Genomic DNA, 288,358 nt, shown 5'->3' with positions numbered 1-288,358 from the left:
AGATGTCATCGATGAATACAATCACAAACAGGTCTAGGAAGGGCCTTAACACATTGTTCATTAAATCCATAAATACTGTCGGTGCATTAGTTAGGCCAAATGACATTACCCGGAACTCAAAATGGCCATACCTTGTTCTGAAGGCTGTCTTAGGGATATCTTTCTTCCTAACTCTGACCTGATGATACCCGGATCTCAAATCTATCTTTGAAAACCATTTGGCACCTTGCAACTGATCAAATAAGTCATCAATCCTCGGTAGAGGATATTTGTTCTTAATCGTCACCTTATTCAATTGCTGATAGTCAATGCACATTCTCAAGGAGCCATCTTTCTTTCGGACAAACAATACGGGTGCTCCACACGGGGATGAACTAGGCATGATAAAGCCTTTCTCAAGCAAGTATTTCAATTGCTCCTTCAACTCTTTCAATTCTGCGGGTTCCATTCTACTAGGAGGAATGGATATAGGCTTAGTGGCTGGAAACACATCAACAGAAAAATCAATCTCCCGCTCAGGAGGAAGGCCTGGAAGGTCTTCCGAGAACACATCCGAAAATTCATTTATCACGGGAACTGACTGAAGAGTTGGCGATTCAGCTTTTACATCTTGAACCCGAACTAGATGATAGATACATCCTTTCGTGATCATTTTCCTTGCCTTTAGATAGGAAATAAACCTACCTCTTGGTGACGCAGTATTCCCATTCCATTCTAAAACTGGTTCTCCCGGAAATTGGAAACGAACCACTTTCATTCTACAATCGACATTGGCATAGCAAGAAGCAAACCAATCCATGCCCATAATAACATCGAAGAGTACCATCTTTAGCTCATGCAAGTCAATCATGGTACGACGATCACAAATCATAATTACACAATTTCTATACACTCGGCTAGCTATTACCGATTCACCAACGGATGTGGACACCTCAAAAGGTTTGATTGACTTCGGTTTGACTCTAAACCGATCCGCAACATACGGAGTAACATATGACAAAGTGGAGCCTGGATCAATCAAAGCATATACATCATGAGAGAATACCAATAATATACCTATGACCACGTCAGGAGAAGACTCAAGATCTTGGCGTCCAGCCAAAGCGTAAACACGGTGCGGAAGACCGCTAGAACTGGGAACTCTCCCTCTGCCTCTACCATGGCCGACTGGCGCATGTGAACCTAGCCCCATAGGGCATACAGATGTTGTATATCCAGCTACCGACCCTGAAGGTTGGGTCCTACCTCTACCATGAACTGAGGGGCAATCACGCATAATATGGCCTGGTTGACCACATGAATAACAAACATCCGAACCCGATTGGCATGGACCCGAATGTAACTTCCCACACTGGGAACATCGTGGCACGTGTGATCTCGCCTGAACCGAATCACCTCTGAACTAAGATCCCGAAAGGCTCTGACTTGGCTCGGAATGAGTGGATCTATCAAATCTCTGGCCTGAAAACCATGGAGGAGTACTGGTGTCACGACCCAGCCCCGTGGGCCGCGACTGGCACCCTACCTGGGTGCCTAGACCGAATCACCCATTAATTATAAGGTCCAAACGTATTTCTGAATTTTACGAGATCATATCAAATGCAATTTATATCAAAATATGTCTTAAGCGGTCGCACAAATCAAATACAAACTGAGCGGCGGAATAGACATCGCCGGTCAAAAGTACAAACATAAGCATAAGGGCCATTTGGGGCCATCATAACAAGCAGGCCGCTTTAAGACCAGAAAACGAAATCAACCAACATATACAGGACCCTCACCCCACATATATGACTACAGGCCTCTACGAATTCAAAACAAAGACATATGGCGAGACAGGGCCCCGCCGTACCCAAATAGTCAAATATACCGAATATATACAAAGCAAAAAGAGTCTGTACCAAAAGTGGACTCCGGATCAAATAGGAGTACTCCGGAATAGCAAGAAGTGAAGCCTACTGCGGAGGATCACCGATATCTGCACCTGCGGGCATAAAACGCAGCCCCCGAAGAGAGGGGGTCAGTACGAAATATGTACTGAGTATGTAAAGCACGGAGTACAGAAATATGGATCAAAACCGAAAGCAAATCAAATGTCAAAGTGGAGTACAATTGGGTATGTCAAAATCTGTAGCGAAATCATATACGTATACATAATGCAATTGAAATCATGCAAACGCTTAGGAACGTGGTCGCCACTCCGACGCTGGCGCCACACACAGCATAACACCAGAAGGTTTCAAATCTCCGTACATCCCCGAACACAAACATAATCATAGGTGAGCGTATCGCATCACGAGCCATATCACAGCATAACTCCAAACGGAACCCGGCCCTATGGCGAAGCCTCGGGAACCGTAACACAGCATACGGCCGAATTATCATAAGGCGCACGAATCAAAACCGGCCCGGGAACCAGTGAACGAAGTCATAATAAGGCACGAGCGGAGTCGTGAGCAAACAAATGCAAATCATACTTCAAAATAGTCTTTCAAAGCAGAGTAATCCCATAAGTCATTTCATAATACAAAATAGTCGAATACTTAGTCGATATAAGGTTTCATTTCACAAAACATTTCCAAATAGTACGTATAGCTCAAAACGTAACTTAGCGTATCATAATATTCAAAATACATCTCATAGGAGGGAGTTTCAAAATCGAAAGTATCGTATCCAACTTTATTCACAAAGATAGCCCAATAAGACAAATAGGGCGTTTCAGGGTAGCGGGCCCACCTCGAGTCAAAGTGAGGTGGCGAACTTATCTTTACGAACATTTATATGCCAAAGGTCATACATGGTCGTTTCTAGGTTACCCGACCACATTTCGATAGGTTTCAAACGAGTGGTGGCATTCTAGCCGAAATAGAGCCCTTAGGCTTCAATCGAATTGAATGAATAGTAACTTTTCTGTGGATCGGGTTTCGAGGAGCAGAAATGCTCCGGAAGTTCTCATATTCGTCTAACACACTAAGATATGCCAAATGAAGGAGTGGGAAGCTTTACATACCTTACAGACGTCGTATGCTCTCCCAAAAGTCAAGTCCCGTTCCGTCTGAAATCTGCAAATGGTCAAAGTTACCAATTGAGATTCTTAGGCCTAAAAATGCCTTTAACATCATTTTTGCCTACCGAAATTTCGGCAGCATTTCCCCTATAAATCTAACATCCCCGAGGCTTAGCTCGGCTCAAAATACATCAACCACAACAGCCCACACATCAACAAACAACACAAGCCACAATCAAACCATTCTAGCTTCAAAGTTCTACTTTATTACCTAAGTTGGCAACTTTCATTCAAACTTTCAAAACTCCAATTCTACATCTACATAATTGTATTCATTTCCGCATTCAAACTTATACAATCACATCCTAACTACAATCCAAGCCATACACGAAATTGCCCCAAAATCCATTACTTTCCATAATTCTTCAAAACATCGAAAATTCACGACGAACATTCTAACTCGCGTCGTTTCATTCCGAATTCATTAACATCATTAGAAATTCATATTTAAAGTCTTTAGCACTCTAAATATACAATGATATACATAATGATACCGAAGGTATACGCTTTCCAATAATATCCGAAATCATTTTCCAACGCCAATTTAATTCATCAATCAATCATTTACGACGTAAGGGTCACAACAATGCATTATACCAACTTAAACAAGATCAATTCACATCATTTTTTCCTCCCTATGGCTCACGGCCAATACACACTATACACACACACCCACGGCTTTCTATTTACATCCAAGTTACGGGATTCTCGTCTAGTCTCAATCCTTAACATATTCACATCAATTCTATAACATTAAAGGGGCAAAATTCTTACCTTTTCTTTGAAAACCCGACTTGTCGTAAACGTCGTTCTTGCGCCAAACTAATTATACCCCGTTGAAGAGGGCCTTGAGTACTTCACAAATATGCAAAAATTAGGATTTTTGGATCAACAATAGAACTTCGGAATTTTCTTTCTCCTTTTTCCCTAGCTACGGCCGAAAGCCCTTTCTTGTTGGTGTTCTTGATTTTGTTCTAGTTTTCTTGATAATTCTTAAGTATATCACATATATATCCATTTAGGGGTCATGTGCATAGCACATGACCCTTTAAAAGTGGGCTTGGGCCACTTGCTATGGCCGGCCCCCTTCAATTGTTGGGCTTCATTTGAGTTATAATTTCTTTGGACCAATTCTTGAAAAGTCCCGTTTTGTAATTCCCGAAACTAATTTCCGAAATCCCAAATTTATCCTCGGCCTTCCCCGAGGTCTTGACATTAATGATTCCATAACCAACATAGTAACATTTACTAAAATCAAATTATGTCCTTCTAACACCCAAGTCGTAATTATTTCTCGATTTCCAATTATACGAAAACACGGGACATAACAACTGGTCATAGAATAGACTGAATGCCTAGAAAACTGCTGCCTGTGCCCGCCTCTAAACTCACTCATCGGACCCGAAGGTCTAGCCCTCTTGCCATGTCCCCTATCATGCTCGCGTTCACTTCTTTGCTGTTGCAGACTTTCTTCTAAGATTTGAGCATGAGCCTTAATGCGTGCAATGTCCATATTGTCCTGAAGGGACGCAGTCAAGAACCTGTCCATCAAATGTGGCCCTAGGCCCTTCATAAATCGGTGCACTCGGTCACCCATATCCGCTACCATGGCTGAAGCATACCTAGCCAAAGAATTGAAGCAGAGACTATACTCTAAAGCACTCATGCTACCTTGCCTTAAATTCAAGAACTTATTGGCTCTAGCTCGCCGAACTTCCGGAGGCATATAGTGTCGGAGGAAAGCATCAACAAACTCTTGCCATACCGTGGAAGCTCTTCTGGGAACACATCCGGATATTCGTTTATCACGGGAATTGACTGAAGAGTTGGCGATTCAGCTTCTAGATCTTGAACCTGAACTAGATGATATATACATCCTTTCGTGATCGTTTTCCTTGCCTTGAGATAGGAAATAAACCTACCTCTTGGTGACGCAGTATTCCCTTTCCATTCTAAAACTGGTTCTCCCAGAAATTGAAAACGAACCACTTTCATTCTACAATCGACATTGGCATAGCAAGAAGCCAACCAATCCATGCATATAATAAGATCGAAGTCTACCATCTTTAGCTCATGCAAGTCAATCATGGTACGACGATCACAAATCATAATTACACAATTTCTATAAACTCGGCTAGCTATTACCGATTCACCAGCGGGTGTGGACACCTCAAAAGGTTTGATCGACTCCGGTTTGACTCTAAACCAATCCGTAACATACGGAGTAACATATGACATCTCTCCTACGTCCCCATGAAACCTTAGTTACTAAACCTTAATTTAGCTATGGCCACCTTGGCCGCTGGCCAGCCGTTACTGGCGGCTGGTCAGCCTCCACCAACAACCAACATTATACACTACCCACCCCTCACTCACCCGCAATCCCATGATATTCATCCAACTCTCGCGTCCACTTCTTCTTCTCCAAACTATGCTCAAACACTCGTGCATGGAACAATTCCCACGTCCAATGCCCACTGTGATCCCATACCAATGAAGGAGGTAACATATGTTGATGGCATCCCTGTTGTGAATTGGACAACTGCTGAAGTATCTAGAATGGAGCAGATTGAAAACCTACAACATGCCATTGTTGGTAAGTTTTCTTATGGATGGTCGGAGTTGCAAGAATTAATAACTATTATCCCTCAACAGTGTGGTGTGAAAGGAAAGTGTGATATTGGTCTCTTGAGAGATAGACACTTATTGATAAGATGTTCTCTAATGGAGGATTTCATTAATATGTCCTTGAAGGGTGCCTTTTGGTTGAAATCTAAGGATGGTTTTACGTATCAAATGAGGCCACTAATTTATGATTCTACCTTTAAGTTTGAGGAAGAAACGTCAATAGCCATGGCTTGATTCATGTTTCCAAATCTGCTTCCCACGTATTTTGTCAAAGAATCTTTGTTTACTTTGGCATCCGCAGTTGGGAAACCCTTAGTATTGGACATGGCCACCATAAACAAAACTAGGCCTAACTGCGCAAGGGTTAAGGTTCAAGTAGATTTGCTATCTGATCTTCCTAAGTTTGTTCTGATGGAAATTGAAGATGACAAGACTAAGGAGATTAGGGTGGAAAAGGTAAGAATAAAATATGATCATTTACCAAAGTATGGCACATAATGCATGTTGCAAGGTCATGCAAATGAGGACTGTCGTGTATTGCATCCTGAACTGGTGGCAGACATAAACGAGGATGCAAAGAAAGAGGAGAAGGAGCATGAGAAGGGGGATGTATCAAACATGGCTACAACATCTACAATAGGAAGAAGAAGAAGAAGAAGAAGAAGAAGAAGAAGAAGAAGAAGAAGAAGAAGAAGAAGAAGAAGAAGAAGAAAGCAGTGATGGAGATATCCTGTCTAAACATATGTGCCTAAAGTTCTATCAAGTGGGAAGGTTGTTACTTATCCTGGAATCAATGACAAAGGAAAAAACAAAACTAAGATTCCTGATGAGGCTGGGAACAAGAGTGTTCTTGCCCCTGAAAGAGCAGTTTCTACATATAATAATTTTGATGTGTTAGAAAAAATCATAGAAGGAGAAGTCAATAACAGTGTAAAGGATCAGGGAGCAGATGACAAGGTCAAGGAGGTAGAAAAGGTCAATGATAGAGAAGATACCATAAAAAATACAGAAAGGAAAATGGATTCAAATGGTGAACAAGCAGGGCAAACAACAAAAGATGTGTATGAAAGTGTGGGAGAGATGGTTGATGAGGGTGTCATTGCTGTTGAGGAAGATGATCCTAACAAGAATTTAGAAGACAGAAGTGCAAGTGTGGGGTACATTATTGATGAAGGTGTCATTGCTGTTGAGGAAAATGATCCTGACAACAATTTAGAGGACATACGTGCAAGTGTGGGAAAAATGATTGATGAGGGTGTCATTGCTGTTGAAGAAAATGATCCTGGAAAAAAGTTAGAGGACAGAGGTGCAAGGTATCAGGATCTTAGGATACAAAATGCATGTGAAATTACATGCCATTCTAAGCATGGACATGCCTCAGGATTTATCATGGAACAGACATCACAAATTCTCCATTATAGCTTTAATGGAGCCTTTTCAACACTTTAGGCATATTTAGGGATTTAGAAGGAGATTAGGTATTAGATATGCTCATTACAACTGCAATGGTAAAATATGGTTATTTGTAAATGATAATGTGGATGTGGAGATCCTGCAGGACCTAGAACAACAGATTACTATAAAGTTGCTTTTCCAAGATTGGAATAAGTCACTTATGGTAACTATGGTCTATGCAAAGTGTGATCATCTGGAAAGAATCAGTTTATGGGATAGTCTGTATAGTTTGGCTGATCAAATGGAATTGCCTTGGTTGGTAGGGGGTGATTTTAATGTCATTATGAATGAAGATGAGAAGATTGGTGGTTTACCTGTATCTCCAGATGAATATGGGGATTTTGCATTTTGTATTAATTCATGTGAGCTGTTTGATATAAATTATAAGGGGAGTCTATTTACTTGGTGGAATGGGAGGGTAGGTAGTGACTATATTTTCAAGAGATTGGATAGGATAATTGCAAACTCTAAATTACAAGATTGGTTTGCACATATGGAGGTGCAACATTTATCTAGAACTGGCTCATACCATGCCCTTTTACTACTTACTTGTGGTGAATCTTCACAGCACATAAGGAAGCCTTTCAGATTTCTAAAATTCTGGATAGAACATGAATCTTTTTTAGAGGTGGTTAATCAGGCATGGATCACATATTTTAAAGGGGATGATTTTATCAGATTTAAGCTGAAATTGAAGAATGTGAAATCTGCTTTATCTGCTTGGAGTAAGGAAACTTTCAGTGATATTTTCAAGCAACTGGAAGTAAGGGAAGAGGTGGTGAGGATTAAAGAACAATGTTTTGAAGAGGATCCTACTCCAATGAACAGGATGGTGCTACAGCAAGCACAAAGAGCATTGAAAAAATATGTTCATTATGAGGAAGAATTTTGGAGACAAAAGTCACATATGACTAGTTTTACTGAGGGAGACAGGAATACAAGGTACTTTCGTAGTATTGTGAATGGTAGGAGAAAGAGATTGCAGATCAAAAGAATTCAGAATCAGCAAGGAGTATGGATAGAAGGGGAGTCACTTTTGGCAGAAAAAGCTTATAGATTTTACCAACAACAGTTCTCTCAAGAGGTTGATCATTAGACTTTGAATTGCTACAACATGTTCCTAGTATGGTGGATCAGGATACTAACAATCAGCTGGTAAGCATGCCAACTTTAGAGGAGGTAAAGAAGGTTGTATTTGAATTATCTGCAGATAGTGCTGGTGGTCCAGATGGTATGATTGGAATATTTTATCAGGTGTGTTGGGACATTGTTAGTGCTGATGTATACAATCTTGTGAAAGCCTTTTTTGATGGCCAAACTCTTCCAAAGTCAGTCACACATACCAACGTGGTACTTTTACCAAAGACGAATAACATTGAGACCTTTGCTGATATGAGACCAATCAGTCTCAGCAACTTCATCAACAAGGTTATTTCTAGAGTGGTTCAGGATAAACTGGAAGGCATTCTACCTTCTCTGATATCTCCCAACCAGTCTGGATTTGTTAAGGGCAGATGGATCATTGAAAATGTCCTTCTAACTCAAGAAGTTGTGAATGACATTAGACTTGACATGGCTAAAACATATGATAGAGTATCATGGAGTTACTTGATCAGAGTTTTAAGGAAGATGAGATTTGCATAAATTTTCATACATATGGTTTGGAGCCTGATAGCAAATAATTGGTATTCCATACTCCCTAATGGTCAAGCTTATGGTTTCTTTCATTCCACCAGGGGTGTAAAACAAGGAGATCCACTCTCTCCTGCTTTGTTCATCTTATCTGTTGAAGTTTTATCTAGAGCATTGAATTCTTTATTTGAGAATAATGAGTTTAGAAGTTATGGAATGCCCAAATGGAGTGCAAATCTGAATCATCTGGTATATGCAGATGACACAATAATTTTTTCATCTGCTGATGCTAGATCTTTGGAGCTAATTATGGAGGTATTACATGCATATGAGGAGGTATCAGACGAACTTATAAATAAAGGCAAGAGCTCATTCTATGTATACAGTAAGGTGTCTAATGTGCTGATACAATAGGTGAAGAATATTACTGGTTTTAAAAGAGGCACTTTTCCTTTTACATATTTTGGTTATCCTGTCACACATTCAAGGAAGAGGAAGGCTCATTACAATGATCTGATCAATAAAGTCAAGAATAGGCTGCAGACTTGGAAAGGAAGATTGCTATCATTTGGAGGAAAAGTTGTTCTGATCAATAATGTACTAATGAGTATGCTAATACATTTGTTGTCAACCATCAAACCTCCAAACTGTGATATCAATGATATGCACAAAATCTTCTCAAGATTCTTTTGGAATAACAGTGAGGATGGCAGAAGAAAACACTGGTCATCATGGCTAAATTTGTGTAAGCCAAAAGAGGAAGGAGGAGTAGGCTTTAGATCTTTGTTTGATGTATCTAAAGCCTTATGTGCAAAACATTGGTGGAAATTCAGGACAACAAATACTCTATGGGCAAACTACATATGGATCAAATATTGCAAAAGGCACAGTCCTCAGACTGTGCAGTGGAAGGGAGGTTCTCAAGTATGGAAGGCTATGATAGAGGCTAGAGATAATATAGAGAAAGAAATATGGTGGGAACCAAGGAGTGGAACTGCAAATGTATGGTTTGACAACTGGACAAAGCTAGGGGCTCTATATCACATCATTCCAGATGATTTTGTGATAGATGAGAGTGTTCAAGATGTAAAAGAACTTATGTTGCAGGATGGTTGGAATATAGGAAGATTGCAGCAGTTATTCCCTATGGATATTGTGGATCATATATTAGAAGAATTGCACTTTCATGAACCAAAAGAAGAGTGGGATAGTCCAAGATGGATGATGACAGCATCAGGAAAATTTACTGTATGCACTGCATGGGAATTACTGAGGAGCAAAGCAGTCAAGTCAGATATCTTTAAGAACATGTAGACATCAGGGGTACCTTTTAAGATATCTTTCTTTTTCTGGAGGTTATGGAAGTACAAAATACCAGTTGGAGAGGTAGTAAGAAGGATTGGGGTAGATACTGAGGCAACATGTTACTGCTGTGATCATAGGCAATATGAAACTATGGATCATTTGTTTGTTACAGGAAATGTTGCTACAAAACTGTGGACTTATGTTAAAACTGTTGTTGGCATCATAACACAGTTTCAACAAGTCAGGCAGATTCTTCAAGTCTGGTGGAATGCAGATTGCCCCTCAAAGTTCAGAACCATCTTTAAAGCTATTCCAATGGTCACTATGTGGCAGATATGGAAGTGGAGGAATACAGTCCTACATGGAGGGAGGATGTCCATCAACAAAGTGATTTATGAGATAAACATGATCATATATCAAATGTGTAGAATGAGGTTTCTAGGGCAGAACAACTTACCAAGATGCATACCTCAAATTCTACAAGTCTTTGAAGCATACAGGCCAAGAATTGTAAGCAAGATAGTGAAATGGGATTTTCCTATGCCAGGATGGTATAAATGTAATTCTGATAGAGCTTCTAGGGGAAATCCTGGACCAAGCTCTGTGGCCTTTTGTATTAGAAATGCAGTGGGTGATTTCCAGTATGCAGTAGTAAGAAGGATATCAGATGGTTCAAATTTGATAGCAGAAGCAAGGGCATTACATAAGGGTCTTAAGTACTGTGTTACACACAGTCAATTGCCAGTGGTGATGGAAACAGACTCAATGACTATGAAGATGATCTTAACTGGTCAGTGGGAGACTCCATGGAGTATATCAATGATCATAAATGATATTTCAAAGTTGAGGAGGGATAAGGAAGTGAGGGTGGAGAATGTTCTGAGAGAAGGAAATGGCCTGGCTGATTTTTTAACTAACTATGCTTTTGATTTTGTAGGTGATCATCATTTTCATAGTTTTACTTAACTTCCTATGAAAGCAAGTAAAATTCTAAATACATAAAAGTCACATATACCATACATGAGGATCAGGACAGCTAAGGACCATCATATCCCTGGAGATTAATAGCAAGCTAGAGAGCAGTAGCAGCAACAAGGTTGCATCTCAACATGCCATGAATAGCACATGGACCTGTATGAAACTATCTTTGGTAGGGGTACAAGAGTGGTATTAGCTTGAAGCTCATTCTCTTGTAAGACTTCTAAAGATTGGTTCATTCAGGAAACTAGAGACAATGGCAAACAAAGGTCAACATCAAGGCAAGGAGATAACAGCTACATCTGAAGGAACATGGAGGAATTCTACTCCATCCTGGAAGCCTGAATATGTATTCATTTTGACTTTGAACCATAGCACCTGGTGAGAGCTTGTAGGTGTTTGAGATGGTATCAAGGCAAGGCAGAGGATCTGCAGTAGATTAGCTTCCATACAGTCTTTGGATGTAGTTTACATTTCAGTCCTTTTTTCCTTTTTCTAGGATTGTTTTCATTTGTTTTTTCTGTTCTTTTTCTTTCTTTACACTATTGTACAGAAAACTTAATATTTTTAATAAAACACTGCCAAACTTGGTTTCGTGGTTTTCATGCAAAAAAAAGAGTAACATATGACAACGTGGAGCCCGGATCAATCAAAGCATATACATCATGAGAGAATACCGATAATATACCTGTGACCATGTCAGGAGAAGACTCAAGATCTTGGCGTCCAGCCAAAGCGTAAACACGGTGCTGAGGACCGCTAGAACTGGGAACTCTCCCTCTGCCTCTACCATGGCCGACTGGCGCATGTGAACCTGGCCCCATAGGGTGTACAGATGCTGTAGATCCGACTACTGACCCTGAAGGCTGGATCCTACCTCTTCCATGAACTGAGGGGCAATCACGCATAATATGGCCTGGCCGACCTCATGAATAACAAACATCCGAACCCGATCGGCATGGACCCCAATGTAACTTCCCACACTGGGAACATCGTGGCACGTGTGATCTCATCTTGCCCGAATCACCTCTGAACTGAGATCTCGAAAGGATCTGACTTGGCCCGGAATGAGTGGATCTATAAAATCTCTGGCCTGAAAACCATGGAGGTGTACTGGTCATAGAATAACCTGAATGCCTAGAAAACGGCTGCATGTGCCCGCCTCTAAACTCACTCATCGGACCCGAAGATCTAGCCCTCTTGCCATGTCCCCTATCATTCTCACGTTCACTTCTTTGCTGTTGCAGACTTTCTTCTGAGCATGAGCCTGAATGCGTGCAATGTCCACATTGTCCTGAAGGGACGCAGTCAAGCACTTGTCCATCAAATGTGGCCCTAGGCCCTTCACAAATCGGTGCACTCGGTCACCCATATCCGCTACCATGGCCGAAGCATACCTATCCAAAGAATTGAAGCGGAGACTATACTCTAAAGCACTCATGCTACCTTGCCTTAAATTCAAGAACTTATCGGCTCTAGCTCGCCGAACTTTCGGAGGCATATAGTGTTGGAAGAAAAGCATCAACAAACTCTTGCCATACCGAGGGAGGTGCATTGGCTCCCCGTGAAGCCATCCAAACCGTGTACCAATGGATCTAGACATCTCTCAATCTATATGACGCTAACTCCACCGATTCGGTGTCCGAAGCATGTATCAACCGAAGCGTCCTCAACATACCATCAATAAAGTCCTGAGGGTCCTCATCTGGCTTTGATCTAAAGAATTCCAGAGGGTTCAAGGTAATGAAGCATGGGCCCTTGCACTAACAGCCCTATCACCATGCCTTGTACTTTGCCGCTGATTCTGGGCAACAACCAACTCAGTAAACAAATGTATGGCCTCTTTTACGTCTTGTCTTGAAGCATCCGGTGAAGGAGCCGGAGGTGCTGGAGCTGGGGCTGAGGCTCCCTCACGCTCCTCTAATATAGGTACTGAACGGGATGACTGAGATTGAGCCGCACTCTGGGACTCACTTTCCTCTGGTACCGGTGGCGGTGCTCTTTCAGCCCGCTTTTCTGCCGCCGTCTTGCCCTTTTGGGCTGCTGTAGCCTTTCTTTTTACAGGCATTAATGAAATACACAACACATGGTTAAGGAACAAGAAGTTCTTATATCATAGCTCTATCGCACGATTCTTATGAAGAAAGAAGGTCATTTATTCCTAAAATGCCCGCAGCTTCTTGTTTATAAGTGTGGCGCACAACACACCCATAACCTAGACTCTACTAGACATGGCTCGTAGACACACCCTAGGACTGAACTGCTCTGATACCACTTTTGTCATGACCCGACTAGGGGCCGCGACGAGCACCCGGTGCTATCCCACCCGAGCACCCCTTACATACACTTACACTTATATCTAGGTGAGCCACATATTCAAACATACATTTCTATTCATCAATCATGCTAGTCCCATTGGACAATAACACCTTTATATCATCATTGGCATCTATGCCACACCAATGTACATAAGCCGACAAGGCTACAAAATGATATACAAAACATAGGCCGACAAGGCCAAACATATCTAACCATATACACATGTCTACGAGCCTCTAAGGAGAGTATGTCATAACATATAGGCGGGACAGGACCCCGCTAGGCCCATAATTATATACACAAAAGAATAAGTACCCAAAAGCTATAGCTCCGAATGAAATGGAGCTCCGCTATGTAGACCCTGAGAATGTAGCTACGGATCAAGTCTGTCTCCCTGGGCACCTGCGGGCATGACGCAGCGTCCACAAACAAAAGGACGTCATTATGAAGAATGCACTTAGTATGTAAAGCATGATCAACATCAATATAGAAGCATAATAAGAAATTAGAGAAATAGCATAGGAGGGGAGATAGTAGTATCAATGTCATAAGCACTTACTTGCCTTTCATAGGAACTTTCCATTTCTAATGCGTATTTGGGTACATACATCCATATCCGTATCCGTACTCATACCCGTATCCATTTATGTTGCGTTCATCACCGTAATCATATACATAATCTTATTCATATTCGTATCATATTCGTATTCATACTCATATCTATATCATATACATAGCATTTGCATAGCATACCCGACCATGAAGGACCGGTGTTTCATACTTGGCTAACCAAGGCTCAAGGTTACACATACCTGGCCCTACCAAGGCTTCAGGGTTATCCGTACCATCTGCAAAGGTGTGCGCGCGTTACATGACCATATACATACTCTACCCGGCCTTGTAAGCTCGGGGTCCCATAATAGTCCTACATAGATATATATACAGAATAGCTGATAAGCATCTTTATTATTAACATCACTATCATCATCGTCATCGTTATCGTCATCGCTACTACTATTATAGTCGTCATCAATATCATTATTGTTACGCCCCAGAACATTTCATGTTACTAAGGTTGCAGACGGCTTAATGTGAGCTCAAGGAGGAGCAAATATTACAAGTATAAAGGATGAAATTCTACTGTATTAGCATGATGATAGCATGAGTATGATATTTGGAATTCGTACAATATGATTGGAATGATACGTTAGAAGATATATAGCTCTCGTAACCGTAAGCCAAGGTGGGGCCCACATGTTGGGATTTTATAAAGGGAATATGACAAGTTAAATGAATAGTACACGGGAAGTTGATCAATTCTCAAGAAGGACCCTTGAGCCAAATCCAAGTGTAAACCCTCCAAAAATATGTATTTAAGTTACGTTTTCGGGTGATCTGACTTTGAGAGGCCATAACCCAATCATTATTTGGGAATTTGGGAAAACTACAAAAATAAAAGTTGTATATAATTGAAATACCTTTCCAACCATATATTGTGAGACTTCACACGACATAGGGATAAAACGTTATAGACGTTTTAAGACAGAAAGGTCAAGCTGGGCAGTGGGCTCGGCCCAACCCGACTCAAGGCCGGTGGGAACCGACCCAAGACCCATATATAAGGGGTAAAGTCATAAAAATTCATTCATTTACACATTAAACAGTACACAAACTTTTAGAGAGGGAAAGAGGAGTGTTAGAGAGAGAAAGTGGAGAATCAATCAAGTTCGAGGCCCCGAATCCTGAGCCTTGTGAAGGATAAAGTGTAGTACGAGTTGTCGTCGTCGTTGTAAGCTAAAATTTGAACTTGGGGAATGTTGGTTTCGTGGTGGCTGCTCATATAAGGTATGTTTAAGATTTTAATGATGTTCTTACCCTGATTATTGATAGATTTGACAGGTTAGAATAGAAAAAATGACATTGAAAGTTCGGTTATAATTTTTGGATATCAAATGACTTGGGGGCTGTTATGGTATGATTAAATGGATAGAATTAGTTGGATATTGATATAAAATTATTGTTGATATTGTTGTTGATGTTGTTGATAAGTTGCGGTTTTTGAATTTGGGAGAATAAAATGTATGAAGATATCGTATACAAAGCGTGTACTAGGCTGTTTTGGTGTATATCTTGGGAGTTGATGCTTTGAATTTAAAGATGATTATATGAGATGGTTTTTGTTGTTATTTATTGCTGATTGTGTTGTTAAATTGAATTGGAATTATAGGGAAGCGAAGATTACAGAGAAAATGCTGCCCGAATTTACGGAAGTTAATTACGAGCTTAGAGAAGTATATGAACCTTTTTCAGGTTTTCCACGGTTTCCTTTACCTTGATTGTGGATGGGCCAGTGTTTGGAAGCATAAGTTAAGCTAATCGCGTAAGCGACAAGGTATGTAAGGCAAACCTTTCTTCCTTTGGCATTATTCGTGTTGTTATTCGATCTATATGTACTCCATATGATTCCATTCTTAGACGAGTAAGGTGTAAATGTTTCTTGTGATGGCTTATTGATATTGTACTCCTATTCTGTTCCGAAGGGAACTCCCATAAGGTATCAAGTTGAGTTGTGTATATGGTTTTACTAATGATTTCGATGAAATTAGGTTTGTACTAAAGGAAACATAGAGTTTGATTTTCAAAACTACTACGAAGGGGGTGCGAGATTTTACTACTTCATTTCATTTACGATTTATGTTTACATTCCATAGTATCATCCCTTTGTATTGATATGATCATTTATTCTTTGAGTAGGGCAATAAGATGAAATTGAGTATAATATAAGTAGTAAGAATTTCATAAAAATTCTACCCTCAAACCTGGAAGTATGTCCTCCTAAGTCTAGTGAAATACAAATTTGAAAACTTCTTATAAAGACTAAGGCTAATAACTGGATTGTGATGTATTGATTAGTGACTTATGACATGAATTGAAATTGATATTTGTGGATTGAGTTCGTATTGATATGATGATGATATTAAGCCAGAAGCGGCTGCCCGAAGGGGCCATCATTATTAAGCCGGAAGCGGCTGCCCGAAGGGGCCATCACTATTATGCCGGAAGCGGCCGTCCGAAGGGACTATTGTGATACTAGCTGGAAGCGGCTGTCCGAAGGGACTATTCTGTTAAGATGTCGGAAGCGGCATATGTGTTGGAGTGCATTATTTACTTAAAGATTGTTTTGAGACTCCGTGTGCACATTTATGTTTCTTCCAGCGAAGGCTACAGGTATTGAGTTAGGTTGCGATTTCTTCTATCCTAAGTCAAATTATGATTATGACTTGTTACCACCTTACATACTCAGTACATTGTCCATACTGACGTCCTTTTGCCTGGGGACGCTGCGTTCATGCCCGCAGCCCCAGATTGTTTGGCAGGTTAAGAGTATAGCTAGGATGCTTGGACGTCAACTGGGATTGGCAAGTTCCACCTTATTCTGGAGTTGTGCTGAGTCACGTATCGATATGTATGACTATGGGTATGTCAGGCCCCGGTCCTGACTCATAATGTTCAGTTTACTTCTTAAAGACTTGTGCAGACAGTGTCCTGTGGTATATTCGTCGAGATATCGACAAAGTGATATCAGTTGAGTCATTTGTGGATTTTAAAAGAGTATGTATTTTAGATGATTTCAATTGGTTTAAAGTACTTATTTGATTGAAAGTTTTCATAATCGTTATAAAGATAATGATTTCTATTTGGAAAAGTTTCATGTTTTTAAAAGTTTTTGAAATGACAGGTTTTGATAGAGCGAATGTCTAAGGGTTCGCTCGACTCTGATGAGAGTCGGGTGCCCATCATGCCCTACCATTGCTAGGGTGTGACAATTATCACTATTATCGTCATTCATTTCATCTATCTTTGTAGGCTTACTCGTCATATGAGGAACTTGGTACAATCGTAGCATATCAAGAATCGTGAGCTCAATAGCTCGGAAGATCGAATCATTTGAAAGACATCATAGACTTGTGGAAGATTTAGATATTTGGCCAAGAATCATGCCTTATGAAAGAAAGGTTAGCCTTACATACCTTTCTGTTCGACTATTCTATCACTTGCACGTGCTTCTTCAACGCTCGCGTTTCTACCTTCATTAAAGTCATACTATCATTAGAAGTCGACAGCTAGCATACATGACTAGAGCTAGGGAAAATTGGACAACATCTCCTTTATTTATACGACTTCCTCCATATCATAGTTCAACTCCCAAATGTCAATAATACATTCACAATATCATAACAATAATATTTATTCATCCACATTATCCACATTTCTCAATTCACTTTCAATCACCCATATCTATGGTCATAACACACGACTACGTTCATTTACATACAAAGTCTATTCCACGTTCTCAATGTCATTTATAACATGATTATAATCATAATGTATCAAGAATCATAACTCAACCCAAACATTTACTCAAAAGTGACACTATTCCCACATTCATGACCCATTTCCTATTTCCTCATTTAACCCAAGTGTTTCAACTTTAAAGTACCTTAAACAACAAGGAAATGTCATAAAACTTACCTTAGATGGTATAGGAATGAACCTTGGGTGGAAACACTTCACTTGAGAAAAACCCTAGTTTCACCTTAACTTGGATTTCTTGCTTTGGATGAACTTTAATGGGTTTCTTATACTTGATTCACTTAGCTTGATGTAGAAGATCACTAATATCTCTTGAATTTATGTGAAATAAACATAGAGAGATTTTTTAGAGAGAAGGGGTGAAATGTGGAAATGAAATAATGAACTTGGTACCCTTTTTAATAACCCAAGTCTGATCTGTCGGGACCATTATACGGTCCATTATGCGGGCCGCATAGGGGACTGTGAAAGGGACCTTTAATCCATTCGCCTCTGTGACCATTATACGGTCCATTATACGAGCTGTATAAATTTATACGGTCTGTATAACATTATATGGTCTGTATAATGAGCCGTATAACCCATCAGTCCACTGAACTTATTCTCGCCACTTCGTTTGATCTCCAATCCTTATGGGATCTTCTTAACACTTGTTCAACACTTCATTAACAATCTAAGGGACGTTATAACTCTTCCCCACAACATCATTAAGCCGTCATCAACTTATTACTCAGAATGCTCGTCCGATACCTATCGTGTGCCTTGCCTTCTCTTGACAATTTTATTGCCTAACATCAGGTGTCCTTGAAATCTTACTTAGGGTCATCACATATCATTATTTGCTTATTGAAATACCGTATCCTCGTACTCTTTGTTAGCCCATTCACTGTGCATCAACGAAATTTTTTTCGAGGTGTAATATCATCGTGCCATCTTTCTTGTTCACAAATAACACAGGCGCACCCCAAGGAGATACACTAGGCCTAATGAACCCCTTATCAAGTAGCTCTTGGAGTTGAGCCTTCAGTTCTCTCAACTCAGCTGGAGCCATACGATATGGAGGAATAGAGATTGGTTGAGTCCCTGGAACTAAATCAATGCTAAACTCGATTTCTCTCATCGGGGGTAGGCCGGGTAAATCTTCAGGAAAAACATCCGCAAATTCGCGAACAACAAGAACACTATCAATAGTAACATTCTCCGCTCGAGTATCTTGAACGGTGGCAATAAAACTCAAACACCCATGATTAATCATTCGGCGTGCCTTTACATAAGATATTATTTTTCCTTTTGTCACAGGAGTCATGCCTTTCCACACTAAAGTTTCTCCAGGAAAATTGAAACGTATAAGCTTAGCATAGCAATCAACCGATGCATAACATGATGCTAACCAATCCATGCCCATAATCACATCGAAAGCGGACATCAGTAACACACATAGATCAACTACGATATCCCTGCCCTGAACAAATATCACACAATCTCTATAAACTCTATCAACTAATATACTACCCCCCCCCCCCTACTGGGGTTTCTACCACATACGACACATTAATAGACTCAGCTCCCCGTTCTAAGAATATAGCAAAACAAAGAGATACATACGAGTACGTAGAACCGGGATCAATAAGAGCATATGCACCATGAGAACCAATAGTAATAATACCTATGACTACTGCATTAGATGCCTCAACATCCTGTCTAGTCATAGCAAAGAATCTCGACGGTCCACCCCCTCCCTGAACAACCTGTGCACCCTGTCGACCCTGTCCATGAGCACCCTGTGGAGCGGTCCTAGCTGACTGAATCTGACCCTGTGTAGCTGTAGTAGTTCCCTGCGGCTGTATAGTAGCTCGACTAGCACCAGAATTTCCTTCAGGATAGTATTTAGCAATATGCCCCTTTTCACCACAAGTAAAACAAGCCCCATCTGCCCCAAAGCAATGACTACTGTGGTTTCTACATAGTAAGAACACCTCGGATGATAACCTAACTGATATGAGCTATTTCCCTTCCTCTACATCTGTTGTTGGCCCTGTCTAGCGGAATAACCACTAGAAGACTGCACCACTGATTCTGACTGAGTAGATCTTGACTGCCCACGATAAAAACCACTCTTGCCCCCTGATGGAGAACCACTAAACCCACCCGTGTAATGTGACTTTTTGCTTTCACGCTCAACTTTTTCCATCTCTAGATAGGACTCGTAACGGAGAGCAGTGTCAACTACATCTGAATAGGTACCATATCGCACATCTCGTACCACAGGACCACGATAGCGATGCTCAAGTCCATCAACAAATCGTCTCACCTTCTCTCTCGGATCCTCTACCAAATAAGGTACATACCTGGATAAATCTTTAAACTTGGCCTCATATTCTGTAACGGTCATAGTTCCGTGCCGCAGATTATTGAACTGACGTCTCATGTCATCATGCTTGCTTAATGGAATAAACCTGTCCTTAAACAGTGCTAAAAATTCTGACCAAGTAATAGGTGGTAACCCTGCTTGTCTACCTCTCTGAATTGAAATCCACCAAGACTCTGCAGACCCTGAGAATAAGAAAGTGGCAAATTCTACACCACGAGTCTCCCTCAGCCCCAGCGTAGACAATATCTTTTCACAACGATCAATGAACTTCTGAGGTTCAATAGAAATAGGTGAAGCATCAAACTCTGGTGGCTTAAAATCCATGAAATTCTTAAACTCCTTAGATTTCCCTGCAGACTGGACAACTTGTTGTGGGGCCAACTGAGGTGTCTGATTAGTTGCAACATTTAACTAAACTAGAACTTGTGCTTGTGAAGTATCCTGAGGACCTGGAATTCCACCATGATTAGGCGCCCATGCCTTCAACACATTCAATATTATGGTCACCATATCTGCGGGCATAGCAATAGTAGGGGCGACAGCTGTTGCCGGTGGAGTGTTCTGAACCACTTGTTCCTGCACTTGCTCTGACGCAACTCGGGGCTAACCCCCATTCATAACTTCAGGCTGAGGAGTGGCCTGAGTCCTAGTCTGAGCTCTAGTCTGATGAGCACTAGCTTGTCTACCACCGCGGGTAGCACTCTGTCCAGCACCACATTTAGCAGATGAAGATGCGCATTTCTTAGCCATCTGCGAAATAACTATTACAAGGTTAAACTAGATTCAACTCACGCACGAACAAGGAGTGAAAGAAGGGAAAACTTCCTAGATGTCCAGTAGCCTCAAGGTCATAAGTATGGGCGCCTACATACCCACGAACAAGACTCTACTAAACACTGCTCCATGACCCCGGGACTTAAAGCCTAGGCTCTGATACCTACTTTGTCACGTCCCAAAATACCCGCTAGACGTGATTGGCACCCAGCAAACACCACCCGCTAGGAAAACCATATATCATACTCTTAATCATTTACAAAAGCACTAAAAGAAAATACCAACAACGTTATTAATGATAAAAATACGAAATAGTCGCCAACCAAATCCATAATCGATTTATGGAAACCAAACAACGCTAAGATAAAAAAGAATATTTAGCCCACATCCCACTCTAAGACCATGGAGCATCTAACAGAGTTACATGAGTTTGAGCATCGGGTATGTAAACCCAAAATAAAAGAAATAACTAGAAATAAACCAGATAAAGCTGGAATGGCTGCCTCCATGAACAATGCGGTGGCTCACCTCAGCAACAGAATCCACTCACAAAATCTTCAATTACTAGCCTCGTTCTCAACAACAGTATCTGCATGGACATGTAGGTAAGGTGTGAGTTATACATAAATATAACCCAGTAAGATCCTCGACCCGCCACTTTAAATACCCCTGGAAAGTGTTAGAAAATATAAACACACAAAGAGCACAAATTATTACGCACATGAATATATCATTATATAATAGCAACCAAGGCCCAAACCACTGTTTATCAAGTATATTATATATCTCAACACAATTTACTCTAAGGACCTGTCATAAACAGCAGTTAATGAATTAATCAACACCATGAATCCACGGCAACATACACAATGTGCCAAATATGTCGGGAAGCATACACAATGGTAAGGGAAGCATACACGATGCCCCAGTATCATCAAAAGGCATACACAATGCTAAGGGAAGCATACACAATGGCCCAATATCATCAAGAAGCATACACAATGCCCCAATATCATGGCTCACAGCTATATCACATCACAAAACAATTTATAAAGAGAGTTTTAGATTATTTGAAAATAAAGTATATACGGCTGGCCTTAAGGACCACCAATTCTGCCAAGCACACGCTCGCCCCAACACATGAACCAGGCAAAAAAATATATTTTTAAAACGGGTTTTGAAAAGTAAGTCTCACTTACCTTAAATTCTCAATTCAAGCACACTTCCCAATAAATCAAAACTGTCTCGAGTGTCCGGATTGCCTCAAAATACACAAAAACGGATTTAGAATGGTCAAAACCTTTAGGGTAAACCACTTCTATATTTTTAGAGGCTTAAACGGTTAAAGTCAAATTTTAAAGGACGAAAACGCCGTCTGGTCAATGTGTTCAAAACCCGACAAGACTTATGGTTTCGGAAAGGCCTTAACGAGAGGATTCCAACGATATATAGAAGTCTAAAATCCGATGCTGTTTGCCCTTTCAAATCAATGATTTTGGTTGAAAAACCCTAGAGCTAAACTTTCTCAATTCCTCAAAATATCCCCATGTTTTCACCATAAATATTCACCCATAATTATGTAATAAACTTAAATAAAAGATTAGAGTCATTACCTTGATGATTTGGGATGAAAGTTCTTGTTTTTATCCTCTCTTTTCTTTTCTTTTTCTCCCTTTCTTTTCCTTTGTCCCACTGGTTTTTTTCTCCTTCTGTTGGCACGTTACCCCTTATTTTTTTCTTTCAGCAATTTAGTGATTCACATCTGATGGCTTAGCCATCGGAATTTTAAAGTCCCCCCCCCCCCCCCCCCCCCTTTTTTTCTTTTTTCCTTTTCCTTTTTGGGCTTGGCCCACTAAATTGCTTCTTTTTTCTATTTTCTCTTTAATTCTAATTACCAATTTCTTTTCTTTTAAATTTCTTTTAGCTAAAATTACCAACTAAACCCTTATTTAAAAATTGGGTTATTACAAACCCCCAGTAGGAAGATGTTTTTCACCATGAACCAAGAACACTTACACTGACCGTACAATGTTATACGGACCGTATAAGTTTCCGTATAGTATCCGTCGAGCAGATTTTAAGTTTTTGTATAAATAGTTGCCCTTGGTTCTTTTATTTCATTTTTCATCTTCTACAAGTATTAAGAGCTCAAAACGCTTCTCTAAACTTATTCCACCCCAACCCAAGATAAAACAAAGATCAAGAGGCAAGAACCAAAGTGTTCATACGTTAGAAGGTTTCTTAGGATTTGTAGACTACAAGAAAACTTAGGCATTGTAGCTAGGGTTTTGTACAAAGCTGATAGCTGCTCCAAAGCTTGTTTCCATGGGATGAAAAGGTTAGTTTTCATTCTTATTTCATGTTGTTGAAAATGTTTGGTTGTAACAAGACTTGGGTGGAAGAAGGAAGTAGAAAATGAAGTCTAAATGTAGCTTTTATGATGTTTATGAGTAGTAATTTATATGGAGTCATGATTCATAGTATGATATGGATATAAACATGTTATGGAAGGTAATAATGGTGATGAAGAAGCATTATAAAAATGTTCTAAAATGGGTATGAAGTTGATAGTATGAGTTGAACATGGAGGTGAATATTGAAGGCTTAGTGTAATGTGATTACTTGAATTGGATATTATGAGTGTATTATGGATGTTATTGTGGTTGTTGGGAGTTGTTTTGTGATATGGTGGAAGTTGACGAAATAAGGGAAATGCTGCCCAATTTTCATTAGACTATGATTTATTCTAGTTTGAATTAAAAAGTATCATTAAGGCTTAACCATGGCATGAATTCTTCTAAATGTAGATTATTCCAGCTTCGACGGTGAACGCTAGATAGTTGAGAAGACAAAGAGGTATGTAAGACTAACCCTTCTTTAAGTACATAGTTCCTTGGCTATATATATATATATCCTTTCATGAGTTCTATAATGTCCTCCAAATGATTCTATCTCTAAAGCTACTAAAGCTCATAATCCTCGATACTTTCCCAATTCCATTGCATCCTCTATATGATAGTTGATCCTCCAAGGATAGAGGTAACAAAAACTATAATGGTAATGATGTTGATGATACTTATGGACACCTAAGTATACCTGTCTAAGTATGTATGACTATTATGTAACACCGAGCTTATATGGTCGGGTATGATATCTATTGCGCGCACACCACTGCAGTTGGGTATGGATACCACTGAGCCTTGTTAGGGCCAAGTATGTATAATCACCGAGCCTTGTCGTAGCCGGGTATGTGAAACCACCGAACCTTCATGGTCGGGTATGCTATGGATATGAATATGTATATGAATACGAATACAAATACGAATATGGATACGGATATAGATATATGTATATGTTTATATGTATGTACACGAGCACGTATTAGAAATTGAAGGTCCCTATGAAAGATAAGTAAGTAAGTAATGATGATGATGGCTTTGCTATCTCCCGATTTTCCCATCTTATGCTATTTCTTATGTTATCTCTTATGCTCCTATTATGATGTTGATTATGCGTTACATACTCAGTACAATATTCGTACTGACTTCCTTTTGTTGTGGACGCTGCGTCATGCCCGCAGGTGGCCAGAGAGACAGGCTTGATCCATAGCTTTGTTATTCAGGGACTGCTTAGAGGAGCTCCATTTCATCCGGATCTACAGCTTTTGGTATTATTCTTTTATGTACATACATGGGCACGGTAGGGTCCCGCCTATAGAATGTTACTTACTCTTCTTAGAGGCTCGTAGACAGTTATGTATGGTTAGATGTCTTGTAGCCCTATCGGCTTATATTTTTATATCATTCTGATGGCCTCGTTAGCTTATGTCTATTGATGTGGGCGTAGTTATTAATGATGGTATAAATGTGTTGTTTCCCAATGAGTTAGCATTATTGATGTATAGAATTCATAAGTAAGCTATGTGGTCCACCTAGATGTGAATACAAATGTACGATAAGAGGTTCCCGGTTGGGTTAGCACCAGGTGCCCGTCATGACCCTCGGGTTGGGTTGTGACAAAAGTGGTATCAGAGTAGTTCTGTCCTAGGGTGTGTCTATGAGCCCTGTCCAGTAGAGTCTTATTTATAGGCGTGTTGCGTGCCACACTTATAAACGGGAGGCTGCGGGCATTTTAGGAATGAATGACCTTTTTTTTTCATAAGATCGTGCGATAGAGCCATAATATAAGGATTTTACTTTCCTTAATGTGTATTGTGTATTTCAGAGATGCCTATAAAGAGAGGCTATGGCAGCCCAAAAGGCAAGACAGTGGCAGAAAAGTGGGATGAAAGAGCACCGCTAACGGATATTGAGGAGGGTGAGTCCCAGAATGCGGCTCGATCTCAGTCCTCCCATTCAATGCCTATTTATGAGGAGCATGAGGGAGTCTCAGCCCCAGCTCCATCACCTCCAACTCCTCGACCGGATTCTTCGGGCCAAGATGTTAAAGTGGCCATTCATTTACTTACTCAGTTGGTTGCCGCCCAGACTCAGTGGCAAGGTACAGGGCAAGGTGGCAGGGCTGTTAGTGCAAGGGCCCATGACTTTATTAGCTTGAACCCTCCAGAATATTTCGGGTCAAAGCCGGAAGAGGACCCTTAGAATTTTATTGATGGAATGTTGAGGACACTTCGGTTAATGCATGCTTCAGACGTTGAATCAGTGGAGTTAGCATCCTATAGATTGAGGGATGTCGTGGTTCATTTGTATACAGTTTGGATGGCTTCACGGGGAGCCAATGCACCTCCCTCGGTATGCCAAGAATTTGTGGATGCCTTCCTCCGACATTACTTGCCTCCAGAGGTTTGGCGGGCTAGAGCCGATAAATTCCTGAATCTTAGAAAAGAGAGTATGAGTGCTTTAGAGTATAGTCTCTGCTTCAATTCTTTGGCTTGGTATGCTTCGGCCATGGTAGCGTATATGGGTGACCGAGTTTACCAATTTGTTAGAGGCCTAGGGCCACATTTGATAGATAGGTGCTTGACTGCGTCCCTTTAGCACAACATGGATATCTTACGCATTCAAGCCCATGCCCAGAATTTGGAAGAAAGCCAACAACAGCAAAGAAGTGAGCGTGAGCATGATAGAGGGTATAACAAGAGGGATAGATCTTCGGGTCCGACGAGTGAGTTTAGAGGTGAGCTGAGACAGCAGTTTTCTAGGCATTCAAGCCATGCTATGACTAGTGCGCCTCCACGGTTTACAGGCCAGAGATTTGATAGATCTACTTATTCCGAGCCAAGTCAGAGTTTCAAGGCTCCAGGTTCCCAGTTCAGGGGTGATTCGGGTCACGCGAGGCCACCCGTGCTGCGTTGTTCCCAGTGTGGGAAGTTACATTGGGGCCAGTGTTGACTAGGTTCAGAGGTTTGCTATGCATGTGGTCAGCCAGGCCATATTATGCGTGATTGCCCCTCGGTCGGTGGCAAGGGTAGAGTTCAGCCTTCAGGATCGGTAGCCGGGTCTTCATCATCCATACGCCCTATGGGGCCAGGTTTACAAGTGCTAGTCAGCCATGGTTGAGGTAGGGGGAGAGCCCCCAGTTCTAGCAGTCCTCAGCACCGTATTTGTGCTCTGGCTGGATGCCAAGATCTTGAGTCTTCTCCCGATGTTGTCACAGGTATATTATCGGTATTCTCTCGTGATGTATATACTTTGATAGATCGGGGCACCACATTGTCGTATGTTACTCCATATATTGCAGGTCGGTTTGGGGTTAAACCGGAGATGATCAAACCTTTTGAGGTGTCAACACTCGTTGGTGAGCTGGTAATAGATAGTCGAGTATATGAAAATTGTTTAGTTTTGATTTGTGACTGTCGTACTATGGTTGGCCTACATGAGCTAAAAATGGTGGATTTTGATTTTATCATGGGCATGGATTGGCTAGCTTCTTGCTATGCCAATGTTGATTGTAGAATGAAAATGGTTCGCTTCCAATTTCTGGGAGAACCAGTGTTAGAATGGAAAGGAAATACAGCGTCACCAAAAGGTAGGTTTATTTCCTATCTTAAGGCAAGGAAACTGATCACAAAAGGTTGTATTTACCATCTAGTTCGGGTCAAAGATGTAGAAGCTGAATTGCCAACTCTTCAGTCTGTCCTCATGGTGAATGAATTTCTGGATGTATTCCCAGAAGAGCTTCCAGGCCTCCCTCCCGAGTGGGAGATTGATTTTGCTATTGATGTGCTACCGGATACAAGGCCCATATCTAGTCCTCCCTATAGAATGGCTCCCGCAGAGTTGAAAGAGTTGAGGGAGCAACTGAAGGACTTGCTTGAGAAACGCTTTATTAGGCCTAGTTCATTCCCGTGGGGAGCACCCGTGTTGTTTGTGCGAAAGAAAGATGGCTCCTTGCGAATGTGTATTGACTACCGACAGCTGAATAAGGTGACGATCAAGAACAAATATCCTCTTCCGAGGATCGATGATTTATTTGATCAATTACAAGGTGCCAAATAATTTTCAAAGATAGATTTGAGATCCGGGTATCATCAGGTGCGAGTTAGGGAGAAGGATATTCCTAAGACAGCTTTCAGAACAAGATATGGCCATTTTAAATTCCAGGTAATGTCGTTTGGGCTAACCAATGCACCGAGAGTATTTATGGATTTGATGAAAAACGTGTTCAGGCCCTTCATAGATTTATTTATGATTGTATTCATCAACGATATCTTCGTGTGTTCTAGGTTCGAGGTAGAACACGCGGATCATTTGCATACCGTTCTTAGAGTTCTTCAAACTCGAGAATTATTTGCCAAATTTTCTAAGTGTGAGTTTTGGTTGAACTCAGTGACCTTTCTGGGGAATATTATTTCAGTCGATGGTGTTCGGGTAAACACCCAGAAGATTGAGGTCGTGAAGACTTGGCCAAGGCCCACAACACCTATGGAGGTTCGTAGTTTTCTAGGCTTAGCAGGTTATTACAGGAGGTTCGTAGAAGGTTTTTCTTCTATTTCTGCACCACTCACGAAGTTAACCCAGAAATCGGCCAAATTTTAATGGACAGATGCTTTTGAACGTAGTTTCCAAGAGCTAAAGGATAGATTAACTTCTGCCACAGTCCTGACACTTCCCGAGGGATTGGAAGGCTATGTTGTTTATTGTGATCCTTCAGGCGTTGGGCTGGGTTGAGTTGATGCAACATGGTAAGGTGATTGCGTATGCTTAAAGACCGTTACAGAAACATGAGAAGAATTATCCAACCCATGATCTTGAATTGGCTGCAGTGATTCATGCATTAAAGATGTGGAGACATTATTTGTATGGTGTCCATGTGGATATTTATACAGATCATAAGAGCCTTCAGTATATCTTCAAGCAGAAAGAATTGGATTTGCGACAGCGGCGGTGGTTGGAATTTTTGAAAGACTATGATGTTGACATCCTGTATCATCCCGAAAAAGCAAATATTATGGCTGATGCTCTTAGCCGTAGATCCATGGGAAGTTTATGCGATGTGCATCCATAGAAAAGAGAGATCGCCCGTGAGCTCCACCAGTTAGCTAGCCTAGGAGTTCGAGTAGTGGACTCAGGTAGCATGGGAGCTACCATTCAGAATTCAGGTGTTTCGTCATTAATAGTGGAAGTGAAAGAGCGATAATACGAAGATCCCATACTAATTCATTACAGAAATACCCTCCCTCAAAAAGAGAAGTCATCATTTGAGATTTCTGGAGATGGAGTTCTCCGATTCCAAGGCAGGTTATGTGTTCCTGACGTTGCAGGATTACGCCACCAAATATTGAGAGAAGCTCATTGTTCCCGTTATTCTGTCCACCCCAGAGCAACAAAAATGTATCATGATCTTAAATCCATATATTGGTGGAATGGAATGAAGAAGGATATAGCGGAATTCGTAGCTCAATGTCCTAACTGTCAGCAAGTGAAAATCGAGAACCAAAAGCCGGGCGGATTGTTGCAAGCTATAGAAATTCCAACTTGGAAATGGGAATTGATTAACATGGACTTTATTACAGGCTTACCCCGTTCCCGACGTAAGTATGATTCTATATGGGTGATTGTGGATAGACTTACGAAGTCAGCTCATTTCTTACCGGTCAGAACTATATATGTAGTAGAAGATTATACAAAGCTTTATGTTAAGAAGATAATGCGGCTTCACAGTGTTCCAGTATTTATTATCTCCAATAGATGGACTCAATTTACAGCAAATTTTTGGAAATCTTTCCAAGAAGGTTTAGGGACTCAGGTGAGCCTTAGCACGACATTTCACCCACAGACGGATGGGCAAGTTGAACGTACCATTCAGACTCTTGAGGATATGCTACGGGCATGTGTATTGGATTTTGGAGGTAGTTGGGATGACCATTTACCGCTTATTGAATTTGCCTATAATAATAGTTATCATTCTAGCATCCAAATGGCACCGTATGAGGCTTTATATGGGCGGAAGTGCAGATCCCCAATTGGGTGGTTCGAGGTAGGAGAGACTGAATTGATAGGGCCAGACCTGGTCCAACAAGCTATAGAGAAAGTTAAGCTCATACAAGATCGATTATTAACAACTCAGAGTCGTCAAAAGTCCTACGCGGATAATCGCTGAAGGGACTTAGAGTTCCAAGTGAAAGATTGGGTATTCTTAAAGGTGTCGCCGATGAAGGGCGTGATGAGATTTGGAAAAAAGGGGAAGCTTAGTCCCCGGTACATTGGACCTTATGAGATTATACGCAAGGTAGGAAAAGTGGCTTACAAATTAGATCTACCTCCTGAGTTGGAGTCAGTTCACCCAGTTTTCCATGTATCAATGCTTCATAAGTGCATTGGAGATCTTTTTAGAATAGTACAACTAGATGATGTTCAAGTTACAAAGCAATTGTTTTATGAAGAAGTCCCCATTGCCATTTTAGATAGGCAAGTACGAAAGCTCAGAACCAAAGAGGTAGCTTCAGTTAAAGTTTTATGGAAAAATAATAATAGAGATGAAATGACCTGGGAAGCCGAAGAAGACATCAAATTTCGGTACCTACATTTATTTTCACCCTCAGATGAGACTCAGGCAGAGACGCCATTATCCTTAGGTATGTAATGCTTTTTGCTACATCCCGTATTTTTGAACGTCGGATTAATTGTAAGTTAAGGTGGGGCCCACACATCAAGATTTTTTTTTTTGGGACATGTGACAAATTATATGAATCACATACGTGAAGTTAAACACAACTCATGAAGTACCCTTGGTCCAAATCAAAGTGGAAGCCCTCCAAACGAATATTTTTATGAAAACGTTTTCGGATGACCTGACTTGGAGGGGCAAAAACGGTATTATAAGTTTGGAATTTGGACATATACCAAGAAATAGAAGTTGTAGATAATTGAATTAGCTTTCCATCCATAGGTCGTGGGTTCCAAGGTGACGTCGGTACAAGGAGATATGAACGTTTTAAGGTCGAAAGGTCAGTGGGCTAGGCCCAACTCGGGACCAACCGAATTGGCCCAAAAAAATGAAAAGAAAAATTCAGGCCCAAGTGAGGACGTGGCCGGCCATGGTCCTTAATAAAGGACCCAAGCCCATTTAAATTAGTCATGTGATTAATAATAAAAAGGGGCTAAGTCTTCATTTTCAACCAAGAACATTCATGAAGCAAAGAAGAGAAAAACAAACACAAAGAAGAGAAAAAATAAGGCCATTTCGGGTTTGGCCATAGAAAAATCACCCCTCAAAATCTTGCCTCTAAAATTATTTTCTTGTTGAATTCCTACTAAATTAAGTGTCCTCTACAACTTGGTGTAGTTGTTTTGGAAGAAGGAGCACTTATTTCTTCAAGTTGACAACTTGTTCAAGTGAAGAAGTTTGTAGAAAAAGGTAAGAATCAATTCCTTTTTCTTATGTTATGAAGGTTTGTTTATGTTGTGGTATGTGGAAATGAGTAGAAATTATGGAAATATGGAAGTTTGCAAAGTGGGTATGTATATATGTATGTAGCCGTGTGTGTATATTGTTGTATATATGATATGAGTTGAATTTTATGTTGTATTCTAGTTGTGGTTATGGTGAAAATTATATTGGAAATGAAAGTTGAATGAATTTTGGTTGAAGTTGGAATGTAGAAGATTATGTCACCTTAGAATAATTTTGAGATATTATGGAAATGAAGTTGTTAAGATGTAAATTATGATAATGGTTGATGAAATTGGAAGGTGGAAATATGTTATGAATATGTAGGTTGAAGATTTGAAGTTTTGGGTGAATTATGTTTTGGTGGAAAGTTTGTATATTTTGTATATCTTGTGAATATTTCGTAGGAATGATATGAAATATTTCCAAATTATATTGTGATGATCTAGATTAATGATGAATGTGAAACCATTGAGATTAGTTTGGAAATTGAAGTTGAAATGAAGGTTATGACATTATGTTGGAAAGATAGCTAGTTAAGTTATATTGTGTTTATGGTGACTATTGTTGTTGTTGATGTTGTTGTTGGGTTGTTGTTGATTGTTTTGGCCGAGTTAAATTCTCGGGGATGCTATATGTATAGGGGAGATGCTGCCCAAATTTCTGTAGGCAATTATGAATAAAGATTGAATACTTAAAGATTGGAAATTGAGAATTGGTAAATGTGACCAATTACAGATTTTGGGCGAAACGGGAATTGAATTTGGAAAGGCGTAAAGAGCATACAAGGTATGTAAAGCTATCCCGATTCTTCTTTTGGCATGCCCTAGGTGTACTAGGATCGGATTTGAGCCTCGAAAAGCGTTCTGCTCATCGGAATCCGCATTTGAAAATACCCCTTTTTCATTCAATGGAATTGAACCCTATAAGTATGCTTTATTGAAAGAATTGTGCAAACTTCCGCAAATTGTTTAGAAAATTATGGAATGCCCCTAGAACCTCCGTAGGTGACTTTATAAGCTTTAAATACGTAATTTGAGCCCACCGCTTCGTTTGTCCCGAGGTGGGTCCACTATTTCCGATTTTACCCTTTTAGTGGTTATGACTTGTCTTCGAGCGTTTTTTTTAAGAAATGTTTTAACTACTCTTGTAACTACTAAATAAAACTTGTTTTAAATATTCTATTAAGTCTTGTAAACTGTTTTGGAACTTGGAAACGAACTTAGAAAGATTATGCTTCCGTAATCCATTATGACATTCGAAATTCACTTATTATGATTCCGTCCGATTTTATTGATTTGATTCGTCATTTGATATGCCTCATTGAGTCTCTGGAAATATATAAGGTATTTTATTGCATTTAGTTTCTCACTACTCCATTCGTGGATGCCTCAACGTTTCCCACACTAAGCCCGGGCCAGGATATGTTCTCAAGCGTCTTCCACTGCATTGTTCGCCGTGCCTCGATGTGAGGGGGCAGGTATACATGTACATGGGTTGTGGAGTATGCTGTGCCATGTACACTATTCTGATATGATATGATATGATCTGATATGGCCATCTGATATGATATGCTATGTTACGGGGTTATTCCCCTTTTCTGATCCTTATGTGTTGTGGCACCAATGTCGGGGGGTGACCACGTTCTGTCTACCGAGTCCCCTGGAAGGGGCCGGATATGATATGGCATATGTTTCTGTACACACTCTTCATGTTTTGAAAATATGCATTTGATACTCTCGACATCTCACTCACATTTCTGTACGTTCTGTTCCGGTTATGATTTTGTTCCGTAATGGGACTAGGTATGACATACGTTTCCTGTAAGTACTATTTATGCTTTATGATCAGCATTTTGCTAATCTGGATATTCCGTTCATTTTCTGTATCTCCTGTTCCGATTATGACTTTGTTTACTACGTTCCATGCTTTACATACTCAGTACATATTTCGTACTGACCCCCTTTCTTCGAGGGTTGTGTTTTCATGCCGCGCAGGTACAGACTACAGATTTGCTGACCCACCTGCCTAGGACACCTATTCTGCTATTCTGGAGCGCTCTTTTGTCCAGAGCCTATACTCTGGTACAGTCTGCTGCTGTTGTATATATGTACGCTATTCAGGGGTACGACAGGGCCCTGTCCCGTCTTATGATTCTGTTATGTTCTGTAGAGGTCTGTAGACATACATGTGGGTTCTGTATATGTTTTGGGTTGCTATGATTTGTGATAGCCTTATCGGCTTCCATGTGCTATATATGTTCCTCTGTGACACTAGTAACGTCGACTGACTTTTATATTTATATAATCTGCTAGTCTGCTGGTTTAGGTTATTGGGTACGTTTGGGTGTCCAGCACGGACACTAGTCACGACCTACGGGGTTGGGTCGTGATACTTTTCTTGATGTTTTCTTAGTCGTGTGTGGCCATAGTATTTGTCGTTGTTGTTGTAGCCCTGTGAGGCAATGTATTTTGGGTTGCTGTGCAGGATGGGAGTGCCATATTATAGGGGAAACTCTGGCAAAATTTTTATAAAATCCCTGAGAACCTAACATTCGAGGACGAATGTTCTTAAGGGGGGAAGGATGTTACACCTCAGAAAAATTTCATGTTGTCATGAGATAGATAGACTAATGTAGGGTGAGACGAATATGATGTTTCTATAAGTAAGAAAGGCTATTTAACGATCCTAGTTAAGATTTCAAAGATGTTGGAAGTAAGAGGAGAAAGTTCCTTAAGAAGGGCAAAGTATATGTGGTGTTTGGAAAAACTCCATAAAGTACCGAGCTAATGTTAACTTAATGATGTCTTAAAGAAGAGTTGTAACTCTCCTTAGATTTGTAATGAAGTGTTAAACAAGTGTTAAGAAGGTTCCATAAGGATTGGAGATCAAACGAAATGACAGAAACCATTTCAGGGAAGTGGAGTTATACAACCACTTATACGGTCCGTATAACCCCCAGCAGGAAGATGTTTTTCATGGTGGTGAACCACGGCCACTTATATGGACCGTACAATGTTATACGGACCGTATAGTATCCGTCGGGCAGATTTTAAGTTTTTGTATAAATAGTTGCCCTTGGTTCTTTTATTTCATTTTTCATCTTTTACAAGTATTGAGAGATCAAAACCCTTCTCTAAACTTATTCCACCCCAACCCAAGATAAAACAAAGATCAAGAGGCAAGAACCAAAGTGTCCATACGTTAGAAGGTTTCTTAGGGTTTGTAGACTACAAGAAAACTTGGGCATTGTAGCTAGGGTTTTGTACAAGTTGATAGCTGCTCCAAAGCTTGTTTCCATGGGATGAAAAGGTTAGTTTTCATGCATATTTCATGTTTTTGAGAATGTTTGGTTGTAACAAGACTTGGGTGGAAGAAGGAGGTAGAAAATGATGTCTAAATATAGCTTTTATGATGTTTATGAGTAGTAATTTATATGGAGTCATGATTCATAGTATGATATGGATATTACCATGTTATGGAAGGTAATAATGGTGATGAAGAAGCATTAGATGAAAATGTGCTAAAATGGGTATGAAGTTGCTAGAATGAGTTAAACATGGGGGTGAATATTGAAGGCTTAGTGTAATGTGATTACTTGAATTGGATATTATGAGTGTATTATGGATGTTATTGTGGTTGTTGGGAGTTGTTTTGTGATATGGTGGAAGTTGACGAAATAAGGGAAATGCTGCCCAATTTTCATTAGACTATGATTTATTCTAGTTTGAATTAAAAAGTATCATTAAGGCTTAACCATGGCATGAATTCTTCTAAATGTAGATTATTCCAGCTTCGACGGTGAACGCTAGATAGTTGAGAAGACAAAGAGGTATGTAAGACTAACCCTTCTTTAAGTACATAGTTCCTTGGCTATATATATATATATATATATCCTTTCATGAGTTCTATAATGTCCTCCAAATGATTCTATCTCTAAAGCTACTAAAGCTCATAATCCTCGATACTTTCCCAATTCCATTACATCCTCAATATGATGGTTGATCTTCTAAGGATAGACATAACAAAAACAATAATGGTAATGATGTTGATGATACTTATGGACTCCTAAGTATACGTGTCTAAATATGTATGACTATTATGTAACACCGAGCTTATATGCCCGAGTATGATATCGATTGCGCGCACACCACTGTAGTTGGGTACGGATACCACTGAGCCTTGGTAGGGCCAGGTATGTATAATCATCGAGCCATGTCATAGCCGGGCATGTGAAACCACTAAACCTTTATGGTCGGGTATGCTATGGATATGAATATGTATATGAATACAGATACGAATATGGATACAGATATAGATATATGTATATGTTTATATGTATGTACACGAGCACGTATTAGAAATGGAAGGTGCCTATGAAAGACAAGTAAGTAAGTAATGATGATGATGTCTTTGCTATCTCCCGATTCTCGCATCTTATGTTATCTCTTATGCTCCTATTATGATGTTGATTATACTTTACATACTCAGTACAATATTCATATTGACGTCCTTTTGTTGTGGACACTGCGTCATGCCCGCAGGTGGCCAGGGAGACAGGCATGATCCATATCTTTATTATTCAGGGACTGCTTAGAGGAGTTTCATTTCATCCGGAGCTACAACTTTTGGTATTATTCTTTTGTGTACATACATGGGCACGGCGGGGTCCTATCCCGCCTATAGGATGTTACTTACTCTTCTTAGAGGCTCGTAGACAGTTATGTATGGTTAGATGTCTTGTAGCCCTGTCAGCTTATATTTTGTATATCATTCTGATGGCCTCGTTGGCTTATGTCTATTGATGTGGGCATCGTTGTTAATGATGGTATAAATGTGTTGTTGCCCAATAAGTTAGCATTATTGATGTATAGCATTCATGAGTAAGCTGTGTGGTCCACCTAGATGTGAATACGAATGTACGATAAGAGGTACCTGGGTACCCGTCATGGCCCTCGGGTCAGGTCGTGACAATAGATTTCACTTCAAAGCTAAATTTCCCCAAAACTTACCCAAATCAAGTCTGATGACCTCGGGAAGCATGCCAACAGTCCCCGCGGGTCAAATATTAGCTAATAAAGCTCTAAAAGGGATCAAAAGTGTCAGGAATACAATAACGCCAAACAGGTCATTACATCAGATACCAATTAAACAATCGCACCTCCTCAAGTCAACGAAGAGAGGACGGGAAGTACCTGGATCGGCAATAACTGAGGATATTGGATACGCATGTCGGACTTTTCCTTATAGGGAAGATTCTCATCGAACAATAATCAATCCCAACAAATGATATAGGATTATCAGAATGGTACTTCCTCAACATAGAAACATGGAAGATCGGATGAACACCTGACTGGCCAAGTGAAAAACTAACTCACAAAACACAAGATCAATACAGTGGATATATCACGACCCGACTAGGGGCTGTGATGGGTACCCGGGGCTAACCTTCGAGCACCGCTCGTCCCATTACCCATCGTACGCATTAAGCGTTCATTCATTAATCTTATACTCAAATCATAGGAAAACTATTTTCACTTGAGACATATTTACCATATATACATAAGCCCTCCGGCTATCAAAATAATATATATGCAGATGAGGAGAAACCGTGAGACCATACTACCCACACATACGTATCTACGAGCCTCTACTAGAGTGCTAGACATAGGGGCAGGACAGGACCCCGTCGTACCCAAAATACATGTATATACACAAAAGAATAAGTCAATGGAACCTCCGGAACAATGGAGTGCTCTCAAGTCAGCTAATAGCTCCTACGAGTCTGGATCACCTCCCTGTCTACCTGTGGACATGAAAACAGCGTCCAACGAAAACGGACGTCAGTACGAACATTGTACTGGGTATGTAAGGCATGAATGAAATGAACATAATAGAGAAATCATAAGACATAAGATGAAGATGTAACCTGTGTAACTTTTGAGGAGGGATACATTTCATACATATATAATATATAATCATAGTACATGTATCATCATAGCGCATACATCATCGTATCATATATATCATCATCGTTAACCCACGTCTGGGTAACCATCATATGCCGCGCACTAGTGGTGTCATGCCCGACCCTCTAGGCTCGGTGTAAACATAGCAGCCCGCCTTAGCGGTGACATGCCCGGCCATTTAGGTACGGTGGAATCGCATGCAGCCCGCCTTCACGGTGACATGCCCGGCCATTTAGGCACGGTGGAATCGCATCGTCATATACCCATCGTAAACATAACATTATAATACATTGCATAGGCATATCATAAGCTTAGTATCATTATACATTTATCAACAAACATACATTAAAACTTGAAGGCAACTATGGCTATGTCAGGGTGACATAAGGTCATGAACCCCCGATTACATTATGGAGTCATCATAATCATTATGTCTCACTTTGAGGGGACTAACATTTTAAGGTGAGTGTACACAAGAAAAGCATCAATGGAACCATACTTAGGATCATTAACATCATGGACATCGTATGTTACTCTAGGATTCTTTATACTTAAACTCATCATCATCATTATCATGCTCGTATCGTATCTCTTTTCTTTATCATATGCGTATGTAGCTCTTTATAGTAATGGACTCATAATTTCCATTATTTAGGAAGATCACGGAAAAATAGGAAGATTCATGTCATAGGAGTCATGCCTTAGGAGGAAAGGATTAGCCTTACATGCCTCTTTTGTTTAACAATTCTATTGCTTGATTGTTCTCCTTCGATGCTCGCGTTTCTACCTTTAAGAAAGTTCGTATTAACATTAGCTAATCGATTATAAGAAAGTGCCTACTAAAGCTAGAGAAAATTGGGCAGCATTTCTTTTGTTTATACTACTTTCCTCATCTCACATATCGATTCCCAAACATCCATAACAACATTCACAATATTATAGGCAACAATCATCATTCATCTACATTATCCACATTTCACAATTTCACTTCAATTCCTCCATAATTATGGTCATAGTTTACTATTGCGTTTTCTCACATATAATACTTATCCCTTATTCTAAATGTCACTTAGAGCATACTTACATTCACAACATATCAATATTCATGACTCATTCTAAACTAGTACTCAAAATCTCATTATTCCAATCTTTGTGACCCATTTTCTATCTCCTTTCATAATCTAAGTCTTTCAACCTCTCATTACCTTAAACAACATGAAAAGATCATAAAACTTACCTTAGATAGTGTAGGAATAAGCCTTGAGTGTAAATACTTCTCTTGCACCAAAACCCTAGTTCACTCCCATTGGAATTCCTTGGCATGGATGAACTTCAATGAGTTTCATACACTTCATTTTGTTGGTTTAATGAAGTTGATCACAAATATCTCTTGATTTCTTGTGGATGAAGAGTGGAGAGCTCTCTAGAATGTTCTTGAAGTGTGGAGAGGAGAAATGAAATAAATTGGATGGGGTTGGATCCTTATATCATTTTTAAAAATCTGCCCTGACACCAATCTACGGACCAACATATGGTCCGTATCTTTTCTACTGGCCGTATGTCTGGCCGTAGATTTGGTCCAGTGAAAGACCCATTCTGGGCAGAACATACGGCCAGTATGTTTTATATGGCCAGTATGTTGGACCGTATGTTGCCCAACCTTCCGGAATTCATTCTCGTCGACTCGTTTGATCTCCAATTCTTCTGGAACCTTCTTAACACTTGTTTAACACCTCATTACCAATATAAGAGACGTTATAACTCTTGTCCAAAACATCCTTAAGCCATCACTAACTCGGTACTCGTAAATCCTTCTCAATACATAACATATACCTTGTCTTTCTTGGCAAACTTTCTTCTCTTACTTGGAATGTCCTTGAAATCTCAATTAGGATCATCAAATGCTATTTCTTACTTATCGAAACATCGTATACCTCATTCCCTTCGTTATTCTATTCACTGTACGTTAACGGGAATTTTTCGAGGTGTAACATTCTTCCCCCCTTTTGGAACATTCGTCCTCGAATGTTAAGCACTCGGGAATTCTATGAAATTTTCGCAAGAGTTTCCCCTATAATACACTACCATCCTGTCACAACAGCCCACAATAACATTGCCTCACAGGGCCACAACACAATAGAAATATAAGTTAGCCACACACGACCCATATGTATAAAATAAGAACATACATACCTCATAATCTCGATGTTTCATCATGGATCTCTTCCGGGGGCTGAAATAAGTGCGGTTATTTTGATTTCATACTATCTTCTACTTCCTAGTCATTTCTTCTCGGTTGTTATTACGCCATAAGACTTTAACTGAGGCTACTTCCTTATTTTGAAGTCTCCATACTTGCCTGTCTAATATGGCAATGGGCACTTCTTCATAAACTAGCTTTTCTGTCACTTGAACATCATCTATTGGAACAATCCTCATAGGATCTCCAACACACTTGAGGAGCATTGAGACATGGAAAACTGGATGGACTGATTCAAGTTCTGGAGGCAAGTCCAATTCATAAGCTACTTAACCCACCATGCGGATAATCTTATAGGGTCCAATATATCGAGGAATTAACTTTCCTTTCTTACTAAATCTCATCACTCCTTTCATTGGTGACACCTTTAAGAATACCCAATCATCAACTTGAAATTCTAAGTCTCGCCGACGGTTGTCCGCAAAAGATTTTTGGCGTCTTTGGGCTGTAAACAATGGATCTCGGATGACCTTAACCTTTTCCACTGCTTGTTGAATCAACTCAGGGCCTATTAGCTGTACCTCTCCAACTTCAAACCATCCCATTGGGGATCTGCACTTCCTTCCATATAGAGCTTCATACAGAGCCATTTGGATACTGGAATGGTAGCTATTGTTGTATGCAAACTCGATTAGAGGTAAGTGGTCATCCCAACTACCACCAAAATCTAGAACACATGGTCTTAGCAAATCCTCCAAGGTCTGAATGGTACATTCGGCTTGTCCATCAAACTGCGGATGAAATTCCGTGCTAAGCTTTACTTGAGTACCTAGGCCTTCTTGGAAATATTTCTAGAACTTAGCTGTAAATTGCGCTCCTCTATCTGTGATAATGGATATTGGGATACCATGAAGTCGCACAATCTCCTTGAGATACAACTTTGCATAATCTTTTGCTGAGTATGTGGTTCTGACTGGAAGGAAATGAGCTGCTTTCGTGAGTCTGTCCACGATCACCCATATGGAATCATACTTGCTTCGGGAACGGGGTAATCCCACAATAAAATCCATGTTGATCACTTCCCATTTCCAAGTAGGGATTTCCATTGCTTGCAATAATCCTCCTGGCTTTTGATGTTCGATTTTCACCTGCTGGCAATTTGGACATTGAGCTACAAATTCTGCTATGTCTTTCTTCATTCCATCCCACTAATAAATTAACTTGAGATCATGGTACATCTTTGTCGCTCCTGGATGAATAGAATACCAAGAATAATGAGCTTCTTCTAGAATTCGGCGACGTAATTCTACAACATTCGGAACACATAGCCTGCCTCGGTATCTAAGAATTCCATCCATAGAAGTTTCAAATGGGGACTCCTCTTTTTCATAAAATGTGTCTCTATAATGGCTCAACTGAGGATCTTCATATTGACGCTCTTTTACTTCCATATTCAGGGACGAAACTGTGGGACTATTAATACCAATTCCTGCACTACCTGAATCAATTAAATGTACACCAAGATTAGCTAGTTGGTGGAGCTCATGAATTAATTCATTCTTTTTTTCCAAAGGAGCTTCACAGAGGCTGCCCATCGATCGGCGGCTAAGCGCATCAGCTATTACATTTGTCTTCCCGGGGTGGTATAAAATACTCACATCATAATCTTTCAATAATTCTAACCACCGCCTCTGCCGCAAATTCAACTCCTTCTGTTTGAAAATGTATTGAAGACTCTTGTGATCTGTATAGATATCAACATGCACACCATACAAGTAATGTCTCCACATCTTTAATGCATGAATAACTGCAGCCAATTCAAGATCATGAGTTGGGTAGTTCTTTTCATGTTTCCGCTGCTGCCTCGAAGCATAAGCGATGACTTTACCGTGCTGCATTAACACACATCCTAGCCCAACACCGGAAGCATCACAATATACAACATAACCATCTGCCCCTTCTGGGAGTGTCAAGACTGGGGCTGAGGTTAATCTGTCCTTCAACTCTTGGAAGCTGCGTTCACAAGCATCATTCCACTGAAACTTAGCTGACTTTTGGGTTAGCTTTGTCAATGGGGCTGAAATAGAGGAAAATCCTTCTACGAACCTTCTATAGTAACCTGCCAATCCCAGAAAACTACAGACTTCTGTGGGCGTCGTAGGCCTTAGCCAAGTCTTCACAACTTCAATTTTCTGAGTATCAACTCGAATGCCATCATCTGAAATAACATGGCCCAAAAATGTCACAGAATTCAGCCAAAACTCGCACTTTGAAAATTTTGCATACAATTCTCGAGTTCGAAGAATTCCAAGGACAATACGTAAATGGTCTGCATGTTCTGATTCTGTGCGAGAGTATACCAGAATATCATCAATGAATACTATTACGAATAGATCCAAGAGAGGTCTGAATACATTATTCATCAAATTCATGAACACTGCCGGAGCATTAGTTAACCCAAATGACATCACCCGAAATTCATAATGGTCATCTCTCGTTCTGAAAGCTGTTTTGGCAATATCTTCTTCTTTAACTCTCGTTTGGTGATAACCTGACCTTAAGTCTATTTTGGAAAACCACTTGGCACCTTGCAATTGATCAAACAAATCATCAATTCTTGGGAGAGGATATTTGTTCTTTATCGTCACCTTATTCAACTGCCTATAATCGATACACATCCATAAGGAACCATCTTTCTTCCTCACAAGTAGGACTGGTGCTCCCCACGGTGATGAACTGGGTCTAATAAACCCCTTCTCAAGCAAATCTTTCAACTGTGCCTTTAGCTCTTTCAATTCTACCGGAGCCATTCTGTAAGGAGGAATAGAAATAGGCTTGGTATCCGGCAACACATCAATAGCGAAATCAATCTCTCTCTCCGGAGAAAGGCCTAGAAATACATCCGGAAATTCATTCACTACCGGAACGGATTGGAAAGTTGGAGACTTTGCTTCGGTGTCATGAACTCGGACTAAGTGATAAGTATAGCCCTTAGCTATCATCTTTCTTGCCTTAAGGTCGGAAATAAACCTACCCCTTGGAGATGCTGTGTTACCCTTCCATCCAAGCATGGGCTCTCCCGGATATTGAAATCGAACTACTTTCATTCGGCAATCAACATTAGCATAACATGAGGCCAACCAATCCATACCCATAATCACATCGAAATCTAACATTTCTAGCTCAAATAAATAAGCTTTAGTCTGGCGGTCGCATATCACAATTACACAATTTTTATACACTTGTTAGCTATCACGGGATCACTAACCGGAGTAAATACCTCAAAAGGTTTAATTAGCTCAGGTTTCACCCCAATACGTCCAGTAACATATGGAGTAATATAAGATAGGGTAGAACCCGGGTCTATCAATGCATACACATCATGGGAAAATACGAATAATATACCTGTAACCACATCCGGGGAGGATTCAAGATCCTGTCGTCCGGCTAAAGCATACATACGAGGCTGAGTGGCACCTGAAGTAGATGCTCCCCCTCTGCCTCTGCCTCTGCCTCTACCTCGGCCTGCTGGGATCTGGGGAGTCTGCCCTACCGGGAGCACTAAAGAGGAACCAGCTGCTGATCCTGTGGGCTGAACCCCACCTCTACCATTCCTCGAGGGACAATCATGCATCAAGTGCCCAGTCTGTCCACAACCATAGCAAGCAACTGTGCCCTGGCGACATTTCCCGGAATGTAACTTACCGCACTGACTACATCGCGGTACTGGTGGTCTCCTCTGATGTTATACCCCGCATTTTCAGAGCATGAGCATGACACGTGCTTCCTCAAAATTGACAATCAAGTTGTTGCCACATAATTTAAACTCACGTTGATAATGTTGTATTCTGTACTTTTGTACGTCGGATTATTCATAAGCTGAGGTGGGGCCCACACTTCGAGATTTTTTTTAGGACACATGACAAGTTATATGAAGCACATATGTGAAGTTGAAGACAACTCAAGAAGGACCCTTGAGCCGAATCAAAGTGGATGTCCTCCAAACAAATATATTTAAGTAACGTTTTCGGGTGATCTGAATTCGAGGGGCTAAAACGGTATTATAAGTTTGGAATTTGGAAACATACCAAGAAATAGAAGTTGTATATATGTGAATTATCTTTCCAACCATATGTCGTGGGTCCACAGTTGACGTCGAAATAAGGAGATATGGACGTTTTAAGGCAGAAAGGTCAGTGGGCTAGGCCCAATCCGAGCCCAACCGGGTTAGGCCCATTACCCATGTCTTTATAAGTGCAAATTTCGGCCTTCCTCCTCATTTTAAGACCAGGAACGCCCAGAAAATTCTGGGGAGAGAGAGAAAAAGAGTCTTGGAGAAGAAAAACTAATTTTGATCGAAATCTGAGCCCCGAATCCCAAAGCCCATGAAGGGAAAAGTGTTGTACGCTGCGTTGTCTTCAATTTGAGCTAAAAAATCAACCAAGGAGAAGAGTGATAACGTGGTGGATGCATGATTAAGGTATGAAAAAGGTTCCTTTTCATTGTTAACGAGTTTATTTAGAGTTTCGACGGATTAGCACGGAGAGAATAGCCTGATAAATTCATTTGTTGGTGTTGTGAATTATGGAATGAAACTTGAAGAAAATTTTGGATGATAATAAATGTATTTAACTTATAAAATGTGGAGGATGTTGTTATTAATGTTATTGGTATTAATTTCAGCTTCTTTACGGAAATAAAATTATTAAATAGTTATATCGCAAATTTAGTTGGTTGAGAAATTTAGAAAACAGTGCGCGGGCTGTTTTATGGCATACGTCGGTATAAATGATGTTAATACTATTGGTATTGTTGTTGGTTGTTGAATTGGAATTTCGGGCTAGGCATATAAACAGGGGAAATACTGCCCGAATTTCGGCAGAATTTAAAAGGATTTTAATTAAATTTTCGAGACGAACGTACGAAGATGATCCTAATGATATTATGAATGATTCCATAAGTAGAGGACGAGGCTACGAATAATTCTTACGAGAGTTGCAAGACGGGAAGTAAGTTGAAAGTCGAGAATCATCTTCCAGGTATGTAAGGCTTACCCTTTCTTTCTTTTGGCATGATCCTTGTGAAACGAACAGATAATGTATATGCATGATTTCAAAAAACTCCTATTCTTAGAGCCACTAGGATGGCTAATGTTCTTGACTTCCGAAAACTGTTTTGTTATGTCTTGATATATGCGTGTGGTTCCAAAAGTTCTATTTTGATTTGAGCCATAGCGATATTCGAATGGTACATGATATGACTATTGCTTTGATTTTCCAAAGTTAGCTTCTGAAACGTTCGTAGAGGTTTTTGTACTAAAATGTCCATAACTTTCTTATACTAACTCGGATTGACCCGAAACGTGTTTGTGATCCTTCAAGTGTCGGCTAGCGTACCTATTTATCGAGTCTTGAAAATTGATTTATGTGCATACAGTTTCTCACTACTCTGCTCGTGCATGCCTCAATGTATCTTTCACTGAGTCCCGGGCCAGGATATGTTATCGTGCGTATTCCACTGCATTGTTCACCGAGTCCCTCATTAGAGGGCTGGGTACGGTATATGTATATGATGATATGATTATGGCACCGAGTCCCATGATGGGCCGGGTACGGTATATGTATATGATGACATGATTATGGCACCGAGTCCCAAGATGGGCCGGGTACGGTATGACTTCATTCACCGAGTCCCTCACTAGAGGGCCGGGTACGGTATATATATTTATATATATGCATGCATGATGATATGATACTGTGATGACATGATTTTATCCACCGAGTCCCATAATGGGCCGGGTACGGTATATGATAATTGCAGGATTTTCATTTCAAAAGGCAAGTGCATTGATGTTTTTAAAAGTCATATTTGTTTCTGGTAAATCTCCATTTCAGTTATGATCCTTTACTGTATTTCATGCCTTACATGCTCAGTACATTCTCCGTACTGACCCCCTTTCTTCGAGGGCTGCGTTTCATGCCACGCAGGTACACCCAGATGAGTAGAAGACTCTGCTAGAAGGTGTTTCAGCGGGATTGGCAAGCTCCACTTCCTTCCGGAGTGTTGCCGAGTCAGGGTATATATGTTATGATTTCTGATTGATGTTAGAGACTTTGTAGACAGAGTCACGTATGTGGGTTGTCAGTCTTGTAAACGGCTCTGTAAGCCGATGTACTATTATGCATTATGTTACAAACTCCATATGATTACAGATTTTACTTGACGTGAGAACGACGAATAGAATGTTTCTGAAAGCCTTAACTTTGTGATTCATTTTTATTTGATTTAAGAGTCCAAAGGGATTATGTGTGTACTAAGAGTCAGAGGGCTCGCTCAGCCCTAAATAAGGGTCGGGTGCCCATCACGCCCTGATCAAGATTAGGGTGTGACATCTGACTATGATCACCCCCAAACTGAGAACCTAAAGCTCTTGAACTCTGACCCTGTCATGAAGGAATGGAGCGATCAAATCTCCTACCTGCAAATCGTGGAGGTGCACTAGTCGCCGACTGGCCTGAGTGTCTAGAATATGCCTGCCTTGATCCGCCTCCATAATCACTACCTGGCCCCATAGATCTAGCCCTCTTGCTTTGCCCCGTATCAATATCACGATCACCCCTTTGCGGATGTTGTTGTCCTTCTAATTCTGAGCATGGGTTTGGATGCGGGAAATATCCATCCCATCTTGCAACGAAGCCGTCAAGCAGTCCTTGAACAACTGTGGCCCTAATCCACTCACGAATCTGTGCACTCTATCCCCCATGTCAGCCACCATAGTCGGGGCATATCTAGCCAATGATTAAACTGAAAGCTATACTGCCGAGCACTCATATTTCCTTGTTTCAAATTTAAAAATCTTTCCGCTCTATCTCGATGGACCTCGGGTGGAAAATAGTGGCGGATGAAGGCATCTACAAATTCTTGCCAAACAGGAGAAGGCACATTCTCTTTTCTTGATGATATCCAATTATTGTACCATAATAGCGCCACATCTCAGAGCCTATAAGATGCCAACTCCATAGATTCAGTATTGGAGGCATGAATAATCTTCAATGTTCTCAACATTTCATCAATAAAACTTTGCGGGTCTTCATCCGGCTTTGACCGGAAAAACTCCGGAGGATTCAAACTCATGAAATCACGGGCTCTAGTACTGACGGCCCTATCACATGAACCCGAACCCTGTCGCTGTGCCTGGGCAGCAACTAACTGCGTTAATAGATGAATATCCTCGGTCACTTATTGACCCGAAGTAGCCGGTGGAGGAACTGGAGGCATAGGAGCTGGAGCTGAAGCTCCCTCTTATTCTTCTATAATAGGCGGAGTAGGAGAAGTATTAGATGGAGCCTCATTATGTGATTCCCCCTCTTCTACATTCATTGGTGGCTCCCTTTCTACCCGCCTTTTCATCGTAGTCTTGCCCATCTGGGCGGTTGTAACTTTTTCCTTTTGCGGCATTTCTGAAATCATAACACACTATTAGGGAGGAAAAAAATCTTGTACACGGCTCTATCGCACGATCTCATAGGAAGAAGAATGGTCATTTTTCCTAAATGCCCTGTAGCCTCCTATTTATTAGTGTGGCGCGCAACACACCATAAACAAGATTCTACTAGACACGGCTCGTAGACACCTCCTAGGACTGAACTGCTCTGATACCAGTTTTGTCACGACCCGACTAGGGGCCTTGACGGGTACCCGGGGCTAACCACTGAGCACTGCTCGTATCATTACCCATCGTACGCATCAAGCGTCAATTCATTAATCTTATACTCAAATCATAGGAAAACCATTTTTCACTTGAAACATATTTACCTTATATACATAAGCCCTCCGGCTATCAAAATAATATAGATACATACGAGGAGAAACTGTGAGACCATACTACCCACACATACGTATCTACGAGCCTCTACTAGAGTGCTTGACATAGGGGAGGGACAGGACCCCTTTGTGCCCAAAATATATGTATATACACAAAAGAATAAGTCAATGGCACCTCCGGAACAATGGAGTGCTCTCAAGTCAGCTAATAGCTCCTACGAGTCTGGATCACCTCCCTGTCTACCTGTGGGCATGAACACAGCGTTCAAAGAAAACGGAGTTCAGTACGAACATTGTACTGCGTATGTAAGGCATGAATGAAATGAACATAATAGAGAAATCATAAGACATAAGATGAAGATGTAACCTGCGTAACTTTTAAGGATGGATACATTTCATACATATATAATATATAAACGTAGTACATGTATCATCATAGCGCATACATCATCGTATCATATATATCATCATCGTTAACCCGCGTCCGGGTAACTATCATATGCCACCGATTAGTGGTGTCATTCCCGGCCCTCTAGGCTCGGTGTAAACATAGAAACCCGCTTAGCGGTGACATGCCCGGCCATTTAGGAACGGTGGAATCGTATGTAGCCCACCTTCGCGGTGACATGCCCGTCCATTTAGACACGGTGGAATCGCATCGTCATATAGCCATTGTAAGCCTAGCATCATTATAAATTTATTATCAAACATACATTAGAACTTGAAGGCAACTATGTGTTATATCCCGAATTTTGCGTATTCGGATGATTCGAGGCAACGCGGGAAGACAACAAGCAAGGCCATATTTTATTTGTTTGACATATGAGTTGCTTATGAAAAATTTAAAAGTGGAAATAATGAGGAAGGTCAAGGGCATAAAGGTGAATTCGCAATACGACTCGTGAAAATATGGAAGGAGACGAAGGGCAAATTTGGAAGTTGGAAACAAAATTGTTTTCATAAATTACAAGAACTAGCCAAAAGAAAAAAAATAAGTGGGCTAAGGTTTGGGCTTGTTTGGCCGTCCACTTGGTGTGGCCTTAAGCCCACATCAAGGTTTAATGAGCTAAATAAAAAGATGACTAAGTCATCTTTTTCATTAAGTCTCTAGAGTTTTCAAGAAAGTGAAGAACAAGAAAGAGAAGGAGACAAGTTGAAGGCCATTTCGGCCAAGTGCAATCCAACAAGAAAAATTGACCAAAATTCCTTCAAAAATCATTTTCTACTAATTAGAGGGTCCTTAACAAGGTGGAGTTGTTGTTGAAGCAAGAAAAATTCATAATCATACAAGTTGCCAAGTTGTAGTCAAGTGAAGAAGTGAAGGAAAAGGAAGGTGAGAACTTATGCTCTTTTACATGTTATGGATATTTATGCATGTTGTAGTAGGCAAAAGTGAATGAAAATTTTGAAGAACAAGAATATAGATGTGGCCGTGTATGCCTATGTGTGTGTAGAGACCATGTGTTAATTATTTTATTTAGTGTTTGGTTGTTATTGTTGTGAATGTTATGTGGAAGATGGAAGTTAAATGATTTTTGGAGAGATTGTAGTTGTGAATGCATGATGTTGGCCGTGTGATATATGTGTGTGTGTAGCCGTGTATGTGTGTGGTATGGTGAATGGATAGTGAGCAATTTTTATTTAGTATGTTGGTTGTTGTGTTGTGGAGTTTATATTACAAATGAAAGCCTAATGAGCTTAGTGATATATTAGTAGTTGAAAGCTTGTTTTGGAAGATTATGTAAATTGAATATTAGGTTTTTACATGTATGAAAGATAATGTGGTTAGTATGATGTTGTTGAGATATGGATTATTAGGTTATTATTGGAGTTGGAAGGTTTTGAAAGAAGTAGTAAATTGATTGAGTTGTTATAATGTAATTTCGATTGAATATGGAAATTGTTAGTATTGTTGTTGGCATTGTGATTGATAATTTGGCCGGGTTGAATTCCCGGGATTGTTGTTGATTGAAGTTGGCCAAGTTGAACTTGGTGGGATGGAGTATGTACAGGGGAAATGCTGCCGGAATTTCGGTAGCCAAGTGTTACTTTAAGAATCCAACTCTAAATACCCTAATAAAAGTTTTGGTAAATGTGACCAAATTGCAGATTTTGCCGAAATTGCAACGTGAATTTGGAATAGCAAAAGGAGCGGAAAGAGGTATGTAAGGCTTCACCCTTCTTTCTATGGCATGTCTTAGATATAATAAGTTGGGTACGAGCCTCGGGGACAACTTTATTCCCCGGAATCCGCACCTAAAGTTTCTCCTTTTTCCTTCAGTAGAATTGAACTATAAAGTGTGCGAAATGTTGAAAAGACCTCCTAAACCCCTAGAACTTGCATAGATGGGACCCGACTACCCTAAAACCCTCACAAGTAACGCCATGACATGTACCATATGCAAATCGTATACGCTACCTTATTCGGGCCGAGGTGGGCCCGTTGCTCTCGGAATTTCCTTATAGTTCTGTTTGACTTACTAGAAGTTGAATCCAAGGGAATCCTTTGATCCCGATTTCGTTACCAAATGATAAGTACTATAACTACTCTAACGAGGAGACTTCCATGATGATAATGATAACAATGATGCTAGACGAGAGGATATGCCTACGATAAGTACTACCGGAACGATTCTATGACTAAGATTCCTAAGCTAAGTATTCTATGTGAATATGAAAGTAATAAACTAATTTTCGAATCTTATTTATATTCCTTAGCTATGACATTATTTTCTAAGGATTGCAAAGCCTATGAACTGACATCTATGATGCCCCAATTTCATTTTACGTTTACTTTAATATTATTCTCCGTTGATAGTCTCACCTTAAAATACTCATCCCTTCAAGGTGAGACGAAGCCATCACGAGTATTCCATAGTGTAATCGGAGGTCACCGACCTTACGTCACTCCGATGGACATGTAACTTTCCTTGAACTCCCGTGCATGCTGGTTATATGATACAGGTATATGTGTATGGACATGTATATGTTTATAAAATATGTATACGACGAAAGATCCAGAGCGCTATAGACGCTGATATATGTACATGATACACGTATATGTATATGATGAAAGATCCAGAGCGCTATAGACGCTGATATATGTACATGATACACGTATACGTATATGATGAAAGAGCCAGAGCGCTATAGATGCTGATATATGTACATGATATATGCATATGTATACAGGGAAGATGGAGATAAGGGCAGAGCCTTATATTCGCATATCCACCTGATCAGTTGGCATTATATGACATGATATCGTCTCGGACGCGGGATGTGTATTTATGGCTAAATGGATCGGCTGCCGACGCCTCGGCAATATGACATGTTCTATTTTTATATATATATATATATATATATATATATATATATATATATATATATATATGAACAAGAAAAGATTTTCAGAGGAAAGCTAAGCTATGATATGATACGCTAAGAAACGCTCTGCTATGACTCGATACGCTATGACATAATATACCAAGATGTGATACGACACGACACGCTATGATAGGGTAGGATATAATACGATGAAACATGACATGATATAAACACGGTTTTGTGTGCCTGTGAAAAAGCAATGTTTCAAAGAGGAGAAGATAAGCCTTTATAATAGTCGGCCTGAAAAAGGGGCCTTCCTAAGTACAGGTGACTCCCTTACCTCATTACATGCCCTACAACCTCTTGATATTGTTAATTGTTCTCTATGCTCCTGTTTATATTATCTTTTATGCCTTACATACTTGGTACACTATTCGTACTGACGTCCCTTCCTGTGGACGCTGCGTTTCATGCCGCGCAGGTCAGCAGACGGGTGGACTTGATCCTTAGAAGCCTTACCAGCAGTGTTGACAGCGTTCCAATTGTTCCGGAGCCTCATTTCCGTGGTACTATTTTGTGTATGTATTCTCGGGCACGACAGTACTCGGTCCTTTCTATGTATAAGTGTACTATGTCTAGAGGCTCGTAGACAGATATGCACGGTCAGATATGTACAGTTAGACGTCTTGTATTTTGAGATGTTCGCGTCCATGTGTAACGCGATAGCAGAAAGTTTACTACTTATGTTTATGACGACGCGGCTAATGTTAATGTTCAATAATGTTCAAAAAAAAAAATATGGCACTGTTTATACGACTTGCTAAGAGGTAAAGGTAACATGATAGGTAAGGGGTGCTCGGTACAAGTATCGGGTACTCGTCACGGCCCCTAGTCGGGTCGTGACAGAAGTGGTATCAGAGCAGTTCGGTCCTAGGGGTTTGTCTACGAACCGTGTCCAGTAGAGTCTTGTTTACGGGTGTGTAGCGCGCCACACTTATAAACAGGAGGCTACAGGGCATTTAGGAAATATAACCTTCTTTGTATTCTAAGATCGTGCGATAGAGCTATGCTACCAGGTTTCCATATTCCTTTCCTAATCCTATGTTATGGTTTCAGTAATGCCGCCGAAGAAGAAAGCTAAGGCAGCCCAAAAGGGCGAGACAGTGGCTGGAAGGAGAGTTGAACGGGAGCTAGAAGAAGGAGAATCTCATAATGAAGCTCCCCCTTAGACTTTTCCAGCTCCCCCTGCACCGGCAGAGCAGGAAAGAGTTCCAGCTCCAGCCCCCGCACCTCCAGTTCCACCGCCAGCAGCTCCGGGCCAGCAGATGGTCGAGGCCATCCAGTTATTGACCCAATTAGTGGCCGCACAGGCTCAGCGGCAAGATACATACCGAGGAGACAGGGCGGTAAGTGCAAGAGCCCGTGACTTTATTACTCTGAAGCCGCCAGAGTTTTATGGATCAAAACCGGAGGAGGACCCGCAGAGTTTTATAGACGAGATGCTGAGGACTCTGAGGATTATACATGCTTCGGATACGGAGTCCGTAGAGTTGGCTTCATACAGGCTGCGGGATGTGGCAGTTTTGTGGTACAGCAGTTGGATATCTTCGAGGGGAGCAAATGCACCCCCTCCGGTTTGGCACGAGTTTACCGAGGCATTTCTGCGACACTTCTTACCGCCAGAGGTTCGACGAGCTCGAGCCGATATGTTCTTGAATCTTAGACAGGGAAATATGAGTGTTCGAGAATACAACCTTCGTTTCACCTCACTAGCCAGGTATGCCCCAGCCCTGATAGCTGATAGGGGAGATCATGTGCACCGATTCGTGAGTGGGCTAGGGCCACATTTAGTTAAGGAGTGCCTGACGGCTTCACTCCAGGATGGGATGACTATTACCCGCATCCAGGCCCACGCCCAAAATCTGGAAGAGCAGTACCAGCCACGGAGAGAGGAGCGTCATCCAGATAGGGGTTCCAGGAAAAGGGGCAGGTTTTCCATGACTAGAAGCGAGTATAGATGGGGACAGGCACAAGAGCAGTCTAGGTATTCAGGCCAATCAGTGGCCAGTGCACCACCTCGATTTGCGGATAGGAGATTTGACCGCTCTGCCTATTCGGGACCAAATCAGAGTACTAGAGCTTCAGGATCCCAGTATAGAGCTGATTCTAGCAGGACGATGCCACCCCCGCCACGGTGTGTTCGATGTGGTAGGCCACACTCTGGAGAGTGTCGCGCAGGGACAGGTGCATGTTATACTTGTGGGCGGGTTGGCCATTTGATGCGTGATTGCCCACTGAGGTATGAGGGGGACCAAGCCCAGCCCACCGGGTCCGCGGTTGGTTCATCGTCGACCGTACGCCCTCCTGGACAGACTTCCCAAGCTCCAGTGGGCCGCGGCCGAGGCAGAGGAGGGACACCCAGTTCAGCCGGTCCTCCGCACCGCCTATATGCATTGACAGGACGACAGGACCCTGAGCCTTCCGCAGACGCGGCCACAAGTATTTTTTTTCGGCATCTTCTATGATATGCGTGTTAATTGATTCAGATTCTATCTTATCCTACCCTGCCCTTTGTATTGCTGAACATATTAAGAATTCGGAAATTTGGACGAAAAGTGGCCATGCGCACAGGTAAAAAGACGAATACTAGAGATTGCGGAGGTCAGAACTGTAAATAAAAGAAAAGACGTGTTACGCGGGAGCTTTTAAAATTGCTAAGACCCCAACTCGTTCCATATTATGTGATATAAGTAGTGCGAGGGAGTGGAGGGGAAAATACCAACGCTAAGGCGCTGAAATGCATTAAAGTTTTAAGGTTAAGCGTGCTAGGGTGAGAGCAATTTTACGATGGGTGACCCCCTGGGAAATATGCTGAAAATGTCATAAATGCGGGGACAAGAGACGAATGTGAAATTAGGTAGCCTAAAGTAAATCGGAGTGTATGAAGTGGTTAGAAACCCTATAGAAGTCGTGTAGGTCGAGACGGACTAGACTAGCAGAAAGGGAGAAAGCATGACAAAGCTTTGGGAATGAAGGAGAAGAGTATGGATGTTATAAGGTAAGACCGATGTTGAATCCGCACTAGATGATGCTAGAAGGCCCTAATACGGCGATATACGAGAATATGTCTAGTGAGGGGATGGACGCGGCAGAATCCACGAAGAAGGAATTACAACTGTAAAGACCGCAAAGGACGACGGTTATTTAAAGGGCGTAGGCGTGCGTAGACCCCTTAATAAAGGGGGGGAGAGCATGTTAGACCCAAAATGGACTATGACGATTCAAAACCCAATAAAGGGGACTTATTAACGCAGGGCCAGTATTCGGAACTAACTTAAATGACCTACGACATAAAGGCAACCTAAGCCCCTAAAATGGATATGCTAAGCGACCTGTGGGGTATCTTTGAAGGAGACCTCCCCGAAATATTATGTTACGCTATGAGGCCAGTTTAACATTCGAGGACGAATGTTTTAAAGGGGGGGAAGATGTTATATCCCGAATTGTGCGTATTCGGATGATTCGAGGCAATCGCGGGAAGACAACAAGCAAGGCCATATTTTATTTGTTTGACATATGAGTTGCTTATGAAAAATTTAAAAGTGGAAATAATGAGGAAGGTCAAGGGCATAAAGGTGAATTCGCAATATGACTCGTGAAAATATGGAAGAAGACGAAGGGCAAATTTGGAAGTTGGAAACAAAATTGTTTTCATAAATTACAAGAACTAGCCAAAAAGAAAAAAAATAAGTGGGCTAAGGTTTGGGCTTGTTTGGCCGTCCACTTGGTGTGGGCTTAAGCCCACATCAAGGTTTAATGAGCTAAATAAAAAGATGACTAAGTCATCTTTTTCATTAAGTCTCTAGAATTTTCAAGAAAGTGAAGAACAAGAAAGAGAAGGAGACAAGTTGAAGGCCATTTCGGCCAAGTGCAATCCAACAAGAAAAATTGACCAAAATTCCTTCAAAAATCATTTTCTACTAATTAGAGGGTCCTTAACAAGGTGGAGTTGTTGTTGAAGCAAGAAAATTTCATAATCATACAAGTTGCCAAGTTGTAGTCAAGTGAAGAAGTGAAGGAAAAGGAAGGTGAGAACTTATGCTCTTTTACATGTTATGGATATTTATGCATGTTGTAGTAGGCAAAAGTGAATGAAAATTTTGAAGAACAAGAATATAGATGTGGCCGTGTATGCCTATGTGTGTGTAGAGACCATGTGTTATTTATTTTATTTAGTGTTTGGTTGTTATTGTTGTGAATGATATGTGGAAGATGGAAGTTAAATGATTTTGGAGAGATTGTAGTTGTGAATGCATGATGTTGGCCGTGTGATATATGTGTGTGTGTAGCCGTGTATGTGTGTGGTATGGTGAATGGATAGTGAGCAAGTTTTATTTAGTATGTTGGTTGTTGTGTTGTGGAGTTTATATTACAAATGAAAGACTAATGAGCTTAGTGAGATATTAGTAGTTGAAAGCTTGTTTTGGAAGATTATGTAAATTGAATATTAGGTTTTTACATGTATGAAAGATAATGTGGTTAGTATGATGTTGTTGAGATATGGATTATTAGGTTAATATTGGAGTTGGAAGGTTTCGAAAGAAATAGTAAATTGATTGAGTTGTTATAATGTAATTTCGATTGAATATGGAAATTGTTAGTATTGTTGTTGGCATTGTGATTGATAATTTGGCCGGGTTGAATTCCCGGGATTGTTGTTGATTGAAGTTGGCCAAGTTGAACTTGGTGGGATGGAGTATGTACAGGGGAAATGCTGCCGGAATTTCGGTAGCCAAGTGTTACTTTAATAATCCAACTCTAAATACCCTAATAAAAGTTTTGGTAAATGTGACCAAATTGCAGATTTTGCCGAAATTGCAACGTGAATTTGGAATAGCAAAAGGAGCGGAAAGAGGTATGTAAGGCTTCACCCTTCTTTCTATGGCATGTCTTAGATATAATAAGTTGGGTACGAGCCTCGGGGACAACTTTATTCCCCGGAATCCGCACCTAAAGTTTCTCCTTTTTCCTTGAGTAGAATTGAACTATAAAGTGTGCGAAATGTTGAAAGGACCTCCTAAACCCCTAGAACTTGCATAGATGGGACCCGACTACCCTAAACCCTCACAAGTAACGCCATGACATGTACCATATGCAAATCGTATACGCTACCTTATTCGGGCCGAGGTGGGCCCGTTGCTCTCGGAATTTCCTTATAGTTCTGTTTGACTTACTAGAAGTTGAATCCAAGGGAATCCTTTGATCCCGATTTCGTTACCAAATGATATGTACTATAACTACTCTAACGAGGAGACTTCCATGATGATAATGATAACAATGATGCTAGACGAGAGGATATGCCTACGATAAGTACTACCGGAACGATTCTATGACTAAGATTCCTAAGCTAAGTATTCTATGTGAATATGAAAGTAATAAACTAATTTTCGAATCTTATTTATATTCCTTAGCTATGACATTATTTTCTAAGGATTGCAAAGCCTATGAACTGACATCTATGATGCCCCGATTTCATTTTACGTTTACTTTAATATTATTCTCCGTTGATAGTCTCACCTTAAAATACTCGTCCCTTCAAGGTGAGACGAAGCCATCACGAGTATTCCATAGTGTAATCGGAGGTCACCGACCTTACGTCACTCCGATGGACATGTAACTTTCCTTGAACTCCCGTGCATGCTGGTTATATGATACAGGTATATGTGTATGGACATGTATATGTTTATAAAATATGTATACGACGAAAGATCCAGAGCGCTATAGACGCTGATATATGTACATGATACACGTATATGTATATGATGAAAGATCCAGAGCGCTATAGATGCTGATATATGTACATGATACACGTATACGTATATGATGAAAGAGCCAGAGCGCTATAGATGCTGATATATGTACATGATATATGCATATGTATACGGGGAAGATGGAGATAAGGGCAGAGCGTTATATACGCATATCCACTTGATCAGTTGGCATTATATGACATGATATCGTCCCGGACGCGGGATGTGTATTTATGGCTAAATGGATCGGCTGCCGACGCCTCGGCAATATGACATGTTCTATTTTTATATATATATATATATATGAACAAGAAAAGATTTTCAGAGGAAAGCTAAGCTATGATATGATACGCTAAGAAACGCTATGCTATGAGTCGATACGCTATGACATAATATACCAAGATGTAATACGACACGACACGCTATGATAGGGCAGGATATAATACGATGAAACATGACATGAAATAAACACGGTTTTGTGTGCCTGTGAAAAAACATTGTTTCAAAGAGGAGAAGATAAGCCTTTATGATAGCCGGCCTGAAAAAGGGGCCTTCCTAAGTACAGGTGACTCCCTTACCTCATTACATGCCCTACGACCTCTTGATATTGTTAATTGTACTCTATGCTCCTGTTTATATTATCTTTTATGCCTTACATACTCGGTACACTATTCGTACTGACGTCCCTTCCTGTGGACGTTGCGTTTCATGCCGCGCAGGTCAGTAGACGGGTGGACTTGATCCTTAGAAGGCTTACCAGCAGTGTTGACAGCGCTCCAATTGTTCCGGAGCCTCATTTCTGTGGTACTATTTTGTGTATGTATTCTCGGGCACGACAGTACTCGGCCCTTTCTATGTATAAGTGTACTATGTCTAGAGGCTCGTAGACAGATATGCACGGTCAGATATGTACAGTTAGACGTCTTGTATTTTGAGATGTTCGCGTCCATGTGTAACGCGATAGCAGAAAGTTTACTACTTATGTTTATGACGACGCGGCTAATGTTAATGTTCAATAATGTTCAAAAAAAAAATATGGCACTGTTTATACGACTTGCTAAGAGGTAAAGGTAACATGATAGGTAAGGGGTGCTCGGTACAAGTATCGGGTACTCGTCACGGCCCCTAGTCGGGTCGTGACAGAAGTGGTATCAGAGCAGTTCGGTCCTAGGGGTTTGTCTACGAGCCGTGTCCAGTATAGTCTTGTTTACGGGTGTGTAGCGCGCCACACTTATAAACAGGAGGCTACAGGGCATTTAGGAAATATAACCTTCTTTGTATTCTAAGATCGTGCGATAGAGCTATGCTACCAGGTTTCCATATTCCTTTCCTAATCCTATGTTATGGTTTCAGTAATGCCGCCGAAGAAGAAAGCTAGGGCAGCCCAAAAGGGCGAGACAGTGGCTGGAAGGAGAGTTGAACAGGAGCTAGAAGAAGGAGAATCTCATAATGAAGCTCCCCCTCAGACTTTTCCAGCTCCCCCTGCACCGGCAGAGCAGGAAAGAGTTCCAGCTCCAGCCCCCGCACCTCCAGTTCCACCGCCAGCAGCTCCGGGCCAGCAGATGGCCGAGGCCATCCAGTTATTGACCCAGTTAGTGGCCGCACAGGCTCAGCGGCAAGATACAGACCGAGGAGACAGGGCGGTAAGTGCAAGAGCCCGTGACTTTATTACTCTGAAGCCGCCAGAGTTTTATGGATCAAAACCGGAGGAGGACCCGCAGAGTTTTATAGACGAGATGCTGAGGACTCTGAGGATTATACATGCTTCGGATATGGAGTCCGTAGAGTTGGCTTCATACAGGCTGCGGGATGTGGCAGTTTTGTGGTACAGCAGCTGGATATCTTCGAGGGGAGCAAATGCACCCCCTCCGGTTTGGCAGGAGTTTACCGAGGCATTTCTGCGACACTTCTTACCGCTAGAGGTTCGACGAGCTCGAGCCGATATGTTCTTGAATCTTAGACAGGGAATTATGAGTGTTCGAGAATACAACCTTCGTTTCAACTCACTAGCCAGGTATGCCCCAGCCCTGATAGCTGATAGGGGAGATCATGTGCACCAATTCGTGAGTGGGCTAGGGCCACATTTAGTTAAGGAGTGCCTGACGGCTTCTGTTATGTCCCGTATTTTCATACGTCAGGACGTTTTAAAATAAGCGTGACGAGTTAAAGGCAAGACTATCTTAAGATATGAAGTAGAGATTTTAACTTCCGGTTTTGCGTCGAGTCACAATTTATTCACAATTCTCGTGTGGCATTAAACTAGTAATGGAAAATTGGTATTATACTAACCATAATTGGATTAATAAGTGGGATTGGAAAGACCAAAAATCAGTCCATTAAATGGACAAAGCTAGCCGTGTAGCTTGAGTGGAATAGTCAATGGTTATTGACGCAAAATAATGTGATACACATGTCCAAAGCATTGAGGGAGTGTATATACAAAATAATCTGATTCATATCTCACTACATTACACCATTTCAACACTACAAAGTGAGAGAACACTTAGAGAGAGAGAGGGAAACTCTCGGCCAAGAGCTAGCCGAGAGTGAGGTCCAAAAATCTGCCCAGAAATTCCAGTTTTTCTCCATCAAAACTATCCCTCATCTAGTGTGTAAGAAAGTGTATTAGTTGTTGAAGAGAAACAAGAAAGTGAAGCACTCAATAGAGTTGAAAATTCGGCCAAGTGAAGCACAAGATTGAAAGGTAAGAATGTTTGTTGTTTCTTGTGTTGCATGATGATTTGAATGTATAGTTCATGCATGTTGTTGTTGGATTGTGGTTGTAGTTGAAGTAGAGAGTGAGCCGTGTGTGAGGTGAGTTTATGACTGATTTCATTGTGCATGTATTGTTAGTGAATTGAATATGTATCAACATATGTAAATGAACAAAGATTGTGGGAGTTTGGTTGTGATGTTGCATGTTGGCTATTGGACTGTTTTTGCTCGAATTTAAAATGAATCATGTGTTGAAGATTCTGATGAAGTCATGCTTAATCTTGTTGAACATGTATTGGAAATGAATTGAATGCATTGTAGTTGGATAAACGAATGAAAATCATGAAGTTGGAGTAGTTGTGATGAAACCGGGTAGGGGGCTGTTTTGGACGAATTTATGGACTGTTTTGGGCTATAATTTGATTGTTGTTGTTGTGGACATTGTAGTGTATTGTATGCATGTTGAATATGTAAATTAATGTGTTCAAGAAACGAATTATGTTGAGGTGTAGAGACAGTCCAAAACCGTGGACAGTTTTAGGGATTAGAAGTGAAATTGTGTGTGTTGAATGTTGGTTTTTGTTGCAAACGTGTAGTGAATGTAAAATGCCATGATTCAAGTTAAAACTGAACTGATTGTGGGATGTTGTAAGAGTGAAGATGATGCTAAAACAGTTCCAAGATTTCATGAAAGTAAAGTCATGAAAAGTGTTGTGTTGTTGCAAGTTAAAACTGGAAAATTGCTATGTAAGAATGGAAATGATGTGTGTGTTGGGTTGCCATGTGTATGAGACTATTTTGGGTGGTGTAGGGACTGCCCAAGTTCCCTAAGTCATGCTTAAACAAGTTTTGATCAATATATGAAAGAACGACTAGCCATGTTAGCTTGTAACGCTAGTTGGGTTAAATGCGAACGAAACGTCGTTTAATTGTTAGAAAGGAGTTGTGAATGTCACAATACGTGTTGAATGCCCTTGTAGACTAATTGTAGTTCTTCACATCTTGATATAGGATAAGTATTGTTGGGCAGCAAGTACAAGTTAGAATACAACTAAACGCAAAAGGTATGTAAAGCCTATTCCTTCTTTCTTTTGGCATGTCCTAGACGTAAGATTGAAACGATATGAACCTTGGGGTAAATTCTATTCTCTAGTTTCATGTATGGCTTATGAATCTATATTTCATTAATGTTATTATCATGTGCCTACAATATGAGTGACTAATGAACAATGCATGAAAGTTCCTATACTTAAAGAATTGCACAACTAAAGACGTACTTGACTTCCAAAAGCTATACCATATTAAAGTGACATATGTATATGAAATCTAAAACGTTTCTTGTAATGGTTGTTATGAGATTTAAAATGAACTGAATATGAATATTATTTTGACACTTTAGAGCTGGTTAGTTGCTTATCCCTTGAGTCTAAAAAGATGATTTGCATATATGTGGTTGCTTATTATTCTGCTTGTGCTTACCGCTATATCCTTCACTGAGTCCCGGGCCAGGGTACGTTTTCGTGCGCACATTTATTATATTAATCACCGAGCCCCTCACTAGAGGGCCGGGACACGTTATGTATATATATATGATGATGATATGATGATGTGATGATGTGATGATATGATGATATGATGATATGGAGATGATGGTGGCCAGGAGGGCATATTCCTTATTACCGAGTCCCTCAGGAAAGGGCCGGGACACGTCTATGTTTATGTTATGATGCTATGATTTTAAATTACCGAGTCCCTCATAAAAAGGGCCGGGACACGTCATGTATGTTTTATACAGAATGATTATGCAGCTTTGACAACAAAACTCTATAATAGCGATGATATGAGAATGATACAGATGAAATATGTTTAACGGCAAGTTTTATGAAATTCTGTTGTTGCAATGCATCCTATGTACCGTGTCTCAATATAAGTCTATACTATGTTTCAAGCTTTACATATTCAGTACATATTCCGTACTGACCCCCTTCCTTCGGGGGGCTGCGTTCATGCCCGCAGGTACAAACGCTCGTTTTGGAGATCCGCCAGCTTAGGTCATCTTTCAGCTATTTTGGACTGCTCCTTTGTTCCGGAGATAGCTTGTGGTATAATCTCCTTATGTTGTGCTCGTATGTGTTTGTTTGGGTACGGCGGGGCCCTGTCCCGTCACATAATACGGTCATTACTCTTAGAGGTCTGTGGACATCGGTGTGGGTCTGTTTACAGTTGTTGATGCGTTTTATGTTTTGACTTAAGTTTGGGGCGTACCCAGTCGTAATGGCAGCCTTGTCGGCTTGCATATGTGTGTATGTTTGGTATTTTGTATATCGTGGCAGCCTTGTCCGCTTGCTTAGGAATATATATAAATGTTGTTGTTTGATAAGTGCAACTCCTCGGGAGATGGATGACTAAGGCATACAGAACTTGACAAATCTAAATAACTCACTATCTTCTTACATACAAATGAGATCACGACATGCTAATTATAAATTATTAGAGTTAACAGATAAATATGAGTGTCCAATTCGGGCACAAGTCACGGCCTACGGGGTTGGGTCGTGACAGCTTCACTCCAGGATGGGATGACTATTACCCGCATCCAGGCCCACACCCAAAATCTGGAAGAGCAGCACCAGCCACGGAGAGAGGAGCGTCATCCAGATAGGGGTTCCAGGAAAAGGGGCAGGTTTTCCATAACTAGAAGCGAGTATAGAGGGGGACAGGCACAAGAGCAGTCTAGGTATTCAGGCCAATCAGTGGCCAGTGCACCACCTCGATTTGCGGATAGGAGATTTGACCGCTCTGCCTATTCGGGACCAGATCAGAGTACTAGAGCTTCAGGATCCCAGTATAGAGCTGATTCTAGCAGAACGATGCCACCCCCGCCACGGTGTGTTCGATGTGGTAGGCCACACTCTGGAGAGTGTCGCGCAGGGACAGGTGCATGTTATACTTGTGGGCGGGTTGGCCATTTGATGCGTGATTGCCCACTGAGGTATGAGGGGGACCAAGCCCAGCCCACCGGGTCCGCGGTTGGTTCATCGTCGACCGTACGCCCTCCTGGACAGACTTCCCAAGCTCCAGTGGGCCGCGGCCGAGGCAGAGGAGGGACACCCAGTTCAGCCGGTCCTCCGCACCGCCTATATGCATTGACAGGACGACAGGACCCTGAGCCTTCCGCAGACGCGGCCACAGGTATTTTTTTTCGGCAACTTCTATGATATGCGTGTTAATTGATTCAGATTCTATCTTATCCTACCCTGCCCTTTGTATTGCTGAACATATTAAGAATTCGGAAATTTGGACGAAAAGTGGCCATGCGCACAGGTAAAAAGACGAATACTAGAGATTGCGGAGGTTAGAACTGTAAATAAAAGAAAAGACGTGTTACGCGGGAGCTTCGAAAACTGCTAAGACCCCAACTCGTTCCATATTATGTGATATAAGTAGTGCGAGGGAGTGGAGGGGAAAATACCAACGCTAAGGAGCTGAAATGCATTAAAGTTTTAAGGTTAAGCGTGCTAGGGTGAGAGCAATTTTACGATGGGTGACCCCCTGGGAAATATGCTGAAAATGTCATAAATGCGGGGACAAGAGACGAATGTGAAATTAGGTAGCCTAATGTAAATCGGAGTGTATGAAGTGGTTAGAAACCCTATAGAAGTCGTGTAGGTCGAGACGGACTAGACTAGCAGAAAGGGAGAAAGCATGACAAAGCTTTGGGAATGAAGGAGAAGAGTACGGATGTTATAAGGTAAGACCGATGTTGAATCCGCACTAGATGATGCTAGATGGCCCTAATACGGCGATATACGGGAATATGTCTAGTGAGGGGATGGACGCAGCAGAATCCACGAAGAAGGAATTTCAACTGTAAAGACCGCAAAGGACGACGGTTATTTAAAGGGCGTAGGCGTGCGTAGACCCCTTAATAAAGGGGGGGAGAGCATATTAGACCCAAAATGGACTATGACGATTCAAAACCCAATAAAGGGGACTTATTAACGCAGGGCCAGTATTCGGAACTAACTTAAATGACCTACGACATAAAGGCAACCTAAGCCCCTAAAATGGATATGCTAAGCGACATGTGGGGTATCTTTGAAGGAGACCTCCCCGAAATATTATGTTACGCTATGAGGCCAGTTTAACATTCGAGGACGAATGTTTTAAAGGGGGGGAAGATGTTATATTTCGAATTTTGCGTATTCGGATGATTCGAGGCAATCGCGGGAAGACAACAAGCAAGGCCATATTTTATTTGTTTGACATATAAGTTGCTTATGAAAAATTTAAAAGTGGAAATAATGAGGAAGGTCAAGGGCATAAAGGTGAATTCGCAATATGACTCGTGAAAATATGGAAGAAGACGAAGGGCAAATTTGGAAGTTGGAAAAAAAATTGTTTTCATAAATTACAAGAACTAGCCAAAAGAAAAAAAAATAAGTGGGCTAAGGTTTGGGCTTGTTTGGCCGTCCACTTGGTGTGGGCTTAAGCCCACATCAAGGTTTAATGAGCTAAATAAAAAGATGACTAAGTCATCTTTTTCATTAAGTCTCTAGAGTTTTCAAGAAAGTGAAGAACAAGAAAGAGAAGGAGACAAGTTGAAGGCCATTTCGGCCAAGTGCAATCCAACAAGAAAAATTGACCAAAATTCCTTCAAAAATCATTTTCTACTAATTAGAGGGTCCTTAACAAGGTGGAGTTGTTGTTGAAGCAAGAAAAATTCATAATCATACAAGTTGCCAAGTTGTAGTCAAGTGAAGAAGTGAAGGAAAAGGAAGGTGAGAACTTATGCTCTTTTACATGTTATGGATATTTATGCATGTTGTAGTAGGCAAAAGTGAATGAAAATTTTGAAGAACAAGAATATAGATGTGGCCGTGTATGCCTATGTGTGTGTAGAGACCATGTGTTAATTATTTTATTTAGTGTTTGGTTGTTATTGTTGTGAATGTTATGTGGAAGATGGAAGTTAAATGATTTTGGAGAGATTGTAGTTGTGAATGCATGATGTTGGCCGTGTGATATATGTGTGTGTGTAGCCGTGTATGTGTGTGGTATGGTGAATGGATAGTGAGCAAGTTTTATTTAGTATGTTGGTTGTTGTGCTGTGGAGTTTATATTACAAATGAAAGCCTAATGAGCTTAGTGAGATATTAGTAGTTGAAAGCTTGTTTTGGAAGATTATGTAAATTGAATATTAGGTTTTTACATGTATGAAAGATAATGTGGTTAGTATGATGTTGTTGAGATATGGATTATTAGGTTATTATTGGAGTTGGAAGGTTTTGAAAGAAATAGTAAATTGATTGAGTTGTTATAATGTAATTTCGATTGAATATGGAAATTGTTAGTATTGTTGTTGGCATTGTGATTGATAATTTGGCCGGGTTGAATTCCCGGGATTGTTGTTGATTGAAGTTGGCCAAGTTGAACTTGCTGGGATGGAGTATGTACAGGGGAAATGCTGCCGGAATTTCGGTAGCCAAGTGTTACTTTAAGAATCCAACTCTAAATACCCTAATAAAAGTTTTGGTAAATGTGACCAAATTGCAGATTTTGACGAAATTGCAACGTGAATTTGGAATAGCAAAAGGAGCGGAAAGAGGTATGTAAGGCTTCACCCTTCTTTCTATGGCATGTCTTAGATATAATAAGTTGGGTACGAGCCTCGGGGACAACGTTATTCCCCGGAATCCGCACCTAAAGTTTCTCCTTTTTCCTTCAGTAGAATTGAACTATAAAGTGTGCGAAATGTTGAAAAGACCTCCTAAACCCCTAGAACTTGCATAGATGGGACCCGACTACCCTAAAACCCTCACAAGTAACGCCATGACATGTACCATACGCAAATCGTATACGCTACCTTATTCGGGCCGAGGTGGGCCCGTTGCTCTCGGAATTTTCTTATAGTTCTGTTTGACTTACTAGAAGTTGAATCCAAGGGAATCCTTTGATCCCGATTTCGTTACCAAATGATAAGTACTATAACTACTCTAACGAGGAGACTTCCATGATGATAATGATAACAATGATGCTAGACGAGAGGATATGCCTACGATAAGTACTACCGGAACGATTCTATGACTAAGATTACTAAGCTAAGTATTCTATGTGAATATGAAAGTAATAAACTAATTTTCGAATCTTATTTATATTCCTTAGCTATGACATTATTTTCTAAGGATTGCAAAGCCTATGAACTAACATCTATGATGCCCCGATTTCATTTTACGTTTACTTTAATATTATTCTCCGTTGATAGTCTCACCTTAAAATACTCGTCCCTTCAAGGTGAGACGAAGCCATCACGAGTATTCCATAGTGTAATCGGAGGTCACCGACCTTACGTCACTCCGATGGACATGTAACTTTCCTTGAACTTCCGTGCATGCTGGTTATATGATACAGGTATATGTGTATGGACATGTATATGTTTATAAAATATGTATACGACGAAAGATCCAGAGCGCTATAGACGCTGATATATGTACATGATACACGTATATGTATATGATGAAAGATCCAGAGCGCTATAGACGCTGATATTTGTACATGATACACGTATACGTATATGATGAAAGAGTCAGAGCGCTATATATGCTGATATATGTACATGATATATGCATATGTATACGGGGAAGATGGAGATAAGGGCAGAGCGTTATATACGCATATCCACTTGATCAGTTGGCATTATATGACATGATATCGTCCCGGACGCGGGATGTGTATTTATGGCTAAATGGATCGGCTGCCGACGCCTCGGCAATATGACATGTTCTATTTATATATATATATATATATATATATGAACAAGAAAAGATTTTCAGAGGAAAACTAAGCTATGATATGATACGCTAAGAAACGCTATGCTATGACTCGATACGCTATGACATAATATACCAAGATGTGATACGACACGACACGCTATGATAGGGCAGGATATAATACGATGAAACATGACATGATATAAACACGGTTTGTGTGCCTGTGAAAAAGCAATGTTTCAAAGAAGAGAAGATAAGCCTTTATGATAGCCGGCCTGAAAAAGGGGCCTTCCTAAGTACAGGTGACTCCCTTACCTCATTACATGCCCTACGACCTCTTGATATTGTTAATTGTACTCTATGCTCCTGTTTATATTATCTTTTATGCCTTACATACTCGGTACATTATTCGTACTGACGTCCCTTCCTGTGGACGCTGCGTTTCATGCCGCGCAGGTCAGCAGACGTTTGGACTTGATCCTTAGAAGCCTTACCAGCAGTGTTGATAGCGCTCCAATTGTTCCGGAGCCTCATTTCCGTGGTACTATTTTGTGTATGTATTCTCGGGAACGACAGTACTCGGCCCTTTCTATGTATAAGTGTACTATGTCTAGAGGCTCGTAGACAGATATGCACGGTCAGATATGTACAGTTAGACGTCTTGTATTTTGAGATGTTCGCGTCCATGTGTAACGTGACAGCAGGAAGTTTACTACTTATGTTTATGACGACGCGGCTAATGTTAATGTTCAATAATGTTCAAAAAAAAAAAATATGGCACTATTTATACGACTTGCTAAGAGGTAAAGGTAACATGATAGGTAAGGGGTGCTCGGTACAAGTATCGGGTACTCGTCACGGCCCCTAGTCGGGTCGTGACAGAAGTGGTATCAGAGCAGTTCGGTCCTAGGGGTTTGTCTACGAGCCGTGTCCAGTATAGTCTTGTTTACGGGTGTGTAGCGCGCCACACTTATAAACAGGAGGCTACAGGGCATTTAGGAAATATAACCTTCTTTGTATTCTAAGATCGTGCGATACAGCTATGCTACCAGGTTTCCATATTCCTTTCCTAATCCTATGTTATGGTTTCAGTAATGCCGCCGAAGAAGAAAGCTAGGGCAGCCCAAAAGGGCGAGATAGTGGCTGGAAGGAGAGTTGAACGGGAGCTAGAAGAAGGAGAATCTCATAATGAAGCTCCCCCTCAGACTTTTCCAGCTCCCCCTGCACCGGCAGAGCAGGAAAGAGTTCCAGCTCCAGCCCCCGCACCTCCAGTTCCACCGCCAGCAGCTCCGGGCCAGCAGATGGCCGAGGCCATCCAGTTATTGACCCAGTTAGTGGCCGCACAGGCTCAGCGGCAAGATACAGACCGAGGAGACAGGGCGGTAAGTGCAAGAGCCCGTGACTTTATTACTCCTCACCGCCTATATGCATTGACAGGACGACAGGACCCTGAGCCTTCCGCAGACGCGGCCACAGGTATTTTCTTTCGGCATCTTCTATGATATGCGTGTTAATTGATTCAGATTCTATCTTATCCTACCCTGCCCTTTGTATTGCTGAACATATTAAGAATTCGGAAATTTGGACGAAAAGTGGCCATGCGCACAGGTAAAAAGACGAATACTAGAGATTGCGGAGGTTAGAACTGTAAATAAAAGAAAAGACGTGTTACGCGGGAGCTTCGAAAACTGCTAAGACCCCAACTCGTTCCATATTATGTGATATAAGTAGTGCGAGGGAGTGGAGGGGAAAATACCAACGCTAAGGCGCTGAAATGCATTAAAGTTTCAAGGTTAAGCGTGCTAGGGTGAGAGCAATTTCACGATGGGTGACCCCCTGGGAAATATGCTGAAAATGTCATAAATGCGGGGACAAGAGACGAATGTGAAATTAGGTAGCCTAAAGTAAATCGGAGTGCATGAAGTGGTTAGAAACCCTATAGAAGTCGTGTAGGTCGAGACGGACTAGACTAGCAGAAAGGGAGAAAGCATGACAAAGCTTTGGGAATGAAGGAGAAGAGTACGGATGTTATAAGGTAAGACCGATGTTGAATCCGCACTAGATGATGCTAGATGGCCCTAATACGGCGATATACGGGAATATGTCTAGTGAGGGGATGGACGCGGCAGAATCCACGAAGAAGGAATTACAACTGTAAAGACCGCAAAGGACGACGGTTATTTAAAGGGCGTAGGCGTGCGTAGACCCCTTAATAAAAGGGGGGAGAGCATGTTAGACCCAAAATGGACTATGACGATTCAAAACCCAATAAAGGGGACTTATTAACGCAGGGCCAGTATTCGGAACTAACTTAAATGACCTACGACATAAAGGCAACCTAAGCCCTCAAAATGGATATGCTAAGCGACATGTGGGGTATCTATGAAGGAGACCTCCCCGAAATATTATGTTACGCTGTGAGGCCAGTTTAACATGCGAGGATGAATGTTTTAAAGGGGGGGGGGAAGATGTTATATCCCGCATTTTGCGTATTCGGATGATTCGAGGCAATCGCGGGAAGACAACAAGCAAGGCCATATTTTATTTGTTTGACATATGAGTTGCTTATGAAAAATTTAAAAGTGGAAATAATGAGGAAGGTCAAGGGCATAAAGGTGAATTCGCAATATGACTCGTGAAAATATGGAAGAAGACGAAGGGCAAATTTGGAAGTTGGAAAAAAAATTGTTTTCATAAATTACAAGAACTAGCCAAAAGAAAAAAAATAAGTGGGCTAAGGTTTGGGCTTGTTTGGCCGTCCACTTGGTGTGGGCTTAAGCCCACATCAAGGTTTAATGAGCTAAATAAAAAGATGACTAAGTCATCTTTTTCATTAAGTCTCTAGAGTTTTCAAGAAAGTGAAGAACAAGAAAGAGAAGGAGACAAGTTGAAGGCCATTTCGGCCAAGTGCAATCCATAAAGAAAAATTGACCAAAATTCCTTCAAAAATCATTTTCAACTAATTAGAGGGTCCTTAACAAGGTGGGGTTGTTGTTGAAGCAAGAAAAATTCATAATCATACAAGTTGCCGAGTTGTAGTCAAGTGAAGAAGTGAAGGAAAAGGAAGGTGAGAACTTATGCTCTTTTACATGTTATGGATATTTATGCATATTGTAGTAGGCAAAAGTGAATGAAAATTTTGAAGAACAAGAATATAGATGTGGCCGTGTATGCCTATGTGTGTGTAGAGACCATGTGTTAATTATTTTATTTAGTGTTTGGTTGTTATTGTTGTGAATGTTATGTGGAAGATGGAAGTTAAATGATTTTGGAGAGATTGTAGTTGTGAATGCATGATGTTGGCCGTGTGATATATGTGTGTGTGTAGCCGTGTATGTGTGTGGTATGGTGAATGGATAGTGAGCAAGTTTTATTTAGTATGTTGGTTGTTGTGTTGTGGAGTTTATATTACAAATGAAAGCCTAATGAGCTTAGTGAGATATTAGTAGTTGAAAGCTTGTTTTGGAAGATTATGTAAATTGAATATTAGCTTTTTACATGTATGAAAGATAATGTGGTTAGTATGATGTTGTTGAGATATGGATTATTAGGTTATTATTGGAGTTGGAAGGTTTTGAAAGAAATAGTAAATTGATTGAGTTGTTATAATGTAATTTCGATTGAATATGGAAATTGTTAGTATTGTTGTTGGCATTGTGATTGATAATTTGGCCGGGTTAAATTCCCGGGATTGTTGTTGATTGAAGTTGGCAAAGTTGAACTTGGTGGGATGGAGTATGTACAGGGGAAATACTGCCGGAATTTCGGTAGCCAAGTGTTACTTTAAGAATCCAACTCTAAATACCCTAATAAAAGTTTTGGTAAATGTGACCAAATTGCAGATTTTGACGAAATTGCAACGTGAATTTGGAATAGCAAAAGGAGCGGAAAGAGGTATGTAATGCTTCACCCTTCTTTCTATGGCATGTCTTAGATATAATAAGTTGGGTACGAGCCTCGGGGACAAATTTATTCGCCGGAATCCGCACCTAAAGTTTCTCCTTTTTCCTTCAGTAGAATTGAACTATAAAGTGTGTGAAATGTTGAAAAGACCTCCTAAACCCCTAGAACTTGCATAGATGGGACCCGACTACCCTAAAACCCTCACAAGTAACCCCATGACATGTACCATATGCAAATCGTATACGCTACCTTATTCGGGCCGAGGTGGGCTCGTTGCTCTCGGAATTTCCTTATAGTTCTGTTTGACTTACTAGAAGTTGAATCCAAGGGAATCCTTTGATCCCGATTTCGTTACCAAATGATAAGTACTATAACTACTCTAACGAGGAGACTTACATGATGATAATGATACAATGATGCTAGACGAGAGGATATTCCTACGATAAGTACTACCGGAACGATTCTATGACTAAGATTCCTAAGCTAAGTATTCTATGTGAATATGAAAGTAATAAACTAATTTTCGAATCTTATTTATATTCCTTAGCTATGACATTATTTTCTAAGGATTGCAAAGCCTATGAACTGACATCTATGATGCCCCGATTTCATTTTACGTTTACTTTAATATTATTCTCCGTTGATAGTCTCACCTTAAAATACTCGTCCCTTCAAGGTGAGACGAAGCCATCACGAGTACTCTATAGTGTAATCGGAGGTCACCGACCTTACGTCACTCCGATGGACATGTAACTTTCCTTGAACTCCCGTGCATGCTGGTTATATGATACATGTATATGTGTATGGATATGTATATGTTTATAAAATATGTATACGACGAAAGATCCAGAGAGCTATAGACGCTGATATATGTACATGATACACGTATATGTATATGATGAAAGATCCAGAGCGCTATAGACGCTGATATATGTACATGATACACGTATACGTATATGATGAAAGAGCCAGAGCGCTATAGATGCTGATATATGTACATGATATATGCATATGTATACGGGGAAGATGGAGATAAGGGCAGGGCGTTATATACGCATATCCACCTGATCAGTTGGCATTATATGACATGATATCGTCCCGGACGCGGGATGTGTATTTATGGCTAAATGGATCGGCTGCCGACGCCTCGACAATATGACATGTTCTATATATATATATATATATATATATATATATATATATGAACAAGAAAAGATTTTCAAAGGAAAGCTAAGCTATGATATGATACGCTAAGAAACGCTATGCTATGACTCGATACGCTATGACATAATATACCAAGATGTGATACGACACGACACGCTATGATAAGGCAGGATATAATACGACGAAACATGACATGATATAAACACGGTTTTCTGTGCCTGTGAAAAAGCAATGTTTCAAAGAGGAGAAGATAAGCCTTTATGATAGCCGGCCTGAAAAAGGGGCCTTCCTAAGTACAGGTGACTCCCTTACCTCATTACATGCCCTACGACCTCTTGATATTGTTAATTGTACTCTATTCTCCTGTTTATATTATCTTTTATGCCTTACATACTCGGTACACTATTCGTACTGACGTCCCTTCTTTTGGACGCTGCGTTTCATGCCGCGCAGGTCAGCAGACGGGTGGACTTGATCCTTAGAAGCCTTACCAGCAGTGTTGACAGCGCTCCAATTATTCCGGAGCCTCATTTCCGTGGTACTATTTTGTGTATGTATTCTCGGGCACGACAGTACTCGGCCCTTTCTATGTATAAGTGTACTATGTCTAGAGGCTCGTAGACAGATATGCACGGTCAGATATGTACAGTTAGACGTCTTGTATTTTGAGATGTTCGCGTCCATGTGTAACGCGATAGCAGAAAGTTTACTACTTATGTTTATGACGACGCGGCTAATGTTAATGTTCAATAATGTTCAAAAAAAAAATATGGCACTGTTTATACGACTTGCTAAGAGGTAAAGCTAACATGATAGGTAAGGGGTGCTCGGTACAAGTATCGGGTACTCGTCACGGCCCCTAGTCGGGTCGTGACACTATGGCTATGTTAGGGTGACATAAGGTCGTGAACCCTCGATTACATTATGGAGTGATCATAATCATTATGTCTCACCTTGAGGGGACTAACATTTTAAGGTGAGTGTACACAAGAAAAGCATCAATGGAACTATACATAGGATCATTAACCTCATGGACATCGTATGTTACTCTAGGATTCTTTATACTTAACTTATCATCATCATTATCATGCTCGTACCCTATCTCTTTTCTCTATCAAATGCATATGTAGCTCTTTATAGTCATGGACTCTTAATTTCCGTTATTTAGCAAGATCACGGAAAAATAGGAAGATTCATGTCGTAGGAGTCATGCCTTAGGAGGAAAGGATTAGCCTTACATACCTCTTTCGTTTAACAATTCTATCGCTTGATTGTTCTCCTTCGATGCTCGCGTTTTTACCTTCAAGAAAGTTCGTATTAACATTAGCTAATCGATTATAAGAACGTGCCTACCAAAGCTAGAGAAAATTGGGCAACATTTTCTTTGTTTATACTACTTTCCTCATCTCACATATCGACTCCCAAACATCCATAACAACATTCACAATTTTATAGGCAACTATCATCATTCATCTACATTATCCACATTTCACAATTTCGCTTCAATTCCTCCATAATCATGGTCATAGTTTACTATTGCGTTTTCTCAAATATAATACTTATCCCATATTCTAAATGTCACTTATAGCATACTTACATTCACAACATATCAATATTCATGACTCATTCCAACTACTACTCAAAATCTCATTATTCCTATCTTTGTGACCCATTTTCTATCTCCTTCCATAATCTAAGTCTTTCAACCTCTCATTACCTTAAACAACATGAAAAGATCATAAAGCTTACCTTAGATAGTGTAGGAATAAGCCTTGAGTGGAAATACTTCTCTTGCAACAAAACCCTAGTTCACTCCCATTGGAATTCCTTGGCTTGGATGAACTTCAATGAGTTTCATACACTTGATATTGTTGGTTTGATGAAGTTGATCACAAATCTCTCTTGAGTTATTGTGGATGAAGATTGGAGATCTCTCTAGAATGTTCTTGTAGTGTGGAGAGGAGAAATGAAATAAATTGGATAGGGTTGGGTCCTTATATCATTTTTAAAAATCTGCCCCGACACCAATCTACGGACCAACATACGGTCCGTATCTTTTCTACTGGCCGTATGTCTGGCCGTTGATTTGGTCCAGTGAAAGACCCATTCTGGGCAGAACATACGGCCAATATGTTTTATACGGCCAGTATGTTGCCCAACCTTCCGGAATTCATTCTCATCGACTCGTTTGATATCCAATTCTTATGGAACCTTCTTAACACTTGTTTAACACCTCATTACCAATCTATGGGACGTTATAACTCTTCTCCAAAACATCCTTAAGCCATCACTAACTCGGTACTCGTAAATCCTTCTCAACACATAACGTATACCTTGTCTTTCTTGGCAAACTTTCTTCTCTTACTTCGAATGTCCTTGAAATCTCAATTAGGATCATCAAATGCTATTTCTTACTTATCGAAACGTCATATACCTCGTGCACTTCATTATTATATTCACTGTACATTAACGCGAAATTTTTCAAGGTGTAACAGGATAGTCTCAAACAGGCCAATACACCTCGGGCTCACTTGGTAGTCACAACTCTCTAAACTTAGCTCAAGCTCCAATTCTCTTATCTTCGTATTTGAATTTCCCTCGTAACTGATACTCGAATAAACGAATTACTTTGCTTGAGTTCACTGATTAAATAAAACCGCAACTTTGAACGCGATCAATAGGCCCCACAAACACTTTCCCAAACCAACGTAATCCTTTGAAACATGGTCACAAACTATAGCCCATTCTGAACCAATAAAATACTCTAAGTTTCTAACTCTTTCTCCCGCATCTTCTAAAGCCGTTACTCACACCGTGATTTCTTAGAAACATATGAACGCACACCACAAGCCCGGAACCATGTCTTACTCTTGCCAGAAATGAATCTTTGATTCACCTGAATTATCTACCCAATTCCATCAGAACTGATCTTACTGACAGCCAACGTAGCTAGTTTCAAGTCTTCTTAAACCTTCAAATCACAATACAGGAAGCATACCACTAAATATCTCGCCTAGCAAAGTTCGCCAGAACCCAAATAATCACTATAAGGGCCTTTCCCACAACAGTTCCTCCTCAAATCCGTACTAAGATCATTGTAAACCATTATTATACCCAAGTAACTGTCCTAAGAAAATATCATCAAATCCACTAGAAAACCATGACAAAGCTCGATAAATCTGTCATACCTCAAATCTGAGCCGAAACACATTGAATCCTTAAATATCTTCCTAGAAATATAACCATAGACCATTAATCTTAATTCGAGTAATTCTAACCCTTAATGAATGCACTACTCTTGAATATCACCAATAGTCATTTGAACTGACTCCGAATTTTCGAAACCGATCATAGTCTTATCACACATCTGTGGCGGCCAATTCTAATCTTTTCCTCACGCGTAATCAATCGTACCTGTCACCCTTGACTCTAAAAACTGAGTCATAACCAATTTGTCCACTGAGTACCGAAAAACTAAATCTTATGAATGCAACTTCAAGCTTCTCAACATTACCCAATACGCACATGTGATAGAACCCGAGCCTTTCAACGCTAAAAACCTACTGTCTCATATACAACCCTTTAACCATCAAACTTTCCATTGTAATACCTCGACAACCCATAATTGTCACGACCCAGCTAGGGGCCGCGACGGGTACCCGAGGCTAACCACCGAGCACCACTCGTCCTACTACTCACCTTACTCATTTACTGCTCTTTTATCAATTTATATTCAAATCGTAGGAAAAGTCATCTTTCATTCAAGAACATAAAAATACTTTTATGTGCATAAGCCTCTCAGCTATCAAAATAATATATACATACATAGAAATAATTCGTGAAAACATCTAACCCACACTGCACATCTACGAGCCTCTACTGGAGTGCTACACATAAGAACGGGACAAGACCCCGTCATGCCCAAAAATTCATATAAGCTGACAGCTACTGCTGCTCTGGATCGAGTTCTCCTCCCTGTCTACATGTGGGCATGATCACAGCGTCCAAAGAAAACGTACGTCAGTACGAATATTGTACTGAGTATGAGAGGCATAAACAAGGAAATAAGGCAATGATATACAAGAAGTATCAATATGGAATAACTGTATCTGACTATCAAGTGTAAAAGAAATAATGCATGCTGGCTTACTCATAGTCATCATCAGGGTATGTGGGCATAAATATATAAGCTGCCCGCCCATATAGGTACGGTGTGATAATGCATAAACTACCCGTCCTTATCGGATCGGTTTGATAATCATAACATTAGCCTGCGTCCAGGACTCCCGCGTCTGGGGTATCATCTCATACTGCCCACTAGTGGTGTCTGCCCATGCCATTTGGCCATGGTGTATCATGTAGCTGCCCGCCTTAGCGGTGACTGTCCGGTCAACTAGGTGCGGTGTTATATCATCATCATACATTCTCATCAAAATATACTTATCGTAGCATACTTATCATAATACATGCATAAGGCTTATGGACAACTTTACTCGATCGGGGTGACGTAAGGTTGTGATCCCCCGATTTCATTATGGAGTAATCATTGACATTCTGCCTCACCTTGAAGGAAATAGCATATAAGGTGCGTGTAAGCAATAAATAACATCTTTAACAGTATAGAATCATCATGTCATAGCTTTTACCTTATATAGCTATTCATAGACATAGGCTCTTAGCTTTCTGGAATGTAGGAACTCATGAGGAGGAAGGAAAATCATTCTAGAAGATTCATGCCATTAGAAGGAAAGGGATAGCCTCACACACCTTTGACGTTTAACTGAGCTATCGTTTGCTTGTTCTCCTTCGATACCACTTTCTACCTTCAAGAGGGAATTCGCATTATCGTTAGTTAATTCGACTATAAGAACGCGTTACTAATTCTAGGGAAAAAAGGACAACACTTCCTTCGTTTATACTACTTTCCCATATTCTATATCAACTCCCACATTCTCACAACAACATTCACAGTATTGAAATCAACAATCGTCATTTGTATACATCGACCACAATCCACCATTTCTCTTCCATTTCTCCACATTTATGGTTATAGCTTACTATCACGTTTTCTCATGTATCACACTTATTACATGGCCTAAATATCATTTATAACGTATTCACAATCACAACACCCCAACATTTATGATTCAATCCAACTACCATCCAAACATGACACTATTCACTCATTAATGACCCATTTCCTATGTCTTTCTACAATTTAAGTATCTTAACTTTCCAATACCTTAAACAACATGATTTAGTCATGAAACTTACCTTAGATGATGGTTGAACAATCCTTGAATGGAATTACTCCTTTAGCACCAAAACCCTACTTCACTTATTTTGGGTTTTCTTGAGAAAGATGAACTTTAGTGTGATTCTTACACTTGATTTCGTGGGTTTCATGTAGTTGATCACTAATTTCCTTTGAATCCTTGTAGTTGAAGAGTAGAGAGTATTCTAGTGGTTTCTAGAGAGAAATATCGTGGAGTTGAAATGAATTGAATGAGGTTAGGTCTCATTTTAATGACTTAAAGTCTAATCCGGAATGAACAGTGACTGAAGTGCACAGTGGTCGTAAACCCAGTTTACGGTTCGTATTCCAGTTTATGGGTCGTATATCGTGGTCTTATTTAATCATATTAGAACCAGAAAGGTATGCTGAGGATCATGGTGATTTACGATCGCAGTTTACGGGCCGTATTTCAATTTACGGTCTGTATTCCAAGTCGTATTTAACCATTTGAACATATGACAGAAAGTTGAAGTTTTGTGAGTTGGAATACAATATGGTGGTTTACGGGCCGTATACTACTTTACGGTCCTTATTTCATTTTACGACCAACTGGGCCAAAGTGCAAATCTATAACTTTCAAGTCTTCAAAACTTATAATTAGTCATTGTGGAGCATAGCCTATCTCTTGTTCCCATTGCCTTTGAAATCTTACTTAGGGTTGTCAAACGTCATTCCCTTCTTATTAAAACACCATATACCCGTATCCTTTACTAGTCTATTCGTTGTACGTTCACGGGGAAATTTCCCAGGTGTAACACTCTTCCCCCCTTTTGGAACATTCGTCCTCGAATGTTAAAAGACTCGGGATTCTACGAAAATTTCGCCCGAGTTTCCCTTGTAATTTGGAACTACCAACCTGTCACAACAACCCATAATATCATCGCCTCACAGGGCTACATCACAACATAGACATATATCTGGCCACACACGACCAAAAGCATGAAAAATAAGCATACATACCTCATATCGTTGGTGTTTAATCTTGAATCTCCTCTGGGGGTTGGAATAAATGCGGGTACTTGGACTTCATCTTCTCTTCTGCCTCCCAAGTCATTTCTTCCCGATTGTTGTTTCGCCATAAGACTTTGACTGAAGCTACCTCTTTATTTCGGAGTCTTCGCACTTGCTTGTCTAAAATAACAATAGGCACCTCTTCATAGGTTAGCCTTTCTGTCACTTGCGGAGCATCGAAACGTGGAAGACTGGATGGACTGATTCAAGCTCCGAAGGCAAATCCAATTCATAGGCTACATGACCTACCTTGCGGATAATTTTATAGGGTCCAATTTATCTAGGACTTAGCTTCCCTTTCTTACCAAATCTCATCACTCCTTTCATTGGCGATACTTTCAAAAATACCCAATCACTAACTTGAAATTCCAAGTCTCGTCGGCGATTGTCTGCATAAGAATTTTGGCGACTTTGGGTTGTTAACAATCGATCTCAGATCACCTTAACTTTTTCCACCGCTTGTTGAATTAATTCAGGGCCTACTAGTTGTGCTTCTCCTATTTCAAACCATCTGATTGGGGATCTACATTTCCTTCCATATAAAGCTTCATATGGAGCCATTTGAATGCTGGAATGATAACTATTATTGTATGCAAATTCGATTAGCGGTAAATGATCGTCCCAACTTCCACCGAAATCCAGCACACATGCTCGTAGCATATCTTCCAAGGTTTGAATAGTACGCTCGGCTTGTCCATCGGTCTGCGGATGAAATGTCGTGCTAAGCTTCACTTGAGTGCCTAGACCTTCTTGGAAGGACTTCCAGAACTTAGCTGTAAACTGTGCTCCTCTGTCTGTGATAATAGATAGTGGAATACCATGAAGGCGCACAATTTCCTTGAGATACAGCCTTGCATAATCTTCGGCTGAGTATGTAGTCTTAACTGGGAGAAAATGGGCTGCTTTCGTCAATCTATCCACAATCACCCATATAGAATCATACCTGCCGCGGGAACGAGGTAATTCCACGATGAAATCCATGTTGATCACTTCCCATTTCCAAATAGGGATTTCTATTGCTTGCAATAAGCCTCCTGGCTTCTGATGTTCAACTTTTACTTGTTGGCAATTTTGGCACTGTGCTACAAATTCAGCTATGTTTCTTTTCATGCAATCCCACCAATACATCATCTTGAGATCACGATACATTTTAGTTGCACCCGGGTGAATAGAATACCGAGAACAATGTGCTTCTTCTAGAACTCGTCGGCTTAATTCTGCTACATTCGTCACACATAGCCTGCCTCGGTATCTAAGAATTCCATCCATAGGAACTTCAAATGAAGACTTTTCTTTTCCATGGGATGTGTCTATGTAACGACACAATTTAGGATCTTCATATTACCATTCTTTCACTTCTATGTCCAAGGATGAAATTGTGGGATCATTGATACTAATCCCCATATTACCCGAATAGATTACACGCACTCAAAGATTTGCTAGTTGGCGGAGCTCATGAACCATTTCTTTCTTTTTCGGAGGGACTTCACATAAACTGCCCATTGATCGGCGGCTAAGCGCATCGGCTACTACATTAGCTTTTCCGGGGTGGTACAAAATGTTCACATCATAATCTTTTAACAATTCTAACCATCGCCTCTATCGCAGGTTCAACTCCTTTTGCTTGAAAATGTACTGAAGACTTTTGTGATATGTATAAATATCAACATGCACACCATACAAATAATGCCTCCATATTTTTAAGGCATGAATAACCGCAGCCAATTCGAGATCATGAGTCGGATAATTCTTTTCATGTTTCCGTAATTGTCTCGAAGCATATGCAATAACCTTTCCATGCTGCATCAATACGCATCCTAATCCGACACCGGAAGCGTCACAATACACCACATAGCCATCTGACCCTTCTGAAAGTGTTAAGACCGGAGCTGAGGTCAATCTGTCTTTCAACGCTTGGAAGCTGCGCTCACAAGCATCATTCCACTGAAATTTGGCTGACTTCTGGGTTAGCTTTGTCAATGGGGCTGAAATAGATGAAAAGCCCTCTACGAATGTTCTATAATAACCTACCAAACCCAGAAAACTACGGACTTCTGTAGGAGTCGTAGGCCTTGGCCAAGTCTTCACAGCTTTAATCTTCTGAGTGTCAACTCGAATGCCATCATTTGAAATAACATGGCCCAGAAATGTCACAGAATTTAGCCAGAACTCGCACTTTGAAAATTTTGCATACAATTCTCGGGCTCGAAGAATGCCAAGAACAATTCGCAAATGATCTTCATGTTCAGATTCCGTGCGAGAATACACCAGAATATCATTAATAAATACTATCACAAATAAATCCAAGAGAGGCCTGAATACGTTGTTCATCAAATTCATAAACACGACCGGAGCATTAGTCAACCGAAACGACATCACTCGGAATTCATAGTGACTACATCTCGTTCTGAAGGCCGTCTTGGGAATATCCGCTTCTCTAACTCTCACTTGATGATAACCCGATCTCAAATCTATTTTTGAAAACCATTTGGTACTCTGTAGCTGATCAAATAAATCATCAATCCTCGGAAGAGGATATTTGTTCTTTATTGTCACCTTGTTCAACTGCCTATAGTTGATACACATTCGTAGAGATCCGTCTTTCTTCCTTACAAACAAGACTGGTGCTCCCCACGGTGATGAACTGGGTCTAATAAACCCCTATTCAAGCATGTCATTCAACTACTCCTTTAGCTCTTTTAATTCTGCTGGAGCCATTCGATAAGGAGGAATAGAAATAGGCTTGGTGTCCGGCAACACATCAATGGCGAAGTCAATCTCTCTTTCCGTAAGAAGACTTGGAAGTTCATCTGGGAATACATCTGGAAATTCATTCACTACCGAAACTAATTGGAAAGTTGGTGACTTTGACTCGGTGTCATGAACCCGAACTAAATGATAAATATAACCCTTGGCTATCATCTTCCTGGCCTTAAGGTAGGAAATAAACCTACTCTTTGGAGATGCTGCATTACCCTTCCATTCAAGCACGGCCTCTCCCGGAAATTGAAATCGCACCACTTTCAATCGGCAATCAACATTAGCATAACACGATGCCAACCAATCCATGCCCATAATTACATCGAAATCTAACATTTCCAACTCAATCAAATCAACTTTGGTTTGGCGATCACATATCACAACTACACAATTTTTATACACTTGTCTTGCTATTACGGGATCACCAACCGGAGTAGATATCTCGAAAGGTTTGATTGGCTCAGGTTTCACCCCAATACAACCAGCAACATATGGAGTAATATAAGAAAAAGTAGAACCCGGATCTATCAATGCATACGCATCACGAGAAAATATAGACAATGTGCCTGTAACCACATTCGGAGGACTCAAGATCCTGTCGTCCGGCTACAGCATATACACGAGGCTGAGTGGCACCTGAAATAGATGCTACCCCTCTACCTCTACCTCGGCCGAATGACATCTGGGGAATCTGTCCTGCCGGGCGTGCTGAGGAAGAACCAGCTGCTGAACCTGTGGGTTGAACCCTAACTCTACCACTCATCGACGGGCAATCTCTCATCATGTGCCAAACATGGCCGCAAGTATAGCAAGCATCCGAACCCTGGCGACACTGTCCGGAATGCAATCTATCGCACTGGTTGCATCGAGGTACTGGGGATCTCCTGTGGCTATAATCTTCCCTGATTTGGGAATCTGAGGCGATCAAATCTCCTACCTACAAATCGGGGAGGTGCACTGGTCACCGACTGGCCTGAGTAACCAGAATATGTCTGCCTTGATCCCCCTCTATAACCACTGCCTGCTCTCATAGAGCTAGCCCTCTTGCCTTGCCTTCTTTCGTTATCGCGGTCACTTCTTGGTGGTTGTTGTCGCCCCTCTAAATTCTGAGCATGGGCCTGTATTCGGGAAATATCCATCCCGTCTTGCAAGGAAGCCGTCAAACAATCTCTGAATAAATATGGCCCTAGGCCACTTACAAATCTATGTACCCGATCTCCCATGTCGGCCACAACAATCGGGGCATATCCAGCCAAAGAATTAAATTGCATGCTATACTCCCGACCACTCATATTTCCTTGCCTCAGATTTAGAAATCTATCCGCTCTAGCTCGGCGGACCTCGGGTGGAAAATAGTGATGAATAAAAGCATCCTTGAATTCTTGCCAAACCGGAGGAGGCACATTCTCTCCTCTTGATAATACCCAGTTGTTGTACCACAAAACAGCCACATCCCGGAGTCTATAAGATGCCAACTCCATGGATTTAGTTTCGGAGGCATGGACAATCTTCAATGTCCTCAACACCTCATCTATGAAACCTTGCGGGTCTTCATCCGGCTTTGACCCGAAAAACTCCAGAGGGTTTAGGCTCATAAAATAACGGGCTTTGGTACTTGCTGCCCGATCACTTGAACTCACATTTTTTCGTTGTGCCTGAGCGGCAACCAACTATGTCAATAGATGTATGGCCTCGGTCATTTGTTGACCCGATGCAACCGGTGGAGGAATTTGAGCTGGAGCTCCTCCTTGCTCTTCCACATTAGGCGGGGTAGAAGAAGTGTTAGACAAGGCCTCATTATGTGATTCGCCTTCTTCTATATTCATCGGAGGCTCTCTTTCTACCAGCCTCTTTGCCGTAGTCTTTCCCTTCTGGGCGGCTGTAGCTTTTCCCTTTGGCGGCATGCTGAAATCACAACACACTATTAGGGAGGGTAAAATCTTATACACGGCTCTATCGCACGATTTCATAAGAAGAAGGATGGTCATCTTTCATTCAAGAACATAAAAATACTTTTATGTGCATAAGCCTCTCGGCTATCAAAATAATATATACATACATAGAAATAAATCGTGAAAACATTTAACCCACACTGCGCATCTACGAGCCTCTACTGGAGTGCTACACATAAGAATGGGACAAGACCCCGTCATGCCAAAAAATACATATACATGAATATACACAAAAGGATCATCATAAGCACCTCCGAACAAAGGAGTGCTTTCAATCAGATGATAGCTACTGCTGCTCTGGATCGAGTTATCCTCCCTGTCTACCTGTGGGCATGATCACAACATCCAAAGAAAACGGACGTCAGTATGAATATTGTACTGAGTATGAGAGGCATAAACAAGGAAATAACGCAATGATATACAAGAAGTAACAATATGTAATAACTGTATCTGACTATCTGACTATCAAGTTTAAAAGAAATAATGCATGCTGGCTTACTCATAGTCATCATCAGGGTATGTGTGCATAAATATATAAGCTGTCCGCCCATATAGGTACGGTGTGATAATGCATAAACTTCCCGTCCATATCGGATCGGTGTGATAATCATAACATTAGCCTGCGTCCAGGCCTCCCGCGTCCGGGGTATCATCTCATGCCGCCTACTAGTGGTGTCTGCCTATGCCATTTGTCCACGGTGTATCATGTAGCTGCCCGCCTTAGCGGTGACTGCCCGGCCAACTAGGCGCGGTGTTATATCATCATCATACATGCTCATCATAATATACTTATCGTAACATACTTATCATAATACATGCATAAGGCTTATGGACAACTTTACTCGATCGGGGTGACGTAAGGTCGTGATCCCCCGATTTCATTATGGAGTAATCATTGACATTCTGCCTCACCTTGAAGGAATTAGCATATAAGGTGGGTGTAAGCAATAAATAACATCTTTAACATTATAGAATCTTCATGTCATATCGTTTATCTTATATAGTTATTCGTAGACATAGGCTCTTAGCTTTCTGGAATGTAGGAACTCATGAGGAGGAAGGAAAATCATGCTAGAAGATTCATTCCATTAGAAGGAAAGGGCTAGCCTCACACACCTTTGACGTTTAACTGAGCTATCGCTTGCTTGTTCTCCTTCGATACCACTTTCTACCTTCAAGAGGGAATTCGCACTATCGTTAGTTAATTCGACTATAAGAACACGTTACTAATTCTAGGGAAAAATGGACAGCACTTCCTTCGTTTATACTACTTTCCCATATTCTATATCAACTCCCACATGCTCACAACAACATTCACAGTATTGAAATCAACAATCGTCATTTGTATACATCGACCACAATCCACCATTTCTCTTCCATTTCTCCACATTTATGGTTATAGCTTACTATCGCGTTTTCTCATGTATCACACTTATTCCATGGCCTAAATATCATTTATAACGTATTCACAATCACAACACCCCAACATTTATGATTCAATACAACTACCATCCAAACATGACACTATTCACTCATTAATGACACATTTCCTATGTGTTTCTAGAATTCAAGTATCTTAACCTTCCAATACCTTAAACAACATGGTTTAGTCATGAAAATTACCTTAGATGATGGTTGAACAAGCCTTGAATGGAATTACTCCTTTAGCACCAAAACCCTACTTCACTTCTTTTGGGTTTTCTTGAGAAAGATGAACTTTAGTGTGATTCTTACACCTGATTTCGCGGGTTTCATGTAGTTGATCACTAATTTCCTTTGAATTCTTGTAGTTGAAGAGTAGAGAGTATTCTAGTGGTTTCTAGAGAGAAATATCGTGGAGTTGAAATGAATTGAATGAGGTTAGGTCTCCTTTTAATGACTTAAAATATAATCCGGAATGAACAGTGACTGAAGTGCACAATGGTCGTAAACCCAGTTTACGGTCCGTATTCCAGTTTACGGGCCGTATATCGTGGTCGTATTTAAGCATATCAAAACCAGAAAGGTATGCTGAGGATCATGGTGATTTACGATCGCAGTTTACGGGCCGTATTTCAATTTATGGTATGTATTCCAAGTCGTACTTAACCATTTGAACATTTGACAGAAAGTTGAAGTTTTGTGAGTTGGAATACGACATGGTGGTTTACTGGCCGTATACTACTTTATGGTCCATATTTCATTTTACGACCAACTGGGCCAAAGTGTAAATCTGTAACTTTCAAGTCTTCAAAGCCTATGATTAGTCATTGTGGAGCATAACCTATCTCGTGTTCCCATTGCCTTTGAAATCTTACTTAGGGTCGTAAAACGTCATTCCCTTCTCATTAAAACATCATATATCCATATCCTTCGCTAGTCCATTCGTTGTACGTTCACGGGGAAATTTTCGAGGTGTAACAATAACATTCCCGAAAGTATCATACCTCGCAACCTCTTGCGCCAACTCTGCACAACCATTCCCAAGTCCTTAATAACCAAAAATGCTTACCCAAACTGTCCCGTTGATATTACTTGCAACATAATATATTACCACGAGTAGGGTCTCACCTTGAAAATATAATTCTAGTACTCATATGATAGGGATTCCATAAATCTTTTCTCTTTAAGCGCGCTAACCCATCCGCGGTAGAATGTTACGAAACTTATCCAACGATACCAACAAAAGCCACTTCTTCTAAACCTCAACAAGTCAGTTCACTGAAAAAGGCTTATCACTAGTTGCCGTTCACAAACCCCATAGGATTTTCCTTATAACATTTAGTCCAAATCTGTAGACTTCTTCCTTATGCTCATGCAACAATCACATCTCATCTGAATATGAAAGACAACGATGCCACAATCAAATTGATTGAAGTAATCCCAAGATGTACCTTATTCTTGTCGACTCTCAATTAACTATACCTTTTACCGACTCGTCAATTTCCCAATATATAATAAATTCATGATCATCGATACCATAATCAATCCTCAAATCCACTCAATCGAATACCGTATAATCATAAGTTCTGCAAGCTAGCTAAGTCAATCCGGGAGATAGGATCATACCACCCACTCTGCACATTAGAGTTTTCTTAACGCTTACAACTCTAAATTGAATACTCTCTAAATCCAACGTATCATACAAACGGTCTCACTAATATCTTCATGTATCTCACTGAAGCGTCCTTGCCCGAATTGCCTTACTCAATTTGTGAAATGTTATCCCGAACTCAACTCAGTTAGCCCATCATTGGTATACCATTTCAAGTATCCATGTTCACTAATCTCTTACTAAAATCCTTAACGTTACTAGTCCTCAAAGAATCACCTCTTACCTCAATTATATCGAATCTAAACACCTCTAATCACTCACATGCCAATCCCTCTTCTAACACGATGTAAGCCGAGTAATAACACCACTGGTTGCGGGATCTAGATAATTTTACACAATGAATACAAGGTTCCCAACCTTAGTCCACCACTGACTTCTGTTAGTCTATGACATAACTGAATATACCAACTCATCCATAAACTCTCAAGCCCACTATAGGTTGTACAATCGCAACCAAGCTCTCACATCACTAAGTCTTGTTTCCATAATTTTCTTTCTGCCCATAACCTCAAAGACACCAATCAACCTCATCGGTCACCCTTTTACCGAACGTCATGATATAATGCTCCCGCAATCCAAACACGACTCAAGTACCCATGTTACCTCACCTCAAGTCTTATGAACTTTAATCTCCTGAAGCCGGTAGCAAGATGCCTCATTGTAATCCTTCAGTTCCCGTATTTCATTTCAAATCAATTTTATCACTATCAACAAACAAATGCTCAAAACCACTCGATCATCTAAACTAATCCTCTATCTAAGACAAATGAACCACAAAACAATATCCATATTTCTCTTCAAATCTAGTGAAACAACCAATAACTTCTAAAGTCATTAAATCATCGCATTCCCTCTGCACATGAATCGGATTAACAAATGAAACAGGTCTGAAAACATGTTGCAACACAGAGAAGAACATAATCAGAGTCAAAGCAATGATCAGGTGCAGAAAAGTGATGACCATAGTTCATTAGGTGCAATAAATGAATGACCTAGAAGTGATCAGTGGTGAAGGAGGTGAGTTGACGAGTGACAGACACAGAGCTACACATGATCAATGCAACAGGTCTGTCAACATGTTCCAAACAATATCTTAGAAGCAGTTCAACGGCAGATAAAGAATGAAAGAGATTGGTGGAACAGGTACATGACACGTTCTATCTAAGACAATGCAGAGATTCAAAGGCAAACGAACCAAGTGGATGAAACAGGTTTGTGAACATATTCCAGGGCAAGTCCTACAGCAACTAAAACTGCCAAAATTATGGAAAGAACTCGGCGGTCAAGTATGAAAGATTCCTTGCCATATTTGTAGGGATTATTAAGCCTTCTACAAGTACTAGAAGCAGACTCAACAAGGCAAGAATCGAAATACTACACAAACCCTATTATAGTCATTGACCGACTAGGACAGGGTTTTGTGTTAACCAACCTGCGAAGCATAATGTTATAAATACATAGATCTTTCCAAGAAGAAGTTTGCACACCCACAAAGAAAGAATTCAGAATATTGAGTGAAAAAGGTATATTCAAGAATCTGGGGTTCGTCCCTATTGCAAGAAGAAGTATTGAAGAAGCTGTTTTACTGTATAATGTTCTCTAGTTCACAAGTCTAGATATGATTTATTAGGTTTGATTATCGAGTTGTATCTTTATTAGCTTAGTTGAAAGCATTAAAGTAGATACAAACAAATGTAACTCCAAGTAGGAAGTTTACTACTTGGAGATAGCTTGCTAGTCAGAGGTTAGGTAACAAGGTTAGAAGGAATTAGCTTACAGAGTGTGTAATTTGATTTGTAGTTGGCAAAGTTGTAGTGAAGTTAAGGTAAATCCTACAGGTCTGTAGGTCGTGGTTTTTATCACCTTTTGAGCCGGGTGGTTTTCACGTAAAAATCATATGTCCTTTACTTTCCTGTTTATTTTTTTTAAAATTCCGTAAACACGTTTATAGAACATGCTAGGGAACGTGTTCTTTCCATAGGCAAAAAGCATGTACACATTGGGAAAGACACTTAGGTCATCCAAAGTTAACATATTCAAACCAAGCCGAGGGGGCCATTAATGCAAACAAACATCCAGAAGGTCACTCATATCAAACAATTAAAAAATGGTTACGCAATCGAATAATAATTCAAAGTAAACGCTAAGAGGGTCGAGATAAACTATCAGAACATTCGAGAAGTGTCACGCCCCAACTAGGGAAAACGTGCGGGCACCTACCAATTTCCATCTCGGTAGGCTAACCCGTCCCTTATTCACAACAAACAATAAATAATATAAATACAATCACCTAAAGTTAAATAATAAGTCTAACATAAATAGATAAAATTAATAAGTGCGGAAGATACATCAAATCCCAAAATCTGGTCTGAATAGTACAAGAGCAGCTCCTTCATGACTAGGAAATACAAGTCTCAAATATCCATAAATTACTATCAAAATGATAGAATATAAAGACAAGAATAAATAAGAGTCGTCCAGGCGGTGAATCCATCCAAGTGCTCACCCTAGAATGCTCATCAAACCATCTCGAGACTCAGTGACGAAGCAAGAAAGTCGCACCGGTCATGAACTCTGCACTTAGAAAAGAATGCAACAAGGTAGAATCAGTACCACAACACGTACTGAGTAGGCATCATAGGCCGATAACAGTTAGATAACATATGCATAAGAAAAAGATTGAAAAAGTAGACATGTTCACAATCAGATATAACTCAACACAGTCTAAAGTATCAAATCCAGTGCCAAGTTACCAAGTCTAGCATATATCCTCAAAATCCACTATAAGTCCCAAACACAATCTCAAGAACCACTATCAAGTACACGTATCACCAAAGATCAACCAACAAGTCCAATACAATGCCATATGCAAATAGGAGATGAATGTAATGCAAATGCAGTGATACACATACGCTTTAGGCGGAATACCTCGTCGCCTCGACAGTCATAACCCATGAGAGACCGCTAAGTCTATGTACCTACAGTAAACGCCCTGCTACAGTTGCTGCACTGCTACAGTAACCGGGTGCTACAGTACCGAACCGACTCTAGAAGCTTAAAAAAGGGGTTTTACCTCTTATTTATCATCCAAACACCTCTAGAATATTTCCCCAACCTCCACCCACGAAATTTCACCTCAAATCAAGTAAAAACAAACCAATCTTCCATTAAGAACATTAGAGACTACAAGAGTAGCAAACCTTTGGTGTTGTCTAGCAATTGAGGGTAAAATGGAACTGATGCAACCATGATTCTTGGGTTGTATGCATTGGTTAAGGTATGTATAACACCCTTTTGGTCATGTGTTACCTTAAATTGATGTTGATAAAGTTATTTGAGGCTAAACACCACAAGACTACATCGAAATAAGTTAAGTTAGGCCACTGTTTTGTAGGGGCTATTTTGAATGTTTAAATATGACTTCTAATCGTTGTAAATTGTGGATTATAACTTGAATATATTGTCCCTGTGATTATTGGGAATATTCATGTGTTAGTTGGAAAAATGGAGAAGAAAATACATGAAATCTACGGATAGAAAGTAAAGGATGAGGCGTAGGAGTATGGATTGTTTTGGAATACATTTAAGGATATTTTGAGCTAAATATGATATGGTAAATATATGCATATTGTTATGCAGGGGGCGGACTGAATTATTAGAGGAGAGTTAGGTTTTGATGACGTTTGTTATTCGTTAAACGACCTTACCGCTCGATATGATTCTTAAAATAATCAAAGAGGGTTATATTGGATTATATTGTAGTTATTGCTATTGTGGATTCTTGTTGTTGTTGTTGGGTTGTTTGATAAACCTTAGTGGTCTTTGGGATGTAGTATAAATAGGGGAGGTGCTGCACGATTTTCCTAAGGTTATAATATTAGTAAGATATGATAGTTGCGACACTGTTTATTGATGACGGTATCATTTCACTTGTTAGAGACGCAAGAGGATTATGTTAAGCGTTATTGTGGATTGAGAAGGAGATTACTCAGGTATGTTAAGTCTATCCTTTCTTTCTTTTTGGCATGATCTATGACAAGCGCAAAGCGTAATGATATGCATAACGAATCCACTCGTAGATGTAGGATATCCTGAGTTCCTTGACTTCTTAAGCCCGAAGGGGCATCCATAATTTATACGATTCCATAATGATGTCTAATTCCCGAAGGGGACATTCATAAGGTTTCCTTATTCCTATGCATTTCACATTTGATTTTTGAGTCTCGAAGGAGACAAATGAAAAGGGGAAGAAGTTCTCATTTTTAAGAAAAATGGAAGAAGTTCCCATTTTTAAGAAAATGGAAGAAGTTCCCATTTTGAACTAAAGTTGCTCCGAAGGGAGTGTTTTGATGGTTTTCAAAGATTTTCATGCATTTTCATATTTACATACATGCATGACATCATTTCATAGGGAAGGGGAAAAGGGCTAAGGCGTTATATACGCAAACCACCTGATCAGCTGGTATACGATGATTATGATGCCCGAAGGAAGGGGCCATTATGCTATTATGCCGAAGGGGCTGTCAGCAGGGCGAAGGCATGCATTATATATATATATATATATATATATATATATATATATATATATATATATATATATATATATATACTCATGATGCATTAGAAGTTCATATGCATGTACATTATTCGCAGTGTTGGTTACAGGTACAGATTGAGTCTGTTACTCTTTTATCATTCGAATCGAGATATATTGTTTCAGTTCTACCTTACATACTCGGTACATTATTCGTACTGACTTCCCTTGCCCGGGGGCACTGTGTTTCATGCCACACAGGTGCAGACAGATGAGTAGAAGACATTGGCTATAGGATGTTCCCAGGCTACCAGCTTGATTGGTGAGCTCCATCTCAGTTCGGAGTGTTACCGAGTCAAAGTACTTATGTTATAGTATCTCGTATATGTTAGAGACTTTGCAGACAGTGTCCTATGGATTGTGCATCGAGATGTCGACAATTGTGTAAAGCGGCCATGTAGGTCGACATGTTCATATGCATTGTTTTAAATATTTTATTGTGACTAAAGGTTTTCTTTGACTTAACGATAAGGGAGAAGTCCCTGACATGATGAAGGAGTTCTATTAAATAGTTTTCATGCTTTACTTGACGAAGGCGTCATTTTATGATTTAAGGGTTCGCAAAAAGTTATGACTTATGAATAGAATGGTAGTATGACACTCAGCTGAGTAGGGTCTTGGGTGTCAATCGCGGCCCTCCGGTTTGGGTCGTGATAATAACCTACCTAGAGAATCGACAAGAGCCACGAACCGTCACACCTTAGCCTTGACCTTTCTTTGCGCCTCTAAATAGTCAAAGTCTAAACATATTCGAGTTCTACATTAGAAATCAAGAAGAACGATACCACTATTGCTATACTTCTAGCTAGGTCCTCATGGAATTGGGGAAACGGACCCACAAGGGTAAAATGGGAAACTGGAAGGTGGAATATGCAATTCATGCTCTAGATGATCAAACTCACTATTCAATTGCCAAAACAAGTCAAGATTAAGCTTAATTCAGATTTAAAGCTAAACCCCCAAATTTGGGTACGAACCCTAATTCTTTAATCCTCAAATTAATTAATAATAATGGAAGAATTAGGCTTAACAACAATGAATTCATAAAATTCTATGGTTATACTAATTAATTTCACCTGCAATCTCCATTTAGGAAGTCTAAACTCATTTCAAGAAATTTATCATAAAACTCATCTTCTCCACTTTGATTCTAGTGATTCTGAGCATAATTAAGGATCTAAGAAGGTAAATGATGAAGTCTAGGGGTCAAAACTCTTTACTCCAAGAAGATTCAGTCCAAAAGCTATTCAATTCTCCCAAAATGTTCTTAGAAAGTAATGAAGGGAAATCATAGGGTTCAAGGGTTTTAACTTAAGGAAATTATGGAAACACTGCCCGTCACTCGCTGCAGCTCTAAGGTTAACCACTGCAGCAAGATCACCACAGCGTCCAGGGACCTGCTGTGGCGCCTCACGCCAACTCTCGCCTCTCTGCTATGGCGGCAACATTCCCGCTACAGCGAGTCCGCCTCAACGGATACCAGTTAGCTCGGGCGAATGTTTTTTGTATTAAGAAATACTTCTTTTGTTATAAGTTATGAAATGGGTCTCGGATTGGGGTTGTAGCCAAATTTATGATTTCCCATTTTTAAAGAGGTTTGTCCGTTTTCTGGGCTTGGCCCAAATGAACTTTGTATAGAAACTTGGAATGTCTATATCATCACCTTTTTATCCATGAGTGGGCTTTGGGCCAAAAATTCCCTTTTGCTTTCTACTGAATTTGGCCAGTCCTAACCTTATTTTTCTAAAAAAAAAGTGGGGCTTTTGGCCCAATACTTTGCCAGGTTTTATCATTAATTTGATCTAAAACATTGATCCTTGGCCTTATTTTGAAAAACACAGAACTTGGTCTAATTATAAAGAATATGTACTTTGGTTTTAAAACTCAGTCCGTTTTTCTTTAACAATGTTGCAACGCTTGTGGTTTTGAAATATCCGTTTGTTTTTGTTTAAACTTAAACCGTGTCAAAATAGTTTAGCTTATTATCCATTTAAGTTTGCCAAATTATTACGCTAAATCCGGATTTTTGAAAATGGTTTTAGGGACTTAAAGTCAATCTAAATGGCATAAGTACCGTTATCTTAAGACTACTAGTTCATACGATAAGGATTCCACTAAGACATGAGTTTTTACAAGTTTTGTACAAATACACACAAAGCTCAAGATAAGGAAAAAAAGAAACAAATAAAGGAAAGGGAAAGACTAGGGGCGTACCAAGCCCCTAGTTGGCCATTTTCACTCATGGCTGGGCCTTCTATGCGCCAAGCTATTTAATTTTATCTTCGCGAACTCGATATCTTCGGAGAAAGAATTTTCTTATTGGGCCTGAAGCCCAATAGGAAGGTTGATCCCGACCTGAGTGGTCATGTGGTGAAGGGGAAAAAGGAAAATGGAACCCGATTAGTTTATAATTTTCTTAACTCATCATATGTATAACTTACGCCCATATATATATATCTAACATCTTACAAGTTACATAACTATGGCATTTGATGGCTAGGCCTTCTGTACGTCAAGCTATTTAATTTTATCTTCGTCGACTCAATATCTTCGGAGAAAGAATTTTCTTATTGGGCCGCAGGCTGATCCCGACCCGAGTGGTCATGTGGTGAAGGGGAAAAAGGAAAAAGGAACCCGGTTAGTTTATAATTTTCCGAACTCATCGCATGTATAACTTACGCCCATATATATATATATATATATATATATATATATATATATATATATATATATATATATATCTAACTTCTTACAAGTTACATAATTATGGCATTTGATTACACTGTTGGTTTTACTGGTCAAGACCTTCACAACACAAAAGGAGAACAGTCGTCACCACCCATATTCCCAACGCTGCACAAGTTCCAAGGGGTTTTATGAACCCCAGGCATGGCTGGACATCGGGGAGTGGCTAAGACCTGTCCCCAAATTATATCAACTCCCCGGACCAATATTACTAAAGAATGCATCAAACTCCCATAATTATGCACAAGTATCACCATATATGGAAACAATTTATTTTGCCAAACAACACTGAGAATAAACTCAAGGCCATAGTAGGAGGATCAAACAGATATTACAATATGATGACATAAGATAACTAAACAACTCCCAAAAGGGAAACACATTATTCACAAGAAAGACTAAAACAGAACTGCCCCTTCATCCCCTTTTCCATCTGTATATGTTCTATATATGACTGCCATGCTTACTCATATACACCTAATACATCCCTGATATACACATCATGTCAAGTGTATATCATATGTATACCCTTCCCCCTTTTCACTAACCTGTACATGCCTTGTGTGTCTAGTCTCTAAATCCATATCCCTAAAGCTCATGTCTGAGGGAATCATTCAATTACACCAACATCCCATCAAAGGTCTGAAATTTAGAAGTCCCCTATCTTTCATCCCTCCTGAACCCCTCCATATATACATATAGTAAACTAGGTAGTATACTCCTTGTATATTCCTGCCATTACCCTTATCCTCCCAACTCTCTTCAAATCTTCTAACCAAGGTATATAAAACCTAAATTAAGACACACTCAAGTCAAAACTAATTAGTTAAACATCTTGTGAGCTATTCTCATAGGTTGGTGTGGACCCCAATTTCTGGCAATTCACAGGACAGATTCTAAAGTTCACGTAGACAACTTCATTGCTCACATTATTAAACATTGCCTGATAGCAAAGGCATAGTCACAAATAAAGAAGAGCCATATAAAAGGGTTGTCCATATCAATCAGAAGGCAACAATGCAGCATGCAGACACCATAATTCAAAAAGGGCCAAGTATAACACAAGCTGAACAGGATGTAAACAACGTCAATGTTCAAAGACAGCACAAAGGTAACTTTCAAATATTAGTCGAACTCACAGGAGGAGAAAGTACACAGACATGCATATGGAATTTGTGTGCATTATAGTTCAGACCATGATGAAAGCGGCAGAGACCAGTTATGCTGTCTAAAGAGAGGCTTCAAATGGTTCTAATGGCCTTTTAGTGATTTAGCTCATGATTTAGAAGTTACTCCAATTAAGCTATCCTCTTTTGTATCTAAACAGTCAATTGTATACACAGATTTATCACTCAGTTTTAGTAAGTCATTGTGGCAAAATGAATTTGGTTCCAGCCTGTTCCTTCCCCCTTGGTCTAATGGTAAGATTTGTAAAATCATAAGGCATCCATGTAATAAACATGTGCCTCCATAGGCTTATAGAAGTGCCATGATGCCTTTTATGTGGAGGAAAGGTTATATTGACCAAGCTATGCTTGGCCCTCCCCCTTTATCCTCTCTCTAAGACACTCTTTAAAAGGCTCCCCTATGCCACGTGGCCCAGTCTACCTATAAATCCTATTGACCATACCAAAACCTGCCATTGAAACCATTTCTTAACCAGGTACTCAAATAAGTTCAGGTGCAAACATGCTCAAACAGACGAAACCATCTCGGTAGAGGCCTGGGTCATTTTTACACTATTAAAGCCTGGTCAGGCTCTTATAGAGTCATAGACTGAGTCAATCTATCATAAAAAGGTTTCTAGGGTCACTCACCCTTTGTTTTATCTAAGCAACATAAGCTGGTCTGAGTATTATCAGGTTGGGTCATGATGGAAACCATTCCTAGCTAAATCACAGAGGAACAGGTAAGCCAACATGTCTAAGAAAATGCATTTTGATCACACAGACAAATCATCAGAATTCAAAAGACCTTAACAGTGAGATGGACTACAGAAGCATATTATGTGGACAATCAGTCAAGAGATCTCGGATAAGCCTTAGTTCCTAATAATGGGTCCCTCCCTCCCCCCCAAATATCTAGTCTAACAAGTCTTGAAGAAGAAAGTTTGTAGCATAATTAGGTTCTCAAAGTCATAGACTCAATCAGTATGACAAGAAAGCAAGCTTTGATAAAGCAAGATACAAATGCACAAATTAAAGAAAACAAGAGGCACATCATCATAAGTAAAAGTAGGCAACTAACACTAAGGTCATTACTCAGTCCCTTAATGTTATTAACTTAGGTTATTACTAGTATACTTTCCAATCCTACTTTCTTACCAAACACCTAACTCAGACAATAACAACACAGACAACCAATCACCTCAGTTTAAAATCTTTTTGGAAAACATAGTGAAAATTCATGATTTAGACCTTACAAGTGCTGATAAAACATTATCCAACTCTAGGTGTACCCCTTCCCCAGATATGATTAAGCCTTCATAATCCATCTGAGGTCTTTTGTGTGCCCCAAGACCATGAGGAGAAGTTCAAAAGCATGGAAAAAGCCTTAGGGTCCTAAAGGGGAAGAAGAACAGGGTGGGGTCATCACCTCTCCATCTCCTTTTCCCAAATCTTCTTTCAGTAAAAAGGGATCCTGGGTTCCACTGGTCAGTACCTCTATGTCACGACCCTCGGGGGGCCATGAAGGGTACTCGCAGCTGACTACCGAGCACCTCACATTAGGCTAATAATCATACTCAACCTGAACACATATAACCTCCAAGGCAACACATATCTATATACAGAAGCCCTCATGGCGGCAAAACGATATATATAAAAATAATATACAGTCATCATGGAACATCTACTACCCACACGTACGTATCTACGAGCCTCTACTAGAGTATTAGACATAAGGATGGGATAGGACCTCGTCGTGCCCAAGTATGTACACAGAGTACTGTATCAAAATAGCACCTCCGGAATAATGGAGTGCTCCTGTAAATTTGTTGATCAGCTTCTATGAATCTGGGCCACCTCCCTGTCTACCTGTGAGCATGTACATAGCGTCCAAAAATAAAGGACGTCAGTACGAACATTGTACTGAGTATGTAAGGCACAAACAACAATAATACATCACTGAAATAAGGAGACATCAAGTAAGGAACAACTTGTAACTGACTGTCACTTAAGACTGAGTAATGCATGCTAACTTATTTCATAAACATCATCATGTCATGTATGCGTATATATGCTGCCCGATCATATAGGTACGGTGTGATCATCATTATCCCGCGTCCAGGCATCCCGCGTCTGGGGTAACTATCTCATGCTGCCCACTAGTGGTGTCTGCCCATGCCCTTTGGACATGGTGTATATGTTGCCCACCTTAGCGGTGTCTGCCCGGCCATATAGGCGCGGTGTAATATCATCTTCATATACATCTCATAATGCATGCATAAGATCTCAAAGACAACCTGTAACTCTATCGGGGTGACGTAAGGTCGAGAACCCCCAATTCCATTATGGAGCAGTCATAATCATTTTGCCTCACCTTGAAGGAACTAGCGTTATAAGGTGAGTGTATCAACAATGAATATCATCAATGGATCATTAAATTCATAAGAATATCATATCATAGGTTTTGGAATCTTTAGACATAAACTCATCATCATTATTATTCATCTCATGAGAAGTTCTTTATAACATAGACTCATAACTTTCGGAATGTAAGAAAGTCATGGAAAGATAAAGGAAGTCGTGTCATAGGAATCATGCCATAAGAAAAGAAAGGACTAGCCTTACATACCTTTTTGTCTTTCTATCTTGTCGACAGTACGCTTCCTTTCACGTTTGTCATTCTACATTCAAAGGAATTCGTGCTAAGATTAGATATTTGGAAGCATACTTAAACTTAGGCAGCATTTCATTTGTTTCTACAACTTTCTCCATATAATATGACAACTCGCAAATGTCAATAACAATCTTCATCAACCATACATTATTCAATTCTCCTAATTCCATTTCAAGGGCATCCATAACCATGGTCATAATACAACATTACATTCATCCTCCTATAATTTTTCTCCCATATTCTTAATGTCATTCATAACATAATCGCACTCGTAACATACCAAGAATCAAGATTCATATTAAGATACTACTCAAAAATGATACTCTCCTCATACTTGTACCCCATCTTCTACCTCCTTTCATATTCCAAGTCTCTCAATCCCTCAATACTCTAAATAACATGAAAGGATCATAAAACTTACCTTCGATAATGTGAGAATGGTCTTTGGGTGGAAACACTTCACTTGAGGAAAACCCAAGCTTCAATCCAAAGAGATTTCTTGACTTGTATAAACCCTAGAAAGCATTCTTGCACTTGATTCCATCAACTCTTGATGTTTTACTCTTGATTTCTCTTGGGTTTATGTTAAAATGGTGTGAAGAAAATGGGAAATGAAATAAAAGAACTTGGGGCTCACTTTTATAAAATAAAAATTTGTCCCGACGGTATTATACGGACACTTATACGGTCCGTATAAGTGACCGTGAAATCGTCCCAGCAACAACTCATTTCTGTAACCATTATACGGCATATTATACGGTCCGTATAATTTTATATAGTCCGTACAAGTGACCGTATAACTCCATCAGTGATGGACCTTCACTGTAACGGTTATACGAACCATTATACGGACCGTATAATATTGTCACGACCCAACTCCATGGGCCGTGACTAGTGCCCGAGCTGGACACTCATATACATACCTACTAGATATAGTCAAACTGAATCTAAGAACAATATGGAAACTTGCGAAAGGACTCCAAAGGTTCATAACGTCAACATATATATCCAGATAAACCGTCTCCTGAGGAGTCACACTAATCAAGTCATAAAATGATACGCAAGACGACAAGGCTGCCACTACAGACGAACAACATATCATAGCACATCGTATAGACACAGCTGAACAGAACTTATACATAACCCACACATATGTCTACAGACCTCTAAGAGTATCAACAGTGAAATATGACGGGACAGGGCCCCGTCGTACCCTTGGATAAACATATATATATATATACATCATAAGATCTGTACCAAAAGTCTAGACCCCAGAACAACGGAGCTCTCCAAGACAGCTGAGGAGGAGTCTTATGCTGAAGGGTCACCAAACCGACTATCTGTACCTGCGGGCATGAAACGTAGCCCTGTTACACCCCGCGTTTTCAGAGCAGGAGTATGACATTTACCTCACCGTAGTAAGGGAGTGTCGGAGACGTCCCATAATGTTTTGAAAAGCACAAGCCATGGAAAATACGTAACAACGAAGAAAGAGGGTGAATTACGATCTCGTAAGTCGTAATCGGGAAAGAGTATTTTGAAACACGAGAACATGATCATTATTAGTATAATAAGTGATAAATATCATGTATGGAGAGTTTCGGAATATTTCGAGATCGAGCAAATTGAAGAAAATAAGTTCGATGAAAATTTGAGAAATGCTGGAAAGATTTTTAGTCAAATTTGGAGGGGTATATCTCCATGTATATTTGGAGTTTTAAGGCGTTTCAAAAGCCTAAAATGAAGTTCGTCGAGTCTAGTTTGTAATGCAACAAACCGCTCGTCGATAGGGCGTCGGAGTAGAGAATTATAGACGTTACAAACTGAACTGTCGCGCAGAAACAGAGCTGCTACAGCACTGCTACAGTACCGCTACAGTACTGCAGCTACAGTACGTCGGCCCACCCTCTATAAAAGGGCTAAAAACCCCCATTTTGATCACAAAAAATGCTACAAATTTCCAGAAAATTCCGCCATTAAAAGGCTCTTAATCTCACATAAAAGTGAAGATTTTGGGCGAAATTTCAAGCTACGAAGTACTAATCGAAGTCCGGGCAACGCATAGTCACAAATATGATTTCATTTTGGAGTTGGAGTGGCTTGGAAACAAGTAAATGTTGAAGATTTGGCTACCTTCATGAAAAACAAGGTATGAATTTGTTGAATCTCTTTCTCTATCAATATGAATTAAGAAATAATGGCAAGAACAAGGTGATATTTTGTTGTATTGATGTTGTTAATTTGTGGGTTGAGATTTGAAGAGAAATTGGACGAAATATACATATATCTATCTTGTAGGATGTTGGGGATGTTATTATTGATGTTGTTAGTACTAATTTCAACTTCTTTACGGAAATAAAGTTATTAAATAGTTGTATCACAAGTGGGTTGGTTGAGAAATTTGGAAAATAGTGTGTGGGTTGTTTTATGGCATATGTTGGTGTTGGAAATGATATTACGACTATTGGTATTGTTGAAGAATAATGAGCAAGTTATATTTAGTGTTTTAGTTGTTGTGTTGTAGATTGCATATAGCAAGTAAAGACTTGATAAGTGTGGTAAAGTATTGGTAATTGGAAGATTATGTATATTGAAGAATAATGTTCTTGCATGGATAGTATGTAATGATATTGGTATGATGTCGTTGGAATATATACTATAAGGTTGTTATCGTGTTCATTGGAGTCGGAAGGTTTTGAAGAAGGTAATAAATTGAAATCATGCATCTTGGATGAAATATGTGAATTGCTAGTGCGATTGTTGATTATGTTAATAGTTTGGCCGGGTTTGAATTCCCGGATTATGTTGGTTGAGAATTTGGCTATGTTGAATGTTGAGGATGGTATATTTACAGAGGAAATGCTGCCGAAATTTCGGTAGCCAAGTGTTTCCTTAAGATTTCAACTCTAAGTATACTAATGAGAGTTTTGGTAAAAACGACCAATTTGCAGATTTTGACGAAATTGTAACGTGAATTCGGAATAGCAAAAGAAGCGGAAAGAGGTATGTAAGGCTTCACCCTTCTTTCTATGGCATGTCTTAGTTGAAATAAGTTGGGTACGAGCCTCGGGGACGACTCGGTTCCCCGGAATCCGCACCTAAAGTTTTCCACTTTTTGTTCAATAGAATTGAACTAGAAAGTGTGCCAATTGTTGGAAAAACCTCCTACACCCTTAGAACTTGTATAAATGGGACCCGATTACCCTAAGACCCTCACAAGTAACGCTATGACACGTAACATACGTAAATCGTATACGCTACCTCATCCGGCCCGAGGTGGGCCCGCTACTCTCGGATTTTTCCTTACAGTCTTGCTTGACTTACTTGAAGTGAATCCAAAGGGAACCTTTGATCCCGATTTCAATACCAAATGATAAATACTATGACTCCTCTAACGAGGGCACTTCCATGACGATAATGATAACAATGATGTTAGATAAGAGAATATGCCTATGATACGTACTACCGGAACGACTCTATGACTAAGATGACTAAGCTAAGTATCTTATGTAAACATGAAAATGATAAACTAATTTTTGAATATTATTTATATTTCCTAGCTATGACTTTATTTTCTAAAAGATTTCAAAGTCTATGAACTGTCATCTATGATGCCCCGATTTCATTCTACGTTTACTTTAATATTATTCCCCGTTGATAGTCTCACCTTAAAATACTCGTTCCTTCAAGGTGAGACAAAGCGATCACGAGTATTCTATAATGTAATTGGAGGTTACCGACTTTACGTCACTCCGATGACTACATGATGCTTCTTTGGGCTCTCCTGCGTGCATATGAGATATATGTTTATAGGATACGTAAATGCATATAAGACATGTAAATGTATGTAGGATATGCGTATATATTTTTAAAATATGCACATGACGAAAGTGCTAGAGCGCTATAGACGCTGATGTACCTACATGACACACGTATATGTATATGATAAAAGAGCTAGAGAGCTATAGACGTTGATATATGTACATGATATATGCATATGTATACGGGGGAAATGGAGGTAAGGGCAGAGCGTTATGAACGCATATCCACCTGATCAGTTGGCATTACATGATATGATATCGTCCCGGACGCGGGATGTGTATATTTATGGTTAAATGGATCGGCTGCCGACGCCTCGGCAATATGAGATGTCCTATTTTATATGTATATGTATATGAACAAGGAAAGATTCTTAAAGGAAAGCTAAGTACGCATAGCACCTGCCAAGGGTATATATATATACAGGTTATGTTTCTATCCCAGGACATGTGTTGTAACTCTCTTATGTCATTATACATGATTCATATTTTCTGTATATTACTATTCATGCCTTACATACTCGGTACACTATTCGTACTGACGTCCCTTCTTGTGGACGCTGCGTTTCATGCCGCGCAGGTCAGCAGACAGGCGGATTTGATCCTTAGAAGCTCTACCAGCAGTGTTGACAGTGCTCCAGTTATTCCGGAGCCTCACTTCCTTGGTACTATTTTGTGTATATATATTCGGGCATGGCAGTACTCAGCCCTTTCTATGTATAAGTGTACTACGTCTAGAGGCTCGTAGACAGATATGTACAGTCAGTCAGGTACAGTTAGATATATGGTGTTTTAGCATGTTAATGTTGTTGTATAAAGTGATAACGAAGTTTATTAGTCTATGTTCAGAATGACGCCGCTAATGTTAATGTTAAAAAAAAAAATGGCTCTGTTTACATGGCTTGCTGAGAGGTAAAGGTAAAACGATAGACAAGGGGTGCTCGGTACAAGTATCGGGTACTCGTCACGGCCCCTAGTTGGGTCGTGACAAGCCCCCCTGAAGAAAGGGGTCAGTACGGAATATGTACTGAGTATATAAAGCATGAAATACAGTAAAAAGGATCATAACTGAAATAGAGATTACCAGAAACAAGTATGACTTTTAAAATATCAATACACTTGCCTTATGAAATGGAAATCATGCATATCAATATCATATATCATATCCGACCCATTATGGGACTCGGTGAATAAGGTCGCCACATACCATCCTTGGCGCCATAAACACATCATAACTCCATAAACACATCATAACGCCATAAACACATCCTAACTCCATAAACACATCATAACGCCATAAACACATCATAACTCGATAAACACATCATAATGCCATAAACACATCATAACTCCATAAACACATCATAACGCCATAAACACATCATAACTCCATCATGTATATATATATATATATATCATATTTCGGCCCTCTAGTGAGGGACTCGGTGAACAATGCAGTGAAACTGAGCACGAAAACGTATCCTGGCCCGGGACTCAGTGATAGATATATTGAGGCATGCACGAGTAGAGTAGTGAGCAACCATATGCAAATTAAAACAATATCAAAGACTCAATGGAATACTCATTTGAAAATCAAGACAATAGTCATATCAAATACCTTTCAAATGTCACAGTGGATTATATCAAAATAGAACTTCTGGAATCGTATACACATATCAGAATATAATAAAATATCTTCTGGAAATCAAGAACGGTAGCCATCCTAGTGGCTCTAAGAATAGGAACTTCTTTGGAATCATATACACATCGTCTATTCGTTTCATAAAGATCATGCCAAAAAGAAAGAAGAGTTAACTTTACATACCTTTAACACTTATTAAATGTCCAACGTCTACTTCTCGAGCTCATAGGTCTAAAATTAAGATAACATAAGCCATAGTTAGATCATCCACATCACTTACTAACCAATCCAAGTACGAATGAAACTTAACGAAATTCGGGCAGCATTTCCCCTGAAAACTTAACAATCCTCGAGATTCCAATTTAGCCAAACATCAATCAAAAATACCAACAAAAACAAAACCAACAATTTCATATCAAACTAGAATTACATCCATTCTTAAATCACTTCCAAAACAGCCCAATATACAACCCATAAACCAACAATAACATCAAATACGGTTTACGGTATAATTCTCGTATTTCTCATCCCACAATTTAGCTATGACTTCAACAAATTTAAATATACTTAGAAGAGGATAATTATTACCTTATGTTCCAATAAATACTTTTCTTCCATATTACTTCACCTTGAAGAAACCCAGATTCAACTACACGATGAAATGGAATAACGAGATCGAAGCGGTGAGCAAAATCCATAATATAATTAAACACCGTTGCTGCTTCTTGCTAATAATTCTTATGATAAAACTAATTGTTGCACACAAGACCTTTTTAACGTTTCTGGTCTGTGCAATAACCTTGGATTCGTTCCCGAGGAAATATTGCAACAATATGTCTAAGGAATTCTTAATTGCCGTGATAGCAATGTGTCACTATGCCAATTAAAATGGCTATGACTCATTCACTACTATATTATGCCACCCTCACGTCCAGCTACTGCCATGTGGCAGAATTTAATGCCATGTGGCAGCCCACCATGGACATTTATCCATGCATTCCTATTTTATACCATAATTAATTTCTTGAGCTCAATTCATTTTAATACCAATTATTTTTAATACACTTCATATACCCATTTCCATGATTATGTGATATAACACTAGTCCATATCCTCATTCGCCACACATAAAATGTTATCTTCGATCATCATCGCCACACTTTTTTTCATCTTAAATCATTTCGGGACTTCAAACTCTTTGTACACCGAGCTCTCGATTTTTATCCTCGAATATGATCGAATTCTCTAGGCTCGGGTAATTTTACTCAGATTGGATGATTCAATTTCCTAGTCCAAAAATACGGGATGTAACATCATTCCCCCCTTTGGAACATTCGTCCTCAAATGTTAAACTAATCCTGCACTCCCAAGACTTCTTTAAATGTTCTTTTATTGATTTATGCCCTTCACATGCCTCTTTCATTGGTCAATTCCCTTTAATTTACTATAACTCATTCCAGATCTCTAAGTACCCATTCCCGTAATATTTCCTCTTTCTGTTGCTTCTCGAGGTAATAATTCCACGTCATTGTCTTTACTCTCCTCTTTATTTCGCAGTCGGTTGTCAGTTGTATTGTGAGCTCTTCGGCTGAAATGTTATTGTCTCTCTTGTCTGCATACTGTTCTGTTGTACTGTCACTGATTGATTCATACTTGTATTCATGGTGCCCTTAGTTATAACTTGACTCTTTCTTTTTCTATAGTTACTCCTTTAAGATGATGTATCGTTCACTTCACTTTACCTTCTTATCTTTAAACAAGATCTTGTAACGCACAGACATCCCTCATCGGTTTATTAGACTTTACAATTTTTTGGAGTATTTCATACCTCCGGTGCTTGTAGACTCTTCACAGATTCTACGGATAAAACGACCTCTCCCAGGGGGTAATATTATTTTACTCCAATAACCTGGCATTGCTCTGCTGTTGCAGTCCATGTTCTGGAATCTTCCGCATCACGTATCGCTTCTCGACTTTATTTTAAAAGTTCTTAACTGTCACTTTGCTTTTAGCTCTTGATCTTAATCTTTTGGGTTGGCTATCAAATAGCGCTAGAGTTCTCTCATATTATAACTTCACATAGCTGCTCTGTGATCTGTCTATTTTTAACTGGTATAATTCCGAAAGAGTTCTCGATTTGACATATAAATTCACTGTCTTCTAGTAACCAGCTCATTCTGTTCGTCTCGGTTCAACCACTTCGCAATTTCCCTTGATCCAACTTGTAACGCTTTAGGCATACCATCTCGTGTTGTTTCTTTATCCATACTTCAAACTCTTCTATTGCCTCTTTACTCAGATTTTGTTTCTAGTTTTCCTGTCACACATTATGTTGCAATGTTTAAGCATACCTTAGCGTCATTTCACTAGTCTGTATGCTTTACCTTGCATTCTTCTCTCGTACCTTTCAATGGTTTCGGGGCTCAACTATGGCTTTTGCCCTCAGTACTAATTCTATATTGGTAATTTAGCTTAAACCACCTTTACATCCTTCTTTAATGTACCCCAAATATCACAACCGTATTGATTTTACTGAATCCTTACTCTTCTTGTCAAGTACTCACTTGGTCTCATTCTTAGCATACAAATATTCGTAGATTGCATAGTTATCCTTGTACAACTTAGATAGAACATATTCAATCTTAGTCATAGCCTTTCCTTCTCCTGGTTCATTTTGCTTTACATATCTTATTTGTACTAAAACTCACTTGCTGTCTATCTTGTTGTACGCCTTTCCCTTCCTTTACTTACCATTCAATTTTCTCATATTCTACTATAGGAGATTCCCTATCTCTTCTTCTTTGCTACTTATAAGTCATAATATCATTAGCAAGCAACCCCGTTGCCAACGTCTCAACCTCCAATCCAGTATAGCATTTCTATCCTTTATAATATCTCTTAAGTTACTCGTTACCATTCTCTAGTTGCATTCTTCCTTTTTATAAGCATATACCTTCTAATGTCATATTATCCAAGGTCCTTTCAATTAATTCTCAGCACTGTCTCAAATATCATCTTGACTACTATTCGTCGCATGGGATCTCACTTGACGTTTGAGTATACATATTGGATATAATATAGCGTCAATTGTTTCCATTTGTACTTACTTTGCTTTCACCCGCTTCCCCCCTTTGGGGTTGTACTTATACCATATCCATGTTTTTTTCTTTATCATTTTTAACTTTGATTCCCCACGTACCAAACCTTAACCAAATCACAAAGCAATGAGAACTCTCGATATATAGTACAAAATCTTATCTGATGGTTGGTACTCGAGTAATGTAATTAATGCAGCAATTTATCCAAAGCCACATTCCATTTATTCCGATCAGTAATTAACTAGTGCTTATAGTCGTTTTCAAATTCTCAATTAGGTAGTACTTATTTTCTGATGATAAGTGTCCCAAGCTTTCCTATAACACTATCTTTATCCCAACGGATATCATCTGTTTCTTCTAATAAATCCACAATACATCAGTTGTTTCGCAAATCCACAATCCTTGTCCTTTAAGGATTTCACCATTTCCGAGGTGAAGTCACATACACGCATTACTTTTTTTATGCCTCATGCTCTTTCACCCTTGTAGTATACCCAACGCTAATTTCTAACATACTCAAAATCATGTCAAATTCATTTTAATAGTGGTCTTGTCTTATCACCTTCTCATCGTACTACACCTTAAGTTCGTAGCTATATGTTTCCCTTTTATCCTATACTCATACTCAATTAATTACGTCTGTCTCGAGTGCTTTCTTTAGTATCCCTTTCGTTTCTCCAGTCTATTTCCATCTTTATTTTGTGCACGAGGAATCTCATGCTACACTACTTCTACGTAACCCCTTTCTCATTTTCAAAACATATTCTGTTCATCCCTATTTGTTCTTATCATACCAGTCATTTCTGGCATTTATTCTGCTTCGTTGCTCATCTTTCTATAGTGTGGTCTTTCACAATTCTGTCGCTTATATTACTCATTTTCTCAGCTATACACGTCATAACACATCGCCACACTGTAATCCCACTCGCTTTCTTCTTATCTTATTCTTTCTATTAACTCTTTCTCTTCCTGTGCTTGCTTTCACTTTCGTTACCACTAGATCTCTCTTCCGAACTTTCCCTATAGGGCTTTGTAAGTTTTTTTTTGTTCTATATTTGCTTTTCCATTTCACACTGATCACATCATATCCTTTAGTTATTTCCTTGCTAGGCTCTACTCATTTCTATAACAATCCTTATGGTTTTCACATTATATCTTGTTCGTAAACCATCCTATAACGTAACACTTCTTAACCTTATTCACAATTCTTACTATGTTTTAATTACACCCCATGGACTAGGCGTACTTAACCCTTCACCTTTTCTGATCAATCTTATCCTTAATATCTCATAAGCTGTCTTATCAATACCCTCATAATTTGTCATAACTCTTCCTCCTCCATACTTTTATCTCAATCATACTACTACTCATTTTAACTGTAAACTCGTCGTAATTTATCCCTACTTATCATTCACTCGATACCTCAATAAAACGTTCTGTTAAGTTTTGCCACCTTTTTCTACATCATCCCTTAGTGTTACATGCTCTTTCCAATTTATCCTAACATTTCATCAACAACGCATGAAACACATGATCTAAGACAGCCCACAAGTTTGAGTTTTCCTTCTACAAATTCCATCTCTAATTAGTTGATTAAGAACTAATAAACTCAAGGACATAAATATATGATGAAATGTTACCTCAAGAACACAAGAACGCTCCAACATCAAAATTACGTCACCATGAAGCATCTCCCAAAACAACCACAAGAAGAAGAACTAGAATCCGACAAGAACCACGGGACTTCTAATCCTTGATTCACATGGTTTACTTCCAGATTTATTCTTGGGTCATTAATGAACTATTTAGTTCATAAACTACTTGTTGTATGCTTTGTACTCTTCAAATAAAAGTGAAACTTAATTGTGGACGTTTTTGCTCTTCAACATGAGCCTCTTCTAAGGTGACATGTGGCTGGAAGGTATCCTGGTCCATTCAAATGAATTCCAAACTTTGTTGCTCATACATGTTTCTTTGAAATAAAATTTCCCAAGTAAGAATGGTGCCTCTTACGGATGACATGGAGGGTATCTCTTAAAGCTTTAATCCATCATAATAAATTTACCCTATCGGTATCGACTTCCAAGACATATTATGAACCTATATCTCATTTTTTTTCTATTTCTGGGAAATTTGGGCAGAGTTTCCTCTGTACTTCTTACTATCCCAAAACCTGCACGCAGGAAATACCAACAATGCCTCACAGGGCCACCATATATACGCATATATCATATCGTATCATAGCCACACAGGGCTCCCTATTTCAAGTAAAAGTATAAAGATGTCGAAACTTACCTCACATATCACACCTCGAGATGTACCTGATTCTTTAATGATGTCACACCCTAATCCCGCTAGGGTGTGATGGGCACCCGACCCTTACTTAGAGCCGAGCGAACCCTCTGACTCTTAATACACACATAACCTCTTTGAACCCTTAAATCAAGTAAACATGAAATACATAGTAGGCTTTCAGAAATATTCTTTTCTCTGTTCTTAAATCAACAAAATCTGTAATCATATGGAATTTATCACATAACACAAAATGACACATCGGCTGATGGAGCCGCTTACAAAACTGACATTCTATACCCACAACTCTGTCTGCAAAGTATCTAACATTAATCAGACATCATAGAACACACACTCAGACTCGGCAGCACTCCAGGAGCAAGTGGAGCTTGCCAACTCCGCTGGAATATCTTCTATAATAGCTTCAACTCATTTGGGTGTACCTGCGCGTCATGAAACGTAGCCCCCGAAGAAAAAGGGGTCAGTACGGAAAATGTACTGAGCATGTAAGGCATAGAATACAGAAAACGGAACCATAATCGAAACAAGAAGTACAAAGGTAAGTACATCATTCAGAGTACCAACATGCTTATTTTCCGAACGCAAATCATATATGCCAAAGTCATATGTCAGAAGGAGTACAGCAAGTAAGTAAATCATCTAGAGTGCCAAAATGCTTACTTTCCAAACACAGACTGTGCGTACCGACATCATATGTCATCACCTACATATCACCATATACAGATATACATATAACTGATAGTGCTGTGGAACGTACAACCCGATCCATATGTAATATAATAGTGCCGAGGAACGTACGACCCGATCCATATATATATAACATATACTGCCGAGGAACGTTCGGCCCGATCCATAAATATAATATATACTGCCGAGGAACGTTCGGCCCGATCCATAAATATAATATTATTGCCGACATCATATATCAGAAGAAATACAGAGGGTAAGTAGCTTATCCAAAATATCAAAATGCTTACTTTTTGAAACACAAATGATGCATATCAAAGTCATGCATAGGGCACAAGAACATGGTCTCCACTCCTGTCTCTGGCGCCATAACACATCATACTCCAGAAGATTTCATATCTCCGAACATCTCCGTCACATAACACATCATAGCATATACACGGTACCCGGGACATATCATACTCCGGGGAACCGGACACATCATACTTCGTAACATATACACGGTATATGGGGACCGGACATATATACACGGTACCCCGGAACCGGACACAGCATACTCCGGAATATATATATATATGGAACCCAGCCCTCAATACATACCGGCCCGGGACTCGGTGAAGGAGGCAACGACACATGCACGAGCAGAGTAGTGAGAAACTATATGCATATAAATCAAATCTGAGACTCGATGGACAAGTACACTTACCGACACCTGAAGGCTCAAAAACAGGTTTCGGTAAGTTATGAGCGTTTGAAGTACAGAACCTTCTATGAACGTTTCAGAAGCTGTTTTTGGAAAATCAAAGAAACAACCATATCAAGTACCTTTCGGATATCGTTATGGATCAAATCAAATATAACTTTTGGAACCATATGTACGTGAAAGTTACAGACATTTTTACCACAAAACTTTTACGAACATTTCAAAGCAAATCCGAGATCTTTTACGAAAGTTAGGGACATTAAAACTTACAGAACTCTTTTAGAAACACAATTCTTTATGCTTATCTCGTTATTCAATCATATAATAAGCTCGATCATATCAGACATACTTATATCAGAAGTGAATCATTATCATAGACAACCTCGGAAACATATCAAACAGAGCTTCGGAATCATGGATACATATCAAAACCATATGAAGTTGCTTATTTATTTATTAATCATACAATAGACTCAACCATACGAAACATGTTCATGACAAAAGAGAATAAGCATCATAACCGAGCTCGGAATCAAAAAGTAGAGTTACCCCAAGGCGCGTGTCAGGTCATACCTTACTTAGCTCTAGGACATGCCAAACGAAAGAAGGGGTAAGCCTTACATACCTGTTCGACCGCTTATAAGCTACGCTTATTCGTCCAAGCTTGTAAGTCTACATTTAAAAGGAATTTATGCTAATGTTATCCTTTTCATCGCACATTTGTACCATATTTCAAATCATACTATTTTATATTCTGCCGAAAATCGGGCAACATCTCCCATGTTTATATGCCTAGCCCGAATTCTCAATTCAGCAACCAACAACAACAACAACAATACCAAAATTAATCATAATATTTCCAATACCAACGTATGGAATAAAATAGCCCACACATTATTTTCTAAATTCCTCAACCAACCAAATTTGCGATATAACTATTTAATAATTTTATTTCCGTAAGGGATTAGAAATTAATACTAACGACATCAATAACGACATCCTCCACATTCTACAAGTTGAATACATTTATTTTCATTCAAAATTCTCTTCAAATCTCATTCCATAATTCACAACGCCAACAAACGAATTTATCACACTATTTTCTCCGTTCTAGTTCGGTAGAACTCTAAATAAACTTATTAGCAATGAAAAGGAACCTTAATCTTACCTCAAGTGTGAAGCCACCACGTCCACCCCCTTCTTTTTGGTTGATTTTTAGCTCAAATTGGAGGCAACGCAACGTAGAACACTTTTCTCCTCACGGGCTTCGGGATTCGGGGCTCAGATTTTGGTCAAAATTGATCTTTTCTCTCTAAGCTCTCTTCTCTCTTTTTCTCCAGAATTTTCTGGGTGTGTTTTCCTGAAAAATGAGGAGAAAGGGCTGATATATCACTTAAATAAACATGGGTCATGGGCCTAACCCGGTTGGGCCCGGATTGGGCCTAACCCACTGACCTTTCTTACTTAAAACGTCCATATCTCCTTATTCCGACGACGAATGTCGACCCACGACCTATGGTTGGAAATCTAATTCAATTATCTACAACTTATATTTCTTGGTCTTCTTCCAAATTCCAAACTTATAATACCTATTTTGCCCCTCGAAGTCAGATCACCCGAAAACGTTAATTAAAAATATTTGTTTGGAGGACTTCCACTTTGATTTGGCTCAAGGGTCCTTCTTGAGTTATTTTGACATCACATATGTGATTCATATAACCTGTCACGTGTTTCAAAAAAATCTCGATGTGTGGGCCCCACCTCCTCTTACGAATAATCCGACGTATAAAAAATACGAAATATAATACTATCAACGTGAGTTTAAATTGATGTAGTAACAACGTGATTTTCAATGTTTGAGGAAGCACGTGTCACTCTCAGGCTCTGAAAATGTGGGGTGTAACATCCTTCCCCCCTTTGTAACATTCGTCCTCGAATTTTTAAACTAAGCTCGTACTCTGTCCATAATCCCATTCTCGGGTACATCCATTATCGGATCATACTTCTTCTAATACTATCATAATTGATGCATTATTGCATCATCTTTTTTCCTACAACCTGGTCATTTAGTTGTTCGGCTCTTGCTGTTTTGTAGTCTCCCTTTACTGGGTGGTCATACCATAGTAAGCATCGTAGTTATTCCAATTTATTGTTAATGTTTGTCCCCTTCACCGGAACATCGTTCAATTCTTTTTCTTCCTGATGAATTATTTTCAGTCCAATATTGAAAGACACCCTGCAATCACTCTATTTTTTTTTTTTGCTGACTGACCCTTGTATCTTATTGAATTCGCTTCTACAAAAATTCTCACTTCAAATTACATCTGTTTTTCATGTCTTAGTGCGTTTTGAATATGTGCGTAGTCTTAACATACTCATCTTGCAGTAACGTAATTCAATAGTACAGCCAATGTTTCAATCTAAACAAAGGATGTATTTTACTTAACTTAACCGTTAATTATGGGTCAATGTTTACCTTTGCTCCAATTAACAACTCTGTCCCATGGGTATACTTAGAATACTAGTATGTCAAACCGTCTGTACCCTCCGTGTAGTACCATTTATCCCATTCTTCAATAATCAGCATTCACTGGTAGCGTCATCTTCCCCTTTTCTTTCCATCTCCGTTATTTCTCTCTTTCCCGTAATTGACTTACGGTAACCGTAATTGCATTTCCCTTAAGCCTCCATCTGTCTTATCAAGGATCTAAGTCTCATGTGCAACTAAGACCCCTTGTGCGTCATAGTCTTTTATTCTTGTGTTGTACTCAGAATTGATTTCAACGACAATCATAATCATATCTTTACTTGTTATTGGTGATATCCTTACTTTATCGCCTTATTATCACGTGGTGAACTCGCAACTCATAGCCACATCTTTCTTTCCAGCTTATTTCTTTAGGTACTTTACTTGTTCTGTCTTAGTATAAGGTATCCGTAGGAGATGCATCCTCCTTTTTCTCATAATATGACTACTTCTTAGGCTTGTGTACTTCGCCTGTTTCCTTTTCTTTCTATATCCCTCAGCACCAGTATACTTGTCTTTAATTTCCTTGTATTGGCGATCGTTTCATCAATCGTTATTCCTTGTTGGCTCTCCGGCGTAGACCCCCCACAATTATAATTGGGCATAGCTTCACGTTGATAGTTCATATAATTCCATAGCGTATACTCTCATATTCAGTATAATTAATGGTCCATGAACTATTTTCTAATACCCGACGACCTCTTTTATTTTCCAACCATAAGAACAACGTTCTTTCTTTTCTTCGAAAAATTACTAACTACCAATCGTTGTTACTTCGTTATAATAGTCATCATCCGAAATGTCCTTTGGATTTGTCATCCTCTCCATTATCCCTTGTGAACTTAGCTTGTACACCTTTCTTGCTCTCTTTTTTACTCGCGCTTTATTACCCTACTCGATCGGTGCCTTCAATATACCATAGCACCGGTTGCTGGGACATACATGCCCACTGATACAATCACATGTAGAATATTATACGCATTCATAAATAGGTATATATATAATTTCTACCATCTCGCCTACAAAACATTTTCAAACTCTATTCAAATTTATCCTAATTTCAAAGCTGAGATGCACTTTCTATCTCTTCACCAATCTAGTCTGCCTCGTCCTACGCGACCTCTTATGGTCTCCAACCATCCTGTATACTCTGATTTCCCTTAGGCTACTCTAACTTCTCATTTTCCTCTTATGTCTCAATTTATAGGATCTTTAGTTCACATCCCAGGGGGTCACTCATCCCAAAATTTCTCCCACCTTAGCACGCTAAACCTCGAAACTTCGATGGAATCTGGTGCCTTAATGCTGATATAATCGCGTCCACTTCCTCGCATGATCTTTATTACTTGATCTGGAGCAAGTCGAAGTCTTACAGATTCCGAGACCACCTCGTAACACATCCTTTCCTTCACAATTACTATTTTACCCCTTTTCAATCCTCAATATTCACCTTTCACTTTCGTGTATAACTACCTTCGTCCCAGATTCCTAGATTTCCAATGGTAGTGATCACTCCTTCATCGCCCTGCCAAATCCATAACCTTTCTGAAACAACTCACCCCACTTATCGTCCATTTACAATATTTACTTTCCACGCTTCTTTCCTGTTAGATGTACCTAACTAAATAGCCTGATTTTGAAAAATTCTAACAGAATCTTCTTTACCATTCTTACTATTCAGAATCTGCACACAGCAAATACCAACAATGCCTCACAGGGCATATATTTGTGTACGACATATTCCAGCCACCCAGGGCTCCCAATTTCAGGTAACAAAACAAATATGTTATAACTTACCTTTATGACCTTCCATATCATCACTCAACTTCTTCCGTCGTATGTAAGGCTTACAAATAAGGAATCTCATTTCCTATGACTTAGCTCTATCGCACGATCTGAGACAGAAAGAAGGTCAACAATCCCTAGATGCCCTGCAGCCTCCTATTTATAAATGTGGCCGGCTTCACACCCATAAACAGGACTCTACTGGACACGACTTTGCAGAAAACCCCTAGGACAACCTGCTCTGATACCACTTTGTCACACCCTAATCCCGCTAGGGTGTGATGGGCACCCGACCCTTACTTAGAGCCGAGCGAACCCACTGAATCTTAATACACACATAACCTCTTTGAACCCTTAAATCAAGTAAACATGAACTACATAGTAGGCTTTTAGAAATATTCTTTTCTCTGTTCTTAAATCAACAAAATCTGTAATCACATGGAATTTATCACATAACACAAAATGACACATCGGCTGATGGAGCCGCTTACAAAACTGACATTCTATACCCACAACTCTGTCTGCAAAGTCTCTAACATTAATCAGACATCATAGCATACACACTCTGACTCGGCAGCACTCCAGGAGCAAGTGGAGCTTGCTAACTCCGCTGGAACATCTTCTATAATAGCTTCAACTCATCTGGGTGTACCTGCGCGGCATGAAACGCAGCCCCCGAAGAAAAAGGGGTCAGTACGAAAAATGTACTGAGCATGTAAGGCATAGAATACAGAAAACGGAACCATAATCGAAACAAGTAGTACAAAGGTAAGTACATCATTCAGAGTACCAACATGCTTATTTTCCAAACACAAATCATTTATGCCGAAGTCATATGTCAGAAGGAGTACAGCAAGTAAGTAAATCATCCAGAGTGCCAAAATGCTTACTTTCCAAACATAGACTGTGCGTACCGACATCATATGTCATCACCTACATATCATCATATACAGATATACATATAACTGATAGTGTTGTGGAACGTACAACCCGATCCATATGTAATATAATAGTGCCGAGGAACGTACGGCCCGATCCATATATATATAACATATACTGCCGAGGAACGTTCGGCCCGATCCATAAATATAATATATACTGCCGAGGAACGTTCGGCCCGATCCATAAATATAATATATACTGCCGAGGAACGTTCGGCCCGATGCATAAATATAATATATACTGCCGAGGAACGTTCGTCCCGATCCATAAATATAATATATAATGCCGAGGAACGTTCGGCCCGATCCGTAAATATAATATTATTGCCGACATCATATATCAGAAGAAATACAGAGGGTAAGCAGCTTATCCAGAATATTAGAATGCTTACTTTTTGAAACACAAATGATGCATATCAAAGTCATGCATAGGGCACAGGAACATGGTCGCCACTCCTGTCTCTGGCGCCATAACACATCATACTCCAGAAGATTTCATATCTCCGAACATCTCCGTCACATAACACATCATAGCATATACACGGTACCCGGGACATATCATACTCCGGGGAACCGGACATATCATACTTCGTAACATATACACGGTACACGGTGACCGGACATATATACACGGTACCCCAGAACCGGACGCATCATACTCCGGAATATATATATATATATATATATGGAACCCGACCCTCAAGCAAGGGACTTGGCGAACCATACGCACGATACATACCGGCCCGGGACTCGGTGAAGGAGGCAATGACACATGCACGAGTAGAGTAGTGAGAAACTATATGCATATAAATCAATTCTGAGACTCGATGGACAAGTACACTTACCGACACCTGAAGGCTCAGAAACAGGTTTCGGATCAATCCGATTTAGTATAAGAAAGTTATGAGCGTTTGAAGTACTAAACCTTCTATGAACGTTTCAGAAGCCGTTTTTGGAAAATCAAAGCAACAACCATATCAAGTACCTTTCGGATATCGTTATGGATCAAATCAAATATAACTTTTGGAACCATATGTACGTGAAAGTTACAGACAATTTTACCACAGAACTTTTACGAAAGTTAGGGACATTAATACTTACAGAACTCTTTTAGAAACACAATTCTTTATGCTTATCTCGTTATTCAATCATATAATAAGCTCGACCATATCAGACATACTTATATCAGAAGTGAATCAGAATCATAGACAACCTCGGAAACATATCAAACAGAGCTTGGGAATTATGGATACATATCAAAACCATATGAAGTAGCTTATTTATTTATTAATCATACAATAGACTCAACCATACGAAACATGCTCATGACAAAAGAGAATAAGCATCATAACCGAGCTCAGAATCAAAGAGTAGAGTTACCCCAAGGCGCGTGTCAGGTCATACCTTACTTAGCTCTAGGACATGCCAAACGAAAGAAGGGGTAAGCCTTACATACCTGTTCGACCGCTTATAAGCTACGCGTATTCATCCAAGCTTGTAAGTCAACATTTAAAAGGAATTTATGCTAATGTTAGCCTTTTCATCACACATTTTTACCATATTTCAAATCATACTATTTTATATTCTGCCGAAAATCGGCCAGCATCTCCCCTGTTTATATGCCTAGCCCGAATTCTCAATTCAGCAACCAACAACAACAACAACAATACCAACATTAATCATAATATTGCCAATACCAACGTATGCCATAAAATAGCCCACACATTATTTTCTAAATTCCTCAACCAACCAAATTTGCGATATAACTATTTAATAATTTTATTTCCGTAAGGGAGTCGAAATTAATACTAACAACATCAATAACGACATCCTCCACATTCTACAAGTTGAATACATTTATTTTCATTCAAAATTCTCTTCAAATCTCATTCCATAATTCACAACGCCAACAAACGAATTTATCACACTATTTTCTCCGTTCTAGTTCGGTAGAACTCTAAATAAACTTATTAGCAATGAAAAGGAACCTTAATCTTACCTCAAGTGTGAAGCCACCACGTCCACCCCCTTCTTTTTGGTTGATTTTTAGCTCAAATTGGAGGCAACGCAACGTAGAACACTTTTCTCCTCACGGGCTTCGGGATTCGGGGCTCAGATTTTGGTCAAAATTGATCTTTTCTCTCTAAGCTCTCTTCTCTCTTTTTCTCCAGAATTTTCTGGGTGTGTTTTCCTGAAAAATGAGGAGAAAGGGCTGATATATCACTTAAATAAACATGGGTCATGGGCCTAACCCGGTTGGGCCCGGATTGGGCCTAACCCACTGAACTTTCTGCCTTAAAACGTCTATATCTCCTTATCCCGACGTCTCATGTTGACCCACAACCTATGGTTGGAAAGCTAATTGAATTATCTACAACTTATATTTCTTGGTATGCTTCCAAATTCCAAACGTATAATACCGTTTTTGCCCCTCGAAGTCAGATCACCCGAAAATGTTACTTAAACATATTTGTTTGGAGGACTTCCACTTTGATTTGGCTCAAGGGTCCTTCTTGAGTTGTGTTTGACTTCACATATGTGATTCATATAACTTGTCACGTGTTCCAAAAAATTCTCTATGTGTGGGCCCCACCTCCTCTTACGAATAATCTGACGTACAAAAAATTCGAAATATAATACTATTAACGTGAGTTTAAATTATGTAGTAACAACGTGATTGTAAATGTTTGAGGAAGCACGTGTCACGCTCAGGCTCTGAAAATACGGGGTATAACAAATGATCTATCCCGTTATACCTTCCTATCTACCTTCCTTTTTATTCTTCAGCTTTACATTTCAATCATATTTCAATATTCTTACCTTATCCGACATGCCTCTATCGCACCATTGCTTACCTGTGTACAGTGTAGCTTCAAATATCATCAGCCACTTTCTTCTGTCGATGTCGTTCTTCAGCTGAAATCAAGGGTTAGTGAAAGGGATTTCATTTCCTATGGCTGGGCTCTATCGCACGATCTTAGATATGAAAGAAAGGTAACATCCTAAATGTCCTGTAGCTTCCTGTTTATAGATGTGGTGCACAACACACCGATAAACAAGACTCTACTAGACACGGTCTGTAGACACTCCGAGGATGAACTGCTCTGATACCACTTTTGTCACGACCCAACCCCATGGGCCATGACTAGTGCCCGAGCTGGACACTCATATACATACCTACTAGGTATAGTCAAACTGAATCTATGAACAATATGGAAACTTGCAAAAGGACTCCAAAGGTTCATAACGTCAACATATATATCCAGATAAACCGTCTCCTGAGGAGTCACACTAATCAAGTCATAAAATGATATGCAAGCCGACAAGGCTGCCACTACAGACGAACATCATATCATAGCACATCGTATAGACACAGCTGAACAGAACTTATACATAACCCACACATATGTCTACAGTGAAATATGACGGGACAGGGCCCCATCGTACCCTTGGATAAACATATATATATATATATATATATATATATATATATATATATACATCATAAGATCTGCACCAAAAGTCTAGACTCTGGAACAACGGAGCTCTCCAAGACAGCTGAGTAGGAGTCCTATGCTGAAGGGTCACCAAACCGACTATATGTACCTGCGAGCATGAAACGCAGTCCCCCCCCCCCCCCCCCCCCGAAAAAAGGGGGTCAATACGGAATATGTATTAAGTATATAAAGCATGAAATACGGTAAAAAGGATCATAACTGAAATAGAGATTACCAGAAACAAGTATGACTTTTAAAATATCAATGCACTTGCCTTATGAAAGGGAAATCATGCATATCCATATCATATATCATATCCGGCCCATTATGGGACTTGGTGAATAAGGTCGCCACATACCATCCTTGGCGCCATAAACACATCCTAACTCCATAAACACATCATAACGCCATAAACACATCATAACTCGATAAACACATCATAATGCCATAAACACATCATAACTCCATAAACACATCATAACGCCATAAACACATCATAACTCCATCATGTATATATATATATATCATATTTCGGCCCTCTAGTGAGGGACTCGGTGAACAATGCAGTGAAACTGAGCACGAAAACGTATCCTGGCCCGGGACTCAGTGAAAGATATATTGGGGCATGCACGAGTAGAGTAGTGAGCAACTATATGCAAATTAAAACATTATCAAAGACTCAATGGAATACTCATTTGAAAATCAAGACAATAGTCATATCAAATACCTTTCAAATGTCACAGTGGATTATATCAAAATAGAACTTCTGGAATCGTATACACGTATCAGAATATAATAAAATAGCTTCTGGAAATCAAGAACGGTAGCCATCCTAGTGGCTCTAAGAATAGGAACTTCTTTGGAATCATATACACATCATCTATTCGTTTCATAAAGATCATGCCATAAAGAAAGAAGGGTTAACTTTACATACCTTTAATGCTTATTAAATGTCCAACGTCTACTTCTCGAGCTCGTAGGTCTAAAATTAAGATAACATAAGCCATAGTTAGATCATCCACATCACTTACTAACCAATCCAAGTACGAATGAAACTTAACGAAATTCGGGCAGCATTTCCCCTGAAAACGTAACAATCCTCGAGATTCCAATTTAGCCAAACATCAATCAAAAATACCAACAACAACAACACCAACAATTTCATATCAAACTAGAATTACATCCATTCTTAAATCACTTCCAAAACAGCACAATATACAACCCATAAACCAACAACAACACCAAATACGGTTTACGGTATAATTCTCGTATTTCTCATCCCACGATTTAGCTATGACTTCAACAAATTTAAATATACTTAGAAGAGGATAATTCTTACCTTATGTGCCAAGAAATACTTTTCTTCCACATTACTTCACCTTGAAGAAACCCAGATTCAACTACATGATGAAATGGAATAACGAGATCGAAGAGGTGAGCAAAACCCGTATTATAATTAAACACCGTTGCTGCTTCTTGCTAATAATTCTTATGATAAAACTAATTGTTGCACACAAGACCTTATTAACGTTTCTGGTCTGTGCAATAACCTTGGATTCGTTCCCAAGGAAATATTGCAACAATATGTCTAAGGACTTCTTAATTGCCGTTACTGCCATGTGGCAGAATTTAATGCCATGTGGCAGCCCACCATGGACATTTATCCATGCTATCCTATTTAATACCATAATTAATTTCTTGATCTCAATTCATTTTAATACCAATTATTTTTAATACACTTCATATACCCATTTCCATGATTATATGATATAACACTAGTCCATATCCTCATTCGCCACACATAAAATGTTATTTTCTATCATCATTGCCACACGTTTTTTTCATCTTAAATCATTTCGGGACTTCAAACTCTTTGTACACCGAGCTCTCGATTTTTATCCTCGAATATGAATGAATTCTCCGGGCTCGGGTAATTTTACTCATATTGGACGATTCAATTTCCTAGTCCAAAAATACGGGATGTAACAAATATTATACGGACCGTATAAATGGTCGTATAATACACTTTTTCTCCGATCTTATTCTCGTCGCTTCGTTTGATCTCCAATCCTTATGGAACCTTCTTGGCACTTGTTTAACACTTCATTAGCAATCTAAGGAGCATTATAACGGTTTCTCAAGACGTTACAAAATCAACATTGACTCGGTACTTTGCAAACCCTTTCTCAAAGCACGGCTTATGCTTAACCTTCTTCAATGAACTTTCTTCTCTTGCTCCAAATGTCTTTGGAATCTGTCACGACCCGACTAGGGGGCCGCGACGGGCACCCGGTGCTAGCCCACCCAGGCACCCCCTTAGCTTACACTTGCTTACATCTAGGTGAGCCACATATTAAAACGTATATTTCTGTTCATCAATCATACTAGTCCCATTGGACGATAACACCTTTATATCAACATTGACATTTATGCCATACCCATGTACATGGGCTGACAAGGCTACAAAATGATCTACAAAATATAGGCCGACAAGGCCAAACATATCTAACTATATACACATGTCTACGAGTCTCTAAGGAGGGTATGACATATCACATAAGCGGGACAGGACCCCGTTGTGCCCATAATTATGTACACAAAAGAATAAGTACCCAAAAGCTATAGCTCCGAATGAAATGGAGCTCCGCTATGTAGTCCCTGAGAATCTAGCTATAGATCAAGTCTGTCTCCCTGTGCACCCGCGGGTATGATGCAGCATCCACAAACAAAAGGACGTCAGTACGAAGAATGTACTGAGTATGTAAAGCATGATCAATATCAATATAGAAGCGTAATATACGACATAAGGAATAGCATAGGATGGGAGACGTATATCATCTTCATAAGCACCTACTTACCTTTCATAGGAACTTTCTATTTCTAATGCGTATTTGTGTACACATACATCCATATCCGTACTCATTTACATTGCGTTTATCGCCGTATTCATATACATAATCTTATTCATATTCATATCACATTCGTATTCATACTCATATCTATATCATATACATAGCATTTGCATAGCATACCCGACCATGAAGGATTGGTGTTTCATACATACTTGGCCAACCAAGGCTCAATGTCACACATACCTGGCCCTACCAAGGCTTCAGGGTTATCCGTACCATCTGCAGAGGTGTGCGCGCGTTACATAATCATATACATATTCTACCCGGCCTTGTAAGCTCGGGGTTTCATAATAGTCATACATAGATACACATACATAATAGCTCATAAGCCTCTTTACTATTATCATTACTATCATCGTCGTCATCGTCATTGTCATCGCTATTACCATTATAGTCGTCGTCAATATCATTATCACTATTATTGTCATTCATTACATCTATCTTTATAGGCTTACTCGTCATATGAGGAACTTAGTACAATCGTAGCATATCAAGAATCGTGGGCTCAATAGCTCGGGAGATCGAATCATTTGAAAGACATCATAGAATTATAGAAGATTCAGATGTTTGGCCAAAGAACCATGCCTTATGAAAGTAGGGTTAGCCTTACATACCTTTTCGTTCAACTATTTACCACTTTCACGTTCTCTTTCAACGTTCGCGTTTCTACCTTCATCAATTCATACTATCATTAGAAATCGATAGCTAGCATACATGACTAAAACTAGAGAAAATCGGACAGCGTTTCCTTTATTTATACGACATTCCCCCATAGCGTATATCAACTCCAAAACATCAATAATACATTCACAATATCCTAACCATAGCCTTTATTCACCTACATTATCCTTACTTCTCATCTCACCCCAATTCATCCATATTCATGATCGTATCATACAATTTCGTTCATTCTTATACAAAGTCTATTCCACATTCTACATGTCATTTATAACATGATTATAATTATAATGGAGCAAGAATCATGACTCACTCCAAACATTTACTCAAAAGTGACACTATTCCTACATTCATGACTCATTTCCTATTTCCTCATATAATCCAAGTGTTTCAACTTTCAAATATCATAAACAACATAGAAATACCATAAATCTTACCTTAGATGTTGTAGGAACAAGCCTTGGTTGAAAATGCTTCACTTGAGCAAAACCCTAGTTTCACCTTCACTTGGATTTCTTACTTTGGATGAACTTTAGTGGGTTTCTCAAACTTGATTCACTTAGTTTGATGTAGATGATCACTAATATCTCTTGAATTTGTGTGGAATAAATGTAGAGAGATGTTTGAGAGAGAAGGGGTGAAATGTGGAAATGAAATAATGAACTTGGTCTCCTTTTTAATAACCCAAAATCTGATTTGTCGGGGACATTATACGGGCCGTATAAATTTATACGGTCCGTATAAGGGACCGTGAAATGGATCTTTCCTCAACTCGTTTCTGTGACCATTATACGGTCCATTACACGGGCCGTATAAATTTATACGGTCTGTATAATCCCACCAGTGAGTGATCTTCATTGTGATGGTTCTGCGGTCTATTATACATTCCGTATAACATTGTACGATTCGTATAATGAGTCGTATAACCCATCAGTCCACTGAACTTGTTCTCGCTACTTCGTTTGATCTCGAATCCTTATGGGATCTTCTTAACACTTGTTCAACACTTCATTAACAATCTAAGGGACATTATAACTCTTCTCCAAACATCATTAAGCCGTCATCAACTTGTTACTCATAATTCTCGTTCGATACCTATCGTATGCCTTGCCTTCTCGTGGAAACTTTTCTCGTCTAACATCGGATGTCTTTGAAATCTTACTTAGGGTCATCAAATGTCATTATTTACCTATTGAAACACCATACACTTCGTGCTCTTCGTTAGCCCATTCACTGTGCATCAACGAGAAATTTTCCGAAGTGTAACAAAATCTTAATTAGAACCATTAAATACTACTTTTTACTTATATAAACATCATATACTTCTCACATTGTGTTAGTCTATCTACCATATGACGACATGAATTTTTTCCGAGGTGTAACATTCTTCCCCCCTTTAAAAACATTCGTCCTCGAATGTTAAGCTCTCGGGAATTCCACGAAACTTTCGCCAGAGTTTCCCTTGTAATATGACGCTACTATCCTGCCACAACAGGCCACAATAACACCGCCTCACAGGGCTACAACACAATAGCAAGAAATTATGGCCACACACGGCCAAAAGCATTAAAAGAGAAACATTACATACCTCATAATACCGATGCCTCATCTTGAATCTCTTCCGGAGATTGAAACAAGTGTGGGTACTTGGACTTCATATTTTCTTCCACTTCCCAAGTCATTTGTTCTCGGTTATCATTTCTCCATAAGACCTTGACTGAAGCTACTTCTTTGTTTCTGAGTCTTCGTATTTGCCTATCTAGTATAGCAATGGGTGCCTCTTCATAAACCAACTTTCCTGTAACTTGAGCATCATCCACCGGCACGATCCTAGTTAGATCTCCGACACACTTACGGAGCATTGATACATGGAAAACTGGATGGACTGATTCAAATTCTGAGGGTAAGTCCAGTTCATATGCTACTTGGCCTATCTTACGGACAATCTTATAAGGTCCAATGTATCGAGGACTTAACTTTCCCTTCTTGCCAAATCTCATTACGCCTTTCATCGGTGATACCCTCAGGAATACCCAGTCATCAACTTGAAATTCTAAGTCCCGCCGACGGTTGTCCGCATAAGATTTCTGGTGACTTTGGGCTGTTAGTAATCGATCTCGGATAACCTTGACCTTTTCTACCGCTTATTGAATCAATTCAGGGCCTATTAGTTGTACCTCTCCTACTTCAAACCACCCTATTGGGGATCTACACTTCCTTCCATATAGAGCTTCATACGGGGCTATCTTAATACTGGAATGATAGTTATTGTTGTATGCAAACTCAATAAGAGGTAAGTGGTCATCCCAACTACCACCGAAATCTAGCGCACATGCCCATAACATCTCTTCCAAGGTCTGAATAGTGCGTTCGGGTTGCCCATCAGTTTGTGGATGAAACGTTGTACTAAGCCTCACCTGAATACCCAAACCTTCTTGGAAAGACTTCCAAAAATTAGCCGTAAATTGTGCCCCTCTGTCTGTAATAATGGACACCGGGACACCATGAAGCCATACAATCTCTTTAATGTACAACCTAGCATAATCTTCTGCCGAATATGTGGTTCTGACTGGAAGAAAATGAGCTGATTTCGTGAGTCTATCCCGGATCACCCATATGGAGTCATATTTTCACTGAGAACGAGGCAAACCTACAATGAAATCCATGTTAATCACTTCCCATTTCCAGGCTGGAATTTCCATTGCTTGCAATAATCCTCCTGGCTTTTGATGCTCAATTTTCACTTGTTGGCAATTTGGACACTGAGCTACAAATTCTGCTATGTCTTTCTTCATTCCATCCCATCAATACATTAATTTGAGATCGTGATACATCTTTGTCGCACCTGGATGAATGGAATATCGGGAGAAATGGGCATCTTCTAAAATCCGATGACGTAGCCCCACAACATTTGGAACACATAGCCTGTCTCGATACCTAAGAACTCCATCTGTAGAAACTTCAAACGGACACTTCTCGTTCTCATGAAGTGTATCTCTATAGTAACTTAAATGAGGATCTTCATATTGACGCTCCTTCACTTCCATATCTAAGGAGGAAACAATTGGGTTGTCTATACCAATTCCTGCATTGCCTGAATCAATCAGACGAACTCCGAAGCCGGCTAGCTGGTGGAGCTCACGAATTAATTCTCTCTTCCCCAGAGGAATCTCACATAGGCTACCCATTGATTTGCGGCTAGGTGCATCAGCCACTACATTCGCCTTCTAGGATGGTATAAAATACTCACATCATAATCTTTCAATAATTCCAACCACTGTCTCTGTCAAAGATTGAACTCCATCTGTTTGAGAATATACTGGAGACTCTTGTGATCTGTATAGATATCAACATGGACGCCATACAAATAGTGTCTCCACTTCTTTAGTGCATAAATAACCGTGGCCAATTCAAGATCATGGGTCGGATAGTTCTTTTCATGTTTCCGCAACTGCCTTGAAGCATAGGCAATAACCTTACCATGCTGCATCAACACACAGCCTAACCCAACACCAGAGGCATCACAATAGACAACATAACCATCTGGCCCTTCTAGGAGTGTCAAGACTGGGGCTGAAGTTTATCTATCATTCAATTCCTGAAAACTGCGTTCACAAGCATCAGTCCATTGGAATTTTGCAGACTTCTGAGTTAGCTTTGTCAATGGTACTGAAATAGAGGAAAACCCTTTCACAAATCTTCTATAGTAACCTGCCAATCCCAGAAAACTATGGACATCTGTAGGCGTTGTAGGCCTAGGCCAAGTCTTCACAACCTCAATTTTCTGAGTATCCACCCGAATGCCGTCAGCTGAAATAATATGGCCAAGAAAAGTCACAGAATTCAGCAAAAATTCGCATTTTGAAAATTTTGCATACAATTCACGAGTACGAAGAATCCCAAGGACAATGCATAAATGGTCTGCATGTTCTGATTCTGTCCGAGAGTATACTAGAATGTGATCAATGAACACGATTATGAATAGATCTAATTGAGGCCTGAACACATTATTCATCAGATTCATAAATACCGCTGGAGCATTAGTCAACCCAAACGACATCACCCGGAATTCATAATGGTCATATCTCGTTCGAAAAGCTATTTTGGTAATATCTTCTTCTCTAACTCTCACTTGATGATAACCTGACCTCAGATCTATTTTAGAAAACCACTTGGCACCCTGTAATTGATCGAACAAATCTTAAATTCTTGTAAACGGATACTTATTCTTTATCGTCACCTTGTGCAGCTACCTATAATCAATACACATCCGTAGGGAACTATCTTTCTTTCTCACAAATAGGATAGGTGCTCCCTAAGGTGATGAACTGGGCCTAATGAACCCCTTCTCAAGCAAACCTTTCAGTTGTGCCTTTAGCTCTTTCAATTCTGCAGGAGCCATTCGGTAAGGAGGAATAGAGATTGGTTTAGTATCCGGTAATACATCAATCGCAAAATCAATATCTCTTTCCGGAGGAAGACCTGGAAGTTCATCTGGAAATACATCCGAAAATTCATTGACTACCGAGACTGATTGAAAGGTCGGTGGCTCTACTTCGGTGTGATGAACTCGTACTAGCTGATAAATACAACCTTTAGTTATCATCTTTCTTGCCTTAAGGTAGGAAATAAACCTACCTCTTGGAGACGCCGTATTACCTTTCCATTCAAGCACGGGCTCTCCCGGAAATTGAAATCGAACTACTTTCATTCGGCAATCAACATTGGCATAACATGAGGACAACCAATCCATACCCATAATTACATCAAAATCTAACATTTCCAGCTCAACTAAATCAACTTTAGTCTGACGATCATATACAACAATTATACAATTTTTGTATACTTGTGTAGCTACTACTGGATCACCAACCGAAGTAGATACCTCAAAAGGTTTAATTGGCTCGGATTTCACCCCAATACGACCAGCAACATAAGGATTAATATAGGACAACGTGGAACTCGGATCTATCAATGCATAAACATCATGAGAAAATATATATAATATACCTGTAACCACATCCGGGGAAGACCCTAAATCCTGACGTTCGGCTAAAGCATAAATACGGGGTTGAGTGCCACCTAAACTGGACGCTCCTCCTCTGCCTCTACCTTGACCTGCAGAAATCGGGGGAGTCTGCCATATCGGGCGCACAGACGAAGAAGAATCAGCTGCCGATCCGGTGGGCTGAACCCCAACTCTACCACCCAGTGATGGACAATCGCGCATCATATGCCCAACCTGACCACAGGCATAGCAAGCATCTGGACCTCGGCGACACTGACCGGAATGTAATCTACCGCACTGGCTGCACCGCGGCACTGGTGGTCGTCGCTGGCTAGGATCACTCCCAAACTGAGAACCTGAAACTCTTTAACTCTGACCCGGACTAGAATGAATAGGGCGGTCAAATATCCTGCTCGCGAACCGAGGAGGGGCACTAGTCGCGGAATGGCCCGAATATCTGGAATACTATTGCTGACCCCCTTTATACTCACCGCTAGTAGATCTGGCCCTCTTACTTTTCCCTTTATCAATATCATGCTCTCTCATTTGCGGACGTTGCTGCTCTTCTAAGTTCTGGGCATGGGCCTGAATACGGGAAATGTCCATCCTCTCTTTCAATGAAGCTGTCAAGCAATCTTTGAACAAATATGGCACTAAGACACTCACAAACCTGTGCACCCTATCTCCCATGTATGCCACCATAGTCGGAGCATATCTGGCCAATGAATTAAAATGAAGGCTATACTCCCGAGCACTCATATTCCCTTACTTCAAGTTCAAGAATTTATCCTCTCTGGCCCGACGGACCTCGGGTGGAAAATAGTGGCGGATGAAAGAATCTACGAATTCTTACCAAACTGGGGGAGGTGCCTTTTCTTTTCTTGAAGATATCCAGTTCTTATACCAAAGAACCGCCACATCTCGGAGTCTATAAGATGCAACTCCACGGATTCAGTATCGGAGGCATGGATAATTTTCAATGTTCTCAACATCTCATCAATAAAACCTTGCGGGTCTTCATCCAGCTTTGCCCCGAAAAATTCTAGAGGATTTAAACTCATGAAATCACGGGCTCTATAACTAGTCGCCCTATCACTTGGACCCCTACTCTGCCGCTGAGCCTGAGCGGCAACTAACTATGTCAATAACTGGATAGCTTCGGCCATTTGTTGACCTGAAGCACCTGCTGGAGGCATAAGAGCCAGAGCTGAAACCCCTTCTTGCTCTTCTAGATTAGGCAGAGTGTGAGAGGTATTTGATGTAGCCTCATTATGAGATTCAACTTCTTCTATATTCGTTGGCGGCTCCCTTTCTATCCGCCTTTTTGTAGTAGCCTTGCCCTTCGGGGCAGCTGTGGCTTTTCTCTTTACCGGCATAGCTGAAATCATAACGCACAATTAGGGAGGAGAAAAGCTTATAACATGGCTCTATGGCACGATCTAATAAGAAGTAGAATGGTCATTTTTCCTAAATTCCCCGCAACTTCTTGTTTATAAGTGTGGCGCGCTTCATACCCATAAACGAGACTCTGCTGGACAGGACTCGTAGACACACCCTAGGACGTAACTGCTCCGATACCACTTTTTCATGACCCGACTAGGGGGGGCCATGACGGGTACCCGAAACTGACTACCGAGCACCTCACATTAGCTACTCATCATACTCAACCTGAACACATATAACCTCCAAGGCAACACATATTTATATACATAAGCCCTCATAGCAGCAAAACGATATATACAAAAATACAATGTAGTTATCATGGAACATCTATTACCCACACGTACGTATCTACGAGCCTATACTAGAGTACTAGACATAAGGACGGGACAGGACCCCGTCTTGCCCAAGTATGTACACAAAATACTATATCAAAATAGCACCTCCGGAATAATGGAGTGCTCCTGTAAATCTACTGATCAGCTCTTATGAATCTAGGCCACCTCTTTGTCTACCTGTGGGCATGAACACAGCGACCAAAAAGAAAGGATGTCAGTACGAAAATTGTACTGAGTATGTAAGGCATAAACAACAATAATACAACACAGAAATAAGGAGGCATCAAGTAAGGAAAAACCTGTAACTGACTGTCACTTAAGACTGAGTAATGCATGCTGACTTATTTCATAAACATCATCATGTCATGTATGCGTATATAAGCTGCCCGACCATATAGGTACGGTGTGATCATCATTAGCCCGCGTCCAGGCCTCCCGCATCCGGGGTAACCATCTCATGCCGCCCACTAGTGGTGTCTGCCCATGCCCTCTAGACATGGTGTATATGCCGCCCACCTTAGCAATGTCTGCCCGGCCATATTGGTGCGGTGTAATATCATCATCATATACATCTTATAATGCATGCATAAGATCTCAAAGATAAACTGTAACTCTATCGAGGTGACATAAGGCCGAAAACCCCTGATTCCATTATGGAGCAGTCATAGTCATCTTGCCTCGCCTTGAAGGAACTAGCGTTATAAGGTGAGTGTAAAAACAATGAATATCATCAATGGATCATTAACTTCATAAGAATATCATATCATAGGTTTTGGAATCTTTAGACACAAACTCATCTTCATTATTATTCATCTCATGAGAAGTTCTTTATAACATAGACTCGTAACTTTCGGAATGTAAGAAAGTCATGGAAAGATAAAGGAAGTCGTGTCATAGGAATCATGCCATAAGAAAAGAAAGGACTAGCCTTACATACCTTTTCGTCTTTCTATCTTGTCGACTATACGCTTCCTTCCACGTTCGTCATTCTACATTCAAAGTAATTCGTGCTAAGATTAGATATTCGGAAGCATACTTAAGCTTAGGCTAAAGTCAACGAAAATTGGGCAGCATTTCCTTTGTTTCCACAACTTTCTCCATAAAATATAACAACTCCCAAACGTCGACAACAATATTCACAATATCATAATCAACAATCTTCATCAACCATACATTATTCAATTCTCCTACTTCTATTTCGAGGGCATCCATAACCATGGTCATAATACAACATTACATTCATCCTCCTATAATGTTTCTCCCATATTCTTAATTTCATTCATAACATAATCGCACTCGTAACATACCAAGAATCATGATTCATATTAAGCTACTACTAAAAAATGCTACTCTCCTCATACTTGTACCCTATCTTCTACCTCCTTCCATAATCCAAGTCTCTCAACCCCTCAATACTCTAAATAACATGAAAGGATCATAGAAATTACCTTTGAATATGTGAGAATGGTCTTTGGGTGGAAACACTTCATTTGAGGAAAACCCAAGCTTCAATCCAAAGAGATTTCCTTACTTGTATAAACCCTAGAAAGTGTTACACCTTGGAAATTTCATGTCGTCGTGTAGTGAATGGACCAAGGCGAGCTTAAGGATGACAAGAAGTTATTAAGGCTATAAGACGGATATTTAGTAAGTCCTAGGATGCATACGTTACGATTTTTAAATAATAAGAATTGATGAAATAAGGATTGATACAGATAAGTGTAGTATAAGTGGGGTTTAGGAAAGGTTTCGTAAATTATTGTGTTAAGAATTGTTTGGTAAGGTCTTGAGGACGAGTTATAGGGATGTTTAGATTATTAATGAAGTATTAAACAAGTATCAAGAAGGTTGTATAAGGATTGGAGACTAAACGAAACGACGAGGACAACTTCGGAAAACTGTGAGTTACACGACCACATTATACGACCCGTGGAACTTTATACGGACCGTATAATGGTCCGTATAACCCAACAGCAACAATGTTTTCCATGGTGGTGTGCCATAGACACTTATACGCACCGTATAAGTGGTCTGTATAAGTCCCAACGGACTGATTAAGTGGCAACTAAAAATACATGTTCCCACTTTATGTTCTCATTCTTTCCACTTCTCCACTTCTCTCCAAACTTCTAGAATATTCCATAGATATCATTTTCAAGAATACAAGGGGAAATCAAAGGTTAATACCACAAATTCAAGTGAATAGAGTGCAAGGAAGCTCCTTGGAGTTGCTAGAGTCAAGAAATCCCTTGGAAGTTGAAGCTAGGGATTTCTTCAAGTGAAGTATTGCCACCCAAAACCCGTTCCTACGCATTCAAAGGTGAGTTTCATGATTATTCCATGTTGCTTAAGGTATTGAAAAGTTGAAACACTTGGATTATGGAAGGAGATGGAAAATGGATTACAAAAGATGAGATTAGTGGCAATTATGAATAGTAGATTAATATGAATCATGAATATTGATATGTTGTGATTGTAATTATGTTATGAATGATGTTAAGAGCATGAGAGAAACATTAGATGAGAATGGATGTAACGTGGTAGTATGATTATGATTATGGATGACCTTGAGAGGAAATTGTAGGAATTGGATAATGATGAATTTGACTAAAGTCATTGATGATGATATTATGAATGTTATTATTGACATTTGGGAGTTGAAATATGATATGAGGAAAGTAGTAGAAACAAAGGAGATGCTGCTCAATTTTCTATAGATTTAGTTCAAACACGCTTATGTTGTTGATTATCTAATACGAGTATGAACTCTCTTGAAGGTAGAAACATGAATATTGAAGAGGAACGTTCAAGCGATAGAGTAGCTAGACGAAAAGGTATGTGAGGCTAGTCCTTTCTTTCTATGGCATGAATCCTATGGCATGATTTTTCCTTCTTCTCCATGAATCTTCTACATCCCGGAAAGCTAAGAGCCTATGTTCATGAATAGCCACATGAGATAAGAGATACATGACGAGCCCAAGAATGATGATTATGAGCTAAAGTCTAAAGATTCTATAGTTCATGATATGATGTTCCTATAAAGTTAATGATGTTGTTATTTTATACACTCACCTTATACACTATTTCCTTCAAGGTGAGGCAGAATACTTATAAATGCTCCATAATGGAATCGGGGGTTCACGACCTTATGTCACCTCGATAAAGTATAGCTATCTTTGAGTTTCTATGCATGCATTATGATGAGTACATGTTTATGATATTACACCGCGCCTATATGGCCGGGCAGACACCGCTTAGGCGGGCAGCGTATACACCATGTCTAGATGGCATGGGCAAACACCACTAGTGGGCAGCATGAGATGGTACCCCGGACGCGGGAGGCCTGGACGCAGGCTAATGATTATCACACCGTACCTATATGGTCGGGCAGCTTATATATATATGCATACATGATATGATGATGATTATGAAGTAAGACAGCATGCATTATTTCTTTTATAATTGACAGTCAGTTACAGGTTGCTCCTTATTTGATTCTTCTTTTATCTCACTGACGTATTATTATTACTTATGCCTCTCATACTCAGTACAATGTTCGTACTGACGTCCGTTTTCTTTGGACGCTGTGTTCATGCCCACAGGTAGACAGGGAGGTGATCCAGACTCGTAGGAGCTATTAGCTGACCTGAGAGCACTCCATTATTCCGGAGGTGCCTTTGATTATTCTTTTGTGTATACATATGTATATTTTGGGCACGACGAGGTCTTGTCCCGTCTCTATGTCTAGCACTCTAGTAGAGGCTCGTAGATACGCATTTGTGGGTGGTATGGTCTCACGATGTTACTGTTATATATATATATATATATATATATATATATATATATATATATATAAATATATATATATCTATTATTTTGATAGCCGAAGGGCTTATGTATATAAGAGTAATTATGTTTCCAAACGAAAAATGATTTTTCTATGATTTGAGCATGAATTTGATAAAAGAACAATTAATGAGTATAATGAGTAGTAGAAGGAGTGGTGCTCGGTGGTTAGCCCCGGGTACCCGTCGCGGCCCCTAGTCGGGTCATGACAAAAGTGGTATCAGAGCCAGGTTCAGTCCTAGGAAGTGTCTACGAGCCGTGTCTAGTAGAGTCTTATTTATGGTGTGTTGCGTGCCACACTAATAAACAGGAGGCTACAGGGCATTTAGGAAAAATGACCATCTTTCATCTTAAGAGATCGTGCGATAGAGCTGTGTTATAAGATTTTCCCCTCCCTAATAGTGTGTATGATTTCAGAAATGCCGCCAAAGGGAAAATCTACAGCCGCCTCGAAGGGCAAGACTACGATAAAAAGGCGGGTAGAAAGAGAGCCAACAACGAATGTAGAAGAGGGAGAGTCATATAATGAGGCCCCATCTAATACTTTCTCCACCCCGCCTAATGTAGAATAATAAGGAGGAGCTTCAGCTCCAGTTCCTCCACCGGTTGCTTCGGGTCAACAAGTGACCGAGGTCATCCATCTATTGACACAGTTAGTTGCCGCCCAGGTACAGCGGCAGAATGCGGGTCCGAGTGATAGGGCAGCTAGTATCAAAGCCCGTGACTTCATGAGTTTGAATCCTCCGGAGTTTTTCGGGTCAAAGCCGGATGAAGACTCGCAAGGTTTTATTGATGAGATGTTGAGAACATTGAGGATTATTCATGCCTCCGAAACTGAATCTGTGGAGTTGGCATCTTATTGACTCCCGAGATGTGGCGGTATTGTGGTACAATAATTGGCTAGCATCAAGAAAAGAAAATGCGCCTCCTCCCGTGTGGCAAGAATTTGTAGATGCTTTCATCCACTACTATTTTCCACCCGAGGTCCACCGAGCTAGAGCGGATAGGTTCTTAAATCTAAAGCAAGGAAATATGAGTGCCCGGGAATATAGCCTTCAGTTTAATTCATTGGCTAGATATGCCCCGACTATGTTGGCCGATATGGGAGATAGGGTACACAGGTTTGTGAGTGGCTTAGGGCCACTTTTATTTAAGGATTGTTTGACAGCTTCGTTGCAAGATGGGATGGATATTTCCCGAATAAGAGCCCATGCCCAGAATTTAGAAGGACAAGAACCTCTGTAAAGGGGTGATCGTAATATTAATAGAAGGAAAATCAAGAGGGCCAGATCTATGGGGGCAGGAAGCGATTATAGAGGGGGATCAAGGCAGACACATTCTAGACACTCAGGCCAGTCAGTGACTAGTGCGCCTCCACGATTTACGGGTAGGAGATTTGATCGCTCCTTTCGTTCAGGACAGGATCAGAGTTTGAGGGCCTCAGATTATAAGTTTAGGGGAGATTATAGCCAGAGGAAATCCCAGTACCGCGATGCAGCCAGTGCGGTAGACTACATTCCGGACAGTGCCGCCAAGGTTCAGATGCTTGCTATGCCTGCGGCCAGGTTCGGCATATGATGCGAGATTGCCTATCGGTGAGTGGTAGAGTTGGGGTTCAGCCCACAGGATCAGCAGCTGGTTCCTCTTCAGTGCGCCCGGTAGGGCAGACTCTCCAGATTTCAGCAGGTCGAGATAGAGGCAGAGGGGGAGCATCTACTTCAGGTGCCACTCAGCCCCGTGTGTATGCTTTAGCCGAACGACAAGATCTTGAATCCTCCCCAGATGTGGTTACAGGTATATTATCTGTATTTTCCCATGATGTGTATGCATTCATAGATTCGGGTTCTACCTTGTTTTATATTACTCTGTATGTTGCTGGTTGTATTGGGGTGAAACCTGAGCCAATCAAACATTGTAAGGTGTCACACCCGTTGGTGATCCCGTGATAGTTAGACAAATGTATTAAAATTGTGTAATTGTGATATGCAATCGCCAGACCAAAGATGATTTAATTGAGCTGGAAATGTTAGATTTCGATGTGATTATGGGTATGGATTGGTTGGCCTCATGTTATGCTAATGTTCATTGTCGGATGAAAATAGTTCGATTCCAATTTTCGGGAGAGCCCGTGCTTGAAAGGAAGGGTAATACAGCATCTCCGAGAGGTAGGTTTATTTCCTACCTTAAAGCAAGAAAGATGATAGCTAAAGGCTATATTTTTCACCTAGTCCGAGTTCATGATACCAAAGCAGAGTCGCCAACTTTCCGATTCGTTCCGGTAGTGAGTGAATTTCCGGATGTATTTCCAGATGAACTTCCAGGCCTTCCTCCAGAAAGAGAGATTGACTTCGCTATTGATGTGTTACCGGACACCAAGCCTATTTCCATTCCTCCTTATCGAATGGCTCCGGCAGAATGGAAAGAGCTAATGGCACAGTTGAAGATTTGCTTGAGAAGGGGTTTATTAGACCCAGTACATCACCGTGGGGAGCACCAGTCTTGTTCATGAGAAAGAAAGATGGTTCCCTGAGAATGTGCATCGATTATAGGCAGTTGAATAAGGTGACAATAAAGAACAAATATCCTCTTCCAAGGATTGATGATTTGTTTGATCAACTACAGGATGCCAAGTGGTTTTCCAAAATAGACTTGAGGTCAGGTTATCACCAAGTGAGAGTTAGAGAAGAAGATATTCCCAAAACAGCTTTCAGAACGAGATATGGCCACTATGAGTTCCGAGTGATGTCCTTTGGGTTAACTAATGCTCCGGCAGTGTTCATGAATTTGATGAATAATGTATTCAGGCCCCTCTTGGATTTATTTGTGATAGTATTCATTGACGATATTCTGGTATACTCTCGCACAGAATCAGAACATGCAGATCATTTACGTATTGTTCTTGGAATTCTTCGAACCCGAGAATTGTATGCAAAATTTTCAAAGTGCGAGTTTTGGCTGAATTCCGTGACATTCTTAGGTCATGTTATTTCAGATTATGGTATTCGAGTTGATACTCAGAAAATTAAATCTGTGAAGACTTGGCAAAGGCCTACGACGCCTATAGAAGTCCGGAGTTTTCTGGGATTGGCAAGGTACTATAAGAGGTTCGTAGAGGGATTTTCCTCCTTTTCAGCCCCATTGATGAAGCTAACTAAGAATTCAGCTATGTTTCAGTGGAATGATGCTTGTGAACGCAGTTTTCAAGAGTTGAAGGACAGATTAACTTCAGCTCCGTTCTTAACGCTCCCAGAAGGGCCAGATGGCTATGTTGTATATTGTGATGCTTCCGGTGTTGGGTTAGGATGTGTGTTAATGCAACACGGTAGAGTCATTTCTTATGCTTCGACACAGCTGCGAAAACATGAAACGAACTACCCAACTCATGATCTCTGTCACGACCCAACCCCATAGGCCGTGACTAGTGCCCGAGCTGGACACTCGTACACACCTGTTAGCTATAATCGTCTACAGCTAGCATGACAAGCACTCATATATATATAAAGGCAAGACATTATTTTAAAGTCGTCGCATATATGCGTATCAAAGCCACCTGTCTCCTGAGGAGTTACAACTTTCAACAGTTTATATCGCACATAAGCCGGCAAGGCTGTCATATATAGGGGAACGTCCCTGTAATACATAAGCCAACAAGGCTACTATTATACACACCTTCCACAACCAATATATATATCTACGCAAGCCGACAAGGCTGCCACTACACACAACATCCCAAACATATATATATACGCAAGCCGACAAGGCTGCCACTACGAATGGGTACGCCCCACACATAAGTCATGTCCACACAACGAAACAACAACTATATACAGACCCGCACATATGTCTACAGACCTCTAAGAGTAACAACAATATCATATGACGGGACAGGGCCCCGCCGTACCCTGAACAACACATATATATATATATAACTAAAGGGATCTATACCTTAAAGCTAGGCTCCGGAACAAAGGAGCACTCCAAAATAGCTGAATAGATATCCTAGGCAGGCGGACCTCCGAAACGAGCGTCTATACCTGCGGGCATGAAACGCAGCACCCCGAAGAAAGGGGGTCAGTACGGAGTATGTACTGAGCATGTAAAGCATGAAATATAGTAAATAGGATCATATCTGAAACGAGGAGTGTAGGACCCAGTGCAACAACCAGAAACCATAAGACTTATCTTTGAACATAAATCATATGTGTCAACAACATACCCAAATCATTATAGGATTTAATAATCATAACTAGATAATCATACTGTATATAAGCATATATAACGTGTCCCGGCCCTCTAGTGAGGGGCTCGGTAAATAAAATCATCATATACATGTACATATAACGTGTCCCGGCCCTCTAGTGAGGGACTCGGTGAATAAATGATCATATGCCATCCTGGCCGCCATCCCCATATCATCATATCATCATATACATATATATATATAACGTGTACCGGCCCTCTAGTGAGGGACTCGGTGAATAATGCAGTAGATATGCGCACGAAAACGTGTCCTGGCCCGGGACTCAGTGAAGGATGTAACGGTAGGCACAAGCAGAGTGATAAGCAACCATATACATACAAATCATCTTTTGAGACTCAATAGATAAGTAACTAATCAGCTCTCAAGTATCAGGATAACAATCATAATAAGTTCTTTCTAAATGTCATCACGAACTATAACAAGGACCGTTTCAGGGATCATATACATGTATCAAATTAACATGAGGTAGCTCATGAAAGTCAAGTACACCTCTAATTATAGAATTCTTTAAGAGTAGGGAATTCTATACATCATATATTAGTCAGTCATATAATGGACTTGAGACAATAGCTCGACTATCCTGAAAGTTCTAACATCAAGAAACGAATAAAAATCATGAGTTATGCTTGGAACTAGAGAGTAGGATTACCCCAAGGCTCATATTATATCTTACTTACATCTACGACATGCCAAAAGAAAGAAGGAATAGGCTTTACATACCTTTAGCGTTTAGTCGTAATACAACTCGTACACGCTACCCAATAGTACTTTATCCTATATTAAGATATCAAAAACTACGATTAGGCTACGAGGGAATTCAATACGTATTCTAACGTTAATACCCCTTTCCAAACAATTTAGACGACGTTTCGTTCGTATTCAATCCAACTACTATCGCTAAGCCAATATCACTAGTCATGCATTCAAGTATCAATCTGAAACTATTTAAACATGACTCGAGGGAATTCCAGACAGCCCAACCAACATACCATACAACTCGCAATTTTCCAATTTCAACCAAAACAACAACACGTTTAGCAACATTGTTTATATAATCGCAAGAACTATATTAACGACATACTAACTTCTACAATAGCCCATAACGACTTCAACTCCAATTTTTAACCATCAATATCCTTATTCTTATTTTAGAACCCATGACAAGAACAATCAACATTCAAAATAAATTTAACCCATCCTTTTTACTAAAACAGTCCACGGCTTGGACTGCTTTCCTACATCAACATATACCATTTCTTTTACACATCAAACTCACATATTAACGATGCATCCAATTCATCATAACGTCCATAAAAACAACAACTAAAGCATCAAATAAATCAGTCCACTAATTCTCCTAAACCAGCCCCTACACGGCCTCAACATAATCACACACAACTTCATGATTTCCATTCACTTATACACACTACAACACATTCAAACCATCCTCAATACATGTACAAGAAAATTAAACATTACTTCATACAAGTCTATCACATGGCTCACTTTAAACTTCAACAACAACCATTCAACACCAACATGCACAACTTTTATACACTCAATTTACATTTATACATATTCCCAATACATCCAAACTCATTCTAAATGTAAAAGAAATGATCAATTCTTACCTTGAATACTTGGCTCCAATTTGTGTCTTAAATTTTTATACTTATTCTTGTTTCTCCACCAACTACTACACGTTGTTGTATGCCTTGAACACAACAATTATCTTAAGAATTTTAACTCCTACTTATGTCCTCTCCACAGCTCACCCTCTCGGCCAACAATGGCTATGGCCGAGAGCTTGCCTTCCTTTCCATCTTCATCTCCTTTCCTTTGCCTTAAATTTTTTATCAAGTAATAAAAACTGAGCTTCCTCCTTCAACCATCAATCTGGCCGAGAGCAGCCATGAACATATTTTTGCTTTCTCTTGACTTTACTTTGCAACAATGACTTGAAAATGTTCATTTACTCTATCCCTAACTATATATATATGATCCCCAATCTTGTTACACGTACACCCCCCATGTTGACTCACCATAGCATTATTTTATATTCTATTATTATTATTATTATTATTATTATTATTATTATTATAATTATTATTATTAATCGGGTGGGGGCCACACGCCTAATTAGGCTAATTAGTGCTTAATTAAATGTTAGTCCCACTTAATAATCTAATCATTGTAAATTAATCCCAAATTTCCTTTAATATTTCTATACCAAATGAAATTTATAGGCAACTTGTGCATTGAAACAAAATCGGAAGTTAAAAGTCTCTACCTCGTACCTTAAAATAGTCTTGTCTTAACTTGTCGCGTTTAGCTTAAAATATCCCAATGTATAAAAATACGGTATATAACATCCTTCCCCCCTTTAGAACATTCGTCCTCGAATGTTAAATTAATCTCATCGGCTTCTATAAGAGTCTTGGGAAGGGTTCTCTTTATCGTCAACATATAGATTGATCAGACAAGTTACACAACTAAGCAAGGGGGTTTAGGTTACCTGTAGGCATAGGAAACAAGTCAGGATATTTCTTCTTCATCTCCTTTTCAGTTTCCCAAGTCATCTCCTCCCTGTTATCGTTTCGCCACAATACTTTAACAGAAACCACATCTTTGGTTCGCAACCTCCTGATCTGTCGATCAAGTATGGTTATAGGCTGCTCTTCGTAGGATAACTCCTCTGTTACCTGGATATCATCTGTAGGAAACACCCTGGAAGGATCGCCTATAGACTTGCGAAGCATTGACACATGGAAGACCGGATGTACCGCTTCCAAATCAGCTGGTAGATCTAACTCGTAGGCAACTTGGCCTACCTTACGGGTAACCTGATAAGGCCCAATGTATCTCGGGCTCAACTTCCCTTTCTTGCCGAATCTCATAACACCCTTCATGGGTGACACCTTCAAGAACACCGAGTCACCAACCTAAAATTCCAAGTGTCGACGTCGATTATCTACATATGATTTCTGTCGACTCTGGGCTGCCAGTAATCTCTCCTGAATAAGCTTCACCTTATTGACAGCCTGCTGAACCATATCTGGGCCTATCAACTTAGTCTCACTAACATCAAACCAGCCTATAGGTTATCTGCACTTCCTGCCATATAGAGCCTCACACGGTGCCATCTGGATACTAGAATGGTAGCTGTTATTATAAGCAAACTCAATAAGTGGCAAGTGATCATCCCAGCTATCCCTGAAATCAATAACAAAGGCCCGTAACATATCTTGTAGTGTCTGGATGGTACGCTCGGCCTGTCTGTCAGTCTGAGGATGAAATGTTGTACTGAGACTCAACTGTGTCCCCAATCCCTCCTGGAAGGATCTCCAGAAGTTAGCTGTAAATTGGGCTCCTCTATCAGAGATGATAGCTGTGGGAACCCCATGAAGTCTCACTATCTCCTTAAGATACAACCTGGCATAATCCTCACCTGAATATGTAGTCCTGACTGGAAGGAAGTGGGCTGATTTCGTCAATCTATCAACGATGACCCAGACAGTGTCATATTTCTGTGGAGTGTGAGGTAGACCTGTGACGAAGTCCATATTGATTACCTCCCATTTCCAGGTCTAATCTCCATCTCCTGTAATAGTCCCCCAGGCTTCTGGTGCTCGATCTTTACCTGTTGGTAATTCGGACACTGGGCAACGAACTCTGCTATGTCCTTTTTCATACCATCCAACCAATACAAACATCTAAGGTCATGATACATCTTTGTTGATCCTGGATGAACAGAATAACGAGCATAGTGTGCCTCCCCATAACTTGTCGTCATAACCCTGCTACCTCAGGTACACATAATCTGCCTCTGTATCGTAATACTCCGTCAGATGAAATCTTGAATGGGGTCTCGTCCATCTGAAGTGTCGTATCTCTGTAATGTACCAGAATAGGATCCTCATACTGGTGTCTCTTTACCTCTTCTATATTAGAGGACTCAACAATACTTCGCACAAAAATTCTACCATCATCAGAATCAGCCAAACGAACTCCCAAACTAGCTAGCTGACAAACCTCGTGGACCATCTCTTTCTGCCCTGGTGGTACATCTGCCAAACTACCCATAGATTTGCGGCTGAGTGCGTCTGCTACAACATTAGCCTTTCCTGGATGGTATAGAATATCAACATCATAGTCTTTCAGCAACTCTAGCCATCTCCTTTGCCGCAAATTCAGCTCCTTTTGCTTAAAGATATACTGGAAACTCTTATGATCTGTATAAATATCAACATGTACGCCATATAGATAATGTCTCCATATCTTCAAAGCATGAATCGCCGCTGCCAACTGCAGATCATGGATGGGATAATTTCTTTCGTGCTTCCTGAGCTGTCGGGAGGCATAGGCTATAACTCTGCCATGCTGCATCAATACGCAACCTAACCCAACACCGGAAGCATCACAATAAATAACCTAGCTATCCGGCCCCTCAAGAAGAGTTAGAACTGGAGCTATAGTCAACTTGACCTTCAATAATTGGAAGCTTCGTTCACAGGCATCGGTCCACTGGAACTTAGTTGCCTTCTGAGTTAGCCTTGTTAAAGGCGCTAAAATCGAAGCAAACTTTTCCACAAATCTCCTATAGTACCCTGCTAGCCCCAAAAAACTACGTACCCTAGTAGGTGTCGTAGGTCTAGGCCAAGTCTTTATGGCCACAATCTTCTGCGAGTCTACCCGAATACCGTCAGCTCCAACAATAGGCCCCAGAAATGCTACTGAAGTCAACCAGAATTCACATTTAGAGAACTTAGCATATAATTTCTGGTGCTGGAGGACCCTAAGTACCGTCCTCAAGTGATCTGCATGCTCTTCTTCTGATCGTGAATAGACCAGAATGTCATCAATGAACACAATCACGAACAGGTTAAGGAATGGCTTAAACACTCGGTTCATCAGATCCATAAATACTGCTGGAGCATTGGTCAACCCAAAGGACATCACTTTATACTCGTAATGCCCATATCGGGTCCTGAATGCAGTCTTCGGAATGTCTACCTCCTTTACCCGCACCTGGTGATAACCTGACCGCCAGTCTATCTGCGAGAAATACTTAGCACCCTGCAACTGGTCAAACAAATCATCAATCCTAGGGAGGGGATATCTGTTCTTTATAGTTACTTTGTTCAGCTTCCTATAATCAATGCACATACGCAGCGACCCATCATTCTTGTGTACAAATAATACCGGTACTCCCCAAGGTGATGTACTGGGCCTGATGAAGCCCTTCTCTAATAAATCTCTCAGTTGCTCCTTCAATTCTTTCAATTCTGCAGGTGCCATTTTGTAAGGAGGAATAGATATGGGCTGAGTGTCTAGCAATACGTCTATAGTGAACTCTATCTCACGCTCAGGAGGAAGGCCTGGAAGTTCATCTGGAAATTCATTAACTACCGGGACTGACTGGAGAGTCGGTACTTCTGCTTTCAAGTCATGCACACGAACCAGATGATAAATATAGCCCTTTCTAACCAGCTTCCTTGCCTTGAGGTATGAAATAAAATTACCCCTCGGCGATGCTGTATCCCCCCTCCATTCTATAATTGGCTCCCCTGGAAACTGAAACCGAACTACTTTGCCTCTGCAATCAACGTTAGAATAACAGGAAGCTAACCAATCCATCCCCATAACAACATCGAACTCAGTCATATCTAGCTCTATCAAATCTGCCTTGGTGCAACGGTTATATATGAACACCGAACAATTCCTATACACTTGTTTTGCTATAACAGAATCCCCTACTGGTGTAGCTACCTCGAATGGTTCTATAAATTCAGGTTTTATCCCAATTTTACTGACAACAAAGGGAGAAATATATGATAATGTGGAGCCTGGGTCTATCAATGCATATACATCTCGGGAGAAAATCGATAGTATACCTGTAACCATATTTGGCGATGCCTCCTGATCCTGTCTGCTAGCTAAAGCATATATGCTGTTCGAAGGACCGCTAGAATCGGAAACTCCGCCACGGCCTCTGCCACGGCCTGCTGGTGTCAGAATACCTTGCCCCATAGGGCGCATAGCCACCGAAGAAGATGAACCAGCAACTGATCCAGTAGGCTGAGCTGCGCCACCTGTACCACCCCCAAATCGACACTCCCTCATAGTATGGCCTTGACGGCCGCAAGAAAAACAAGCACCAGTAATGAGACGACATTCCCCTGGGTGGCGCCTGCCACATCGAGGGCACTGAGGTATAGATGGCCTCGTCTGGCTTGAATTCCTGTGCATCTGGAAACCTGAAGTCATGGAGCTTTGACCAGCTCCTGAATACCCCGTGCTATCAAACCTCCTACCAGTGAATCGTGGAGGTGCACTCCGTGCCGGCTGAGAAGGATATCTGCTATGCAGCTGCTGGGGATGCCCGCCTCGAAACTCACCAGAATACCCAGCTGATCTAACTCTCTTATGCCGACCCCTGTCATGCGCTCTATCAGGTCGACGCCCTCTACGTCGGTCCTCAACTCCCTGTGCATATTCCTGCACTCGAGCGATGTCCATACCGGGCTCAGAAGCCATTGCCATACAGCTATCAATCAAATAATGATCCAGCCCCATCACGTAACGATGCACCCTATCAGCCATGTCAGCTACAATAGTGGGTGCGTACCTAGCTAGCGAATCAAATTCGAGACTATAATCTCGAACGCTTCTGTCATCCTGTCTCAGGTGTAGAAATCTATCAACTCTGGCCCGCCGCATCTCCGGAGGCAGAAAATGGCCCAGAAAGGCCTCCACGAACTCGTCCCATACTGCTAGAGGAGCATCCTCACCTCTAGACAACTCCCAGGACTCATACCAATTAACCGCTACATCACGCAACCGATATGAAGACAATTCAATAGATTCAGTCTCGGAAGCTCTAATTATCCTCAACGTACGCAACATCTGTCGAATAAAATCCTGTGGATCCTCCGCGGGCTTTGACCCATAGAACTCTGGGGGATTACAAGTCAAGAAATCACAGACCCTCAAACTATCATGTCTGTCCGCATAATCGCCTCCAAGTCCATGCCTGCGAGCCTGCCCCGGCACTAACCTGGTCAATAATTGAACTGCGTCCCTCATAGCCCTGTCCTCCGCCCCTGGCTGGGGAGCTGGAGGCTCGGGTGCTGGAACCCCAGGAGCTGGTGGTGGAGCCGTCCCCTGATCTATGGCTGCTGCTGCTGCTCTAGGTTTCTCTGGTAATGGTGGCGTAGCGGAGCTCGCTGACTGGAGCCTAATCTCAGGCACAGATTGGGCATAAGCCCTAGTAATCCTCCAGGTCTGACTGGTCTCCCCGGCTACTGACTTTCCCTTCTGGGCGGCTGTCGCCTTTTTTGGAGGCATCGCTGTAAACATAACAATCCGTTAGGAAGGAATTATCCTGATAATACAGCTCTATCGCACGGTCTAGAGTAAGAAGGAAAGATAACACCCTAAATGTCCTGTAGCTTCCTGTTTATAGATATGGTGCACAACACATCGATAAACAAGACTCTACTAGACACGGTCTGTACACACTCCGAGGATGAACCGCTCTGATACCACTTTTGTCACGACCCAACCTCGTAGGCCGTGACTAGTGCTCGAGCTGGACACTCGTACACACCTGTTAGCTATAATCGTCTACAGCTAGCATAACAAGCACTCATATATATATATATAAAGGCAAGACATTATTTTTAAGCTGTTGCATATATGCGTATCAAAGCCACCTGTCTCCTGAGAAGTTACAACTTTCAACAGTTTATATCGCACATAAGCTGGCAAGGCTGTCATATATAGGGGAACGTCCCAGTAATACATAAGCGAACAAGGCTACCATTATACACACCTTCCACAACAAATATATATATCTACGCAAGCCGACAAGGCTGCCACTACACACAACATCCCAAACATATATATATACGCAAGCCGACAAGGCTGCCACTACGAATGGGTACGCCCCACACATAAATCATGTCCACACAACGAAACAGCAACTATATACAAACCCGCACATATGTCTACAGACCTCTAAGAGTAACAACAATATCATATGACGGGACAAGGCCCCGCCGTACCCTGAACAACACACACACAGATATATATATATATATATAACAAAAGGATCTAAACCACAAAGCTAGGCTCCGGAACAAAGGAGCACTCCAAAATAGCTGAATAGATATCCTAGGCTGGCGGACCTCCGAAACGAGCGTCTGTACCTGCGAGCATGAAACGCAGCCCCCCGAAGAAAGGTGGTCAGTACGGAGTATGTACTGAGCATGTAAAGCATGAAATATAGTAAATAGGATCATATCTGGAATGAGGAGTGTAGGATCCAGTGCAACAACCAGAAACCATAAGACTTATCTTTGAACATAAATCATATGTGTCAACATCATACCCAAATCATTATAGGATTTAATAATCATAACTAGATAATCATACTGTATATAAGCATATATAACGTGTCCCGGCCCTCTAGTGAGGGGCTCGGTAAATAAATTCATCACATACATGTACATATAACGTGTCCCGGCCCTCTAGTGAGGGACTCGGTGAATAAATGATCATATGCCATCCTGGCCGCCATCCCCATATCATCATATCATCATATACATAAATATATATATATATATATATAACGTGTCCCGACCCTCTAGTGAGGGACTCGGTGAATAATGCAGTAGATCTGCACACGAAAACGTGTCCTGGCCCGGGACTCAGTGAAGGATGTAACGGTAGGCACGAGCAGAGTGATAAGCAACCATATACATACAAATCATCTTTTGAGACTCAATAGATAAGTAACTAATCAGCTCTCAAGTATCAGGATAACAATCATAATAAGTTCTTTCTAAATGTCATCACGAACTATAACAAGGAACGTTTCAGGGATCATATACATGTATCAAATTAACATGAGGTAGCTTATGAAAGTCAAGTACACCTCAAATTATGGAATTTTTTAAGAGTAGGGAATTCTATTCATCATATATTAGTCAGTCATATAATGGACTCGAGACAATAGCTCGACTATCCTGAAAGTTCTAACATCAAGAAACGAATAAAAATCATGAGTCATGCTTGGAACTAGATAGTAGGATTACCCCAAGGCTCATATTATATCTTACTTACATCTAGGACATGCCAAAAGAAAGAAGGAATAGGCTTTACATACCTTTAGCATTTAGTCGTAATACAACTCGTACACGCTGCCCAATAGTACTTTATCCTATATTAAGATATCAAAAACTACGATTAGGCTACAAGGGAATTCAATACGTATTGTAACGTTAATACCCCTTTCCAAACAATTTAGACGACGTTTCGTTCATATTCAATCCAACTACTATCGCTAAGCCAATATCACTAGTCATGCATTCAAGTATCAATCCGAAACTATTTAAACATGACTCGAGGGAATTCCAGACAGCCCAACCAACATACCATACAACTCGCAATTTTCCAATTTCAACCAAAACAACAACAACACGTTTAGCAACATTGTTTATATAATCGCAAGAACTATATTAACGACATACTAACTTCTACAACAACCCATAATGACTTCAACTCCAATTTTTAACCATCAATATCCTTATTCTTATTTTAGAACCCATGACAATAGCAATCAACATTCAAAATAAATTTAACCCATCCTTTTTACCAAAACAGTCCACGGCTTGGACTGCTTTCCTACATCAACATATACCATTTATTTTACACATCAAACTCACATATTCACGACGCATCCAATTCACCATAACGTCCATAAAAACAACAACTAAAGCATCAAATAAATCAATCCACTAATTCTCCTAAACCAACCCCTACACGGCCTCAACATAATCACACACAACTTCATGATTTCCATTCACTTATACATACTACAACACATTTAAACCATCCTCAATACATGTAAAAGAAAATTAAACATTACTTCATACAAGTCTATCACACGGCTTACTTTAAACTTCAACAACAACCATTCAACACCAACGTGCACAACTTTTATACACTCAATTTACATTTATACATATTCACAATACATCCAAACTCATTCTAAATGTAAAAGAAATGATCAATTCTTACCTTGAATACTTGGCTCCAATTTGTGTCTTAAATTATTATACTTATTCTTGCTTCTCCACCAACTACTACACGTTGTTGTATGCCTTGAACACCAACAATTATCTTAAGAATTTTAACTCCTACTTATGTCCTCTCCAGAGCTCACCCTCTCGGCCAACAATGGCTATGGCCGAGAGCTTGCCTTCCTTTCCATCTTCATCTCCTTTCCTTTGCCTTAAATTTTTTATCAAGTAATAAAAACTGAGCTTCCTCCTTGAACCATCAATCTGGCCGAGAGCAGCCATGAACATATTTTTGCTTTCTCTTGACTTTAATTTGCAACAATGACTTGAAAATGTTCATTTACTCTATCCCTAACTATATATATATGATCCCCAATCTTGTTACACGTACACCCCCCCCCCCATGTTGACTCACCATAGCATTATTTTATATTCTATTATTATTATTATTATTATTATTATTCGGGTGGGGACCACACGCCTAATTAGGCTAATTAGTGCTTAATTAAATGTTAGTCCCACTTAATAATCTAATCATGGTAAATTAATCCCAAATTTCCATTAATGTCTCTATACCAAATGAAATTTATAGGCAACTTGTGCATTGAAACAAAATCGGAAGATAAAAGTCTATACCTCGTACCTTAAAATAGTCTTGTCTTAACTTGTTGCGTTTAGCTTAAAATATCCCAATGTATAAAAATACGGGATATAACAATCTCGAATTGGCTGCAGTCATTCATGCATTAAAAATGTGGAGACATTACTTGTATGGTGTGCATGTCGATATTTATACAGATCACAAGAGTCTTCAATACATTTTCAAACAGAAGGAGATAAATCTGCGGCGGAGGCGGTGGTTAGAGTTATTGAAAGATTCTAGAAGATGCTCATTATTCTTAGTATTCTATTCACCCAGGTGCAACAAAGATGTATCATGATCTCAAGTTGATATATTGGTGGGATGGCATGAAGAGAAACATAGCAGAATTTGTAGCTCAATGTCCAAATTGCTAGTAAGCAAAAATCGAACATCAAAAGCCAGGAGGATTATTGCCAGCAATGAAAATCCCTACTTGGAAATGGGAAGTGATCAATATGGATTTTATCGTGGGGTTACCTCGTTCTCAAGGCAGGTATGATTCTATATGGGTGATTGTGGACAGATTAACGAAAGCATCTCATTTTCTTCCAGTCAGAACTACATACTCAGCAGAAGATTATGCGAGGTTGTATCTCAAGGAAATTGTGCGACTCCATTGTATTCCGATATCCATTATCACAGATAAAGGAGCACAATTTACAGGCAAGTTCTGGAAATCTTTTCAAGAAGGTCTAAGTACTTAAGTGAAGCTTAGCACGGCATTTCATCTGCAAACTGATGGGCAAGCCGAACGTACTATTCATACCTTGGAAGATATGTTACGGGCATGTGTACCAAATTTCAGTGGTAGTTGGGATGATCACTTACCTCTGATTGAGTTCGCATATAATAATAGCTATCCTTCCAGTATCCAAATGGCTCCGTATGAAGCTTTATATGGAAGGAAGTGTACATCCCCAATTGGATGGTTTGAAGCAGGAGAACTATAGCTAATAGGCCCTGCGTTGGTTCAACAAGCGGTACAAAAAGTCAAAGTGATCCGAGATCGATTATTGACAGCCCAGAGTCGCCAAAAATCTTATGCGGACAACCGCCAACGAGATTTAGAATTTTAAATTGATGACTGGGTATTTTTAAAAGTATCGCCAAAGAAAGGGGTGATGAGATTTGGCAAGAAAGGGAAGTTAAGTCCTCGATATATTGGACCTTATAAAATTATCCGCAAGGTGGGTCATGTAGCTTACGAATTGGACTTGCCTTCAGAGCTTGAATCTGTCCATCCAGTTTTCCATGTTTCAATGCTCCGCAAGTGTGTTAGAGATCCCACAAAAATTGTTCCAATAGATGATGTTCAGGTGACAGAAAAGCTAGCATATGAAGGAGTGCCCATTGCCATATTAAACAGGCAAGTACGGAGACTTCAAAATAAGGAAGTAGCTTCAGTCAAAGTCTTGTGGCAAAATAACAACCGAGAAAAAATGACTTGGGAGGCAGAAGAGAAAATGAAATCCACATACCCGCACTTGTTCCAACCCCCAGAAGAGATCCAAGATGAAACATCAAGATTATGAGGTATGTATAGTTTCTTTTTATGCATATTGGTCGTGTGTGGCCAATTTATAATGTTATTGTGTTGTGGCCGTGTGGGGCAATATTATTATGGGTTGTTGTGATAGGATGGCAGTGCAATATTACAGGAGAAACGTATCACGACCCATCTAGAGGGCCGCGACGAGCGCCCGGTGCTAGCCTACCCGGGCACCCCTTGGCTTACACTTACGTCTAGGTGAGCCACATAATCAAATGCATAATTCTATCTGTTCATCATACTAGTCCCATTGGGCGACAATGCATTCATATCATGGTTGGCATCTATACCACGTCAATGTACATGAGCCATCAAGGCTATCAAAATAATATACAAAATATAGGCCGACAAGGCCAGACATATCTAACCATATTCACATGTCTACGAGCCTCTAAGAAGAGTATAACATATCACAAAAGCGGGACAGGACCCCCCTATGCCCATAATTATATACACAAAAGAATAAGTACCCAAAAGCTATGGCTCCGAATGAAATGTGGCTCTGCTAGGTAGTCTCTGAGAATACCGCTATGGATCGAGCCTGTCTCCCTGTGCACCTGCGGGCACGACGCAGCGTCCACAAACAAAAGGACGTCAGTATGAAGAATGTACTAAGTATGTAAAGCATGATCAATATCAATATAGAAGCATAATAAGCAACATGATAAATATCACAAGATGGGAGATGGTAATATCATCGTCATAGGCACTTACTTGCCGTGCATAGGATCTTTCCGTTCCGTAATTGTACTCTTATTCGTATACATACCTTTATTCACATTCATATCGTATCATATTCGTATTCATACTCGTAACCATATCATATACATAATCATATCATATACATAGTATTTACATAGCATACCCGACCATGCAGGATCGGTGTTTCACACATACTTGGCCAACCAAGGCTCAAGGTTACTCATACCTGGCCCTACCAAGGCTTCATGGTTACATCTACCTGGCCCTACCAAGGCGTCAGGGTTATCCGTAACATCTGCAGAGATGTGCGCGCGTTACGAAATCATATACATACTTATTTACATAGCTTACCCGGCCTCATAAGCTCGAGGTTCCATAATAGTCATACATAGACACATATACATAATAGCTCATAAGCATCTTCACTATTTACATCATTATTATCATCGTCACCAACATCATTACACTATCATGGTCATTCATCACATTTATCTTTATCGGCTTACTCATCATACGAGGGATTTAGTACAATCGTGGCGTATCAAGAATCATGAGCTTACTAGCTCGGGAGATCAAATCATTTGAAGGACATCATAGTCTCATAAAAGAGTTAGATATTTGGCCAAAGAACCATGTCTTATGAAAGAAGGGTTAGCCTTACATACCTTTTCCGTTCACTATTTTACACTTGCGCGTTCACCTCCAATGCTAGCGTTTCTACCTTCATTAAAGTCATACTATCATTCGAATCAATAGCTAGCATATCTGACCAAAACTAAAGAAAATCGGACAGCCTCTCCTTTATTTATACGACATTCCTCCATAGCGTATATCAACTCCCAAACGTCAATAATGCATTCACAATACCATAACAATAATTGTTATTCATCCACATTATCCACATTTCTAGACTTACTTTCAATTACTCATATCCATGGCTATAACACACAACTATGTCCATTCACGTACATTGCTCATCTCATGTTCTCAATATCATTTGTAACACATTTACAGCACAATACATCAAGACTCATAACTCAATTAAAACTATTTCTCAAAATGGCACTATTCCACATTCATGACCCATTTTGCCATACCTCTCTACAATCCAAGTATTTCAACTCTTAAATACCTTAAACAACATATAAACATCATAAATCTTACCTTAGATGTCGTAGGAACAAGCCTTGGTTGATAATACTCCACTTGAGCAAAACTCTAGTTTATCTCCAATGAGATTTCTTGACTTGTATGATTCTTAATGGGTTTTCTTATACTTGATTTACTTAGTTTATGTTGTTGATCACCAAATATCCTTGAATTCTTGTGGAATTTATGTAGAGAGATGTTTTAGAGAGAAGGGGTGTCATGTAGAAGTGAAATGAAATGAAATAATAAACTTGGTCCCCTTTTTAATAATCCAAAATCTGATCTGAAGTGAACAGTCGTCGAAAGTGCACAGTGGCCGTAAACCTAGTTTACGGGCCGTATTCTGGTTTACGGTTCGTCTTTCACGACCGTATTTAAGCATAACAGAACCAGAAAGGTTTGCTGGAGGTCATGGTGGTTTACGGGTCGTATTTCGATTTACGGTCTGTATTCTAAGTCGTATTTAACCATTTAGACATTTGGCAGAAAGTTGAAGTTTTGGAATGTTGAAAGACGATAGCAGTTTACGGTCCGTAAACCACTTTACGGGCCGTATTCTATTTTACGACCAACTGGGCCGAAGTGCAAATCTGCAACTTTCGCATTTTCAAAACTCATAATTAGTCATCCCCTTCTTAGTAAAACAACATACACTCATATTCTTCTTTGGTCTATTCATTGTACGCTCACGGAGAAATTTCCGAGGTGTAACATTCTCCCCCGCTTAAGAACATTCGTCCTGGAATGTTAAGGTCTTTGGGGATTCTATAAAATTTTTGCCAGAGTCTCCCCTATAATATGGCACTACCATCCTGTTACATCAACCCATAATATCATCGCCTCACAGGGCTACATCATAATATCAACATATCTATGGCCACACACGACCAAAAGCATGAAAAGTAAGTATATATACCTTATGTCGTTAGCGTTTCATCTTGAATCTCTTTTGGGGGTTGGAATAAATGCGGGTATCTGGATCGCATACTCTCTTCTGCTTCCCATGTCATTTCTTCTCGTTTACTGCTCCTCCATAGAACCTTAACTGAGGCCACCTCTTTGTTTCTAAGCCTCCGTACTTGCCTATCTAGTATGGCAATGGGTACTTCTTCATAATTCAACTTTTCTATCACTTGCACATCACTTATTGGCACGATCGTAGTAGGATCTCCAACATATTTTCGAAGCATCGAGACATGGAAAACTGGATGGACTGATTCCAAATCCGGAGGTAGGTCTAGCTCATAGGCCACTTCGCCTATCTTTCGCACAATCTCATAAGGTCCAATGTATCGGGGACTAAGCTTCCCCTTTTTGCCAAATCTCATTACACCCTTCATCGGTGACACTTTCAAGAATACCCAATCTTTCACTTGGAACTCTAAGTCTCTTTGACGATTATCCGCATAGGACTTTTGATGACTTTGGGCTGCTAACAACCGATCCTGTATGAGCTTGACTTTCTCTATGGCTTGCTGGACCAAGTCTGGCCCTATTAATCTAGCTTCTCCTGTTTCGAACCACCCAATCGGGGATCTACACTTTTGCCCATACAAAGGTTCGTACGTGTTACACCACGGAAATTTCCCCGTGAACGTACAGTGAAAAGTTGCAGGTTTGCACTTTGACCCAGTTGGTCGTAAAGTGGAATACTGCCCGTAAAGTGATTTACGGACCGTAAACTGCTATCGTCCTCCAACCTTTCAAAAATTTCAACTTTCTGTCAAATGGTTAAAAACGACTTGGAGTACGGACCGTAAATCGAAATACGGCCCGTAAACTGAGTCGTAAATTGCCATGATCTCTAGCATGCCTTTCTGGTTTTGATATTCTTAAATAAGGTCGCGAAGGACGGACCGTAAACCAGTATACGGCCCGTAAAGTGGGTTTACGACCATTGTGCACTTCAGTCACTGTTCATTTCGGAATAGATTTTAAGTCATTAAAAGGAGACCCCAGCTCACAAAATTCATTTCATCTTCACGATATTTCTCTTTAGAAACCTCTAGAATACTCTCTACTTTTCATCACAAGAAAAACCAAGGGAAATTCATGATCAATAACACCAAATCCGTGAAATAAAGTGTATAAGACCTAGCTAAAGTTCATCTTTCTCAAGAAAACCCAAAAGAAGTGAAGTAGGGTTTGGGTGCTACAGGAGTGATTCCATTCAAAGCTTGTTCAACCACCATCTAAGGTAAGTTTCATGACTATAACATGTTGGTTAAGGTATTGGAAGGTTAAGATACTTGAATTGTAGAAAGACATACGAAATGGGTCATTAATGAGTGAATAGTGTTATGGTTGGATAGTAGTTGGGTTGAACTATGAATGTTGGTGATTGTTGATTGTGATATTGTGAATGTGTGGGAGTTGATATAGCATATGGAAAAGGTAGTATAAACAAAGGAAGTACCGCCCAATCTTCCCTAGTTAGTGGCGCGTTCTTATAGTTGATTAACTAACACAAATGCGAATTCTCTCTTGAAGGTAGAAACGAGATATCGAAGGAGAACATGTTACTACATAATTTAAACTCACGATGATAGTATTATATTTCGTTTTTTTTTGTACGTCGGATTATTCGTAAGCGGAGGTGGGGCCCAAACATCGAGATTTTTTTGGAACACGTGACAAGTTATATGAATCACATATATGAAGTTAAACACAACTCAAGAACGACCCTTCAGCCAAATCAAAGTGGAAGTCCTCCAAACAAATATTTTTAAGTAACGTTTTCGGGTGATTTAACTTCGAGGGGCAAAAACGGTATTATAAGTTTGGAATTTGGAAAACTACCAAGAAATAGAAGGTGTAGATAATTGAATCAGCTTTCCAACCATAGGTCGTGGGTCCACAGGCGACGTCGGGATAAGGAGAAGGTCAGTGGGCTAGGCCCAATCCGGGCCCAACCGGGTTAGGCCCATGACCCATGTTTATTTAAGTGATATATCAGCCTTTTCTCTTCATTTTTCAGAAAAAAACACCCAAAAAATTTTGGAGAAAAAGTGAGAAGAGAGCTTAGAGAGAAAAGATCAATTTTGACCAAAATCTGAGCCCCGAATCCCGAAGCCCGTGAAGAGAAAAGTGTTCTATGTTGCGTTGCCTCCAATTTCAGCTAAAAATCAACCAAAAATAAGGGGGTGGACGTGGTGGTTGCACAATTGAGGTAATATTAAGGTTCCTTTTCATTGCTAATAAGTTTATTTAGAGTTCTACCGAACTAGAACGGAGAAAATAGTGTGACAAATTCGTTTGTTGGCGTTGTGAATTATGGAATGAGATTTGAAGAGAATTTTGAATGAAAATAAATGTATTCAACTTGTAGAATGTGGAGGATGTCGTTATTGATGTTGTTAGTATTAATTTCGACTCCCTTACGGAAATAAAATTATTAAATAGTTACATCGCAAATTTGGTTGGTTGAAGAATTTAGAAAATAATGTGTGGGCTGTTTTATGGCATACGTTGGTATTGGAAATATTATGATTAATGTTGGTATTGTTGTTATTGGTTGCTGAATTGAGAATTCGAGCCAGGTTCTATTATCGTGCGCCTTCCTCTGCATTGTTCACCGCGTCCCTCTCCCTTGCAGGCCGGGTTCTGTTATATATATATATCTCTATATGATGATATGGGGATGGCGGCCAGGATGGCACATGATGATTCTGTTCACCGCGTTCTGCAATAGAGGGTCCGGATCTGTTATCTGCACATATGGTATATGATTCTGACATGCATTGATAATTCTGTTCACCGCGTCCCTCACTAAAGGGCCGGGATATATTACGTGCATATATGATATATGATTTTGGCATATGATCATTCTGTTCACCGCGTCCCTTACCAGAGGCCCGGGATCTGTTATATGATTCTGTTCACCGCGTCCCTCACGAGAGGGCCGGGATCTGTTATATGCACACATACGATATAAGATTCTGATATACATAATCTGTGTCTGGAAAACAAACATTCTGACACTCTGGATCCGTACTTCTTCTGACATATGACTTCGGCATATATGATCTGTGCTTGGGAAACAATCATTCTGATATTCTGGATCTGTACTTTTTCTGACATATGACATCTGCATACACGATTTGTAATTGGAAAATAAGCGTTTTGGTAATCTGGATAATGTACTCACTCTTGTACTGTTCGTTTCGATTATGGTTCTGTTTTCTGTATTTCATGCTTTACATGTTGAGTACATATTCCGTACTGACCCCCTTTCTTCGGGGGCTGTGTTTCATGCCGCGCAGGTACACCCAGATGAGTAGAAGTCAATATAGAAGATGTTCCAGCGGCGTTAGCAAGGTCCACTTGCTCCTGGAGTGCTGCCGAGTCAGAGTATATGTGTTGTGATTTCTGATAAATGTTAGAGACTTTGCAGACAGAGTCGTGGGTATTGGAAGTCAGTCTATAAGCGGCTCTATCAGCCGGTGTGTCATTTTGTGTTATGTTATAAAGTCCATGTGGTTACAGATTTTATTTGATTAAAGAATGATGAAAAGAATATTCTGAAAGGATTTACTATGAATTTCATTTGTATTTGATTTAAAAGTCCAAAGAGATCATGTGTGTAATAAGAGTCTGCGGGTTCGCTCGGCCCTAACTAAGGGTCTGGTGCCCATCGCACCCTGGTAAGGTTAGGGTGTGACAAAGTGGTATCAAAGCAGGTTGTCCTAGGGGTTGTCTGCAAAGTCGTGTCCAGCAGAGTCCTGTTTATGGGTGTGAATGTCACGACCCAACCCCGTAGGCCGTGACTAGTGCCCGAGTTGGACACTCATATCCCCTGTTAACTATAATTTTTTATAACCAGCATATTATGAACTTATTTGTATAAAAAGGCAGGACGTTATTTTAAAGCTGTCACAATTCTCTATGTCGTAGGCACCTGTCTCCTGAGGAGTTACGATCTTCAACAACAACATATATATATATCTACGCAAGCCGACAAGGCTGCCACTACACGCAACATCCCAAACATATATATATATATATATATATGCAAGCCGACAAGGCTGCCATTACGAATGGTTACGCCCCAAACATAAGTCGTATTCATACAACGCAACATCAACTATATACAGACCCACACATATGTCCACAGACCTCTAAGAGTAATGACAGTATCATATGACGGGACAGGGCCCCGCCGTACCCCGAACAAACACATATATATACAACAAAAGGGAGTTATACCACAAGCTAGGCTCCGGAACAAAGGAGCACTCCAAAGTAGCTGAATAGATATCCTAGGCTGGCGGATCTCCGAAACGAGCGTCTGTACCTGCGGGCATGAACGCAACCCCCCGAAGAAAAGGGGGTCAGTACGGAATATGTACTGAGCATGTAAAGCATGAAATATAGTAATAGACTCATACTGAGACAAGGTGTGTAGGACCCAATGCAACAAACAGAATTTCATAAAACTTGCCTTTGAACATATTTCATCTGTATCGTTCTCATATCAATATCAATATAGAGTTTTGTAACCAAGGCTGAATAATCATTCTGTATATAACATATATAACGTGTCCCGGCCCTTTAGTGAGGGACTCGGTAATTATAATCATAACATCATAACATAAACATATACGTGTCCCGGCCTTCTAGTGAGGGACTCGGTAATAAGGAATATATGCCCTCCTGGCCGCCATCTCCATATCATCATGTCATCATATCATCATATCATCATATATATATAACGTGTCCCGGCCCTCTAGTGAGGGGCTCGGTGAGTAATATAGTAAATATGCGCACGAAAACGTGTCCTGGCCCGGGACTCAGTGAAGGATATAGCGGTAAGCACGAGCAGAATAATAAGCAACCACATACATGCAAATCATCTTTTGAGACTCAATAGATAAGTAACTAACCAGCTCTAAAGTGTCAGGATAATAATCATATTCAGTTCTTTTTAAATCTCATTACAAGTTATAGCAAGGAACGTTTCAGATTTCATGTACATTTATCAATTTGACATGGTGTAACTTTTGATAGTCAAGTATGCCTCTAATTATGCAATTCTTTAAGAGTAGGAACTTCTATACATCATTCATTAGTCAATCATATAGTAGGCTCGTGACCATAACATTACGGAATGAATAGAATCATAAGTCATGCTTGGAACTAGAGAGTAGAATTTACCCCAAGGTTCATATCATTTCTTACTTACGTCTAGGACATGCCAAGATAAAAAGGAATAGGCTTTACATACCTTTAGCGTTTAGTCGTATTATAACTTGTACTTGCTGCCCAATAGTACTTATCCTATATCAAGATATCAAGAGCTATAATTAGTCTACGAGGGAATTCAATATGTATTTTAACGTTAACAATCCCTTTCCAACATTTAGACGACGTTTCGTTCGCATTCAAACCAACTAGTACTACAAGCTAATATTGTTAGTCATTCTTTCATGTATCAATCCGAACTTGTTTAAACATGACTTAAGGGAACTTTGGACAGTCCGTACATCATTTAAAATAGGCCCTTATCCACGGCCAAACAGCACACACAACATTACCATCTTCGCTTCGCAATTTTCCAACTTCAACTACAACGACAACAACACGTTTACAACATTGCTTATATCATTATTGGAACTGTTTTAGCATCATATTAACTCTTACAACAGCCCACAAACCATTTCAATTTCAACTTGAATCATTAAAATTCACTTTCACTATACGTTCATAACAATAATCAACATTCAACATACACTAATTCACTCCTAACATCAAAACAGTCCACGGTTTGGACTGTTTTCCCCCTTCAACATGATTGATTTCTTTAACACCTCAATTCACATATTCATAATGCATACAATACACCACAATGTCCATAACAACAACAATTAAAACATGACACAAAACAGTCCATAAATTCCTCTAAAACAGCCCCCTACACGGCTTCAACACCACTACAACAACTTCATGATTTTCATCCATTTATCAACACTACAACACATTCAATTCATTCCCAATACATGTACAAGAAGATTAAGCATGATTCCATTTAAGTCTACAACACACGGCCCACTACAACTTCAAGAAAAACAGTCCAATACCAAAATGCAACATCATAAACATTCAATTCACCACAAAACACATGAGAAGGGATCAATTCTTACCTTGTAACTCAACACTTCAATCGGCTAGCCCTTCACTTTCACTTCTTGAATTTTAACACTTGTTCTTGCTACCCTAATGAATGCTACACGTTATTATGCACCTATAAGGGAGTTGAATTGCTTGAAGACTGATTATTTTGAATCAACTTGGAGGAGGGTGTTCTCGGCCAGCTTGTAGCTGAGAGCCTCTCTCTCTATCACTATATTTTCTACACTTTGTAAATGTTGAAATGAGCTAGTTAGTTGATAATGAATCAGAATTTTGCCTTATATATGAGTTGCAAGGGTTGGACAAGTGTCCCACTCAATATTTGGGTCAAATATTCTTTGACCATCCCACTAAACCACACGACCAACTATGGCTATTTTTAATGGACTGATTTAGTTTTCCAATCCCACTTAATAATCTAATCATGGTTAATTTAATCCCAATTATCCATTAATGCTTCTATACCAAACGAAATTTGTAGGTAACTTGTGACTTGAAACGAAACCGGAAGTTAAAGTCTCTACTTTGTACCTTAAAATAGTCTTGTCTTTAACTTGTCGCGTTTAGTTTAAAACGTCCCAATGTATGAAAATATGGGATATAACAGTGAAGCCGACCACATTTATAAACAGGAGGCTGCAGGGCATCTAGGGATTATTGACCTTCTTTCTGTCTCAGATCGTGCGATAGAGCCAAGTCGTAGGTAATGAGATTCCTTATATGTAAGCCTTACATACAACGGAAGAAGGTGAGTGATGATATGGAAGGCCATAAAGGTAAGTTGGAACATATTTGTTTTGTTACCTGAAATTGGGAGCCCTGGGTGGCTGGAATATGTCGTACACAAATATATGCCCTGTGAGGCATTGTTGGTATTTGCTGTGTGCAGATTCTGAATAGTAAGAATGGTAAAGAAGATTCTGTTAGAATTTTTCAAAATCAGGCTATTTAGTTAGGTACATCTAACAGGAAAGAAGCGTGGAAAGTAAATATTGTAAATGGACGATAAGTGGGGTGAGTTGTTTCAGAAAGGTTATGGATTTGGCAAGGCGATGAAGGCGCGATCACTACCATCGGGAATCTAGGAATCTGGGACGAAAGTAGTTATACACGAAAGTGAAAGGTGAATATTGAGGATTGAAAAGGGGTAAAATAGTAATTGTAAAGGAAAGGACGTGTTACGAGGAGGTCTCGGAATCTGTAAGACTCGACTTGCTCCAGATCATGTAATAAAGGTCATGCGAGGAAGTGGACGCGATTATATCAGCATTAAGGCACCGGATTCCATCGAAGTTTTGAGGTTAAGCGTGCTAAGATGGGACAAATTTTGGGATGAGTGACCCCCTGGGAAGTGAACTAAAGGTCCTATAAATTGAGACATAAGAGTCAAATGAGAAGTTAGAGTAGCCTAAGGGAAAGCAGAGTATACGGGATGGTTGGAGACCATAAGAGGTCGCGTAGGACGAGGCAGACTAGATTGGTGAAGAGATAGAAAGTGCATCTCAGCTTTGAAATTAGGATAAGTTTGAATAGCGTTTGAAAATGTTTTGTAGGCGAGATGGTAGAAATTATATATATACCTATATATGAATGCGTATAATATTCTACATGTGATTGTATCAGTGGGCATGTATGCCCCAACAACCGGTGCTATGGTATAATGAAGGCACCGATCGAATAGGGTAATAAAGCGAGAGTAACAAAGAGAGCAAGAAAGGTGTACAAGCTAAGTACACAAGGGATAATGGAGAGGATGACAAATCCAAAGGACATTTCGGATGATGACTATTATAACGAAGTAACAACGATTGGTAGTTAGTAATTTTTCGAAGAAAAGAAAGTAGTAATTTTTCGAAGAAAAGAAAGAACGCTGTTCTTATGGTTGGAAAATAAAAGAGGCCGCCGGGTATTAGAAAATAGTTCATGGACCATTAATTATACTGAATATGAGAGTATACGCTATGGAATTATATGAACTATCAACGTGAAGCTATGCCCAATTATAATTGTGTGGGGTCTACGCCGGAGAGCCAACAAGGAATAACGATTGATGAAACGATCGCCAATACAAGGAAATTAAAGACAAGTATACTGGTGTCGAGGGATATAGAAAGAAAAGGAAACAGGCGAAGTACACAAGCCTAAGAAGTAGTCATATTATGAGAAAAAGGAGGATGCATCTCCTACGGATACCTTATACTAAGACAGAACAAGTAAAGTACCTAAAGAACTAAGCTGGAAAGAAAGATGTGGCTATGAGTTGCGAGTTCACCACGTGATAATAAGGCGATAAAGTAAGGATATCACCAATAACAAGTAAAGATATGATTATGATTGTCGTTGAAATCAATTCTGAGTACAACACAAGAATAATAGACTATGACGCACAAGGGGTCTTAGTTGTACATGAGACTTAGATCCTTGATAAGACAGATGGCGGCTTAAGGGAAATGCAATTACGGTTACCGTAAGTCAATTATGGGAAAGAGAGAAATAACGGAGATGGAAAGAAAAGGGGAAGATGACGCTACCAGTGAATGCTGATTATTGAAGAATGGGATAAATGGTACTACACGGAGGGTACAGACGGTTTGACATACTAGTATTCTAAGTATCCCCATGGGACAGAGTTGTTAATTGGAGCAGAGGTAAACATTGACCCATAATTAACGGTTGAGTTAAGTAAAATACATCCTTTGTTTGGATTGCAACATTGGCTGTACTATTGAATTACGTTATGGTTTTCTCAAATTTCTTTCAAAAATATCTTTAACTAGGTCCTTGGGCCCAATCAATCTCTATACTCTTAAGACTTCGCACATAAAGTACTGTAACTATAAATTATGGGAAATGGCATGAATATGATGTAGTTTGAAAAGGGAATTGAGGAAAAGGGTACATGAATTCAAGATCGGAGATGAGGTAATTGATTTATGAGTGTTATAAGTAAGACTTTAAAAGGGGGGAAGCAAGTAAGGAAAGTATAAGTGTAGAGATTGGAACGAAAAATCCTAAGATGTGACAATTATATACCCTAAAACAAAAAGTGAGAGTTATACGGAAATGATATAGTTGTTATCGTGATCCATTTCAGTACGGACATTGAGTGAATCGATGGAAGAAACGTATTGGGCTTAAAATTGAAAAGTAAGGATTGAAGACCGAAGTGTGGATTTGTTTTGGAAGGCACCGTAAGGTAAGCGAGTCAATAGGATGCAAAGATTAAAACGCACTCAGACATGAAAAACAGATGTAATTTGAAGTGAGAATTTTTGTAGAAGCGAATTCAATAAGATATAAGGGCCAGTCAACAAAAAAATAGAGTGATTGCGGGGTATCATTCAAGATTGGACTGAAAATAATTCATCAGGAAGAAAAGGAATTGAATGATGTTCCGGTGAAGGGGACAAACATTAACAAGATATTGGAATAACTACGATGCTTACTATGGAATGACCACCCAGTAAAGGGAGACTATAAAACAGCAAGAGCCGAACAACTAAATGACCAGGTTGTAGGAAAAAGATGATGCAATAATGCATCAATTACCATAGTATTAGAAGAAGGATGATCCGATAATGGATGTACCCGAGAATGGGATTATGGACAGAGTACGAGCTTAGTTTAAACATTCGAGGACGAATGTTCCAAAGGGGGGAAGGATGTTATACCCCGCATTTTCAGAGCCTGAGCGTGACACGTGCTTCTTCAAACATTTACAATCACGTTGTTACTACATAATTTAAGCTCACGTTGATAGTATTATATTTCGTATTTTTTTTGTACGTCAGATTATTCGTAAGCGGAGGTGGGGCCCACACATCGAGATTTTTTTGGAACACGTGACAAGTTATATGAATCACATATGTGAAGTTAAACACAACTCAAGAAGGACCCTTGAGCTAAATCAAAGTGGAAGTCCTCCAAACAAATATCTTTAAGTAACGTTTTCGGGTGATCTGACTTCGAGGGGCAAAAACGGTATTATAAGTTTGGAATTTGGAAATAAACCAGAAATAGAAGGTGTAGATAATTGAATCCGCTTTCCAACAATAGGTCGTGGGTCCACAGGTGACGAAGGGATAAGGAGGTATGGACGTTTTAAGGCAGGAAGGTCAGTGGGCTAGGCCCAATCCGGGCCCAACCGGGTTAGGCCCATGACCCATGTTTATTTAAGTGATATATCAGCCTTTTCTCCTCATTTTTCAGCACCCAGAAAATTCTGGAGGAAAAGAGAGAAGAGAGCTTAGAGAGAAAAGATCAATTTTGACCAAAATCTGAGCCCCGAATCCCGAAGCTCGTGAAGAGAAAAGTGTTCTATGTTGCGTTGCCTCCAATTTGAGCTAACAAACAACCAAAAATAAGGGGGTGGACGTGGTGGCTGCACACTTGAAGTAAGATTAAGGTTACTTTTCATTGCTAATAAGTTTATTTAGAGTTCTACCGAACTAGAACGGAGAAAATAGTGTGATAAATTCGTTTGTTGGCGTTGTGAATTATGGAATGAGATTTGAATGAAAATAAATGTATTCAACTTGTAGAATGTGGAGGATGTCGTTATTGATGTTGTTAGTATTAATTTCGACTCCCTTATGGAAATAAAATTATTAAATAGTTATATCGCAAATTTGGTTGATTGAGGAATTTAGAAAATAATGTGTGGGCTGTTTTATGGCATACGTTGGTATTGGAAATATTATGATTAATATTGGTATTGTTGTTGTTGTTGTTGGTTGCTGAATTGAGAATTCGGGCCAGGTTCTGTTATCGTGCGCCTTCCTCTGCATTGTTCACCGCGTCCCTCTCCCTTGCGGGCCGGGTTCTGTTATATGTATATCTGTATATGATGATATGGGGATGGCGGCCAGGATGGCACATGATGATTCTGTTCACCGCGTTCCGCAATAGAGGGCCGGGATCTGTTATCTGCACATATGGTATATGATTCTGACATGCATTGATAATTCTGTTCACCGCGTCCCTCACTAAAGGGCCGAGATCTGTTACATGCATATATGATATATGATTTTGGCATATGATGATTCTGTTCACCGCGTCCCTTACCAGAGGGCCGGGATCTGTTATATGATTCTGTTCACCGCGTCCCTCACGAGAGGGCCGGGATCTGTTATATGCACACATACGATATAAGATTCTGATATACATAATCTGTGTCTGGAAAACAAACATTCTGACACTCTGGATCCGTACTTCTTCTGACATATGACTTCGGCATATATGATATGTGCTTGGGAAACAATCATTCTGATATTCTGGATCTGTACTATTTCTGACATATGACATCTGCATACACGATTTGTGATTGGAAAATAAGCGCTTTGGTAATCTGGATAATGTACTCACTCTTGTACTGTTCGTTTCGATTATGGTTCTGTTTTCTGTATTTCATGCTTTACTTGCTCAGTACATATTCCGTACTGACCCCCTTTCTTCGGGGGTTGCGTTTCATGCCGCGCAGGTACACCCAGATGAGTAGAAGTCAATATAGAAGATGTTCTAGCGGCGTTGGCAAGCTCCACTTTCTTCTGGAGTGCTGCCGAGTCAGAGTATATGTGTTATGATTTCTGATAAATGTTGGAGACTTTGCAGACAGAGTCGTGGGTATTAGAAGTCAGTCTGTAAGCGGCTCCACCAGCCGGTGTGTCATTTTGTGTTATGTTATAAAGTCCATGTGGTTACAGATTTTATTTGATTAAAGAAAGATGAAAAGAATATTCTGAAAGCATTTACTATGAATTTCAATTGTATTTGATTTAAAAGTCAAAAGAGATCGTGTGTGTAATAAGAGTCTGCGGGTTCGCTCGGCCCTAACTAAGGGTCGGGTGCCCATCGCACCCTGGTAAGGTTTGGGTGTGACAGAACAAGCAAGCGCTAGCCTAGTTAAATGTCAAAGGTATGTGAGGCCAGTCCTTTCTTTCTATGGCATGAATCCTTTAGCATGACTCTCTTTCTTATCCATGAATCACTTATGTTCCGGAAGAGATGAGTCTATGTCTATAATTAGCTACACAAGGTAATGAGTAAAGTATAGAAATTCTAATACATATGATGTGATGCCCCTATGATGTTAATGATGCGATTTATTGCTTACACTCGCCTTATATGCTCATTTCTTCAAGGTGAGGCAGGATGTCGATGATTGCTCCATAATGAAGTCGGGGGATCATGACCTTACGTCACCCCGATAAGGTATAGTTGATCTTTAACCTTATGCATGTACTATGATAGGATAAGCATACCATGATGAGCATGTTATGATGATGATGATATAACACCGCGCCTAGTTGGCCGGGCAGTCACCGCTAAGGCAGGCAGCTATACGTATACACCATGGCCAGATGGCATGGGCAGACACCACTAGTGGACGGCATGAGATGATACCCCGGACGCAGGCTAATGTTATTGATTATCACACCGATCCGATATGGACGGGCAACTTATACATTTTGCATATATGATATGATGATGGGTATGAGTAAGATAGCATGCATTACTTCTTTTATATATATTTATCAGTCAGATCCAGATGTTTCATATTGATATTCCCTTTATATCATTGTCTTCTTTCATTCTTCATGCCTCTCATACTCAGTACAAGGTTCGTACTGACGTCCGTTTTCTTTGGACGCTGTGTTCATGCCCACAGGTAGACATACAGGAGAGCTCGATCCAGATCTGTAGTAGTTGTCAGGTGATTGGAAGCACTCCCTTGTCCCGGAGGTGCTTGATTATTCTTTTGTGTATATAGTCATGTATATGTATTTTTGGGCATGACGGGGTCTTGTCCCGTCCTCATGTTGGGCACTCCAGTAGAGGCTCGTAGATGCGCAGTGTGGGGTAGATGGTCTTACGAGATGCTTTCATGTACATGTATATATTATTTTGATGGCCGAGAGGCTTATGCATATAAAAGTATTTTTGTGTTCTCAAAATGAAAAGATGATTTTCTTATGTCCTAAGTATAAATCGATAAAAGAGCATTAAATGAGTAAAATGAGCGACAGAGCGAGCGGTGCTCGGTGGTTAGCCCCGGGTACCCGTCGCGGCCCCTAGCTGGGTCGTGACAAAATTGGTATCAGAGCGGTTCAGTCCTAGGAAGTGTCTACGAGCCGTATCTAGTAGAGTCTTGTTTATGGTGTGTTGCGCACCACATCAATAAACAAGAGGCTACAGGGCATTTAGAAAAATTTCCATCTTTCTTCTCATGAGATCATGCGATAGAGCCGTGTATAAGATTTTATCCTCCCTAATAGTGTGTTGTGATTTCAGAATGCCGCCAAAGGGGAAGGCTACAGTCGCCCAGAAGGGCAAGACTACGACAAAGAGGCGGGTAGAAAGAGAGCCTCCGATGAATATCGAAGAAGGCGAATCACATAATGAGGCCTTATCTAATACCTCTTCTACCCCGCCTAATGTGGAAGGGCAAGGAGGAGCTCCAGCTCCAATTCCTCCACCGGTTGCTTCGGGTCAACAAATGACCGAGGCCATCCAGTTATTGACACAATTGGTTGCCGCACAGGCACAACGACAAAGCGGGGGTTCCAGTGACCGGGCAGCAAGTACCAAAGCCCGTGATTTTATAAGCCTAAATCCTCCAGAGTTTTTTGGGTCAAAGACGGATGAAGACCCGCAAGGTTTCATAGATGAGGTGTTGAGAACATTGAAGATTGTCCATGCCTCCGAAACGCAATCCGTGGAGTTGGCATCTTATAGACTCCGGGATGTGGCTGTTTTATGGTATAACAACTGGGTAATGTCACGAGGAGAGAACGCGCCTCCTCCGGTTTGGCAAGAGTTTGTGGATGCTTTTATTCGTCACTATTTGCCACCCGAGGTCCGTCGAGCTAGAGTGGACAAGTTTCTAAATCTGAGGCAAGGAAATATGAGTGCCCGGGAGTATAGTCTGCAATTTAATTCTTTGGCTAGATATGCTCCGGCTATCATGGCCGACATGGGAGATCGGGTACATAGATTTGTGAGTGGCCTAGGGCCACATTTATTCAGAGATAGTTTGACGGCGTCCTTGCAAGATGAGATGGATATTTCTCGAATACAGGCCCATGCTCAGAATTTGGAGGGGCGACAACAACAACAAAGAGGCGACCGTGATATCGATAGAAGGCAAGGCAAGAGGGCAGATCTATGGGAGCCGGCAGTGATTATAGAGGGGGATCAAGGCAGACATATTCTGGGTTCTCAGGCCAATCAGTGACAACTGAACCTCCTCGATTCACAGGTAGGAGATTTGATCGCTCTTTCCGTTCAGGACAGGGCCAGAGTTGGAGGGCCTCAGATTTCCAGTTCAGGGAAGACTATAGTCAGAGGAGAACTCCAGTACCACGATGCATCCAGTGCGGTAGATTGCATTTCGGACAGTGTCGCCAGGGTTCGGACGCTTGCTATACTTGCGGCCAAGTTGGGCACATGATGAGAGATTTCCTGTCAACGAGTGGTAGAGTTAGAGTTCAGCCTACAGGTTCAGCAGCCGGCTCTTCCTCAGCGCGCCCAGTAGGGCAGGCTCCCCAGATGTCAGCAAGCCGAGGTAGAGGCAGAGGGGCAGCATCTACTTCAGGTGCCACTCAGCCCCGTGTATATGCTTTAGCGGGACGACAGGACCTTGAGTCCTCCCCAGACGTTGTTACAGGTACATTGTCTATATTCTCCCGTGATGTATATGCACTGATAGATCCGGGTTCTACTCTTTCCTATATTACTCCGTATGTTGCTGGTTGTATTGGGGTGAAACCTGAGCCAATCAAACCTTTTGAGGTGTCTACTCAGGTTGGTGATCCCGTGATAGCAAGGCAAGTGTATAAAAATTGTGTAGTTGTGATATGTGATCGCCAGAAAAAAGCTGATTTGATTGAGCTGGAAATGGTAGACTTCGATGTAATTATGGGTATGGATTGGTTGGCATCATGCTATGCTAATGTCGATTGCCGAACGAAAGTAGTTCGATTCCAATTTCCGGGAGAGCCCGTGCTTGAATGGAAGGGTATTGCAGCATCACCGAAAGGTAGGTTTATTTCCTACCTTAAGGCAAGGAAGATGATAGCCAAGGACTATATTTATCACTTAATTCGGGTTCATGACACCGAAGCAAAGCCACTAACTTTTCAATTAGTTTCGGTAGTGAATGAATTCCCAAATGTGGTTCCAGACGAACTTCCAGGAATTCCTCCAGAAAGGGAGATTGAATTCGCCATTGATGTGTTGCCGGACACCAAGCCTATTTCTATTCCTCCTTACCGAATGGCTCCGGCAGAATTAAAAGAGCTAAGGGAGCACCCGTCTTGTTGGTAAGGAAGAAAGACGGATCTCTACGAATGTGTATTGGCTATAGGAAGTTGAACAAAGTGATGATAAAGAACAAATATCCTCTTCCAAGGATTGACGACTTATTCGACCAATTGCAAGGTGCCAAGTGGTTTTCTAAAATAGACTTGAGGTCGGGTTATCATCAAGTGAGGGTTAGAGAAGCGGATATTCCCAAAACAGCCTTCAAAATGAGATATGGTCACTATGAATTCCGAGTGATGTCGTTTGGGTTGACTAATGCTCCGTCCGTGTTTATGAACTTGATGAATAATGTGTTCAGGACACTCTTGGATTCATCTGTAATAGTATTTATTGATGATATTCTGGTATATTCTCGCACTGAATCAGAACATGCAGATCATTTGCGAATTGTAATTGGCATTCTTCGAGCCCGAGAATTGTATGCAAAATTTTCAAAGTGTGAGTTTTGGATAAATTCTGTAACATTTCTGGGCCATGTTATTTCCAATGACAGCATTCGAGTCGACACTCGGAAAATTGAAGCGGTGAAGACTTGGCCAAGGCCTACAACGGCTACAGAAGTTCGTAGTTTTCTGGGGTTGGCAGGTTATTATCGAAGATTCGTAGAGGGCTTTTCATCTATTTCAGCCCCATTGACGAAGCTAACCCAGAAGTCAGCCAAATTTCAATGGAATGATGCTTGTGAACGCAGCTTCCAAGAGTTGAAAGACAGGTTAACCTCAGCTCCAATCTTAACACTTCCAGAAGGGTCAGATGGCTATGTGGTGTATTGTGACGCTTCTAGTGTTGGATTAGGATGTGTACTGATGCAGCATGGTAATGTTATTGCATATGCTTCGAGACAATTACGAAAACATGAGAAGAACTATCCAACCCATGATCTCGAATTGGCTGCGGTTATTCATGCCTTAAAAATGTGGAGACATTATTTGTATGGTGTGCATGTTGATATCTATACCGATCACAAAAGTCTTCAATATATTTTCAAGCAGAAGGAGCTAAATCTGCGGCAGAGGCAGTGGTTGGAATTATTGAAATATTATGATGTGAATATTTTGTACCACCCTGGAAAGGCAAACGTGATAGCCGATGCGCTCAGCCGCCGATCCATGGGTAGTCTATGTGAAGTTCCTCCAGAAAAGAAGGAGATGGCTCGTGAACTCCGCCAATTGGCTAATCTTGGAGTACGTGTAATCGATTCAGGTAATGTGGGGATTAGTATCAACGATCCCACAACTTCGTCTTTGGATATGGAAGTGAAAGGATGGCAATATGAAGATCCTCAATTGTGTCATTATAGAGACACATCCCAGGGAAAATAAAAGTCTCTGTTTGATGTTACCATGGATGGAATTCTTAGGTACCGAGGCATGTTATATGTGCCGAATGTGGCGGAAATGCGCCGATGAATTCTAGAAGAAGCACATTGTTCTCGGTATTCTATCCACCCAGGTGCAATCAAAATGTATCGTGACCTCAAGACGATGTATTGGTAGGATGGCATGAAGAGAGACATAGCCGAGTTTGTGGCACAGTGTCCAAATTGCCAACAAGTAAAAGCTGAACATCAGAAGCCAGGGGGCATGTTACAGGCAATAGAAATCCCTACTTGGAAATGGGAAGTGATAAACATGGATTTTATAGTGGGATTACCTCTTTCCCATGGCAAGTATGATTCCATATGGGTGATCGTGGATGGATTGACGAAGGCAGCCCATTTTCTCCCAGTTAGGACTACATACTCAGCGGAAGATTATGCAAGGCTGTATCTCAAGGAGATTGTGCGACTTCATGGTGTTCCATTATCCATCATCACAGACAGAGGAGCACAGTTTACAGCTAAGTTCTGGAAATATTTTCAAGAAGGTTTGGGCACGCGAGTGAAGTTTAGCATGACATTTCATCCGCAAACTGATAGGCAGGCCGAGCGTACCATCCAAACTTTAGAAGATATGCTACGGGCATGTGTGTTGGATTTCGGTGGTAGCTGGGATGACCACTTACCCCTTATTGAGTTCGCATACAACAATAGCTACCATTCAAGTATACAAATGGCTCCATATGAAGCTTTATATGGAAGGAAATGCATATCTCCAATCGGATGGTTCGAAATAGGAGAACCAAAATAAGTGGGCCCTGAATTGATCCAACAAGCAATAGAAAAAGTTAAGGTGATCCAAGATCGGTTGTTGACAGCTCAAAGTCGCTAAAAGTCCTATGCGGACAACCACCGACGAGACTTGGAATTTCCAATTAATGATTGGGTATTTTTGAAAGTGTCACCCATGAAAGGGGTGATGGAGATTTGGTAAGAAAGGGAAGCTAAGTCCCAGATACATTGGACCCTACAAAATCATTCGCAAGGTGGGTTAGGTAGCCTATGAATTGGATCTACCTTCGAAGCTTGAATCAGTCCATCCAGTTTTCCACGTTTCGATGCTCCGCAAGTGCATTGGATATCCCACAATATTGTCCCGATAGATGATGTGCAAGTAACAGAAAAGCTAACCTATGAAGAAGTGCCTATTGCTATCCTCGACAGGCAAGTGCGCAAACTTCGAAATAAAGAGGTGGTTTCAGTTAAAGTCATGTGGCGAAACAATAACCAGGAAGAAATAAGTAGGGAAGCGGAAGAGAGTATGAAGTCTAAGTATCCGCATTTATTTCGACCCCCAGGAGAGATTCAAGATGAAACGCCAGCGATATAAGGTATGTATGTTTATTTCATGCTTTTGGCCATGTGTGGCCACAGATATGTCGATGTTGTGATGTAGCCCTGTGAGGCGATAATATTATGGGTTGTTATAACAGGTTGGTAGTGCCAGATTACAGGGGAAACTCTGGTGAAATTTTCGTAGAATCCTAAGTGTTTAACATTCGAGGACGAATGTTCCAAAAGGGGGGAAGAGTGTTACACCTCGAAAATTTCCCCATGAACGTACAATGAAAAGTTGCAGGCTTGCACTTTGACCCAGTTGGTCGTAAAGTGGAATACGGCCCGTAAAGTGATTTACGAACCGTAAACTGCTATCGTCCTCTAACCTTTCAAAAATTTCAACTTTCTGTCAAATGGTTAAATATGACTTGGAATACGGACCGTAAATCGAAATACGGCCCGTAAACTGAGTCGTAAATTGCCATGATCTCCAGCATGCCTTTCTGGTTTTGATATACTTAAATACGGTCGCGAAGGACGTACCGTAAACCAGTATACGGCCCGTAAAGTGGGTTTACGACCACTGTGCACTTCAGTCACTGTTCATTCCGGAATAGATTTTAAGTCATTAAAAGGAGACCCCAGCTCATAAAATTCATTTCATCTTCACGATATTTCTCTCTAGAAACCTCTAGAATACTCTGTACTCTTCGTCACAAGAAAAACCAAGGGAAATTCATGATCAATAACACCAAATCCATGAAAAAAAGTGTATAGTACCTTGCTAAAGTTCATCTTTCTCAAGAAACCCCAAAAGAAGTGAAGTAGGGTTTGGGTGCTACAGGAGTGATTCCATTCAAAGCTTGTTCAACCACCATCTAAGGTAAGTTTCATGACTATAACATGTTGTTTAAGGTATTGGAAGGTTAAGATACTTGAATTGTAGAAAGACATACGAAATGGGTCATTAATAAGTGAATAGTGTTATGGTTGGATAGTAGTTGGGTTGAACTATGAATGTTGGTGATTGTTGATTGTGATATTGTGAATGTGTAGGAGTTGATATAGCATATGGAAAAGGTAGTATAAACAAAGGAAGTGCCGCCCAATCTTCCCTAGAATTAGTGGCGCGTTCCTATAGTTGATTAACTAACGCAAATGCGAATTCTCTCTTGAAGGTAGAAACGAGATATCGAAGGAGAACAAGCAAGCGCTAGCCTAGTTAAACGTCAAAGGTATGTGAGGCTAGTTCTTTATTTCTATGGCATGAATCCTTTAGCATGACTCTCTTTCTTATCCATAAATCTCTTAAGTTCCGGAAGAGATGAGTCTATGTCTATAATTAGCTACACAAGGTAATGAGTAAAGTATAGAAATTCTAATGCATATGATAACTGTTATTGTAAGAAAATTCAATGAGTGGAAAATGATCATCCCAATTACCTACGAAATCTATCATACATGCCCATAACATATCTTCAAGAGTCTGAATGGTGTGCTCAGCTTGTCCATCGGTCTGTGGGTGAAATGTCGTGCTAAGGCTCACTTGGGTCCCTAAACCCTCTTGGAAAGACTTCCAATGCTAATGTTTCTACCTTCATTGAAGTCATACTATCATTAGAATCGATAGCTAGCATATATGACTAAAGCTAGAGAAAGGCGGACAACATCTCCTTTATTTATACGACATTCCTCCATAACGTATATCAACTCCCAAACGTCAACGATACATTCACAATACCATAACAATAGTCATTATTCATCCACATTATCCACATTATCCACATTTCTCAATTTTCTTTCAATTGCTCACATCTATGGCTATAACGCACGACTATGTCCATTCACGTACATTACTCATCTCATGTTCTCAACATCATTTATAACGTATTTACATCACAATACAACATGAGCCATAACTCGATTCGAACTATTTCTCAAAATGACACTATTCCATATTCATGACCCATTTTTCCATACCTTTCTACAATCCAAGTATTTCAACTCTTAAATACCTTAAACAACATAGAAATATCATAAATCTTACCTTAGATATTGTAGGAACAAGCCTTGGTTGATAATACTCCACTTGAGCAAAAACCCTAGTTTACCTCCATGAGATTTCTTGACTTTGAATGATCTTTGATGGTTTTCTTGCACTTGATTCACTTGGTTTATGTTGTTGATCACCAAATATCCTTGAATTCTTGTGGAATATATGTAGAGAGATGTTTTAGAGAGATGGGGTGTGAAATAGAAGTGAACGAAATAACCTTGGTCCCTTTATTTAATGCACCAAAAATCTGCCCCGGCCACTTATACGGACCAACATACGGTCCGTATAATTTATATGGACCGTATATTTGGTCCAGAAACTTTTGCCTTTCTGGGCTGATTATACGGTCCCAAACATACGTACCGTATAATTTATACAGCCAGTATGTTTGGCCGTATAACCGCCAGTGGTTCGGAAGTTCGTTTCGTCGATTCGTTTGATCTCCAATCCTTATGGAACCTTCTTAACACTTGTTCAACACCTCAATACCAATCTAAGGGACGTTATCAGTCTTCTCCAAGTCATCATTAAGGCCTTGCTAACTCGTTACTCATATTTCCTTTCCGATACCTATCGTATGCCTTGCCTCATCTTAGCCAACTTTCTCGTCTAACATCGGATGCCCTGGAAATCTCACTTAGGGTCATCAAACATTGTTTCTTAATTATGGAAATATTGTATACTCGTACTCCTCACTAGTTCATTCACTTGCATACCAACGGAAGATTTTCCGAGGTGTAACATTCTCCCCCCCCCCCCCCCCCCCCTTAAGAACATTCGTCCTCAAATGTTGAAGGCTTCGGGAATTCTACAAAAATTTCGCCAGAGTTTCCCCTATAATATAGCACTACCATCCTGTTACAACAACCCATAATATTGATGCCTCACAGGGCCACAACACAATAGCATAAATTTTTTGCCACACACGACCAAAAAGCATGAAAGCAAAACATACGTACCTTATAATCTTGATGTCTCATCTTGGATTTCTTCCAAGGGTTGAAATAAATACGGATATCTGGATCGCATACTCTCTTCCTCTTCCCATGTCATTTCCTCTTGTTTACTGCTTCTCCATAGAACCTTAACCGAGGCCACTTCTTTGTTTCTAAGCCTCCGTACTTGCCAATCTAGTATGGCAATGGGTACCTCTTCGTAAGTCAATGTCTCAGTCACTTGTACATCATTTATTGGCACAATCTTAGTAGGATCTCCTACACATTTTCGAAGCATGGAGACATGGAAAACTGGATGGACTGACTCCAAATCCGGAGGTAGATCTAATTCGTAGGCCACTTTGCCCACTTTGCGCACAATCTCATAAGGCCCAATGTATCGGGGACTAAGCTTCCCCTTTTTACCAAATCTCATGACGCACTTCATTGGCGACACTTTCAGGAATACCCAATCTTTCACTTAGAACTCTATGTTTCCTCGGCGATTATCCGCATAGGACTTTTGATGACTTTGGGCTGCTAACAACCTCTCTTGTATAAGCTTAACCTTCTCTATGGCTTGCTGGACCAAGTGTGGCCCTATCAATTTAGTCTCTCCGATTTCAAACCACCCAATCGAGGATCTACACTTTCGCCCATATAAAGCTTCATACGGTGCCATTTGAATGCTAGAATGATAACTGTTACTGTAAGCAAATTCAATGAGTGGCAAATGATCATCCCAATTACCTCCAAAATCTATCATACATGCCCGTAACATATCTTCAAGAGTCTGAATGGTACGTTCAGCCTGTCCATCCGTCTGTGGATGAAATGCCGTGCTAAGGCTCACTTGGGTCCCTAGACCCTCTTGGAAAGACTTCCAAAAGTTAGCTGTAAACTGAGTCTCTCTATCGGAGATAATAGATACCAGAACACCATGGAGTCTCACTATCTCTCTAAGGTAAAGCTTTGCATAATCTTCTGCCACATAGGTCGTTCTGACTGGTAAGAAATGAGCTGACTTTGTGAGTCAATCCACAATCACCCATATGGAATCACACTTACGTCGAGAACGGGGTAAGCCTGAAATGAAGTCCATGTTAATCACTTCCCATTTCCAAGTTGGGATTTCTATAGCTTGCAACAATCCACCCGGCTTTTGGTGCTCGATTTTCACTTGCTGGCAATTAGGACATTGAGCTACGAATTCCGCTATATCTTTCTTCATACCATTCCACCAATATATAGACTTGAGGTCATGATACATTTTCGTCGCACCGGGGTGAACAGAATTGCGGAAACAATGAGCTTCCCTCAATATCTGGTGGCGTAGACCTGCCACATTAGGAACACATAATCTGTCTCGACATCGGAGAAATCCGTCTCCTAAAATATCAAATGATGACTCCTCTTTCTGAGGGAGTGTATCTCTATACTGCATTAGCGTGGAATCTTCGTATTATCGCTCTTTCACTTCTGCTACTAGCGACGAGACTGCTGAATTCTGAATAGTAGCTCCCCTGCTACCTGAGTCCACCACTCGAACTCCTAGGCTAGCTAACTGCTGGAGCTCACAGGCCATTTCCCTCTTCTCTGGTCGTACATCACATAAACTTCCCATTGATCTGCGGCTAAGAGCATCAGCTACAACATTTGCCTTTCCAGGGTGATATAAGATATTAACATCGTAATCTTTTAGCAATTCTAACCATCGTCGTTGCGACAAATTCAACTCTTTCTGCTTGAAGATATACTGAAGGCTTTTATGATATGTATAAATATCCACATGGACACCATATAGATAATGTCTCTATATCTTTAATGCATGAACCACTGCGGCCAATTCTAGATCATGGGTTGGATAATTCTGCTCATGTTTCCGCAACTGCCATGAAGCATATGCAATTACGTTACCATGCTGCATCAATACACAGCCTAGCCCAACACCTGAAGCATCACAATAGACAACATATCCTTCCAAACCCTCTGGATGTGTCAAAACTGGGGCAGAAGTCAATCTACCTTTCAACTCTTGGAAGCTACGTTCACAAGCGTCTGTCCATTGAAACTTTGCCGATTTCTGGGTCAACTTTGTGAGCAGTGTAGAAATAGAAGAAAAACCTTCAACGAATCTCCTGTAATAACCTGCTAAGCCTAGAAAGCTACGAACTTCCGTAGGAGTTGTGGGCCTTGGCCAAGTTTTCACGGCCTCAATCTTTTGACTATCCACTCAAATACCATCGGCTGCAACAATATGCCCTAGAAATGCCACTGAGTTCAACCAAAACTCGCACTTGGAAAACTTTGCGAACAACTCTCGAGTTCGAAGAACTCCGAGGACAGTACGCAAATGATCCGCATGTTCTGCCTCGGATCTAGAATACACCAAGATATCGTCGATGAATACAATCACGAATAGATCTAGGAAAGGCCTGAACACATTATTCATCAAATCCATAAACACTGCCGACGCACTAGTTAGCCCGAATGACATTACCCGGAATTCAAAATGACCATATCTTGTTCTGAAGGCTGGCTTAGGGATATCTTTCTCCCTAACTCTCACTTGATGATACCCGGACCTCAAATCAATCTTTGAAAACCATTTGGCACCTTGCAATTGATCAAATAAATCATTAATCCTCGGAAGAGGATATTTATTCTTACTCGTCACCTTGTTCAATTGCCGATAATCAATGCACATTCTCAAGGAGCCATCTTTCTTTCGGACGAACAGTACGGGTGCTCCCCACGGGGATGAACTAGGCCTAATAAAGCCTTTTTCAAGCAAGTCTTTCAATTGCTCCTTCAACTCTTTCAATTCTGCGGGAGCCATTCTGTAAGGAGGGATAGATATAGGCTGAGTGCCTGGCAACACATCAACAGCAAAATAAATCTCCCGCTCGGGAGGAAGGCCTGGAAGCTCTTCCGGGAACACATCCGGGAATTCATTTACTACGGGAACTGACTGAAGAGTCGGCGATTCAGCTTCTAAATCTTGAACCCGGACTAAATGATAGATACATCCCTTTGTTATCATCTTCCTTGCTTTTAGATAGGAAATAAACCTACCTTTTGGTGACGCCGTATTCCCTTTCCAATCTAAAACTAGTTCTCCCGGAAATTGGAAGAGAACCATTTTCATTCTACAATCAACATTTGCATAACAAGAATCCAACCAATCCATGCCCATAATAACATCAAAATCCACCATTTCTAGCTCATGCAAATCAATCATGGTACGACGATCACAAATCAAAATTACATAATTTCTATATACTCGGCTAGCTATTACCGATTCACCCACGGGTTGTATACACCTCAAAAGGTTTAATTGACTCCGGTTCGACTCTAAATCGACCTGCAACATACGGAGTAACATATGACAAGGTGGAGCCCGGATCAATCAAAGCATATACATCATGAGAGAATACCGATAATATACCTGTGACCACGTCAGGGGAAGACTCAAGATCTAGGCGTCCAGCCAAAGCATAAACACGGTGCTGAGGACTGCTAGAACTGGGAGCTCTCCCTCTACCTCTACCATGGCCGACTGGCGCATATGAACCTGACCCCATAGGGCGTAAAGATGTTGAAGATCCGGATATCGACCCTGAAGGCTGGGTCCTACCTCTACCATGAACTGAGGGGCAATCACGCATGATATGGCCTGGTCGACCACATGAATAGCAAACATCCGAACCCAATCGGCATCGACCCCAATGCAACTTTCCATATTGGGAACATCGCAGTATGGGCGGCCTTGACTGGCCTGAATCATCTCTGTACTGAGACCCCGAATAACTCTGACCCGGCCCAGAACGAGTAGATCTGTCGAATCTCTGGCCTGAAAACCGCGGAGGCGCACTAGTCATAGAATAGCCTGGGTGCCTGGACATCTGCTGTCTGTGCCCACCTCTAAACTCACTCATCGGACCTGAAGATCTGGCCCTCTTACCATGACCCCCATCCTTCTCGCGTTCACTTCTCTGCTGCTGTAGGTTTTCTTCTAAGTTCTGAGCATGAGCCTGAATGTGTGCAATATCCATATTGTCCTGAAGGGACGCAGTCAAGCATCTATCCATCAAATATGGCCCTAGGCCTTTCACAAATCGGTGTACCCGGTCATCCATATCCGCTACCATGGCCAAAGCATACCTAGCCAAGGAATTGAAGCGGAGACTGTACTCTACAGCACTCATGCTACCTTGCCTCAAATTTAAAAACTTATCGGCTCTAGCTCGCCGAACTTCTGGAGGCATATAATGTCGAAGAAAAGCATCAACAAACTCTTGCCATACCGGGGGAGGTGCATTGGCTCCCCGTGAAGCCATCCAAACTGTGTACCATTGGATCGAGACATCTCTCAATCTATACGACGCTAACTCCACCGATTCGGTGTCCGAATCATGTATCAATCGAAGCGTCCTCAACATACCATCGCTGAAATCCTGAGGGTCCTCCTCCGGCTTTGACCCAAAGAATTCCAGAGGGTTCAAAGTAATGAAATGACGGGCTCTTGCACTAACAGCCCTATCACCCTGCCCTATACTTTGCTGCTGAGTCTGAGCAGCAACCAACTTGGCAAGTAAATGTATGGCCTCTTTCATATCTTGGCCCGAAGCATCCAATGGAGGAGCTGGAGGTGTTGGAGCTGGGGCTGAGGCTCCCTCGCACTCCTCTAATATAGGTACTGAACGGGAGGACTGAGATTGAGCCGCACTCTGGGACTCACTTTCCTCTACTACCGGTGGCGGTGCTCTTTCAGCCCGCTTTTCTGCCACCTTCTTGCCCTTTTGGGCTGCTGTAGCCTTTCTCTTTACAGGCATTTCTGAAACACACAACGCACGATTAAGGAACAAGAAATTCTTATACCATAGCTCTATCGCTCGATTCTTATGAATAAAGAAGGTCATTTATTCCTAAAATGTCCGCGGTTTCTTGTTTATAAGTGTGGCGCGCAACACACCCATAACCAAGACTGTACTAGACACGGCTTGTAGACACACCCTAGGACTAAACTGCTCTGATACCACTTTCGTCATGACCCGTCTCGAGATCCGCGACGAGCACCCGGTGCTAGCCCACCCGGGCACCCCTTAGCTTACTCATACTCTTACATCTAGGTGACCCACATAATTAAGCATACATTTCTATGGATCAATCATACTAGTCCCATTGGACGACCATGCTTTCATATCATGGTTGGCATCTATACCACGTCAATGTACATGAGCCGCCAAGGCTATCAAAATAATATTCAAAATATAGGCCGACAAGGCCAGACACATCTAACCATAGACACATGTCTAAGAGCCTATAAGAATAGTATAACATATCACATAAGCAGGACAGGACCCCGATATGCCCATAATTATATACACAAAAGAATAAGTACCCAAAAGCTATGGCTCCGAATGAAATGGAGCTCTGCTATGTAATCTCTGAGAAAGCAGTTATGGATCAAGCCTGTCTCCCTGTGCACCTGCGGGCATGACGCAACGTCCACAAACAAAAGGACATCAGTACGAAAAATGTACTGAGTATGTAAAGCATGATCAATATCAATATAGAAGCATAAATAGCAACATGATAAGTAGCATAGAATGGGAGATGACAATATCATTGTCATGGACACTTACTTGCCTTACATAGGATCTTTCCATTTCTAATGCGTATTTACGTACATACATCCGTATCCTTATCTGTTCCATATTTGTACTCATATTCGTATACACACCTTTATTCGCATTCATATCATATCATGTTCGTTTTCATACTTATATCCATATCATATACATAATCATATCATATACATAACATTTACATAGTATACCCGACCATGCAGGGTCGGTGTTTCATACATACTTGGCCAACCAAGGCTCAAGGTTACACATACCTGGCCCTACCAAGGCTTCAGGGTTACATCTACCTGGCCCTACCAAGGCGTCAGGGTTGTCGGTACCATCTGCAGAGGTGTGCGCACGTTACTTAATCATATACATACTTATTTACATATCTTACCCGGCCTCAAAAGCTCGGGGTCCCATAATAGTCATACATAGATACATACACATAGTAGCCCATAAGCATCTTTACTATTAGCATCATTGTCATAATCGTCATCGTTATCGTCATCATTATTACCATTATAGTCGTCATCAATATCGTTTTCACTATTATCGTCATTCACCACATCTATCTCTATAGGCTCACTCATCATACGAGGGATTTAGTACAATCGTAGCGAATTAAGAATCGTGAGCTTACAAGCTTGGAAGATCAAATCATTTGAAGGATATCATAGTCTCATAGATGATTTGGACGTTTGGCCAAAGAAACATGCCTTATGAAAGAAGAGTTAGCCTTACATACCTTTTCTGTTCAACTACTCTACACTTGCGCGTTATCCTCCAATGCTAGTGTTTCTACCGTCATTGAAGTCATACTATCATTAGAATCGATAGCTAGCATATATGACTAAAGCTAGAGAAAGGCGGACAACATCTCCTTTATTTATACGACATTCCTCCATAACGTATATCAACTCCCAAATGTCAACGATACATTCACAATACCATAACAATAGTCATTATTCATCCACATTATCCACATTTCTCAATTTGCTTTCAATCGCTCACATCTATGGCTATAACACACGACTATGTCCATTCACGTACATTACTCATCTCATGTTCTCAACATCATTTATAACGTATTTACATCACAATACAACAAGAGCCATAACTCGATTCGAACTATTTCTCAAAATGACACTATTCCATATTCATGACCCATTTTTCCACACCTTTCTACAATCCAAGTATTTCAACTCTTAAATACCTTAAACAACATAGAAATATCATTAATCTTACCTTATATGTTGTAGGAAAAAGCTTTGGTTGATAATACTCCACTTGAGCAAAAACCCTTGTTTACCTCCATGAGATTTCTTGACTTTGAATGATCTTTGATGGTTTTCTTGCACTTGATTCACTTGGTTTATGTTGTTGATCACCAAATATCCTTGAATTCTTGTGGAATATATGTAGAGAGATGTTTTATAGAGAAGGGGTGTGAAATAGAAGTGAAATGAAATAACTTTGGTCCCTTTATTTAATGCACCAAAAATCTGCCCCGGCCACTTATACGGACCAACATACGGTCCGTATAATTTATATGGACCGTATGTCTGGACGTATATTTGGTCCAGAAACTTTTGCCTTTCTGGGCTGATTATACGGTCCCAAACATACTGACCGTATAATTCATACGGCCAGTATGTTTTGCAGTATAACCAGTGGTTCCGAAGTTCGTTTCGTCGATTCGTTTGATCTCCAATCCTTATGGAACCTTCTTAACACTTGTTCAACACCTCAATACCAATATAAGGGACGTTATCACTCTTCTCCAAGTCATCATTTAGTCCTTGCTAACTCGTTACTCGTATTTCCTTTCCGATACCTATCGTATGCCTTGCCTCATCTTAGCCAACTTTCTCGTCTAACATCGGATGCCCTGGAAATCTCACTTATGGTTATCAAACGTTGTTTCTTACTTATGGAAATATCGTATACTCGTACTCCTCACTAGTTTATTCACTTGCGTACCAACGGAAGATTTTCCGAGGTGTAACAGTTAAGAGCATGAGGGAAACATTAGATGAGAATGAATGTAACGTGGTAGTATGATTATGATTATGGATGACCTTGAGAGGAAATTGTAGGAATTGGATAATGATGAATTTGACTAAAGTCATTGATGATGATATTATGAATGCTATTATTGACGTTTGGGGGTTGAAATATGATATGGGGAAAGTAGTAGAAACAAAGGAGATGCTGCTCAATTTTCTATAGCTTTAGTTCAAACACGCTTAGGTTGTTGATTATCTAATGCCCGTATGAACTCTCTTGAAGGTAGAAACGTGAATATTGAAGAGGAACGTTCAAGCGATAGAGTAGCTAGACGAAAAGGTATGTGAGGCTAGTCCTTTCTTTCTATGGCATGAATCCTATGGCATGATTTTTCCTTCTTCTCCATGAATCTTCTACATCCCGGAAAGCTAAGAGCCTATGTTCATGAATAGCCACATGAGATAAGAGATACATTACAAGCCCAATAATGATGATGATGAGCTAAAGTCTAAAGATTCTAGAGTTCATGATATGATGTTCCTATAAAGTTAATGATGTTGTTATTGTATACACTCACCTTATACACTATTTCCTTCAAGGTGAGGCAGAATACTTATAAATACTCCATAATGCAATTGGGGGTTCACGACCTTATGTCACCTCGATAAAGTATAGCTATCTTTGAGTTTCTATGCATGCATTATGATGAGTACATGTTGATGATATTACACCGCGTATATATGGCCGGGCAGACACCGCTAAGGTGGGTAGCGTATACACCATGTCTAGATGGCTTGGGCAGACACCACTAGTGGGCGGCATGAGATGGTACCCCGGACGCGGGAGGCCTGGACGTAGGCTAATGATTATCACCCCTTACCTATATGGTCGGGCAGCTTATATATATATGCATACATGATATGATGATGATTATGAAGTAAGCCAGCATGCATTATTTCTTTTATAATTGACAGTTAGTCACAGGTTGCTCCTTATTTGATGCTTCTTTTATCTCATTGACGTATTATTATTACTTATGCCTCTCATACTCAGTACAATGTTCGTACTGACGTCCGTTTTCTTTGGACGTTGTGTTCATGCCCACATGTAGACAGGGAGGTGATCCAGACTCGTAGGAGCTATTAGCTGACCGGAGAGCACTCTATTGTTCCGGAGGTGCCTTTGATTATTCTTTTGTGTATACATATGTATATTTTGGGCACGACAGGGTTCTGTCCCGTCTCTATGTCTAGCACTCTAGTAGAGGCTCGTAGATACGCATGTGTGGGTGGTATGGTCTCACGATGTTACTATTATATATATATATATATATATATATATATATATATATATATATATAATTTTAATAGCCGAAGGGCTTATGTATATAAGAGTAATTATGTTTCCAAACGAAAAATGATTTTTCTATGATTTGAGCATGAATTTGATAAAAGAACGCTTAATGAGTATGATGAGTAGTAGAAGGAGTAGTGCTCGGTGGTTAGCCCCGGGTACCCATCACGGCCCCTAGTCGGGTCGTGACAGAAAGCATTCTTGCATTTGATTCCATCAACTCTTGATGTTTTACTCTTTATTTCTCTTGGGTTTCTGTTAAAATGGTGTGGAGAATATTCAAGAACTTTCTTCAGGTATGGAGAGAAAATGGGAAATGAAATAAATGAACTTGGGGCTCTCTTTTATAAAATAAAAATCTATCCCGATGATATTATACGGACACTTATACGGTTCGTATAAATTTATACGGTCCGTATAAGTGACCGTGAAATCGTCCCAGCAACAACTCGTTTTTGTAACCATTATACGGTACATTATACGGTATGTATAAGTGACTGTATAACTCCATCAGTGATGGACCTTCACTGTAACGGTTATACGAACCATTATACGGACCGTATAAATGGTCGTATAATCCACTTTTTCTCCGATCTTATTCTCGTCGCTTCGTTTGATCACCAATCCTTATGGAACCTTCCTGGCACTTGTTTAACACTTCATTAGCAATCTAAGGAGAATTATAACCTTTCCTTAAGACGTTACTAAATCAACATTGACTCGGTACTTTGCAAACCGTATCTCAAAACACGACTTATGCTCTTCAATGAACTTTCTTCTCTTGCTCCAAACGTCTTTGGAATCTTAATTAGAACCATTAAATACTACTTCTTACTTATAGAAACATCATATACTTTTCACAATGTGTTAGTCTATCTACCATATGACGACATTCAATTTTTCCGAGGTGTAACACTCCAGTTCATGCCCAGGCTCACCTTTTACTCTCCCAAGACCTTTCCCTTCTTATGACCTTATCCTCATACCCCAATGACAACCACAAAACAAAACCTTGTGATGGTTTAGAACAGCTAAGCACTATCGTAAGACTACCACAGTTGGCTCATTAATCTTCGTCCAAACTTTAAAAATCTTATGGATAGGTTACAGGCATGACCACTAAAATAGACCCAACACAAACATTTAGATGACAATGGCACAGACCAATATTCAAAGGCCATCTCAACCCTAAGTCTAATTATCAACTGATTTTATTCTTTCCAGTCACATAGTATCTCAGAAGCAAATATGTCCTCCTCCAGGACCGATCCACACATAATACAGCAAGACAGAGCTAAACAGAAATCACCTCAACTTTATAGAATCCAACTATCACCATTAGAATATGTCTCACCTCAACTTTATGTTAACTTGCCAAACCCCAAAGCTCTTTCTTAATGCCATTTTTTTAGGATCTAACATCGCATCCCTAAGTTGAACCAAGTATCACTATTTCCACCACTTAACAAGCATATTTTGCTAGTTGGTTGACCATTTTAGACAAGATAAAGTCCATCTTAAGGCTGTCCTGAACCCACCTTTTATTAACAGTGTTAAAGACCCTTTAAACCACCCAAGTTCACTCTTATTCAAACAACACCAACTCAGAGATCAGCTCAAACAAGTCATAATAGTCACCCTCTAAGCCAAATTGTCATAATCAGAAGCCATCAAACAAGCATGGGATTGGCAAACCTTTGATCATAACTCAGGTAAAAAATCATTGCTTAAACATCAAACCAAGCTTATTACTTAAATAAAAAGAAACCTTTAAACCATCCTTTAAACCAAACATATTACTAAATAGAATAAAATGGAATCAAACCAAGCATAGTTGTACCATAAAGGGGCGTTTGGTCGGATTTTGTGGAAGAGAAGGCGTGAAGAAGGATGGGAGCAATAAATGCTCCATCTTTTCCTCCACACCAAGCTCTGTTCACGTTCAGGTGGTGATGGGACATCACAGTAGGGGAAGGAGTAGGGTGGCGGCTAGGGTTTTGAACCCTAGCCTTTAAAAAACAGGAATGACCCCTTAGGGGTCGTTTGACTGAGGCGGAGGGGTATTATATGTCGCCTTGGGCCGGGTCTGGGCTATTGGGCCTAGCTCGGCCACTTAATAAAATGTAAAGGAAGGGCAGGGGGGTCTTTTGTATATATTATACGTATACAAAACGTATATTAAATGTATACATACATGTAGGGGAAAGGTGGGTATTTTAATAAAATAGGAACCACTCAAAACAACCAATCGTTGATCGTCGTAAACAAATCATGGTCAAATTGAGACATAGTTAAATTTAAAACACGACTAATAAATTCATTTCCGTAGATACGACCTTAATTGGCTTGAAAACTAAATGATTGTTACAATTACAACTCTTTATATGGCTAATGGCAAAAATCTCCTTAACTAATCTTAATCTGATTAATTATTTCAAATATAGCCTTATTTTGGTACTAGTTAACCAATTAAAGCTAATTTGCACTAATGACCTCAATTGGTTTGTCCATGGATTTGGACATCTCAATTAAAGCTACTAGGAGGCTAATTTTACAAAAGTGATCCCAATCACATCAAACCATGAATTGGTTAATTCTGTTACACCCCGAAAATTTTCGTGTTACCAAGGGAGAGTAAAGTCATACAAGTATTAGGGATGAAGATTATATTATATGAGTATAGGAATAACATATAGTTGACATTTGGAGACCGTATGGTGTGAATCAGTCAATACGTTATTTGATGAATAGCCCTCTTAACTGTAAGTTAAGGTGGGGCCCAAAATTCAGGGTTTTATAAAGGACATATGAAAAGTGATATGAGTAGTACATGGAAAGTTGATCAAGGCTTATGAAGGACTCTTAAGCCAAATATGTGCATAAGCCCTCCAAAAGGATGATTTAAGAATACGTTTTCGGATGATCTGACTTGGAGAGACCAAAACGCTATTATAAGTTTGGAATTTGGAAACACACCAAAAAATAAAGTTGTAGATAATTGAACGAGATTTCCAACCATAGGTCGTGGGACCTCATATGTTAGCGGGATCAAGAGTTATGGTCATTTTAAGATAAAGACTCCAAGCTGCCAAATGGCTTCGGCGGGTCCACCGACTTATGAGGGTTATAAATACCCCCATTAACTCCATTTTTTTAGCATTTATATTCTCAATAGTCCTACAAACTTCCAACACAACCCCCAACATTTATAGCCCATTAAATCAAGAATTTAACAAGATTACACCAAACTAGTCCATGAAAGGTGATTGTTCTTGCTTCTACTTGATGTTGTGGTAAGTTTGGTCTTGAAGAAAATTGGTGTGGCTAATTTTATTCAAGTATAAGGTATGTTCTTCATCCTATCTCTTATTTTGAGTTGATTTGAAGTTTTAGCAAGAATTAAAAGTGAAAATAGTTATGGAGGAAAGGTCATAAAGTGTCGTGTTGTAGTTGTTGTGTTTATGGACTGTTTTGAGCATGTTATGGCCATGTGTCTGGGCTGATTTACATGTATAGAGATGGTATCTAATGTTCTTGGTGTGTTGATGAGGTTATGCTCCTTGATTGGGAAGAAAGGAAGTGTATATTGTTGTTGTATGTTGAAAAACATCGTGTGGGATGTTTTATGGAATATATTGGTATTGATAATATTGTTGTTGATATTGGTATTTTTATTGTTGTTGTTGGTTGCTGGATTGTGATTTCGGACAAAGCATATAAATAGGGGAGATGCTTCCCGAATTCTGGCAGATTCTAAATGGATTTAAATTGAAGGCCTAACACGAGTGTATGATGGTGAGCCTAACAATAGTATGAATGGTTTTATATATAGATTTCAAGACAGGAGGTAGGTTGGAAAGTCGAGAAGCAAGCTTCCAGGTATGTTAAGGCTATCCTTTCCTTCTTTTTGGCATGATCTATGACAAGTGCGAAGCGTAATGATATCCATAATGAATCCACTCCTAGATGTAAGATATCCTGAGTTCCTTGACTTCATAAGTCCCAAAGGGGCATCCATAAGTTGTACGATTGCATGACGATGTTTAACTCCCGAAGGGGACATTCTTAACGTTTCCTTGTTCCCATGCATTTCACATTTGATTTTGAGTCTCGAAGGAGACAAATGAAAAGGGGAAGTAGTTCCCATTTTTGAGAAAAAAGGGGAAGAAGTTCCTATTTTTAAGAAAAGGGAAGAAGTTTGCGTTTTGAACTAAAAGTTACTCCGAAGGGAGTCTTTTGATGGTTTCCTAAGATTTCATGCATTTGCATATTTACATACATGCACGACATCATTTCATGGAGAAGGGGAAAAGGGCTATGGCGTAATATACGTAAACCACCTGATCAGCTGGTATACGATGATTAGGATGCCCGAAGGGGCCATTATGCTATTATGCCTGAAGGGGCTGCGAGTAGGGCGAAGGCATGCATTATATATATAGGAAAAATACATCAAATCCACCCTAAACTATACCTGAAAAGTCGAGTTCACACTCCAACTATTCGGGCGACATATTACACACCTGAACATCTAAAAACTGAATTTATTACCACCCTACAAGCTAATGCGGCACAAATTATAAAAATAATTAAAAAAGAGGTGCGTTTTAATTAAAATTTATTTATTATTTTCTTTTTTAAATTAAAAAAATATGTTTTTATAACCCCCCACCCCAACCCTCCCTTTCTTCTTCACTGTAAACTCTCAATCACACACCCCACCCCTACCCGCTCCCCTTCTTCTTCTTCTTCTTCTTCTTCTTCTTCTAACATGAGCAACCCCCCTCCCCCTTTTTCTCGTCCACCCTCACGCCACCCCCAGCCCCAGCCCCAAACCCTTCTTCTTCTAAATTTGACCACCACCACGCCGCCCCCTCTCCCCTCCACCTTCTTCACCATATATATCACCACCACCAACACTGCTATCACTTCCAAACCACCACCAACACCATATTTCAATAGCCACCACCTCCACTGATTTCAACAGCCACCATTAAACCCACCACCACCAAAATCAAAATATCACTACCAATTCCTCTTCTTCACCGTTCACCACCAATTCCTCTTCGTCACCATTCACTACCAATTACATTGTAATTTCATTTTGATTTGAGAGCAAAGACTTTTTTTTTTTCAATTGCACTTCTATTTTTAAAATTGTCTTTTCATTTGTTTTTGTTCCTAAAAAGATTCTTGAATTCTGATTTGGATTATTCTTCCTATATGGTTTGTAGGACAAGAATCTTCATTGTCATCATATGGAAATAGTGTAATAGATCTTGACCGGAAATGTTTTCCGACAAGCTTCCATTTTTTCCGATCAATCTTCAATTTCTTTTATTTTTCTCTCTCACTTTAACCTTTCTTAATATTACATTGTTCAAAATCATCAATAATGATTTGTAAATTCTGTGGTGGATTTGGTTGGCGGATCTTGAATGTTGATTTGGTTGTGGGTGGTGACATTTGTGGTTAATTTTTTATTTTGTGGTGGTGTATTTGATGGTAGGTTTGACGATGGTGATGGATATGGTGGTGGTAGTGGCGGATATGGTGGTGGAAACTTTGGTGTCGGCGGATATGGTTGTGGTGAAATTGGTGGTGGGAGTGGTGGCGGATATGGTGGTTCTAGCGAAATGGGGTGGTAAGATGGTTTAATGATTGAGAAGATGTAATTATGGGAGGATTTTATGGTTAATTAGAAATTAATTTGGGTAAATATAATTAACAATAGAAAATCAAATGAATAAATAAAAGGAAAATAACATAAAATTAAAATTTAAAAGATATCTAACATGGCGTTGATGTGTCGCTAATGTGGCAGCGAGTGTATCACACCTCCCTTCATGCAACTGGTTATATGTGTATCAAGGTGGTAATGAATTCAGTTTTTAGATGTTCAGGTGTGTAATAGGTCACCCGAATAGTTGGAGTGTGAACTCGACTTTTCAGGTATAGTTTGGGGTGGATACTCATGATGCATTAAAAGTCCATATGCACGTACATGATTTGCAGTGTTGGTTACAGGCACAGATTGAGTCTGTTACTCTTTTATCATCCGAGTCGAGATATATTGTTTCAGTTCTGCCTTACATTATCGGTACATTATTGTACTGACGTCCCTTTTCCTGGGGGAGCTGCGTTTCATGCCATGCAGGTGTATACAGATGAGTAGAAGACATTGGCTATAGGATGTTCCTAGGCTATCAGCTAGATTGGTGAGCTCCATCTCAGTTCGGAGTGTTGCCGAGTCAGAGTACTTATGCTATGGTATCTCGTGTATGTTAGAGACTTTTGCAGACCGTGTCCTGTGGATAGTGCGTCGAGATATTGACCGTTGTGTAAAGCGACCATGTAGGTCGATGTATTTTTATGCTTTGTTTTTTAAAGATTTTGTTGTGACTAAAGGTTTTCTTCGAATTAACAATAAGGGAGAAGTCCCTGATTTGACGAAAGAGTTTTATTGAAAAGTTTGTCCCGTTTTACTTGACGAAAGCTTCATTTCATAAGCTAAAGGTTCACAAAAAGTTGTGACTCATGGATGGAACGGTAGTATGGCACTCGGCCGAGTAGGGTCTTGGGTGTCAGTCGCGGCCCTCCGGTTTGGGTCGTGACAGAAGTGGTATCAGAGTAGTTTGCCCTAGGGGTTGTCTGCAAACTCTTGTCCAGTAGAGTCTTGTTTATGGGTGTGAAGCGCACCACATTTATAAACAGGAGGCTATAGGGGATTTAGGATGGTTACCCTTCTTTCATATCTAAGATCGTGCGATAAGAGACAAGTCATAGGAAATGAAATTCCTTGCACTAACCCTTCATTTCAGCGGAAGAATGGTACTGACAAAGGAAGTGAAGGATGATATTGGGATTACAAGGACAATAGAAGTTGAAGGAATCAACACAGAGGTAAGTATTGGTAAAAAGGATTATAAGTCAGATATGGTAAGGATGTTGCAAGTATGATTGAAATGTATAGCTAATGAATGGAAGAGGAAGCGACTAGGGAAGTATAAAAGGACAATTGATAAAGGTTCGGGTATATTCCGAGTTGTGACACATGAGGTAAGTTTCGTCCTCTTTGCATTTCTGTTCTATATTGAGAGCCCTGTATGGCTAAGGTGTGCTAAGTATGTATATAATTGGCTCTGGGAGGCATTGTATGTATTCTCTGGGCTGCGTGCAGGTCTTGGATAGTAAGAAATATAAGGGACACTCTGCTTAAATTTTCCTAAAATTTAAGGACAAGGACCAAAGATTTAGGAGATCACGAAGATTATATGTCTATGATTGCTACAGATTGATTAATGGGAAAGTATGGGACAAGATGATATGGAATGATAAGATGAAGATGATACTACAAGTGGACATTGGGCATTAGTTATTGGAATAAAAAGTACTATTTTGGCTGGACAGATAGTTGGGTACATCATTATTTCGAGTATCCCTAGGGATTCTTAAAGGCAAGATTTGAGATTTAAAGTACTATTTTTGGCTATGACAAGTAGGCAAGATTCGAATTAAAGATAAGGGAGAAGTCCCTGATTTGACGAAAGAGCTTTATTGAAAAGTTTGTCCTGTTTTACTTGACGGAAGCGTCATTTAATAAACTAAAGGTTCACAAAAAGTTGTGGCTCATGGATGGAATGGTAGTATGGCACTCAGCCGAGTAGGGTCTTGGGTGTCAGTCGCGGCACTCCGGTTTGGGTCGTGACAAATTAAAATGCGGTCATTTGTGTAAAACTAATTAAATAATCAAAACTAAGTCCCTTCGGTGTTCGGGGATGGCGGGACCATCCCTGGGCAATGAATTTGACTAACCCTAATTTTTTACTGACCCAACTCACCTTACCCTTTAATTTTATGCAACTCATATATGCAGCCGGACCCTGGCTTTTGGGTTTCCTACATATCTTAGGCTTATACAAGAATTCAGGCCACATATAGTTCGACGCGGTTAAAGACTTTTAAGTGATTTAGCAAGAAAGTTCTAAAGTTCTCGGTGTTGTGATCGGGGTTTCTCATGACGGTTGTTAGAGTGCGGCCGATTCTCTGGTTTTGAGCCCACCTACATATCCCTGGCCTCTGGGAATCAGGCCACATGTAGTTCGACTCGCTGGAGAAGAGTAAGTGTCACGACCCGACTAGGGGCCATGACGGGTACCCGGAGCTAATCGCCGAGCACCACTCATTCTATTAGTCATCATACTCCTCATACGTTGATTCATTATTCTCATGCTCATAATCATAGGAAAACCATCTTCACTTTGATACATATTTACCTTTATATACGTAAGCCCTTCGGCCATCAAAATAATATTCATATGCAGAACAAGAAAATCGTGAGACCATACTACCCACACATACGTATCTACGAGCCTCTACTAGAGTGCTAGACATATGGGCGGGATAGGGCCCCGTCGTGCCAAAAATATATGTACACAAAATAATAATGCCATGGCACCTCTGGAACAATGGAGTGCTCTCAGAGTCTGCTGATAGCTCCTACGAATATGGATCACCTCCCTGTCTACCTGTGGGCATGAACACAACATCCAAAGAAAGAGACGTCAGTACGAACATTGTACTGAGTATGTAAGGCATAAACAATAACAATATATTAATGAAATAAGGAGACATCAAGTGGAGAACAACCTGTAATTGACTGTCAATTTTAATAGAAATAATGCATGCTGACTTACTCCACAAACATTATCACATCATGTATACATATCTACATAAGCTGCCCGAACATATAGGTACGGTGTGATCATCATTAGCCCGCGTCCGGGGTAACCGTCTCATGCCGCCCATTAGTGGTGTTTGCCCATGCCATCTAGACATAGTGTGTACGCTGCCCGCGTTAGCGGTGTCTGCCCAACCATATAGGTGCGGTGTAATTTCATCATCACATACATCTCATAGGCTTATCATAAACATATCATAATGCATGCATAGGAACTCAAGACAACGATACTTTATCGGGGTGACATAAGGTCATGAACCCCTGATTCCATTATGGAGTTTCATAAGTATTCTGCCTCACCTTGAAGGAATTAGCATATAAGGTGAGTGTGGCACAAAGAACAACATCAATAAATCATAATTTGGATCATTAGCTTTGTAGAAGCATCATATCATGAACTTTAGAATTTATAGACTTAAGCTCATCATCGTCATTATTATGCTTGTGACGTATCTCTTACTTTATCTCATATGAGGCTCTTCATGGACATAGACTCATAATTTTCGGAATGTAAGAAGGTCATGGAGAATAAGGAAAAATCATGTCATAAGATTCATGCTTGAGAAAGAAGGGACTAGCCTTACATACCTTTTCGTTTAGCTATTCTATCTTTTGATCGTGCTCCTTCGACGCTCACGTTTCTACCTCCAAGACAGTTCGTATTAACATTAGCTAATCGATCACATGAACATGCTAAACTAAAGCTAGAGAAAATTGGGCAGCATTTCCTTTGTTTATACAGCTTTCCCCATATCATGTATCAACTCCCAAACATCTATAATAACATTCACAATATTATAACCAACAATCTGCATTCACCTACATTATCCACATTTCCCAATTTAACTTCAATTCATCTATAATCATACTCGTAGTACACTATTACATTCTCTCATATATAATGGTTATCTCATGTTCTTAATATCATTTATAACATATTCATACTCACAATATATCAAGAATCATGAATCGTTCCAAGTTACTACTCAAAAGCTCATTATTCTCATCTTTGCAACCCATTTTCTATCTCCTTTCATAATCCAAGTCTTTCAACCTCTTAATACTTTAAAAAGTATGGAATGATCATAAAGCTTACCTTAGATAGTGTGGGAATGAGCTTTGAGTGGAAATACTTCACTTGAGAAAAACCCTAGTTCCCCTTCCAATGAGATTTCTTGTCTTGGATGAACCCTAACGAGTTTCTTACATTGGATTCTCTTGGTTTGATGAAGTTGATCATGAATTTCTCTTGAGTTCTTATGGAATAAGTGTGTGGAACTCTCTAGAAGCCTGGAGAGATATGGAGAAGTGTGGGAAATGAAATTAGTGAAGTGGGATCACATTTAAATACTTGAACTTAACTCAGCCCGTCGGGACTTCCACAGACACTTATACGGTTCGTACAACATTATACAGTCCGTATAAGTGACCGTACTTCATCATCAGAGAAACAACATTTCTGCCGGGTGCTATACGGACCCTTATACGGACCTTATAATGTTATACAGATCGTATAAGAGGTCGTATAACCCCATTTTCCTGAAATGATTTCCGTCATTTCATTTGATCTTCAATCGTTATGGAACCTTCTTGACACTTGTTTAACACTTCATTACCAATCTAAGAATCGTTATAACTCTTCCTTAAGACATCATTAAGTCAACCTTAGCTTGGTACTTTACGGAACTTTCCCAAAACACAACATACGCTTTGCCTTCCTTAAGGGACTTTCTCCTCTTACTTCCAACGTCTTTCGATTCATAATTAGAACCATTAAATAACCTTTCTTACTTATATAAACATCATATACTCCTTATCCTGCGTTAGCCTATTCACTAGGCAACGACATGAAATTTTTCAAGGTGTAACAGTAAGGCCCTTTTCCGAGAATACTTTCAGATTTTCCTTGTGTGTATCCGACCAGTCGCAGTTTTTTAATAAAATAGACAGATTGTGGCTATGTCTGAGATTGGATGACTTTCAAGTCCTGGCCGGAGAGCTGGACTCTCATGGGTAGCTTATCTTGACCCGCTGCGTAAGAAAAAGTTTCACGTTTGCTCCGCAATTCGTCTGGATCTGGTTTAGCAAGCTGGCTCCTTTATGGAGGTTGTGTACCTGCTCCTGAAATTCAACAACATTGCAGATATTTTCATGATATTTGTATGAATGACCCTCTCGGTAGTTTGTATGAATGGCCCTCTTGGCAGCATGAAAGTAAACGTGCAATGGCCCTCTCGGCAGTTTGTATGAATGGCCCTCTCGGCAGCAGGAAAGTAAATGTGCAATGGCCCTCTCGATAGTTTGTAAGAATATCCCTCTCGGTAGAAGGAAAGTAAACGTGCAATGTCCCTTTCGGCAGCAAAAAAGTAAACGTGCAATGGCCCTCTCGGCAGTTTGTATAAATGGCCCTCTCGGCAATAGGAAAGTAAATGTGCAATGGTCCTTTTAGCAGTTTGTATGAATGGCTCTCTCGGCAACAGAAAAGTAAATGTGCAATGGCGACCTCTCGGCTGTTTTGTATGAATGGCACTCTCGGCAGCAGAAGTGTAAACGTGCAATAGCCCTCTCGGCAGTTTTGTATGACTGGCCCTCTCAGCAGCAAGAAAGTGAGCGTGCAATGACCCACTCGGCAGTTTTGTACGAATAGCTCTCTCGCCAGCAGGAAAGTAAACGTGCAATGGCCCTCTTGGTAGTTTTGTGCGAATGGCCCTCTCGGTAATAGGAAAGTAAACGTGCAATGGCCCTTTCGGTAGCAGGAAAAATATTATGGGGATGAAAGAGATAGCCCTTTTGGCTGGATAATCTTTCTTTCGTCGGTAGTGTAGGATGTGACCCTCGTGGTCGAATATGCCCTTAGTCTTTGTCATGACCCTTTCGGTCGGATATGTCTTTATGCTCATTCATTGTGACCTTTTTGGCTTGATATGTCTTGATTGTTTATTTGTTATATGACCCTTGTGGTCGGATATGTCTTTGCCGTACATTCTTTACATGACCTTCGTGGTTAGATTTGCCTTTACGCTCATTCATTGTGACCTTTTTGGACAAATATGTCTTGGTTGTTTATTTGTTATATGACCCTTGTGGTCAGATATGTCTTTGCCGTTCATTCTTTACATGACCTTCGTAGTTAGATTTGCCTTTATGCTCATTCATCGTGACCCTTTTGGCCTAATATGCCTTGGTTGTTTATTTGTTGTATGACCTTTGTGGTCAGATATGTCTTTACCTTTCACCTGTGATGTGAGAGAGCCGGTTGATGATGGGTCTTCTCTCTATTAAAAAGCCTACATCCACAGAACAATTATGAGCTTCCTAAGTGGCCAATTAGCGTCGTTGTCCTCCCTTTTGGTGTCTCTTCTTAATGCTTCTCCGAACCCTCTTAGGCTTGGTATTTCGAGAGATGGTTGTAAAGCGTACTTGTACTAATGGATATATTTTGAAAATCTAAAGTAAAAATTTATAAAGTGCATGTCGTTCTATATATTTTTGTAAAATCTTTTGTCATGACATGTGTCTTTGAACGAGGTATTCCGGCTCTCCCAGGAGGTATGACTGTTCATTTTCTGAACTGATAGGATTTTTGAGATCTTTCTCGAAAATTCCGCCCTAATTTTCGGATCTGCTCTGAGCAGCCCTTGCTTTATCTTGTTATGCAGGAATTTTTTAGGTTCTCTTAAAAATTCTGCCCTAGTGTATGGCTTTGTTTTTTCGTTTTCTTTGTTGATTATTTCTGGTAAGAATTTTTTAGACCCTCTTAGAAATTCTGCCCCAGTGTAGGGTTGACGCTGGCTGACTCTTGTGCTTGTCCTCATAGTTTGATCTCATCAACTCGTCCTGTTTTATTGCCTCTGAGGTTTTCCTAAGGGTTTCTTAGGTTTTTCTCTTATGACGACCGAGTTCGAAAGCGCCTATGTATCCTGTCACAGCAAGAATTCAGGTCGAATGTAGTTCGGAAACAAAGTAACTGAGGTTTGGTTTTTACTAATAAGGTGACCGGGTCCGATATGGACTGCTTACGTATCCCATTGCGAGGAAGTCAGGTCATTACATGGATGATCTATTTTTTCCTATTCTATTACAGAAGTGCGATTACAAGAAAATTATGATTACAAGGAAATTATACTGCGATTACAAGCAAATGGAATCCTAAATATAATATCTCTTGAGTGCATTTGCGTTGATAGCTTTGGGCGACTTTTGCGCATCCATCTCGGCCAGGATTACGACTCCTCCTGATAGAACATTTTTGACCATGTATGGTCCTTGCCAGTTTGGCACAAACTTTCCTTTGTATTCTTCTTGGTGAGGAAAAACTCGCTTGAGCACAAGTTGTCTAATTTGAAAAAGTCGGGCTCTGACCCGTTTGTTGAAGGCTCAAGACATTCCTTTTCTGTACAGGTGTCCATGGCATACTGGTACCATTCTTTTTTCATCTATTGCGGCCAGTTGCTCGTAGCGGTTTCTGACCTATTCTAGATCGCTTAGCTCTGCCTCTTAAATGATTCTGAGTGAAGGGATCTCTACCGCTATGGGTATGACTGCTTCTGTACCGTAGATAAGGAGGTACGGGGTTTCCCCTGTGGAAGTTTGGGTTGTCGTATAAGGTAGCTGCTCGTGCCAATTCCTGTAGTTGTTGATCATTTTTCTCAGGATCCTCTTGATGTTCTTATTGGCAGCCTCCACGGCTTCATTCATCTGCAGCCGGTAGGCGGTGGACTTCCTGTGGGTTATCTTGAATTGTTCGTAGATGTCTTTCATCAAATGGCTATTCAGATTCGCACAATTATCTGTGATAACGAATTTCGGTACACTGAAACGACATATCCGATTATTTTTTATGAAGTAGGCCACGACTTTCTTGGTTACTGATTTGTGTGAAGTTGCTTCTACCGATTTGGTAAAGTAGTCGATGGCGACTAAGACGAAACGATATCCCTTGGAGGCCGACATCTCGATGGGTCCTACGGCGTCCATTCCCCATCCCACGAAAGGCCATGTCAAGCTCATTGCGGGTAGTTTTGTGGGGGGAACCTTGATCAAATCTCCGTGTATCTGGCATTGATGGAACTTTTGCATAAATTTACAAGAGTCATGCTCTATGGTCATCCGATAGTATCATATCCTCAAGATTTTCTTGGCGAGGATGAACCCATTCATGTGGGGTCTGCGTGCACCTCTTTCAGCAATTTTGTAGCCTCATCGGCGTCCACACACCTGAGTAACCCAAGGTCTAGTGTCCTTTCGTACAATACTTCTTAGTTTAGGAAGAAACCATTAGCCAACCTCCTGATGGTCTTCTTCTGGTTTGCTGAACTCTCTGGGGGTACTCTCATTTCTCTAGGTATGTCTTGATGTTAGCATACCATGGTTGGCCATCTGTCTCGGTCTCGATGTAGGTGCAGTAAGCCTGTTCTTCTCTTTGTCTAATCTCCAGAGGATCAATGTGAGCACTCTCGGGGCGCTAAATCATGGATGTTATCGTAGCCAATGCATCTGCAAGCTCATTTTGGGCTTTCGGGGTATGCCTGAAATCGATATTCTTGAATCTCCTGCACAATATTTGCACTACATTTACATATGGGAGTATTTTATCATTTTTGGTCGCCCAATTCTCTTTCACTTGATTTATGAGCAAATCGGAGTCCCTGATTACCAACAACTCTTGTATGTTCATGTCTAATGTCATCCTGAGGCCGAGGACACATGCTTCATACTCCACCATGTTGTCGGTACACCTGAAGTTGAGCTTTGCAGCCATCGGATAGTGTTGTCCTGTTTCTGATATTAACATCACCTCGATGTCTGACCCTTTGTAATTGACTGCTCCATCGAAGAACAGTCTCCAACCTGAGTATGTTTTTTCACATATTCTTCCATGGCTATTACTTCCTCATCTAGGAAGTAAGTCTGTAAAGGTTCAATCTCGTTATCAACGGGGCTTTCCGCCAGCAAGTCAGCTAGGGCTTGTCCTTTGATTACCTTTTGCGCTACGTATATGATGTCTAATTCACTTAGTAGCATCTGCCATTTAGCTAAGTTTCCTATGGGCATCGGTTGCCAGAAAATATATCTTAATGGATCTATGCTGGATATAAGCTGAGTGGTAAATATTGATAGGTAGTGCCTCAGCTTTTGAGTGATCCAGGTTAGAGCACAACAGGTTTTCTCTACGAGCGTATATCGTGACTCGCAGGATGTAAACTTCTTACTTAGGTAGTAGATGGCGCGTTCCTTTTTTCCCTCTTCATCATGCTGGGCGAGCATGCACCCAAAAGCATTTTCTGATACTGACAGGTATAGTAACAGAGGACTCTCTTGCCTAGGTGGCACTAAGAAGGGAGGATTGGAAAGATATCTTTTGATTTTGTCAAATGCCTCTTGGCATTCCTCCGTCCAATTCATGGGAGCGTCTTCTTGAGAAATTTAAGGATTGGCTCCATAATCACAATTGACTGGGCTATGAACCGCCCAATGTAATTCAACATTCCCAAGAAACTCATGACTTCTTTCTTGGTCATGGGCGGCGGCAACTCCTGAATTGCTTTGATTTTGGTAGGATCCAGTTCAATACCCCTGGCTGACTATTAATGCTAGCAACTTCCCTGCGGGTACTCCAAATGCGCACTTCGTAGGGTTCCTCCTCAGATTGAACTTGCAAAGTCGGTCAAAGATCTTGCGCAACTGCATGGTATGCTCTGAGCTTTCCTTCGATTTTATGATAACATCGTCCACATAGACTTCAATATCTTGATGCATCATATCATGGAACAGGGTAGTCATAGCTCTCATGTATGTAGCGCTGGCATTTTTTTGGCCGAACGGCATTACCCTGTAATGGTAGACTCCCCAAGGGGTGATAAAGGCTGTCTTTTGGGCGTCTTTTCGTTCATGAGTATTTGATGGTACCCGGCGAAACAATCCACAAATGACTGTGGCTCGTGCTTGGCGCAGTTTTCTATTAGAATGTGGATGTTTGGGAGATGAAAGTTGTCCTTCGGACTGGACAGGCTAAGATCTCGGTAGTCCTCACAGATTTGAATCTTTCTGTCCTTCTTGGGTACCGGCACTATGTTGGCCACCCAAGTGGGGTAGGATGTCACTTCCACTATTCAAGACTTGATCTGCTTTTCTACTTCATCCTTTATCCTAATACTCATGTCCGGCTTATATGTTTGTGTCTTTTGTTTTATCGGGACAAAACCCTCATTGATGGGCAATATATGGGCCACTATTTCTGTGCTCAAACCCCGCATCTTTGCGTATGACCAGGCGAAGATGTCCACATATTCCTTCAACAGAGCTACGAGCTCTTCCTTTTGTGGAGCTCCCAAGTGAGCACTGATCTGTGTTTCTTTGACATCCTCTTCGCGGCCGAGGTTGATTACCTCAGTTTTGTCCATATTTGGCTTCTTCTTTTCTTTTAACTCTTCCAATTCCTCTACCAACACTTCTGGCATCATCGTCGCTTCGTCATACTCCTGCTGACTGTTTTCCTCATTCGTTTTCTGACATGTTATGAGAGTTTTGGTTGTTTTATTATGAATACTACTGAAAAGGAGAGGCAAGGTAAGGTTAGGCTTATTCATTGTTTGTTATACGTGATTAATTAGAATTTTTTTGTCTTATTATCTAATAAGAATAGCAGTTTTGCGTAGACCGAGGCTTTTCATTAATTTAAAAGTAATTAGTTACAAACTGTGGTCCTGGTTTGGAACGAGGCCGGACCATCCATTTTTGAACATCACGAAGCATTTTTTAGAAAAGGCGATCGTTCGGGCCTCCGACATCGCCGCTTTTTAGCAAAAGATTTTTTTAAAAAATCAATCTCTCTACTGAGGAGCTAAGAGGGGAGTAGACGTCCAGTTGTTCACCGCTCTCCTGGCCTCAGATTGTATACGGTGAGCGCCTCCTGGCATTTCTTGGTGATCGCATAGCACCCCTCTTCTTGAAACAGTAACCTAAGACCCCCATCAACCTCTTCTCCATTCAACATCGGCTTTTTCGTGAGAAATGTGTTATATCCCGTATTTTTGCACATTCGGATGTTTCAAGATAATCGTGATAAGTTAAGGGCAAGGCTATTATTTTCCTTCCGATTTTATTTTATTACACAAGTTGTTTATTAATGGTATGGAAATATTGAGAAAGGCTAGGGGTAAAAAGGGAAACAAATTCAAGAAGGTTCATGAAAATAGCCACCATGGCCGTGTGGCTCAAGTGGGACCCACCCATGGCTTGGCCAATTAACTCAAGCCATGAGTGGGGGCATGTGTCCACCTTTTTATTTGTTGGGGCAAATTATATATATGGACAAGTGCTTACATAGCAAGACATGTTCATCTTAATAATTCAAGAAGCTTGGAGAAGGAAAAAAAAAAAACCATTCGGCCATGGCTAGCCAAAATTTTGTGCCATAAAAAACAAATATTTTCTTATAGCATTTCAACCAATTGGAAGACCCTTATTAACGTGGAGTAGTTGTTGGAGCAAGCAAAGCATTCATTTGTGCAATTTGCAAGCCCTAGCCAAGTTGAGAAGTTAAAGGGTAAAGGTAAGAATTAATCTCCTTTCCTATGTGTTAGGGATGGTTTGTGAGTGTTATAGTATGTAGAAATAGATGAAATTCATGAAATATGTGTGTGTTGATTGTGGCCGAATAGGAGCTATGTTGGTAAGATGTGATGAATTGATTTTATTTAGTATTTTTGGTTGTTGTTGTTGTGGATTCCATGATGAAAATGAAGGTTTGATGGCTTGAAATGAAGTTGTAATCGTTGTGGATTGTTGTAGAAGTTAATGTGACGCTAGCATGGTTTCTTATATTTGTATGAATGATGTTGTTAATGTGTGGTTATTGGTATAATTCATGAGCTTGGAGGCGAGGGATGTGTTGTTGTTCTTATTGAGCTTGGAAGATTGTAAGTTGGGTTGTTGTGGTTAATTGGAATGTAAACGAAATGCCGTCAAATTATGTAGAAAGGGTTGCTAATGTTAGAATGCATTTTGAATTAATTGTTGAAGTTGTTAATGTGGTTGATTGGTATTGTTGTTGATGATTTGGCCGAGTTGAATTCTCGGGGTTGGTTGAATTTATAAGGGAGATGCTGCCCAAATTTCTGTAGGTGGATTGCTAGCTTAGAACCGGATTCCTAAATACCTATAGCTAATATTTGATATCTTTTGACGTAGTTGTAGATCTTGGGAAAGCCGAGGCTTAAGTTCGGATTAGCCTAGGAAGCGGACAAGGTATGTGAGGCTTACCCTTTCTTTCTTTTGGCATGTCCTAGAGCCAAGTAAGGTATGACACGCATCTTGGGGTAACTCTATTCTTTAATTCCGAGCTTGTTTACGATTCTTATTCACTCCTTGGCATGAGCATACTTGGTATAGTCGAGTATATTGTATGATTGAGTAACGAGCAAAGCATAAAGAGTCCTTGTTCCTAAAAGGGTCCTATAAGGATTAATGTCCCTAACTTACATAGGCAGTCTCGGATTGCTCTGAAAAGTTCATAGAGATTTCTGTAATGAATAATGTCCATAACTTTCGTATGCTAACTCGGATTGACTCGAAACGTGTTTATAACCCTTCAAGTGTCGATTATTGTACTTACCTATCAAGTCTTAAAAACTGATTTATATGCATATAGTTTTGTCACTACTCTGCTCGTGCATGCCTCAATATATCTTTCACTGAGTCCCAGGCCAGGACACGTTCTTGTGCGTACTCCACTGCATTGTTCACCGAGTCCCTCGATAGAGGGCCGGGACACGTAATATGTATATACACTCTGGAGTATGATGTGTTATGGCGTTATGATGTGTTATGGCGTTATGATGTGTTACGGAGTTATTCCTTATTCTGGAGTATGATGTGTTATGGCGCCAACAACGGGGTGGCGACCATGTTCTGTTCACCCAGTCCCATAATGGGCCGGATATGACATTGACATGCATGATTGTGTTTTAAATGTAAGCGTTTTGGTATTCTGAATAGTGTACTTACTTTTTATATTTCTTGTTCCGATTATGGCTCTGTTTACTGTACTCCATGCTTTACATACTCAGTACATATTTCGTACTGACCCCCGCTCTTCGGGGGCTGCGTTTCATGCCACGCAGGTGTATACAGATGAGTAGAAGACATTGCTAGGAGATGTACCAGCTGGATTGGCGAGATCCATTTCTTTCCGGAGTGTTGCCGAGTCAGAGTATCCATGTTACGGTATCTTGATTGATGTTAGAGACTTTGCAGACAGAGTCACGTGTATAGGATGTCAGTTTTGTAAGCGGCTCTGTAAGCCGACGTACGATTATGCTTTATGTTACAAATTCCATATGATTACAGATTTTACTTGACTTGAGAACGACGAAAAGAATGGTTTTGACAAATTTCTATTATGCATTTCATTTCGTAACTTAAGAGTCCAGTGAGGTTATGAAAATAACGAGAGTTAAAGGGGTTCGCTTGGCTCTGAGTATGGGGTCGGGTGCCCATCATGCCCTATCAAGATTAGGGTGTGACAAAGTGGTATTAGAGCAGTTCGTCCTAGGGGTTGTCTGCAAAGTCGTGTCCAGTAGAGTCCTGTTTATGGGTGTGAAGCCGGCCACACTTATAAATAGGAGGCTGCAGTGCATCTAGGGATCATTGACCGTCTTTCTGTCTTAGATCGTGCGATAGAGCCAAGTCATGGGAAATGAGATTCCTTGCACTAACCTTTGATCTTAGCGGAAGCACAGTATCGACGGGAGAAGGTGAGTAATGAGATGGGAAGTCACAAAGGTAAGTTTTGATATTTCCATTCTTTTAGCTTAAATTGGGAGCCCTGGATGGCTGGGATATGTCATATACATATGTATGCCCTGTGAGGCATTGTTGGTATTTACTGCGTGCAGATTTTGAATAGTAAGAATTGTAAAGGAGACTCTGCCAGAATTGTTCAAAATCAGGTCATTTAGTTAGGTACGCCTAACAGGAGGAAGCGTGGAAAGGAAATATCATAAACAGACAATAAGTGGGATGCGTTGTTTAGAGGAGTAATGGACTTGGCATGGCATGAAGAATAATTGCGAGAAAGACGATTAGCAGTCCGATGGATTAAAATGGGTTACATTCAAGGTTTAGTAGGAGCAAGGTCTGTTGGGGGATTCAGGGAAAGTCGACAAATGAGTTTTATTGTAGATTATTATATAAGAATGGTGAGTGGAAATTCAAAGAGGTGGATAATCGAGTATTTATAAGTAACGGCGACGAAGGTGTGTTCGCTACCATCGGGAATCTGGAAATCTAGGATGAAAGGTAGTCATACACATAGGTGAAAGGTGAATATTGAGGATTGAAAAGGTTAAAATAGTAATTGTTAAAGGAGGAAGATGTGTTACGAGAATGTTTTGGAATCTGTTAAGACTTCAACTTGTTCCAGATTATGCGGTGAAGGTCATGCGGAGAGGTGGATGCAATTATATCGGCATTAATGCCCTGGATTTCATCGAAGTTTCAAGGTTAAGCGTACTAAGGTGAGAGAAATATTAGGATGGGTGACCCCCCCCCCCCCCCCTCCCGGGAAGTGTACTAGAAGTCCTATAGATTTAGACATAAGAGACAAATGAGAAGCTAGAGTAGCCTAAGGGAAATTAGAGTATATGGAATGGTTGAAAACCCTAAGAGGTCACGTAGGACGAGGCAGACTAGACCGGTGACGAGAAAGAAAGTGCATCACAGCTCTGGAATTAGGATGAGTTTGAATAGCGCTTGGAAATATTTTGTAGGCAAGATAGTAGTAATTATATGTTATAGCCCGCATTTTACACGTTTGGATATTTCGACATCGTCGTGATAAGTTAAGGCAAGACCATTCTTTTAAAAATATTCTAACGTACAAGTTCTTAAGGATATTAATCATGAGTATTATTGGTATGGAAATGTTGAAGAAGTCCAAGGGAAAAAAGAGAGATTCGCAAAATGACCAATGGAAATAATGTGGAAGAATAGGGGCAAAATGGTAATTTTACAAAAGTCCAGGAAGATTCATGAAGGGGCCATGTTGGCCGTGCACTATATGCTCTTATTTTAATTAATGGGGGCTATTTGTAAATTATAAAAATACAATATGGACCCAAGCTTGTTTAAGAAGACATTAGTCTTCTTTTAATTTCAAGAAATTTCTAGAGAGGGGCATGTGCCCCTCACATGCATTTATATATATATATATATATATATGAGTCTACTCTCCATTTAAGACAAAGAAAACAAGAACAAAAAAAAAAGGATGAAGAGAGGGAAAGATGAAGGTTTCGGCCATGGCCAAAGAAAATTAGGCCATGGAAATTGTATTCCAAAAATTTATTTCTTTATGCATTCCTACTAATTTTAAGGCTCTCTTTAACATGGTCTAGTTGTTGAAGCAAAAATATTCCTCTTTGTTGCAAGTTGGCAACCTTGGCTAAGTTGAAGAATTGAAGAGAAAAGGTAAGAATTCAACCTTCTTATATGTATTATGGATGGTTGTGCATGTTGTGATATGTAGAAATGAATTGAACTCATGAAATATGTATGTATGTGGTATAGCTGAATGGGTGATGTGTGTGGAAAACAATGGATTGAATTCATGTAGTAGTTTGATTGTTGTTGTGTGTAGAGTGGAGAATTGGATGAAATATATGGAAGTATGTGTGTTTGAGTATGGTCGTGCATGGTATGTGTGTGAATAACAATGTGTATGTAGAGTTGTGTTGGGGTGATGAATTAGTTTGTATTCAACATGCTTGTGTGTTGTAGTAACGTGTGGAAAATGGATGAAAATCATGGAATTTGTGTGTTGAAGGGCTGGCCGAAAATGGACTGTTTTGCATGTCCAAGAATGAACTAATTTTATTTAGTATGTTTGGGTTGTTGTGTTGTGGATTATGTGATATAAATGAGAGTTTAATGATCCAAGTTGGTGTCGTAATTGTTGCGGGCTGTTTTTTGAAGCCAATTTGAATCAAATGTAGTTTCTTGTAATTATGATAATAATGTTGTTAAAGTGTGGTTTGTTGGTGTAGTTTGTGAAGTTTGAAGAAAGAAATGTGTTGTGATGGTTCCTATGGAGGTTGGAAGATTTCGGGTTCCATGGTGCATTGTTGGGTTGTTTGAATATTTTGTGATTTGTCCGAGGCGTTCTTGAATCTTGTTTAAATAGTTTGGATTAGTACTTGAATGCATGAAGATGGATGTTGGTTTGATTGCATGTGGTTGATTTGAATGAAAGTGGAATGCCGTCGAATTGTATAGAAAAGAGTCACTAATGTTAGAATGTGTTTTGAACCTCTTATTGATGTTGTAGCTTGGTTGTTGGTTGGGTTGTTGTTGAGTTGGGCCGAGCCATATTCTCGGGGTTGGTATATTTACAGGGGAGATGCTGCCGAAATTCCGGCAGAATATAAGTGAATGTGTTTGAAAGATTAAAGCAAGTATATGATAATGGAACTAATGAAGGGATGAACTTTCTTGCATGTAGACAAACAAGTGGGATGCACAAGTGTAACTAGTTGGTCGCAGCACAGGTATGTAAGGCTTACCCTTTCTTTCTTTGGCATGTCCTAGAGCCAAGTAAGGTATAATGTGATATGCCGCCTTGGGGTAACTCTGTTCTGTGATTCTGAGTCTGATTATGATTCTAATTCACTTCTTGACCTGAGTTTGTGATTCTAGTTCATCCCTTGATATAAGTATTTGATATAAGTATTTGATATAAGTATTTTGATATAAGTATTTTGGCACAAGTATTCTGATATACGTATTTTGATATAAGTATTCTGATATAAGTATTTTGATATAAGTGTCTTGATATAAGCATTTTGATATCAGTCTTCTGATATAAGTGTTTCGATATGAGTATTTTGATATAAGTATTCTGATGTAAGTATGCTGATATAAGTATTCCGATATGAGTATCCTGATATGAGAATTCCGAAATCAGTATCCTGATATGAGCATTCTGATACGTTTATTCTGGTTCGAGAACTTCTGTAAGATTTAATGTCCCTAACTTCCGTATACGATCTCGGATTGCTCTGAAATGTTCGAAGAGGTTTCTGTATCAAGACGTCCATAATTTTCTTATACGTAAGTATGGTTCCAAAATCTCTATTTGATCTGATTCGTAAGGACATCCGAAGGTGCCTGATATGACTATGACTCTGATTCTCCGAAAAAGACTTCTGAAACGCTTATAAAGCGCTCTGTACTTCAAACGCTCGTAACTTCCTCATACTACGCCGGATTGACTCGAAATCTGTTCCGAGCCTCCAGGTATCGGTAAGTACACTGGTCTGTTGAGTTTTGATGTCTATGCATGTGGTTTCTCACGACTCTGCTCGTGCATGACTCAATGTATCTTTTACTGCGACCCGGGCCAGGTTCTTTTATGTCCTCGTGTGTCCGCTACGATATGATTCACTGCGTCCCGGGCCAGGTTCTGTTATCGTGCGCATTCCCCTGCATTGTTCACCGCGTCCCTCATAGGCGGGCCGGGCTCTGTTATATGGTATGATGATATAATGATATGGGGTGGTGGCCAGGATGGCATATGATCTGTCTGTTCACCGCGTCCCGTACTAGAGGGTCGGGCTCTGTTACCGCACCCCTCACTGGAGGGTCGGGTTCTGATATATGCATATATGATACATGAATTTGATATATGATGATTCTGTTTACCGCGTCCCTTATCACAGGGCAAGGTTCTGTTATACGCAATGTGACATACGAATCTGAGTATTCCGTCCGATATATGATATCATCTGAGTATTCTGTATGTTCTGCATTCCGTCAGATATATGACATAATCTGTACGTTCTGTATTCCGTCCGATATATGACATCATTGAGTAATCTGTACGTTCTCTATACCGTCCGATATATGATATCATCTGAGTATTCAGTATGTTCTGTACTCCGTCTGACGTATGACCTTATCTGTGCGTTCTGTACGTGCCACACTCCTTCTGACATCTGGTATCGGTATGTGCGATCTGTGTCTGGAAAGTATGTATGTCGGGATTCTGTATGCTCTGTATGATTTTGTTATGCTCTGTATGATTTGTACGGTCTGTATGATCTATATTGGTCGGTATGGTCTGTGTCGGTCTGTATGGTCGGTATTGGTCTGCATGATCTGTGTCTGAGAAGTAAGTAAGTCGGCTCTCACCCTTGGTACCGTTTGTTTCGATTATGGTTTTGCTTCTGTATTCTATGTCTTACATACTCAGTACATATTCCGTACTGACCCCCGGTTCTTTGGGGGCTGCGTTTCATGCCGCGCAAGTACTCCCAGACGAGACAAGGACGCTATAAAAGATATTTCAGCAGTGGTGGCGAACTCCATTTGCTCCTGGAGGACTGCCAAGTCAGTGTATGGTATATGTGTTATGGTTTCAGTATGGTGTTAGAGACTTTGCAGACAGCGTCGTGGTTATAGTATGTCAGTCTGTAAGCGGCTCCGTCAGCCGATATGTCGGTCTGTGTTATGCATTGAATTTTGTATGACTATAGATTTGTTCGCTTGGAAGCTTCGAGAAAGAACATTTCTGAAAGAAAGAAAAAAAAATTACTATGTATTTTATCTGATTTGATTTAAAAGTTTGACGTAACTTTATGTGCAGCAAGAGTCTGAGGGTTCGCTCGGCCCTAAGTAAGGGTCGGGTGCCCATCACACCCTAGTAAGGTCGGGGTGTCACATTATATATATATTTATATATATATATATATATATATATATATATATATATATGAATGTGTATGATATCCCATATGTGATTGTATCAACGGGTATGGGTACCCCAGCAACCGGCGTAGTGGTATATTGAAGGCATTGGTCGAACAGGGTGATAAAGTTCAAGTAACAAAAGAACATTACCAGGTAGGCTGATGTTTTCATCATCACAGGCGAGAACTGCAAAGTCCTAAGGTAATGACATCTGGAAAAAGGGGAAAGTGAGTATGTGAAAGGGATAAATGTGTAGTCATATTGACACGGTTGCCTCGGACATGGAGAAGCTCTCCAAAAAGATGAATTAAGAATAGAACGGATTTGCATGTTTAAAGGAATATTTCACGAACTTCAGAGCCAATACAGCAAATAACAAGAGAAGAAAGGTGCTCGAGGAGGAAGAAACCCAAGGAAGGTTAAGGATGAAAGTAGGAAAGGTATACTAATGGGTTGGTCGAAGGAAGAGGAGAGCATTTAGGCGTGGAGTAACTGGAATTCTTTAACCATGAGAGTAAGAAGGACACTTTAACGAATTAGCGGTAGGAAATCGATCAATCACCGAGATAAGAATGAGGATAATGGTGACCCATGTGATTAGAAAACTAATGGCATGGAGTAAGAATTCACTTGAAGACCGAGAGATTTGATCATAGATGAAACGAATGAAATATAAGGAACGTGCATGGGAGACCGCTCGGCCGTAGTAGCATAAAGATAGATAAAGGTTCGATGAACGAGGATAGAAATAAAGGTTCGATGAACGAGGACAGAAAGAGTGTAAGCTAGAAGAATTCCATGTTAAGACCAAGAAGTAGTGGGACATTCGGAAAAATTGGATGCGCAACTGCGACATAAACGCATAGTTAAGGACGAGTATGAGCAAGTGAGCTAAACGAGCGAAAGGACTAGTCGTGGATGGAAGGGTATGGAAATGTTGACAAAATGATGATATAGACATAAATTGAAGGAGAACTCAAGATAAGAAGAATTCTAGATATGTTATAAGCAAAGTCTGGAATATAAAAACAAGGAGTAAGGTATAATCGAAGACTTCATAAAGGACGTGGTGAATCTCGGTGTCCCCATTAACTTGTAGGTCCGGAGAACCGCTAGTCACAAAAGATAGAGGTATGGAAAGACGAAAAAGAAGGCATCGGAATTGGATACCCTTATAAGTATTCTAGTTAAATACAATAGTGTAAGTAGCAAGAAGATAGACAGGGCAGACCATACGATGACGGAACCCCGGCCTTAAGAAGATAGTGAAGGGCGGTAGATAATTATCGAAGACGCGGGTACTCGAAGACTATTGGCTTATAAGGATCTCCTTAATAAGGGGGGGGGGGGGGGAGAACATATTATATTAGACTTAAAAGGAATCACGACATTTTCAAGCTCCAGAAGAGGAGATTTATTAGCTCGGGGCCGGAGTTCAAAACATATCGGCATATCAGGAGGATACCTGAAAGAAGTAGAAACGAATTGACAATAAGAGTACCATGAGGCAGACATAAGGAGAAGGTATGGAAGACACCTTAAGAGAATGCTTCATGCCGACATGAACTATGATATGTTTAGACCATGATTTGAATCCCTCATATCGGGCAAATTTGCGTCGTACCTAAGTACGCAGCGACATGTCTTAAAGGGTAATGAAAAGAGCAAGAAAGGTCTTTAAGCTAAATTCACAAAGGGTGATAGAGAGGATGATGAACCTGAAGGACACTAGGGATGACGACAAAAGGAAATTTTGCACCAAACAGAATAGCAATTGTAATAAAAGGAACAACGACTGGTAGTTTGGAAAATTTCAAAGGAAAAAAAGAACGCTGCTCCTACAAATGAAAATAAAAGATTTCACCGGATATTAGAAAAATAGTTCATGGACCACTAATTATACTGAATATGAGAGCATATGCTATGGAATTATATGAACCGTCAACATGAAACTATGCCCAATTATAATTGTAAGAAGTCCACACCGGAGAGCCAACAAGGAATAACGACTGACGAAACGATCGCCAATACAAGGAAATTAAAGACAAGTATACTTGTGTCGAGGGATGTGAGGGAAGGAAGTAAAGAAAAAGTTGTAGCAAGAGCTCAAAGATGTTGCGAGCTAAGAAACTAATTGAACTCGGATCATAAGTTGCCATGAGTGTAACTGGACTGCGAAGGATAATATGGCGAAGAAACATTACGTATATACGTTTTTGGATATTGATATAATTGGCCTTGGAAAGGAACATAACCATTATGCTCATTAGCGACAAATTCATGGTTGGATAAATATTTAGAATGAAAGATTAAAAGGGATAGTGACAAAGACGTAAAGGAACAGGGAGTCGAACTAATAAACTACAGGGAGTCGATGCGGTGTACGTAAAAGATTAACGGGTATAAAAAGGATAGCCCGAGATGGTACCGAAGACATAAACACAAAGAGTATGCCCTATATAGGCAAGGTAATTTCCCACTAGCGAGGAAACAAGGAGCGAGAAAAAGAGAATACTTAAAGGCCGATGAATATTTATAGCATGGTAAGCAAGACTACAATACTGTAGGCAAAACGAGAGCGAGGTGCTAGTTAATTTCCGACCATGTACATGAGGACAAAGAAGTGGAAGAAACTGACTGGAAGCAATGAAAGAGTTAAGGAAGGATGTTACACCTTGGAAAACTTCGCTTTATCAAGACTGTGGACGGCTTAGTATGAGTTCAAGGGAAAGCAGAGTTATATCAGGATTAGGGATGAAGATTATGATACCTGAGCATAAGAACATATATATGACATTTCAAGATCATTTCAAGAAGGATTGGGGACCAGGTAAGTCTTATTACCGCATTCCACCCGCAGTCTGACGGACAGGCTGAGCGTACTATTCAGACGCTAGAAGATATGCTGCGGGCCTGTGTTACTGACTTCAAGGGTAGCTGGGATGATCATTTACCACTTATTGAGTTTTCTTATAACAATAGTTACCATTCTAGCATCCAGATGGCACCGTATGAGGCCTTGTATGGCAGGAAGTGCAGGTCACCAATCGGTTAGTCCGATGTTGGCGAAACTAAGTTAATCGGCCCATATATAATTCAGCAGGTAGTTGATAAAGTGAAACTCATTTAGGAACGGTTACTGGCAGCACAGAGTCGACGAAAATCATATGGCGATAATCGACGTCGACACTTAGAGTTCCAGGTTGGCGATTGGGTATTTCTTAAAGTGTCACCCATGAAGGGTACAATGAGATTCGGCAGGAAGGGAAAGCTCAGTCTAAGGAATATTGGACCTTATCAAATTTCCATGGGGTTGGCAAGGTCGCCTATGAATTAGAGTTACCACCGGATTTAGAAGCAGTGCATCAAGTCTTCCACGTGTCCATGCTTCGTAAATATATTGTGGACCCTTCCAGATTATTTCCCATAGACGATATCCAGGTGACAGAGGAGCTATCCTACGAGGAACAGCCTGTAGCTATACTGGATCGTCAGGTAAAAAGGTTACGTACCAAAAACATGACTTCTATTAAGGTATCGTGACAAAATAATAACAGAGAGGAGATGACCTAGGAAGCCGAGGATGAGGTGAAGAAGAAGTATCCCTATTTATTTCGTATGCCTACAAGTAATCTAAATTTCTAAGGCAGTTATGTTGATTGATGAATGAACTGTATGTGATAGCTATAAAAGAGATCCCCCCCCCCCCCCCCCCGAAGTATTATAAGACCCCATGAGACAAGTTCAACATTCGAGGACGAATGTTCTAAAGGGGGGGGGGGGGGGGGGGGGGAGGATGTTATATCCCGTATTTTGGCACATTCGGATGTTTCAAGATAATCGTGATAAGTTAAGGGCAAGGCTATTATTTTCCTTCCGATTTTATTTTATTACACAAGTTGTTTATTAATGGTATGGAAATATTGAGAAAGGCTAGGGGTAAAAAGGGGGAAAAAATCAAGAAGGTTCATGACAATAGCCACCATGGCCGTGTGGCTCAAGTGGGACCCACCCATGGCTTGGCCAATTAACTCAAGCCATGAGTGGGGGCATGTGTCCACCTTTTTATTTGTTGGGGCTAATTATATATATGGACAAGTGCTTACATAGCAAGACATGTTCATCTTAATAATTCAAGAAGCTTGGAGAAGGAAAAAAAAAAAAGAACCATTCGGCCATGGCTAGCCAAAATTTGGTGCCATAAAAAAAATATATATTCTTCTAGCATTTCAACCAATTGGAAGGCCCTTATTAACGTGGAGTAGTTGTTGGAGCAAGCAAAGCATTCATTTGTGCAATTTGCAAGCCCTAGCCAAGTTGAGAAGTTAAAGGGTAAAGGTAAGAATTAATCTCCTTTCCTATGTGTTAGGGATGGTTTGTGAGTATTATAGTATGTAGAAATGGATGAAATTCATGAAATATATGTGTGTTGATTGTGGCCGAATAGGAGCTATGTTGGTAAGATGTGATGAATTGATTTTATTTAGTATTTATGGTTGTTGTTGTTGTTATGGATTCCATGATGAAAATGAAGGTTTGATGGCTTGAAATGAAGTTGTAATCGTTGTGGATTGTTGTAGGAGTTAATGTGACGCTAGCATGGTTTCTTATATTTGTATGAATGATGTTGTTAATGTGTGGTTGTTGGTATAATTCATGAGCTTGGAGGCGAGGGATGTTGTTACATCCGACATTTTCGCTTATTCGAAAAATTCAAGATAAATGGACTTGTGATGAATAAGGCCACAATTGGACATTTCTTGGTATGAATGTGTAGGTTATGAATACAATGGTGTGGAATTACGAAAGGAGGCCAAGGGAAAAATTGGAATTTTGGAAATTTGTCCCATGAATTTCAATAATTAGCCAACAATTTTGGGCTCAAAAATTAAGTGAAGTGAGGCCCAACTTTAAGGGGCCCAACCGGCCACAACTCACCCAAGCCCATGGATTAATTAAATTCCATGGGAAATTATTTTATATATGGATAAGTATAAAGAAGGTTCAAGATAAGTCAAGAAGACAAAACAAAAAGAAATCAAGAACAAAGAGAGAGAGAGAATTCGGGTGAGAGAAAGAAAAAGAAAGAAAAGAAGGAAAAAATTATTGGAGCCAAATCTTGATTCAAAAAAATTCTTTTGTTGTGAGATTAGTACTAAGCTCAAAGTCCTCTACAAGTTGATATAAGTATTGTGGCAAGAAAGCAATTTTATCCTCCAAGTGAAGAACTTGAAGAAAGGTAAGGATTTCATGCTTTTGTTATGTTATAAAAGGTATATGTATGTTGTAGTATGTGTGAATGAATGAAAAATATGGAAATTTTGTGTGTTGGAACTAAGTAGGTGTTGGCCGTGGGTATGCATGTGTATTGCATGGTTTGGTGACTTGAATTCATGTTAGAATCTAGTATGTTATGGTAAAAATTGTATTAGAAATGAAAGTGGGATGAATTAATGGAAGTTGGAGGATATTGCATGTTGGCCGTGTGGTGCTTATGTGAAAGTGGATGGGTTGAATTGATTTAATGCAATACTTGTGTTGTTATGACTTTGTGGAGTAGATGGAAGGATAATGGTTAAGCTAAAACGAAGAATTTGTTGGTTAAGTTGTTGTCGGAAAGTATGTCGCTTTAGCGTGATTTCTTGAAATTATGATTTATGATAATGAACTTGGAATATGAAAATGTGTTTATGAACTTGTATGTTGAAAGTTAGGAAAAGATTGGAAAAGTAGTGACTTAATGGAAAGTTTGAATGTTTGTGTATCTTATGAATATTATGTGAAAATGGTATGGATGCCTCCGGTGTATGTCGTAATGATTTTGATGGATAATGGATATGAAAATAATAAGTTTGGTTTGGAAATGCAAGTTTGAAACGAAAAATGTTTCGTTATGTCGAAAGATGGCTAATGATGCCTTAGTGTATGTTTAATGTCCATTGATGTTTTGATGTCATTCCTGGGTTGTTGTGTTGATGAATTGAGCCGAGCTAAGTCTCGGGGATGTCGTATATACAGAAGAAATGCTGCCGAAATTTCGGTAGGCAAGTATGTGTAAAGTTGGAATATGGAAAGAATGAAACTAACAAATGGTAAACTTGACCATTTCCAGATTTTGGACGAAATTTGGGTTGACGCCAAGCGAGCGTAAGGCGCTATCGAGGTATGTGAAGCATTCCCCTATGTTCCTAGGCATGTTATGGATGTGGTAGGCTCGGCGGCGAGCCTTAAGTACGACTCCGTTCCCCGGAATTCGAGACGGAAAACCGCTCCAATTCCTTCAATTCAATTGAAGCTATTTTCTTACAAATTGCCTTTAAAGTGAATTTTTGTACAAAACGTCCCTAAACGGAGTCGGAACACTTCCAAACGACTATGGATGTCCTCATAAGGTCTATTATCAATAATCTACGTATGTAGCCTCGAGTTGGTCCGAGGCGGGCCCACAAGGCCCGATACTTTCTGTAAAATTTTAAATACTTCCGTTTTGGTCCGATTTTCTCTAAAAACTTCTGGACTATTATTTTGTGTATGATATGGCTATTTTTGTGTAATTTATAAAAAATGATTTCTGAACATCTGAGAATCCGATTCTGATAATAATCTGTCGTGCCTTCCCAACTAGGATATAGGCGCGTATTATGCATACTATCTGGATATTCTGATTTTGACTCGCCATTTGGCACCCTTCAGGTTGATCGAGTCTGTATGTTGAGTCTGTATGTAAGTAGTTTCTCATTTATCGGTTCGTGTCTGTCTCAATGCATTCTTTCACTGCGACCCGGGTCAGGTTCTGTTATCGTGCATATTTCTCTGCATTGTTCACCGCGTCCCTCGGCGTACGGGCCGGGATCTGTATGTCTGTATGATATTATGATTTGTGTATGGGGATGGCGGCCAGGATGGCATATGATCTGATCTGATTCTGTCTGTCCACAGCGTCCCGTACTAAGAGGGCCGGGTTCTGTTACCGCGCCCCCAGACAGGGCCGGGATCTGTATGAATGTATGCATGTGCCATCTATATTTATATAAGCACATGCCTCTGTATGATTCTGTATGACTCTGTACTACTTTGCATGCATAATTCTGTCCGACATACTTCTGTCTGTCCGTCTGAATTACGACTATGTCTGTATGTCCGTATGGATTCTGATTCTGCTCATCTGTCCGTATTATGATTCCATCTGTCTGTCCGAACCATGATTCTGTTTATCTGTAAAGAACACGATTCTGTATGTCTGTCTGGATCATGACTCTGTCCGTCAGTCTGATTTATGGTTCTGTTCGTTATATTTCTGTGACTCCGGTTCGGACTATGTTTATATCTGTTATGTTCTGCTTTACATACTCGGTACATTTTTCGTACTGACCCCCGTTCTTCGGGGGCTGCGCTACATGCCCGCAGGTACCGACGCACCAGGTGATACGCCGCCAGCGTAGGTTTCTGATTCAGCTGTTTTGAAGAGCTCCTTTGACCCGGAGCGTATATTTTTGGTATATATCTCCTGTCTTCTGTATACTCTGTATGTATGGATATTCTGGGTACGGCGGGGCCCTGTCCCGTCATATGATTCTGTATGTCTGTAGAGGCCTGTAGATAGATGTGTGGGTTACGGGTTTCGTCTGTATGTTAGCCTTATCGGCTTATCTGTAAATGTATGTATGTTCAGGTATATATATATATATGTTTGCGCGCGTGCCGTATTTGTATCGGCCTACTTTTGTAACTTCTGTTTTAAAAAAAAAAAAATCCGTATGATTCGAAATTCGGTCGGGTAGGTACGTACGGGCACCCAGTTAGGGTACCAGTCGCGGCCCACGGGGTTGGGTCGTGACAGATGTGTTGTTGTTGTTCTTATTGAGCTTGGAAGATTGTAAGTTGGGTTGTTGTGGTTAATTGGAATGTAAACGAAATGCCGTCAAATTATGTAGAAAGGGTTGCTAATGTTAGAATGCATTTTGAATTCATTGTTGAAGTTGTTAATGTAGTTAATTGGTATTGTTGTTGATGATTTGGCTGAGTTGAATTTTCGGGGTTGGTTGAATTTATAGGGGAGATGCTGCCCAAATTTCCGTATGTGGATTGCTAGCTTAGAACCGGGTTCCTAAATACCTATAGCTAATATTTGATATCTTTTGACGTTGTTGTAGATCTTGGGAAAGCCGAGACTTAAGTTCGGATTAGCCTAGGAAGCGGACAAGGTATGTAAGGCTTACCCTTTCTTTCTTTTGGCATGTCCTAGAGCCAAGTAAGGTATGACACGCATCTTGGGGTAACTCTATTCTTTAATTCCGAGCTTGTTTACGATTCTTATTCACTCCTTGGCATGAGCATACTTGGTATAGTCGAGTCTATAGTATGATTGAGTAACGAGCAAAGCATAATGAGTCCCTGTTCCTAAAAGGGTCCTATAAGGATTAATGTCCCTAACTTACATAGGCAGTCTCGGATTGCTCTGAAACGTTCATAGACATTTCTGTAATTAATAACGACCATAACTTTCTTATGCTAACTCGGATTGACTCGAAACGTGTTTATGATCCTTCAAGTGTCGATTATTGTACTTACCTATCGAGTCTTAAAAATTGATTTATATGCATATAGTTTCTCACTACTCTGCTCGTGTATGCCTCAATATATCTTTCACTGAGTCCCGGGCCAGGACACGTTCTAGTGCGTACTCCACTGCATTGTTCACCGAGTCCCTCAATAGAGGGCCGGGACACGTTATATGTATATACACTCTGGAGTATGATGTGTTTTGGCGTTATGATGTGTTATGGCGCCAATGACAGGGTGGCGACCATGTTCTGTTCACCGAGTCCCATAATGGGCCGGATATGACATATGACATTGACATGCATGATTTGTGTTTTAAAAGTAAGCGTTTTGATATTCTGAATAATGTACTTACTTTTTATATTTCTTATTCCGATTATGGCTCTGTTTACTGTACTTCATGCTTTACATACTCAGTACATATTCCGTACTGACCCCCGCTCTTCGGGGGCTGCGTTTCATGCCATGCAGGTGTATACAGATGAGTAGAAGACATTGCTAGGAGATGTACCAGCTGGATTGGCGAGCTCCATTTCCTTCCGGAGTGTTGCCGAGTCAGAGTATCCATGTTACGGAATCTTGATTGATGTTAGAGACTTTGCAGACAGAGTCACGTGTATAGGATGTCAGTCTTGTAAGCGGCTCTGCAAGCCGACGTACCATTATGCTTTATGCTACAAATTCCATATGATTACAGATTTTACATGACTTGAGAACGACGAAAAGAATGGTTTTGACAAATTTCTATTATGCATTTCATTTCACAACTTAAGAGTCCAGTGAGGTTATGAACATAACGAGAGTTAAAGGGGTTCGCTCGGCTCTGAGTATGGGATCGGGTACCCATCATGCCCTATCAATGTTAGGGTGTGACAAAATGACTGGCATAACCCCAGAATTGGCTATGATAGGTCCTCTGTTCTGAGTTCTCTCTTGATAACCTTTGTGATCTTTCCTCGCTAGGAGTATACCCTAGACCGAAGCGGTAAATTTCTTTCAGGATAGGCACAGGCTCTGTTATCTCTTTAAGGTCCCTTCCTAGGCCTTTTCTCGTTTCAAAACCATTTCTCAGCATGGTGGAGGCAATCATTCTGCAGACTACCAGTATTGGTCTGTCGATCTCCCCTTTTGAGTGGGTAGCCCCAACGTATTCCACCACGTGGAAGTTTGATCTGTTGGGACTCTCTTCGATTGCTGGTATAATGTTGTAAGGATGCTTCTGGGTATCCTTCTCAGCTTCAACCACAATTTTCCTGCCCTGCCATTCAAATTTTATGGCTTTGTGCAGACTTGATGGTACTGCACCAGCGGAATGGATCTAGGGTCTTCCCAAGAGCATGTTGTAATTGGCAATGATCACCATGACCTGGAATTCTGCTGTGAAGGATGCAGGTCCGACATTGATTTGTAAGTCTATCTGCCCCAAGGAATCACTTAGGGATCCATCAAATCTCCTGACATTCGTCCTGCTCTGGCGAATTTCACCTATGTCACAGCCAAGCTGTGTTAATGTGGTTACGGGGCAAATGTTGAGGCCCGACCCATTATCCACAAGTACTCTTTCTACTGCCTTGTCACAGCATTCTAGGGTGATATGAAGGGATCTGCTGTGAGAGGTCCTCTCGACTAGCAATTCTTCTTTGGAGAAATAAGTTTTATGTTCTCTAATGATATAGGCTACTAGTCCAGCTAAAGAAGAAATAAGTTTTATGTTCTCTAATGATATGGGCTACTAGTCCGACTAAATCTTCACTACTTGTACCAACCGGTACATGTGCGTCATCCAATACCTTCATGAGGACATGCCTATGTGATGGTGAGCTAGCCAACAATGATAGCATCGAGATTTGCGCAGGCATCTTCTTTAGGTGTTTAACAATGGAATAATCTTTTGGTTGCGTGCATCGCCAAAAATCATCGGCTTCTCCTTCGGTTATTTTCCTTTTCTGGGTATTCTCCTTCCTCGTGGTGTTCTAGGCTAATTCTTCAGCAGTGTAGCATCTTCCTAAATGAGTCATATCTTGAGTCATAGCTGCCTTCATAGTGATTGGCTTTTTGGGGTTAGGCAAAAACTATTGTGCCACCTGGGCTATCATGGGTGCTAGAACCGAAGTCCTGAACATTGGTATAGCCTTGGAAACTCCTCGACTGGGGATCAAGACTTTGAATTTGGGACGTTCCTAGAGTTTGAGGGAAGCAACCGTCTGTTCAAAAGACTCAGTCATTTTTGGAGACAACGCTCTGCAAGCTTCTCAATCTTTGTCTCTCTCTATCATGTGGACCCCACTGTTTCCATGATTTGGCTGTGGGTTTGTGTTTACTTTGGGAGCCGCAGTTTGCAGGATGATTTCTCTTTTTTGGATCAGATCCTGGATTTTGTGTTTCAGGTTTATGCAATCCTCAGGGTTGTGCCTATTCCCTCCTGAAGGGTAGGTACAAGTCTGATCGCCCCTGTAGAATCAGCTTCCAGGTTGTGCTGGTTTTGGTGGGGCTTTCTAAATCAATCCTGTAATTAGTAGTTTCTCAAAGAGTTGAGCCCTCAGTTAGAAGAGCATCGTGAATTCTCTTAATGGCCTTTTCTCAAAAGCTGGACGTAGAGCATTATATGCTGGGGTTGGTGGTTGATTTTGATAATTTTGGGCTGGCGGTGGGTTTTTTTGCGGTTGGCGGTAGTTTTGATGGGGCTGTGGTTGGTATGTTTGTTGTGGTGGTGGTTGATAAACAAGAGCGGACACTGGGTGGAGTCATGTATGCTGGTACAGTAGTGGTGAAGGCTGGCTGTGCGTAATATACGAGTGCTGGGATTTATGGAAGGGCAGAGTAATTCATGTGGGGTGGAGTTCGGTGAGAAGCTGGTGGTTCTTTTAAGTTTTTGTTCGGAATGTGGGATATGCTCGTCACGTCCTCTTTCTTTTTGCGGAAGACTCCCACAGCGGCCCGTTCAGGTGTTTTGTTGAAGATACTGACGATCTTTTCAGATTTGAGACCATCTTCTATAGCCTCTCCCATTTTTACCAACTCAAAGAATGGCCTCCCGGCCATGGACAACATCCTATCATAGCAATCCAGCTGTTGCGACTTAATGAACACAGAGACTAGCTCTCCTTTTCACATTGGTGGTTGCACATGGGCTGCTTCGGCCCTCCATCTGCTGGTGAATTCTTTATAATTGTCTGTTGACTTTTGCTTGACCTTTACGAGGTAGTAGCGGTCCGGCATGGTCTCGATATTGAAACGAAATCTCTCCATGAAGGATATTTCTAGGTCTTCCCAAAGGAGCCACTGGCGCATGTCTTGTATGGCGAACCACTCGGCTGCCTCACCGGTCAGCCTACGACTGAATAGTCACATGATTAAGGGTTCATTTTTCTTTAACTCCAACCAACTGGTCGCAGTATGAATGGAGGAGTGCTTTGGGATTCATTGTCCCGTTGAACATTTCAAATTTTGGTATTTTGAACCCTTCTGGCATATCAAAATCTGGGTGCATGCACAAGTCGTCATACCTTAGGTCTGTGGCCTTTCTTGCGGACCTGTTGGATTTTTCCAGTAACTCCTCCATCTTTCTCACGTTAGTCTTGTTCAGCTCTCTAAGTCCTTTCGATTTCCTCATAATGATCCAACTCCTTGTGTCCCGGGGGAGATTCGTTCGGGATGTTAGAAGTGAAGAAGGACACCTAGTGAGTGGGGTGATAAAACGGGATAGTGCTGGTTGTTTTATCCAGTGGGGCCGGTGCGTGTGCTTGGCTTTTCGGATTGAAGAATACCGCAGAGGGACTTGGTACGAGGGGATTGAGTGAGTGGTTCCTGGAACTTGGGCGTTCTTAACTGGTGGTGGGTTAAAGTAAGAGGAGCCAATATGGTTTGGATTTGAGGTGTTTAGTGGAGGGGATTTGAGGTGTGCTTCGTGATGGGTAAATAGGAAAGTGGTCGGGCAATGGAAAGCTCAATGAGGGTAAGGGAGGAGGGGTCCTCCTGCCTTCGGTGGAGGCATTCTTTTCCACTTCGGCCGCCTCCCTTCTGGATACCTTTTCTTGTAGAGTGGCGACGGTAGTTAACAATGTTGCAATCATATCCTCCTGGGATGCTACTATTACACCTCAGAAAACCCGGATGTGTTTCTTTGTGGATAGGCTAGTGTGGGCTTAGGATGATTATGAAATCCTTATGATATTAAGGGAAGTATTAGATAGCTTAAGGTGCATACGATGAGATTTCGCATCATACGAACATGTGAAGCTTAGTTTGTTGAAGGAAGTGAAACGTAAGTCGTGTTCGGCAGGTTTCCGCTATAATTGAGCTAAAATTTATTTAGAAATATCTTAAGGGGCTGTTATAGGGCCTATTATATGGTTAATGAAGTGTTATATAAGTGCCAAGAAGGTTCCACGAAGATTGGAAGTCAAACGAGTCGACGAGAATGGAATTAGGAAAATTCCCAGTTGTACGGCCATTTGTACTGACCGTATAAATTATACAGCCCATATAATGGTCTGTAGATTTGTTCCAGAGTAGGGTGTAACCTGGGAAGATTATACGGTATAATTATACGGACGGTATAAATTATACGGCCAGTATAATTGGGCGTATAATCGGGTCGGGTCAGATTTTCTTTTTATATACAAGGTCGACCCTTGCTCATTTTTCATTTCCCACATTTCTTCCAAGCTCTCCAAGGCTCCAAAACCCTCTTCCCAACATATTTCACTCAAACCCAAGAGATTACAAAAATCAAATAGCAAGAATCAAAGTGCTCATGTGTTAGAAGGCTTCCTAGGGTTGGTAGATTTCATGAAATACTTGGGCATTGTAGCTAGGGGTTTTGCACAAGTTGATAGCTGCTCCAAAGAAGGTTAGTTTCCATGCTTATTTCATGTCATTGAGAATGCTTGGGTGTAGCCAAACTTGGGGAGAAGAAAGGAGTAGAGAATGAAGTCTAAATGTAGCTTTTATGCTGTTGTGAGTAGTAAGCTAACTTGAGTCATGATTCTTAGTATGATATGGATATAGTCTTGTTATGGAAGGTAATAATGGTGATGAGGAAGCGTTGTATGAAAATGTGCAATAGTTGGTATGAAGTTGCTAGTATGAGTTGGATATGAGAGTGAATATTGAAGGCTTAATGTAATGTGATTACTTCATTATGATATTATGGATGTTATTGTGGATGTTTGGGAGTTGTATTGTAGTATAGTGGAAGTCGCTGGAATAGGGGAAATGCTGCCCAATTTTTGTTAAATCATGAATTATTCTAGCAGGTTTAAGAGTATCATTAAGGATTAACTATGGTATGAATCCTTCTAAATGTAGATTATTCAAGCTTCGACGGTGAACGTTAAATAGTTAAGAAGGCAAAGAGGTATGTAAGGCTAACCCTTCTTTCATTAAGGCATAGTTCCTTTGCTATATATCCTTTCATGAGTTCCATAATGTTTTCCAAATGATTCTATCTCTAAGATTACCAGAGCTCATGATTCTCGATACTTTCACGTTACTAGTGCCTCCCTTGTATGATAGTTGATCCTCTAAGGATAGACGTAACTAAAACGATGACAGTAATGATATTGATGATACTTATGAACTCTTATGTATACGCGTCTAAGTATGTATCACTATTATGCAACACCGAGCTTACATGGCCAGGTATGATACCTATCGCATGCACACCACTGCAATTAGGTATGGATAACACTGAGCCTTAGTAGGGCAGGGTATGTATAATCACCGAGCCTTGTCATGGTAGGGTATGTAAAGCACCGAAGCTTCGTGGTCGGGTACGATTCGGATACGCGTAAGAATATGGATACAAATACGGGAATAAATACGAATACAAATATGTATATGCCTGTATATATGCATGAGTAAGCATTAGAAATGGAAGGTCCCTATGAAAGGCAAGTACGTAGATATGATTAAGGCCACTAGAGGTACAAATGACACTATTACCTCCTGATTTTCCCATCTTATGTTATATCTTATGCTAATTTTTATGTTGTCTCTTATGCTCCTATTATGATGTTGATTATGCTTTACATACTCAGTACGTTATTCGTACTGACGTCCTTTTGTTTGTGGAAGCTGCGTCATGCCCGCAAGTGGACAGGGAGACAGGCTTGATCCATAGATTTCCTTTTCAGTGACTGCATAGAGGAGCTCCATTTCATTCAGAGCTACAGCTTTTGGGTATTATTCTTTTGTGTACATACATATGGGCATGGCGGGGTCTAGTCCCTCCTATATGATCCAGTCCCGCCTATATGATGTTACATACTCTTCTTAGAGGCTCGTAGACAGTTGTGTATGGTTAGATGTCTTGTAGCCTTGTCGGCTCATATTTTGTATATCATTTTAATAGCCTCGTCGCCTTGTGTATATGGATGTGGGCATTGTTATTGATGATGATATAAATGCGATGTTGCCCAACGAGATTAGCACTATTGATGTATGTAAATTATGAGTAAGCCACGTGGTCCACCTAGATGTGAATGTGGATGTACGATAAGAGGTTCCCGGGTGGGCTAGCATCGGGTGCCCGTCATGACCCACCGGTCGGGTCGTGACAAAAGTGGTATCAGAGCAGTTCTGTCCTAGGGTGTGTCTCTACAAGTCGTGTTCGGTAGAGTTTTGTTTATGGGTGTGTTGTGCGCCACACTTATAAACAGGAGGCTGCGGGCATTTTAGGAATGAATGACCTTCTTTTTTCATAAGATCGTGCTATAGAGCCATGATATAAGGATTTCTCTTTCCTTAATCGTGTATTATGTATTTTAGAAATGCCTATAAAGAGGAAAGCTATGGCAGCCCAAAAAGGCAAGACAGTGGCAGAAAAGCGGGTTGAAAGAGTACCGCCAACAGTTGTAGAGGAGGGTGAGTCCCAAAATGCGGCTCAATCTTAGTCCTCCCACTCAGTGCCTATTTCTGAAGAGCATGAAGGAGCCTCAGCCCCAGCTCCAGCACCCCTAGCTCCTCCACCGGATGCTTCAGGCCAAGATGTAAAGGAGGCCATTCATTTACTTACTCAGTTGGTTGCCGCCCAAACTTAGCGTCAAGGTACAGGTCAAGGTGATAGGGCTGTTAGTGCAAGGGCCCGTGATTTTATTAACTTAAACCCTCCGAAATTCTTCGGGTCAAAGCCGGATGAGGACCCTCAGAACTTTATTGATGGGATGTTGAGGACACTTCGATTAATGCATGCTTCAGACATTGAATTAGTAGAGTTAGCGTCCTATTGACTCCGGGATGTCGCAGTTCGTTGGTATACAGTTTGGATGGCTTTACGGAGAGTCAAAGTACCTCCCCCGGTATGGCAAGAATTTGTGGATGCCTTCCACCGACATTACTTGCCTCCAGAAGTTTAGCAGGCTAGAACCGATAAGTTAGTATAGTCTCCGCTTCAATTCTATGGCTAGATATGCTCCGGCCATGGTAGCGGATATGGGTGACCGAGTACACCGATTTGTGAGAGGCCTAGGGCCACATTTGATGGATAGGTGCTTGACTGCGTCCTTTGAGGACAACATTGATATTTCACGCATTCAAGCCCACGCCCAGAACTTGGAGGAAAGCCAACAACAGCAAAGAAGTGAGAGTGAGCATGATAGAGGGTATAGCAAGAGGGCTAGATCTTCGGACCCGAAAAGTGAGTTTAGAGGCGGGCCAAGACAGTAGTTTTCTAGGCATTCAGGCCATTCTATGACTAGTGCGCCTCCACGGTTTACAGGCCAGAGATTTGATAGATCTATATATTCCGAGCCGAGTCAGAGTTTCAGGGCTTCAGGTTCTCAGTTCAGAGGTGATTCGGGTCAGGCAAGGCCACCCGTGCCATGATGCTCCGAGTGCGGGAAGTTACATTAGGGCCAGTGTCGACTAGGCTCAGATGTTTTCTATGCATGCGGTCAACCAGGTCATATTGTCACGACCCAACTAGGGGCTGCGACGGGTACCTGGGGATTACCACCGAGCACCACTCATTCTATCGCTTATCATGCTCGTTAGACATTCCTCTATCATATTCATACTCGATTTATAAGAAATCATTTTACATTTCAAAACGTAATACTTTTACATAAATAAGCCCTTGGGCTTTCAAAATAATATATATATATATATATATATATATATATATATATATAGATGCATATACAAAATGACAACCTCGTAAGACCATATAACCCACACTATGTATCTACGAGCCTCTACTGGAGTGCTAGACATAAGGACGGGATAAGACCCCGTCATGCCTAAAATATATGTACATGAATATACACAAAAGAATAATAAAAAAACCTCTGGAACAAAGGAGTGCTCTCTAATCAGCTACTGGCTCCTATGAGTCCGGTTCAAGCTCACCTTCCTGTCTACCTGTGGGCATGAACACAACGTCCAAAAAAAATGGATGTCAGTACAAACATTGTACTGAGTATGTAAGGCAGGAATAAAATAATTATGACAGAAGGATCATAATCCATAAGAGAAAAACATCACCTGTATAAGTGTCATAGGCAAATACATTTCGCACATATATCATATTTTACATATCATGGTAGATATGTCATCACATCACATATATCATCTCATCATAATCCTCGTCGTTAACCCACGTCCGGGTAACCATCATACGCCACCCACTAGTGGTGATCATGCCCGGCCCTCTAGGCTGGGTGTAAATATAGCAGCCTGCCTTAGCGGTGACATGCCCGGCCATCTAGGCATGGTAGAATCATAGCAGCCCGCCTTAGCGGTGACATGCCCTGCCATTTAGGCACGGTGGAATCGTATCATAATCTTATCATAGCTTGATATTTTCATACATACATAGGCATATTATAAGCTAGCATTATTGATCATGTTATAGACATATCATGACTTAGCATCATTTCACATTTATTATTAGGAGCATTCATTAGGATTTGAAGCCAACTATGACCATGTCGGGGTAACGTGAGGTAGTGAACCCCCGATTATATTATGAACATTTATGAGTATTCTGCCTCACCTTGAAGGAAATAGTGTATAAGGTGAGTGTTAATAGTAATGACATCATTAACGTTATAGGATCATCATATCATGGACTCTAGAATCTCTATACTTTAACTCATCATCATCGTTATCATGCTCGAATGTAGTTTTGTATATTTATGGACTCATAAGCTCCATCATATTGTAGAATCATGGAAAACTTGAAAGATTCATGCCTTTGAAGGAAGGAATTAGCCTTACATACCTTTGTTGTTTAACTAATAAGTCACTTGCTTGTTTTCCTTAGATGCCCCCGTTTCTACCTTCAAGAGAAGTCGCATGAACGTTAGCCAATCGGTTACTCAAATGTGCCCACTATTTCTAGGAAAATTTGGGCAGCATTTCCTTTGTTTATACAACTTTTCCCACATTCTATATCAACTCCCAAACATTCATAACAACGTTCACAACATAATAGACAACATTCATCATCCATCTATATTATTCACATTTCACAATTTCACTTTAGTTTCCCCATAATCATGGTCATAATTCGCTATTACGTTCTTTCACGTATAATACTCATTTCTATTTTCTAAAGGTCATTCATAATCAACTTACAATCATAACATATTCATATTCATGATTCATTTCAAACTACTATTCAACAATAGCATTATTCCCACATTTATGACTCATTTTCTATATCCTTCAACAATTCAAGTGTTTCAACTTCTCAATATCTTAAACATCATGAGAACATCATAAACGTACCTTAGATATTGTAGGAACAAGCATTGAGTAGAAATACTCTTCTTGCACCAAAAACCCTAACTCACTTTCTTTGAAATTTCTTGGCTTAGATGACTTTAATGGGTTTCACACTCTTGATTCTTGTTGGTTGATGTATTTGATCATGGATTTCCTTTGGTTTCTTGTATATGATGTTGGTGGAACCTTCTAGAGGTCTTGAGAGATGAAGAAGTGTGTGAGAATTAAATAAATGAAGTGGGATCACATATATAAAATCAGAACTTGTTCAGTTCGTCGGGACTTCCACGGACACTTCCACGGTCCGTGGAATATTATATGGTCCGTGGTTATGGTCGTGGTTCACCACTGGCCAGTCATATTTTCTGCTGGGTATTCCACGGACCAATATACGGTCCGTGGAAAGTTTCACGGGTCGTGAAACATGGTCGTGGAAAAAGCTGTCCGCGTAGTTCCGTTCAGTAAAATGGTCATAACTCTTGATCCTGATATTTTGTGAGAGCTCACGACCTATGGTTGGAAATATATTTCAATTATATACAACATTATTTCTTAGTGTTTTTCCAAATTCCAAACTTATAATGGTGTTTTGTCCCCTCCAAGTCAGATCAGCCGAAAATGTTTCCTTAAATCGCCATTTTGGATGGCTTATGCCCATATTTGGCTTATGGGTCCTTCTTATGACTTGCTCAACTTTCCATGTACTACTCTTATATCTCTTCAGATTTCCTTTATAATACCTTACCAAACAATCCTTAACACAAAAATTTACGGAACCTTTCCTAAACCTCACTTATACTCCACTTGTCCTTATCGATTCTTATTTCATCAATTCATATAACTTCAAGATCATAACGTATGCATTCCAAAACCACTAATCATCCGTCTTAAAATCTTAAGATCTTCCTATTGTCCTTAAGCTCACGTTGGTTCATTCACTATGCAACGACATGAAATTTTCGAGGTGTAACTTTCTTCCCCCCTTTTGGAACATTCGTCCTCGAATGTTTAACACTCGGGAATTCTACAAAAATTTCGCCAGAGTTTCCCCTGTAATATGGCACTGCCATCCTGTCACAACAACCCATAATAACAATGCCTCACAGGGCCACAACACAATAGAACTATAAATTGGCCACACACGACCAAAAGCATGAAAAGTAAGCATACATACCTCATAATGTTGATGTTTCATCTTGAATCTCTTCAGGGGGTTGGAATAGGCGCGGGTACTTGGACTTCATACTCTCCTCTGCTTCCCATGTCATATCTTCTCGGTTGTTGTTTCGCCACAACACTGTGACTGAAGCTACCTCCTTATTTCGGAGCCTTCGTACTTGCCTGTCTAAGATGGCAATAGGCACCTCTTCATATGCTAGTTTTTTGTCACATGAACATCATCTATTGGGAAATTGTTTGAGGGATCTCCGACACACTTGCGGAGCATTGAGACATGAATGACTGGATGGACTGATTAAGCTCTGAGGTAAGTCCAACTCGTAGGCTACATGACCCACCTTGCGGATAATTTTATAAGGCCCGATGTATCGAGGACTTAACTTCCCTTTCTTGCCAAATCTCATCACCCCTTTCATTGGCGATACTTTTAAAAATACCCAATCATTGACCTGAAATTCCAAGTCTCGTCGGCGATTATCCGCATAAGACTTTTGGCGACTTTGGGCTGTCAACAATTGATCTCGAATCACCTTAACTTTTTCTACCGCTTGTTGAATCAATTCAAGGCCTATCAACTGTACTTCTCCTGTTTCAAGCCATGCAATTGGAGATCTGCACTTTCTCCTATATAAAGCCTCATACAGAGCCATTTGGATACTAGAATGTAGCTGTTGTTATATGCAAACTCAATCAAAGGTAAATGATTATCCGAATTACCACTAAAATCTAAAATACACGCTCTTAGCATATCCTCCAAAGTCTGAATAGTAAGTTCGGCCTGCCCATCCGTCTGTGAACGAAAAGTCGTGCTAAGCTTCACCTGAGTACCTAGACCTTCTTGAAAGGTCTTCCAGAAATTGACTGTAAATTGTGCTCCTCTATCTGTAATAATGGATAGTGGAATACCACGGAGTCGCACAATTTCTTTGAGATACAACCTTGCATAATCTTCAGCCGAATATGTGGTTCTGACTAGAAGAAAATGAGTTGCTTTCGTGAGTCTATCCACAATCACCCATATAGAATCATACTTGCCTCGAGAACGAGGTAGCCCTACAATAAAATCCATGTTGATCACTTCCCATTTCCAAGTAGGGATTTCCATTGCTTGCAATAACCCTCCTGACTTTTGATGTTCGATCTTTACTTGCGGGCAATTTGGACATTGGGCTACAAATTCTGATATGTCTTTCTTCATGCCATCCCACCAATACATCATCTTGAGATCATGATACAGTTTGGTTGCACCTGGGTGAATAGAATATCGAGAACAATGTGCTTCTTCTAGGATTCGTCGGCGCAATTCTGCAACATTCGGCACACATAACCTGCCTCGGTATCTAAGAATTCCATCCATAGAAATTTCAAATGAAGACTTCTCTTTTCCATGGGATGTGTCTCTGTAATGACACAATTGAGGATCTTCATCTTGCCGTTCTTTCACTTCCATATCCAAGGAAGAAATTGTGGGATCATTGATACTAGTCCCTGCATCACCCGAATCAATTACACGTACTCCATGGTTATCTAATTGGTGAAGTTCTTGAACCATCTCTTTCCTTTCCGGAGGGACTTCACATAAACTGCCCATTGATCGGCGGCTAAGTGCATCGGCTACTACATTTGCTTTCCCAGGATGGTATAAAATGTTAACATCATAATCTTTCAATAACTCTAACCACCGCCTCTGTCGCAGATTCAACTCTTTCTATTTGAAAATATACTTAAGACTCTTGTGATCTGTATAGATATCAACATGTACACCATACAAGTAATGTCTCCACATTTTCAATGCATGAATAACCGCAGCTAATTCGAGATCATGAGTTGGGTAGTTCTTTTCATGTTTCCGCAGCTGTCTCGAAGCATATTCAATAACTCAACCATGCTGTATCAATACGCATCCTAATCCGACACCGAAAGCGTCACAATACACAACATAGCCATCTGACCCTTCTGGAAGTGTTAAGAATGGAGCTGAGGTTAATCTGTCTTTCAACCATTGGAAGCTGCGCTCACAAGCATCATTCCATTGGAATTTAGCAGACTTTTGGGTTAGCTTCGTCAATGGGGCTGAAATAGATGAGAAACCCTCTACGAATCTTCTGTAATAACCTGCCAAACCCAGAAAACTACGAACTTCTGTAGTCGTCGTAGGCCTTGTCCAAGTCTTCACAGCTTCAATCTTCTGAGTGTCGACTCGAATGCCATCATCTGAAATAATATGGCCCAAAAAGGTCACAGAATTTAGCCAAAACTCGCATTTCGAAAATTTTGCATACAATTCTCGGGCTCGAAGAATGCCAAGAACAATCCTCAAATGATCTGCATGTTCTGATTCTGTGCGAGAGTACACCAGAATATCATCAATAAACACTATCACGAATAAATCCAAGAGTGGCCTGAATACATTATTCATCAAGTTCATAAACACGGCCGGAGCATTAGTCAACCCAGACGACATCACTCAGAATTCATAGTGGCCATATCTCATTCTGAAGGCTGTTTTGGGAATATCCGCTTCTCTAACTCTCACTTGATGATAACTCGACCTTAAATATATTTTTGAAAACCACTTAAGGTAGGAAATAAACCTACCCTTCGGAGGTGCTGCATTCCCCATCCATTCAAGCACGGGCTCTCCCGAAAATTGGAATCGAACTACTTTCAATCGGCAATCAACATTAGCATAACACGAGGCCAACCAATCCATACCCATAATTATGTCGAAATCTAACATCTTCAACTCAATTAAATCAGCTGTGGTCTGGCGATGACATATCACAACTACACAATTTTTATACACTTGCTTTGCTATCACGGGATCACCAACCGGAGTAGACACCTCAAAAGGTTTGATTGGCTCAGGTTTCACCCCAATACAACCAGCAACATATGGAGTAATATAAGAGAATGTAGAACCCGGATCTATCAATGCATATACATCACGGGAGAATATATACAATATACCTGTAACCACATTCGGAGAGGACTCGAGATCCTGCCGTCCGGCTAAAGCATATACACGGGGCTGAGTGGCACCTGAAGTAGATGCTGCCCCTCTGCCTCTACCTCGGCCTGCTGACATCTGAGGAGTCTGCCCTACCGGACGTTCTGATGAAGAACCAGCTGCTGAGCCTATGGGCTGAACCCCATCTCTACCATACCGCGAAGGAAAATCGCGCATCAAATGCCCAGTCTGTCCACAAACATAACAAGCATCTGTGTCCTGACGACATGGCCCTGAGTGTAACTTTCGACACCGGCTACATCGTGGGACTGGTGGTCTCCTCTGACTGTAATCACCCCCGAACTGATAACCCGAAGCTCTCGAACTCTGACCCTGTCCTGAAAAAAAAGAGCGATCAACTACCCTATCCGCGAACCATGGAGGCGCACTAGTCACTGTCTGACCTAAATGTCAGGAATAGATCTGCCTCGATCCCCCTCTATAATCACTGCCTGTGCCCATAGATCTAGCCCTTTTTCTTTATCTTCTATCACTGTCGCGATCACCCCTTTGAGGTTGTTGTCGTCCCTCTAAGTTCTGGGCATGGGGTTGTATTCGGGAAATATCCATCCCTTCTTGCAAAGAGGCCGTCAAGAAATCCTTGAACAAATGTGGCCCCAAGCCACTCACAAATCGGTGTACACAATCTCCCATGTCGGCCACCATAGTCGGGGCATATCTTGCCAAGGAATTAAATGGCATGCTATACTCCCGGGCACTCATATTTCCTTGCCTCAAATGTAGAAATCTATCCGCTCTAGCTCGGCGGACCTCGGGTGGAAAATAGTGACGAGTAAATGTATCCACGAATTCTTTCCAAATCGGAGGAGGCGCATTCTCTCCTCTTGATAATACCCAGTTGTTGTACCATACAACTGCCACATCCCGGAGTCTATAAGATGCCAACTCCACGGATTCGGTCTCGGAGGCCTAGACAATCTTCAATGTCCTCAACATCTCATCTATGAAACTTTGCGGGTCTTCATCCGACTTTGACCGAAGAACTGCGGAGGATTTAGACTCATAAAATCACGGGCTTTGGTATTTGCTGACCGATCACTTGAACCCATATTTTGTCGTTGTGCCTGAGCGGCAACCAACTGTGTCAATAGATGTATGGCCTCGGTCATTTGTTGACCCGAAGCAACCGGTGAAGGACTTGGAGCTGGAGCTCCTCCTTATTCTCCCTCATTAGGCGGGGTAGAGGAAGTATCAGATAAGGCCTCATGATGTGATTCGCCTTCTTCTATATTCATCGGAGGCCCTCTTTCTACCCGCTTCCTTGCTGTAGTCTTGCCCTTCTAGGCGGCTGTAGCTTTTTCCTTTGGCGGCATTCTGAAATCACAAAACACTATTAGGGAGGATAAGATCTTATACATGGCTCTATCGCACGATCTCATACATGGCCCTGTAGCCTCCTGTTTATTGATGTGGCGTGAAACACACCATAAACAAGACTCTACTAGACACGGCTCGTAGACACTTCCTAGGACTGAACTGCTCTGATACCACTTTTGTCACGACCCAACTAGGGGTCGCGACGAGTACCCGGGGCTAACCACCGAGCACCACACATTCTATCGCTTATCATGCTCGTTAGAGATTTCTCTATCATATTCATACTCGATTTATAAGAAATCATTTTACATTTCAAAACGTAATACTTTTCTATACATAAGCCCTTGGGCTTTCAAAATAATATATATGTATATATATATATATATATATATATATATATATATATATATATATATATATATATATATATATATATAGATGCATATACAAAATGACAACCTCGTAAGACCATATAACCCACACTACGTATCTACGAGCCTCTACTGGAGTGCTAGACATAAGGACGGGACAAGACCCCGTCATGCCCAAAATACATGTACATGAATATACACAAAAGAATAATCATAAGCACTTCCGGAACAAAGGAGTGCTCTCTAATCAGCTACTGGCTCCTACGAGTCCGGTTCAAGCTCATCTCCCTGTCTACCTGTGGGCATGAACACAGCGTCCAAAGAAAACGGACGTCAGTACGAACATTGTACTGAGTATGTAAGGCAGGAATAAAATAAATATGACAGAAGGATCATAATCCATGAGAGAAAAACATAGCCTGCATGAGTGTCATAGACAAATACATTTCGTACGTATATCATATTTTACATATCATGGTACATATGTCATCACATCATATATATCATCTCATCATAATCCTCGTCGTTAACCCGCATCCGGGTAACCATCATACGCCGCCCACTAGTGGTGATCATGCCCGGCCCTCTAGGCTCGGTGTAAATATAGCAGCATTAGGCTTTGAAGCCAACTATGGCTATGTCGGGGTGACGTGAGGTCGTGAACCCCCGATTATATTATGAACATTTATGAGTATTCTGCCTCACCTTGAAGGAAATAGTGTATATGGTGAGTGTTAATAGTAATGACATCATTAACGTTATAGAATCTTCATATCATGGACTCTAGAATCTCTATACTTTAACTCGTCATCATCGTTATCATGCTCGAATGTAGTTTGGTATATTTGCGGACTCATAAGCTCCATCATATTGGAGAATCATGGAAAACTTGAAAGATTCATGCCTTTGAAGGAAGGGATTAGCCTTACATACCTTTGTCGTTTAACTAATATGTCACTTGCTTGTTTTCCTTTGATGCCCCTGTTTCTACCTTCAAGAGAAGTCGCATGAACGTTAGCCAATCGGTTACTCAAATGTGGCCACTATTTCTAGGAAATTTGGGCAGCATTTCCTTTGTTTATACAACTTTTCCCACATTCTATATCAACTCCCAAACATTCATAACAACGTTCACAACATAATAGACAACATTCATCATCCATCTATATTATTCACATTTCACAATTTCACTTTAGTTTCCCCATAATCATGGTCATAATTCACTATTACGTTCTTTCACGTATAATACTAATTTCCATGTTCTAAAGGTCATTCATAATCTACTTACAATCATAACATATTCATATTCATGATTCATTTCAAACTACTATTCAACAATAGCATTATTCCCACATTTATGACTCATTTTCTATATCCTTCAACAATTCACGTGTTTCAACTTGTTAATATCTTAAACATCATGATAACATCATAAACGTACCTTAGATATTGTAGGAACAAGCCTTGAGTAGCAATACTCTTCTTGCACCAAAAACCCTAACTCACTTTCTTTGAAATTTCTTGGCTTTGATGACTTTAATGGGTTTCACACTCTTGATTCTTGTTGGTTGATGTATTTGATCATGGATTTCCTTTGGTTTCTTGTATATGATTTTGGTGTAACCTTCTAGAGGTCTTGAGAGATGAAGAAGTGTGTGAGAATGAAATAAATGAAGTGGGATCACATATATAAAATCAGAACTTGTTCAGTTCGTCGGGACTTCCACGGTCCGTGGAATATTATATGGTCAGTGGTTCTGGTCGTGGTTAACCACTAGCAAGTCATCTTTTCTGCTGGGTGTTCCACGGTATTCCACGGACCAATATATGGTCCGTGGAAAGTTTCACGGGTCGTGACACATGGTCGTGGAAAAAGCTGTCCGCGTAGTTCCGTTCAGTAAAAAGGTCATAACTCTGGATCCCGATATTGTGTGAGGGCCCACGACCTATGGTTGGAAAGATCTTTCAATTATGTACAACTTTCTTTCTTAGTGGTTGTCCAAATTCCAAACTTATAATGGCGTTTTGGCCCCTCCAAGTCAGATCATCCGAAAATGTTTCTTTAAATCGCCCTTTTGGATGGCTTATGCCCATATTTGGCTTATGGGTCCTTCTTAGGACTTGCTGAACTTTCCATGTACTACTAATATATATCTTCATATGTCCTTTATAAAACCTTACCAAACAATCCTTAACACAAAAATTTACGGAACCTTTCCTAAACCTCACTTATACTCCACTTGTCCTTTTCGATTCTTATTTCATCAAGTCATATAACTTCAAGATCTTAACGTATGCATTCCAAAACCACTAATCATCCTTCTTAAAATCTTAAGATCTTCCTATTGTCCTTAAGCTCGCGTTGGTTCATTCACTATGCGACGACATGAAATTTTCGAGGTGTAACACATATCATGCGTGATTACCCCTCCGTTGGTAGCAGGGATAAGGCCCAGCCTTCAGGATCGGCAGCTAGGTCTTCATCATCTATACACCCTATAGGTCCAAGGTCACAGGCGCCAATCAGCTATGGTAGAGGTAGAGGGAGAGCCCTTAGTTTTAGTGGTCCTCATCATGTATTTATGCTTTGGCTGGACGCCAGGATCTTGTTTCTTCCCCTGATGTCGTCACAGGTATATTATCGGTATTTTACCATGATGTATATGCTTTGATAGATCCGGGCTCCACATTGTCATATGTTACTCCATATATTGCGGGTCGGTTTGGGGTCAAACAGGAGTCAATTAAACCTTTTGAGGTATCTACACCCGTTGGTGAGCCGGTAATAGCTAGTCGAGTATATAGAAACTGTGTAGTTGTGATTTGTGACCATCGTACTTTGGTTGATTTACATGAGTTAAAAATGGTGGACTTTGATGTTATCATGGGCATGGATTGGTTGGTTTCTTGTTATGCCAATGTTGATTGTAGAATGAAAATGGTTCGCTTCCAGTTTCTGGGAGAACCAGTTTTAGAATGGAAAGGAAATACTGTGTCCCCTAAAGTTAGGTTTATTTCCTATCTAAAGGCAAGGAAAATGATCACAAAAGGTTGTATTACCATCTGATTCGGGTTCAAGATGTAGAAGCTGAAATGTCAACTCTTCAGTCTGTCCCCGTGGTAAATGAGTTTCCGGATGTATTCCCGAAAGAACTTGCAGGCCTCCCTCCAGAGCGGGAGATTGATTTCGCTATAGATGTACTACCAGATACAAGGCCCATATCTATTCCTCCTTACAGAATGGCTCCCGCAGAGTTGAAAGAGTTGAAGGAGCAATTGAAGGACTTGCTTGAGAAAGGCTTTATTAGGCCTAGTTCTTCCCCGTGGGGAGCACCCGTGTTGTTTGTGCGAAATAAAGATAGCTCCTTGCGAATGTGCATTGACTATCGGCAACTGAATAAAGTGACGATCAAGAATAAATATCCGCTTCCGAGTATTGATGATTTATTTGATCAATTACAAGGCGCCAAATGGTTTTCAAAGATAGATTTGAGATCCGAGTATCATCAGGTGAGAGTTAGGGAGAAAGATATTCCTAAGACAGCCTTCAGAACAAGATATGGTCATTTTGAGTTACGGGTAATTTCATTTGGGCTAACTAATGCACCGATAGTATTTATGGATTTAATGAACAATGTATTCAGGCCTTTCCTAGATTTATTTATGATTGTACTCATTGATGATACCTTGGTGTATTCTAGGTCCGAGGCAGAACATGCGGACCATTTGCGAACTGTTCTTAGAGTTCTTCAAACTCGAGAGTTATTTGCCGAATTTCCTAAGTGTGAATTTTGGTTGAACTCAGTGACCTTTTGGGGGCATATTATTTCAGCTAATGGCATTCAGGTAGATACCCAAAAGATTGAGGCCGTGAAAACTTGGCCAAGGCCCACAACCCCTACGGAAGTTCGTAGTTTTCTGGGCTTAGCAGGTTATTAGAGGAGATTTGTAGAAGGCTTTTCTGTCACGACCCAACTCGGGGCCGCGATAGGTACCCGGAGCTAGCTACCGAGCACCACTCGCTCTATTACTCATCTTACTCATTTAATGCTCCTTTACAAATTTTATACATGAAAGTATAAGAAAACATATTTTTGTATAAAAACGTAAATGCTTTATATTCATTTTCCTCTCGGCCATCAAAATACTATATATACACGTGATAACATCTTGTGAGACCATCTAACCCACACTGCGTACCTACAAGCCTCTACTGACAAACTGTATATATAGACGGAACAAGACTCCGTCGTGCCCAAAATATGCATATATACCAAAATAATAACCATAAGCACCTCCGACCGATGGAGTGCTCTCAAACAGCTGACCGCTACTAAGGATCTGGACCAAGCTTACCTCCCCGTCTACCTGTGGGCATGAACACAACGTCCAAAGAAAACGGACGTCAGTACGAATATTGTACTGAGTATGAGAGGCATAAATAATGAAGAAAGACATTAATAGTATAATGAGAACATCAATGTAAAACATCTGGACCCGATTGACATTCATAAATGAAACAATGCATTCTGTCTTACTCATACTCATCATCATAACATGTATGCATCATATGCAAGCTGCCCGTCCATATCGAGACGGTGTGATAATCAATAACATTAGCCCGCGTCCAGGCCTCCCGCGTCCGGGGTACCATCTCATGCCGCCTACTAGTGGTGTCTGCCCATGCCAGAAGTTCATGGTGTATCCGTATAGCTGCCCACCTTAGCGGTGACTGCCCGGCCAACTAGGCCCGGTGTGAAATGCTCATGCCATGCTTATCATAAAATAATTATAATAATCTGCTCATTATAAAATACTTATCTTATCATAGTACCTGCATAAGACTCGAGATTGACTTTACTCTATCTGGGTGACGTAAGTTCGTGATCCCCCGATTACATTATGGAGCAATCATGAACATTCTGCCTCACCTTGAAAGAACTAGCACATAAGGTGAGTGTAGGAAATTAATAACATCATCATCATTCTAGCATCATCATATCGTGCCTCTTATCTCATATAAGCATTTATGGAAGTAGGCTTTTAACCTTTTGGAATATAGGAACTCATGAAGAAGATAGGGATTCGAGTTATAAGATTCATGCCATTAGAAGTAAAGGACTAGCCTCACATACCTTATCGCTTAGCTACGTTATCGATCCCTTGTCTTCCTTCAAGGTCACGTCGTTACCTTCACGAGAGAATTGGACTAACATTAGTTAATTGACTACAACAACGCATCGTTAATTCTAGGAAAAACATTGGGCAGCACTCCCTTGTTTATACTACTTCTCCCATGTTATATATCAACTCCCAACATTCACAATACTACTCACAATATCACAATCAACAATCATCATTTATGTATATTTAGCAAAATCCACCATTTTCCTCCAATTTTCCCATATTTCTCCTTATAACTCATTATTGTGTTCTCGCACCTTTAATACTTGTTTCATGATATAAACATCATTAATAACATATTCATAATCCTAACACTTCAACATTCATGATTAAATCCCACTATCATCCACTGATGACACTATTCATCCATTCAAGACCCATTTTCCATGTCTTTCTACCATTCAATCTTCTTAGCCTCCTAATACCTTAAATAACATGATAAAGTCATGAAACATACCTTAGATAATAGTTGAACAAGTATTGAGTTGGAATGCTTCACTTTGGCCAAACCCTAGTTCCACCTTCTATGGAATTTCTTGCCTTAAATGATCCTTTTGATGTGTTCTTACACTAGGTTTTTGTGGATTGATGATATTGATCCTAAATTTCTACTTGAAGTCTTGTTTTGGAAGAGTATGGAATTTTCTAGAGAGAGAGAGAGTCGTGGAGTGAGAAGAGGAAATGAGAAAATGAAACTTGGATCATATTTTTATAAAATGCAAAACCAGTCCAGATGCCATTATACGGTCCATTATACGGTCCGTATAAATTTATACGGTCCGTATAATTGACCATAAAACTAACTCAGTGATCACCCCTTTCTGTGTCAACTTGACGGTTCATTTGACGGGCCGTATAATTTTATACGGTCCGTATAATCTACCGCAAAACCCACTTTTCCTCAACTTCTTTCTGTGACACTTTAACGGTTCATTATACGGCCGTAAAACCATTATACGGTCTGTATAACCTACCGTATAATTCGCCAGTTCACTGAGTCCTATTTTGTCACTTCGTTTAATCTCCGATCCTTACGAGACCTTCTTAACAGTTGTTCAACACCTCGATACCAATCAAATGAACGTTATCACTCATCTCCACAACATCGTATACACTATATCCTTGTTAGCCTATTCACTGTACGCTTAACGGGAAAAGTTTTGGGGTGTAACATTCTTCCCCTCTTTTGGAACATTCGTCCTCGAATGTTAAACACTCGGGATTCTATAAAAATTTTGCCAGAGTTTCCCCTGTAATCTAGCACTACTAACCTGTCACAGCAACCCATAATATCATCGCCTCACAAGGCTACATCACAATATCAACACATCTATGGTCACACACGACCAAAAACATAAAAAATAAAATAAAGCATACATACCTTATATCGTCGACGTTTCATCTTGAATCTCTTCCGAGGATTAGAACAAATAGGGGTACATAGATTTCATCTTCTCCTCTGCTTGCCAAGTCATTTCTTCCCGATTGTTGTTCCGCCATAGAATTTTCACTGAAGCAACCTCTTTATTCCGAAGCCTTCGTACTTGTCTATCTAAAATAGCAATAGGCACTTCTTCGTATGTTAGCTTCTCTGTCACTTGCACATCGTCAACCGGAACTATTCTTGTTGGGTCTCCGATACACTTGCGGAGCATAGAAACATGAAAGACTGGGTGAACCGCTTCAAGCTCTAAGGGTAAGTCCAGTTCATATGCCACGTGACCCACTTTACGGACAACCCTATATGGTCCAATATACCTTGGGCTCAACTTTCCTTTCTTGCCAAATCTCATCACTCCCTTCATCGGTGACACTTTCAGGAACACCCAATCGCCAACTTGAAATTCCAAGCCTCGTCGGCGATTGTCTGCAAAAGACTTTTGGCGGCTGTGGGCTGTTAGCAATCGATCTCAGATCACCTTAACTTTTTCTACCGCTTGCTGAATCAATTCGGGGCCTATCAATTGTGCTTCTCCTGTTTCAAACCATCCAACTGTAGATCTACATTTCCTTCCATATAAGGCCTCGTATGGAGCCATTTGAAGGCTGGAATGATAGCTATTTGTCACGACCCAACTAGGGGCCACGACGGGTACCCGATACTACTATACCGAGCACCTCGTATCTCGCATCTTATTCTTACTACCGAGTGGGCCGTATGAACGATACCGTCATTACTTTACACAACACCATCATTAATAGCATACTCGTAACAAGTGACAGTAAACTCTACTAACACATTACACAGCGACAAGGACAAACGAGGGTGCAAAACATTTGACTGTACATATTTGTCTACGAGCCTTTAAACAAGATACATATAATCACAGGGAGGGCAGGGTTCTGCCGTGCCCCAATATATACACAAAAGTAGTACCAATAAACTGAAGCTCCGGAACAACTGGAGCGCTCTCAATATCCCGCTGGTGGAGCTCCTAGGAATCGAACCCATCTACCTGCTTACCTGCGTGGCATGAAACACAGCGTCCACAAGAAGGGACGTCAGTACGAGTAATGTACCGAGTATGTAAGGCATGAAAAACAGCATAATAAGGAACATAAAGTATGAATAACAATATCATGGGTTTATAGAGCATATAGTGAGATAAGAGAGTAACCTGTACATATGAGTGCCTTTTAGGCCGAATTCCATGCATGCTTATCTTTCCTTTGAAAAACATTTCTCGTCCATATATAGAAAATAGAACATATCATCATGTCATAGCGCCGAACAACGTCGGCTCCCCCACATATGTCCCGCGTCCGGGCATCCCGCGTCCGGGATGAATTACGCCAACTGACCAGGTGGCAATGCGTCTATAGCGCAACATATGTCCCTTTTCCCCATCTTCCCCATATACATATACATATACATATATCATATAAGCAGCATGCAGGAGAGCCCAAAGAAAGTCATGTATCTATCGGAGTGACGTAAGGGAGGTAACCTCCGATTATATTATGGAATAATCATCATGACTTTGTCTCACCTTGAAGGAACAATTGTTATAAGGTGAGACTAGCAACGAATAGCAACGTTAAGACTCGATGGGTACGTACATAAATCGACACATGAAGGCTCAGAAACAAGTTTCGGGTCAATCCGACTTAGTATAAGAAAGTTATGAGCGTTCGAAGTACAGAACCTTCTACGAACGTTTCGGAAGCCATATTTGGAAAATCAAAACAATAATCATATCAAGTACCTTTTGAACATGAAATCGTTCTTATCATAGTTATCATAGAAATATTCTCATCCTTGACATTATCATTGTCATTGTGAAACATATCCATCGTCATTGTCATAGGAGCTTACAAAATCATAAACCTCTGTTTTGGTAGAATACAGACACTTTGGAAAAACATTTGCGAATTATCGGGAAGAGAATCATGCCTTGGAATCATAAACATCTAACTTTTGAAAACAAGGAAAATATGGAAACAATTATGAAATCATAACATCGGGATCATGCCTTGAAAGAAAGGGACGAGCCTTAACATACCTTGCCTGCTTCCTTAGTCAATCCAACTTAACTCTTGGCCTTCCCAAAATCTATAACAATGTTAATGAATACAACCATTAGCTATAGATATCCAAGAATCTCATCCTAACTAACACTTTGTCTACCGAAATTTCGGCAGCATTTCCCCTGTAAATACACCATCCCCGAGAATCTAACTCGGCCAATTTTTATCAACAACAATCCGAGAATTTAACTCGGCCAAACTATCAACAACAATACCAACAATCATACTAACAACCTCAACAATCAATCCAAAATATATTCTAACATTAGCAACCTTCGTCACACAATTCAACGGCATTTCATTTATATTCAATTCAATCACATATAATCTAACTAACACCAATGATCCCGTATTCAAGTATTTATCCGAATTCTTTCTAACATGATTCAAGAATACTTCAAACAATTCACATAACATTCAAAACAACTCAATCAACATACTACTTCACCCAAGACCTTCCAAATACAACAAGAACCATAACAACACATTTCCTTTCCTTCCAAATTCATGAACTACACACTAACAACATTATTCTCATAATTACAAGAAACCATATTAGAATCACATTAATTCCTCCAATAATTTCTCAACGATTACAACTTCATTTCAATTCATCCAACCTTAATTTTCATCATGGAATCCACAACTACAACAACCAAAACACTAGATAAAATAATTGAATCATTATTCCTACACAACACCACACCTACACGGTCACACACACACATATGCACGACTACAACCTATCATCCATATTTTCATAAATTCCATCCATTTTCACATACTACAACATACACAAACATCCCTAACATATAAAAGAAGATGAATTCTTACCTTTTTCCTTTAACTTCTCACTTGGCTAAGATTTGTAACTTGCAACAAAGAGAGGGATTCTTGCTTCAACAATTATACCACGTTAAAGAGGACCCTCAAATTAGTAGGAATACTAGAAGAAAATATTTTTTTGGATCAAATTTGGAGGCTCCAATTTGTTTTCCTCTATGGCCGAATGGAGTGGTCTTTATTTTTCTCTCCAAGCTTCTTGATTGTTCTAAGGGTGAAGATGAAAATGATCCATAAGTCATCTTATACACATGGATAATTAATCCATATGGGCCTAAGCCCACTCTACATGGCCGGCCACCTTGGCCTCTTTTACTTAAGCCCAATCTCTTTTCTTTCATTCTTTTTTTTTTGTTTTGCAATTCATGGAAAATTATTCTCCAAATTCCAAATTTGCCCTTAGCCTTCCTTCACATTTCTATGAGTCATCTTGCGAGTTTCCCTTTTTGCCCCTAGCCTTTCTTAATATTTCCACATCAATAACTTTCATGAACAACTTGTGTGCTAAACAAAATCAAAATATAACCTTGTCCTTAACTTCCCGCGATTGTCTTGAATTATCCGAATGTACAAAATGCGGGATATAACACTATTGTTGTACGCGAATTCAATTAGCGGTAAGTGATCATCCCAGCTCCCACCGAAATCCAGCACACATGCTCGCAGCATATCCTCTAAGGTCTGAATAGTGCGCTCGGCTTGTCCATCAGTCTGCGAGTGAAATGCCATACTAAGCTTTACTTGAGTGCCTAGACCTTCTTGAAAAGACTTCCAAAACTTGGCTGTAAACTGTGCCCCTCTGTCTGTGATAATGGCCAAAGGAATTCCATGAAGTCGCACAATTTCCTTGAGATATAACCTCGCATAATCTTCGGCTGAGTAGGTAATCCTAACTGGGAGAAAATGGGCTGCTTTTGTCAATCTATCCACAATCACCCATATAGAATCATACTTCCCTTGTGAACGGGGTAATCCCACAACAAAATCCATGTTAATGATTTCCCATTTTCACGTAGGAATTTCCATTGCTTGCAACAAAACTCTTGGCTTTTGATGCTTGGCCTTTACTTGCTGGCAATTTGGACATTGTACCACAAATTCTGCAATGTCTCGCTTTATGCCATCCCACCAATATATCAATTTAAGATCATGGTACATCTTGGTTGCACCTAGATGAATAGAATACCGGGAATAATGTGCTTCCTCTAAAATCCGTCGGCGCAAATTTGCCACATCCGGTACACATAGCCTGTCCCGATATCTAAGAATCCCATCTATGGAAACTTCAAATGGAAACTTTTCCTTTTCATGAGATAGATCTCGGTAGTGGCTTAACTGGGAATCTTCGTATTGCCGTTCCTTCACTTCCATATTCAAAGATGAAACTGTGGGGTCATTGATGTCGATACTTGCATCACCTGAATCAATTGCACGTACGCCGAGACTTGCTAGTCGATGGAGCTCACGAACCATTTCTTGCTTTTTCGGAGGAACTCCACACAAACTACCCATCGATCGACGGCTAAGTGCATCGGCTACCACGTTTACCTTCCCGAGGTGGTATAAAATGTTCGCATCGTAATCCTTCAGTAACTCTAACCATCGCCTCTGCCGCAGATTCAACTCCTTCTGTTTGAAAATGTATTGAATACTTTTGTGATCCGTGTAGATGTCAACACGTACACCATACAAATAATGTCTCCATATCTTCAAGGCATGAATAACCGCAGCCAATTCGAGATCATGAGTTGGATAATTCTTTTCGTGTTTCCGCAACTGTCTCGAAGCATATGCAATAACCTTCCCATGCTGCATCAATACACATCCTAATCCCACTCCGGAGGCATCACAATATACCACATAGCCATCTGGCCCTTCGGGAAGTGTTAGTACTGGAGCTGAGGTCAACCTATTTTTCAACTCTTGGAAACTACGCTCACAAGCGTCATTCCATTGGAATTTGATCGACTTCTGAGTTAGCTTCATCAATGGGGCTGAAATAGATGAGAAGCCCTCTACAAATCTTCTATAATATCCTGCTAAACCAAGAAAACTACGAACTTCCATAAGTGTTGTAGGTCTTGGCCAAGTCTTCACAACTTCTATTTTCTGAGTGTCAACTCGAATGCCGTCATCCGAAATAACACGACCCAGGAATGCCACAGAATTAAGCCAAAACTGGCACTTTGAAAACTTTGCATATAATTCCCGAGCTCGAAGAACGCCAAGAACAATTCTTAAATGATCTGCATATTCTGATTCTGTACGAGAATACACCAGAATATCATCGATAAATACTATCACAAAGAGATCCAAGAATGGTCTGAACACATTATTCATTAAATTCATGAACACCGCCGGGGCATTCGTCAACGCAAATGACATTACTCGGAACTCATAGTGCCCATACCTTGTCCTGAAAGCCGTTTTGGGGATATCTTCTTCTCTAATTCTTACTTGATGATAACCCGATCTTAGATCTATCTTGGAAAACCACTTAGCACCTTGCAATTGATCGAACAAGTGGTCAATTCTGGGGAGGGGATATCTGTTCCTTACCGTCACTTTGTTCAACTGTCTATAATCAATACACATTCGTAGTGAACCGTCTTTCTTTCTCACGAACAAGACCAGTGCTCCCCACGGTGATGAACTGGGCCTAATGAAACCCTTCTCAAGCAAATCTTTCAACTGTGCCTTCAGCTCTTTCAATTCTGCTGGGGCCATCTGATAAGGAGGTATGGAAATGGGCTTGGTGACCGACAATACATCACTAGAAAAATCAATTTCCCTTTCTGGAGGAAGATCTGGTAGTTCATCTGGAAATACATCTTGGAATTCGCTCACTACCGGAACTGATTTAAAAGCTAGTGGCTTTGCCTCGGTATCATGAACTCGAACTAAGTGACAAATATAACCCTTAGCTATCATCTTCCTCGACTTAAGGTAGGAAATAAACCTACCCTTTGGAGAGGCTGTATTACCCTTCCATTCAAGTACGGGCTCTCCCGGAAATTGGAATCGAACTACTTTTGTCCAGCAACAAACATTAGCATAGCACGATGCCAACCAATCCATACCCATAATTACATCAAAATCTATCATCTCGAGTTCATTAGATCAGCTTTTGTCCGACGATCACATATAACAACTACACAATTCTTATATACTTGTCTCGCTATCACGGGATCACCAACCGAAGTGAACACCTCAAAAGGTTTAATTGGCTTGGGTCTCACCCCAATACAATCAGCAATATACGGAGTAATATATGAGAAAGTAGAGCCCGCGTCAATCAGAGCATATACATCACGGGAAAATATAGCCAATGTACCTGTGACAACATCTGGTGAGGACTCAAGATCCTGCCGCCCAGCTAGAGCATACACGCGGGGCTGGACAGCACCTGAAGTAGATGCTCCCCCTCTGCCTATACCTCTACCTGCTGAAGTCTGGGGAACTTGTGTTGTCGGGCGTACCGAAGAAGAACCCGCTGCTGAACCTGTAGGCTGAGTCCCAGCCCTCTCTCGCTGAAGGACAGTCTCTCATCATATGACCAACTTGCCCGTAAGCATAACAAGCATCCGAACCCTGACGACACTGTCCGGAATGCAATTTGCCGCACTGGCTGCACCGCGGTACTGGAGGTATCCTCTGACTAGAATCTCCCTAAACTGAGAATCTGGGGCCCTCGAACTATGGCCCTATCCTGACTGGAAAGAACGGTCAAACCTCCTGTTTGAGAATCTGGGAGGCGCACTGGTCGCTGACTGACCTGAGTACCTAGAATGCATCTGTCTCGGTCCCCCTCTATACTCACTGCTCGTTCCCATAGATCTAGCCCTCTTACCTTGTCTCTGATCATTATCACGATCACTCCTCTGCTGCTGTTATCGTTCCTCAAGATTCTGAGCATGAGCCTGTATCCGGGAAATATCCATTTTGTCTTGCAAAGAGGCCGTCAAACAATATCTGAACAAATGTGGCCCTAGACCACTCACAAATCTATAGACCCGGTCTCCCATGTCGGCCACCATAGTTGGAGAGTATCTGGCCAATGAATTGAATTGCATACTATACTCTCGGGCACTCATGCTTCCTTGTTTTAAATTCAAGAACCTGTCCGCTCTAGCTCGGCGGACCTCGGGTGGCAAGTAATGACGAATAAAGGCACCCACAAATTCTTGCCAAACAGGAGGTGGTGCATTCTCTCCTCTTGATGCCATCCAATTTTTGTACCATAACACCGCCACATCGCGGAGTCTATAAGAGGCCAACTCTACAGATTCGGTCTCGGAGGCATGAATAATCTTTAAGGTCCTCAACATTTCATCAATGAAGTTTTGTGGATCTTCATCCGGCTTCGACCCAAAGAATTCCGGGAGATTTAAGGTCATAAAATCACGGGCTCTCATACTAGCTGAACGATCACTTGGGCCCGCATTCTGTCGTTGTGCCTGAGCGGCAACCAATTGTGTCAATAATTGTATGGCCTCGGATACTTGTTGACCCGAAGCACCCGGTGGAGGAATCGGAGCTGAGGCTCCTCCTTGCTCTTCTACATCGGGCACGGCCTCATTTTGCGATTCACCTTTCTCTACATTCAGCGGAAGCTCTCGTTCTGCTCGCCTTTTTGTCGTAGCCTTGACCTTCTGGGCGGCGGTAGCTTTTCCTTTTGGCGGCATTTTTCTGAAACCATAACACACTTTTAGGAAGGATGTAATCTTAGGCACGGCTCTATCGCACGATCTCATGAGAAGAAGGATGGTCATCTTCCTAAATGCCCTGTAGCCTCTTATTTATTAGCGTGGCGCGCAACACACCATAAACAAGACTCTACTAGACACGGCTCGTAGACACTTCCTAGGACGAACTGCTCTGGTACCACTTTTGTCACGACCGAACTAGGGGCCGCGACGGGTACCCGGAGCTAGCTACCAAGCACCGCTCGCTCTATTACTCATCTTACTCATTTAATGCTCCTTTGCAAATTTTATAAATGAAAGTATAAGAAAACATATTTTTGTATAAAAACGTAAATGCTTTATATTCATTTTCCTCTCGGCCATCAAAATACTATATATACATGTGATAACATCTTGTGAGACCATCTAACCCACACTGCGTACCTACGAGCCTCTACTGACATATTGTATATATAGACGGAACAAGACTCCGTCGTGCCCAAAATATGCATATATACCAAAAGAATAACCTTAATCACCTCCGACCCATGGAGTGCTCTCAATCAGCTGACCGCTACTAAGGATCTGGATCAAGCTCACCTCCCTGTCTACCTGCGGGCATGAACACAGCGTCCAAAGAAAACGAACGTCAGTACGAATATTGTACTGAGTATGAGAGGCATAAATAATGAAGAAAGACATTAATAGTATAATGAGAACATCAATGTAAAACATCTGGACCCGATTGACATTGATAAATGAAACAATGCATGCTGTCTTACTCATACTCATCATCATAACATGTATGCATCATATGCAAGCTGCCCGTCCTTATCGGGACGGTGTGATAATCAATAACATTAGCCCGCATCCAGGCCTCCCGCGTCCGGGGTACCATCTCATGCCGCCCACTAGTGGTGTCTGCCCATGCCAGAAGGTCATGGTGTATCCGTATAGCTGCCCGCCTTAGCGGTGACTGCCCGGCCAACTAGGCCCGGTGTGAAATGCTCATGCCATGCTTATAATAAAATAATTATAATAATATGCTCATTATAAAATACCTATCTTATCATAGTACCTGCATAAGACTCGAGATTGAATTTACTCTATCGGGGTGACGTAAGGTCGTGATCCCCCGATTACATTATGGATCAATCATGGACATTCTGCCTCACCTTGAAAGAACTAGCACATAAGGTGAGTGTAGGCAATGAATAACATCATCATCATTCTAGCATCATCATATCGTGCCTCTTATCTTATATAAGCATTTATGGAAGTAGGCTTTTAACTTTTCGGAATATAGGAACTCATGAAGAAGATAGGGATTCGAGTTATAAGATTCATGTCGTTAGAAGGAAAGGACTAGCCTCACATACCTTATCGCTTAGCTACATTATCGATCCCTTGTCTTCCTTCAAGGTCACGTCGTTACCTTCACGAGAGAATTGGACTAACATTAGTTAATTGACTACAAGAACGCATCGTTAATTCTAGGAAAAAAATTAGGCAGCACTCCCTTGTTTATAATACTTCTCCCATGTTCTATATCAACTCCCAACATTCACAATACTACTCACAATATCACAATCAACAATCATCATTTATGTATATTTAGCAAAATCCACCATTTTCCCATATTTCTCCTTATAACTCATTATTGTGTTCTCGCACCTTTAATACTTGTTTCATGATATAAACATCATTAATAACGTATTCATAATCCTAACACTTCAACATTCATGATTCAATCCCACTATCATCCAATGATGACACTATTCATCCATTCAAGACCCATTTTCCATGTCTTTCTACCATTCAAGCTTCTTAGCCTCCTAATACCTTAAATAACATGATAAAGTCATGAAACATACCTTAGATAATAGTTGAACAAGTCTTGAGTTGGAATGCTTCCCTTTGGCCAAACCCTAGTTCCACCTTCTATGGAATTTCTTGCCTTAAATGATCCTTTTGATGTGTTCTTACACTAGGTTTTTGTGGATTGATGATATTGATCCTAAATTTCTAGTTGAAGTCTTGTTTTGGAAGAGTATGGAATGTTCTAGAGAGATAGAGAGTCGTAGAGTGAGAAGAGGAAATGTGAAAATGAAACTTAGATCATATTTTTATGAAATGCAAAACCAGTCCCGATGCCATTATACGGTCCATTATACGGTCCGTATAAATTTATACGGTCCGTATAATTGATCGTAAAACTGACTCAGTGATCACCCCTTTCTGTGTCAACTTGACGGTTCATTTGACGAGCCGTGTAATTTTATACGGTCCGTATAATCTACCATAAAACCCATTTTTCCTCAACTTCTTTCTGTGACACTTTAACGGTTCATTATACGGCCGTAAAACCATTATACGGTCCGTATAACCTACTGTATAATTCGCCAGTTCACTGAGTCCTATTTTGTCACTTCGTTTAATCTCCGATCCTTACGGGACCTTCTTAACAGTTGTTCAACACCTCGATACCAATCAAATGAACGTTATCACTCGTCTCCACAACATCCTATACACTATATCCTTGTTATCCTATTCACTGTTCGCTTAACGGGAAAATTTCTGGGGTGTAACATTTTCTTCCATTTCTGCACCGCTCACGAAGTTAACCCAGAAATTAGCTAGATTTCAATGGACAGATGCGTGTGAACGCAGTTTCCAAGAGCTAAAGGATAGATTAATTTCTGCCCCAGTCCTGACACTTCAAGAGGGATTGTAAGGTTATGTTGTCTATTTTGATGCTTCAGGCGTTGGGCTAGGCTGTGTGTTAATGCAACATGGTAAGGTGATTGCGTACGCTTCAAGGCAGTTACAGAAACATGAGAAGAATTACCCGACCCATGATCTTGAGTTGGCTGCAGTGATTCATGCATTGAAGCTGTGGAGACATTATTTGTATGGAGTCCACGTTGATATTTATACAGATCATAAGAGCCTTCAGTATATCTTCAAGCAGAAAGTACTGAATTTACGGCAACGGCGATGGTTGGAGTTGTTGAAGGATTATGATGTTGACATCCTATATCATTCCGGGAAGGCAAATGTGGTGGTTGATGCTCTTAGCCATAGATCCATGGGAATTTTATGCGATGTACAGCCAGAGAAAAGAGAGATAGCTCGTGAGCTCCAGCAATTAGCTAGCGTAGGAGTTCGGGTAGTGGACTCAGGCAATATGGGAGCTACCATTCAGAATTCAGTGGTCTCATCACTAGTGGTTGAAGCGAAAGAGCGCCAGTATGAGGATCCCATGATAATCCATTACAGAAATGCACTCCCTCAGAAGGAGAAGTCATCATTAGAGATTTCTGGAGATGGAGTTCTCCGATACCGAGACAGGTTATGTGTTCCTGATGTTGCAGGATTACGCCACAAATTATTGAGAGATGCCCATTATTCCCGTTACTCTGTTCACCCCGGAGCAACGAAAATGTATCATGATCTTAAATCTATATATTGGTGGAATGGGATGAAGAAAGATATAGCGGAATTTGTAGCTCAATGTCCTAACTGTCAGCAAGTGAAAATTGAGTACCAAAAGCCGAGTGGATTGTTGCAAGCTATAGAAATTCCAACTTTAAAATAGGAAGTAATTAACATGGACTTCATTACGGGCTTACCCCGTTCTCGACGTAAGAATGTTTCTATATGGGTGATTGTGGATAGACTCACAAAGTCATGTCATTTCTTATCGGTCAGAACTACATATGTAGCGGGAGATTATGCAAAGCTTTATGTTAGAGAGATAGTGCAACTTCAGGGTGTTCCAGTATCCATTATCTCTAATAGAGGGACTCAGTTTACAGCCAATTTATGGAAATCTTTCCAAGAAGGTTTGGGGACTCAGGTGAGTCTTAGCAGGGCATTCTACCCACAGACTGTTGGACAAGTTGACCGTACCATTCAGACCCTTGAGGATATGCTAAGGGCATGCATATTGGATTTTGGAGGTAGTTCGGATGATCACTTACCACTTATTGAATTTTCTTATAACAATAGCTATCATTCTAGCATCCAAATGGCTCCGTATGAGGCTTTATATGGGCGAAAGTGTAGATCTCCAATTGGGTGGTTCGAAGTAGGAGAGACCAAATTGATAGGGCCGGACTTGGTCCAGCAAGCTATAGAGAAAGTAAAGCTTATACAGAATAGATTATTAACAGCTCAGAGTCGCCAAAAATCCTATGCAGATAATCGTCGAAGAGACTTAGAGTTCCCAGTGAAAGATTGGGTATTTTTTAAGGTGTCGCCAATGAAGGGCGTCATCAGATTTGGCAAGAAGGTCAAGCTTAGCCCTCGGTGCATTGGGCCTTATGAGATTGTACGCAAGGTAGGCCGAGTGGCTTATGAATTAGATCTACCTCTAGATTTGGAGTCAGTTCACCCAGTTTTTCATGTATCGATGTTTTGTAAGTGCATCGAAGATCCTTCTAGAATTGTACCAATAGATGATGTCCAAGTTACCAAACAAATGTCTTATGAAGAAGTCCCCATTGCCTTTTTAGATAAACAAGTACGGAAGCTCAGAACCAAAGAGATAGCTTTAGTTAAAGTTTTATGGAAGAACAATAATAGGGAGAAACTGACTTAGGAAGCCGAAGAAGACATGAAGTTTAGGTACTCGCATTTATTTTCACCTTCAGAGGAGACTCAGGCAGAGATGCCATTATCCTCATGTATGTAGTGTTTTTCCTTGATGTTTTCCTGGTTGTGTGTGGCCATGGTTATTGATGTTGTTTTTGTATCCCCGTGAGGCGATGTATTTTGGGTTGCTGTTGTAGGATGGTAGTACCATATTATTGGGAAAACTCTAGCGAAATATTTCTAGAATCCCCAAGAACCTAACATCCGAGGACGAATGTTCCTAAGGGGGGAAGAATGTTACACCTCGGAAATTCCGGATGTGTTGCCTTGTGGATAGGCTAGTGTGAGCTTAGGATGATTATGAAATCCTTATGAGATTAAGGGAAGTATTAGATATCTTAAGGTGTATACTATGAGATTTCGAGTCATACGAATATGTGAGGCTTAGTTTGTTCAAGGAAGTGAAACGTAAGTCCTGTTCGGAAGGTTTCCGCTATAATTGAGCTAAAATTTATTTAGAAATATCTTGAGGGGATGCTATAGGTCCTATTATATGGTTAATGAAGTGTTATATAAGTGCCAAGAAGGTTCCACGCGGATTGGAAGTTAAACGAGTCGACGAGAATGGAATTCGGAAAATTCCCAGTTGTACGGCCATTTGTACAGAATGCATAAATTATACGGCCTGTATAATGGTCTGTATATTTGTTTCAAAGTAGGGTGAAACCTGGGAAGATTATACCGTCTAATTATACGGACGGTATAAATTATACGGCCCGTATAATTGGTCGTATAATCGGGTCGGGTCAGATTTTCTTTTTATATACAAGGCCGACCCTTGCTCATTTTTCGTTTCCCACATTTCGTCCAAGCTCTCCAAGGCTCCAAAACCATTTTCCCAACATATTTCACTCAAACCCAAAAGATTACAAAGATCAAATAGCAAGAATCAAACTGTTCATGTGTTAGAAGGCTTCCTAGGGTTGGTAGATTTCAAGAAATACTTGGGCATTGTAGCTAGGGTTTTTGCACAAGTTGATAGCTGCTCCAAAGCTTGTTCTTATAGGATAGTTTCCATGCTTATTTTATGTTATTGAGAAAGCTTGGTTGTAGCAAAACTTGGCTAGAAGAAGGGAGTATAGAATGAAGTCTAAATGTAGCTTTTATGTTGTTGTGAGTAGTAAGCTAACTTGAGTCATGATTCTTAGTATGATATGGATATAGTCTTGTTATGGAAGGTAATAATGGTGATGAGGAAGCGTTGTATGAAAATGTGCAAAAGTTGGTATGAAGTTGCTAGTATGAGTTGGATATGAGAGTGAATATTGAAGGCTTAATGTAATATGACTACTTGATTATGATATTGTGGATGTTATTGTGGATGTTTGGGCGATGTATTGTAGTATAGTGGAATTCGATGGAATAGGGGAAATGCTACCAATTTTCGTTAAATCATGAATTATTCTAGTAGGTTTAAGAGTATCATTAAGGATTAACTATGGTATGAATCCTTCTAAATGTAGATTATTCAAGCTTCGACGGTGAATGTTAAATAGTTACGAAGACAAAGAGGTATTTAAGACTAACCCTTCTTTCATTAAGGCATGGTTCCTTTGCTATATATCCTTTCATGAGTTCCATAATGTCTTCCAAATGGTTCTATCTCTAAGATTACCAAAGCTCATGATTCTCGATACTTTCACGTTACTAGTACCTCCCTTGTATGATAGTTGATCCTCTAAGGATAGATGTAACGAAAACGATGATAGTAATGATGTTGATGATACTTATGAACTCTTATGTATACGTGTCTAAGTATGTATCACTATTATATAACACTGAGCTTACATGGCCGATATGATACCTATCGCGCGCGCACCACTGCAGTTGGGTACGGATAACACTAAGCCTTGGTAGGGCCAGGTATGTATAATCACTGAGCTTTGTCATGGCCGGGTATGTGAACCACTGAACCTTCGTGGTCGGGTATGATACGGATACGAGTAAGAATATGGATACGAATGCGGGAATAAATACAAATACGAATATATATATGTATGTATATATGCATGAGTAAGCATTAGAAATAGAAGGTCTCTACGAAATGCAAGTAGGTAGATATGATGAAGGCCACTAGAGGTACAAATGACACTATTACCTCCTAATTTTCCCATCTTATGCTAATTCTTATGCTGTCTCTTATGCTCCTATTATGATGTTGATTATGCTTTACATGCTCAGTACATTATTCATACTGACGTCCTTTTGTTTGTGGACGCTGCGTCATGCCCACATGTGGACAGGGAGACAGGCTTTATCCATAGATTTCCTATCCAGTGACTGCATAGAGGAGCTCCATTTCATCCGGAGCTACAACTTTTGGATATTATTCTTTTGTGTACATACATATGGGCATAGCGGGGTCCTGTCCCGCGTATATTATTTTACATACTCTTCTTAGAGGCTCTTAGACAGTTGTGTATGGTTAGATGTCTTGTAGCCTTGTCGGCTCATATTTTGTATGTCATTTTGATAGCCTCGTCGGCTTGTGTATATGGATATGGGCACTATTACTGATGATGATATAAATGCGATGTTGCCCAACGAGATTAGCACTGTTGATGTATGTAAATTATGAGTAAGCTACGTGGTCCACCAAGATGTGAATGTGGATGTATGATAAGAGGTGCCCGGGTGGACTAGCACCGGGTGCCCGTCATGGCCCACCGGTCGGGTCACGACAGCTACCTCTTGTGAGTCCTGGGTGTCTCTGTTGTGGAGAGCGAGCTCATTTCTTTGTTCTTAGGGGGAACTAGTCATTTTTTCTTTTCCTTTGTCGAAGAGGGATGCTAACGCGGCCTTAGATCTCGTGAAGTATGTAAGGTTTCAATGTTACACTAATTGGCCCCTTTCTATAAGATAAGAATAACTCAACAGTAAAGAAAGTTAGTTTCTGGGCATCAAATATAAAGGCCAGATATCACATACGGGTATTTAAAGCACAAGTAGTACATAAGTCATATATCGAAGCTTGAGTACTTTTGATCCGATGCTCTAAAAGTTCGGATATCACGGACCTTTTATTTTTGGGTGGATCTTGGTCCGGTGGTCTTATAGTTGACTTACTATGGCGAACCCTTTGACCAGTCATAAAAATTTAAGCAAAGGGGGAGGGGGGAGAGGGAATTATAATTTAAATCATGAAGGGACCGCATCTTACGTATCCCGCCGGGGGAAATCAGGCCCTATGTAGTTTGATTAAAAAAGAAGGATATACATTTCTTCCTAATTATCCTTCGGCTAATCCTAACTACAGACATCCCCAGACCAGGCCCGACTAGGGCTTCCCGCATACCCCTCCATGAGGACATCAGGTCGGCGCGTTTCCTTTACATTTTTTAGGGTGGGGGTAACATTTGTGCAAAAGAAAGGGACACCTAATATCTACCCAAAAGTATGGCTCTGCAAGTCGTTGTCCGTACGAACTTGTTTTCCCATGTCGAATCTTTTTACTCTTCAGAACCATAGTGGGAGTAGGACCAAGATTGGTCCGGTCCTGATCATATTTTCGAGCTCAAGTTTGAAGACATGGCATCCTTCAATATCATGTCCCCTGGCTCCAGTATGGTATAAACAGAACTTATTTCTATTGGGCACTAGTAGTGTGGGCTCGTAGACAAGTTCCACGGGTCTGATCTTGTTCAACGAAGCCAAAGTCGAGAAAAAGAGAACGTATGATTCCTCGAAAATAGTGAAATTATACTGCCAAACTTACGTCTCGGGGGTAACTCCCTCTCTTGGGGTAATGGGATCGTTGACCAATAAGGTGTGCGATCCTCATAAAGTCCCAAATGATCTTGTCGTCAATCAAACTAATAATTCTTTTCCTTAATGCCAAACAATCGTTCAAGGTATGGCCCGCCTGATTGAGGTGGAACGGGCATCTTTTGTAAGCATACACCAAGTTAAGGAACGGTAGCCTAGCCCTAGTGGTGCAATCCATCCCAGTAGCCATCATTTTTCTGAACACTTCCTTGCAATTGACGGGCAAAGGGGCTACTTTGAATGGGGAAGATCAGGCTCTGAAGCCTATGCTCCATGGGGCCGGTGTAGGAATGTTCTCCCTTCCAAAGCTTTCTAATGCAATAGTGGAGGCAGCAGGCATCAGCATGGGCGAAGGTGCATCGAAATTCGTTCCCTTCTCGGTGGGGCCATAATAACCAGATTCGTCATCCGCATTATTCTCTTGAAATTCGGGAAACATATTAATGGGTTTTCCCCTTCTTCGGCCCCCATGTTGACAGGGTTTGTTTCTTCCATGTCCCGAGGCTCTTCCTCTTCCTCTTCCGGTTATTCTTCTTCTTTAATGGGCTCGGGATCCTTTTCTTGGGGCTCTGTTCCTTTTTGCAGGTTCGATGCGAACACCCATGGATCCGACCTAGCTCCTTGCTCCCCATTTTCCCCCTCCGGTGTTCCTTCCCTGGGTGTTACAGGCCTTCTCTCTGGTGGTATGTAGTTTAGCACCAATTCCCTCACCTCTTTAGGGGCATTTTCATGGCACTGCTCATGGGGTATGCCTTCCGGCTGGTTCCTAACCATGCCAGTAATCCGGCTACCTCTTCAATTTTCTTTCATATTTCCTGGAGTTATTTTTCCATTTGCAACACCTTGTCTCGTAGCATCTCAGCTGTCTCCCCTAAAGTCCGCACTTCCTGGCCTCTTTGATTTGCTATCGTAATAAGTAAACCTTTAGTGGAGATAAATTCGGATAAGTTTTCAAGCCTCATGTTTTTCTTTCGGGTATGGAGTTTATATCGTCGGACCAATTGTATTCAAGCTTTAATAAATGACCACACACATAGAAAGTAGGCATGTGAAACATGTAGCAAGCAAGCATGTAATTTACTGATATTTATACTGCTCGTGTTCCTAAGGCCTTTTTGAGTTAAGGCTTTCTTAGTCGTTTGAAACACGTAAGTGCCTTTTGTGCAGATGAACAATTGCCCCAAAAAAGTCATCGTGATTTAATAAATAATAGTAATAATATCTTCCCCGAAGGGATTACAAAAGTGACGATAAAGCCGACATGCAGCTTATGATAACAAAAGCAATAATCATGGAGGTCCTCCAGCGGCTAATGTCGAGGCTTGGCTGGCCCTGGCCTTCTAGACACTTCGAAGGGTGGTCTGGACATGAAGGCGTGCCTGATATAGCTCCATTCTGACAATCACCGGATCTGTTTCTTCCAAGATCCTAGCCAAATGCTTGTATGTACCCTCTAGGCATTCTTTCATATGCTCCTCTTCTTGGGCCTCCTGGGGAGGCGCGGGCCCTGGAGTAAGTGTACGAGCCAAGTGTCTTTGTAGCCATGCATGATACCCTGGGTCACACCCTGCTTCGAACCTGGCTGGAGCTAAAGTGTCTAGGCTCCAACTTACGCGGCGATTCCATTCCCCATGGATTATGCCCGTGTGATTGATTTTTTGTTCTGTATGCTCAATGATGAACTGTTCAGGGTTCCCTACCTGGGGTATCACTTTCCTCCTACCGAACTGCCTCAAAACCCAGGACGGATAATAAGGGCGGATTCCTCGACCCTAGCTAGTGGCACAAATGGGAAATTCTTGCCTCGAACCACCACAATTTCGGATATAAAGTCAAGAAACATCCAGTGGATCCTATTTTCAGTCAAGTTGGTGAAGAAATCAACCCAAGCATTTTTGGACATGAATCTGAGATTTGGACAGTAATCCACGAGGCGATCTATCCTATTCTGCCGACTCCAACCTCAAACCTCTTTCGCCATGTTAACATGTTTGATAATCCACTATTGTAGCAACATATTGCATCCCTGGAAGTATCGGAAGTGATTTCGGCACTTGTCTAGAGCCCGAAAGATGTCGGCTAATATGATAAGTGCTAGGTCAAAATACCTTATTTCTTGTTCTTTGGTTATGCCGTGGAGATTGCGTGGGCTAGGTAGATCGCGCGGGTGTCTATGGCCAATGACCCATCCTATGGAAACACCATAGTGCCTAATAAGGCTATGGCGAAGGCTAAAGGCTTAATGGTCTCCCATTCTTCTCAGCTCTTGAATTCCCTTTAATATAGAGTGTACCCAGTGACATCCCCGAATCTCTGATATAGATCCCTGAAGGCTACGGTGGGCCCTTGTGCCCAGGATGTCTCAGTTAAAGCAAGAAACTTCATTTAACAAATCATTTAACAAGGGTAGGCGAACCCTCTATTCAATTAACAAATCATTTAACAAGGACGAGATATTTAAACCAAGAGGTGCTTTGAAATAACAGCGGAACATCATAAAATATTTAATAAACTCAAGATTCAATAAGATACAACCATTTAATGATTACAGACTAGATTTAACTTCCCGTGACCTGGTCTAGACTAGTACAAGAGCGACTAATGATTTCAGATTACCCCTACATTCTAAGACTTAACCTCCATCTCGGAATGAAGTGGGAGGAGGCCTTCCAGATAGGCACCACACATTTCCGCTTTGTATCACAATCAACCACCTGAAACAATCTACACCCAAAAAAGGTGTAGCAATTGCAATATCAGTACAATCCATGCGTACTGAGTAAGTATCATAGGCCGACAATGGTTAGTAACACATTTTGGTAAAAGAATTCACAAATAACCATGATAATCACTAAATCAAGTCATACGTCTATCTGCCGCACATCATAACATCAATGCCCTTAAATCACAACTGCTCTCTAATAACTACAAGTTAATATCATCAGTGCAATTTCCCAGTACACAAATCATTAGATTGTTAATTTTAGTCTAGGAGTCAACTCATCATTATAACAGCTTTTATCCTACATCACTTAGAAACCAATCAAATAACTGATTTTACGGAGGGTTCTCCGGGATAATTCAACAAGTACAAATCAACAAGAATAAATCAAATGTAATCGGATCCAGATACACATCATCGCCTAAGTAAAGCATCTAGTCCCCAAACATGCCAGGTCTAAATACATCAAGTCCTAATCTAACATCACCAGAACAACACCAAGCAACTCAATCACAAACCATGGTGCAATGCAATGCAATAATGTATGGATGCAATGAAATGCCATGCAAATGTTGCGTACACATGTACTCCGGATGGAAATATCGACGTCTCGATAGCACAACCAAGTGTGAATCGAGAAGTTTAAGTGTCACCCGTCCCGGATCTTTTCCCAACAGACAGATGGGACCTTAGATCTTTGCCTATGCGGGGTTCTCACCGGCACCACCTTGGGGGACCCGCGAAGTCTATGCACTATCAACTATTCCGGAACTAACATCGGATATCGGCCATGCAATCAACGATTTCAGAATTGATCATCGGACATCGGCCATCTCACATCACTCAAGTAAAAGAGTTTTATCAAGTATCAATTTCACTCAATCAACGATTCCGGGATGAACATCGGACCTCAAACTCTCATGTCACTCAAGTAAAACTGAGCCCAGCTCATCAAGTGTTTCATCAAATGTCATCAATATCTCCACGGTGTATTATGAAAATGAGAGTGTGTGTAATGTATGAATCACATCAATAGTCATGCTCAACATCACAAGTACCAACTATGGGTACGCAAACAATATATCCAAATCACAAATACCAACAATGGGTATGCCAACAATATAACCGAATCACAAATACCAAAAGTGGGTATGCCAACAATATAATGATAAAGATGATAAAATAGAATCAAATATCAATCAACAACTCGTGGTATTAAGCCAACACAACAGAACAATCAAATCGCAACATAACGGGGCGACTAGCCCTAACCACACAATAGGTTAATCAAGTCGATACACATTGTTACCACTTCTCCTAACTCAGCCTAATAGCTTAGAACAAGTAATTTCACCACCTGCTCACAATCACTTCTCACACATTGTCTAGAACTCAGTCACAATCTTTGGTACTTTTTATCCTTCTATTTATCAACTAGGTTTGCTATTACTGGTATAACACAATTTACCACATATTACAGAATTTCCCATCATAAGACATAAATGAATTATGTACCATCCACTAATCCCAAGTCACATAAAATTCATCAATATTCAAGAAACCAAACCAAACAACCTAAGGAGTCTATAGGCCATAAGCCCGAACACACAAATCACACAACAATACCATCTTAAGGTTCCATCCCAAATCTCTAATTCCTATACATACATTCTCCGTTCCTTCTAATACACGAATATATGAAACTAACTGGAGTCTACCGAAAGGGAAGCCATAACCTACCTCATGGCCGAGTGGGTGCCACGAACATCCATTGATTCTTCCAATTAATCACCACATCGCAATCCACACGAAATAGTTTGGAGGAAACCATGAGACCCATGAATAGATCTACCATAGACAACCTTTGTAAGAGTTTTCGGAGTAAGGGAGGATTGGGATCTTAGTGTTATAGCCCGTATTTCGTGTGTTCGGATATTGCGAGACAATGGTGAGAAGTTAAAGATAAGACTATGTTATAAAATAATTTTAATGTACGAGTTGCTAGGAATATTATTTATGAACATTGGTATTATGGTAATATTGAAGAAAGTTGAGGGGCAAAACGGGAATTTTACAAAAGGAGTTCATGAAGGTTCCAAAAAGGGCATATTGGTCATGTGATGGAAATATATGGACCAAAGTGTACATGGTAAGACAATGAGTCATCTTTTATTTCTTTAAGAAAAATTCAAGAAAAAGAGAAGAAAACTCTAGGAAAAGAAAGAAAGGGAGGCATGTGGTCATTCCATATTAAGTGGGGGGATAATTGTAATAATAAAAACACATGGGGTCAAAGCTTGCATAAGAAGACAATTAGTCTTCTTTGACCAATTTAGAAAAATTCAAGAAAAAGAAAGGAAAATTCTAGAGAAATATAGAAAGGGGGCATGTGCCCCTCACATGCTTGTGAGATATATATATATATATGAGAGGGCTACCAAGCAAGACATAATTGTCTTGAAAGTTCAAGAAAAACTCCAAGCAACATTAAGGGGCCATTCGGCCATATGAAAAATCCAATAAGAACCTTGCAAAAATTTCTTCAAAAATTATCCTCTACCAATTTAAGGGTTCCTAGCAAGGTGAAGTGTTCATTGGAGCAAGAAAAACACAAATTCTTGGAAGTTACAAATCTTAGCCAAGGAGGAAGATAAGAGGAAAAGGTGAGAACTCATCTTTCTTTATATGTTATGGAAGTTTGTGTATGTTATAGTGTGTGAAAATGGATGAAATTCATGAAACCTTGCATGTTGGTGTTGAGTTGTGTGGAGTGTGTTGTTGGCCGTGCATGGGTAGTGTGTGTGTAGAAAGAATGAATTAATTTTATGTAATGTGTTGGTTGTTGTTGTAGTGTATAAAAATGGATGAAATTCATGAAGAATATGAATATAGGGGTGGTGGCCGTGAGTTGTATATTATATGTATAGCCGTGTATATTTGGTGAATTATGAAGGAATGGTGAGCAAGTTTTATTTAGTATTTTGGTTGTTGTGTTGTGGATTTTATGTTGCAAATAAAAGCTTAATGAGCCTAGTGAAGTTTAGTAGTTGGAGGCTTGTTTTGGAAGTGTATGTAAATGGAATATGATGTTCTTGCATGTATGGAATATAATGTTGTTAGTATGATGTTGTTGGTGTATGAATTATTAGGTTATTATTGTTTTTATTGGAGTTGGAAGGTCTTGAAGGAAGTAGTATATTGATTAAGTTCTTAGAATGTATCTTGGGTTGATTATTGAAATTGTTAGTATGATTGTTGGCATTGTTGTTGATAGTTTGGCCGGGTTGAATTCCCGGATTGTTGTTGGTTAAAATTGGCTAAGTTGAAGTTTTGGAGATGGTGTATTTATAAGGGAAGTGCTGCCGAAATTTCGGCAGACAAGGTGTTACTTTAAAGATTCAACTTCCAAATGCTCTAATTAATGTTTGGTAAATGTGACCAACTTGTAGTGTTTGGCAAATTTGGAGCTTGAGATTGGAGTAGCGAAAAAGGCGGAAAAGGTATGTAAGGCTTTACCCTTCCTTCTTTGGCATGTCTTAGGCATACTAGGTTGGATACGAGCCTCGGGGACAACTCCATTCTCCGGAATCCGCACCTAAAGTTACCCCTTTTTCATTCAGTAAAATTGAATTAAAAATTGTGTGAAACGTTGGAAGAACTTCCTAAACTTCTAGAACTTGCATAAATAGGACCCGATTACCTTAAAACCTTCACAAGTAGCGCCATGAAATGTAACATATGCAAATTATGTACACCCTCTCACTCGGCCCGAGGTGGGCCCATTGTTCCCGGATTTTTCCTTGTTGTTCCGTTTGACTTATTTTGGAGTAGAACCCAAAGGAAACTTCTGATCCTTGTTCCAATTATCAAACGATAAGCACTGTACCATTCTAATGGAAATACGTCTATGACGACAATGATAACGATGATGCTAAGGAAAAGAATACGTCTATGATATGTATGACAAGAATGATTCCATGACTAAGAGTCTTAAGCCAAGGATTCAATAGGAGTATGAAAGTATCAAACTAGTTATTGATCTTTAATTCTATTCCCTGGGTTATGACACTATCTTCTAAAGACTCCAAAGCAGATGAATTGATTTCTATGACGTCCATGACTTCATTCTATGTTTCTTTCAACGCTATTCTCCGTTGATAGTCTCGCCTTAAAATGCTCGTTCCTTCAAGGTGAGACAAAGCGATCACGGTTATTCCATAATATAATCGGAGGTCACCGACCTTACGTCACTCCGATGGATACATGATTTTCCTTGGGCTCTCCTGCATGCTTATATGACATATGTATATAAGATATGTATATGAACATGGGGGATGGGAAGGGAAACATGTTTCATTGCCACCTGGTCAGCTGGCTTTATCATCCCGGACGTGGGATGCCCGGACGCGGGATATATGGGCGAGCCGATGTATTTCGGTGCTATGTGGGCGAGCCGACATTGTTCGGTGCTATGCTATGACCTGATATGATATGACACGATATTATATGACATGATCTCATATGATATGATACGATATGATATGATATGATAAGACATGACATGATATAAGTTCTATTTTCTATGTCTATGAAAAAGAAATGTTTTTAAAAGGGAAAGACAAGCATGCACGGTATTCTCCCTTAGCGGCACTCATATGTACAGGTTACTCTTTATCCTATGACATGTTCTATGTTTCCATGCAGTTATTATTCATACGCATATTTCTTGATATGCTACTATTCATGCCTTACATACTCAGTACATTGCTCGTACTGACCCCTCTTCTTCGGGGGCTGCGTTTCATGCCGCGCAGGTACACCCAGATGATGCAAAGTTAGCATAGAAGATGTTCCAGCGGAGTTGGTAGGCTCCACTTGTCCTGGAGTGCTGCCGAGTCAGAGTATATGTACTATGACACTTTTTTTGAAGTTAGAGACTTTGCAGACAGAGTCGTGGGTTTTGGGAGTCAGTTTGTATTGTGATAAAGGTTTTACACAGTTACAGACTTTGTTTGACTTGAAAGCTACTAAAAGAATATTTCAGTAAGCTTTTACTATGTGTACTCGATTTAGAGGTTCAAAGATTATATATGTAATAAGAATAAGTGGGTTCGCTCGGCTCCGGATATGAGGTCGGGTGCCCATCACACCCTAGTAAAGTCGGGGTGTGACACTTAGCTCACTTCTAGATTCTATCTACAACCACACTAGGTGATTTACCCACTTTTAAGCTTATATTGGGAAAAACCCCATTTCCAAGACCCATGAAAGAACTCATTTTTAAGGTGAAGGAATGTAGGGATATAGGTTATTAACTTTATTTTAGATGAAGAACATGGGAGATTGTTTGAAGGGAATTATGTGAAAATGTTGCTAACCTATAATTTCTCCCACTCTAGCTACTTGAAACACCTATTTGATCATTCTCTAGGTGAATATGGTTAGGATTAATTTACTAAGTGGAAGGAGAGTTTAAGGGTGTTAGAAAGATTTATCAAGACTAAGAATCTCATTTTTAGGCTTTCCCACCAAACTAGGCAGCTGGAATTTAGGGTTATGAAAAGTGGGACAATTCCCGAAATGATTCTTTAAATAGGGAATTTCACTGTACGATACCGCCCCAGCGGCAAGTTCACCGCTTCAACGGTGCCGCTAAGGCTGCTGAATGGCTGCTATGGCGGCTCACTGGCCATATGCTATTATCGCTATGGAGGTGACTAGGCCACTACAACGTCACCGCTGTAGCGATAACACTACCGGTATGGCGGCTTAGCTGGGGTTGGTAGCCTATGCTTCCATCCCTTATGCGATGCGCACAATGATTTTGTTTAAATTAAATTATCTCCAAAACATAACTAGGTGGAGACATTATTAAGGAGCCATAGTTGTGGTTTTCCTTCGAAATTCACAGTAATGACGAAATGGGTCGTTACATCAGACAGGTTCTATTGCTATCTATAGCATCTCTAATTTCTTTGAGGGTAGGAATCATCTCAATATCACCGAAACGGAACAACATTTCCTTGTCATCTTAATACCCAACCAACACCTCTATCAATTCCAGGCGACCCTTCATTGTCATGATAGAAGGTAAGTGTCTTAAAGTGCAACTAATTGTTCTCTGGTGGGCATCACCCAACCATTCATACCAAGCTCTTAGCAACTCTGAAGCCTCGGTGACTATGTGAAAATGAATTGTGCGCTCCATCTACAAAACAAAACACGGTTAAGATTCCTCCATCCCTATAGGATCAATGGTTCATCACATAGGCACAAACATGTTTCCACATAGCACATAAATATGATGCGGTGTTTTTCGAGTCATAGACCGTCTGAACACGAGGTAGTCTCTATTAATGAGCCTTAGGTAGGTCTGAGATATCCAAGGCCTGTCCAAGTATAAATGCTCTAGTTCAGTAGGGATTTGGCTTAACTCTATCCTAGTTTTCACTAGAGTGGTTTTTCACGAAAGACCGGGAACCCGAGCGGACAACTGAGGCAGAACCATTAGGGTTTTTTAACGACCGCGAACCAACCCCGCCTCATAACGGTTCCAAAGAATATTTTGGTTTATACTGAAGGAACGACTGCGTGCTCCGCGAATTTGCCTTTGGAACAAAGTGTAAATGAAATGCCAGAAGTGGCGGAGTTATGATATGCATGCAATGATAGTTAATAATTGTGAGAAAGTAAACACATAGACAGTTAAGGCAAATATACTCATATTATATTAGAATTCTTATGGTTAGAATCTTTAAGGTCCCCAGCGGATTCGCCATCTGTAACGGTTCGCTTTTACGCGGGAGCATAAAAGCTACTACGAACTTGCTGGTGCTCTTCCGGACTTTATTTTAAAAGAGTCGCCACCTAATTTTTAGATAATTAGGAAAACTGAGGGTGAAGGGTTTATTCAAATGCCGTGAAAAATCCTTCATAATCCAGAGTTCTAGGTAAGAGTTCTGATGATCCCGTAGGGAAGGTGTTGACCTTCGAATTCTAATGTATGAGAATCTGCATGAACTTTATATTTAGTGTTTATTCTCGCAAAAATCTTGTCATTCTGCATGGTATTTTGAGAAAAGAATTTGAATATGTTCCCTTTATATGTAGGGTACACAGATTTGGATTTATAATATCCGGATAAAATAATCTCCTTTTTGTATACAAGGATGATGTATTTCGTTTGTAAAGTGAGTACAAAAGTTGTCATCTTTTACACATGTTATTTAAAAATATGAACTTGTTATGTTTTGAGTGTGTAATTTTGTGCATGCTTAACTCATACTTTGTTTGGATCAATCCGTTTAATACGTTTGGAACGCTTTATGCAAAAACTCGTATCTACGAATGTTTTTTGTTTTAAGAAATATGTCCTTTGTGATAAGTTATGAAATGGGTCTCGGATTGAGGTTTTAACCAAATTTATAATTTCCCATTTTTAAAGAGCTCTGTCCGTTTTTTGGGCTTGGCCCAAATGAACTTTGTATAAAAAATTGAAATGTCTATATCATCACCTTTTTGTCCATGAGTGTGATTTGGCCCAAAAATTCCCTTTTGCGTTCTACTAAACTTGGCCAGTTCTGGCCATATTTTTCTAAAAATAAAAGTGGGACTTTTGGCTCAATACTTTGACAGGTTTTATCATTAACTTGATCTAAAACATTTATACTTGGCCTTACTTTGAAGAAAACAGAACTTGGTTTAATTATAAAGAATATGTGCTTTGGTTTTAAAACTCAGTCCGTTTTTCCTTAACAATGTTGCAATGCTAGTGGTTTTGAAATATCCGTTTATTCTTGTTTAAACTTAAACCGTGTCAAAATAGTTTAGCAAATTATCCATTTAAGTTTTTCAAAATCACTATGCTAAATCCGAATTTTTGAAAATGGTTTTGGCTACTTAAAGTCAATCTAAACGACATAAGTACCGTTACCCTAAGACTACTAGTTCATACGATAAGTATTCCACTATGACATGAGTTTTTACAAGTTTTGAACAAATACACACAAAGCTCAAGATGAGGAAAAAAGAAACAAATAAAGCAAAGGGAAAGACTAGGGGCGTACCAAGCCCCTAGTTGGCCATTTTCACCCATGGCTGGGCCTTTTGCGCCCAAGATATTTAATTTTATCTTCGCGGACTCAATATCTTTGGAGAAAGAATTTTCCTTATTGGGCCTCAGGCTGATCCCGACCCAAGTGGTTATATTGTGAAGGGAAAAAAGGAATCAGGAACCCAGTTAGTTTATAATTTTTTGAACTCATAACATGTATACCTTACACAAATATATATATCAAACTTCATACAAGTTACATAATTATGGCATTTGATTACACTGTTGGTTTTACTTGTCAAGACCTTCACAACACAAAAAGAGAACAGTCGTCACCACCCGTATTCCCGACACCGCACAAGTTCCAAGGGGTTTCATGAACCCCAGGCATGGCTGGACATCGGGGAGTGGCTAAGACCTGTCCCCAAATTATATCAACCCTGGACCAATATTACCAAAGAATGCATCAAAGTCCCATAATTATGCATAAGTATCACCATATATAGAAACAATTTATTTTGCCAAACAATACTGAGAATAAACTCAAGGCCATAGTAGGAGGATCAAACAGATATTACAATATGATGACATAAGATAACTAAATAACTCCAAAAAGGAAACACATTATTCACAAGAAAGACTAAAACAGAATTGTCCCTTCATCCCTTTTTTCATCCGTATATATTCTATATATGACTGACATGCTTACTTATATACACCTAATACATCCCTGGTATACACATATGATGTGTATATCAAGTGTATATCATATGTATACCCTTCCCCCTTTTCACTAACCTATACATGCCTTGTGTGTCTAGTCTCTAAATCCATATCCCTAAAACCCATGGCCCAGGGAATTATTCAATTACACCAACATCCCATCAAAGGTCTGAAATTTAGAAGTCCTCTATCATTCATCCCTCCTGAACCCCTCCATATATACCTATAGTAAATCAGGTAGTATATTCCTGCCATTACCCTTATCCTCCCAACTCTCTTCAAATATCCTAACCAAGGTATATCAGACCTAAATTAAGACACACTCAACTCCAAATTAATCGGCTAAACATCGTGTGAGCTATTCTCATAGGTTGGTGTGGACTTCCAATTTCTAGCAATTCACAGGACAAATGCTAAAGTTCACCCAGACAACTTCATTACTTACATTATTAAACACTGCCTAATTGCAAAGGCATATTCACAAATAAAGAAGAGCCATAGAAAAGGGTTGTCCATATCAACAGAAGGAAATAATGCAGCATGCAGACACCATAATTCAAAAAGGTTCAAGTATAACACAAGCTAAACAGGATGTAAGCAACTTCAATGTTCAAAGACAGCACAAAGGCAACTTTCAAATCATAGTCAAACCTCACAGGAGGAGAAAGTACACAGACAAGCATATGGAATACGTGTGCACTATAGTTCAGACAATGAGGAGAGGGGCAGAGACCAGTTATGCTGTCTAAAGAGAGGCTTTAAATGGTTCTAATTGCCTTTTAGTGATTTAGCTCATGATTTACAACTTACTCAAATTAAGCTATCCTCCTTTGTATGTAAACAGTCAATTGTATACACAGATTTATCACTCAGTTTTAGTAAGTCATTGTGGAATAATGAATTTGGTTCTAACCTGTGCCATCCCCCTTGGTCTAATGGTAAGAATTGTAAAATCATAAGGCATCCATGTAGTAAACACGTGCCTCTATAGGCTTATAGAAGTGCCATGATGCCGTTTATGTGGAGGAACGGTTTTATTGATCAAGCTATGCATTTTGATCACATAGATAAATCATCAGAATTCAAAAGATCTTAACAGTGAGATGGACTACAGAAGCATATTATGTGGGCAATCAGTCAAGAGATCTTGGATAAGCCTTAGTTCCTAATAATGGTCCCCCCGCCCCTAAATATCTAGTCTAACAAGTCTTTAAGAAGAAAGTTTATAGTTGTAACAGCTCAGGCCACCGCATGTAGAAATTGTCCGCTTTGGAGCCTTTGCCCCTCACGGTTTTAAAACGCGTCTACAAGGGAGAGGTATCCAAGCACTTATAAAGCACTCTTCGTTCTCCTCCCCAACCAATGTGGGATTCTCCTAAACCAATGTGGGATTCGCCTAAGGAAAGCCTTACACTCAGCGTCCTCGCTGACGTTTGCCCCACCACCGGCCCGGCACCAGCTCTGATACCAACTGTAACAGCTCAGGCCACCGCATGTAGAAATTGTCCGCTTTGGAGGCTTTGTTGCTCACGGTTTTAAAACGCGTCTACAAGGGAGAGGTATCCAAGCACTTATAAATCACTCTTCGTTCTCCTCCCCAACCGATAGGGAATTCGCCTAAACCGATGTGGGATTCGCCTAAGGCAAGCTTTACACTTAATGTAACATCCCGTAAATCCGAGTTAGGTGTCATTGTGAAATAATTGGGGTTTAGATGTCATTTTTACATTTTGGATCCATTTGGGATGGATAATGGTGTTAAATAATCTTTTCGGGGTCTAATGGGATAAGGAAGTTCCTTAGAAATCTTTAAATTCATCAAGTTTGAGACAGTTTCCCGTTATGTCCAGTTTTTGGGTATTTGCGTTTGACATTTGGAAAAACTCAAAACATATAAGTTGTAGGGAATTAAAATACCTTTTCAAAAATATATTATGCAGCCCAGACAGACGTGTGAGTAAAATGTTATTACCGATTTACTGAAGCTGTGTAAAATGGAAATCCCGATTCTTGTAGGATTAGGTTTTAAAGCCCAAGCCTTTATAATAACCTATAAATACAACCCAAAAACGTCCAAGGAGAGGGTTTTCCACCAGAGCTCTATATCATCTCTCTAAGGTGAGTTTTACTCAAATCCCTAAGTTAATTACCTTAGCTAATCACTAGATTAACACCGAATCATTATATGAAATCGATGGATTGTGGAAACTTCATTCAAGGTCAAATATGGGATGAAGCTTTGGGATTTCTTCAAAAAGGTAACACCCTCACACTTTTATGGATATATGGAATTATTATTATGTTTTAGACATGGAATAGTTGGTAGAAGCATGAAATATGATTGGTTTAGATACACTTTATTAAAAACAAAACCCTAGTATTTTTGTTATAGAATATTCTCCGACCAGCCATATTAAATTGACGTTTATCTCTTATCTAACCGTTGGATCGAGTCCAAATTTGAAATGAGTGGTCCTAACATATAGGTATTAAATGTGAACGGTGAAGATCGGATTTCGAGGTCTGTAGTGGTGCATTTCTAGCTATGAACAGTAGTTGCGAATTTGGGGAATATCTATAGTTTATTGGTCATACAAACCTCAATTAGATGTAGAATGATTCTTTGAAGCATGAAGCTTACATTTGGAATATTTTAACGGGATTTAAGGTATGTCTCTTTTAAAAATCATTTTTGACTATAAAGGTGATTTGTATGTCTCTCTTTTGAAAACTTATTCTGAATGAAAATCACTTTTTGAAACTATTGTTGGAAGTATAAATTTTATTCAAGATTCTTTAATGAATGAAAGGAAAAGTAATCTTTTCATGTTTCTTGAACTCTTTCAGGTCTAAATGGTGGTTAATGTGTATCAGGGGACAAACCCACATTAAACCTAGATTGTAAAAAACCTTATATGTGTATAAGATATTATGAATGTTTTCCTCTATGAGAGATGCTTAATAATGATGGTTAAGAGTTGGTAATGACATTCTCATTAAATGAATCGGGACATGGAAATATTTTGTAAAGAAGCTATACGTTTTCAAAACATTGATTGGAATGACTTATTCTTTCGATAAGGCATAATGAACTTTAATGTTATTGATGGTGTGACTACTTTGAGACAAATTGTGAATTGGCTTCTATGCCATGGACTTTGTTGTTGTGTTTTCCTTGCTATTCGAGAGGAAGAGTATCCACTATGGATCCTAGTGTATTAATTGTCTTGTCATTCGGCGGGAAGAGTGGCCACTTCCGGGTTCGCTACCTGGGGTGTATTAATGGCCTTGCTATTCGGAGGAAGAGTAGCCACCGTGAATCCATATTCTGTTGTATTGCGCAGTGTTGTTGATATTGAGTTGGGCCTATATAGGCGATTGTGATATCCATCTTTATTATGGAACTGGTATTTATGCCTGATTGATTTAAAGCATAATTGAAACTTGGATTTTGAAATGGCTTTGTAAACTGTTTAACAAATGATATTAAGAATCACAAAGTGGAATAACTATTTTTATACTATCTTTTCAGAACAGATTTCTTTATGTATTATTATATTTTATTTTTATATTACTTGTTGTCCCCGAGGCACTCACTGAGTACGAAAGTACTCGGGCAAACCATTATTTTTTTTTATGGTATGTTAGGTAACGAAAAGAGCAGGTTCGTGATACTCTCGACGCTTAGGAGAACTTGCTGCTGCTGTTGATTTGGTGAGCCCACATCCTTGTTCGTGGGACACTTCCTATTTCATTTATTATTCTAGATTTTCGGGCTGCGTCCCGAAGTTAGATGATTGTTGTGTCTCTTAGAAGATCCATAGATAGTCGTCAGAATTGTGGGTAGATTGTCAAAGTCTCGTACGACTTAATGGGTGTTTTCCACGTTTATGACTATTTACTTATATTAGACTTCCGCTGATTTTATTCCTTAATTGTGATCCTCATATATGCAGTTACTTATAACATAGTTTAATTTAATTAGGAAAGATTATTAAAAACGAACTTGATGTTACATTTATTTTATTAACTGTTGGAGGCGAGTATTGAACTTAGCGGGTTCAAGTGTTATTATTGTGTAGTTTAGGTTCTTCCGATGTTGTTCATGACGTCGGATGTCGGTTATGTCCAGGGTGGGTTTTGGGGCGTGACAAGTTTGGTATCAGAGCCTAGGTTTAGAAGTGTCCTAGGATTTGCCTATGGAGTTGTGTCTAGTGGAGCCCTCTTCATGCAGACTGGCCACCTGTATCGATGTGTGACTACCAAGACATTTTAGGTGTTTCTCATTCTTCTTGATTCTAGATTGTGCAATTGAGCTTGAACTTCTTTTAGGATCTTTTTGACGCGTTTGTTACTCGTGCTTATGGAGATGACCTTAATCTGTGTTGCATATGTTAATCCAGTGGACAATGGTATTATGGAGTGCACATGTTGTGATGTTTAATTTGAGGGATGGTACATAGTCACAGAAATTGCATTGTAGGTGTTTGGTAGATATATGGTCGTTGTAGGGTTTGGTTGTTGATAAATTCAGACAGATTTAGAAACAGAAGTGGTCCTTGTTACAAAATCTTGTTAAGCTTAAGGGAATAATTAAGTTAGTGATATATTTCAAGTACTGGAGGTTAGGATGAAGGGAACAATTGAAGGTATCTTGTAGTGAATTAAGAATTATTGCACATTGAGTCTATATTCATATTGGGTTAAAAGATCTATATTGCCTAGATGTTTAGTGGAAGGACTATACTGTAGGCTTGAAATTGGAGAACTACCGCTTGTGGAAGAATGATTAAAGAAAATGAGGGAGTAGATTTAGGCGTTAATTTGTTATTCTTGGCTTTGATTTAAGGCAAGTTAGGCTTGTATCACGTGTTGTTAAATTAGCCTCCTTGTCCGATTATATTGTCTAGATTGATATATTGTGAGCTTTCTAGTGAAAGCATATATATGTTGAACCTTCTTGTTATCGAATCCTAGGGAAAGTGTAGACTAAAGGTGAATCTCTTATTTTATATTTAGGCGTTTTCGTTATAGTTGTGGTAGTTCTTGTAAGAACCATATTGTTAACTTTATGGTATTAACAGGGTCTTATGATGTGATACCTTTCCATACAAATAGCTCAAGCGAAAATTTCTAAGACTTGAGGTTTAGTGAAAAACTTAGGCCATAACTTTCATTCGAGGACGAATGATCCTAAGGGGGGGATAATGTAACATCCCGTAAATCCGAGTTAGGTGTCATTGTGAAATAATTGGGGTTTAGATGTCATTTTGACGTTTTGGATCCCTTTGGGATGGATAATGGTGTTAAATAATCTTTTCGGGGTCAAATGAGATAAGGAAGTTCCTTAGAAATCTTTAAATTCGTCAAGTTTGAAACAGTTTCCAGTTATGTCCAGTGTTTGGGTATTTGTGTTTGGAATTTGGAAAAACTCAAAACATATAAGTTGTAGGGAATTAAAAAACCTTTTCAAAAATATATTATACCGCCCAAACAGACGTGTGAGTAAAAAGTTATTACAGATTTATTGAAGTTGTGTAAAATGGAAATCCCGATTCTTGTAGGATTAGGTTTTAAAGCCAAGCCTTTATAATAACCTATAAATGCAACCCAAAAACGGCCAAGGAGAGGGTTTTTCCACCAGAGCTATATATCATCTCTCTAAGGTGAGTTTTTACTCAAATCCCTACGTTAATTACCTTAGCTAATCACTAGGTTAACACGAGACGTCTGCTACCTTGAAGATTCTATTTTATTTATGTCTTATTTTCAATTCCGAGACATATTCAGTGTTGATGTATTATTGATATTCCAAACTTGTATATTCTAGTTAGATGCTCTTGTGTGGATTAGACCAGACTCTGAGATGTATCTTCTTATTTCCGCACTTGTTCTATATTTTTATCGTCAGACTTACGTGACTTATTCTCTTCCGCTTATTTAATTATTTAATTACGTTTTTACTATCATTGGGTTGAGGGTTCGCTTACCGAGGTGGGAAAGGTAAGTGCCCGCACAACTTAGCTAAATTGGGGAGTGACAAATATTCATGTGTATTGGGGTTGTATTGCACATTATTGGGTCATTTCCTCCTTCCCTCCTTCTTTCTTCTTGCTATGTTGCAGCAAGCAACCTAGTATACCTTGAGTATTTCCAAGTATACAGAGGTGTATACACTCAGTATACTATGAATATATAAGTGTATACCTCTGTATATCTTTGAATATACTAGTATATCAGGCTATATTGTATATTTCCTTTTAATTCATTGGCTTTCTCCCCTTCCCTCTATTCTACATGATAAAGTGATATACTATTAAATGTACAATATACTAGTTGCATATTTGTTGTATATCTTGGCATGCCTTGTGTGACTAAGTAGTAATATGTTTTAATTTTGTTATTATGTTGTCTAATAAGCCAAGATTCTTTCTATTCCCTTTTCTCCTTTTTTTTTCTTTGCATAACCACTCATCTGAGAGTCCAAAATTGACTCTACCCAACACCTCCACATTAGCGCAACATATTTTATATCCAGTGAACCACAGAATTGAAAGTCTAGCAATGGATGAAAATTGCATATTTATACTGATGGGCTTAGTAAACGCATCAACCAATTTTGCTGTTATTTTCCTTTCATATATGCGCATGTATTTTTTTAAAAAACTTGTATGTTAGTGAAGCCCTTTAGGACTTGGTTGAAATTTTAAGTAGGCAAACGATTCTACGATCGTTAGAATGGTGTAGAGACCCGTTTTTTTGAGACTTAATCCAACTTTCAAACTATTTTCAAATCAATATCAGTAGCTCTTTCTTTAGGAACTTCATGAAAGGTAAAATTGGATCTTTGAGGTAAAAACTAATTGTTCACATGATTAAGGAGTGAAATGGTTGGATTTTATAACAAACCAGTGAGCTTTCGGTGGAAACAGTAGATAGAGAGAGCTAAAATCTTGATTTTTTTCTGAAAAGAGATTTTTCAAGTGCAAAATGTCTTTCAAGTGATAACTCGTAAAAACAAAGTTAAGACTTTTAAAAAAACGAGGTATTGGCTAAGACTTGTCCCTATTTGTAAAAATCATGGCTATTAAAAATAAATGGGATTACCAAATCATTTTCTTGAGTTATTTCAAAAATAAGTAAACCTATATTACTTTCGACCAAATTGAAGTAGAATTCTACTGAAAGGAAAACCTTAGGTGTGTTTTGGTCTCAAAATGTAATAAAAGTTACTTAACCCTTTTGAATAAGTTAACCCCATTTTACTAAAGAATCAAGACAATTTTACAAGTTTTCTTCCAAAAAATATGTCATGAATGAATAAGTAAGGGCAATACTTTGCTAATCTTTTTTCTATTTTTATACATATTTCTTTAAGCGCATTTTTAATCAAATATATACTTTTTAGCCACAAAATTTAAACTCGTAGTTCAACCTCATTGTGTGGATTGCTTCCGAGGTGCATAACATCTTCCTTGGAGAATCACCCAGACCCTTACCCGAACTTTGGTACTTTAAAGAGGTTTTCAAGAAGACTAACCTTGAAACAAACAGTTTTCCAAATTCTCATAATTAATTAGGTGGTGACTCTGTTAAACCAATAAAGAGCCAAATTATGATAGTGGCTTTTGTGCCCACGTAAAAGTGAACCATAACAAGGAGTAGGTGAACTTGCTACTTTCTAGGCTTATTGGTGGGCCCACATACTTGTTCGTGGGACCCCATCTATCTTTAGTTTTATTTCTTTCAGCTTCAAGCTACGTCCTGAGGTTAGACTATTCATTTATTTCTCTTAGAAGCTCCATAGATAAACTTCAACTTTTTGGGTAGTTGTTGTAGTCATTACTTGTTCCGAGGTTAGACTATTCATTTATTTCTCTTAGAAGAACCACTGATAAACGTCAACATTGTGGGTAGTTGTTGAAGTCATTGCTTGACTTTTTTGGTCATTTTGCACTGCTTAGCAAATATTTAAATTTATGATTATTTATTTATGACAAGGCAACTCGCAGTCGAGACCTTTCAGGTGTGAGAAGGATAAACCTGTCTGCAAATCACACAAGAGAGAAAACCCGCACACAACAAGCCTAGTGCGACGAGCTTGACCCATAAGGCAAATCCCCTGCTGTCGTAGGCAGGTGGTTTCGAATCTGAGACCTCCATTATGAAAGCCCCATACTCAACCAATTGAGCCACCCTTGCAAGTTTTAGGACTATTTATATCGTCTCGTAGTTCCATTTATAATTGTCTTAAACATTAATTGGGATTGTTAGGGTTAGTAATTACAATATTGGAGTTAGTTGTTGTATCTCTACATTTTATAAGGTGTTTTTGATGCGGTTCCTTAGCATCGGATGCCTGTTGCGTCAGTATCATGTTTGGGGCGTGACACTTTGTCCATCAATAAGCCGATTTATGACATTTACCCGTACCTTTGAAGACACACACATAGCCTTTAGGCTTTGATGACTGTAAATTATGACAATGTGGGTGGCACACAGACACTTTGAATATTTCTTTTGAGGTTTTAGTTAGGCCCAATGTCCATTTCTTTAACATGGTATCAGATAGAGGTAGGCATGGTACGGTAGATACTGATTATCATACCGAAATTGAAATTTTAAATAACGCGATTTCAGTATTATGGTATTTGGTACGGTATTTGGTATGCATTTAAAAAAATTGATATTTCATACGGTATTCTTTATTTATAAACAAAATTTCGAGATACCGACCATATCAAAGTATATAGTTACATATACAATTCGTATGTACTATTAAAATACTAACAAACATATGAACTAGTATTAGTACAAAATTAATTGTTTAAACATTGAAATGCCTTTTTTGTGTGCTGAAGTATCCACATAGAAATTTCCTTTTTTCTTTAATCCATTAAAGAAGGGAATCGTTGCACTTAATTTAAATATTTTTATATGTGTAAGATATTAGTATGATATAATTAAGACATAACTAGAATGGTCGAAGCCATAATTCTCTATTATATGAGTATATGTAAGTCGAAGTCGAACAAACTATGATTACCGATTTATCATACCAAAAAATACTGTAACCGAACTTAAAAATACCGAACCATACTGAATTAATTTGGTATGATAGTGTTATAGTACTTTTAAAAACCGAAAACCAAATTTACCTAAATGAAGTTTCAAATACCGTACCATGCCAACCCCTAGTATCAAAGCCAGGCTCATACCAATTTATAGTTGAGCCCCCATATTAATTGTCCGCGCTCCAGATGCCTAGCTCTGAGCATGAGAGGGTGTTGAGTGTCCCACATCAGCTAGGGAGGTGAGATTTGGTCTCCTTATATGGACTTGGACAATACTCACCCTATGAGCTAACTTTTGGAGTTGAGTTAGGACCAAGATTTTTTTTTTTTAACATTGTATCAAAGTCAGGTCCGTTTCAATTCTTTGTTTAATGATGCTGGACCCCATATTACATTGTCTATGCTCCAGTTAACGAGATCTGGGCATGCGGGGGAGTGTTAAGAGTCCCACATCGGATATGAAATGGGTAATTGACCTTCTTATATGGTCTTCAGTAATCCTCTCCTCGTGAGTTAGCTTTTGAGGTTGAGTTAGGCCCAAAGTCCATTTCCTTAACATTCACATCTCAATTGTTATTTTTTGATATTGGGCCCCATATTAAAAAGGCCCACGCTTGTCTAACCCTAGGCGTGAGGGGGTGTGAAGAGTCCCACATTGAACCTTTAAGGGATGGACAGTCTCTTTAATATGGTTTGGGTTGTTAACAGCCCCACATCGGATAGGTAATGGGTAATTGGTCTCCTAATACAGTCTACGGTTATCCTCCCATCAAGAGCTAGCTTTTGGTATTGAGTTAGGCCCAAGGTCTTTTTTTTTTTATCATCGTATAAGAGCCAGACCCATCTTAATTCATGATTTACCAATCTTTGACCCCAATGTTAATTGTCCACATTCCAAATGTCCAGCCCTGGGCGTGGGGTGGGAGTGTTGAGTATCTCACATCGGATAGCTATGAGATTTGGTCTCCTTATATGGATTTGTACAATCCTCGCCCTAGAACTCTCTTTGGAGTTGAGTTAGACATAAGATCCATTTCTTTATCATATCAGACAAAACATGTTGAGGGGGATTGATTTTTCATCAAAGAAAAATTAGATGGAAAAAATTTGAAGTTACCAAAAATTTGATCTGAAGATCAATTAGCTAATATTCTTAGTAAAGCAGCCGAATATTGTCGAAATGCTTAGTAAGTTGGGCATGGAGAATATCTATGCACCAACTTGAGGAGGGGGTGTTGAGATATGGTTAAAATATTATTATCATATTTACCTTATTTAGGAGATTCACATTAGAGACAAATATAATTTTTGCAGGTTAAGTTTAGCAGTTTACATTATTTAGAAGGTATATAATTTCTTACCTAGAAGAGAAGATTCTTGCACTTGCATATATATGAAATTGATATATAATAATGAAAACAAACACTCTTTCTTCTCCAATTTTCTTTGACTTTTTTCATTTACAAATGTAACAAAATAGTCTATCTTCCAAAGGGAAAAAAATAACAAGATTCAATGTTAGAAGAAAGTCCTAAAGTTGAAATTATTGATTGTAAAACGAACATCCAAAACCGCTATTACTTACTGTTTACCCCCAAAAATAGGAACAACTAAATTTGTTAGTGGTTTAAAGGATACTTGAATTGATTTTTTATGATTAAGTATAAATAATAAATAACAAGTAATGAAATTATTATAATGTAAGAAAGTAATAAAATTAGCCTGGACGGTATGAGTTCGGAGGAAATCCTTTGTTGAATATCACTTCGGTTGAACACTTAGCCTTGAAGAACTATATAAAACCGGTACAATAAGGATAGCAAAAGAACTATATTTTTCTTATAATTGTGAATATAGATTGTGATACTGTCAAGAAGAATTCCTATTACATTGAGTTTAAGCTCCTTTTATGGGTGATAATCACTAGCATTAATTATTTAGCCCAAAAAAGGTACAGCAAAATTTGTTAGTGGTTTAAAGGATACGTGAATTTATTTGTTATTAATGAGTATAAATAATAGGTCACAAGTAATAAAATCATCTAATAATAATGCGGGAATGTAATAAATTTAGCCTGGGTTGTATGAGTTCAGAGGAAATCCTTTGTTAAATATCACTTCAGTTGAACACTTAGCCTTGAAGAAATTTATAAACTTGGTACAATAAGTATAACTAAAGAACTATAATTTTGATTATAACCGTGAATATAGATTGTTTTTGTTGTAAAAGGATGCCTATTACAATGAGTTTAAGCTCCTTTTATAGGTCATAATTGTTGACACCTAATTTTTGACCTCTAATAATTTTATTTAATTATTCGGAGTTCCTCAATCTCAAACAGAGTGAAATATGTATTTTTTTTGTAAATGAAAATGATTTTATAAAATTATTTTGATAATATTTTGCCATTTTATTTAGCAAACTAACTTCAAATATATATTGTAAGTCATTTAAAAATAATTTACATAATTTATTATTAATATTAAAATATTTGTCAAGACAAATTAGAAGATGACTTTAAACAATTATTAAATTAATTGCTTAAATTATTAAAAGGGAAAATTGACAAATATTTTACCCCGTTTAATTTCAAGAAATTGAATTAATTAAATGAATAATCTGTCACGACCCGACTAGGGGCCGTGACGAGTACCAGATACTTGTACCGAGCACCCCTTCGCTATCCTGTATGAACAGTGGCACATATTTTTTTTCCATTAACATTAGCAGTAAACTCTCTAATATCGCGTTACACCGGGACGCGAACCATTCAAAATACAATACGTTTAAATGTACATAGCTGACTGTGTATATCTGTCTACGAGCCTCTAGACATAGTACCTTTATACATAGAAAGGGCCGAGTACTGTCGCGCCGAAAATACATACACAAAATAGTACCAATGATATGAGGTTCCGGAACGACTGGAGCGCTGCCCAATGCTGCAGATAGAGCCCTAGAGACCCGGTCCGTATACTTGCTAACCTGCGCGGCATGAACGCAGCGTCCACAAGAAGGGACGTCAGTACGAATAATGTACCGAGTATGTAAGGCATGGAAAACAATGCAAGCAGTAACATAGAGTACAATCAATAATAATATCACGGAGCCATAGGGCGTATAACGAGGCAAGAACGTAACCTGTACATAGGAATGCCCCTCTTTAAGCCGGCTGTCATGTAGGCTTGTCTTTTCATCTTTGAAACGTTTCTTTTCATGGGCATAGGAGTCAACATTTTTATATTTCTTATTCTCGTGTGCAGAAAACAGTACATTTCAATAACGGTATCCTTCATTCACATTTACAGACGCCGAATACATCGGCTCTCCCAACCCCCTCCCCAACAGTGACCCAACACATTACATTACATATGTATCATACATCATACATATATGTATACAGTCGCCGCGTACGGTTCTTCCTATATCCCGCGTCCGGGCATCCCGCGTCCAGGATGGAATCCAGCTGAATCAGGTGGTGATATAACAGTGGCCCTTCCCTTTTCCCCATACACACATACATATACATTTCTTATATACAATTTACTTTATCTTATATATATATATATATATATATATCCATACACATATACCCGTTTTATATACATATATCATATAATCACACGAGAGAGCCAAGGAAAATCACGTATTCATCGGAGTGACATAAGGTCGGCGATCTCCGATTACATTACGGAATGCTAGTGACAGCTTTGTCTCACCTTGAAGGAACAAGTAATTTTAAGGCGAGACTATCAACGGAGAATAGTATTACAGTAACCGTAGAATGAAATTATAGATGACAGTCATAGGCTTTGGAGTCTTAGAAAATAAAGTTATAACTAGAAGATATAAATACGATTTAGAAAATTAGTTTATCAATTTCATATTCACATTGGATCCTTAGCTTAGAAATCTCAGTCATAGGATCGTTCCGGTCGTACTTATCAAGCGCATTCTCTTGTCTAACATTGTCGTTATCATTATCCCATAGAAACACTCTTGTTAAAGTAGTCATAGTACTTTATCATTCGGTGACAAGATCGGGATCAAAGGTCCCCTTTGAATTCACCTTAAGTAAGTCAACCAAGACTATAGGGGAATCCGAGAGTAACGGGCCCACCTCGGGCCGGATGAAGTAGCGTATACGATTTACGTATGTCACGTGTCATAGCGTTACTTGTATGGGTCTTAGGGTAATCGGGTCCCATTTATACAAGTTATAGGGGTCTAGGAGGTCTTTTCATCACTTTGCACACTTTCTACTTCAATTCGATTGAACGAAAAGTTGAAAACTGTAGGTGCGGATCCCGGGGATTAGGGTTGTCCCCGAGGCGCGTACCCGACTTATTACAACCAAGACATGCCATAGAAAGAAGGGTGAAGCCTTACATACCTCTATCCGCTTCTTTTGCTATTCCGAATTCACGTCGCAATCTCATCAAAATCTGCAAATTGGTCATGTTTACCAAAACTCTTATTAGGATTCTTAGAGTTAGAATCTTAAGGAAACACTTGGCTACCGAAATTTCGGCAGCATTTCATCTGTAAATACACCATCCTCAATATTCAACACAACCAAATTCTCATCAATCACAATCCGGGAATTCAAACCCGGCCAAACTATTAACATAATTCAACAATCACACTAGCAATTCACATATTCCATTCAATATGCATGATCTCAATTTACTACTTTCTTCAAAACCTTCCGACTTCAATGAACACCATAGCAACCTTACAATATATATTCCATCAACATCATGCTAATATCATTACATGCTATCCATGCAAGAACATTATTTTTTTTCAATATACACAATCTTCCAATTGCCAATGCTTCACCAACTTATCAAGTCTTTACTTACAAATGTGAAATCTACAACACAACAACTAAAATATTAAATATAACTTGCTCATTATTTCTCAATAATTCAACACATATACATGGTTATATATGCCATATACACTACCACATACACCATGCACACACACACGGCTCCAACATGTACACACCACTACAATCTCTCCAAACTCATTCAACTTCCAATTTCCACATATCATTCACAACAATAACAACCAAACACTAATTAAAATAATTGAAGCATGACTCCTACACATAAATATGTATGCACGGCCATGTACTATATTTCTCTCCGTCATGAATTTCATCTATTTTAGCATACTACAACACATATAAACCATGTATAACACATAAAACAAGATTAGAGTTCACCTTTCTTCTTCAACTTCTCACTTGACCACAACTTGGTAACTTGAATGATTGTGAATCTTTCTTGCTCCAACAACAACTCCACCTTGTCAAACACCCTTTACTTGGTAGAAAATGATTTTTGGAGAATTTTTGCAAATTTTTCTTGGGAATTTTCTCTTGGCCGAAAGGCCCTAGTTGTTTTTCTCATCTTTCTCTTGTTCTTGCTTGATCTTGAAATTTCTAGAGAATGCTAGCAAAAGATGACTTAGTCATCTATTTAATTTCCATGAATTAATTTAACTCGGGCCTAACCCATGCCCTATGGCCGGTTGGGCCTTTGGCTTTCTTGCAAATTTTTCAAGCCCAATTATTTTGGCTAATTCTTGTAATTCATGAAAACAATTTTTCCGAATTCCAAATTTGCCCTTCGTCTTTCCTCCATATTCCCACGAGTCATATTGCGAATTTCCCTCTATGCCTTTGACCTTCCTCATTAATTCCGCTTCTAAATTTTTCATAAGCAACTTGTACACCAAACTAGATCAAAATTATATCTTGCTCTTAATCTCCCGCAATTACCTTAAATTATCCGAATGCGAAAAATGCGGGATATAACATCCTCCCCCCCTTTAGAACATTCGTCCTCGAATGTTAAACTTGCCTCATAGCGTAGCATGTTATTTCGGGGAGGTCTCCTTTGTAGATGCCTCACGTTACTTAGCATATTCATCTTAGGAACTTAGATTGCCTTTTGCGATCTTTCACGGTTATGATCCCTTTTTCGTGGCATCAGCCGAGTCTATCCCCTTACTAGACACGTTCCCGTACATCGCCACATTAGGGATTCCTTACCTTAGTTAGTGTGGACTCAATATTGGTCCCACCCTGTGACATCTGTACTTTTTCTCCTTTGTTCCTAAAGCTTTCCGTTGTCACGACTTCCCTTTTTCTGTTAGTGTAGTCCGGCTCGGACAATGTGACTCGTGTGGGGTTTCTAACCATTTTCCACACCCCAATTTACTCTGGGCTACCTAATCTTACACTCGTCTCCCGTTTCCGCATTTATAAAATTTTCAACATATTTCCCAGGGGGTCACCCATCATGTAATTACTCCCACCTGAGCACGCTTAACCTTGGAACTTTAATGCATTTCGATGTCTCGGTGTCAATATTTTTACTTCCGCTTTCCCGTACTACCTATATCACATATATATGGGACGCGTTGGGGTCTCGGTAGTTTCGAAACGTCCGCGTAACACGTATTTTCCTTTATTTACAGTTCTGACCTTCGCAATTTCCAGTATTCGCCTTTTACCTGTGCGTATGGCCACTTTTCGTCCAAATTCCCGAATTCTTAATATGTTCAGTAATACAGAGGACAGTATAGGGTAAAATAAAATCTGGGTTAATTAACACACGCTTATCATAGAAAATATTGAAAAAGTACCTGTGGCCGCGTCTGCGGAAGGTTCAGGGTCCTGTCGTCCTGTCAGTGCATATAGGCGGTGCGGAGGACCGGCTGAACTAGGTGCTCCTCCTCTACCTCGGCCGCGGCCCGCTGGAGCCCGAGAAGTCTGTCCACGAGGGCGCACGGTCGACGACGAACCGATCGCTGATCCGGCTGGCTGAGTTTGGCCTCCTCCATCCTTTAGTGGGCAATCACGTACAAAATGGTCAGTCCGACCACAGGCAAAACAACCACCGGTGTCTAGGTAGCACTGCCCAGAGTGTGGCTTGCCACACCGAGCACATCGTGGTGGGGGAAGCCCCGTCCTGCTAGAATCGGCTCTGTACTGGAGTCTTGAAGCCTTAGAGCCTTGTCCTGTTCCTGAATTGGTACGTCAGTCAAATCCCCATTCCGCAAATCGAGGAGGTGCACTGGACGCTGGTTGGCCCGAATACCCAGATTGCTCTTGTGCCTGCCCCCCTCTATACTCGCTCCTACCCCTGGAAAATCTGCCTCTTTTTCTGGAACCCCTATCAGGATAGCTCTCCTCTCTCCGTGTCTGATACTGCTCTTCCAGATTTTGGGCGTGGGCCTGGATGCGGGTAATAGTCATCCCGTCCTGGAGTGAGGCCGTCAAACACTCCTTAACCAAATGTGGCCCTAGCCCACTTACAAACCGGTGCACATGGTCTCCCCTATCAGCTATCAGGGCGGGGGCATACCTAGCTAGCGAGTTGAAACGAAGACTGTATTCCCGAACACTCATATTTCCCTGTCTAAGGTTCAGGAACATGTCGGCTCGAGCCCGTCGAACCTCTGGTGGTAGGAAATGTCGTAGAAATGCCTCCGTAAACTCCTGCCAGACCGGGGGAGGGGCATTTACTCCCCTAGAGGATATCCAACTGTTATACCACAATACTGCTACATCCCGCAACCTATACGATGCCAATTCTACGGACTCTGTATCTGAAGCATGCATTATCCCCAGAGTCCTCAACATTTCATCTATAAAGCTCTGCGGGTCTTCCTCTGGTTTTGACCCATAAAACTCTGGTGGCTTCAGGGTAATGAAGTCACGGGCTCTTGCACTTACCGCCCTATCTCCCGGATCTGCATCTCACCGCTGAGCCTGTGTGGCGACTAACTGGGTCAGTAACTGGATGGCCTCTGCCACTTGCTGGCCCGGAACTGCTGGCGGCAGAACTGGAGGTGCGGGGGCTGGAGCTGGAGCTCTTCCCTGCTCCGCCAATGCAGGGGGAACAGGAACAGTCTGAGGGGGAGCTTCATTGTGAGATTCTTCTTCGTCTAGCTCCCGTTCAACTCTGCGGGCCGCCACCCCCTTGGCTTTCTCAGCCGTCGTAGCCTTTCTCTTCGGCGACATTACTGAAACCATAACATCGGTTTTAGAAAAGGAGCATGGAAACCTGGTAACATAGCTCTATCGCACGATTTCAGAATACAAAGAAGGTCACATTTCCTAAATGCCCTGTAGCCTCCTGTTTATTGATGTGGCGCGCAACACACCATAAACAATACTCTACTAGACACGGCTCGTAGACAAACCCCTAGGACCGAACTGCTTTGATACCACTTCTGTCACGACCCGACTAGGGGCCGTGACGAGTACCCGATACTTGTACCGAGCACCCCTTCCCTATCCTGTATGAACAGTGGCACATTTTTTTATTTTTATTTTTTTTTCCATTAACATTAGCAGTAAACTCTCTAATATCGCGTTACACCGGGACGCGAACCATTCAAAATACAATACGTTTAATTGTACAGAGCTGACTGTGTATATCTGTCTACGAGCCTCTAGACATAGTACCTTTATACATAGAAAGGGCCGAGTACTGTCGCGCCGAAAATACATACACAAAATAGTACCAATGATATGAGGCTCCAGAACGACTGGAGCGCTGCCCAATGCTGCAGATAGAGCCCTAGAGACCCGGTCCGTATACCTGCTAACCTGCGCGGCATGAACGCAGCGTCCACAAGAAGGGACGTCAGTACGAATAATATACCGAGTATGTAAGGCATGGAAAGCAATGCAAGCAGTAACATAGAGTACAATCAATAATAATATCACGGAGCCATAGGGCGTATAACGAGGCAAGAACGTAACCTGTACATAGGAAGGCCCCTCTTTAGGCCGGCTGTCATGTAGGATTGTCTTTTCATCTTTGAAACGTTTCTTTTCATGGGCATAGGAGTCAACATTTTTATATTTCTTATTCTCGTGTGCAGAAAACAGTACATTTCAATAACGGTATCCTTCATTCACATTTACAGACGCCGAATACATCGGCTCTCCCAACCCCCTCCCCAACAGTGACCCAACACATTACATTACATATGTATCATACATCATACATATATGTATACAGTCGCCGCGTACGGTTCTTCCCATATCCCGCGTCCGGGCATCCCGCGTCCAGGATGGAATCCAGCTGAATCAGGTGGTGATATAACAATGGCCCTTCCCTTTTCCCCATACACACATACATATACATTTCTTATATACAATTTACTTTATCTTATATATATATATATATATACATATCCATACACATATACCCGTTTTATATACATATATCATATAATCACACGAGAGAGCCAAGGAAAATCACGTATTCATCGGAGTGACATAAGGTCGGCGATCTCCGATTACATTACGGAATGCTAGTGATAGCTTTGTCTCACCTTGAAGGAACAAGTAATTTTAAGGCGAGACTATCAACGGAGAATAGTATTACAGTAACCGTAGAATGAAATTATAGATGACAGTCATAGGCTTTGGAGACTTAGAAAATAAAGTTATAACTAGAAGATATAAATACGATTTAGAAAATTAGTTTATCAATTTCATATTCACATTGGATCCTTAGCTTAGAAATCTCAGTCATAGGATCGTTCCGGTCGTACTTATCAAGCGCATTCACTTGTCTAACATTGTCGTTATCAGTATCCCATAGAAACACTCTTGTTAGAGTAGTCATAGTACTTTATCATTCGGTGACAAGATCGGGATCAAAGGTCCCCTTTGAATTCACCTTAAGTAAGTCAACCAAGACTATAGGGGAATCCGAGAGTAACGGGCCCACCTCGGGCCGGATGAAGTAGAGTATACGATTTACGTATGTCACGTGTCATAGCGTTACTTGTATAGGTCTTAGGGTAATCAGGTCCCATTTATACAAGTTATAGGGGTCTAGGAGGTCTTTTCATCACTTTGCACACTTTCTACTTCAATTCGATTGAACGAAAAGTTGAAAACTGTAGGTGCGGATCCCGGGGATTAGGGTTGTCCCCGAGGCGCGTACCCGACTTATTACAACCAAGACATGCCATAGAAAGAAGGGTGAAGCCTTACATACCTCTTTCCGCTTCTTTTGCTATTCCGAATTCACGTCGCAATCTCGTCAAAATCTACAAATTGGTCATGTTTACCAAAACTCTTATTAGGATTCTTAGAGTTAGAATCTTAAGGAAACACTTGGCTACCGAAATTTCGGCAGCATTTCCTCTGTAAATACACCATCCTCAATATTCAACACAACCAAATTCTCATCAATCACAATCCGGGAATTCAAACCCGGCCAAACTATTAACATAATTCAACAATCACACTAGCAATTCACATATTCATTTCAATATGCATGATCTCAATTTACTACTTTCTTCAAAACCTTCCGACTTCAATGAACACCATAGCAACCTTACAATATATATTACATCAACATCATGCTAATATCATTACATGATATCCATGCAAGAACATTATTTTTTTTCAATATACACAATCTTCCAATTGCCAATGCTTCACCAACTTATCAAGTCTTTACTTACAAATGTGAAATCTACAACACAACAACTAAAATATTAAATATAACTTGCTCATTATTTCTCAATAATTCAACGCATATACATGGTTACATATGCCATATACACGGCCACATACACCATGCACACACACACGGCTCCAACATGTACACACCACTACAATCTCTCCAAACTCATTCAACTTCCAATTTCCACATATCATTCACAACAATAACAACCAAACACTAATTAAAATAATTGAAGCATGACTCCTACACATAAATATGTATGCACGGCCATGTACTATATTTCTCTCCGTCATGAATTTCATCTATTTTAGCATACTACAACACATATAAACCATGTATAACACATAAAACAAGATTAGATCAAAATTATATCTTGCTCTTAATCTCCCGCAATTACCTTAAATTATCCGAATGCGAAAAATGCGGGATATAACATAATCATCTTACCTTTCAATTTCAAAATTTTATAATCATAACTCGCATTTACAATTTAAAATTAATCATAACTAGTTAGATGATCAATTGCGGTTATATTTGAAAACTGCTTGTTATATGATTTGTTGCAGCTACAATTGAAATAATTGATTGTTACTTAATTTTGGTCATAATTTGTGTCTTTTGACCATTTTACCCCTGTTGACCAATTTCCAAGACTATTAAGCAACTGTAGTGGAAATTGAAGGAGTTAGAATTCTTAAGCGAAAGTATTTGACCAATAGTTGACTTTTGGGTAAACGGTCCTTTTCGGATTTTCGTCGATTCTGTGAGGTCCAGAGAATCAATTATGACTTGGTGGGGGTGATGGTTCGGTTCCTAAGGCATTTAGTTGTGTTTCAAGTACTTCATTGGAAACTTGGTCTTTGGCCATTGGGTGTTGACCCGCTCAACTAGACCTCTGTTGGGAATTCTGTGACCACGAGAGAGTCTGTAGCTTATTTTTGTGTGTGTATGCATGTTTAGTTTGTATCTGCGAGATCTTGGGTGATTGTCGGATTTCAGAATTGGACTTGTGAAAAACCAGATTTTCTGGTGTCTGGTGTCTGCTGTAGCAGCACCAGGCCAGCCATAGCGGGACCACTATAGTGGGGTCTTGGCCGCTATAGTAGGTGATCGATGTTGGGATTGGGCGCTAAAGTGGACAGATATCCGTTGTAGCGGATACGCTGCAGCGGGTTAGGTCCCGCTAGCGCGAGCCCGCTGTAGCGGACTCATGACCGTTGCAGCGGGATTACGGAATTTCCCGAATCTTTAAAGGTAGGATAAAACCCTTAAATCTCTATCATTTCATTCATCACTTTCTCAGCATATTTAGGGAGAATTGAGGAGCTCCTAACTGAATCTTCATTGTGCTAAGTTTCCTAACCTAGTATTCATTGATTTAATCTTCCTAAGATTGAATCCATGCAAGAAATCCACTAGACTCAAAGAGAGAAAATGGGTTTTGATGATAATTTATTGAAATGAGTTCTAATCTTTCTAAAAGGGAAATTGTTGGTGGATTTGACGAATCTATTCATGATATTTGATGATTTCATAACTAATAGGCTTGAATCTTTCATTTGAAGGATGAAAAACTAGGGTTCATACCCAAATTGGGGGTTTTCACTTGAATCTCGAAATTAGCCTATTCTTGAGTCATTTTAGCAATTGTTTAGTAGAATTGAACTCCTAGAACATGGAATTGCATATTTCACTTTCGAGATGACCGTTTTACCTTTGTGTTCCCTTTTCCCCTTTTCTCCGTAGTTGAATTTGACCCAAATGATAAGTATAGCAATACGGCTGTTATTCTTCATGATTTCTAATATAGAATTAAAATATGATTAAACTTTGAGTATTTGGAGACGCAACGAAAGGGCAAGGCAAAAGTTTGATTTTCTGTAGCTCTTACTCAACTACCAAGTAGGTTACGGTTTACTTTAGTTAGACTTTGATTGGTCGATTATATATATAGTAGAATTGACGGGAGAAAGCATGATTAGGCTTTCGGGCATGAAATCTGGTTAGATATTACCTATGTTGGTATAACTTCTGATTATGTGGGCTTGTAACCATTACTTTACGTTTGAACCATGAGGTATATTTTGTGTTACTGGAAGGAAGGGGTTGATATATATACTCTTCGTATTGATTGATCATGTTTGCATTTATGCACTCATTCGTGGTTCGAATATGGTTGATGAAAGACTTATGAAAGGAATTGTGACACCTCTGAGGTAATTATGGTATATGGCTCCGTGTCCGAGGCTCTTGCCAGAATGGAGGGTGTGTGAATCCGGGTCCGAGGCTTTTTCAGGACGGATAGTACATGGACACCATGGGTCCCTCGCGAGTCATGACTACTGTGCGATCAATGCCTTTAGCATGTGTGTACAGTTGAGATATTATCATTGATTGCATTGCATTGGACAACATCTTATTCCTGTGATTCATTATTGTCACGATCCAACCGATGAGCCTTGACGAGTGCCTGACCTTTATCGACCAAGCTCCCCTATACTCGTATTTGAATATCACTGAACAACTGGGTGGCCTATATGATTCATAGCTGAACCATGCTGACTTATACAAAAGCAACAACAAGAGCTACCAACTGTCTATATATATATATATATATATATATACTGAAAAGAACAGTGTAAGCCGACTAGGCCACTACATATACCGTACAAAAAAGAATGGGAGCCGATAAGGCTACATCACATACCAACTATCTCCAACTGTCTACGGACCTCTAGGGAAATAGAAAACTGTAGAAAGGATGGGACAAGGTCCCGCCATATCCATATACATGCATCTAAAAAAATAGCATACCAAAGTAAACTGCAACTCCGGATCAAGTGGAACGCACTGACCACCGCTGGATAAAAGTCCTATTGAGCTGGACTGCCTGTCTGCCTATCTAAACCTGCGGGCATGAACGCAGCCCCTCCCCCCTCCCCCCTCCCCCCTTCCCCCCGAGAAATAGGGGAGTTAGTACATGTAATGTATTGAGTATGTAAGACATAGGATTAACATATGTCAATGTGCATAAAATATATGAATGCAATGCATGAATCAATTGAATACATAGAACTCTCGAAGTGCATAAGGTTGTACTACCTCCGATGGACATCTTTGAGCTAATATCATCAATATAAGAAATCTCAAGACCCATGAACAGAAGGAACAATCGTAAATAGGGTATAGGAACATCAAAGACTGAAGTACTCCTAATGCTTCTAAGAGTAGAGTAATATGAAAACTCGTTTACTCGCTTGTTGGGTCGTATCATAAAATGATGCCAAAAATTAAAAGAAAGGTTAGAGTTAGCATACCTTATTCACTTCTCAAGCTAACTATGCTAATATCGCGATCTTGACAAATCTACAAACAAGACCAAGTATTAATTATTAGACTAGAATGTATTCATATACCAACCTTAATCTAGTTTATAACTTAACGAAACTCAGGCAGCACCTCCTTTGTAGAGTTAGAAATTCCTCCACTTCCAATTCAACCCAAACACCAACAACAACAATATAAATACTCACATATAAAAATATAATCAAATCTATCCCAAACCATTCCTCAAGACGTCCCTTAACCCTAACCTTACCCTTATTCAACTTACCACTTCCTTAACTATATTTCTTTTACTTAAAATCACCAAAACTCTTGATAATAAACTCAAACACAAAGGTAAGAATCATATACATACCTTGAAGAGACTATAATACCAAGAATCAACTCCTACTCAAACTTCTAAGCTCCACAACTTCAATGAAACCCTAGGAGCAACCTTCTTCTTCACTCGCTCGGGCTTTTTACGGGTTCGGATGTTTAGGCTAAATATATTAGGGTTTTCTCAGGTTTGGAGGATGCAAATAATGAGGATCAACTGTGAGGTACATTTATATAGAAGTAGAACAAACGGGTTCCAGTGGTGCGGTTCGACGCGCGGATCGACCGCCCGCCGACACGTCGACGGTCTGTCAACTTGCACCGTCAATCAGACACTGGAGATTAATAGATGGTGGCATGTCGATGGCGTGGGTTGATTCCACCGTCGATGAAAAAAGGGACTGCTTCTTGCCAGTTCCTTGAGTCTTTTCGGCTCGCGGCGATTCAGTTCGTTTAGCTTCTAATCCTATCGAATTGTAAAGAACACATACTTGTACTTCAGTACACGGAGTAAAACACTTGATATCTCAAAACTGGGGTACGGGTCTCCATTCTAAGGGCATACTCAACTAGGAAACCATTGGCCTTCTTACGATAAAAACGAGAGGCGTAACAATTGCGGATCGGTATTGTTGATATTGTTGTTGTGGTGGTTGTATTGTTCTACCTATTTGTTTATCTTGCTGGTTTTACGATTGCATGCATGATATTAATCATAATCGGCCTATGATATCTACTGGTACATAGTATTTTTACTGATTCTACCTTGCTGCATCCTTTTTTAGTACAGATTGTGTGCCAGGGACGTCTTCTAAACCTCACATCTAGCTTGAGGCTACTTTCTTTCCTGATCCGAGGGTGAGCTTCTATACATGCCATGTCACTTGAAGATATCTTCTTATTTATGTCTATTTCACTTCTAGACATTTCTGTTATTTTCAGACATTTATGTACTTAGACAGTATTATAATTAGAGTACTTGTACGATGACTTTCGAATTTTGGGGTTGGAATAAGTAGTATTCCGCATTTTCTATTAGATATGGCATGACTTAGAGTTATATTTATTGGTTTTGTTTTTATTTAAGTTGAAATGGATTAAATGGTTGATTATTTGATTAAGGGGATGGTTCGCCCACCATGGGAGTTAGTGTGGGTGTCATCACGGCGTGTTGGGTCGTGACATAATTGAATAGCCAATTTCATGGTTTAAATCAATTAACGCTATATTTGAAATTTATGTTCTTTTATACAATTGGCCATGTTTTTAAAAAGGGATTAATTGGTCAATTAGTTTTAATTTGGCCACATGAACACTCTTAATCTTTTGGCCATTAGTTAAATTGCATATTTTGCCCTCACTTATGTGTGTGTGTGTGTGTGTGTGTATATATATACATATAGACGAATATACATGAATATACATATACATGTATATCATGTGTATACATATATATTATATAGGGTCCCTCTTCTTCTTCCTTAAAATTGGATCGAGCCCAATCTAATTGGACTAGACCCATCCCACGTCGGCTCTAAAAGGGGTTGAACACCACTTCCCTTTTCATTTTACTGAACCAAACGAACCTTGAAGGGGTTTCTCTCAAAGGGTTGAGAGAAACCATAGCACCGTCGTTGTTTACCTTCTCTTTCCTCCGTCATCGCTGCCATTTTTGGCATGAAGTCAGGTGTACAATACCTTTACAGACCATGCGTGTTCATTTCGGGTAAAACATTAATTGTCTTTACCCTCTCTCCACTAAGATTCAACCAAACGAGGTACAATCCCTCTTTTACTTCCTTTTTTCTGCATTTTGCTACTGTCAAAGG

General features: G+C 40.2%; 1 protein-coding gene and 1 long non-coding RNA gene across 2 annotated transcripts; both read left to right on the top strand.

Annotated features, from left to right (window-relative positions):
• Positions 1 to 6,196: 6,196 nt before the first annotated feature.
• On the top strand, positions 6,197 to 8,246 carry LOC132639371 (uncharacterized). Its single transcript, XM_060355822.1, has 4 exons — positions 6,197 to 6,304; positions 6,467 to 7,008; positions 7,163 to 7,500; positions 7,573 to 8,246. Exons 1-4 carry the CDS (start codon positions 6,197 to 6,199, stop codon positions 8,244 to 8,246), a joined length of 1,662 nt encoding a protein of 553 aa, XP_060211805.1.
• Positions 8,247 to 30,743: 22,497 nt separating this feature from the next.
• Positions 30,744 to 33,013, top strand: LOC132640792 (uncharacterized). The gene is made up of 2 exons (XR_009582376.1): positions 30,744 to 31,544; positions 32,753 to 33,013. It is a non-coding gene; the product is annotated as an uncharacterized LOC132640792 (long non-coding RNA).
• Positions 33,014 to 288,358: the final 255,345 nt, after the last annotated feature.

Source organism: Lycium barbarum, chromosome 5, assembly GCF_019175385.1.
Source record: "Lycium barbarum isolate Lr01 chromosome 5, ASM1917538v2, whole genome shotgun sequence".
NCBI lineage: Eukaryota > Viridiplantae > Streptophyta > Magnoliopsida > Solanales > Solanaceae > Lycium > Lycium barbarum.
Note: the sequence above shows the minus strand (reverse complement) of the source record. Positions and strands in the feature narration are given on the sequence as shown.

Bases quoted from the DNA above. Each gene is read 5' to 3' on its own strand.
- LOC132639371 (XM_060355822.1), top strand. From the start codon at position 6,197: ATGTTGCAAGGTCATGCAAATGAGGACTGTCGTGTATTGCATCCTGAA. The intron at 6,305-6,466 runs GTATCAAACATG...TCAAGTGGGAAG, and splicing joins AGGAGCATGAGAAGGGGGAT to GTTGTTACTTATCCTGGAAT. The intron at 7,009-7,162 runs GTATCAGGATCT...TTAGGGATTTAG, and splicing joins TTAGAGGACAGAGGTGCAAG to AAGGAGATTAGGTATTAGAT.